The sequence below is a fragment of the Triturus cristatus genome, chromosome 4_1 (assembly GCF_964204655.1).
Source record: "Triturus cristatus chromosome 4_1, aTriCri1.1, whole genome shotgun sequence".
In the NCBI taxonomy this organism is placed as follows: Eukaryota; Metazoa; Chordata; class Amphibia; order Caudata; family Salamandridae; genus Triturus; species Triturus cristatus.
The window spans coordinates 59,179,957-59,429,499 of record NC_140585.1 but is presented as its reverse complement, the minus strand read 5'-3'; the positions used below and the strand labels follow the sequence as shown (position 1 = coordinate 59,429,499).

The window sequence follows — 249,543 nt, the reverse complement described above, 5'->3', positions numbered from 1 at the left end:
AGCGATGTGCTGCCAACGGCCGCGCAGCGGACGCACGCAGCGGACGCGCGCAGCGGGCGCGCCGCCTGCGCGCCGAAGGCGCGCCAAAGGCAAGCCCGTCTGCGCCCGTCCGCGACCATACGGGACCCGGGGCCATAAACCCTGGACTCAACACCTCCCATTTAAGGACCTATAGTCCAGCAATTATCCACAGCATCGGAACCGCAGCTGTAGCACGCTGCACTCATAGGTTCCCACCAGATGAACTCCCTTCCCGCTGCCCGGCCTGTAAACATTCCTTCAACACCAAAATCTCGACAGACATGATTCAGAAATACTGTATGTACCTGCTGAATTGTAGGTCCCTCCCGAAACACAGCACGGAAATGGCCCTGCTGTCAGAAGAGTGGAAGCCGGACGCCATCTTTCTGACGGAGACATGGCTCACCTCCCACTCTGAGCCGTACCTAGTCACAGCCCTACCCCCTGGCTATCAAATCCATAGACTAGACCGGTTGGAAGGGAGAGGAGGAGGCCTGGCTATCATACTAAAGGGCCAGTATTGTTGCCGTACTACCTCTGAAGCAATCCCCGAGTGTGAAAGTCTAGCATTCACTATCGACTTCTCCTCAAATATCTCCTTCTCAGGCACCTTGATATATCGCCCCCCAGAGCCGGTAAAAATGTTCCATAGATCTCTCCCGAACATTATAGCTGAACGTATCATGTCGACAGCCAACCATACTCTTCTGGGAGATCTTAATTTTCATTTTGACAGCTCCACAGACCATACTGCGTTGGAACTAATAGATGACCTAGCAGCATTACAATTAATTCAGCATGTCTCAGCCCCCACTCATGAAAAGGGCCATCTACTAGACCCGATTTTTAGCAACTGCACGGAGCTGGTGGTCAGTCAACCCATTGTTCTTCCCTGGACTGATCACTCCTTAATACATTTCGCCTGGTATACCTGTAAAACCCCTCTGCCCACCCCCCAAGTCAAATTCACAAGGAACTGGGCGAAACTACCCATCAAGGTCTGGATAAGCAACTTAGAATCCACCTGCCCACCCCACTTTACAGACCCCAACACAGCAAACCAGGAATATGAGGGTTGGATCACAAAATCTTTGGACGCCACCCTACCTTTTCGGAAATCCATATCGAAAAGACTGCACAAATCAGCCCCTTGGTTTTCAGACATCCTAAGAGCAAAAAAACGCTTATGTAGGAAACATGAGAGAGCATGGCACCTAGACTTTCTACCTGAGAAAAAGTCCCAATACAAAGAGGCAATCAAGGCTTATAAAGATGAGATTAGGACGGCTCAAGCCGCTTATTTTTCGGCTAAAATCATGGAAGCCAAATCCAAACCAAAGGAAATCTTCCACTTAGCAAAAAGCCTGACAAAAGTGAATAACTCAGCCCCACCCTTGGCAAAAACACAAGCACAGTGTAATGAGCTAGCGGATTTTTTCCATAATAAGGTCACCAAGATCTACTCCTCTTTTCCGACAGTAGACATAACTTCAAGAACAGCTGTCCAGGTACCACTGAAACATATAACTCTCCCAGACCAGCCTACCCTCGAACATTTTCTCCCCTTAGATCTGGAAACCCTTAATCATTTGGCCCGGCAAGTCAAATCTGGCTCCCCACTCGACCCAGCACCACCGGATGTCATGATGCAGGCTAGCCAGGCTACCCTACCCGTGGTACTGGATCTGTTAAACTCCTCCATTTCATCCTGCACTGTGCCCACAGTATGGAAGAGAGCCATGGTGCGGGCCTTGCTTAAAAAGCCCAATCTAGACCCTGAAGATCACGCCAATTACCGCCCAATCTCACTGCTCCCCTGGGCAAGCAAAATCCTTGAGAAACACATAAACATCCAGCTAATAAAATTTCTTGAGAACCACTTGTTACTGGATGCTTCCCAGACAGGGTTTAGACCTAGGCACGGAACCGAAACCGCACTGTTAACGGTTACCGAAGAGTCACGGAGGATACTGGACCAAGGTGGTTCAGAGGCAGTGATCCTCCTCGACCTAAGTGCGGCCTTCGACATGGTCAGCTACTCCATTTTGCTGAACCGTCTATCGAAGATTGGAATAACAGGCAATGCACTTAGGTGGCTCAATTCCTTCTTGAGCAACAGAACATTCCAGATCTTCGATGGTGACACAGTGTCAGCTAGCAAACCACTGAGCTGCGGGGTGCCACAAGGTTCCTCTCTGAGCCCTGCGTTGTTCAACATATATATGAAACCACTGGCTGGGGTCGTCCAACCGTTCGGTATTAAGATCATATCATACGCAGACGATACCCAGCTAGTGGTGTCTCTGGCGCAGGAGGGTAACAGGCACACCTCAGCAGGCCTCATGAAATGCCTAGAGGATGTTAAGGAATGGATGACAGCCTCCTCCTTAAAGCTCAACGGAGATAAAACGGAGCTTATGCTCTTGGGCTCAACATCTCCAGTGTCTTTCATCTCCCTCTGGCCGTCCTGTCTAGGCCCTCCACCAATCCCTAAGGAAAGTGTAAAAAGCTTGGGAGTGTGGTTAGACAGAAATCTCTCGTTCACTACCCAAGCCACCAAGCTGTCTGCCACGTGCTTTGGCTTACTTAGAACACTGAGGAAAGTCCTGCCCCTCCTGCCGATGGAAGCTAAACAAGTAGCAATACAGGGACTGATACAGTCCCGGCTAGACTTCAACAACGCCCTTTACTTGGGTGCCCCCGAATCGACCTTGCGGAAGCTTCAAGTGGTGCAGAACTGTGCAGCCAGAACCCTGCTACAGATCCCACGCAGACAGTCAGTCAGGCTCGGATTAAAAAGTTTGCATTGGCTTCCGGTGAAGCAGAGAGTTGCATTTAAGGCATTATGCATCTCCCACCGAGCCTTCTGGAACACGAGCCCAGCAATTAGCGGCAATCTAGTTACCCACTACCATCCTAGCAGGAATCTCCGATCTACGGAGGCTTTTCTAGCCTCAGTGCCCAAAGTTAAAAGAACCAGAGCCGGAGGAAGGACGTTCTCCCTAAATGCCTCCAAGCTATGGAATTCTCTCCCTCTGCAACTTCGCTCTGACCCTGACCTGCTCTAATTTCGTAAACAACTGAAGACCTTGTTGTTCACACAGTCTCCCTGATCCCGATCACCTCCTCAACGATCACATCTGCACACCTAGCGCTTGGACGCCCCTGGGGCAGCAACCGCGCTCTACAAATCCACATACAATACAATACAATACAATACAAAGCTGTGTGATGAACAAAGGCTGCAAGCTCGGGGACGGAGATACTTCAGGTGCGACCACCACTTCGAGAGGTAAGTTGGGAAGCTGTAGGTTAGGTAGGCACCCAGGAGGTAGGCACAGGGGGGCCGCAGGGCGCCGGGTGCAGCAGTGTCTTTTGGCGTCAGGAAATATTACCCTCTTCTGGTCGCGGTTGGGGGGGTCCCTGGAGTTGAGGCTGCAGGTTTCGTCAGGAGCATCAAGGAGGGTCCTTGGGTGCTGGATTCTTGGTCACAGTCACCGGGGGTACGTCCTTGTGGTCTCTGTTCACTCAGGCACAGGCCGGGCTCAGCGGGTGCAGAGTGTGCTGGATTCGCGGTTCCTGGCTGGCAGCAGGGTTTGTTGCTGTTTGAGCAGAACCACTGCTCGTGGGAGTCCCAGTCTTTAGATGAGCAAGGCAGTCAGGTCTTCCGGGCTTTTTGAGGTTGCTGACCACTAGACACGCCAGAGTTTATCAGGAGCAGGTTCGAGGGTCAACAGGCCACTAGGGCTGGGGCCAAGTCAGTTGTTGTCGTCCTCTTGTTAGCAGCTGCATGGCAGGTATTCTTTCTTCTTGTTCTTCTTGGTAGTTTCGGAATCGGGATCTGAGGAAGGAAGGTTCAGGGTGCCCCTAAATACTAAATTTAGGGGCGCTACAGGTAGGGAAAGGTCAGGGACCAATGGGGCCCTTTCCTGGGGTAAGTTCACCCCCTAGACTGAAACTCTCCAGTGGGAGGGAGGCAGGAGCCTAGTCCTGATTGGGTAGGGCTCCCCATCCCCAAGATGGCGAGAGTTGTGCTTAACCTCGCCTCCCCCACCTGAGGGGTCGGGTTGGCAAAGGCTGGCACACCCCCTTTCCTCAATTGGGTTTTCCCGCCAGTCTTCCTGCCAGAGTGGGGGTCAGAACCGGTGGGGACAAGTTGCTGAGTACAGCAAGTGGTCTGGAGAGGCTCACAAAGGCGGCATGCCTTTGAAGCTTCCCCTGCCCATCCTGGGGGAGGAGGCCTAGCACCTCGCCCCAGGATGTGCATTGTTGCAGGCCCACAGGAGCGGATGGCTCTCTACCCAGGTGTCCAGCAACATGTCTGCTGTGTGGCAGCCTAGGCAACCTCTCAGTCAGGACGTGGGTTGTGGGTTTAGGTTCAGTGGCAACTCTAAGTTGCCCTCTGTTGTGCATTTTCCATTAAATCCCACACTGGCATCAGTGTGGATTTTATGTGCTGAGAAGTTTGATACCAAACTTCTTAGTCTTCAGTGTAGCCAACATGGTGCTGTGGAGTTCGTGATGACAACTTCCCAGCACCACATACTCTTAATGGCAGCACTGCACTTACAGTACCCAGGAATGGTCCTGGGTACTGTAGGGGTACAGGGCTCATGCACCTGTACCGACACCACTGGCATAGGGCACCCAGCTAGAGGGGTGACTGAGGTATGCCAGGGCAGTGTGCTGTGGGCATGGCACACAGGGATGTGTGCCATGTCGACTCTTTGTTTTGTTCTGCACCAAGACACTCAGCCTGCAAAGGCAGTGTGTGTGTGTCAGGGTTCAGGGCCTATAAGGGTGGCACAATAAGTGCTGCAGCATTTGGGGCCTTCTCTGGTCACAGTGCCCTGGGTACCTAGGGTACCATTATCAGGGGCTGACATGTGGCCAGAGATGACAATTGGGTTTTGGTTTCAATACAGTTTTAGGGAAGGAATACAGGCCCTGGGCACCTGATTGGCAGGAGCCCAGGGCACCCTCAGTCAAAGTACATCAGCAATTCAGCAAAACGTGGGGGCATACCATACAAGAAAGATGGCACTTTCTCACACAACTCCCCCCCCGCCCAAACGAAAGATGATGAGACTAACCTTGCCCTATGGACTCTTCATTGTCTACGTGGAAGAACCTCGAAAGTCCATCTGCATTGGCATGGGCTGTCCCAGGTCTGTGTTCCACTTCAAAGTCCATTCCCTGTAGGGAGATGGACCACCTTAGTAGTTTTGTATTCTCTCCTTTCATTTGCATTAGCCATCTGAGAGGTCTGTGGTCAGTTTGAACCAGGAAGTGAGTACCAAACAAGTATGACCTCAACTTCTTCAGGGACCAAACCACAGAAAAGGCCTCCCTCTCATTGACACTTCAACGCTGCTCTCTGGGGAGAAACCTGCTGCTTATAAAAGCAACAGGTTGGTCTTGGCCTTCATCATTGGTCTGGGATAGGACCGCTCCTATCCCTAGCTCAGAGGCATCAGTCTGCACTATGAACTGTTTGGCATAATCTGGAGCTTTTAGAATTGGTGATGAGCAAATTGCTTCTTTCAGGGTGTCAAAAGCCTTTTGGCAACTAACTGTGCAGTTAACCTTCTTGGGCATTTTTCTTTGAGGTGAGTTCTGTGAGGGGGGTCACAATGGACCCATATCCCTTCACAAACCTCCTGTAGTACACAGTCAGGCCAAGAAATGCCCTGACCTGGGTCTGGATTGTGGGAGCTTCCCAGTTCAGGACGGCTTGGATCTTGGGCTGTAAGGGTTGTACCTGGCCTCCACCAACAAGGTGGCCCAAGTACATCACAGTGCCCTGCCCTATCTGGTATTTGGATGCCTTGATAGTTAGGCCTGCAGTTTGCAGGGCTTTTAAAACTTTCCAAATGTGGATCAGGTGATCCTGCCAGGTAGAACTAAAGACAGCAATATCATCAAGATAGGCTGCACTAAAGGTCTCCAACCCAGCCAGGACTTGGTTCGCCAACCTCTGGAAGGTGGCAGGGGCATTCTTTAAACCAAAGGGCATCACAGTGAACTGATAGTGCCCATCAGGTGTGGAGAATGCTGTTTTCTCTTTTGCGGCTTGGGCCATACCAATCTGCCAGAACCTTGCAGTTAAGTCAAAGGTCCTGAGAAATGTGGCTGCCCCCAATTTGTCTATCAACTCATCTGCTCTTGTGATAGGGGGAGCATCTGTCTTGGTGACAGAGTTGAGCCCTCTATAGTCCACACAAAACCTAATTTCTCTCGTTCTACCCTGTGGATGAGGCTTGGGGACCAGAACCACTGGGCTGGCCGAGGGGCTCTCAGAGGGTTCAATAACCCCGAACTCCAGCATCTTGCTGACTTCAGCTTTGATGCTTTCCTTGACTTGGTCTGACTGTCGATAGATCTTGTTCTTGACAGATGCACTGTCACCAGTGTCCACATCATGGGTACACCAGTTTGTCAGACCAGGGGTCAGGGAAAAGCGGCTAGCATACTGTTGCAAGACTTGCTTGCAGTCATTCTGCTGTTGGGTAGAGAGGGTGTCTGAAAAGACCACACCATCCACTGACCGATCTTTTGGGCTGTAGGAGAGGAGATCAGGGAGAGGTTCACTCTCTGCTTCCTGTTCCTCATCAGTCACTGCCAGCATGGTGATGTCAGCCCTGTCAATGTAGAGCTTAAGGTGGTTCACATGGATAACCCTTTTGGGTGTCCTGCTTGTGCCCAGGTCAACTAAGTAAGTCACCTCACTCTTTTTCTCTAGGATAGGGTAAGGGCCACTCCATCTATCTTGGAGTGCCCCTTGGTGCCTGTTGGACAGGCCACACGAAGGGCTTGCTCCCTCCCCGCATGACAGGGCCCAAGCCCCGGCCCGCCAGGCGTGACCCACGAGAATCACCCGCACCATGTCTCCCGACGGAACTCCTGCCCTCGGACCTCCATGTATCACGGGCCCAAGCCACCACCGGCTCCCTCGGCCGGGTCAAGCCGCCATCTTGGGCCCTGCACCACGAGGCCGCGTGGCCTCCACCCGACCCTAACCCTGGGCCTGGCCGGCCCCGACATCCCGGCACCACCATCCATCCAGGAGGTGAGCGGACCACTTGGCAGGTCAATGGGAGAACGAGGCGCCAAGGACTCTCCCCCGCCAGGTGACGATCGCCTCCAGCTCCCCCAGGCACCGGCTCCACCCCCCGCTGGGTGTCTGGACACCTTCATCCCGGACCCTCCGACCTCCAAGTGCGAGGGTCCGGACATCAAAGGGCGCCTGCCCTATAACTGGAGCAGCTCCGGAGCAGGAAGGCAGTTGTATCCTGGAGTCGAGAGACACCGAGAGAACTCAGCCTTGACGGACTACTGGCGCTGCCGTAGCCCTATCTTGTGAACTATCGTCCTGCCTGCTGGCGCTGCCGCGGCCTTCTGCAACATCCATCCTCGTCGGGACCTGCTGGCGCTGCCGCGGCCCGTTGTAACGACCATCTTCACCGGGACCTGCTGGCGCTGCCGCGGACCGTACATCGACCATCTTCCCTGGGACCTGCTGGCGCTGCCGCGGACCGTGCATCGACCATCTTCACCGGGACCTGCTGGCGCTGCCGCGGACCGTACATCGACCATCTTCCCTGGGACCTGCTGGCGCTGCCGCGGACCGTGTATCGACCATCTTCACCGGGACCTGCTGGCGCTGCCGCGGCCCGTACCAGCTAGACCACCAAGCTCGAGGATTGTGAGCTACCCACCATACCATCTCAACTACCAGACTGGTAACCAGACTGTCCCGCTACCCCCTTTTCCCATCTTGAGAGACTTGAATCGAGGGGACCCCTGAGTCCAGACCTCCTTGTACCTTTTCATCGTACCTTAAGAAGTGCTTATAAAGAACGCTAACTCATCTCCTTGTGTGGTATCTGTCTGTGGGGGGGAAGTTATTTGTCTGTACGATCGCTGGAGACGGCTCTCCCCGGAGACCTCTCCCCTTGTCCTCGGCCGACCCTCCCGGTCCGTCTAACATTGGTGGCCAGCGGCGCGATCCGAATCAACGCGTAATCGTACAGAGAGTAGCTCACCCCACGACAAAACCACGATGTCAGCCAAAGATAGCGGTTCCACTGAAAAGTTCCAAATGGATAAGTTGGAAGAATATAGCCACCGCGAACTTAAACAATTCTGCATGGAACTAGGCATTGCTACCACCGGCCTGAGTACCAAAGATGATTTGAAGCGCGCCCTTGAGTCGTGGGCAGAAACTGGGATCGCCGGATCCTCCGACCAAAACAGTGTCGCACCAGAGGGGAACGCCACGGCTCCCGAGGAGCGGGGAACGAGCCTCTCGCAGGAGGAGATCCAGGAAAGAGAAAGGACCAGATTACACGAGTTGGAAATGGCACGACTCAAGATGGACGGTGAACTAAAGTTAGCCGAGCAGAAACTAAATCTAGAGCATCTGCGGCTCCGAGAGGAACGAGAAGAAAAACAGAGACAGAGAGAGCTTGAGGAAAAAAGAATAACACTCGAACACGAGCGCAAACTGGCGGAAATAGAACTTCGGAAACAGAATAAAGAACCGGGGGTGCCTGAGCGACCGCACACCCCAGGGGCAACCGAGAAAAAAGTCCACATCCCCAAGGATGTTGTCCGAGAGTATGTCCGAGAAGACGACATACAGCAGTGGTTCAAAGCCTACGAGATCGCCATGACCTCCCACAGGATCGACCGGAGTGATTGGGGAGCCGGACTATGGGGGAGGTTCGTCAACGAAGGTCGCGATGCCCTGTTGCAGCTCCCAGATCACCAAATGTCGTCCTACGACCACATGAAGGCTGCCCTCCTCACCCGCTACGGCCTCACACCCGAGATGTACCGCCAGAGGTTCAGAGATTGCACCCGGATCCCGGGTACAACTTGGGTGGAGTACGTAAACTATTTCAGCCGAGCCTTCGAGGGTTGGATCAAGGGGAGCCATGTAACGACCTACGAACAACTCTTTAACCTTATGGTATGGGAACACCTGTCGAACAACTGTTTCGTCGAGCTCAGGCAGCACCTCCTCGACAGTAAATTGACTGACCCCCGGCAGCTCGCCGCGGAAGCTGACCGATGGGAAAGCACCCGAGTGGGCCGGAGAGGACCACACGAGCAGAACCGAAGCAACCAAGGCCAGCACCGTCCTCGGGGAGGAGGAGGAGGCCAGGGGCGAGGGAGAGACACCCTCCCGGCAACACCCGTGGCCAGCACCCCGCCCCCGGCCGGCCGGGGAAACCCCCCGATGCGTCCAGGGTTCCGAGCCAATGTCACGTGCCACCGATGCCAGCGAGTCGGCCATTACGCCAATGACCCGAGCTGCCCGCAGAACCAAACGCCCAAGCCCCGCCAGGTAGCTGCCGCCGCCCTGGGGGAAGAACGACTATCAGAGGAACAGGAAGAGTATGAGCCGGCCCAGCAAGAGTGGGAACCGGCCGCCATGGTTCTAGCGTGCCTAGGGGGAAAAGACATAGTCCCGCGGGCTCCCCTACCCGCCAACACCAGGAAATACGGTCAGTGGGTGACCATTAATGGGCATCGGGCCGAGGCCTTACGTGACACAGGCGCCAGTGTGACGGCCGTCCGCTGTCACCTGGTGAAACCCGAGCAGATCCTGCCGAACATTCTCTGCCCCGTCCGCTCAGCCGACAATTCCGAAAGTCTGTGTCAAATGGCCTGCGTCCCCTTCGAATGGGGAGGGGTCTCCGGCCTGTTGAAAGTGACGGTCCGGGATGATGCCCCCGTGGACTGCCTCCTGGGGAATGACCTTGAGAGTTCCCCGTGGGCCACCGTCGAGAGAAGAGAGCACCTGGGGATGCTGGGCCTCCCGGACTGGGCCTGCGTAACCACCCGGTCCATGGCCGCCCGTGCCGTCCCCCGACCAGAAGAACCGGAATGGCCAGCACCTCCGCCCCCGGTCGCCCCAGTAGAAGACAATGACGAGGCCAACCCCCCGGAACCAACGACCGAAGGGGACGCGCAACCCCAGGACTTCCCCGGCCTGGCTCAGTGGCGTCAAGAAGGGGGGCCCACCCAAGAACAGTTCCGCCAGGAGCAAAAGACCTGCCCCTCCCTCGAGGGACTCCGCCAACAAGCCAGCGCCCAGAGCGCAGGGGACTCCACCGGAACTCACTGGGTCTACTGGGAGAACGACCTGCTATACAGCGAACAGAGAATCGCAGAGCTAGGGGCCGGTCGAGTACTGGTGGTACCTCTCCGCTTCAGAGACTTCCTGCTCAACCTGGCCCACGATGTCCCCCTGGCTGGACACCTGGGCCAAGACAAAACTTACAGTCGCCTAGTGACCCACTTTTTCTGGCCGAAGATGCGGAACGACGTCCTGAACCACTGCCGGTCCTGCCCCACGTGCCAGGCCAGCGGGAAGAGTGGCCGTAAGCTGAAAGCCCCTCTACAACCCTTCCCAGTGGTCACCACCCCGTTCGAGAGGGTAGGAATAGACATTGTGGGGCCCCTGGACCCCCGCACGGCACAAGGACATAGGTTCATCCTGGTACTGGTGGATCACGCCACCCGCTACCCCGAGGCGGTGCCTCTACGAACTGTAACAGCTCCGGTGGTTGGCCGGGCCCTAATGGGGATCTTCTCCCGGGTGGGCTTCCCCCGAGAAGTCGTCAGCGACCGAGGCACGAACTTCATCTCCAAATACATGAAGTCCCTCTGGCAACAGTGCGGGGTCACCTACCGATTCACGACCCCCTATCACCCCCAAGGGAACGGACTAGTGGAGCGATTCAACCGCACTCTCAAGGGGATGATTGGGGGATTGGAAGAGCCCCTCCGTCGCCAGTGGGATGTACTACTCCCGTGCCTCCTCTTCGCCTACCGAGAAGTTCCCCAGAAGTCCCTCGGTTTTAGCCCTTTCGAACTCCTGTACGGGCACCCTGTGCGAGGGCCCCTCACCCTAGTCAAAGAAGGTTGGGAGATGGCCCCCCTAAAGACCCCTCCAGACGTCTTCAAGTACCTCCTGGCCCTACGCAATCAGACCCGGCGCTTCAGGGAGATGGCAAAGGCGAACCTCGAGGCCAGCCAGGAAGACATGAAGAGATGGTATGATCACAATGCCTCCTCCGTCGAGTTCGAACCTGGTCAACAAGTGTGGGTGATGTCCCCCACCGAACCATGTGCCTTGCAAGATAAGTGGACGGGGCCCTTCAAGGTGGTCAAGCGCAAAAGCCCCGTCACTTACCTCATCGACATGGGGACCCCCCGGAACCCCCTTCGGGTCCTCCACACCAACAGACTCAAACCACACTTTGTGCGCTCAGAACTCAGCCTCCTGATGGCTACGGACAGTGGGGCAGAGGAGGACTCCGAACCCCTCCCGGATCTCCTGAAGACTCAGGAGAACGACGGTTCCGTGGACGGGGTCCGGCTCTCCGATGCCCTCACCCCAGAGCAACGCCAGGGCTGCCGGGACCTCCTGCTGCGGTTCGCTTCACTGTTCTCCCTCACTCCCGGGGTCACCCCTTGGTGCTTGCACGACGTGGACACTGGGGACAGTCCCCCTATCCGACACCGGGCCTACCGCGTACCAGATCGGGTACGGGCCTGCATACAAGAGGAAGTGGCCAAAATGCTCACGATCGGGGTCATCGAGCCCTCGGACAGTCCCTGGGCCAGCCCGGTTGTATTGGTCCCCAAAGCCGCTGCCCCCGGCACCACACCTGAACTGAGATTCTGCGTCGACTACCGGGGCTTGAACGCTGTCACCCGAACCGACGCTCATCCTATCCCCCGAGCGGATGAATTGATCGACCGGCTGGGGGCCGCCCGCTACCTCAGTATCTTCGACCTAACAGCGGGCTACTGGCAGATCGGTCTCACACCCCGGGCTCAAGAACGGTCCGCCTTCTCTACCCCCGATGGCCACTACCACTTCAAGGTCATGCCCTTCGGCATGAAGAACGCCCCCGCTACATTTCAACGTCTTGTGAACCAGGTCTTGGCGGGGCTCGAAGAGTTCAGCGCTGCCTACCTGGACGATATCGCTGTATACAGCCGCCACTGGTCCGACCACCTCCTCCACCTCCAGGAGGTCCTACAGGCCCTCCAGCGGGCCGGCCTCACGATTAAGGCCGGCAAATGCCAAATTGGTCAAGGGTCCGTGACCTACCTGGGGCACCAGGTGGGAAGCGGGCTGGTGGCCCCACTGCAACTTAAAATTGCTGCCATCCAGTCCTGGCAGCCCCCCGTCACCCAGACCGAAGTCCGAGCCTTCTTGGGGCTCACCGGCTACTACCGGCGGTTCGTGAGGGACTACGGCAGCATTGTGGGGCCCCTCACGGGTCTCACGTCCAAGAACCAACCGAAGCGGATTAACTGGACCCCCGATTGTCAAGCGGCCTTCGAAAAGCTGAAGGCCGCCCTGTGCACCGCCCCTGTGCTCCAGGCCCCCGATTACAGTCGGGAATTCGTGGTACAGACAGACGCCTCCGACCACGGCATCGGAGCGGTTCTTTCCCAAGTGAACCCCGAGGGTCATGACCAGCCGGTGGCCTTCATCAGCCGACGTCTCCTGGCCCGAGAACAGCGCTGGAGCACAATCGAGAGGGAGGCCTTCGCAGTGGTGTGGGCCCTCAAAAAGCTCCGGCCCTATCTCTTCGGTACCCACTTCCGGGTACAAACCGACCATAGACCCCTGCAGTGGCTGATGCAGATGCGGGGGGAGAACCCAAAACTATTGCGCTGGTCCATCTCCCTGCAGGGAATGGACTTCACCGTGGAGCACCGACCGGGCCAAGACCACGCCAACGCAGATGGCCTGTCACGCTTCTTCCGCCTCGACGAGGAGAGTCCCCAAGAGGATGGGTGACTCTCCCCGCCTTCACCTTGGGGGGCGCATGTTGGACAGGCCACACGAAGGGCTTGCTCCCTCCCCGCATGACAGGGCCCAAGCCCCGGCCCGCCAGGCGTGACCCACGAGAATCACCCGCACCCCGTCTCCCGACGGAACTCCTGCCCTCGGACCTCCATGTATCACGGGCCCAAGCCACCACCGGCTCCCTCGGCCGGGTCAAGCCGCCATCTTGGGCCCTGCGCCACGAGGCCGCGTGGCCTCCACCCGACCCTAACCCTGGGCCTGGCCGGCCCCGACATCCCGGCACCACCATCCATCCAGGAGGTGAGCGGACCACTTGGCAGGTCAATGGGAGAACGAGGCGCCAAGGACTCTCCCCCGCCAGGTGACGATCGCCTCCAGCTCCCCCAGGCACCGGCTCCACCCCCCGCTGGGTGTCTGGACACCTTCATCCCGGACCCTCCGACCTCCAAGTGCGAGGGTCCGGACATCAAAGGGCGCCTGCCCTATAACTGGAGCAGCTCCGGAGCAGGAAGGCAGTTGTATCCTGGAGTCGAGAGACACCGAGAGAACTCAGCCTTGACGGACTACTGGCGCTGCCGTAGCCCTATCTTGTGAACTATCGTCCTGCCTGCTGGCGCTGCCGCGGCCTTCTGCAACATCCATCCTCGTCGGGACCTGCTGGCGCTGCCGCGGCCCGTTGTAACGACCATCTTCACCGGGACCTGCTGGCGCTGCCGCGGACCGTACATCGACCATCTTCCCTGGGACCTGCTGGCGCTGCCGCGGACCGTGTATCGACCATCTTCACCGGGACCTACTGGCGCTGCCGCGGCCCGTACCAGCTAGACCACCAAGCTCGAGGATTGTGAGCTACCCACCATACCATCTCAACTACCAGACTGGTAACCAGACTGTCCCGCTACCCCCTTTTCCCATCTTGAGAGACTTGAATCGAGGGGACCCCTGAGTCCAGACCTCCTTGTACCTTTTCATCGTACCTTAAGAAGTGCTTATAAAGAACGCTAACTCATCTCCTTGTGTGGTATCTGTCTGTGGGGGGGAAGTTATTTGTCTGTACGATCGCTGGAGACGGCTCTCCCCGGAGACCTCTCCCCTTGTCCTCGGCCGACCCTCCCGGTCCGTCTAACAGTGCCACTGGCTCCAAAACCCACACCTGTTGCCCAGGCTGAAATTCAACCAGTGCAGCTATTTTGGTCATACCAGTGCTTCTGAAGCTCCTGGCTGGCCTCAAGATTCTTGGATGCCTTTTCCATATACTCAGCCATTCTGGACCTTAGGCCAAGCACATAGTCCACAATGTCTTGCTTGGGTTCTTGGAGAGGCCTCTCCCAAACCTCTTTCACAAGAGAGAGCGGTCCCCATTACAGGATGACCAAACAGAAGTTCAAAGGGCGAAAACCCTACTCCCTTCTGTGGCACTTCTCAGTAAGCGAAAAGCAGGCATGGCAACAGGACAGCCCATCTCCTCTTCAGTGTTTCAGTGATCATGCCTTTCAATGTCTTGTTGAACCTCTCAACAAGGTGATTGGTTTGTGGGTGATATGGTGTAGTAAACGTGTACTGCACCCCACACTCCTTCCACATGTGTTTCAGGTAAGCAGACATGAAGCTGGAACCTCTGTCTAAAACCACCTCCTTAGGAAACCCTACCCTGGTGAAGACACCCAGGAGGGCCTTGGCTACTGCAGGAGCTGTCGAAGTTCTAAGTGGAATTGCTTCAGGGTACCTAGTAGCATGATCCACTACCACTAGAATGAATTTGTTCCCTGAGGCTGTGGGAGGTTCCAGTGGACCCACTATGTCCACACCTACCCTTTCAAAGGGAACCCCTACCACAGGGAGTGGTATCAAGGGGGCCTTTGGGTGGCCACCTCTCTTGCCACTGGCCTGACAGGTAACACAGGAGCTGACAAACTGCTTTACTTTTTGGTGCATCTGGGGCCAGTAAAAGTGGCTCACTAGCCTTTCCCAAGTCTTGGTTTGGCCCAGATGCCCGGCTAGGGGGATGTCATGAGCTAAAGATAGGAGGAACTCACTGTACTTCTGTGGCACTACCACTCTCCTGGTGGCTCCAGGAGTGGGGTTTCTTGCCTCAGTGTACAGTAATCCCTCTTCCCAATAGACTCTGTGGGTACCACTGACATCTCCCTTTGCTTCTGAAACAGCTTGCTGCCTCAGGCTTTCAAGAGTGGGACAGTCTTGCTGACCCTGGCACAGCTCTTCCCTAGAGGATCCCCCTGGGCTCAAGAGTTCAACCTGGTAGGGGTCAAGCTCCACAGGCTCAGTTCCATCTGGGGTGTCCAAGTCCTCTTCCTGAGGAGAGGGGTCCTGAGTGGGTTGCTGTACAGAAGCTGGTCCCCCAGTCTTCTTACCTTTCCTCTTGGTGGGTTGGGCCATACTTTCAGGCTCCAATCCTACTTTTTCACCCTTCCTTTTGCTCTGTGCTCTAGTTTGCACACACATGCCATACCAGTGCTTCTAAAACTCCTTGGTTGGCCTCAAGATTCTTGGATGCCTTTTCCATATACTCAGCCATTCTGTACCTTAGGCCAAGCACATAGTCCACAATGTCTTGCTTGGGTTCTTGGAGAGGCCTCTCCCAAACCTCTTTCACAAGAGAGAGTGGTCCCCATTACAGGATGACCAAACAGAAGTTCAAAGGTCGAAATCCCTACTCCCTTCTGTGGCACTTCTCTGTAAGCGAAAAGCAGGCATGGCAACAGGACAGCCCATCTCCTCTTCAGTGTTTCACAGAGAGTCCCATGATCATGCCTTTCAATGTCTTGTTGAACCTCTCAACAAGGTGATTGGTTTGTGGGTGATATGGTGTAGTAAACTTGTACTGCACTCCACACTCCTTCCACATGTGTTTCAGGTAAGCAGACATGAAGCTGGAACCTCTGTCTGAAACCACCTCCTTAGGAAACCCTACCCTGGTGAAGACACCCAGGAGGGCTTGGCTACTGCAGGAGCTGTCGAAGTTCTAAGTGGAATTGCTTCAGGGTACCTAGTAGCATGATCCACTACCACTAGAATGAATGTGTTCCCTGAGGCTGTGGGAGGTTCCAGTGGACCCACTATGTCCACACCTACCCTTTCAAAGGGAACCCCCACCACAGGCAGTGGTATCACGGGGGCCTTTGGCTGGCCACCTCTCTTGCCACTGGCCTGACAGGTAACACAGGAGCTGACAAAGTGCTTCACCTTTTGGTGCATCTGGGGCCAGTAAAAGTGGCTCACTAGCCTTTCCTAAGTCTTGGTTTGGCCCAGATGCCCGGCTAGGGGGATGTCAGGAGCTAAAGATAGGAGGAACTCGCTGTACTTCTGTGGCACTACCATTCTCCTGGTGGCTCCAGGAGTGGGGTTTCTTGCCTCAGTGTACAGTAATCCCTCTTTCCAATAGACTCTGTGGGTACCACTGACATCTCCCTTTGCTTCTGAAACAGCTTGCTGCCTCAGGCTTTCAAGAGTGGGACAGTCTCGCTGACCCTGGCACAGCTCTTCCCTAGAGGGTCCCCCTGGGCCCAAGAGTTCAACCTGGTAAGGATCAAGCTCCACAGGCTCAGTTCCATCTGGGGTGTCCAAGTCCTCTTCCTGAGGAGAGGGGTCCTGAGTGGGTTTCTGTAGAGAAGCTGGTCCCCCAGTCGTCTTACCTTTCCTCTTGGTGGTTTGGGCCATACTTTCAGGCTCCAATCCTACTTTTTCACCCTTCCTTTTGCTCTGTGCTCTAGTTTGCACACACACCAATTCAGGGATACCCAGCATGGCTGCATGGGTTTTTAATTCAACCTCAGCCCGGGCTGAGGTTTCCAGGTCATTGCCAAGCAGACATGCAGCTGGTAACTTTTGAGAGACCACTACCTGTTTCAGGCTAGTAACTCCCCCCAGCCTAATGTCACCATAGTCATTGGATGATTAGTGGTAACACTGTCAGCATTGGTAACTGGGTAAGTACACCCGATCAAGTATTGCTCAGGGGAAACCAGTGTGTCTCTCACCATAGTGACACTGGCACCTGTATCCCTCAGAGCTTCTATCCCAGTTCCATTAACCCAAATGTATTGTAAGTATTTATTTAAGTTGGGTGGCCACACAGCCACAGTGGAAAACTCAGCCTCCCCTTCTGAAACTAGAACTGCTTCAGTGTGCATCCTGATTTTCTCTAGGCACACTGTTGATCCCATCTGTAGACTTGCCACCCCAGGTGTAGCTGTACTGGTTGCCTTAGGGGCCTTGTTGTGGGGGCAAGATTTATCTACAGTTAAGTGTCCCAACTTCTTACAGTTGTTACACCAGGCCTTTGAGGGATCAAAGTTCTTCCCCCTATTGGGCTGACGTACATAGGGAGTAGTTTGGGACCCACCCCCCTGTACAGATTTTAGGGGCTCTTTGGAAGACTCAGACCTTCTATCTTGAGGATTCTCACCACCTTTTCACTGGGGTAGTTTTGTAATCACCTTCTTCTGGTCACCCCCAGTGGTTGTCCTTGTCACCCAAGTCTTGACCCAGAGGTCTGCTTCCTTTCCCAAATCTTGGGGAGAAATTAGACCTAGGTCTACCAAATGCTGATGTAACTTTTCATTTGTGCAATTACTTAGTATATGTTCCTTCATAAACAAATTGTAAAGTCCAGTAAAATCATGCACATTGTGTCCAGTTTAAAAACCATCCAGAGTCTTTACTGAGTAGTCTACAAAATCAATCCAGGACTGGGTCAGGGTTTTTTGAGCCCCCCTGAATCTAATTCTATACTCCTCAGTGGTGAGTCCAAATCCCTCAATCAGAGTCTTCCTCATCAGGGCATAGGACCCTGCATCTGGCCCAGAGAGGGTCAGAAGCCTGTCTCTGCAGTTACCAGAGAACAGTTCCCACAGGAATGCCCCCCAGTGAGTTTTCTTCACCTTCCTCATTTCACAAGCCCTCTCAAAGGCTGTGAACCATTTTGTGATGTCATCACCCTCCTCAAATTTAGGGACAGTCCCTTTGGGGTTTTAGGATCAGAAGTTTCCTCTCTGTCCTTAGTTTTAGAATTGTTGCCACCATTTATGGGTGCTAAACCCATCTCCTGTCTTTCTTTTTCTAGAGCCAGGAGTCTGGACTCTAGATCCAATCTTTTGGCCAGCTTTGCTAAAAAGCTGCCCTTCTCATTGGGGCTATTCCCAATGTCCTCACTGAAGCCTAAGTCACCTGTGTGGCCTCTGGGTCTCCAAGGGTTGAATCTTGGAGTCAAGGGTATGGGGGCCCTTTCCTCCCTAGGGATGACTGGAAGGGGGTCACTATCCCCCTCATCCTCCTCCCTTTCCTCCTCTGACTGGTCATCACCATGTTCAGAGTGGTGGTCCTTAGCATACTCAGCCAGGAGCTCCTGGAGCCCTTCTTTGGTTGGATGCAGGCCCATTGGTTTACTTTTAAGCTTGCTGGTGGTCGCACTAAATCAAAAAGAAAATACAGGCTCTGATTTGGCACTGTGCCTGGAAAAGGTGTCAAGTTGGATGGATGAATCTTACTTGAAGCTAAACGGAGCTAAGACTGAGCTCATGCTCCTGGGTAATTTTACCTCAATGGCTATAAGGTCTTTCTGTCCTAGTTGCTTGGGGACCCCTCCCGCCCCGAAGGAACACATCAAGCGTCTAGGCATATGGCATGACTCTAAGCTAGATCTCAGAGAACAAGCACACAAGGTGGCAGCTTGTTGCTTTGGAATCCTAAGAATGATAAGAAAGATCCTCTCCGTACTTCCTTTTTCAGCTAAAAAGATACTGGTCCAAGCCTTGGTCTTGTCACGCTTGGACTATGTGAACGCCTTATATTTAGGAACCCCAGCCAAAACTATAAAGAAACTACAGATAGTTCAAAACTGTGCTGCACACCTGCTTATGAACATCCCCAAACGCCATTCTGCTAAACCGGCACCGTCAGCACTACACTGGCGACCCATTCAAGAACGAGTCCAATTTAAAGCCCTATGTATCATGCGTAAGGCTCTCTGGGACAAAGCCCCTCAGATAATCAGCAGCATTATTCACCCCTATCGTTCCAATAGATCTCTCAGGTCAGATAATAAACTACTGGCGGCAATTCCAAAAATAAAAAGAACTCGAAGCGGAGGACGTCGCTTCTCAGTCAATGCTGCCAAACTATGGAACTATCTACCCACCAATGACTGCCTGGAACCTAACTACCTGACTTTTAGACAACAACTCAAAACCTATTTATTCCCCTAAAAACTGTGTATAGTCGGAAATGCAATGCTATTAGCGCTGGGATGCTCCCGAGTAGCCATGCGCTCTATATGTCAAGAATTCCGTGGCCGGTTGTGACGCTAGCTGTTGTAGCGTATTTCCGGCCCGGAACTACATTGCCCAGAACGCTTAGTGGGGCACGGCGTGCGTGCTGAGGAGGCGGAGCAGGAAACAGGAACTAAAGCTGCTCGAGCCCCGGGCGGCGCTGCCAATTATTCTTACCTGAGGTCTGTTCCCGCGCAGATTGAAACCCCGGCTACTCCTAGAGGCGGTAAGAGGGTTCTGGATATAAAACTCCTGGAACCGCCATATTCCTGACTTGGACCGGTGACGGACGTCCCGGGTCACGCTATCTCCTCTGTTGGCAGAGACGTGCCTTCGAGGCAGTCTCATGCAGAGGAGAGTTGTCGCCCTTAGAGGCGCTTGGGCAGCATTCTCTCTGTTGGAAAAACCAGGCTCGGTTTTTATGCAGAGAGGGTATTGTGCCCGCGATTTGGAGCTTGTGTATGAAGTGTGGGTGTGTGCTGTGACTTTCGAATTCAGAAAACACGCATCACGAATTATATACTAAACCAGTGAGAAGGGGCTACTGTTCATTCAACTATAACTTTATTCAGCCTGAACGGAATGGGTGTGTGAGAAGTAACACGCTGTTATTACTATAGTTGGCTTTGAACGCGATTGAGAGAGCTCCCAGGTACAAAGTTTTTGTTGTGGCAGAATATTTGAACGAGGGTTCCCAGCCATTTACCTTATAGTGGAAAGTGTTCTGTACTGCTGTAGTTTTGTTTCTTTTCTGCCTCAAACCAGGAACAAAGAAACGCATACCGGAGGAAGAAGCGCTGTAGCGATACCTGGTGACTGGACACTGGTTATAGTTGGCTTGCCTCATAAGGCGCTACCTTTGTTTATCCTTGGATATGCTCAGAGCCACCCTTCTTTTTCTTTACAGGTAGGAAGAGTGAAGTAGAGGGGGTAGGTGAAGGTGGAAAAAGGGAGTTAGAGGGAGAGAAGAGACACAGCTGTTAGGTTTTCACATTGTTTCTTTGTTTCTACCCACAGGTCTCCCTCCCGGCAGTCCCCATCCTTTCCTTCCCCTGCTCAATTGCCCCAAAAGTCTGTGTATATATATTCATGCGCCAGACTTGGGTCGATTCAGAGGTGGGCCCCCATAGAGCATCGACACAGCCCTGAGGACACGGATTTGGAGAGCCTGACAGAATAACCGGCCCACAAATTAGTCTCCTCCTGGTTGTGTTGACAGTCGAGATGGCCATTCTAGAGGACGTAGTGGCAGCTTTAGCATTGGTCCAAGCGGAGTTGGCCGCCTCACGGCAGTAAACCGCGACACTACACTCCCGAGTAGATAGGTTACAGAGAAACCCTTTTGACATAGGGGGAACCCCTCACCCGCCGTCGGTGGTAGTGGAAATGCCGGCACAGATTCCATTAGCCCCCCCTGAGAGGTTTTACGGGGATATAAAAAAGGTTCAGGTATTCCTCTCTCAGGTGCTCCTACATTTCTCGTGCAAACCAAAGATGTTTATCGCTAACCAAGCCAGGGTGGCATTCTTAATTTCATACCTGGGTGGCGAGGCAGCCCAGTGGGTGGTCCCCATAGTAAGGAGAGACGACCCGAAACTCTATGATTGGGACGAATTCCGTGAATGCTTTGAAAAAACGTTTGACAGAAGGGCCAAGACGTTTTCGGTGGACAGAGACCTGTTGGAACTACGACAGGGGTACTCAGAGCTACTTGAATAACTTTCGATGACTAGTTGCGGAAACCGACTGGCCAGAAGCAAAACAGTCAGCTGTTTTCTATCAAGGACTCTCCGATGAACTCAAAGACGTGTTAGCCCAGATAGATCCCCAACCCAGGACATGCACTGCACTCATAGATCTCACCCTCAGGCTGGATCATGGGTTACGAGAACGCCGAGGAGACCATAAGAGAAAGGACCGTCATAATCTGAATGGCGACCGTACCACCCCCATGGAAAAAACGGCTCCAGCGTCAGAACCAATGGAAATAGGAACCGTCAGGGCTTCACTGACAGTAAGCGAGAGAGACTATTGCAGGAAGCAAGGACTATGTCTCTACTGCGGGAAGAAAGGGCATTTCCTGAGGGAATGTCCTGTCAAACCAAAGACCAGTCGGATCCGACGAGGACAGGCGACAGTCCTTTCCACCGAAAGAGAGGAGGGAAACTACAAAGCTTGAGCACGCACAAAGGGAGGTTCTCAAGCGGTCGTTCCATCCCTTCGGTGGACACCCTAGTCTTTACAAAAACAGACCATTACTTCATTCCGATGACTCTTGAAATTAACCAGAAGATTACTCCTGTGATGGCCATGATAGACTCGGGAGCCACGGGCTGCTTCATGGATAAAGGCGAAGCTCAAAGACTAGGTATTCGCTTGGTTCCGAAGGTGAACCCAGAGATGGTGTATTCCGTAGATGGCAAGGAACTAGACTCCGGTCCCATCACACATAACACACCGGATTGTGAATTATGGTACGAAGGACACCACAGAGAAACGTTGACGTTTGGAGTGATACAAGCCCCGCACTACGGGGTTATCCTAGGTCTTCCGTGGCTGCAACGACATGACCCAACCATTCGATGGGCCTCCAAGACACTGAGGTACGAATCAGAATACTGTCGGGTTCATTGTATCCCGACTACTCCCCAGCCCTCACAAATTCTAGCCACTAACCATCACATCGCGACAGCTGCTGAAAAGGAGGTGGTGCTGCCAACATGTTATGCGGATTATGTCGATGTGTTTAGCGATACCAAGGCAGAGGAGCTACCACCCCACAGGGAATACGATTGTCGAATAGACTTGATTCCAGGATCGGTCGTCCCTTGCGGAAGGGTCTATGCGCTTACGGTACCCGAAACGACCTATCTTCGCAAATACTTAGACAAACACCTAGCGTTGGGCTTCATAAGACCATCCGATCGCCTGCAGCTTCCCCCCTATTTTTTATCCCAAAGACTAACGGAAGGGGATGAATGGAAAACCGCGTTTAAAACACGATATGGGCTATACGAATACCTAGTAATGCCCTTCGGGTTATGCAATGCCCAGCGGCGTTCCAGTTCTTTCTCAATGAGGTTTTGCGGGAATATCTGGACCACTTTGTCGTGGTCTATATTGACGACATATTGATATATTCCAGCACAGAGGAAGAACACGCTGATCATGTTCGTTTGGTACTACGATCCCTTCGGAAACATTCTCTGTTCTGCAAAATCACAAAGTGCGAGTTCCACGTCACCACCGTGGAGTTCCTAGGGGTCATGCTCACCCCCTCGGGCCATTATAGAATGGCCCCGCCCTCGCACTGTGAAGGAAACCCAGAGCCTCTTAGGGTTTGCCAATTTCTACCGTAGATTCATTCGACGGATCTCGGACTTGGTAGCCCCCTTGACCCGGTTAACCAGAAAAAATACGCCTTTTGTATGGACCGAAGATACCCAGAAGGCGTTCGACAGTCTCAAACACGCATTCACCACAGCCCCGGTCCTAGGTCTCGCCAACCAGTCCTTGCCGTTCGTGGTGGAAGCAGATGCTTCTGAGGTAGCACTGGGCGCGGTACTCTCGCAAGGACACGAAGCGACAGGCTAGCTGCATCCTATCGCGTTTATGTCCCGGAAGCTGAACCCAGCGGAGCGGAATTACACTATAGCAGAGACGGAACTGTTGGCGATCAAGGACGCATTTCTCGAGTGGAGACATTGGCTGATGGGGGCGATCCATCAGATCACGGTATATACCGATCACTGGAACCTACAGTTTATGCGGGCCGCTCAACATTTAACCCCCCGTCAGCTCCGGTGGATGCTCTGTTTTTGCAGAGTATCATTTTGCGGTGAATTTTCGGCCGGGGGTACAGAACAAGAAAGCAGATGCCTTAACGAGACAAGACGTGGCTCTTCAGGGTACTCACCCTATCGAAGACTCCATAATCGAACCCAGCCGGGTGCTGTGTATTGTACAAACCGACGGCTTTCTGCAAGGAGTCCGGCTAGGCGTATGCTCCTTCAGGTGGAAGACCTGGCTCAAGGCCTATCCGGAATGGCGGATGAGGCAAGGACTCCCTATAAAAAACTGACAAGTGTTGCTCCCTACCCAAGGGTTACGCAAAATCACATTCGCATGGTGCCATGACCTTCCCTGGGCAGGCCACCTAGGAGGCACAAAGACGTTGGAAAAGGTACTGCACCAGTTCTGGTGGCCGTTGGTATGCCCCGACGTGCTAGCTTGGGTACAGGAATGCCCAAAATGCACCCAGATGAAGGTAGACCATCAGAAAACACAAGGACAACTGCAAATCATGCCAACACCAAAAACCCAGTGAGAAAGAATTTCAGTAGATTTCGTGGTGGGGTTGCCGGCAGATCAAGGCCACACAGCCATAATAGTAGTGGTCGACTACTTAACAAAAATGGGTCATTTCATCGCCTGCAAACAAGCGCCCACCGCAAGCCAGTTGGCCAGGCTGTTGTTGATCCATATCGTACGGCTACACAGCCTTCCCAAGGACATTGTTTCGGACCGGGGAGCCCAGTTCACCACCGGTTTCTGGAGGACTTGGTGTTCAGAGCTCAGGGTATCCTCTTCCCTATCCACCAGCTTTCATCCTCAGACGGACGGCCAAACGTAACGTCTGAACCAGACCCTCAAACAATACCTCAGATGTTATGTTACGGAAAACACCGATGAGTGGGTTTATTGGCTATGGATTGCTGAAATCGCATACAACAGCGCTATGCACTCCTCCACTAAGCACACCCCGTTCTACAGCACATACGGGTTTCACCCCCGGTTCTCTCCCTTGATTCTTCCTAGCACCCAGGTCCGATTCCCTGATGTTCGCGCTAAGCTCCTACACATGCGTAAAACACTCCTAGCCACACGAGACAACTTGATTAAAGCCAAAGTGAGATATAAGATACAAGCAGATAAACACAGAAGGACAAACCTAACGTACAAGAGCGGGGAGTGGGTGTGGTTGGCCTCAAAACACATTAGGTTTAAAAAACACAGCATATTTCACCCCAAATACATAGGCCTGTATCAGGTTGTAAAACATATAAATCCGGTGGCAGTGAAACTCTGGCTCCCATCACACTTGCGCATCCACCCCGTGTTTCACGTATCCCTCCTGAAACCCGTGCAGGGCAAAATACAGAAAAGACCGGGTCCGGTGCTAGTGAAGGGGGACCCTGAATATGTAGTGCAGAGTATACGGCACGCTAAGAGAGTGCGAGGCAAGCTGTGGTATTTAATCACATGGAAAGGTTACGGCCCGGAAGAAAACTCCTGGGAACCTAAAGACGCAGTTCATGCGCCCAAGTTGGTGGCCCGGTTTCACAGCCTCCAGCCGTGACAGCTGCGTTTTCACATTTTATTCACGCTGAGTGCACGTACGCGGTTACTTCCTGCTATATCTAGCTCAGACACCGGCATTCACGATTACCGCTGATTCGAACACACGTCTATCAGGTAAGCGTTCCCCATTCACTTGTTATCACCCTGAAATTCCAATAGATTTTGCACCCGTTCGCGGGTCATGAAGCATCCCGGGATTTTTTCCAAGTGTTATGTAGTTCCCATGCTGTTTTTCTTCGTCCGAGCTCCGATTCCCATCGGAATCGAGCGTTCACTGCCACATTGTATGTTCTAGGTTACTACTATTACAAGACTCCTACTGCCATCTAATGGCCTACGAGTTTTTCCACAAGGATTCTGGCAAGGTTTTCTCAAAACCTATCCCCGAGCACCGATTCCAATCGATATCGTGTACTCGCTGTCATATCTAATACGGACACACATTGCCACATAACGGCTTACGTATGTCTTTGTATAGAGCATTCAAGGGTTCTCCTCCTTTACAACGTGGTGCGACAAACGCCCGGATTTGTCCTCACTCATTTTTTTCCAAAGGCCAAGCAATTAGCCAACTGCCACCCAAGGGCCCACATTTCATGTTCGTATGGGCTTCTCTCTCTCCCTCCCACCCACAGTGTGTAACTCTAGTGCCTAGAATAGACTTCAGATGAATAACGTTGCTACACAATCCACCGTGACCAGGTACTGACAAGTTCTTTCTGAGCCCCAATACCCCACCGGTATAATGGCATCCAACAAACCCTTTCTCCTAAGTCCCCGGTACTTAGCCTGACTATATGTTTTGCCTTTAAGTAGTACCCTGACAATCCTCTCTCTCTCCTTTAGAGCGGGTACCGATTGATTCCATCACACAAGAGATTCTTCAACCTCGTGTGCTGCCGTTAATAACAAAGCTACATCTGAGCTCCTCTTGACCTGGATTACACAGTGTCAACACAAGTAGGTTAAGTAATTTATTTCCCTGAACATTCACCCACGTCTCAGCATTGTTACTCATCTTACACACATTTATGATTATTCACAGGTGCTCGTCTCATTCCTGATGAAGACCCAACGTGAGGACACAAATTAACCCTTTACCTCAAGGGGGTCGAAACGTCGACAACATACAACCACTATATAAACTCAAAGGACTGACTCTGATAAACAATATGTACACTTGAGCTATGTATATATTTAGGAACTATTGACCTACATTAGGCTTTAATGGTTGTACCCAATACCACAATGATGTTTTTTTGTCAACATACCTTTCCCCTGTCCCTCACTCACTGATTCACCACCACCTACCTGACTTCTCCCTTTCTCTCCCACTCAAAGAGCACTATATATTTCTATCGTACTGAAATTGATTGGAGCAACTGCGTTGCTAATAACAAATGCTTTGACTTAATATCGCATTTGATACATTTCAAGCTATTTTCTGAATCAGTTTATTAAATATGGTTCAGTAATCACAAGAAGCAATGAGTGGTGAATGTTCTTGTGTAAATTTTGTTATTGATAACTGCTATTGTGACCATTTCTTGATTGTACTGTACTAATGACTCAGGTCATAGCAGTTTTACGTGGGTTTCCCCGTTAAAACTCAACGCTATTATTATGTCCACACTCACCTTCTGGTCATTGTAGTGATGGGGGGTTTAGACCCCATTACCACAATGATCCTAAAATGCTGGATTTTTGGACACCACAATCACCTTTTGGGCACATATTGAATGTTCACTGTCAGAACCTGTGTTGTGGGCATTTTGCACATGCACACACATACAATCTTGCCAAGATGGTGGGGGGGTTTGCTTAGTCACCCAATGTGTGTGAATGCTGGTGGTGCTGGGCATCCAGCCCCCTATGAGTGGGTATGGTAGTAGTGCTGGGCATCCAGCCCCCTATGAGTGGGAATGATAGTAGTGCTGGGCATCCAGCCCTCTATGAGTGGGCGCACTGGTAGTGATGGGCATCCAGCCCCCTATGAGTAGGGCATACTGGTAGTGATGGCCATCCAACCCCCTATGAGTGGGGATGGAAGTAGTGTTGGGCATCCAGACCCCTATGAGTGGAGATGGTAGTAGTGCTGGGCATCCAGCCCCCAATGAGTGGGGGTACTGGTAGTAATGGGAAACCAGCCTCCTATGAGTAGATGGTACTGGTATTGATGGGCATCCAGCCCCCTATGAGTGGGGATAGTAGTAGTGATGGGCATCCAGCCCCACCCCCTATGAGTGGGGATGGTAGTAGTGCTCGGCATCCAGCCCCCTATGAGTGGGGATGGTGGTAGTGCTGGGCATCCAGCCCCCTATGAGTGGGAGTATTGGTAGTGATGGGCATCCAGCCTCCTATGAGTAGGGGATACTGGTATTGATGGGCATCCAGTCCCCTATGAGTGGGGATGGTAGTAGTGCTGGGCATCCAGCCCCCTATGAGTGGGGGTACTGGTAGTGATGGGCATCCAGCCCCCTATGAGTAGGGGGTACTGGTATTGATGGGAATTTAGCCCACTATGAATGGGGATGGTAGTAGTGCTGGGCATCCAGCCCCCTATGAGCGGGGGTAGTGGTAGTGATGGGCATCCAGCCCACTATAAGTAGGGGGTACTGGTATTGATGGGCATCCAGCCCCCTATGAATGGGCGTACTGGTAGTGATGGGCATCTAGCCCCTATGAGTAGGGGGTACTGGTATTGATGGGCATCCAGCCCCCTATGAGTAGGGGGTACTGGTATTGATGGGAATTTAGCCTCCTATGAGTGGGTATGGTAGTAGTGCTGGGCATCCAGCCCCCTATGAGTGGGCGTACTGGTAGTGATGGGCATCCAGCCCCCTATGAGTAGGGCATACTGGTAGTGATGGCCATCCAACCCCTTATGAGTGGGGATGGAAGTAGTGTTGGGCATCCAGACCCCTATGAGTGGGGATGGTAGTAGTGCTGGGCATCCAGCCCCCAATGAGTGGGGGTACTGGAAGTAATGGGAAACCAGCCCCCTATGAGTAGATGGTACTGGTATTGATGGGCATCCAGCCCCCTATGAGTGGGGATGGTAGCAGTGCTGGGCATCCAGCCCCACCCCCTATGAGTGGGGATGGTAGTAGTGCTGGGCATCCAGCCCCCTATGAGTGGGGATGGTAGTAGTGCTGGGCATCCAGCCCCCTATGAGTGGGAGTATTGGTAGTGATGGGCATCCAGCCCCTTATGAATAGGGGATACTGATATTGATGGGCATCCAGCCCCTATGAGTGGGGATGGTAGTAGTGCTGGGCATCCAGCCCCCTATGAGTGGGGGTACTGGTAGTGATGAGCATCCAGCCCCCTATGAGTAGGGGGTACTGGTATTGATGGGAATTTCGTCCCCTATGAGTGGGGATGGTAGTAGTGCTGGGCATCCAGCCCCCTATGAGTGGGGGGACTGGTAGTGATGGGCATCCAGCCCCCTATGAGTAGGGGGTACTGGTATTGATGGGCATCCAGCCCCCTATGAGTGGGATGGTAGTAGTGCCGGGCATCCAGCCCCCTATGAGTGGGATGGTAGTAGTGGTGGGCATCCAGCCCCCTATGAGTGGGGGTAGTGGTAGTGATGGGCATCCATCCCACTATAAGTAGGGGGTACTGGTATTGATGGGCATCCAGCCCCCTATGATTGGGCGTACTGGTAGTGATGGGCATCTGGCCCCCTATGAGTAGGGGGTACTAGTGGTGCTGGGCATCCAGCCCCCTATGAGTAGGGGGCACTGGTAGTGCTGAGCATCCAACCCCCTATGAGTGGGAATGCTAGTAGTGCTGGGCAACCAGCCCCCTATGAGTGGGGCTGCTGGTAGTGCTGGGCAACCAGCCCCCTATGAGTGGGTATAGTAGTAGTGCTGGGCATCCAACCCCCTATGTGTAGGGGGTACTGGTGGTGCTGGGCATCCAGCCCCCTATGAGTAGGGGTTACTGGTAGTGATGGGCATCGAGCTCCCTATATGTGGGGATGGTTGTGGTGATGGGCACACCCCCTTGGTGTGGGGACTGCTGGTGGTGAGGACCATGCAACCCCTGTGGCTTTGCTGTTGCTGGTGGAAGGGATGTCCCCCCATGTGTGTGTAGCATTTCGCATGTTCGTGACATTTGTTTGTGTGGGTGTCTAACTTACTGTCTGCGAAGTACGCGTCTGTGAGAAAGTGTCATCTTTCTTGCATGGTATGCCCCCACTTTTTGCTGAATTGCTGATGTACTTTGACTGAGTGTGTCCTGGGCTCCTGCCAATCAGGTGCCCAGGGCCTGTGTTCCTTTGTTAAAACTGTATCGAAACCAAAACCCAATTGGCATCTCTGGCCACATGTCACCCCTGGTAAATGGTACCCTAGGTACCCAGGGCACTGTGACCAGAGAAGGCCCCATGGGCTGCAGCACTTATTGTGCCACCCTTATAGGCCCTGAACCCTGACACATACACACACTGCCTTTGCAGGCTGAGTGTCTTGGTGCAGAACAACACAAAGAGTCGACATGGCACACATCCCTGTGTGCCATGCCCACAACACACTGCCCTGACATATCTCAGTCACCCCTCTACTGGGTGCCCTATGCCAGTGGTGTGGGTACAGGTGCATGAGCCCTGTACCCCTACAGTACCTAGGTCCATATCTGGGCACTGTAAGTGCAGTGCTGCCATTAAGAGTATGTGGTGCTGGGAAGTCGTCATTACAAACTCCACAGCACCATGATGGCTACTATGAACACTAAGAAGTTTGGTATCAAACTTCTCAGCACATTAAATCCACACTGATTCCAGTGTGGGATTTAATGTAAAATGCATGACAGAGGACAACTTAGAGTTGCCCCTGAACCTAACCCACAACCCACGTCCTGACTGAGAGGCTGCCTAGGCTGCCACCCAGCAGACATGTTGCTGGACACCTGGATAGAGAACCATCCACTCTCGTGGGCCTGCAACAATGCACATCCTGGGGCGAGGTGCTAGGCCTCCTCCCTCAGGATGGACAGGGGAAGCTTCAAAGGCATGCCGCCTTTGTGAGCCTCTCCAGATCATTTGCTGTACTCAGCAAGTGGTCCCCACCGGTTCTGACCCCCAAACCCAGGTGAAGAAATGGGGTGTGCCAGCCTCTGCCAACCCAACCCCTCAGGTGGGGGAGGCGAGGTAAAGCACAACTCCGGGTGTTGCGGGGATTCTGCTCCTGCACAGAACTATGTGCAGGAAATCAGGACCTCATTGAATTGTGGTGTACCAAAAAACTCACCTCAGTACCTAGAACCCCTATCCGACTAGCATCAGTGTCTCATTCGTTCTCCGTATCATATCGAAGCTACCAATGATTAGACAACCCAGAACAAGCGACTTAGAATACTCTCAGGAATGGTGGGAATCAAGAACACCTTTTCGTTATTGTTCTCATATCAGTCCACAACGTGAGTAATGATAGACATAGAAAAGTTAAAAATGTTTATTTTTAACTACGTGCTCTAAGGTGCAGTACTTTGGCTAATATAGGCAGACAAATGATTATAAATAAAACCATCAGCGTTGTTACAATACCATAAAACACAAAGGGAGAAATCATATTATAATGATAGTGGAAACAGGTCCTATAATACCTGGTGTACCCCCCTCCTCTAGCTAATAAGCTAGTTTAATTATAATAATAGAAGGGCTCTAGGTTTGAATGAGGAACCCCATAACTCCAAGATCAGCTAAGGTGAATCACATCATAGGATCGGCACTGCTCTCTGTGTTTGGAAAGATTTTCTCCAAGTGTGTGTGAATCATGCATGCAATGCAATATTAAAGGAACCCGAGTTTCAGATATTTGCAGCTGTGTGCTTGTTGTGTCTAGAGCATGGGCCAATCAATCTGAATTTAACAGCATACATTGTTATTTGACCTTGACGGTTTCTGCACACAGTGTTCAGACTAAGGTCGCGGTGCACGTCTAGGGATGTGAAAAACAGACCGTTCTAATGTGAAGCAAGCAAGCGAGCAGTTTTACTTATAATAACAGCTACCTGTAGTGTTGTGTGCAAAAGTTGCAAAGTGGAAAGATGGCGTTAACATCTAAAACGTTTATACTAACATAGCAATGTGTGCAGGCAAAACCCTGTCTTCACTACACAGGCTCTCGCCATCTTGAGGATGGGGAGCCCTACCCAATCAGGACTAGGCTCCTGCCCCCCGCCCTCAGGAGAGTGGCAGGATAGGGGGTGTACTCACCCCAGGAAAGAGCCCCATTGGTCCCTGACCTTTCCCTACCTGTAACACCCCTAAATTTTGTATTTAGGGGCACCCTGAACCTCCCTTCCTCAGATCCAGATTCCGAAACTACCAAGAAGAACAAGAAGAAAGAAGACCTGCCGTGCAGCTGCTAACAAGAGGATGACACTAACTGACTTGGCCCCAGCCCTACCGGCCTGTCGAACCTCAAACCTGCTCCTGCTCCTGCTAAACCCCGGCATCTCCAGTGGTCAGCAACCTCAAAATCCCCGTAGGACCTGACTGCCTTGCTCATCTAAAGACTAGGACTCCCACGAGCAGTGGTTCTGCTCAAACAGCAACAACCCCTAGTGCCGAGCCCGACCTGTGCCTGAGTGAACAAAGACCATGAGGACATCCCTGTGGCGACTGTGACCAAGAATCCAGCACCCAAGCACCCTCCATGACGCTCCTGACGATGCCTGCAGCCTCAACTCCAGGGACCCCCCAAACGCAACCAGCAGAGGGTAAGATTTCCCAATGCCAAAAGACACCCCTGCACCCTGCACCCTGCGGCCCCCTGTGCCCAACTCCTGGGTGCCTACCTAACCTACAGCTTCCCAACTTACCTCTCGAAGTGGTGGTGGCACCTGAAGAATCTCCGTCCCCGAGCTTGCAGCCTTTGTTCATCACACAGCTTTCACATTGAAATCCATTGAGCGCCCGACGACTCAAAAGCACCCTGCACCCAGCCGCCCGAGTGCCTCTGGAAGTGCAGCATCTGTTCTATTCTACTTCCCCACTTGCCCTGTGTAAGTGACCAGGAGCTCAGCTCCCACAGCCGCGTGGCCTGCCTGGTAGCAGCCACCAACCAAAGGCCCCCTACCCACCATAGGCTAACATTGAGCCTACTCTCTCTGCACCCGGCTGCCCCTGTGCCGCTGAGGGTGTAACTACTGTACCTACCTGAACCTGGGAGACCCCCAAGCCTAACCCCATAATCTTAACTCTGCCAGTCGAGTACTTACCTGAAAGCCGATAACCTACATTTTCTCCATAGGGTAACATTGACTGGTTTCAGTTGGAAATTCTTGTGTAGAGTTTTGAAACTGTGAAATATTCACTAGAAATCATCCGATCAACGAAAACGAAATTACTCACCTGTTACTAGGAGAGATCCCAGTGCTGGATCTTGGTGCCCAGCACTGACCCTAAACAGTAATTACAACTGTGATTTTCAGATAACCTGATTTTCCCCCATAGGATAACATTGCCTGGTTTTCACCAGTGTCGATTTTTGCAACTTTGCAATATTCCTTAAAAATTGGCTTTTGTACAAAAACGAATTTTTTCAACTGTTTACAGGAGATGCGCCAGGGCTGAATCCAGGATCCAGCCCTGAGTAAGAAAAACCTACGTAAAGTCATTGTTATTACAGTTTGCTTAAAATTCCCATTGAGCTCAATGTTATTATTGTGTTAGAATTGTGTAGCATATTGCAACAACTGTATCTATTGCATTGAAAAGTCTATTGCTTATTGAAAGTATACAACTATATCATCTCATTCTGAGAAAGTATTTTTATACCTACTTGTGGTTCTAAAATAAAACAACAATATATTTTTACCTACAAACCAATTGGCTTAGATTTCAGTTCTTGAGTGTGTGAGACCATTTGCTGACTGAGTGTGTGCAACAAATGCTTTACACTGTCCTCTGATACTGCCTTACGGCTCGACCAAGCTACCACTTTAGAGAGTAAGGTTATATCTAACTTTAACCTCTGCCAAACCTCTGGGGACTGTTGGACTCTGTACACACTGAACCTTACTTTGGTGCAGTATATACAGAGCCACTTTCTTACATTGGTGGATCAGCGGTGGGATACAAACTTATATTTGTTGGACTACTTGGTTACAATCTGATCACACAACAGAACTCATAAATTGCCTTTACAATTCTGATTTTTACAAATTGGCATTTTTTCCAAATTACTAAAAGTCTTGTCAGGGTCTTACTTAAGTCCCTTTAGAATTTTAGAAAAATAAAAGTCACTGTAGTCAAGGGTAGAGGGGTTAGAACTGTTTGGTTAGAATGTCTCAAAAGAACCCAGCTATTAGTGAAAACAATAACATGCAGGACCTGGTTGAGGAGCTCGACCTCACACCTTACTTACACTTGTCTTTCAAGGAGTTAAGGTCCTTATGCAAACTTAAAAGTATACCAATGAGCCTGCATCCAACCAAACAAGGGCTCCAGGAGCTCCTGGCTGAGTATGCTAAGGACCACCCCTCTGAACATAGTGATGACCAGTCAGAGGAGGAAAGGGAGGAGGATGAGGGGGATAATGACCCCCTTCCAGGCATCCCTAGGGAGGAAAGGGCCCCCATACCCTTGACTCCAAGCATCAACCCCTGGAGACCTAGATGCCACACAGGTGGCTTAGGCTTCAGTGACGACATTGGGAATAGCCCCAGTGAGGAGGACAGCTTTTTAGCAAAGCTGGCCAAAAGATGGGATCTAGAGTCCAGACTCCTGGCTCTAGAAAAAGAAAGAAAGAAAGGAGATGGGTTTAGCACCCATCAATGGTGGCAGCAATACTAAAACTATGGACAGAGAGGAAACTTTTGATCCTAAAATCCCCAAAGGGATTGTCCCTAAATTTGAGGAGGGTGATGACATCACAAAATGGTTCACAGCCTTTAAAAGGGCTTGTGAAATGAGGAAGGTGAAGAAAACTCTCTGGGGGGCACTCCTGTCGGAACTGTTCTGTGGTAACTGCAGAGACAGGCTTCTGACCCTCTCTGGGCCAGATGCAGGGTCCTATGACCTCATGAGGAAGACTCTGATTGACGGATTTGGACTCACCACTGAGGAGTATAGAATTAGATTCAGGGGGGCTCACAAAACCCAGGCCCAGTCCTGGATTGATTTTGTAGACTACTCAGTAAAGACTCTAGATGGTTGTTTAACTGGACACAATGTGCATGATTTTATTGAACCTTACAATTTGTTTATGAAGGAACATATACTAAGTAATTGCACAAATGAAAAGTTACATCAGCATTTGGTAGACCTAGGTCTAATTTCTCCCCAAGAATTGGAAAAGGCCCCAAAAACCTGTACAGGGGGGTGGGTTCCAAACTACTCCCTATGTGCCTCAGCCCTATAGGGGGAAGAACTTTGATCCCTCAAAGGCCTGGTGTAACAACTGTAAGAAGTTGGGACACTTAACTGTAGATAAATCTTGCCCCCACAACAAGGCCCCTAAGGCAACCAGTAGAGCTACACCTGGGGTGGCAAGTCTACAGATGGGATCAACATTGTGCCCAGAGCAAATCAGGATGCACACGGAAGCAGTTCTAGTTTCAGAAGGGGAGGTTGAGTTTGCCACTGTAGCTGTGTGGCCACCCAACTTGAAGAAATACTTACAATACCCTTGGGTTAATGGAACTAGGATAGAAGCTCTGAGGGATACAGGTGCCAGTGTCACTATGGTGAGAGACACACTGGTGTCTCCTGAGCAATACTTGATTGGGCGTACTTACCCAGTCACCAATGCTGACAGTGTGACCGCTAATCATCCAATGGCTATGGTGACATTAGGCTGGGGGGGTGGGGGAGGGGGAGGGGTGTTACTGGCCTGAAACAGGTAGTGGTCTCTCAAAAGTTACCAGCTGCATGTCTGCTTGGCAATGACCTGGAAACCTCAGCCTGGGCTGAGGTTTAATTAAAAACTCATGCAGCAATGCTGGGTATCCCTGAATTGGTGTGTGTAATAAGTAAATCTTTATTCGGTTATAATGAAACAGTGATAACCATTAAAGTACATACATAAAACATATCACAAACAATGAACATATTTTAAAAGGCTCCTTATATCGACTAAAATACTTTAACCAAGGTTCGCTCTATGTTTAAAAATACACTTTAAAAACGTGCTGAGGCATTTCGTAGTAAATGTAGTATTCAAAAATTGCAAGTGCAACATGGCAGGACGACACCTTCTAAAACCAAGGGTTCTCAGCAGTGGAATTAGCCAGAGGTTACGATGGGTAGAATAGTATTTACAAAACAATACAGTATGCATAGTTGACTGTTCCGACATCTCATCACAGGGGCATAACATTAAACACTCATTCCAATTTGGGTTTTTAGGAAAGACTACAAGCCTATGAAAGACATTCAGTCTAAATCGTGTCAACAAAAAACGTTCAAATTGTGACTCGACATAGGCCAAGTAGGGTTCCATTTCCAATGTGGTCATGACTATTAAGGAGTGTTGAACAGATGTTTTACTTATCTCCTTACTCAACCGGGATTCTTCCATATAGCTAAGGGCATTTATTTTTAAATCTTTCTTCGAGATCTCTGCAATCAATTCGGGGTTAACAAAATATTTGTTAAGGCCTAGATCTGTAAGAAGGTTTTTCACATAAAGCAGCCACTCAATTTTCCCCATATGTTCTAGGGACATACAATCGGCCACTATGTCTTTTGTGAGTAAGTTATCTGTTGACGTCCAGATGCGGCGCCACAACAAAAGAGGTTGAATCTTAGCCAGGTCTTCAATGTGGGGGATTCCAAGTTCTGCATGGCAGGCAAAGGTCGATGCTCGCTTTGGTGCCATCAGAAGAAATCTCATGAATGTGTTGGTGTTTTTGTATCCCCAGAGGCCTGCCCCGTAAAGTGCAATGGAATGGCACTTGGCTTTATAAATGCGGAGAAGCTCTACTGGTGGTCTCTTCCCTAGCTTCTGGGAGAATTTTATAAGAGCGATTATTGCTCGCAGAAGTTGGTGTTTGCGAGCTTCAATAGCCGCCTTCCAGTCGAGTTTATCATCTATCATGACCCCAAGATATGGATATTGTGTAGTCAGATCAATTCTCTCTTTAGCGAGGGAAATGATAGTCCTTCCCCTGTTCTTTCCCTTTCCTGCCACCATCACATATGTTGTTTTGATGTTTATTTTAAGATCCAAACTGCCCATAAAATTTGAGTATCTATCTAAGGCTTTCTGCAACTCTCGCGGGGTACGTGCCAATATTACAGCGTCATCCGCGTATAAAAGCGCAGGCACGAGGCGATTTTTTACTCGTGGGAGGTCCTGGGCCCCTCTCAGCATCTCATCTTCAAGACTGTTGGTGTAAAGAGAAAATAGAAAGGGGGCCAGGACACAACCCTGCCTCACGCCCCGCTCTACCTTAAAAGAGTCGGATAGTTCGCCCTGTGTTCCAAAACGAACCCTGGATGAGGCATTGGAATAAAGTGCACGAAGGAGGTATACTAGGTCAGAGTCTATGCCCATATCAGTGAGCACTGACCAAAGTTTTGAATGAGAGACACAGTCAAATGCCGCAGAAAGATCGACATAGACCATGTACAGCCTTCCTTGCTTTGCAGATACATATTTTCCCATCAATAGGGCAAGGTTCAATGCCTGTTCGGTTGTTCCGAACTCCTCTCTGAAGCCGAATTGGACGTCAGATAATATATTATGATCATTTACCCACTCCTGGAGACGCTGAAGAACCACTCTGCCCAGGACTTTCCCGAGCGAGTCCAGTAGTGAGATTGGCCTATAGCAGGTCACGTCTTCCCTGTCTCCCTTCTTAAAGATGGGGACCATAATCGATTGGGTCCAAGACTTGATTAGCCCACACTTCATTACTGCGTCAAACACTCGTTTTAAAATTGGAGCCCATAAATCTAATTGGAACTTAAAAAAGTCAACCGGTACGCCATCTGGGCCAGGGGCTTTTCCGCGTTTACTTTTTTCCACAGCATTTATAATTTCATTCATTTCAAAGTTTAAGAGGATCGGAAATAAACTATTTTGTGGGGTCTTGTTATAACCTGTTGTGTTGTGTGCATCTTCCTTATTACTATTCTGTCCCTTGCTGCTCAGCCATGAGTGATGTCACTTAGAATGTTGGGTGTGAGGGACTGGGGAGTTGGCAGTTGGAAGAGATGGGCTGAGCAGCAGGGAGGCTGCTCCTGGTGGGGCTCTCATAGGGACTTAACAGAGGCTTTACTTGTGATCTACCTTCATATTTAATCCTGTATCCTGCCTAATAAATATACAACCTGTTCTACGTTACCTGGCTACCTGATTGATGCCTCATTATTACACTGGCGACGACTGGAACGAACCTGCTACTTCAATGGACTATGGTTTCTGTTGCTTAAAGGATTTTCAAGAGTTAAGGAAGGAACTTCAAGAGAATTTAAAAGCGGGTATTTGAGGAACCTGTGTGTTGCTGAAGGGGAAAGTAATTGAATCCTATGAACTGGAAATGGAAAAAGGAACTTAAACTACAAGTGGAATTTACCAAACTGACACCTAGGAGCCCCACCAGTGACCACTCCATCGGTCGCCCTAATGGTGAGTGTCAGTTTGAAACTGCAACTATTGAAATTATCTGGCACATGATTAACATGAGAAGCTAGTAAAAAACTGGCTGAGAAGTCATGCTGCATGTTGGAGTAAAGTTATTCAGTTAAATTGGAACTGTATTGGTTAATATCTGTGCTGCACAGATTTGTTTGAGTCTTCAGAAGAGTTTTTTTTTTACTCAGTATATTCATGAGATAACTGAAGCGACATCGACATTACAAGCTGCATGTTATGATTTAAATTCTAGCAAGAGCGTTTCACAACTGATTTTACCAATTTAAATATGAACTTGAGACAAGCGGTAAATAATTCGTGAGGCACCAGAAAGTGTGAGAATTCGACATTGGCACAATACGAATTGAGAAGTGAAGCGTGTCCTTCAGTATAATGTATCTAACCCCTAATTACCGTTGCTGTCTGGAGATCCTTCCCTGAGTGCTGTCTTCCTCCTACTGATGACGTGTTGGAATCTCCGTGGGAGTTGGCGAAGAGACAGTGCACCGTCATGGTAAAGTTATTCTTTCCGTGTTGCTAAGGTGGACACGTCATCGCGCAGCTTTTCTCAACGTGAATTTTCTGTATTGTTACTTGTTCCTATGGTTACCTGAACACATGGTAACGCCACCGGCTTGGAGATGGATTTACTAACGCACCATGGGCTTTTACATATGTCAACTTTCCAAGAAATAATTTGTGACACTCATGGGTGGATAAGGTGAGCGTTGTCAGTCAGTCTCTTCACTCGCTGTTGTGCTGGTCGATGATCTCGTTGCTGTAAAACGAGCAAGTTTTAGTTACATCTTTGTGACAACAGCACCACCTTGTGAACTTTTAAAGTAAATTATTTGCAGTTCATAGCATAAAGCTAGAATTGAGGCTCTGCTGGTTTTGTTGGTGATGTGCAAAAGTACATCTCTGAATGAGCGTTGAAGGAGTACCGTATGGACATATTTGGGAAAACTTATTAAGCACCTACTGTGCATCATTCCTGTGGCACTGTATTGAATTACAGCTACATTGGATTTTATGGACAAGGACTTCGGGTGAGAGATCGCTCACCGGAGTATGAGATTTCCTTTTTCTTTATTTTCGTTGTTACAATACTGTTTTGTGGGGTGTGAGTGTGTGCCTCTATCTTGTGGGGGTGGTGTGTGTTCTGATTTAGTTGAGGTTGTGGGGTGGTGTGTACCCCAATTTTTGTTCCATAGGGATGTTTGTACCCTGGTGATTGGGTGGTGTTTGAGGAGTTTTGTAGCTGAATGTCCAGTTTTGAGACGTTTTGGGAGTTATGTGCTCCGGTTCATTTCAGTTCACAGGGAGTTGGTTCCCTATTACTATGTGTTGAGTTTAAGGGAGGTGTTTTTCCCCTATAGGGTGACGTTGTTCCCCTATTTCTGTAATTTGTATCATAGGGAGATTTATTTTCTCTATTTCTGAGTTTAAGGGAGGTGTTTTTCCCCTATAGGGTGACGTTGTTCCCCTATTTCTGTAATTTGTATCATAGGGAGGTTTATTTTCCCTATTTCTGAGTTTAAGGGAGGTGTTTTTCCCCTATAGGGTGACGTTGTTCCCCTATTTCTGTAATTTGTATCATAGGGAGGTTTATTTTCCCTATTTCTGAGTTTAAGGGAGGAGTTTTTCCCCTATAGGGTGACGTTGTTCCCCTATTTCTGTGATTTGTATCATAGGGAGGTTTATTTTCCCTATTTCTGTGTTGCGTTATGGTGTATCATAGGGAGGTTTATTTTCCCTATTTCTGAGTTTAAGGGAGGTGTTTTTCCCCTATAGGGTGACGTTGTTCCCCTATTTCTGTGTTGCATTATGGTGTATCATAGGGAGGTTTATTTTCCCTATTTCCGAGTTTATGGGAGGTGTTTTCCCCTATAGGGTGACGTTGTTCCCCTATTTCTGTGATTTGTATCATAGGGAGGTTTATTTTCCCTATTTCCGAGTTTTTGGGAGGTGTTTTCCCCTATGGGGTGGTGTGTTTACCCCATTGCTGTTCGTTTGTTGGTGGTGTTTACCATCTAATTAGGTTCTCTAGGGAGGGGGATGGGGTTCATTATTGATTTTCTTGCAAGTATTTTCTGATTTGTTGTATGTTTACTTGCGTAATGAATTTTCTGTTTATGTATGCAATGGTATTTTGGTGATATCTTGATTTTATGCATTTGTATCTTTATGCTTTGTTTTTGTAAGGAAGGGAGATGTGTTATAACCTGTTGTGTTGTGTGCATCTTCCTTATTACTATTCTGTCCCTTGCTGCTCAGCCATGAGTGATGTCACTTAGAATGTTGGGTGTGAGGGACTGGGGAGTTGGCAGTTGGAAGAGATGGGCTGAGCAGCAGGGAGGCTGCTCCTGGTGGGGCTCTCATAGGGACTTGACAGAGGCTTTACTTGTGATCTACCTTCATATTTAATCCTGTATCCTGCCTAATAAATATACAACCTGTTCTACGTTACCTGGCTACCTGATTGATGCCTCATTATTACAGGTCTGTTCACTTTCTGCTGGTGATTCAGTTCCTAATGTTTTACCAAAAACTTTGGAGAAATGATTTACCCATGTTGTGCCCTCAATTGCTGCTTCTACTATGGGCTGATCACAAGGATCGTTCAGAAAGGGGGTCTTTACGACCTTCCAGAACTGCTCGCTATTTCTGTTCTGGGAGCTCTCATATAATTGATCCCAGAGCGCTTTTTTCAGTTCTTGTTTTCTGGTTTTGCAGGCTAGTCGATAAGACCTCCTTAAACTACGAATCTCCTCTTGATCTCTTACAGATTTGTCAGTGCTTTCTTTAAGGATTTATGTGCCAAGGTGCATTTATGGCCGAACCACCCTTTTTTCCCGCCCCTAATCCCTTTCTCGTTACCGGTTAAGAGATCCTTTACTTTCTCCATAATTAAACCGAAATTGTGAAGAAGTTCTTCTTCACTAGTATCAGTGTCCAGACACTTCACAATTGCGGGATATACCGCATGGACTACCTTGTTTGTTATGACTGCTGGGTCTATCTTTCCCCAACCTAAGGCATAGCCATTTGTTTTTGCGAGGTAAATATTATTCTGGCGAGTGCGGTCATCATCAATTGGGGTGTGAGTTGCACCTGGTCAGTAACCAATTCAAAGACCAATGCGACATGGTCGCTTAGAGTGTTAGTTAATACTCTAAAGCTCTGAGCCTTGTTCTCAAATGTTGCGGAAACCAGTATGTAGTCTATCGTCGACTCCCATCCCCTACCCAGATATGTAGCCTGTAGCTGCCTAGTGGCAGTGTTAATTTCATTTAAAATCACTAAGCCAAGTTCTGACAATGTTTCATTTAGCAGGTCTCCTACCTTGGTGTGACAGAAGTGGATCATATAATTTTCTGTTTTTTCTGCCATACCACAGATATTGGTGTTTTTTTTGTCGCAGGGGTGATGATTAAAGTCACCACCCCAAACGATGCTTGGGACATCTAATCCTTGCATCTTTTTTGTCAGAATTGAAAGATTATTACGGATAGTCCCAAGTAAATTTACTCTCTCACTTTCTGGTAAATTATCATACATATTTACTAGAATTATTGTCCCGTTCTTCGGGAATGAGAGTTTCAATATCTGATAATTAGGATATAGGCCAAGGGATATTATTTTTAGCCCCACTATAGTATTTTTTATGAACACCGTCAGGCCCCCCTTAGCCCTTCCACGGGCACTAGCCACTGTCGATGAAAAGTAGGTTTTATAGCCTATCATGTGCTGTTCATTAGTAGACCATGTCTCCTGTAAGCAGATTATGTGGTAGTCCTGAACGAAGTCAGACAGACTCCCATTCAATCATTTTGTTCGTAGGCCGGCAATGTTCCATGACATAATTTGTATTATTATGTCATTATTTGTACTTTTATTTATGCGGACTACCTCCGCGACTAATTGGTGCTCTACATCTCCCTTCTCCAGAAATTGATGGACGCAAGTGTTCCCCGGAGTGATAATATCATGTCCTCTAGGCGATGTTGAAATAGATACTGAGTGAGAATTACTATTTTCCATTGTTTGCATTTCTGCGCTAACTAATAATGAGTTATTATTTTCCATTACTTGCGTTTCTGCGCTTTCGCTTCGGAGAACAGTATCATTAGGGGTAGTTTGATTTACCGTAATGAGTTTTTGTAATCGTGCCTGTTCTACGCTGAGTCAATCTACATTTTCCAGATCACTCAGAACTGAATAATAGTTTTGGGTAGGTAGATTAAACCTGTGATATGACTCGGAGCAATTATTCTGAGATAGGTAATTTAGGCGCTGAAATGAGTGTTGATCATTAATCAAGGGCCTCCCCCTAGAATGCGGGTTAAACAGAAGATTACGAGCATTTTGATAGGGAGTTTGCTGGTCTGCTTCTCTCCAGTCTGTGAAGAGGTTTTTTGCGGGGTGAGATTTAAAATGGGAAGCCAATTCTCGTGGATAAAAATAGTTTACGTAATGCGTCGAGATAGCGTCCCCCCCTCTAGCTTCGTACCAGTCTCCAATGCATCTAACGGCTCTATGGTCCCTAAAGTTAATAATTATCGCGTCCCCCTTCTTTTCTTTTGGTCTAGTTCCCACCCAGCTTGTGCGTCTCACCATTAGAATTTCCCCATTTATATGGGCGGGAAGTGGTCGATTTTGATTTAACCAATAAATGGTTTTATTTTTTAAAGCATAAAAGTCCTCTCTGGTGCCCTCTGGAAGTTCGGGTACCCCTGTCAGGATGATAGTATACGGGGCTGATTCTGGGGGTAGATCCACCCTTCTACTTGAAGTGGTATTCTTGGACTGGATTAGCCGTTCACCATTCCTAACATCCATAATATCTTTTCTACTCATATTATTTACGTCCACAGGGTTGCTTTTGCTTTCATTTTTTGAGTCTTCAGCATTTCCTGTCGTTCCAGGTGTAAGTCTACTGTCCACCCTTATCTCCCTACCTATTTCTTTATTTTTAGGTGGGGGGATAATTCTACCCATGTCTATAGTATTTTTGGATGGTTTTTCCACTGATTTCCCCCCCCCGAGCGGTGTGCATTTTCCTGTGAATGCCACTAGTTGATGGTTGTTCTAACAAGCTAGAGGGAGAGATAGCTGAGTCAGTTGTACTAATTTTATTCTGGTTTTTTAGGAGTTCGGAGAGAGTCGAATTATTCCCTTGGATTTGTTTGCCCAAATCGTCCAAGTGCAAACTTATTAATCTTGTCCTCTCTAAGAGGGGAAGTAGAAGGGACTTAACCATAGTCTCAATTTTGGTAAATAATTCACCCATCGGATCTTGATCAGTGGGGATTCCTATAGTGTTAGAGCTAGAGGAAGGGTTATTTAACACTGCTGGGCCAGTGAGCGTCGAGGGTTGTGCAGGGAATCTAGTCTTCTTGTTTTTAGCTAGAAGTGTTTTGACAGGACGGCTTCGTCTCTTTTTTGGAGTATGTCTTTTCTTAGGAATCCCTATAACCGGTGGGGGAGAGATATCCAGGTTCGGTGAGTCTGATAGCCCTAATGTAGTTAGGCTAATTAAATGGTCTGACAAGACAGGCGTACATGGAGAAATTGTCAGGAGAGTTATTGTTTCCTCCTTTTCAGGAATAGGGCCTGGTCTCTCAATTATCGCCCCCGGAGAAAGTACGTTCCCAATTTTACCCAATGAAGAACGTTTGCCAGTTAGCAAATCAAAGGATAAACGCTTTTCGGTATCTGCAATTTCCTTCTCCAGAACAGTAGTCACTCGTTTAAAAAATTGATCTATTGTACCGGAGACAGGTCCATTAGAAGTATTAACAGTTAAGGTACGTGATTTCCCTGCTTCTAAAGACATGGTAATAAACTAACCTGCACAATACTGTAAAAAGACCTCAATTAAGCAGATCCAAATTAAAGGGAGTATACAATACAAAAAAAAAAGGGGTACAGATGACAATGAATATGGGAAGGTGTAACGTTTACCACACGGCAGGGGTTAATAAGGTGGCCCGTCCCGTCCTCGGTCGCCCTCGGACGGCCCGCTCTTTGCCCGGTCTTCGCCCCGGGTTACGCCCCGCACGCGTCCCGCTAACGCGTGAGGGGGTGTATAAAATAGACAACGGGGGCGGGGCCGGGAAGAGGAGCCAGGTGCGGGCAATAACTATAGCACAAGGCAGCCTGGACCTCGCAGTCCCGGTTAAACAGTTCAGCAGATAAAAGTCCCCTTACGAACAGAGCATCTCCCGCAGTCAGCACAACACGAGGGCACAGCCAATGGGGTCAAATATTATCCACAGCTCCGGATAGCAATCACAGTGGCGAAGTAAGTTCAAGCCAGGTATTCACCAGTGACCACAGCCTACAATTGGTGTGTGTAAAAACAAGAGCACAGAGCAAAAGGCAGGGTGAAAAAGTAGGATTGGAGCCTGAAAGTATGGCCCAACCCACCAAGAGGAAAGGTGGGCTCAGCCTGTGTGTGCGTGACATGGTAACTCACGGAATCCATACCACTGGGCTGGTGAGCATATGGCAATTCTGACCAGCTTCACCAAAATGGCAAGTCAGGCGTGGCCAACTCTGGGTCCGGGAATCGATCCTCATCCACATTGCTGTGATGCGAGCGGCGAAGAGGACCTGAGCTACCATTAATTTGCCCAACACCCTGACAAGTGTTAGTGAACACTTCCTTGTGAGAAGTTGGCCTGGCATATGCTGGTCACTAGTTATAGTGGCCACCTTGCACCAGTCCAATTCGACTCTTATGGTAGATATGTTTAAGACAACCTTTTAAAGAAAGCTATCCTAGTGGTAGCTGTGGAGAGCAGCCTTTAGGCTAAGTCTCTGAGGAATGTAAAGCAGCTTGTTTTACCTTAAAATCTCTTGAATTACCAAATGAAAGGACACCACACAGGTATATATATCAAATATATATGTATTTATTTCTAGACACACTCTACTAATCTCTTTATGAGATTAGAAACCAGGTACACATTCAAATGTCAATGTTTCACAATAAATTAAGCAGAAATATGGCTGGGGCCCTAGGGGCGTACCAGACCATATACTAAAAAAATGGGTTAACAAAGTCGACTTGCAAAATGACAAGGCCTAGGGCCTGGGGAATCGCTGGAGCTTCACTACTGCAGTGTTAGCAGGTAAGTAACGAGCCCACGGGAGACGCATGCAGTGGGTGAACACAACCGCGGGTTCCCTATTGGTTTCAATGGAGCAAGTCGCAGTTTGAATTTTAAAGTTGTAGGGCACTTCGAGGAAGTCTACAAGCAAGCCACTTACAAGGTAAGTACTTCGAGGGCCAACACACACTAGGGCACCAGTGTGCACGAGTTACCTCACCCAGGGAAGCCGGGTGCATAGGTGTCTTTTGGTGTCGGGTCGAGGCGCTGTTTTCAATGGAGACCAAGGAAGACTTGCTGCTTGCGACGACTGGAGAAGTGTCCGCTGGAATCCGAAGATGGATTGAAGATGTGGAAGACCTGAAAATTGAAGAGACAATGTTCAAGGTCACCTGCCAGTGACCGGTGGCCAGCAAGATGGATGACCACAGATGTCGCATTGATTCAGGTCATCGATGGTGTTTTGACTCTTCGCTCACAAGGTCCAGGAAGGATCGACGATGACCACCAGCTGGTTTCAGAGTATCCCACGACGTCTGCAGCTGATGGCGGTGTCGGAAACTGGATTGGAGCCAACAAACCTTGGCAACTGCAAGTCTCGTGTAGACTGAAGAAAGTCAATGGTGCAGACCAGCAAGGTCTAATGGACTCACCCAGTGAGGGTAAGTGAGGGCAGGTCTGGAGCAACCAGAGGAGTCCTTTGAGTTGTTAAGAAAGTCTTCGGGGGACCCACTAGCCAACGGGCAAGTGATCGCACAGACGCCTCTTCAGGAAATGCTTCACAGGAGCCCATGGTCACTCGGGACGGGGTAGGCCGCTGATTTTTGGTGCAAGACCTGCTGGAGGCTTGGGCCACAGATGGCACAAGTTTGTAGAGCGTTGTTTAGGGTTTGCACTCGACAATAGTGCACAGTCCCCGGGTATTGCTGTTCCTCGTCATTCGTGGGGTCCACTCGCCACAGCTTCACTGGGGACTCACAAAGGCCGTCGAGAAGTCAGGAAATCCACTTTTGGGGCAGCAGGGACTTCGAACTCCGGCGGGAGCGGGAAAGTTTGCAACCGTTGTTTAAGGCTTTGGTGCCTGCCAAGCAGGGGAGTCACTCCTTGACTCCAAGGGAGATTCTTCTGTCTTCCAAAGGTAGTGGAACGTCGAAGGGCCAGGATTCTTCTTTGTAGAGCGTCGTCCAGGGTAATCTGAATTGCATTGGCAATGCTTGCTATCTTATAGTGAAGATAGGGGAGGGACTAGCTCTATGACCACTCCTCTAGGAGGGTCAGGGTAGTGGGTGGTTAACCCACTTCCCTTTGTCCAGTTTTGCGCCAGAGCAGGGGCAGGTAGCCCCTGAACCAGTTTGAGCTGGCATATGCACAGAGGAGCCTACTGCTCCCCCAGTGCAGGGCTTCAAAGCACTCTAAGAGTGCACCCACCCCCCTCCAATACACTAAATCCTGTCTGGGAGGTGGTGACACCTCCCTGTGACAGGATGCCTTTTGTTGGGCTTCCTCCACTGCGAGTTTCGGTCAACAGCAGGAGGGCAGCCCCGTGTCCGTGCTGGTGGCATCCATTTTGTGATGCAGGGCTCATTCAGATTTCTACCGTTTAGTACAGTGGGTACATGTCATCCCCTCTAGAAGGGTGGGATCATACTCCCACACCAGTTACCGGTGTGGGGGTATGATTCCAAGTTGTTTGACACCAAACACGACATGTTTTGATGCAGTCATTCCAAAGTTAGCATTTACCGCGAGGTTATAATGCACTTAAGAGTATATGGTTTAACCGCATCCACAAAGAGCAGCAGAGAATAGACTCTGCCAGCTGCAGAGGGGTCCTGCTCAGGCAGAAGCACCCCCTCACATAGTAAACCAAGCACCCTGCCCTCAGGATTGCTAGGGCCTGCTATAGGGGTGGCTGATAGGTTTATATGTGTGTGTATGGTGAGATATAGGAACCTATACCTCAGGGAGGAGTGCTAACACTACCTCACACAGGCTACAGTAGCAGGCCTGTGGTGTCAGATTGAGAATGCTTCCCAGGGGTGGCATAATACATGCTGCAGCCCCTGGTAGGCCTGTGAAGTACCAATGCCCTAAGTACCTAAGGTACCATATACTAGGGGCTCATAAGGTACCACAGTATCCAATCACTAGTGCATCTAATATGCACACCAAGTTGTTTAAGTGAACAGTGAGACAGGGGCCCTGATTAGCAGGGACCCAGCCAGACTATAGCCAGAAACCAGTGTATACAGCAGAAAAAAAAGTGGGGGCAACATAAGTGCAGATCCTACTCTCCTACATTCCTCAAATGCCACGCACTCGCAACGCTGCGGGTAGCGCTTGCCGGCAGCACTGCAGGTTTACCCCGTGACTCAGCCCCTTACTTATTAAAATGTCTCATGGCTTCACAATTATATTTTAATCATCTAAGTAGCCAAGTCATTGGGTAGTGACTCCTCAGTGATGCCGCGTCGTATCGGCCCATGGTGTGTCCAGTCCCAATACATTGTGACAAAGTAGAGAGCTGCGAGGAGCAGATCCTGAGCACGCCCCTGAAACCTAACGGGAACAGCGCACACATGCATTGCCACTCAGTCATGGTGCATTATAGCAGCTGAGGAGGCGCTATAATGTGTGACTTCGGATTTCAGTGTGGTGATGCGGACCGCCACACTGAAATGCGTTAGTCTAACGCCTGATGCATGGTACGTGGCAGGGTTGGCCATACTGATGCCACTAATCTGAGGTTGTGGGCACGTGGTGCGCCAGCTCACGTGGCAGTCAGAATCTCAGCTATAATGAATGATTTTTATTTTGCTACTGTTAGTTGTCAGTGAGTGTGTTTTGAAATACAGCCGCCTGCCAGGCTGTGACCTAGACTACTGTTAGCTGACTATAATTATGAAGGGTGAGGCAGCGGAAATCTGTGTCGGGCCTCTCACAACCTACAAGACAGGACCCGGGAGAGAGCCGCCTGGCCAGTGATGTTCCTCCTTTGCCTCGTTTGATTGTCAGCAAAAAGCCTAGGGCCCTGTGGGTGTGCTAAGGCTGGTGAATGACTAATTGCTTTTCTGCGGTTGTAATGTTGTTTTGAGCTCCCTGTCTTTTTGTGCCTGTAGGACACCGGCCAACAGGTATCTGAGGCTGTGGCAACATGTCCCTAGTTCATTTTCCTACCTGCCTGGGCCCCTGGGATTGTTGCTGTCGACTGGCAACACTAGTACTTTGAAGGTGGTGACATCCACCAGTTCAGAGAGCTCCTCTCTCTTCCAACGTGCCTCCTGATTCGAGACAGAAATCACAGCAGTCAGCCTAACTCCTTATGAATTACACCATTTGTTCTGCATGTGTAATACAGAAATAGACAAACAGATTTAGCTCCATCAGTCGATATCACAGAAACAGCTTTACACCATGTCATTCATGACGAAAATTATTGTTGAAATCATAGGTGACACAGCTATTGCTTAAACATGGTTTTAGGAGTGTTTTAGATATTTTAACTAGTTGCAGCAGTTGACAGTAGTGTTGTGCCTCTGACTTTACAAGGGCACTAGGTTAGTGCCCTTCCATTTCGGGTGCTATGCAGCACTTAACGTTTTAGTTTCTTGTTGCTCAGATGGGTGTAATTTCTGATACTTATACGCTTTCCTCTTCTTCTTCGTTTAATTTTTCTGGCCAGAAAGTGTCACTCATAGTCATTGAAATCTCACTCATAGCAATCTAGAACCTTGGCAGCTATGATAAGGAATAACCCAAAAACACAGGAAGATTAGAAAAAACATCCTTTGCTATGTACCATGATGTGCATTTGAAAAACCCGATAAATAAAGCGTTTCAAAAAATAAAATGAAACAACTAATAAGCTGACCTATTTAACTGCACCACTAACACATATTCTCATATATTTAATGAAATATAAACTGTCACTTCCAGTTGACAACTTTCTGTAAATACTGTTTAGTCCTCTGCATCAGTGTTTTGAAGATGCTCATGGGAAGTAAAGCTGTAAATACTTTTTTACAGCAGCAACCAAGGGTGAGACCCTGTACGTGGTCTTGTGTATCTTAAAAACATTCATTTCTGTGACATCTAAAAATCCAGTCATTTTCTGCCACAAAATGCTTGTTTGTGTATATTCCCTCCTGGAGACTGGATGTGAAGGTTCTTTAAGTAGCCAGCAGAGGGCGCGCCTGCCTGCTGATGAAATCCACTGATGCGTTGTTCGAGAGGGAGAAGGGTTTCCTGTTCCTGGTCAGCGACAGTACCAGCAGCGGATGTTGACATCATTTCCGGCATCTCCCTCTGTGTCAGCCTGCTGCAGAGGAGAAAGGACGCCCTGTCTCTCTGTGCAGTTATCTTCATCTTCAGACCCTCATAGACCCCCTCCTACCCCAGACCACAAATCTGCACCTTCCCCACCCCAGCCATAGGAGGAGGAGAGAGCCTGGAAATGTCTGCACAGGTTTCCGCTCAGGTAGGAGATTGTCAGCACCTTGTGCTTTGTTTGTAGAAATAGATATATTTTTTTTTTGCATATATATATATATATATATAGCGCGAACTCAACCCGAAGGTATCGGAGCGCTTTACAAGAGCACCGTATTTACATTACACATTCAGGCACGGGGAGATTAAGTGATTTGCCCAGAATCACAGGATGTGGACGCGACCTCGAGGCTCGAACCCTGGTTACCTGCACCAGAGGCGGCAGGAGCCGGGCTGTTCTATCCAGGGACCTCTGGGGGGGCATTGCGTCCGGCGCTGGGGGTGTTTGTGGTCATCATTTGTTTTAAAGAGAGGATCTGTGCACTACACTGCATCTTAATGCATTGTGAGAAATCTGTGCACACTGCACTGCATTTCACTGCACTGTGAGAAATATGTGCATGCTGCACTGTGAGGAATCTGTGCACTGCATCTTAATGCACTGTGCCAGATCAGTGCACACTGCACTTTATAGCACTATAAGGAATCTGTGTCACTACAATGCATCTTACTGTACTGAGGAGTTTGTGCCACTGCACTGCATCTTACTGCATTGTGAAAAATCTGTTCACATTGCACTGTATCTTAGTGCTCTATCAGAAATCTGTGCACACTTTTTGCTCGGCTCTCGCTGTCAGTTTGTTGACTTGCCCACCCGTACCCCAGTGTCAGAAGCATGTCCCCCAGGCAGTTGAACGTCAAGGCTCCCCTGCTGCCCCTTGCCCCTTTGCCCCTGTTTTCATTTCTCAGTCTAGGTAAAACCTCAGTCATTTCAATAGGTTCCAGCGGCATAGGTTGGCTTATAGCATTATCTGCTGCAGAGTTTGTGTGTCTGCTGCAGGGATTGTGTGTGTGTGTGTGCACTGACCTTGGGTCTGCCAGGTATGAGGCCTTTCAAGCAGTGGAACATACATGTCTGTGTTTTTGATGTAACTCTGCAGGTTGGATGTGTGTGCATGTGAACAGGGTATAGTTGTCTTTGCAGGCTATGTGTGTGTATGAGGCGTTTCTACAGTGTGTCTTTTTGCAGGGTGTCTGTCTTAGCAGATGTTGGCGGGACTGTCAGTCACTCTGCTTGGCCTCTCCTCTCTGTACAGGAATCTTTAGGATCACTTGCTGTAAGAGGGTCTGCTCTGTGCAGAATAGTCAGGTGCTACTTGGCACACTGTAGACATCTGAGCAAAGTCACGTGTGAAGTTCTAGTTCTTCCACATAGTTTGGAAGAATTAGGCATCTTTGAGTGAGACTTCAGCACGACTTCCAAATGTGTGAGTGATTACAAGCACCCAGGGCTACTTGTATGACAATGCTACAAGGGGTTGCTGCACTCTCTCATCAACGGTTTGTTGGTGAGGATTGTGCTATGATATGAAGCTTACATGAAGGATTCCAAGAGACCCTTGAAGTCATTCTGCTCTAGTTGTCACTTCAGCAGGAAGGGGAGAACAAGATGAGCGAGCAGAAAAAGCAAGAAGAGGCCAGAGAAGAGAAAGACGAGTGATACAGAGAGAAAAAACACGAAGGGTGGAGTACAGTAATTAATAGATATCTGCCAAAATATGAAAGAAAGAAAATTGTACGGGAAGGAATAAGAGTTCTAAAAGATGGCCTGGAAAAGAAATGTAATGAACATTATTTATAAATTGCCAATAGTTGAATTATATTTTCAGAGCTGAAAATGTGATTTAAGTTTGACGTGAATGTGAGTCTTCAAGTGTTATAGGTGTAATGTGCTATTTAGTGGTACCAATACTTGAACCAACTTTATAGCTTAGGAACTGTGATTTAATTCCAATCACCGAACTGTATAAATGAACCAAAGGGAGGGATCACTGTATTTTCGGGTTACCAATTTCATCTCTAGTGAGATAGTTAAGAGGTCCTAGGTTCCAACCGTCCTCCTTTATAAATGTGTTTATGCACATACTGCACAGATCTGTGTTACCTTTGTATCAAACATACCAATCCTAATAAATTCTGTTGGAGGTGACCCTTTCTAGGGTGCTTTCCCTCAACTTTTTTTTTTGCTTTTGTCCCTCCTGGTTTTCCGCTGATCTATGTAGTAGCCTAAGGACTTTGATTGCTTTTTACACTGCCATTCAGTGCCAAAGTGATGTGCTTATCATATACATACTGTGATTAGTGTACAGATGATTGGCTAAATTGACTTAGCTGTAAGTCCCTTGTCTAGAGGACATAGCCTAGGGCATGTAACTCAACACCTCCTGCGTGGGCCTGCAGAACTGGTTGTGCCACCCACAGAGGTAGTTCTTTAAATGTGCCACAGATTTGCCATGACGGGGCCTGTGTGTGCAGGTTACTGTTACTAGGTTTGGCATTTAAGAAGACGCTTGCCAAGGTTCTGCATGTCTCTTGCTATATCTGAGTACTCCCTGGGGACAGGGTGCGGTGTTGGTAAAGGGTAGGACATGTGCGTGTGTGAGCTTTATACTGGTAGTGAAAGGCACCGAGTAGTGTGTTTGGCACAGTAGGGCCTGCTTCTCGTATTGGATTGGTCGGAGGGAACTATGGAAAGGGTATTGAGCTGGATTTCCTGCATGCAGAAGAGTGTCAGTATAGTGTTTTATATCCGTGAGTTCGTAATGGGGAACCTGCTTACCGGTGGTGCGAGTGAATTTGACATTATGACTGTGGAAATACCACTTTGGGAAAGAGGGAATGCCTGTACTCATGGCTCTGTATGCCTATCCGCCTGTCTCCAGTTCACAGCTGGCTGCTGGGGGGATGGCTACATTTGTGCATTTCTGATAAGACAGCCATAAACTAGGGGCCCAAAGGACACTGTAGACCTCTCACTCGGAGGGGCCTTCCTGTGTTGGTTAAGAGGGGGTGGAATTGGCACCTGCATGCCAAGAGGCAGGGTTGTGGCCCCACTAAAGAAACTGATCAAGCCTCCCAGGGTAAGATGTCAGACATGAGAGGGCCCGTGCATTTCAAAGGTGGCCTTTTGAGCTGATCTCATCTTCATAGGTCATTGTGGGTATAACCACTGGGTCTTTGCCTTTAGGAGTAAGAGACGCTTTCGGGATTGGAAACATACTACGCTGGTTCAAAGCTGGAACATCAGCAAGAAGAACTATTGGGGTGGGGGGCTGCAACTGGATTATCTGCAGACTTGTGGTGGCCTTGGGCTTATTGTGCTCTAGGAAGGGGACTATCAATTGGTGGATTTTGCCTGGATGTTGCTGGCCTGCAGCTAATTGCCAACTGTCGTGGCCCGGATCCCCAAGCACTCTCTAAGGGCTTGTTGACAATCCTTCTGTCCACGAGTTCCCAGGGACAGAAAAGATCTCCGAGTTTCCACAAGATCGTAAGGACCCAGCAGAGTTCGGCGTAAACGGGTGGAAGTAATTGTCGGTTAGGACAAGGACCTTCCTGACGTGTGCAGTGATCAGACTGTGCCGAAGACTGAGCTGGTGACGTTCAGTGGCACACCTGGGGTGGCAGTAGCGTGAGTTCGAGGAGTGTGGGGGAAGTTTGCTGAGTCCGATGGGCCTGAGATTACAGCCGGAAATTTCTGCTAGTTCACATTCGTTAGAGTGTGGTGTCCGAGCAGTGTTGAGAGAAGTTTGCAGAGTCCGCAATATCCAAGCTGGCAGCATAGACTGTGTCAGACCTCCAGATAGTGCCTGACATCGCGGCCTCAGTCTGAGGTCACCGGCTCCCTCTCCCCGGACCCACGCCACAAAGTACTATGTTGTTAAGGATAGCGTGACTGGAGGTCTCGTCGTGCCTTGTGTGCACCAACGACTGGTTCCCTGGAGCAGCTGTAGCTCCTACCTCCGCCAGAGGCGAAATCATTCTCCAAATTGGGAGCCCGCCAGCTTCTGGTGTTGCAGTCTTTTTCCTGCGGGGAGGATAGTGATTCCACACTTGTGAAGGGCCACTGGGGGCCTGAGGACCTAATCTGGATGGACGAAAACACATAACTGTTTCTTTCCACTTTAGGTGGTCCCTTAATCTAATCAAAGTGTCGACAGCAGGGGCAACGTGTATCGTTGGCTGGTGTAGCTTGAGTGGCTGATGGGCTAAGTCACAAGGTTTAGAGAGAATCTGTTATTTCTTGACCATTACAAGTATACGGAGTACGCGATAATGGGAATGTTGTGGTTTATGCTAATGTGTAAGCGAAAAAGTGGAATACCTCTTCACAGCCTAGATATATGTTTCTGTCGCTTATAATGTGGAAGGGATTGATTGTATTGGGGACACCTCTGGGACGTATACACATGGGTGTATGTTGCTTACAAGGCTGAGGGGATAATGGTGCAAGCGAACACCCAGGACAATTACATATATGTTAATGCCGTTCTGCTGCTAATGGAAGAGTTTGAAAATTTCATATAACTGTAAAGTATATATCCAATGTGTATGTCGTTCTGATTACAATGTGTGTGTAATACAAAGACCAGTGTTGTATACATACCGTGTGGAGTCTTTTTGTAGCGTCCACAGGGTGTTGCGGGGTTGAGGGTTGTGCCAATACCTTACACTTTGACCCTGAGGATAAGCCTGACTGCTCTGTGCCAAGCTATCCGAATGTGAGCGTAGGATATCAGACAAGTGTATCGTACTCATCCTATCTAGGACAGTGGATTCTGCCTGGCTTCGATGCATCCCAGCCAGAAACCGCTGGGTCTAACAAATTCCTAATAATAAATACATTGAAAAAATATTTAAGCTGCACCAATTTTGCACCCAAGACCAACTTTTATTTTTTGATTATCAAGTTTATTGGTTTTAAAGAACAAATCACAAAAATACATTGGTAGCGAAATCAAGCACATTATTTGGATAAAATACATTGAAAGAGAGACAACAGAGACTTGTAAAGCACTCTCTAGGATGAATAAAAACCGTTGCATATGGTTATTCCTGTACACGCACACATGCGCCCCTTAGGGTAGTAGATTGAACCATTTGCCCCACATCGTGCCAAAAAGCTAGGGACAGGTCCGGTCCTCAAAGAGGGGCTCCTCTTGAGTTCCACACCAATCCACCCCCGTCTCCATTTCCGTATAGTAGGGGACTTGGCCTGAGACCAGATTGCCACTATATCGCGCTTCGCTACTGCCACCGCTGTTCCCAGGAAGCGCTTATCGGCCCGAGAACCATCAAGGCCATCGAACACACCCAGTTCCAAACGTAGTGGGTCACGGGGGACCGTCCACCCCAGGGTCTGTGTAAGTTCCAGTTCCAGCCCCTCCCAAAATGGTGCAAGGACAGGGCATTGCCAAATCATGTGGTAGAAGTTCGCAGGGGGGTGATTGCATCGCGTGCAGGTCGGGGAGGGCCACGTACGGGCGCTGTATAGGCGCGCAGGAGTGAGGTAAGTCGATGGAGGTAATAGAGTTGAACTAGACGCAACTAGGAGGAGGTCGTCAGGGCCTTGGGGGCCATGAGAGCATCTCTCCAGTCCGCGTCTTCTAGGGGCCCAACCAACCCTCCCAGCGGGCACGTAACAAGTCTAGGGACGCGGGGCCATTGTTCACTAGGGAGCGGTAAATCCGCGATACCCCTCCTCTACCCAGGTTCCCCATCATCACTTGGATCTCAAGGGGGCTGAATTCAGGGAAGGAGGTGGGAGACGGAATATGTACTCGAAGGACATGCCTTAGCTGTAGGTATTGATAAAATTGGGAGGAATAGAGGGAATAGCGCTGCTGTAAATCTGCAAAGGATCTGATGTCATCGCCAACCCAGACGTCCCCTAGTAGCGAGATCCCAATGTGGTCCCACCGACGGAAGTCCCAGAGTGATGAGGCCTCTTTCAGCCAAACACAACACCACAAGGGCGTCTGCCTGGTGAGTTTCCCGTCCCATTTCGTGTGGCGCAAGGCTGTGCGCCAGGCCATGAGCACCGTTCGGGTGACGGGGGGGAGGACCTGCGGTATGGGGGCCCCATACAGGTAGGCCTGGAGTTGTGGGAAGTCCAATGATCGGAGCTCCACCCGGTACGCTGGGTCGGACCATCCGCCTGCGAACCAGTCGTGAATCACGATGAGTCTCGTGGCAAGATGATAGAGGTGGAGGTTGGTTGCCCCCGTCGTAGGGAGGTATGCGGCTGTGTGCCTGGGACATTCGCGGTCTTCCGCCCCCCCATAAAGACCGGGTGAGGGTACTGTCAATTTCACGAAACCAGCTCCCCGAGAGGTGAAGAGTAATATTTTATAAGATATATAAAAAACGGGGGAGATCCATCATTTTAAAAAGGGCACTTCTGCCAAGGGGGTGAGAGGAAGGTATTGCCATTTCCTGAGGTCCGCCTTGGCCTTGGTAACCAGGGGCGTAATATTCAGGGCCCATTCGAGTTCTGGAAGGAGGGCGACCCACACCCCCAGGTACTTGAATGACTGCCTGCGCAGGGGAATGGTCATTTGCCAATCGAAGCAAGCCCGGGACGGGTGGAGGGGAACCAGAGTGGATTTCGCCGGGTTGAGCCGGAGGCCGGAGACCCGTTCAAAGGCAGAGAGGGCGTCCAAGCACCATGGGCCAGAGCTCTAGGGGTTGGCCAGAAAGAGGAGAACGCCGTCAGCGTAGAGAGCGATCTTATCGACCTGATATGGGTCCCAAGCCCATCCTCGGATGTGGGGGTCCTGACGTATGAGAGTGGCCAGGGGCTCCATCGCTAACGCGAATAAGAGCAGCAAGAGCAGACAGCCTTGGCGAATGCCCCTCTGGATGGGGAACGTCTCCGAGAGCACACTGTTAATTAGGACCCTTGCCTTAGGACTGAAGTATAAGACACGGATGAGGCGCCGAAACGGGGGGCCAAACCCATCACCTCCAACACGTCTCCCAAGTAGCTCCAGTCCACCGTATCAAATGCTTTTTCAAAGTCAATGAAGAGCAGGGCCAGATACGGGGTGAGATGATGGCGGTGTGCATGGGCGAGGTGGAGGCATTGTATGCAATGTCGGGTGCCCCGGGCAGGCATAAAACCTCATTGGTCTGAATGGACCAAATTGTGTAAATGGGGACGGAGTCGTTGAGCCACGACAGTGGCAAAAATGATAACCTCGGTGTTAATGAGGGAAATGGGGCGGTAATCCGCACATGCAAGGGAAGGTGGCTGTGTCTTTGGGTGGACCACAATGGTGGCTATGTCTGTCTCTGGGGGAAAGGACCCCGTGTCCACCACATGCTTAAACAATTCCACCAAGTGTGGGACCAACATGTCGCGATAGGTCGTATAGTATTTTTGGGGATAGCCGTCCGGCCCTGGCGTCTTACCGGAGTGCAGGAGCGAAATGGCCCCATGTATCTCCTCCGGGGTGAAGGGAAGGTCCAGAGTCTCTGAGACCGTCTGGGAGAGGCGGGGCAGCTGGGTCCCGGTTTCGGACAGCAAATCAGCCAGGGAGGTTTCGGGAGGTAGGGCCGCGTAAAGGGCAGCTTAATAGCCCACGAAGGCTTGGGCAATAGCCCGAGAGGTAACGTGGTGAACACCGGTACCATCGCGGATCTCTGGAATAATGCGGTTGGCTTTAGGGTATGAAACTAAATTATTAAGTAATTTGCCATTTTTATCACCCCAACCGTACACGCGCGCCACGGAGGAGCGCCATAGCATTATAGCAGACTCCAGCGAGATCTGACAGATCTCTTCACGTAGCAGTGTAACCTGTCGAGCGGAGTCATCGCTTTCAGTATACGCCTGGGCCCTCTCCAACTGTGCAGTTTGGGCCCCCAGCTGCACAAGGCGGGCGGCCTGTACCATGCACTTTGCGTGGACCAAACCTCTAGCCGCCCCCGTATAGTGGCCTTGCCGGCCTCCCATAATGTTCCTGGCGAGGAGACCAAACCCGTATTAATCGAAAAATAGTGCCGCAGTTCCTGCCCGAGGGATTTAACGAATTCCGCATCCTGCAGAAACCAGGCGTTTATCCGCCAAGCTGTCCGAATGCCAACAGGAGAGTTCCCGAGATGGAGGGAAACAGGCGAGTGGTCTGAGATGCCTCGGGGCAGGATGGTAGCCCCGTACATCAACTGACAGTCAGGGGCAGGCAACAGGAGCAGATCGATACGAGAGTGAGTATGGTGGGCCGCCAAAGTGTGGGTATATTGTTCCCGACGGGGATTCCACACCCTCCATGCATCGCAGAGACCCAGGGCAGAGGCCAGACAGATAGGCGCTTAGCAGAGGCAAGACGGGACACCGAGGGAGTACCTGTCGTGTCGTGGAAGGGTTGCATAACGGCATTGAAGTCGCCTCAGATGACCGTCAGACCCTGTGGAAAGGTGGAGACTATGAGTGTGAGACGGCGAAGGGCAGAGGGGGGATGTATACACACAGGAGATTAAAAGTATGCCCTTCGATCTTGCCTGTTAGGGCCACGTAGTGGCCTTGTGTGTCCCTCTCAGCCTGCGCCAAGGTAAAGGGAAGCCCCTTATGAAGCAGTATGGCAACCCCCCGGGAACCCCGTGTGAAACCAGAGTGCCAGACCCTGTCGAACCCATACCGGGCGAGGAAAGTGCAGTGAGTGCCCAGAAGGTGTGTTTCCTGTAGAAAAAGGATATCTGGCGTGTGTCGCTGGGCGCTGCGAAGAACAGAAGTATGTTTTATGCGGTCTAGTAGGCCGTTGACATTCCACGATAGAATGCGGAGGGTTCTATTTAAGGTGGACGTCATCTGGGTGGAGAGTGTGTGGAAAGAACAGCGCAAGCGGACCCGGGTCCTAGGGGAGGCAACACCCCGTGGCCGGGACCTTTGGTTGAAATTCGTGCGGTCTGTTAAGTCTCATGTCGTCGATGGTGTGCGTGCATTGATAGCTACCAAGAAAAACAAAGAACGGTGGCCCGTAGGTGGCCAAAAACAATAAACTGGGAGACAATGGTCTTCCCACCCACCCATGCCCCCCAACACCCCCCACCCTACACTTCCGAAGATGAAGCATCTGTCACCCTGAAAAGTAAACACCTTAAAACAACAACACACGAATGAGTCTGAGTGCTAAGCTAAAACGGTTAGCGGAACATGGATGTGGCAGAGATGGACCCCGTCCATGGAATCGGATAAAAAAATGTGTTAACAGCTGCAATTACATTTGGAACAGATAAGTAACAGCGAAGTACAAATAAGTCTAGGAGCTGAGATGAGGAACAGTTCGCAGAACTTGGTCGCAATGAAGATGGACCGCTCCTGCTGTATGGATGTGGTAGCGATCTCAGCTGCAGGAGCAATTTGGGAAACAGATTAAGGATCGCCTGCCTTGGGCCCTGAGTTCAAGCTCCCTCGTCGTTTCCAGCGGTTCACTCCCCACTCACCAGGGGATCATCGGCGGAGGCCGAGCCAGGAATTGCCACCTCCCTCTGGACAGCCCCGGGCGGCCAAGACAGGGCTCCGGTGTCACCGCAGTGCTGGGCGGCCAGGAGGGCGCAGGCCCGGCGAACAAAGGAGTCAGTGCAGCAGCAAACGGTGTCAGGGGTCCTTCAGGGGTGTAGGGCCTCAGGTGATCCACCGTGACCCCCGGGAGGTCGATGGAAGAGGTGCGTGGGCACAATCCCCCGCAGGCCCAGTTCACACAGATGGGCGGGCTAGACCGCGCCGCAGGTGGAGAAAGCGACTCGGGCACACAGAAGAGGCCGGGCTGCCGGGGGATCGAAGGAGTCTAGACCCGTCTTGTCTCTCCTCTCCGCTGCCCAACAATGAGAGCCGTTCTCATGCTATCACCCAAGCCGCTGGGGCAGGACCGCCAGCCGGCCCAGGGACTCCCCCACCTCCAGCGCTCACAGGGCCGGAACAGGCCGAGACTGCAGGGGGGGGAAGCAGGCCCCAGACAGTCCCTCAGCCCCACTGCCCGACAGCGGCAGCCGAGTGCAATTGCACCCCCAGATACCGCGGACTGACCTCCAGGGCAATCCAGGCCCACTCTGAAGGTCCGCAGGTAGGAGCAGGCAGCCGGGCGAGAACTCCGTCCGCGATCCTCCGCAGGAAGGGCAGGCCTCGTCTTGTGGCCCCAAGCCCCAGCACCCCCTCTCCCCTCATGGACCTCAGGCAGCACCGGAGAGAGGAGAGCAAGGCCGCCACCTCAGAGCCACCAGGGAGGCCCCGAGGGACGGATCGGTGGAGCGCAGGCCGCTCGGCCTAGGAGTGGGTCGCCGAGGGGGCAGCCATCTTACAGCTCACTGCTGTGGGTAAGGGGCCAAAACAAGGCGGTGGGGGCTCCAATCTGCCCCGAAGCTAGACCGGAGCACAGCAGAGGGGACAGGGGATCTCTTCCTATGGCCAGCCGGGTTCGATGGCAGCTGTTAACGGGCAGATGCAGAGCGGATGACGGAGGAGGTCCGGAGCATTCTTAGAGTGCGACCGCCATCTTGACGCCTCAGGCCACACCCCCCCAAGACCACCTTAATCTGTCCCAACTCTAGACATGTTTTTGAGGAGCCATGTCTTCAGCTTCTTGCTTAACTCAAGGAGTGAGGAGAAGGCTCTGATGGGTTGAGGGAAGTCGTTCCACACTTTAGATATATGAGAAGAGTTGTCATCGGATCTGTTTCTGTGTAGGCGTGGGTGCGCAGTCAAAATATCGAGTTTTTTTATCGACCTACACTTATATCGAGTTTTAAATATCGACAGAATATCGACTGTAAGGTAAGTAATATCGTATAAGGTAAGTAATATCGTATTTGTTAATATCGAAGTAAGTAATATCGTTTGCAATAATATCGATGTCAATAATAACGAGATTTATATTAGTGTTATGTATTTTAATATGTATTTTATATGTATGTGTTTAAATATATGTATTAAATGTTTAGAAGTTATTAATTTGTTTTAAAGTACATTTTGGTGCCGATCACGATCCTGTAAAAAACGGGTACGAACCGTCGGACTGAGCATATTCTCCGTCCGACGCGTACCCGGTCTTAAAAATATACAAACATGGAATTACGATTCGCACGGAAATACCATTTCCGTCCGAATCGTACAAAACCCCAACCGACGAAAATAAACATACAAATGTGATCCGGGAAAGCGCCGCCGTGACGTCGGGACGCACGCAGCCTGCCATTCACGAACCAGGAATTACGATTCGCACCGACGTCATCCCGCACGGTGAATATTTTCCGGCAGCCAAAAACTGCCGGGAAATCAGGACGACGCGAACAAGGAGTACCTGCACGCGACGGACAGACATGGACCCGAACCTACGTGTCATCCCGGCCCTCATAGCAGTCGACCTCCTCTACAGGTTACGACGCAGACGCCGCAGAAGGTCAGAACAACAAAGGGAGGGGGGAAAGGGGGGGGCAGGACCAGGGGCAGGCCACAAAACCCCCACCAAAGTCACACAGCACACATGCCCTGGACCTACCTGACCCCCAGGCCCTGGTCACTACGAGGGGGTGGGGGCGTGTCCAGCAAAGCCAGCGTCCGCCACAACGGAAGTGCTTGACGACGCGAACCGGCAACACAACAATACAGGTACGTCCCGTACCCACGCCTTAAGAGCGTGGGTACGAGTCGTACCACGCCCACACCTACGTCATCCCAACAATGGCGGGACGGCTGTACCCACGTGGCAAAGGCCTGGGTACGGCCCGCACAAGCATCACATAGCGTGGGGACGGATATGTACGGACCGTACCCCCACCCCCGTATGCATGGAGCGTACCCCCCACCCCAACAGTGTAAGTACGACCCGTATTCTCACCCGTGGACGTATGGAGCGTACCCCCACCCCAACAGTGTAAGTACGACCCGTACCCACACCCGCGGACGTATGGAGCGTACCCCCACCCCAACAGTGTAAGTACGACCCGTACCCTCACCCGCGGACGTATGGAGCATACCCCCCACCCCAACAGTGTAAGTACGACCCGTACCCTCACCCGCGCACGTATGGAGCGTACCCCCACTCCAACAGTGTAAGTACAGCCCGTACCCTCACCCGCGTACGTATGGAGCGTACCCCCACCCCAACAGTGTAAGTACGTCCCGTACCCTCACCCGCGTACGTATGGAGCGTACCCCCACCCCAACAGTGTAAGTACGACCCGTACCCTCACCCGCGTACGTATGGAGCGTACCCCCACCCCAACAGTGTAAGTACGACCCGTACCCTCACCCGCGTACGTATGGAGCGTACCCCCACCCCAACAGTGTAAGTACGACCCGTACCCTCACCCGCGTACGTATGGAGCGTACCCCTACCCCAACAGTGTAAGTACGACCCGGAGGGGTGTGTGCAGAGTCCTCCCAGCAGTGCTTAGACACAGGAGGGGTGGGTGCCTATCACTTCCAGCAGTGCCCAGACACAGGAGGGGTGGGTGCAGAGTCCTCCCAGCAGTGCACAGAGACAGGAGGGGTGGGTGCAGAGTCCTCCCAGCAGTGCCCAGACACAGGAGGGGTGGGTGCAGAGTCCTCCCAGCAGTGCCCAGACACAGGAGGGGTGGGTGCCTATCACTTCCAGCAGTGCCCAGACACAGGAGGGGTGGGTGCAGAGTCCTCCCAGCAGTGCCCAGAGACAGGAGGGGTGGGTGCAGAGTCCTCCCAGCAGTGCCCAGTCACAGGAGGGGTGTGTGCAGAGTCCTCCCAGCAGTGCCCAGACACAGGAGGGGTGGGTGTAGAGTTCCCCCAGCAGTGCCCAGACACAGGAGGGGTGTGTGCAGAGTCCTCCCAGCAGTGCCCAGACACAGGAGGGGTGGGTGCAGAGTCCTCCCAGCAGTGCCCAGACACAGGAGGGGTGGGTGCAGAGTCCTCCCAGCAGTGCCCTGAGACAGGAGGGGTGTGTGCCTATCACTCCCAGCAGTGCCCAGAGACAGGAGGGGTGGGTGTAGAGTCCTCCCAGCAGTGCCCAGTCACAAGAGTGGTGTGTGCAGAGTCCTCCCAGCAGTGCCCAGACGCAGGAGGGGTGTGTGCAGAGTCCTCCCAGCAGTGCCCAGACACAGGAGGGGTGGGTGCAGAGTCCTCCCAGCAGTGCCCAGACACAGGAGGGGTGGGTGCCTATCACTTCCAGCAGTGCCCAGACGCAGGAGGGGTGGGTGCAGAGGCCCCCAGCAGTGCCCATGGAAAAAAAAAGGGTGGAGTACCCACAGATCCAATTGCCACAATTGTTAGTCAGGTGCACAAAGACCCTGCAGTACATGTAACACATGTGTGCGAAGCTGGGAGTACACACATGCATACAGCCAAAAAGGGAACATGTCCACATGAAGTCATGTCAACAGACTACATACACAAGTACAGTGATCACCAAGGATGCCACGAATGATGCAGGTGGAGACATCGCTCTGCATGCATGGCCAAAGTTGAAGGGGTCCGTCACACACCCAGCTAATGTAGACACAGCTCAGCGCAACATATTGGGAACACCCTGCAGGGAAGATGTCAGGGTACACAGAGGAAGGAACACACCGTGGGACAATTTCACCATGCAGTAACTGCTAACATGAACAGAGAAACTTAGCTAACACCTTGTGATGGCACACAGATACCAGGGTACCCCCTATGACCAGCACACTACTACATTTCCCACACACCCAACACATGATCACCACCCAAAATCATGTAGCAGCCCCACCAACAGCAATACCACAAAAGCAGTAGTGTTCTAAGGAAAAAAAAAGGCTTTATTCAGCATTTTCAAATAAAGTGTGTGTGGATAAAGTTCAATATTTACAAAGCCCATAGGGCAGTCCATGAGTCACAGCTGGATGGGGGACATAGTGGGACGCGTGTCCCCTAGCTTGCCTGCACAGTCAGACTCCTTCGTCTTCCAGAGCGGGGAGGGCATCATGTGGGGGGGAAGGACCAGGCACCGCAGGGACATGAGGGCGAAGGGTAGGCGTCGTGGGTGCAGGGATGGAGGACTCCACCACAGGGGGTGGGGCAGGGCCAAAGGCGGAGGCCAGGATGTCGCTGCACACCTTAGCAAGGTCCTCCAGCGACTCCCCTGCACCCGAAGGAACCACAGGCCCCAAGGAGGGGGGGGGGCGGAGGGATGGGTCGCAGCGCCACTGGGGGAGGGTGTGGACAGGGGGGGGGACTCAACCACCCTGACCGGGGACTCCTTTGACCGCTTGCGGGGTGGTGTCACAGTGGGGCTAAGGGACAGAGCGGCCATGAAGGAGTCTTTGCCGGATATGTGGCCAGGAGAGCTGAGGGGAGGGGATTTGGAGGGAGAGGATTTGGTGGAATGCGGACTCCCACTCTGGCTGCGTGACTTACATTTGCCCCCCGACCCAGTGGGTGTGCCTACTTCACCCTGTGTGTGCGTGCCAGGAGGTGTGCGTATGACCTTCCCTGCTGGTGTGGTGCCTGTGTCTGTTGTGGTGGGTGCATGCTGACGTCTGGGTGTACGTGGGACAGGCATGGGAGTGGGAAGTGTGGATGGGTCAGGGGTAGGGGGTTGGACGTAGCGCTGCAGGAGACCCACTGCTGCAGTCAGTGTCGAGTCAATGGACCTCAGCAAGTTGCGTTGGTCAGCCTGCGATGAAAAAATGCCCTCCAAGTATGCCTCCATGTTGTTCAGCACTTGGCTGTGGCCATGGAGGACATTAAGCATCGCAGCCTGACCAACCTGCAACTGCCGCAGGATGTCCACAGACTCGGCATTGGCGGCAGCAGTGGAGACAGGGGCAGGGGGTGCGGTGCCTGGCAGGAAGGAGACATGTGGTGATCGGGCATGCTGGGAAGGGACACGAGCAAGTGGGAGGCGGCTGATGGCAATGGAGGGGGCGGGGTGAGATGTTGTGCCGCTGTCAGCTGCTGGTGCAGCCTCCGCCCACTCGGAGAGATCATCCTCGGACCCGTCAGCTTCATATTCTGTCGTGCCAGTGGACAGGTCCTCGGCCTCACTCTCCTCCGCCTCAGTTCCACTCAATGTGCCAGCCACGATGTCAACGCTGGCACTGGTGCTCAGTCCCTCCGCTCCGTCTGTGCTCATGTCTCCCTCCGTGTCCCCCGACGATGCTGTGGGCAAGGTGAAGAGACAGCAATTAATCACACACCTGTATACATATGTCACATGAGTCCAATCTACATAGGTTACAGTGCATAGCCTGAAAAGAAAGATCAGTAACATCTACAAAACAAGATACAGATGTAGGGCATGCAACACACAGTTGGTTGACCCACCATGCCACTGAAAATCCATGGAGAGCATGACACAATAGCAAATGACATGAAATGGAGTTTGACATAGGAGCCAGGCCCTGGGGACAATCCAGCACTGCATCTGCACCACACAGCGTTGCCGAAAATAGGGATGAGCAGGGACCATATCCATGAACTTGAGGCACATGCTGCATAGGTAATACTGAAAACATGCCCAACATGACTGGCTCACTGCACCTTGAGTGTATGTCCAGACAAACATCACACACTGGCCAGACCTAGCAAGGAGATTTCAGGTTTTGACATGTAGGCTTTGCCCGCACCAACCACCCCCTACATGAGACAATTTGTTGAGACACAGGTGGCACTTACATCTCTTAGTCTGGGTGAAATACACAGGGGCTGCATAAATGCAAGATTGGACGCCAAATACCCAAGGTGCGCCTGTCCAAATAATCATGTACAAATGGTCATCATCAGATGATTGTAACAAGACACACAGGCACTGGCCACCGTGAGTATGAACAAGGAAAATCAGGTCAGGCTGTACAGTGGACACTTGTACTACATCTTACGTCAATATACATGGTGCCAGGGGACAATGGCACAGAGCACAACCTATGCTGTAGACACTGAGAGTGTCCACGTTTTGTGATGACACACATGACACCTAGGAAAATATGCCCCAGGGGACAGTAGTGGCCACACAACTCCATGGTCCTGAATGGGAATGACTGCAACACACGCCACCATCCCTGCACTATGCGTATCGCACACTCATGCACATCATGTCACAGGCCACAACATAGGACATGCGTGCTGTAAGGCATGACACTTGAGAGACTAACTCCCATGTCTGGACTCAGCATCATTGCCAACTGACATGGAACCCACATGTACTGAACTGGACAGGGCACAGGCAAGGTCCCAAAACCTGTTACACACCACCCCCACACATGATGCTACAGGCATAGTTCACGTGGAAAAAAGCGCCAGCCTACATTACCTTGTGAAGGAGTGACTACACACAGACCAGGGAACACATTGCAAGGAGGGGAAGGGAGGCAGGAGAGCACCGCTATACTGTGGGTAACTGGATCTGCACAGCACCTTTAAACCCTGGCAGTGTATCCATGCAACTGTGCACTTACAAATGCTGGTGACACACAACAAACACACATGTACCTACCCCCTTCCTGCTGCTGCTTCTCCTGTAAGCGCCTGTCCAAATCTGGAAATACCACCGCCAGCACACGCTTGTGGATGTGGGTCAGACGGCGGCGCCCGCGGTTCTTATGGGTCTCAGGTGAGTCCCCCAGCAGGACCCGTGCGATCCTCCGCGTCCAGCACCGGATATCCTGCCAGCGTTTCCTCACCTGTGCCAGGCGCCGCTTGCGACCGTCCGTCCTCCTGACGGCACTGACGGCGTTCATCCATATCTGCTTCTTGGCAGAGGCGCCTACCTGTGAGGAAGAACAAGTGACACTACATCAATACACCAGGCACATCTCACAGAGAGACAAATTAGAACAAATATGCTGTATACAACAAGGCATAGTATGCATCCAACGCATTGCACCTTTGTCATAGGGACATGATCCTCTGGGGAAGGGCAAAAGCAGTACGTGCCATTGAAAGTACACAGGTGGAATGAGGGCAACGACCCAATCAATGATCCAGGCTCACACTGTGCATCACAAGCTACACCAGGATAATGTGCAGCACCTCTAAGCAGTCACATGCCACAGGCCACTGACGCTACCGCAGCAGAGTACACAGACACACACAGGCACAGGACATTCACCTGCCATTGCCAAATGCAGCGACAAACCTCACTCTGCACATGTGCCACTAGACGGGGGGGGCTCACAGGTGTGGGGCTGGCTCTGCACATCAGACACACAGCACTGCTCCCTGCTCACATCACATGGGCAGGGTATATCCATCCCTCATGCAGCCCGGGTGCCACACTCCACATATGCACCCACCCACATGACAGGGGACTTACACACACACCGATGTCCAGGGTACGAACACATCATGTGGACACTCTCAGCACAGGTACACAGAACTAACACACATCTGTGGGTACAGTCACCTGTCACACTGGGCTGACCACATAATAAAATGAGGACTGTAGAGGCTACATTCCCAGGAGGACAAGACTGGCAGAATGTGGCATGCACCATGGAGTGATTGTCACAGTAAACACAATGCAAGTGAGGACGGCAGACATGCACCACAGCATGCACTGGCTGGGAGACATCAGGCATTCCCCCCCCGGTACCCCCCCTACAGTACATAGCATGTGTGCCACACCTGGACACAATGCCAGAAGTCACAGTCACAAACAAGGGACACAGTCTGTGCTAGTAGACTCTGCACTCACCTGATACCCTGGTCGCCCATACAGCAGGTGGTATAGTGGGAGGATCACATCCAGCAAAGCCAGGTTCTCCTCCAGGGTGAAAGGATGTGACCTCTCCACAGACCTTGACCTGGTTCCAGGGAATCAGTAGCTGGGTCGTCGAATCCAAAGATGTGCAGGCAAGTGCTCCCTCATGGGACCTGGCTGCCTTATATCTGCCTTGCTGGCCTGTTTCATGCACAGGAGTACAGAGTGATTGGTCACTCACATTTGCATCCTATGTTTCCTCCAATCCCTTCAAACCTAGCACAGTCAGTGGGTTCTTATTGTGTTTTTTTCTTGAGCATGATGTCAACTCCAGAACCACATTGCAACAAAGTAGATTCATTCAAACTGACTACTGCAGTGCACCTGCTGAAAAAAAATTCAAACTTTAAACTTGGTCTCCATGACAACCAGCATGCATGTAGGCCTTTATACTTGTCCCTCATGTGTTCCCTATGTAATTTGGAGTTTCACACACAGGTACGGTGCGTACCGGGGCCCTAGGGCACCACAAATGCATAGCAACGGCCCGTACAGGCGTGTGTACGGTCCGTCTCACTATGGGTGTTCTCGCGTATGCGTACTCATAGTGATAGTGAGCGTACGCACGCGTGTACGGTCCGTACCACTATGAGTACGCATACGCGAGAACACCCATAGTGATAGTGAGCGTACAGGCATGTGTACGGTCCGTATCACTATGGGTGTTCTCGCGTATGTGTACCCATAGTGGCACGGACCGTACACACGCCTGTACGCTCACTATCACTATGGGTGTTCACGCGTATGTGTACCCATAGTGGTACGGACCGTACACACGCCTGTACGCTCACTTTCACTATGGGTGTTCTCGCGCATGTGTACCCATGGTGATACGGACCGTACACGCGTGCGTACGCTCACTTTCACTATGGGTGTTCACGCGTATGTGTACCCATAGTGGTACGGACCCTACACGCGTGCGTACGCTGACTTTCACTATGGGTGATCACGCGTATGTGTACCCATAGTGGTTCGGACCGTACACGCGTGCGTACGCTCACTTTCACTATGGGTGATCACGCGTATGTGTACCCATAGTGGTACGGACCATACACACGCCTGTACGCTCACTATCACTATGGGTGTTCACGCGTATGTGTACCCATAGTGGTACGGACCGTACACACGCCTGTACGCTCACTATCACTATGGGTGTTCACGCGTATGTGTACCCATAGTGGTACGGACCGTACACACGCCTGTACACTCACTATCACTATGGGTCTTCACGCGTATGTGTACCCATAGTGGTACGGACCGTACACACGCCTGTACGCTCACTATCACTATGGGTGTTCACGTGTATGTGTACCCATAGTGGTACGGACCGTACACGCGTGCGTACGCTCACTTTCACTATGGGTACACATACGGCAGCACTCCCATAGTGATAGGGAACGTACACAGGCCCTCTGAGCGAATGTACGGTGCCTTTCACACATCACAGTGGTGACAGGCAGCACACCGGAAGGAATAGGGCTGACATACTTGTCCATGGATGGACATCAAGGCATTGTCTGGGCAGGCAACATGTGTGGGGCACAGGTGTGAAAGGCTGTGATGTGGCACATTACTCCTGAGTCGAGAAGGCACCAGATGTATGATGAGATGTGTACAGATGTAATGTGTGATGGTGCAATGTGTGCCAGGCATGCCCTTAACTCCTTTGACATGTGTGCATGTGGTACTGCACACTTGGGATGAGCGTCACTGGCATGGCACAGTCAACAACACACGCAAGTGTCCCCTGATGCCCGCTACAGGGGTTACCGCACCAGACATGTCACTACCCACGGTGCACGATGTGACTATGTCATGTATGTGTGGGGTGTCCCCATTAGCTTGATGTTGGTGCTCCCTCAAATGCATCAGCTGTTGCAGCAACCAACATGTGTCTGTGTGTAGATGGACATGGCACACTGTTACGCACACCAGGCCACATGTGGTATCGGATGTGAGGTGCGTATGTATGCATGGGACACGGAGTAGCGTAACAAGGACATGTCTGCATCCTCTCTATGAATGTGTGGTGAGTCATTACATGTACACCTTATTGGCAAGGTGTGTGGGCTGTCCTAGTGTAATGTCATGTGACCTGTGGCTCTAGTGTTCCGCTACCAGTCTCTGAAATCGACAGCCTACTTCTGATGATGTGTTGATGTATGTCACTCCTGTGTTGCGTCTGGCTGTTCACTTACACTGGGACACAGCTAATCCCATGCCATGGCATGTGGAGGTTTACAATCTCCGTGTGTAGCTGGGTCTTGGTAGGAGTGTCACCTGGCAGCCATACGTGTCCAGGGCATGTGGCACATATCTGACTCCGTGTGTCGCATATGTGTATTGACAGATTAACATGTGCTCAGCACCAAAAAATTGTTGTTGTAGTGCAGTCACTCTTCCTTGTCACTTCCAAATTACTGCAGAGCGCCGCCTCTTCCCCGAGCAATTCCGGACTTGGCTGACATGCGGGAGAATGACTGTATCCGGTGCTACCGCTTCCCCCAACCGTTGATTGAGGAGTTGACGGCGAGGCTGGCACCACACCTGCAACCGCTGCACAGGTATCCTACGGCACTGGCACCCAAGCTGAAGGTAATGGCAGCCCTACATTTTCTTGCCACGGGTACCTTTCAAAATACCATAGCTCATGTTGTTGGCATGTCCCAGAGCATGTTCTGCCGTGTGCTGCATGATTTCATAGAGGCCATGTTGCTTCACCTGGATGAGTTCATCCATTTCCCAACCCCTGAAATGTTGACTGGGGTCAAGCGTGGATTCTATGCCCTGGGAGGGATGCCCCATGTCATTGGGTCCATAGATGGGACACATGTGGCTTTGGTACCACCACAGGCACAGGAGGTAGCGTACAGGAATCGCAAGCACTACCACTCCATCAATGCCCTTGTGGTGTGTCTGTCCAACATGGTGATTTCACATGTCTGTGCTCGTTTTCCAGGATCAGCATACGATGCCTACATCATGAGGCGTAGCAGGATGCCTGAGATGATGACGCAGCTGCGCAACGAACGAGCATGTAATGTTGGTGGGTACACTCTGTCTGTCCTGTATTTTGCGTAGACTTCCAGCACGACCGCTTCTCCTGTCCTACTTATGTGCATGTGCTTTCCATGTAGGGGACGCTGGCTATCCCAACATGCCATGGCTGATCACACCTCTCCGCAACCCCATCACGCCGGCCCAGCTCTGCTACAACACCGCCCATGGCCTGACAAGGCGAGTGATGGAGAGGACATTTGGCCTCCTGAAGAGCCGATTCAGGTGCCTCCACAAGACCGGCGGCGCCCTCCCATATGCCCTGGCGAAGGTCTGCAAAATCTTCATGGTGTGCTGCATGCTGCACAACATGGCAGTTGAGAATGCTGTGCCACTCATCCTGGATCAAGATGATCAGGACCATCCACCCGTGGAGGACCAAGGTCTTGGCAATGGGGCTAGTGATGTGGAGGATGTGGTTCCGCAAGAGGACATCCGGAGTCGGCTCATACGCAACTTCTTTTCTTAGTGGTGAGTACCAGTGTCTGTGTGTGCACGCATTGGTCCCCGTGTGGCATGTGTTGCCATGTGTGTGTCCATCTGCATGTATGGCACGTGAGTCAGAGGTGTGTGTGGATGTGTCACTGGAGTGATGGTGCCAGTGATGAGTGTATTTCCCCAGTCATAATTGTGACCTAGCATGTTGTCATCCTTACATGTGTCGAGTACATGCACATGCAAGTGGCTGTGCTTTTTGTGGCTGACTTCTTGTGTGTCTCTCATCCCCAGGTACTTGCGCATGCCGTCTGCTGGTTGCATTGTTGTGGCACTGCTATTCCTCATGGACACGTCATCGTGTGCTGACTCAGCTTTGCACGCACGGACAAGTTTGGAAGTCTCCTTAGGGTAAGGGATGCATCAGGGGTGTATTGGGTGTGGCAGTTGTTTCCGATGTGTGCACACTGCCCCTGTCGATGTTTGGTTCCTCTGCAGACATGTCGCATCACCATGGGACACATGACATGCAGCTGGGTACACCTGAATAGATGGTCAGACTTGTTGACAGTCATCAGTGATGGGATTGTGATGATGGCATCAATGTGTGTTACACTGCCCTCGGACACATACGGTTTGCATTGGCTTGACATGGTGTGGGACTTCCACATCAGCGGATCAATGGTGTATGGCAGCCTCTCCGTGAGCAGCAGGGGGTGTTTAGCTGGTACCCGACACTTGTGTGCCAGTTCCATGGCTATCACGCATTTGTGCTGCAGAAGGGGGGTTCCAGTGTTGGACCCACATGTTACTCCACATGACCCGTTCATGTGTACTCCGAGTTTCCTCTGCAATCCCGAATACATGACTAATAAAGGTGTCCCTATGCCTCAAAGGTGCCTCTTCTCAGTCAATGCTGGTGTGTTGCCACGATGCATCCGGCATGTCTGGCATGGTTTTCCGTGATAGTGGCTATGTGTCTATGTGTAGAGTAGCAAGATGCAAGCTGTTTGTGTGGGATTAGACTCTGTATTGTGCATGTAGTCCATGACTGTGTGGGTATTGTGACATGTGCCATCCCCATGCATCCAACGTTGGCCAGGCCACCATTCTCTGCATCCACCTGACTCAAGCTTGCAGGACATGGTTCTGCCACCTGTCCACACATACCTGGGTGCCCCACAGGACACTCCACATGATCCCTGACCTCTGCGCATGGCTGTCGCTGTACTCAATATGTCTGTCGGCACGGTTGTGCGGCCACCCCCTTAGCTGGTTGGGCCCATCACGGGTGTGTATGGTGCTCCATGTCTGTCTTGCCTAATACACTGTGACCCATGTGTGTCCTGTGCCAGAATCAGGCCCCAGGGTGTGGATGGTTGAAGTCAAATGAGAACTCAGGCATGGTTAGACTTTACAAGACACATGTAAGGTAATAATGCAATATGTAGGCATCTTCTCTTTATGGTGTAACTTTTTATTTTGGTTGGGGTACGGGGGGGGGGGTGGTTTGACATGAGGGGCTTTCCGGGTGTGTGGAATCCAAAATTCACTAGGGGAGTTGGTGTCCTTGCCGTTTGAAATCCTCAGAGTCCATGCCACAGTCTTTGTCAACATTGGTCAGACAGTGACCAGCAAGTCCATGTGGCAGAGAATGTCTTTTGCTGCTGTGCCGCTGTTGGTCCAGTGGGCCAGGTGCCAGGCCAGGTGTCCTGGGAGATGGTGCTGTTGCGCTGACCCTCACGGTCTTTTCCGTGGACGACTCGCCCTCCTGCGGGGACCCTCAGAAGCAGGCCGTGACGATGTTTGGGATGCTCCGTCGGATGTCTCCTCCTCCTGATCCCTCCCTGTGGGTGGTGATGTTCTACGCCTGATGGCACAGGGAGGGTTGCCCATGTTGTCGGCTATCCGACGGAGTGTACTGTGAATTCCCCTGAACACCGTCACAAGCTCAGCCTGTCTGTCCTCCATCCGCCCTTGGTGTCGCAGTAGACAGGCATGTTGCTCCGCATGTTGCTGGGCCTGCTGGGTCTTGATCTCCTCGAGGATGGACACAACCTGGGCCATGCCCGTGGTGCCCTGCCGGTATGTGTCCAGGATGTTTCGGACATGGGAATATACCGGTTCCCCAGCCAACAGGTCAGGCTTGCGCCTCCGCCGTCCTCCACTCCCACCACCCCTGCCCACTTGCACCTGGCCTGCCCTTGTGGGCACATCGGGTCTCCGGGACCCCTGAGGGGTGGCATTGGCGTTGTCGCCTGCCTCCTCCTGGGTGTCCGGTACACCGTGTCCCTCCTGGCCAGCCTGGCTGCATTGTGGTGGTGGGGCAGGGATCCTGGGTGTCTCCTGGTTTGTGGCAGGAGTGGGGGTGGTGGTTGGCCCAGTTGTACCTGACGCAGGTGCTGCAGGTGGTTGGACACCAGAGGGGCCAGGTTGGTCGGGGTTGGGTTCGTCCACCGAGTGGTGAGAGTCGTCGCTGCTGGTGGGTCCGTCATCCCGCCGAGCCGGGTCCTGTTAGTCTTCCCCCCCAGTGTTGGGGGGTGATCCACGACGTTGACCTGTGTGTGAGAGAGACAATGTTAATTTTGTTCCATGCAACATCCATGTTTCATTCGTTTCTAAGTTGGCACATTTCCTCTGGGAATTTGGATATGTCTTGCATTCCACTCACAGTGCACTTGTGCATGGGTATGTCCCTTGGCCACAGCTTTTGCGACTTTACCTATGTGTGGCACAGTCTTACTTGCTGCGTCAATTGTGACTGCAGTCAGCAGTGGAATGAGCAGGTGTGGCAAGCCATGCATTGGCGCCTTCCGTGTTGCACTGTACGTGGGCACATGGAGTTGTTCCACACACTTAGATAATGCAGGTAGCTGGCGTTGTGCTCGTGCACAGGTTGACACATGGCCCATTGTTTTGCCATGGAGAAGAGGGGGGATTCAGGCACTGGCCACCCTTGTCTACATGCACGCAGTCCACCTGCTGACGAGCAGACATTCCCACACCCCCACGGCTGAATTGGTCTCCCTGTGTGTCCCTTTCTCACTCCCTCTCTGTCCCCCTCTCCCTCCCTCTGTGTGTCAGCCTCCTCCCTCTGTCCGTCTCCCTGTGTCTCCCTCCCTCTCTCTCCCCCTCTCCCTCCCTCTGTGTGTCACTGTTAGACGGCGACCTCAGAGGAGCCTGGAAAAGGGGTCCTGACTTCCCTGAGTCCCACCCGTGTAGTATTGTAGCCGGGCACTGGCGGGAGATTCCCCAGGGGGAGGAATCTCGCAACTAGGATCGTACTTCTGGCACCACACGACACAGAGAGACCACACTGGGTATTCTCAGAACAAGCTTTATCAAATAGGTATCACTGCAAATATGTACAAGGTGAGCACGGGCTCAAGAGTCTCGGACAGGTAGGGGGTAGCCGGACTGTCTCTGGTAACGGTTCAAGCAAGGACGTATCCGGCGCACAGCTCACAATCCTCGAGCTGGGGGATACGTGGTCGGAGTTGGGGTCCGGCGGGACCGTGAGAGTCTGGGGGAGCCGCGAGTCACTCAGCAGGGCTCAGGTACCAGTTCGGAGGTCTTACGATCTTCAGGGAGCCGCGAGTCACTCAGCAGGGCTCAGGTACAAGTTCGGAGGTCTTACGATCTTCAGGGAGCCGCGAGTCACTCAGCAGGGCTCAGGTACAAGTTCGGAGGTCTTACGATCTTCAGGGAGCCGCGAGTCGCTCAGCAGGGCTCAAGCACAAGTTCGGAGGTCTTACGATCTTCAGGGAGCCGCGAGTCACTCAGCAGGGCTCAGGTGAGTTCCAGTTCCAGGAGCCGCGACCACGTCAGCAGGCTCTCGTTGTTCCAGCGTCGAATCTGCCGGACAGCCCCAGAGCACCCCTTGTTATAGTTCGACCCCTCTTTGATGTCCGGAGTCTGTGCAGGCAGGGGTCTTGTCACCTGGGGGTCGCTTGTCGGGATTTCCTGCTATAGTCTTTTGATCCTTTCAGGGCCGGGTCGGGAGGAGTCCCAGACACCCAGCAGGCGTGGAGCCAGCCCTCAGGGAGGCCGGAGGGCCGATCGAAACCCATCGCCCCGGGGGAGTTCAGAGGTGCGATAGACACTGCTCCTCCCTCTCTCATCCCCGGGAAGCGTGATGTCCTCCAGCCGGAGTGGCGCCTCTAGGCCCGGGTCGCGCTGGGGCCGGGCGGCCATCTTGGTGCATGAAGTGGGCACGCGGGCCCAGGGTGGCCGAAAGGAGAGAGGCCAGGGACGGGGATGTCCGGATCGGTGCGTGTGTCCTGGTGGGGAGGTTCGGCTGGGCCGGGCGCTTGGGCTGTAGGTACCAGGTTTCGGTGGTGCGGGGGCACGGAGGGCCATTCTACGAGGCCGGGTCCAACAGTCACCCTCTGTCACCTCAGCCCAGCTTCCTAGGCACACACTTTTTGCAGATCTTTGACTGGCCCTTGGCTTGTTGATGTGAGTTTGTTTCTGATCAGCAGGCACCCATTGGATGTAGTGTCTGTGTCTGCGCTGCTGCTGTGGTGGTGTGTGCTGCCACTCTTTCACAGTGTTGGCTGTTCATTAGCTGCTGTCATGTGCACAAACGTGCCGTCACCCCCATGTGTTAATGCAAGGCGTCCGCCATTTGCTGGCAAGTCTTTCCTGTGTGGGGACACACTGTTTGTCTGGCTGTGACCTAGGCCATATGGGCAGGGGGCATTGTTGTCTGCTTCTGAGTTGCACTATGTGATTTTTGTGGCCCACTCTCCCGCCATCCGGCTTACCGTGTCTTGTGTTGGTGTTTTCTGTGGCCTGTGACTTTGCATTGTCCAGCTGGGTGCATGGGGCATGGTGGCGCCAGTGGCATGTGCGTGTTCATGGAGTGTGGTTGAGTCATGCGATAGCTTGGGGTGGTTGCGTGCCTGTTTGTGAGTTTGGTTGTGGATGACGTTCCCCCCATGTGAGGTGAGTTGTTTGTGTACTCACCCGGGTCTCGGAGTCCGTCTAATCCGTCCACTGACACCACCGGCAGTATGGCCATCACCCTCTCCTCCCAGGGATGGTATTGTACGGGTCTGCGGGCGGCCCTCCTCCATTGACGTTGGCCTGGTTGTGGTCGTCTGTCATTTTGGCTCGGACCCTCCTCCGCAGATCGTACCACCTGGCTTGGCATTCATGCCTGGTCCTTCTGGTGGCCGCAACAGCATTCACAGCATCAACAATCCTCTGCCACATGGCTGTTTTTTCGGTCATGCAGGTCTGTCTGACCAATGTTCCAAAGAGGTGTGGCTCGACTCTGAGGATTTCGTCGACAAGGACCTCCAACTCTCGGCTAGTGAACTTTGGATTCTTGTTAGTGGGCATGGTGATGGGTGTGGGTGTGGATGGTGGGGGGGGTGTGGATGGTTGTGGGTGTGTGTGTGTGTGTGGTTGTGCAGGTGTGTGTGTGAATGTGATGAGGGGGTGTTTGTGAAGATGTGTGTGTGAAGGTGTAAGGTGTAGTAAAGGTTCTAGTATGGTGCTGTAGGTTGTCTGTGGGGTCTGGCAGCAGTGAGTCTGTTGCAAAGGCTCATGGTTTGTGTGTGTGGGCCCTTTTTATTGGTCCATTGGTGGGTGTGGCTGTGTTTGAAGTTTGGGTGGGTGTGTTATAATGAGTGGTTGTGTTTTGGGCCTCTGTTTTGGATTTTGGCAGTTGCAGGTCAGTGAATGTGTTGTTTTTGTGCTTGTTGGACATGTTTTGTGCCTTTGTGCCATTCGAATGGTGTATTCTTGTGTTGTTTTGCTTTGTCCTGGTTGTGTACGTGCGTTTTTAGCGTATGTACGGTGTGTACTTCGGGAATTTTGTTGTACAGTGCTGTCCTTGTGTCTGGCTTGGTACGACTCGTACATGCGCGATGTTGTGTGAAGGTGTTGGGGCCTGGGGTGCGCTCCGTACTTACAATGTTGGGGTGGGGGTACGCTCCATGCATACGCGGGTGAGGGAACGGGTCGTACATACACTGTTGGGGTGGGGGTACGCTCCATGCATACGCGGGTGGGGGTACGTGTCGTACATACACGGTTGGGGTGGGGGTACGCTCCATACGTACGCGGGTGAGGGTACGAGTCGTACATACACGGTTGGGGTGGGGGTACGGTCCGTACATACACGGTTGGGGTGGGGGTACGCTCCATACGTACGCGGGTGAGGGTACGGGTCGTACATACACGGTTGGGGTGGGGGTACGCTCCATGCATACGCGGGTGGGGGTACGTGTCGTACATACACGGTTGGGGTGGGGGTACGGTCCGTACATACACGGTTGGGGTGGGGTTACGCTCCATACGTACGCGGGTGAGGGTACGGGTCGTACATACACGGTTGGGGTGGGGGTACGCTCCATGCATACGCGGGTGGGGGTACGTGTCGTTCATACACGGTTGGGGTGGGGGTACGGTCCGTACATACACGGTTGGGGTGGGGGTACGCTCCATACGTACGCGGGTGAGGGTACGGGTCGTACATACACGGTTGGGGTGGGGGTACGCTCCATGCATACGCGGGTGGGGGTACGTGTCGTACATACACGGTTGGGGTGGGGGTACGCTCCATACGTACGCGGGTGAGGGTACGGGTCGTACATACACGGTTGGGGTGGGGGTACGCTCCATGCATACGCGGGTGGGGGTACGTGTCGTACATACACGGTTGGGGTGGGGGTATGGTCCGTACATACACTGTTGGGGTGGGGGTACGCTCCATGCATACGCGGGTGAGGGTACGGGTCGCACTTACACTGTTGGGGTGGGGGGTACGCTCCATGCATACGCGGGTGAGGGTACGGGTCGTACATTCACGGTTGGGGTGGGGGTAACGCTCCATGCATACGCGGGTGAGGGTACGGGTCGTACATTCACGGTTGGGGTGGGGGTACGCTCCATACATTCATGGGCGGGGGTACGTCTCGTACATACACGGGTGTACATACACGGGTGGGGATTCGACTCGTACATAGGAGGGCTGGGGGGGTGTTGGGCGCGTATGCGGGCACATGTCTCCATGGTTGCTATGGGACTTCGGTGCGGACGGTGTTTTTTCTATACGGTTGTAACATCGGACGCACGGGATGGATCGTAATTCCGCGGTCGGACTTCACTTTTCACATTTGTACGGTAAATCGTCCGGGGACGTGTCGGACACATTTTCCGACCCGAGGACGTGTGGGGAATGATTCCCAATGCGATTCGTATGGACTTTTTCCCATGCGAATCGTGATTGCCAGTTTGTACGGCACTTGTACGATTCGTACGGTAAAAAGACCGGATACGAGTCGTACGGGGAATTTTTTTACCGGATCGTGATCGGCACCTTGGTGTTTTAGTATTGTAGCGGGTTGTTGGTTTATAGGGGAATAGGGTGGGAAGTAATTTAATTATAGTAAATTAAATAATAATTTTTAGAAATTATAAATTATTTTAAATTAAATTTTGCGTTTTAGTTCCCTAGCGGATTGTGGGTTTTATGGGGGAATAGTGTGGAAAGTAATTCAATTATAATTAATTATTATTTTTTATTTATTGGTATTGATAGTTAATTTATGTTTAATTAATTATATAATTGATAATTAATTATCAATTGATTAATTGATAATTATATTGTGTAAATATTTTTGTGGAGCGGGTTGTGGGTTTATAGGGGAACAGGGTGTCAGTGGAGTGGGAATAGTAATTTTAATACTTAAGCTATCCAACACTTTACCTACTATTGCATTCACTGGAGTGGGAATAATAATTAAAACCCCTACGCGATCCAACACTTTCCCTACTGTTGCACTCTTTGGAGTGGGAATTTTAAGTTTTTACCCCTACGCTATCCAACACTTTCCCTACTGTTGCACTTTCTGGAGTGGGAATAGCAATCTTAACACTTACGCTATCCAACACTTTCCCTACTGTTGCAGTCTCTGGAGTGGGAATAGTAATTTTAAACCTTACGCTATCCAACATTTTCTCTACTGTTATACTAACTGGAGTTGGAATTGTCATTTTAACCCTCTGCTATCCAACACTTTCCCTACAGTTGCACTCACAGGATTGGGAATAGTAATTTTAACCCCTACTCTATCCAATACTTTCCCTACTGTTCCACTCTCTAGGGTTGGAATGGTACTTTTTATCCCTACGCTATCCAACACTTTTCCCAACTGTTGCACTGTTTGGAGTTGGAATAGTAATTTTAGTCTCTCCGCTATCCAATATTTTTTGTATTGTTTTAGTTAATGTAGTATATAATTAATTTAAAAAAGATTAAAAATAATTGTAATTTTTTCAATTTGTTATATATATTTTTTTAATTTGTATTTATATTATTGTTTTATCTGTATAGTTGTTTTTATAATTTATAAGATATTTTTTAACTATTAAAAAAATTATTACTAAATATTAAGTAAGTATATATATATATATAATGGGGCCGATTCCGATCCTGGAAAAATTTCCCCCGTCCGAATTGAATCTGGATTTTTTTTCCGTACGAATCGTACAAGTAGCGTATAAACTGCCAAGTACGATTCGCATGGGAAAAACTCCATACGAATCACATCGGGAAAATTTCCCCACACGTCCTCGGGTCGGAAATTGTGTCCGACACATCCCCGGACGATTTACCGTACGAATCGGAAAAATGAAGTCCGACCGCGCAAGTACGATCACAACTGTATGGAAAAAACACCGTACAGACCGAACTCCCATAGCAACCATGGAGACATGTGCCCGCATACACGCCGAACACCCCACCACACACCCCGCATGTACGCGCAAAACGCCCCCCGGCCGCGGATGTACGCGCCAAACCCCCACCAGTGTGTGCATGGAGCGTACCCCCACCCATGTGTGCATGGAGCGTACCAACTCCCCACCCGTGTATGTACGGACCGTACCCACACCCCACCCGTGTATGTACGGACCGTACCCCCACCCGTGTATGCATGGAGCGTACCAACTCCCCACCCGTGTATGTACGGACCGTACCCCCACCCGTGTATGTACGGACCGTACCCCCACGCCACCCGTGTATGTACGGACCGTACCCCCACCCCACCCGTGTATGTACGGACCGTACCCCCACCCGTGTATGCATGGAGCGTACCAACTCCCCACCCGTGTATGTACGGACCGTACCCCCACCAGTGTATGTACGGACCGTACCCCCACCCCACCAGTGTATGTACGGACCGTACCCCCACCCGTGTTTGTACGGACCGTACCCCCACCCGTGTATGCATGGAGCGTACCAACTCCCCACCCGTGTATGTACGGACCGTACCCCCACCCTGTGTATGCATGGAGCGTACCAACTCCCCACCCGTATATGTACAGACCCTACACCAAGCCCCCCCTGTATGTACGGTGCAAAACACCACCACCGATGGACGGTGCGGACCAACACCCTGCCCGTGTTCGTACGCACCCTACCCCAGGCCAACACACCAGCACCCTCACCCAACATCGCGCATGTACGAGTCGTATTAAGCCATAGCAAAGGACAGCACTGTACAACAACATGGCCCATGTACGCACCGTACAGACGCAAAAAACACTCGTACTGAACCAGGACAAACCAAAAAAACACAAGGAGAGTCAATTTGAGGCACACAACACCACAAAACATATCCAGCAAGGCCAAATACATCCTATACACTGACCTGCAACTGACAAACAGCTAAACAGAGGCCCAAACCACTACCACTCTTTATAACACACCCACCCAAAGTTCAAACACAGCCACACCCACAAATGGACCCATAAAAAGGCCCAGCACACACAAACCATGATCCTTTGCAACATATCCCCTACTGCCAGACCACAGAGACAACGCACTGCACCATACTACATACATCAATACACCTTACACTTGCACTCCTTCACACAACCACCATCACAAACACACCCTCATCACATTCACACACACACACACACACCTGCACAACCACACTCACGCACCCATCCACACCCACACCCCCACAACCATCCACACCCACACCCCACACCATGCCCACTAACAAGAATCCAAAGTTCACAAAGGAGGAGCTGGAGGTCCTTGTCGACGAAATCGTCAGACTCGAGCCACAGCTCTTTGGAACATTGGTCAGACGGACCAGCATATCCGAAAAATCTGCCATGTGGGAGAGGATAGTCAATTCCGTGAATGCTGTTGGGGCCACCAGAAGGACCAGGCATGAGTGCCAAGCCAGGTGGTACGATCTGCGGAGGACGGTCCGCCGCAAAATGACGGACGACCACAACCAGGCCAACATCACTGGAGGAGGTCCGTCCCGCAGACCGGTACACTACCATCCCTGGGAGGAGAAGGTGATGGCCACGCTGCTGCCGGTGGGAGTAGACGGACTAGAAGGAGTCCGAGAGCCTGGTGAGTACACAAATAACTCACCTCACATGGGGGGAACGCCATATACAACCCAAATACCAATCATGCACGCAACCCCCCCAAAGCCAGCACCGTACACAACCACACTCCAAAAACACACACATGCCACTAGCGCCTCCATGCCCCAAGCAAGGCCATGCCAAGTCACAGGCCACACAAAACACCAACACAAGACAGAATGTCCCCGATGCCGGGAGGGTGGGCCTCAAAACTAACATAGAGCAACTCTGAAGCACACAACAATGCCCTCAGCCCATATGGCTTAGGGCACAGCCATACAAACAGTGTGTCCCCACACAGTACTGTTTTGCCTGCTAATGGTGGCCGCGATGCAGGACGACATGGGTATGAAGGCACAATTTGCACATAACAGCAGCTAATGAAGACACATCACACTGAAAGAGTGTCAGCACACACCGCCACAGCAGCAGCGCAGACTCAGACCCTCCGCCCAATGGGTGCCGGCAGAGAAGAAACAAACCCACATGAACAAGCCAATGGCCTTTGAAAGACGTGCAAACTGTGTGTGCCCAGGAAGCTGGGCTGAGGTGACAGAGGGTGACACACAGAGGGAGGGAGAGGGGCAGAGAGAGGGACAGAGACAGAGGTGGACACAGGGAGACAGACAGAGGGAGGGAGGAGGCTGACAGAGGGAGGGAGAAGGGTAGACGGACAGAGGGAGGAGGCTGACAGAGGGAGGGAGAAAGGGAGATGGATAGAGGGAGGAGGCTGACAGAGGGAGGGAGAAAGGGAGACGGACAGAGGGAGGAGGCTGATAGAGGGAGGGGGAAAGGGAGACAGAGGGAGACGGACAGAGGGAGGAGGCTGACAGAGGGAGGAAGAAAGGGAGACGGACAGAGGGAGGAGGCTGATAGAGGGAGGGAGAAAGGGAGACAGAGGGAGACGGACAGAGGGAGGAGGCTGACAGAGGGAGGGAGAAAGGGAGACGGACAGAGGGAGGAGGCTGACAGAGGGAGGGAGAAAGGGAGACGGACAGAGGGAGGAGGCTGACAGAGGGAGGGAGAAAGGGAGACGGACAGAGGGAGGAGGCTGACAGAGGGAGGGAGAAAGGGAGACAGAGGGAGACCAAATCACCCTTGGGTGGTGTGGCCATGTCCGCTCGTCAGCAGGTGGACTGTGTGCGTGTAGACAAGGTTTGGCACTGCGTGAACCCCTCCTTCAACCTTTGATAAACACTGGGCCATGTGTCAATCTGTGCACGAGTACATCCGTGCTGCAGGCACAAACACAACCTTACACCCAGTATACCCACCCACTGTGTTTGTCAGAACCCTGTCACAAATTGTTAAGTTACCTACCTGCATTCTCAAATAGCATGGAAAAAACACCATTTGGCCACGTACAGTGCAACACTTAAGGCTGCTCTGCATGGCTTGCTACGCCCTCTCACTACACTGCTGACTGCGTTCCCAAAAGATGCATCAACTAAGATTGTGTCACACATAGGTAAAGTGTCGAAAGCTGTGGCCAAGGGACATACCCATGCACAAGTGCACTGTGAGAGGAATGCTAGCCAAATCCAACCACCCAGAGGAACTGTGCCGAATCAAAAAAGAATGACACATGGATGTCGCATGTAACACAATTAACACTGTCTCTCTCACACACAGGTCAACGTCGTCGATCTCCCCCCAACACTGTGGGGGAAGACTCACAGGACCAGGCTCTGCGTGAAGAGGACCCCACCGGCAGCGACGACTCTCACCACTGCAGCACCTGCGTCAGGTACAACTGTGCCAACCACCACCCCCATTCCTGCCACATCCCAGGAGACACCCAGGAGCCTTGCCCGCACACAACAACACATCCAGTCTGTCCAGGAGGGACAAGGTTCTCCGGGCACCCTGGAGGAGGCAGGCGACACCGCAAATGCCATCCCTCAGGGGTCCCGGAGACCCGATGTGCCCACAACGGCAGGCCAGGCGCAAGTGGGCAGGGGTGGTGGGAGTGGAGGACGGCGGAGGCGCGAACCTGACTAGTTGGCTCAGGAACCGGTAATATCACACGTCAGAAACATCCTGGACGCATACCGGCGTGACTCCAGAGGCATCGACCAGGTAGTGGAGACCCTCAATGAGATGAAGCCCCTGCAGGTCGAGCATCATGCCAGTCATCTACAACACCATGGACGGATGGAGGCAAGACTGGCTGAGCTCCTGGCGGTGCACAGGGACGTGAGCCAATCACTCCGTCAGATCGCCCAAAGCCTGGCAATCCCTCCCTGTGCCACCAGGCGTAGACCAGCACCAGAAACAGGGAGGGAGGAGGAGGAGGATTCATCTGACGGAGCGTCCCTAGCATCGTCAAGGCCTGCTTCTGAGGGTCCCCGCAGGAAGGTGGGTCGTCCACGCAAAAGACCGTGAGAGTCAGTGGAACATCACCATCTCCCAGGTCACCTGGCCTGGCACCTGGCCCTCTGGCCCAACAGCAGCACAGCAGCAACTGACATTCTCTGCCACATGGCCTTGCTGGTCACTGTCTGACCAATGTTGACAAAGACTGTGGCACAGACTCTGATGACTTTCAATGGCAGGATACCAACTCCCCCTGTGAACTTTGGATTCTACACTCCCGCCAAGCACCTCTTGTCACCCCCCCCAAAACACGTACCCCAGCACCAATAAAAATCATCACAATCACAAGATGATGCCGTCAGTTTGCATTATTCCACTACATGTGTGTGTTGTAAAGTCAAACCATGCCTGATTTCAGAAGTAACTCCAAACATCCATACCCTGGGGTCTGAGTCTGGCACAGGACACACATGGGTCACAATGTACCATCCAAGACAGACATGGAGCACCATACTCACCCGTGATGGGCCCAACCAGCTGAGGGGGTGCCCGCACAACTGTGGCTACAGACCTATTTAGAAGAGCAACAGTCATGCGCAGAGGTCAGGGATCATGTGGAGTGTCGTGGGGTGGGAGTCCCAGGTATGTGTAGACACGTGGCAGAACCATGTCCTGCATGCTTGAGTCAGGTGGATGTGGAGAATGGTGGGCCAGCCAAGGTTGGATGCATGGAGATGGCACAATTGGGTGTTGGATCACAGTGCCACAAGGTTGTGTTGTGGTTGTGGGCTGCATCCTGAGTGTGTGCGTGGATTGAGAAGGTCATCCTGCAGCTGGCAGTGATCCACTCCCCCCACCTCTGTTGGACGTTGATGTGGCCTGGTCGCTGGATGTAGTAGCAGAGCTGTGCAGATGCACCCTGGATGTGGACAAGTATCATGGGATTTCTAACGCACATGTCCGTAGAGTGCAGGGTAGGATTAGACACAGATGTCGTAGTTGACCTGGGGGATGGTCTCCCTCTTGCCTTGAGGTTGATGGAACTGGGGATCTTGTGCATAATGCAGAGTGTGCTGCCGCATGAGGCACAGATGCTGCTGATCAGCATAGCACATGTCAGCAAGCAATCCATGATGAACACCAGCTCGTTTGCGCGGACACTGGGTGCCCTTGCTGCAGGGCCTGCAGAAGCATGCGCCATGTCAAGAAAACAATGCCACAAGTAGCACACAAAGACAAGGATCTCAGGAAGGAACTATGCAAAAGGTGTATGTCCAGGAAGGAATGTCTGGTTCAACATGGCACACACACACACACAATGGATTCACATGCAGCACAGTGGCCGTCGTGGAGACTGACATGCCACAATACCTACACAGCCATGGACATCATGCACAATACAGAATCTAATCCCTGACAAACAGCTTGCATCTTGCTACTCTACACATAGACTCATATGCACCATCTCTGAGAACAATGCCAGACATGCTGCATGCACAGTGGCAACAGACCACCATTGACCGAGATGAGGCACCTTGGAGGCAGAGGGACACCTTTATTACTCATGTGTGTCGGAATGCTAATGCAACTCTGTCAACACATACACAGGTCATGTGGATGAACACGTGGGACCAACACTGGCACCCCCCTTACCACCACAGATGCTGGAAATCCATGGCACTGGCACACAAGTGACGGGTTACAGCTAAACACCCCCTGCTGCTCACGGAGAGGCTGCTATACACCATCGAGCTCCTAATGGGGAATTCACACACCATGTCAACCCAGTGCAACCCGTATGTTTCCGAGGGCAGTGTTACACACATTGATGGCTCCATCACAATCCACAATCCAATTACAGATGAGTGTCACCAAGTTTGACCATCAATTCAGGTGAATTCAGCTCCATGTCATGTGCCCCATGGTGATTCTACATGTATGTAAAGTATCCAAACATGAACAGGAGCAGTGCACACACATTCAAAACAAATACCACTCCCAAAAAGCCGTGCTGCATCCCTTACCCGAAGGAGATTTTCGAACTTGTCCGTGCATGTAACGCTGATTCAGCACATGTTGCTGTGTTCATGAGGAATAGCAGGAGCACAACAATGCCACCAGCAGACAGCATGCGCAAGTACCTGTGGATGGGAGACACACCAGAAGTCAGCCAAAAGAAGCACATCCGCATGCATGTGCATGTACTCGACACGTATAAGGTTGTCAACATGCTAGGTGACAATGATGACTCTGGATAAACATTCTTCTATTGCACCATCACTCGAGTGACACATCCAAACACACCTCTGACTCACTTGGCAGACATGCAGATGGACACACACATTGCAACACTTGCCACACACGGCCCAATGCGTGCACACTCAGACACTGGAACTCACCACTAAGCAAAGAAGTTGCGTATGAGCCGACTCCGCATGTCCTCTACCGCCTCCTCCTCCTCCTCCACATCACTTGCCTCGTGACCAAGCCCTTCATCCTCCACGGGTGGATGGTCCTGCTCATCTGGATCCAGGATGAGTGGCACAGCTTTCTCCACTGCCATGTTGTGCAGCATACAGCACACGAGGAATATCTTGCAGACCTTCACCGGTGCATATGGGAGTGCGCCACCGGTCTTTTGGAGGCAACGGAATCGGCTCTTCAGGAGGCCAAACGTCCTCTCTATCACTCGCCTGGTCCGCCCATGGGCGTTGTTGTAGCGGTGATCGGCAGTCGTGCTGGGGTTGCGGAGAGGCGTGATCAGCCATGGCATGTTGGGATAGCCAGCGTCCCCTACATGGAAACATCATGGACAAGAGTGGGTAGGAGAAGCAGTAAGACAGGAAGATGACATTAAATACAGGACTGCCAGAGTATACCCACCAACAATACATGCTCGTTCGTTGCGCAGCTGCAGCATCATTTCAGGCACCCTGCTACGCCTCATGATGTAGGCATCGTGTGCTGATCCTGGAAAACGAGCACAGACATGTGAAATCACCATGTTGGCAAGACACATCGCAAGGGCATTAATGGAGTGGTAATGCTTGCGGTTCCTATACGCTACCTCCTGTGCCTGTGGTGGTACCAAAGCCACATGTGTTCCATCTATGGACCCAATGACATGGGGCATCCCTCCCAGGGCATAGAACTCACGCTTGACACCTGTCAACTGCTCAGGAGTTGGGAATTTAATGAACTCATCCAGGTGCTCCAACATGGCCTCTAAAAAATCATGCAGAACACGGCTGAACATGGTTTGGGACATGCCACCGACATGGGCAATGGTATGTTGAAAGGTACCCGTGGCCAAGAAATGTAGGGCTGCCATCACCTTCATCTTGGGTGTCAGTGCAGTAGGATACCTGTGTAGCGGTTGGAGGTGTGGTGCCAGCCGTGTCGTCAAGTCCTCAATCAAACGTTGGGGGAAGCGGTAGCGGCGTATACAGTCATGTTCCCTCAGGTCAGCCAAGTCCGGAATTGCTCGAGGGAGAGGCGGAGCCCTGCAGTGAATTAGAAGGGACAACGAAGAGTGAGTACAGTACACCACCAATGTCAATGTACTGAGCACATGCTCAACAGGCAATACACATATGCTACATACAGAGTCAGGCCTGTGCAATATGCCCTGGACACGTATTCCAGGCATGTGACACTCCTACCAAGAGCCAGCTACAAACGTTGATTCTCAACCTCAATATGCCATGCCATGAAACTAGCTGTGGGCCAGTGTAAGTGAGCAGGCAGACGCATTACAGGAGTTACAGACATCCTAATATGTGCAGAAGAATGATGTTTATTGTACAGACAGGTTGCGGAACACTAGAGGCACAGGTCACATGTCATAGAATAAGGACAGACCACACACCTTGCCATGAAGGATTACATGTCAAGACTGATCACACATACATTGAGAGTATGCAGATATGTCCTTGTTTTGGAACTCCGTGTCGATGCATACATACACACCTTACGTCGGATTACACATGTGTGCTGGTGTGCGTAACAGTGTGCCATGCCCATCTACACACAGACACATGTTGGTTGAAGCAACTGCAGATGCATTTGACCAAACACCTACAGCAAACCTATGGGAACACATGACACACACATGACATAGCTACAGCGGGCATTCACTTGTCAGGGGTAATATTCCGTGCACCTGGCATCAGGGGACATTTGCGGGTATCGGTGACTGTGCCATGCCAGTGACGCATGGCCCACCAAGTCTGTACTACATGCACACATGTCAAAGGAGTGAAGGGGATGTGTGGCACATAGGGCACCATCACACGTGACATGTGTACACAGCTCATCATACTTTAATTAGCTTCACACCTCAGGAGTATGGTGCCACATCACAGCCTGACCCACCTGTGCCCGACACATGTAGTACTGCACAGACAATGCCTTGCTGTCCAGCCTTGGCCATGTATGACAGCTCAATTCCTTCCTGTGTGCCGCCTGTCACCATTGTCAGGTGTGAAACGCACCGTACATACGCTCTGAGGGCGTGTGTAGGGTCCCTATCATTATGGGAGTGCTGGCGTATGCGTACGCCATAGTGATACGGACTGTACACGCGTGTGTACGGTCCCTATCACTATGGTGGTGCTGGCGTATGCGTACGCCATAGTAGTTCGGACCGTACAAACGCGTGTGTACGGTCCCTATCACTATGGTGGTGCTCGCGTACGTGTACGCCATAGTAGTTCGGACCGTACACACGCGTGTGTACGGTCCCTATCACTATGGGGGTGCTCGCGTACGTGTACGCCATAGTAGTTCGGACCATACACACGCGTGATCACTATGGTGTACGCATACGCCAGCACTCCCATAGTGATAGGGACCCTACACACGCGTGGACGGTCCGTATCACTGTGGCGTACGCATACGCGAGCACTCCCATAGTGATGGGGACCGTACACACGCGTGTACGGTCCGTTGCAATGCATTTGGGGTGTCCTAGGGCTGTGAAACGCACCGTACCTGTGTTGTGACATAGGATTGACATAGGGGACACATGAGGGACAAGTATAGGGGCCTAAATGCATGCTGGTTGTCATGGAGACCGAGTTTCATGTTTGAATTTTGCATCATGTGGCCAGCAGAAGTCGGTTGGAGACAATATACTTTGTTGCAATGTGGTTGTTGACATTACATCATGCTCAATTTTAAAACCATGCAAAGCCTGTCACTGGGGTAGTTTTAAAGTGATTGGAGGACACGTAGGATGCAAATGTGACTGAGCCAATCACTCTGTACTCCTGTAAATGAAACAGGCCAGCAAGGAAAATATAAGGCAGCCAGGTCCCTTGAGAGAGCACTTGCCTGCACATCCTTTCATTCCATAACACTGCTGCTGCTTGTGATTCCTCTGGCACCATGTCCAGGTCTGTGGAGAGGGCCCAGCCATTCACCATGGAGGAGAATATGGCATTGGTGGATGTGATCCTCCCACAGTACACCATGCTGTATGGTCGACCAGGGGAGCAGGTGAGTGCAGACTCCACTAGCTTAAACTGTGCCCCTTTTTGTGACTGTGACTTCTGGCATTGTGTCCACGTGTGACAGACATGCAGGGTTCTTCATAGTGGTTCCCAGGGGGGGGAAGGGCTCATGTCTCCCATGCAGAGCATGCTGTAGTTCTTGTGTGCACAACGCACTTGCATGGTGCTTACTGTGACGATCACTGCATGGTGCATGCCGCTTTCGGACTGCCTAATCCTCCTGGAAATGTTGTTTCTACAGTCCTGATGTGAGTCTGTGCTCCCCCCAGGGTGACAGGTGCCAGGACCCACAGATGTGTGTCTGTTCAGTGTACCTGTGGTGAGAGTGTCCAAATGATGTGGTCGTCCCCTGGACATTGGTGTGTGTGTGTGTGAGTCCCCTGTCATGTGGGTGTGTGCATATGTGGAGTGTTGCACCCCAGCTGCATGTGGGATGGATATACCCTGCCCATCTGATGTGAGCAGGGAGCTGTGCTGGATGTCTGCCGTGCTGAGACAGCCCCACATCTGTGACACCCCCAGTCTAGTGGCATATGTGCAGAGTGAGGTTTGTAGCGGCAGTTGCCAATGCCAGGTGATTGTTCAGTCCCTGTGTGTGTCTGTGTACTCTGCTGAGGTAGCGTAAGTGGGCTGGGGCATGTGACTGCTTAGTGGTACTGTTCAGATTCCTGGTGTAGCTTGGGATGCACAGTGTGAGCCTGCATCATTGATTGTGTTGCACCCCTCATGCCACCTGTGTACTTTCAATGGCACCTACTGCATTTGGCCATTCCCAGGAGGATGATGTCACTATTACAAAGGTGCCATGAGTTGGCTGCATACTATGGCCAGTTCAAACATGCATAATTTGTAATATGTGTGTCTCTGTATCATTGATAAGGTGGATTGATGTATTGTCACTTTTGCATCCTCACAGGTAGGCGTCTGTGCCAAGGGGGAGATCTGGAAGCAAGCCGTCAGTGCCGTGAGGAGGACGGAGGGTCGGAAGCGGCGCCTAGCCCAGGTGAGGAAACGCTGGCAGGATATCCGGTGCTGGACGCCCAGGATCGCACGGGTCCTGCTGGGGGACTCACCTGAGAGCCACAAAAACCGTGGGCGCCGGCGTCTGACCCACATCCATAAGCGTGTGCTGGCGGTGGTCTTCCCCGACTTGGACAGGCGCTTACTGGAGAAGCAGCAGCAGGAAGGGGGTAGGTACATGTGTGTTTGTTGTGTGTGACCAGCTTTTGGAAGTGCGCAGTTGCATGGATACACTGCCAGGGTTTAAATGTGCAGTGCATATCCTGTTCCCCAAAGTAAAGCGGTGCTGTTCTTCCTCCCTTCCCCTCCTTGCCATGTGTTCCCTGGTCTGTGTGTAGTCACTCTTGCACAAGGTCATCTAGGCTGGCAGTTAATCCAAGTGCCCAATGCTTGCAGCATCATGTGTGTGGGTGGTGTGTAACAGGTTTTTGGACGTTGCCTGTGCCCTGGCCAGTTCTGTCATTGTGGGGTCCATGTTAGTTGGCACTGATGCTGAGTCCCGACATGGGAGTGTGTGTTTCATGTGTACTGCCTTAGTGCCTGCATGTCGAATGTTGTGCCCTCTGACATGATGTGCTTGAGTATGAGATATGCATAGTGCAGGGATGGTGGCTTGTGTTCCAGTCATATCCATCCAGGGCCATGGAGTAGTGTGGCCACTACAGTCCCCTGGGGCACCTTTTCCTAGGTATCATGTGTGTCATCAGACAATGTGGACATTCTCTGTGTCTTCAGCATAGTTTGGGTCCTGTGGCGTAGTACCCTGGCCTCATTTGTATTCACGTATACTGTGCTACATGTGTCCACTGTACAGGGTGACCTAATTTAGCTGGTGCATACTCACAGGGGCCAGTGCCTGTGTGTCTTGGTACAACTATCTGATGATGGTTGTTTGTCAGTGATATATGTGGACAGGCGCACCAGGGGTAGTTTGTGTACGATCAGGATTTATTGCAGGCCATGTGTTTTCATCCCAGACTAAGAGGTGTAAGTACTTCCTCTGTCTCAATCACATTGTCTCAGGTAGGGGGGGGGTTGGTGCGGGCAAGGCCTACATGTCCAAACCTGAAGTCTCCTTGCTTGGTCTGGCCAGTGTGTGATGTTTGTGTGGACAAACACTCAAGGTGCAGTGACCCAGTCATGTTGGCCATGGTTTTCAGTATTACCTTTGCAGCATGTCCCAAGAGTTGATAGACATGGTTCCTGCTCATCCCTTTCTTGGCTACGCTGTGTGTCGCAGATGCTGTGCTAGATTGTCCCCAGAGCCTGGCTCCTCTGTACAATTTGATATCAAGTTATTTGCTATTGTGTCATGCTCTCCATATTTTAACAGTGGCATGGTGGGTCAACAAACTGTGTTGCAGGGACTACATATGTACCTTGTATTGTAGATGTTACTCTTGTTGCTTTTCAGGCTATGCACTGTGACCTATGTAGAGTTGACTCATATGACATATGTATACAGGTGTCTGATTTCTCCTGTCTCTTCACCTTGCCCACAGCATCGTCGGGGGACTACGAGGGAGACACTGGCACGGACCGTGAGGAGGGAGCGAGCACCAGTGCCAGCAGTGCTGAGTTGGCTGGCACATCGAGTGGCACGGAGGCCGACGGGAGTGCAGCGGAGGACCTGTCCAGTCAAACCACCACCGACTATGACGCTGACGGGTCCGAGGCTGTCCTCTCCGATGGGGCGGAGGCTGCTCCCACAGCTGACAGCAGCACTCCATCACTACCTGCCCCCTCCATTCCGATCACCGGCCTCCCACTTGCTCGTGTCCCTTCCCGCCGTGCTAGGTCACCACGTGTCTCCTTCTTGCCAGGCACCGCACCCACTGCCCCTGTCTCCACTGCTGCCACCAATGCCGAGTCTGTGGACATCCTGCGGCAGTTGCAGGTTGGTCAGACTGCGATACTTAATGTCCTCCATGGCCACAGCCGAGTGCTCAACCAGATGGAGGCATACATGGAGGGCATTTCAGCTGCGCAGTCTGACCAACACAACTTGCTGAGGTCCATAGACTCGACACTGACTGCAGCAGTGGGTCTCCTGCAGCACTATGTCCCCCCCTACCCCTGAACCATCCACACTTCCCACTCCCATGCCTGTCCAAAGCACACCCATACGTCCCCATGCACGCACCCCACCAGACACAGGCACCACACCACCAGGGAAGGCAAAGCGCACACCTCCTGGCACGCACACACAGGGTGAAGTAGTCACACCCACTGGGTCGGGGGGGAAACGGAAGACACGCAGCCAGAGTGGGAGTCCACATTCCTCACGACCACCACCCTCCAAATCCACTCCCCTCAGCTCTCCTGGCCAAGAGTCGGACACAGGGTCAGTCCTGCCCAGTGTGTCAATCAGCCCCAGTGTGGCACCACCCCGCAAGCGGTGGAGGCAGGACACCGGCAGGGGAGTTGAGTCCCCCCCCTGTCCACACCCTCCACCAGTAGCGCTGCGACCCATCCCTCCGACCCCCCCCCCCCTCCTTGGGGCCTGTGGTTCCTTCGGGGCAGGGGAGACGCAGGGCGACCTGGCAGTAGTGTGCAGCGCCGTGCTCGAATCCACCTTTGGCGCTGCCCCATCCCCTGTGTTGGAGTCGTCCGTCCCTGCACCCACAACACCTACCCTTGCCCCTCCTGTCCCTGCGGTGCCTGGTCCTTCCCCCCCACATGATGCCCCCCCCCACCGTGGATGACAAGGTAGTCTGAACTGTGCAGGCAAGCTAGGGGACATGCATCCCAATGTGTCCCCCACCTGGATTGGAACTATGGACTGCCCTATGGGCCTTGTGCATATGGAACTTTTCATACAATACATTTTAGAACATTGCTGAATAAAGCTATTTTATTTTCCTTGGCACACTACTGCTGTTCTGGCATTGCTGTTGGTGGTGCTGCTCTATGATTTGGGGTGGCGATAATGGGTTAGGTGTCTGGGATATGTTGTAGTGTGCTGGTCGTGGGGTGGACCCTGTTATCTGTGTGCCATCACACGGTATTTGCTATCAAACTTTGCTCATGTAAGCTGTTACTGCATGGTGACATTGTCCCAAGGTGTGTACCTTCCTCTGTGGACCCTGACATCTTCCCTGCAGGGTGTTGTGAAGACATTTGTGCAGTGCTGTGTCTACATTTGCTGGGTGTGTGACGGACCCCTTCAACTTTGGCCATGCATGCTGGGCAAGGTCTCCACCTGCATCATTTGTGGCATCCTTGGGGGTCACTGTACTTGTGACTGGAGTATATTGACATGACTTCATGTGTACATGTTACCTTTTCCGCACTATGCATGTGTGTACTCCCAGCCTCGCACACATGTGTTTCGTGTTCTGCTGGGTCTTTGAGCACCTGACTGACAATTGTGGGCATTGTATCTGTGGGTACTCCACCCCTTTCTTTCCATGGGCACAGCTGGGAGGACTCCGCACCCACCCCTCCTATGTCTGGGCACTGCTGGGGGGACTCTGCACCCACCCCTCCTATGTCTGGGCACTGCTGGGGGGACTCTGCACCCACCCCTCCTATGTCCGGGCACTGCTGGGAGTGATAGGCACCCACCCCTCCTATGTCTGGGCACTGCTGGGGGGACTCTCACCCACCCCTCCTGTGTCTGGGCACTGCTGGGGGGACTCTGCACCCACCCCTCCTGTGTCTGGGCACTGCTGGGAGTGATAGGCACCCACCCCTCCTATGTCTGGGCACTGCTGGGGGGACTCTCACCCACCCTACTGTGTCTGGGCCCTGCTGGGGGGACTCTGCACCCACCCCTCCTATGTCTGGGCACTGCTGGGAGGACTCTCACCCACCCCTCCTGTGTCTGGGCACTGCTGGGAGGACTCTCACCCACCCCTCCTGTGTCTGGGCACTGCTGGGGGGACTCTGCACCCACCCCTCCTGTGTCTGGGCACTACTGGGGGGACTCTGCACCCACCCCTCCTATGTCTGGGCACTGCTGGGAGTGATAGGCACCCACCCCTCCTATGTCTGGGCACTGCTGGGGGGACTCTCACCCACCCCTCCTGTGTCTGGGCACTGCTGGGGGGACTCTGCACCCACCCCTCCTATGTCTGGGCACTGCTGGGAGGACTCTCACCCACCCCTCCTGTGTCTGGGCACTGCTGGGAGTGATAGGCACCCACCCCTCCTATGTCTGGGCACTGCTGTGGGGACTCTGCACCCACCCCTCCTGTGTCTGGGCACTGCTGGGAGTGATAGTGTCAGAACTGCTTTACGGCAGGGGGACGATTCCCTCGGAGGCAGATGACTTGTCCCAATTCCAACCTGCCCAAGCCAGCGACAGGTGAAGGCAACTGTCACTGACTTCAGCTCGGGGGAAAGGGGAAGTGGAAGACAAAACAAGAGAGACTGCCTCTGGACTCTGGTCACTCTCCTCACTTCTATATTCAGAAAGGAAGCCACCTGCAAGAGAGAACACAACATATACTTGCCCAATGTTCTCAATTACTTCTTTTGCCCTCTCTCTATTTTACGCCCATTTACCTGAGTCACAGCTGAGGCTAGCTCCTCTCTATATGCCTTGTCTGAATTGTGTAATAATCTGATTGACTGGAAGGACCACTCTCAAGAGCTTGAATGTCACCTTGTTTTCAGGAAGTTTCTTATTAAGTAGTTCTCAATCAGTTTGGAAGTCCAACCATAACTTAGTTCTTTTCAGTTCAGTTCTCAGTGACCTCTAGAGCTCTAGATAGAATGGTTCCTTGTTACTGCTACTCCTTATCTCCAACAGTTTCTTTTGTCTGAATGCGTGAACCTTGAAAATCACTTGAACACTCTTACTTGTGAGACGGGGGCTCTTCTCTTCACAGAAGCTGCTCCCCTTACCAATCTTCGACTCTCGCCTTTCTTACTCTACGGAGGCCTGAAGCTGCTCTGGTCTTCACCTTTGTTCTCTGGTAAAGAATTTCAGAAAAGGCTTGAGAAAACTAATATACAAGAAAAAACTATAAGATATCATTCACTACTTCCCTACTGATAACTTTGAGTCGCCTTATATCTTCTCTGAGGTACTTCACTGGATTGACACGAAGCGCTGAGGGAAAACGCTCCTGTCAACGGTTTTCAAATCGTTGAAGTGCGCCGCGCGATCTCCGCGCATGCGCATCAGCCCATCCAAGCGTCTCGAGGGCGTACAACTAGACCGCGCACCACCACAGGAAGTGGACACAGTCAAGTCTCGATCCCCTGCTAAGGGGTGCTTCAAATTACCAATAACTGCACACAGGAAAGACCTCCAACCAGGACTAATTCTCCTCCAACGCGGATACTTGGCTGCAGGGATCTTTATGGAGACATGTCTTTCCTTGCCATCGTGATGCCTAGCATAGACGGGAGCGTTCCTGACAGTACTTCCCACCAAAAGGCGCTCCCCCAATCTTGGCTTTGCTGGATTGGCTTTATGAAATTCACGGATCAATCTTGGAGCATGAATGTTGGTGTGAGGCTCCCATGATCTTTCCTCTGGACCAAAGTTCTTCCAATCAATCAGATAACACAATTTACCCTTCCTAAACATGGAGTCTAAAATTTTGTGTACCTCAAACTCCTCTTCTCCATCAATCAAAACTGGTTTAGAAGGTGCCTGACTTCTCAAATTAGGTGGACTCTTTTTAAGCAGGGATACATGAAACGTTGGATGGACCTTGAGATAGGAAGGCAAATGGATTCTGACTGTCACTGGATTTAACAACTTGTCAACTTGGAAAGGACCAATAAAGCGAGGCTGAAACTTTCGATTTTCTTTTAACCTGAGGTTCCTAGTGGATAGCCACACTCTATCTCCTGGGCTAAAAACTGGACTGATTCTTCTTTTCTTATCTGCCTGAGTCTTATAAGAAGTCTTAGCCTTAGTTAGATTTTCTTTCACTTGAGCTAGAGAATTTTGAACTTCTTTTACAAATACCTCAACTGCAGGGACTGGGCTTTCTTCCTTATCTAATATTAAACTAGGATGTCTACCATAATTTAGATAGAAAGGTGAATTTCCTGTGGAAGAATGCTTGGCATTGTTATAGGCGAACTCTGCTGCCCACACCAATTCTGACCATTCTGACCTTTGATCTAATAGATAAAGCCGGAGGTACTGTTCTAGATCTTGATTTACCCTTTCTGTCTGCCCATCTGTTTCCGGGTGAAAGCTAGTGGAATAGCGGGCATCTATTCCTAACCTCTTAGTGAAGGCCTTCCAAAAATGGGAAACAAATTGTGAGCCTCGATCTGAAATTAGAACCTTTGGAATTCCATGTAACCTCACAACATGTTGGGAAAACAACTGAGCTAAACTTGGTGCATTGGGAATTTTCTTAAGTGGGATAAAATGAGCCATCTTTGAAAAGGAATCTACCACTACTAGGATGGTATTAAATCCTTGACTTGGAGGGAGATCTACAATTAGATCCATAGAAACCGTATGCCAAGGATGTGGTGGAGTGGACAATGGCATTAACAGCCCTTGCGGGGCCTTACGGTCTGATTTCCCTTTTAAACATCGTTCACAAGTGGACACAAACTGTCGTATCTGCGGTCTCATCCCTGGCCACCAAAAATTCCTTTCCCCTAATTCAACTGTCTTGCAAATTCCTTTATGACCCGCTAATAGATTGTCATGGCAGGACTTCAGGGCTTTTTCCTGGAGAGCCTTTGTTGGAAGAAAAAGACGATTTTCATAGTAAGGTAATTCATTCTTTAGTTCTCTACCTTCCTCCTCCAAGGCCCATTGATTCATTTCTGCTCTTGTCATCGATCTCTTAATCTCAGTTGAAAAATCTGAAAGATTTGTGGCTGATATAATTTTCTCCTCTGGAATAATAAATTGAGACTCCTGGATCTTTTCTTGGGAATTGGAGTTGATTCTGGAGAGTGCATCTGCTTTAGCATTACTGGCCCCAGGCCGAAAAGTGATCACAAAATTGAAGTCCGCAAAAAACAAGGACCATCGCAATTGCCTGGAAGTCGGAGTGCGAGCAGACTTTAAAAATTGCAAGTTTCGGTGGTTAGTGAACACTGTGACCTTGTGCTTCGCTCCCATCAGGTAATGTCGCCACTCGACAAAAGCGCATTTCACTGCCAACAACTCCTTGTCAGCAATTGAATAATTACACTCTGGTGGAGTCAACTTTCTGGAAAAATAGGCTACTGGGTGGAGTTGCCCGGTGTCTGCATGGCGTTGAGAGAGAATTCCTCCAATAGCGACATCCGAAGCATCAGCTTCTACATAGAAAGGATCTTCAATCTTGGGATGCAGTAAAACTGGAGACTGAGTAAAAGATTTCTTTAAAAATTGAAAAGCCTCTTCAGCTTCTGTTCCCCAGATAAACTTCACTCCTTTCTTCAAGAGACGAGTAATGTGGGTCACTACACGGGAAAAATTTGGGATGAATCTTCGATAGAAATTGGAGAATCCCAAAAAACTTTGGATCTCTTTGACATTCGTTGGAGATGGCCACTCTTGCACTGCCTTCACCTTGGTGGTATCCATACTGACGCCTTGAGGGGTGAGCACAAAACCCAAAAACTCAACCCTTTCAACATGGAACGCACACTTCTCCAATTTTACGTAAAGGTGATTTTCAAGCAACCTTGTGAGAATGGCTCGCACATGTTGCACATGCTCATCCTTGTTTTGTGAAAAAATCAAAATGTCATCGATGTACACCACAGCCACTCGGTCCAAAAATTCTCCTAAGATATCATTTACAAAATGCTGGAAGGCAGCGGGAGCATTGCACAACCCATATGGCATTACTTGGTATTCGAACAATCCATAACGGGTGCGAAACGCTGTCTTCCACTCATCGCCAGCAGCCACTCTAATCAGATGATATGCCCCTCTTAAATCCAATTTAGTGTACACCTTGGCATCTTTTACTTGATCCAGTAACACTGAGATCAAAGGAAGAGGGTAACGATTTTTTACAGTCACTTGATTCAAGGCTCTGTAATCCACACATGCTCGAAGATCTCCATCTTTCTTGGGGATAACAAATAGGGGAGAGGAAACTGGGGATTGGGAGGGGCGTATGAATCCATTTGCTAGATATTGGTCTAGGTAAGATTTCAAAAATTGATTCTCAGTTTCGGTAAGGGCATATATACGGCTGCAAGGGAGCACTGCCCCAGGCTCTAGTTCAATCTTGCAGTCATATGGGCGATGAGGGGGGAGTTTTTCGGCTTCTTTTTTGTCAAATACTGATGATAAATCCTTGTACTCAAATGGAATTTCTTTGGTTTCCACCGAACAGATTTGAACAGGATGATGGACCAAACCTTGAACTGGCGATTCTTCTTTAGATCGGATCTGATCATTGAAACAATTTTCCTTACAGAAGGGAGAGTCCATGACTACTGTTCTCTTACTCCAATTTATGCTTGGATTGTGCTCTGTTAGCCACGGCAGTCCCAAAATTAATTGGAACTGAGGAGCATCAATTAGATTGAACGTCATTTGCTCAGAATGACCATTCAGTCCATTCAATTGAACTAATTCAGTTTCGTGAGTGATTGGCCCTGAAGATAGATTTGTGCCATCCACAGCCCTCACTGCCTCCAGAATTTCCTTTCTGACAAACTTGATTCCCTGCTGGCGGGCATAATTGATGTCACAAAAATTTCCGGTAGCCCCTGAATCTATCATCACTGAGACCTTCTTTATTTCCAATCCCCGAAAGCTTATGGTAAAGGAGACTACCAAATGGGGAGCGGCAGACTGTAAAGTGTTCACAACTTGCTGAGGTTCTTGAGCTGTCTTAGTCATTGCTTCCACCCGCGCAGCTCCTTCTACGGGTGAAGCCTGTCTTTTCCCTGCTGAGAAACCTTTGGTCTTTTTGGGCACTCTTTTACAAAATGCCCTGCTGATCCACAATATAAACAGAGTTGCGCACTTCGTCGACGTTCTTTTTCCTCTTTAGTCAGGGGCCCTCTAACGGATCCAATTTGCATTGGTTCTTCGGTGGAAGCCCCTTCTGGAGCCTTGTGAGTCTCCGTCTTAACTCGGTCAAAGCGAGGAGGAAAAGGTCGAAAGTTTTTTTTCTTTTCATTGCGCCGCTCACTCAATCTGTGATCGAGCTGTAGCACCAAATCAATCAGTTCTGAAATTTCTGTAGGTCTTCGAGGAATTTGGGCGAGCGCATCTTTTAGTTCAGCCTTTAATCCTCTATAAAATATGGCTGCTCTCTTTTCTTCGGGCCAATTAGTCTCTACAATCAATTTGTTAAACTGCGCCAGATATCCTACGAGGTCTCGAGATCCTTGCTTGAGTTCCAACAACTCATTATCCGTAGCTTGGGATGCAGAGCGTCGATCAAAAATCCTAGAAAATTCTTTTTTGAAACCTTCAAAATCATACAAAACAGGGTCATTCCGAGTGACCAGAGACATAGACCAGGCAGCTGCATCACCATTCAGATACGACAGGATAAAGGCCACTTTAGATTGATCTTCAGCAAAGATCACTGGGCGACATAAAAAGTGCAATGAGCACTGAGTCAAAAATATTTGCGCCTTAAGAGGATCTCCACCAAATCTTTCCGGGGGCGCCAAAGGAATGATTGGCGAGATTGCGTGAATGACTTGAGTGGAAATGTCTGCAGAGGAGGGGTAACTTGACGAAGGTGGGGGACCCTTATGAACTGACCCTGAAGCCACCAACTCATCTAATTTCTGCCTAGTTTGCATGGATTCTTGACTAGACCTCCTAACTTCCTCCCTCAGGGATTTGTTATCGTCTAGGGCACTATTTAATTGTTCCTGCATATTGGTCAAAATGCTAGTCAAGGATATTAAATCTATACCCTCAGCCATACTGCCCGGGAGGGAATCTGCAATCCTCAATTAAGAGGTAGGCACTTCAATCTGTCAGAACTGCTTTACGGCAGGGGGACGATTTCCTCGGAGGCAGATGACTTGTCCCAATTCCAACCTGCCCAAGCCAGCGACAGGTGAAGGCAACTGTCACTGACTTCAGCTCGGGGGAAAGGGGAAGTGGAAGACAAAACAAGAGAAACTGCCTCTGGACTCTGGTCACTCTCCTCACTTCTATATTCAGAAAGGAAGCCACCTGCAAGAGAGAACACAACATATACTTGCCCAATGTTCTCAATTACTTCTTTTGCCCTCTCTCTATTTTACGCCCATTTACCTGAGTCACAGCTGAGGCTAGCTCCTCTCTATATGCCTTGTCTGAATTGTGTAATAATCTGATTGACTGGAAGGACCACTCTCAAGAGCTTGAATGTCACCTTGTTTTCAGGAAGTTTCTTATTAAGTAGTTCTCAATCAATTTGGAAGTCCAACCATAACTTAGTTCTTTTCAGTTCAGTTCTCAGTGACCTCTAGAGCTCTAGATAGAATGGTTCCTTGTTACTGCTACTCCTTATCTCCAACAGTTTCTTTTGTCTGAATGCGTGAACCTTGAAAATCACTTGAACACTCTTACTTGTGAGACAGGGGCTCTTCTCTTCACAGAAGCTGCTCCCCTTACCAATCTTCGACTCTCGCCTTTCTTACTCTACGGAGGCCTGAAGCTGCTCTGGTCTTCACCTTTGTTCTCTGGTAAAGAATTTCAGAAAAGGCTTGAGAAAACTAATATACAAGAAAAAACTACAAGATAGCATTCACTACTTCCCTACTGATAACTTTGAGTCGCCTTATATCTTCTCTGAGGTACTTCACTGGATTGACACGAAGCGCTGAGGGAAAACGCTCCTGTCAACGGTTTTCAAATCGTTGAAGTGCGCCGCGCGATCTCCGCGCATGCGCATCAGCCCATCCAAGCGTCTCGAGGGCGTACAACTAGACCGCGCACCACCACAGGAAGTGGACACAGTCAAGTCTCGATCCCCTGCTAAGGGGTGCTTCAAATTACCAATAACTGCACACAGGAAAGACCTCCAACCAGGACTAATTCTCCTCCAACGCGGATACTTGGCTACAGGGATCTTTATGGAGACATGTCTTTCCTTGCCATCGTGATGCCTAGCATAGACGGGAGCGTTCCTGACAGATAGGCACCCACCCCTCCTATGTCTGGGCACTGCTGGGGGGACTCTGCACCCTCACCTCCTATGTCTGGGCACTGCTGGGAGGACTCTCACCCACCCCTCCTGTGTCTGGGCACTGCTGGGAGTGATAGGCACCCACCCCTCCTGTGTCTGGGCACTGCTGGGGGGACTCTGCACCCACCCCTCCTATATCTGGGCACTACTGGGAGGACTCTCAACCACCCCTCCTGTGTCTGGGCACTGCTGGGAGTGATAGGCAACCACCCCTCCTATGTCTGGCCATGTACGCTCCATGCATACACGGGTGGGGGTACGCTCCATACATACACGTGTGGGGGTACGCTCCGGACATACACTGGTGGGGTGGCAGTACGCTCCATTCATACATGTGTGGGGATACGCTTCGTACATACCCGTACCCACGCTCTGCGGGCCTGGGTACGGGCCGTACCCATGCCTTTGGAACATGGGTACGGTGCGGACCCCCAATGTTGGCGTGCCGTAGGGGTCCGCGCCGTACCCAGCACTTCAGAGCGTGGGTACGGGCCGTACCACGCACACACCTACGTCACCCCAACATTGGGGTCAGCACCGTACCCACGCTCTTCAAGCATGGGTACGGTGCGGACCCCTACGACACCCCAACATTGGGGGTCCGCACCGTACCCACGCTCTTAAAGCATGGGTACGGTGCGGACCCCCAATGGGGTGCCGTAGGGGTGCGCACCGTACCCGTGCCTTCTGGGCGTGGGTACGGGTCGGACCACGCGTACCCCTACGTCACCCCAACAATGCTGGTACGGCCCGTACCCAGGCCTTTCGAACGTGGGTACGGGTCGTACCGCCATTGTTGGGGTGACGTAGGTGTGTGCGTGGTACGGCCCGTACCCACGCTCTTAAGGCGTGTGTACGGTACGTACCGGATTTGTTGTGTTGGCGGTTCGCGTCATCACCCACTTCCGTTGTGGCGGACGCTGGCGTTGCTGGACACGCCCCCACCCCCTCGAGGTGACCAGGCCCTGGAGGTCAGGTATGTGCAGGGCATGTATGACTTGTGACATGGGTGGGGGTTTGGTTTCCTGCCCCTGCTCCCCCCCCCTTTGCCCCTGGGTGTGGTTCTGACCTTCTGCGGCGTCTGCGTCGGTACCTGTAGAGCAGGTGGACTGCTATGAGGGCCGGGATGACACGTAGGTTTGGGTCCATGGCTGTCCGTCGCGTACTGGTGCTCCTTGTGCGCGTCGTCCTGATTTCCCGGCAGTTTTTGGCAGCCGGAAAATATAATCTGTGCGGGGTGACGTCGGTGCGGATCGTACTTCCTGGTTCGTGAAACGCAGCCTGAAGGCGTCCCGACGTCACGTCGGAGCATTCCCGGATCACATTTGTATGTATATTTTCGTTGGTCGGTGTTTTGTACGAATCGTACGGAAATGGTCTTTCCATACGAATCGTACTTGCATTTTTGTAATGTTTTTTCACCGGGTACGAGTCGGACGGAGAAAATGCTCCGTCCGACGGTTCGTACCCGGTTTCTCCAGGATCTGACCTTCTGCGGCGTCTGCGTCGGTACCTGTAGAGCAGGTGGACTGCTATGAGCGCCGGGATGACACGTAGGTTCGGGTCCATGGCTGTCCGTCGCGTACTGGTGCTCCTTGTGCGCGTCGTCCTGATTTCCCGGCAGTTTTTGGCAGCCGGAAAATATAATCCGTGCGGGGTGATGTCGGTGCGGATCGTACTTCCTGGTTCGTGAGACGCAGCCTGAAGGCGTCCCGACGTCACGTCGGAGCATTCCCGGATCACATTTGTATGTATATTTTCGTTGGTCGGTGTTTTGTACGAATCGTACGGAAATGGTGTTTCCATACGAATCGTACTTGCATTTTTGTCATGTTTTTTCACCGGGTACGAGTCGGACGGAGAAAATGCTCCGTCCGACGGTTCGTACCCGGTTTCTCCAGGATCCTAATCGGCACCTATATGTATATATTTAATTCATTTTTACATTATATCTATTAGTTATAATTTTTAAACATTTTAAAATATTATTAACTATGTTTATTTTCAGTCAGTTCACAAACTTTATTCGGATAAACATTGTATCCAAAAAAGTGTGACAATGGTTAAAAATGACAAAAAAAGTAGCAATACATAATAGTAAGAATCACAGTTGTATAAACACAATATCATAAAATTTAGATGACAGAATAAGACAAAAATCATCAATAATAAATAAATCACTAATATATAAAATCAATCCATTCGATGATTATGAACTGTCCGTGCGTGAATGAAACTCAGTGATTAGACATTGTCTTATGCGTCCTGGTTGCAATTCTCAAAAATGTGCTTAGGCGGAAAAGCAGCTCTTCATCAGCCAAGGCAAGCGTACATGAATAAGCAGAAACCAAACGGATAGGCCTGCTCTTATTAAAAAATGGGAGAAGAAGCCACTTGATATATTTCATGTAATATTTGCAGAAAAAGAAAAAGTGTTGGATTGATTGGCCACTCACCCCGTCACATAGTCTGGGTAGTGAATCAAGTTTCGGGTGAAAACCCAGAGGGAAACACAATGCAAATTTAACTGCCCCAGCCCTCAGGTGGAATAAGAGGCTCCTTTCCCACCGACTCATGGGTACGGTGAGATAATTTGGTAAGGGGTGACAGTGCCATTCGTAAGCCATATAACTGGAAACAGAGGGTTTATTGGTTCTATATGACAAATAAAGAACGCTTCTAAGTTCTCTTTTATTTACAGTTTCTGCTTCGCTAGGATTTCAAAAAATGCAGCCCTTATTGACGCTGCATAAGCTTTGATACACTCCAGATAACCAGGGAATATCCATCCCCTTCTCACACTTCAAACAGTCTGTTATAATGTTTTTTGTTAAGATAGCTGCCTGATTCTTCCAGACTGATAGCCAGAAAAGAGCTGGGCGGGCGCGTATAAAATCAGATATATGATTTAAATTCAATTCCTTGTGGTAAATTTATTGTGGGGTCGAGATTGGGATACTCAACAGCTTTCTACAAAACCGTTTTTCTTCCTGCTGAATGCAAGAGCTATCTGCGGTGCCCCAAATCTCAGCTCTGTACGTAGCCACAGGGACACATTGTAGTTTAAAAAAATGTTAAATAGCTAAAATAGCACCTGCGAAAACTAAAAATAGAATTAATAGTCTTTGAGAACTTGCTCCTGGAGTGAGTAAGATGCTCAGTCCAGGAGCCGTTCGCAGCAAAGACTACTCCGAGATCAGGGAATTTACAGGTACTTGTCAAATGTTGATTGCCAGCAACAATAGAACTAGGCTGGTGTTTTCTAGGGCCACAGAACATTAAAAATGATTTTTTAGGTCTCGCCAGACCCAGCGCATGCGCTGGTCTGGCGAGACATATTGAGAGTGCTCCAAAAAGTGCTACCAGGCCAGCCTAGAGCTACAGTGCATGTGCGCGGGTGCGCGCGCCATGTTTTTCCGCGATTACTTTCACTTTCGTGGCCGCACGGCCGCTTTGATGTTTGATCGCGATCACTTTCACGGCCGCTTGTTTTTATTTTTCTAAGCTGCTGATCATGTTGTACCTGTGCTGTGTCTGTTTCTTTAAAGCATTTGTTTACTATGGAAAAGTTAAACCTTTTGACTTTGCCAGCTCCTGTTGAACTTACAAACAACTCTCTCTGTGAGGCATTGAAGAGCTCTGTAGTCCAGCATGAGTGAAGGGAGGGCTAGAGAGCTGCTACGCTTTGATACTTTAGAAATAGCGGCGAAATGAGGTGCAAAAGGAAGTACTTGTCTGACCTCCGCCTCTTCTGAATGTTCTGCATCCTCAGATTTGCACCCAAGTTATCTGAGGCCGGAGCTAGTACCTGCTGCAGTAGCTCTGACCGCTGGCATCTTGCTGGTGCCTTCAGGCTCAGCCCCGCATCACCGCACTCCCACAGCCCTTCTGTCTGTGCTGCGCTGAGTGGCGGCCAATTTCCAGACGTAGAAGGACCGCTTCTGAGCAAGTCTGTTTGCTCTGCAGTCGGTTTCTGCTGCAGTTAAATTTTTTTGACCGAGCCTGTGGAATTTTGCTCAACCTCAACTCAAACCTGGCTCCCCAGCTCCGAAATCGTCCGCTCTGGCCATTACGCCACATCCTCTGCCCACTTTCATGCTTAGTAGGAAATGGGCTGGTGCAAGCTGCCTCCTGACGGGAGCCCCGGCAATGATTATTTTTTTTTTACAAATTAACCACTGGCAAAGAGCGTGATGTTGGTAAATTGGTGGTTTAGTTTATTGAAGGCCCTAGGCGAATGAATGTTGAGGTTATAATGAATGATTACATTTGATTGTCATCTCCACTCGGCTCATGTGTGAGAAACTCAGCTCCTCAGACCTCCCTCTTCTCACAGCCCAGGGGTGGTTCCTCGTCTACATTCAAGGGTCCCCCTATGTGAAGAATGCAAAGGATAGCGGGGGATCGATCCCAAAATAGCAGCAAATGTTTGGGGAAAATAAATGACTCGATGCTGACATTTTACACCTGATTCCACCAGGTTTCAGTTAGCCTACAGCATTTATTTCAAGAAGTTCGTTGGATTTCGCAGTAAAATGTGACCCCATTGCTTAAGGCGTGTTCGTCTTGTCTCCGGTAGATTACTGAAACTCACTGTAAGGAGGTGCACCATTTGAGACCATAAACTAAAAGTAGTGCAAGGGGCCTTTTAAATCTCAATACAAGGAAAATTTGCAACAGGTGCTCACACATTTTTAGGTCTTGCTGAGCCCAGCGCATGCGCTGGCTCGGAGAGACATTTTGGAGGTGAGTTTTCAAAGTGCTGCTGGCTGGCCTAGCGCTTGCGTTCACGCGCGAACCGCTAGCATTCAGCAGCACTTTGAAAACTCGTGCTTTAGCGTGTCATCGCGATCACTTTCGCTTTCAGAGCGATCGCAATGACTTTCGCTTTTACGGCCGCGCGGCGTTACTTTTACTGCCGCGCGGCCAATTCTTGTTTTACATGCAAACCATCTTCCCAACCCTTCTCACCTACCCACCTGCTGCCCACTTCCCTTCCCCACCCACCTCCCGCGTCTCCCTCCCCGCAATCTCTTTCCCGCTCTCATGTGTGCGCCCCTACTTTCCTCTGACTCTTCCTTTCCACCTATGTCCCCATCTCGCTATCACTCCCTCTGCTGCCATGTTCTCCATTATTTGAAAAGATTGACCGTCTCCCTAAAACTCCTCCCACTCTATTATCGTGACCACGCCCCGTATTATTGTTAAACAGCCTCATCCGAGCCCGACTGCTCGACCAGGTCTACCTCATTAGAATAACCCCGCCCCCTGGCTTCATTCATAAAGCCGGGCATGGCCCCAGAATGACCGCTCACTGGTTACCCCGGCGGACTTCTAAGGGTGAGCGAAGGATTACTGCTGACTCAAGTTAAAGGGACCGAAATAGTCTCTCAGTAGTGCCCCAGGGGAGCACTTCTGTCATGTGGACTTTCAAGACGGCCATATTGGAAAGGGGATTTCACCTTAAAGTCCACAGAAGGGACGCAACGTTTACTTTCATTCTCTCACCAGAGATAACAGTTTTAAGGATTTCATGGCTGCAATGCTAAAACACTAACATAGATAGCATAGCTGATATCGTCTGAGGACTTGAAACCAATGGTGTCACAAGAAGACCTCAATGAAAGAATAAGACCTCCTCAATTAAACATAAAATTATTATAATAACTCCCAATTCCTCACTACGCACGTGACCTGGCTAGATTAAATGTCGAAAATATACTTGTCAACGTTTGACAACAGCTAACAATACAGTGGCCACCTGATTGGTTTTATAAGGGCGTGACCGGTATTATAATGTCCTGCTGGCCTGGTACATAAATTAGAAATATCACCTAAAGTCGATATATTTCCCCCTTATAAGCACGTACTTTAAGCAGTAAATGCTAGAAGAAAACATTTAAAAATGTGTTCTACATCTGCCCGAATGACCTTTGGCTGATAAATAAAGGCCATATTAAAAGCAAGCATTGGCATAGCCAATAGTTCTCGCCTTTGGGACCTTATAAGTGTTTAGCCATGCAACAGTTGATATTGTTGCACCAAGGATATTGTGCTGCCTAACTAAATAGTTTTAAGGTCCCAAAAGCGAGACCTATTGGCTATGCCAATGCTTGTTTAAATGTACGCACAAGTCCAAACTATCCATGAATTTGACAAAGGACTATACTAGGATACGTAGAGAATTAGGAGTGCGGCCTATAAGAACCGCATCATCTGCGTAAAGTAGTACAGGAAGGGGTTTCCCATGAATCATCGGGACATCTTGAGTCATAGGTACTAGTGACTTATTTAGGACATTAATATAAATAATAAAGAGGAGGGGGACCAGGACGCATCCCTGCCTGACCCCCCTTCCAACCTTAATGGCTCCCGATACCTCTCCCCCACTACCTATCCTCACCTGAGCCTCAAGGTCTTTATGGAGGTATGCCAGAAAATGAACCAGTGGCTCATCCAGCCCGTAGGCCAATAGGATAGCCCACAGCCTTGATCTGTTCACAAGGTCAAATGCTGAGGACAAATCCATAAAGGCCAAATAGACCGGGGAATTCCGAGCGATAGTGTACTTCCTATTACAAGGTTGAGGTTAAGGCATTGTTCGTTAGTGCCAACCTTGCTGCGGAAACCTAACTGGCAGGGCTCTAGAATACTGCACAGCTCTGACCATTCCAGGATCTTTTTGTATAAAACTCTGCCCAAAATTTTAAGGGTGTGATCAATCAATGAGATCGGCCTATAATTGCTAGGCTATGACCGATCCCCCTTTTTAAATATTGGGACGATGATACTCTTTGCCCAGGTACTGGGTAGCGGGCGTACATTAGATTGTTAAAAACGTTCAAAAGGAGCGGGGCCCAGAAGTCCGGGTTCCATTTGATTAAATCTATTGGTACCCCATCTGGGCCCGGGGCCTTATTCCCGATGCTATGATGAATAGCTTCCTCTACTTCGGGGAGTGTTATCTGGATGCCAGCGAATGGGCCAAATTCGTACAGGTCCGTCTCCGATGAAGGGGTAGCATAAATATTAGAAAAGTGTTTTTCCCAAGATTCACTGGATATAGTGCAGCTGAAGGGGGTTAGTAACTGTTCTGTGGATCAGAGATCCCTTACAGAAGACCAAAACAGTTTGCCCTTTTTATTTGTGGCTGCCTGAGATAGGGTTTCCCAACAATCGTTTGGTAGTACTCCCTTCCTCATGCTAACCGCTGCATTATAATTCTGCCTTGCCAATTTCACATCTGGGGCACACCTAGGTTTGGCTGAAAGGGCCCTACGTAGGTTGCTATTCGCCAGTGAACATTTGTCATCAAACCATCTAGGGCCCTGCTTCCTCAAAGAAGCAGGCTTCGACAGTAAGGTTTTGATGACCGTGCAGAGTTTAGAGAAATCATTGACTACCTCTAGGTGCAGAGTTTTAAATAACAGACATGAGTTAATGAGGGGCAGATTATCCTTCACTAGTAACTTAAACAGTTCATCGCTATCGACGCCCCTCCATATTAATCTTAAATTATCGATGGATGGCGTTAGGTCTTTAGCCCCACATTCAGCTGAAAACACGGGTCGAGGTGCCAATTGCAATGCTAATTTGATGGGGTTGTGATCCCCATGGAACGTGGCGATAACCTCTGCGCCCGTTAAGTAATCCACAAACACAGAAGAGATAAAAACAATATCTATTGTAAAGGAATGGCCCCTACCTCTGAATGTCGGAGGTTGATAGTTAATGGTGTGTGCTGGGCCCATCTGGTCCATAACGTTAACCAAATCATGTGAACTTAAGAACGCAGCCAACTCTGCGCCCCTACGAGAGGAGGAACCTTGGTTAAGTGTCTCTACACCATGATGTGTATCTTTGAGTTTTGCATTAAAATCTCCCGCTAGAATAGATAGTATTGCCCAAGTGTTGCTGACAATCTAAATTAGAGATAAAATCAAAAAGCATAATAACATTTCTAATAGGAACAGATTGGAAATCATTATTATAAAAATTCACCAAATAAAAAGAAACTCTTCTTTTATTAAATACAACTTGATAATTAGAACTACTAGTTGGTAAGACCTTAAAGCTCCTTCCAGCTGCTACGTTAAGCCCAATGAAAAGTCTCCCCGATGGACGGGCCGGTTTGTGATGGGATGCCGCTACGCTAATGCAATGGAACCCCTCAATATGCAAGTCATGAGTGGCCCAAGTCTCCTGGAGCATAACTACATCCTGTTCCTTAACTAGGCGCAACCAATCATGGTCACCAAGCTTAGACTGCAACCCTACTACGTTCGAACTTAGGATATTCAAGTCTGCTCCAATACTGCTTTTGATTAAAGATGGCTTGTCATTGGCATTATAAGTTAATACCATAGTAGCTGGAGAAACCATCTTAATTCAGAGTGACTTATCATTATCATTATGGGTTGGTACTATAGTAGCAGGAAGGTCCACCAAATAGGGCAGATGACATTGTTGGTCTGTCATTAATGGTGGTTGTCAATCCTGTGCATCTACGCTGGAGAGTGCATTAAACCTGTTGGTTCGCAAAGGGAGGACGTAAGTGTCCCTAACAGGTTTAAAAGGTGGCTTGTAAAAATAGCCCAAGGGGAGCGCACTAATACAGGTATTTTGTGTGGAGTGATGCTCAAAAATATTCAGTAAGCGGTGAACCATATGAGGTCTGTGAAAATTCAAAACAATACAGTCACCGTTTATATACTTGGCAGAGTGACCAACCCACGCTACTCTTCTGGCCATAAGAATGTCATTCATATTAGAAGGGTGAAAACCCTTATATTTTCAAAGCCAGTCTACAGACTTATTACGCAGGTCTACCCAAGACTCCCTTTGATCCTCCACTAAATTAGGGACCCCAGCCAACACCAGCACATAGGGACAAGAGTCAGGAGGTAAGCTTAACACATCAGTATTTGGCCTAATACGGGCCTTCCCAAGACTGCTAGAAGTATCCTTTCTTACACTTGGGTCACTTGCGGGGGCACTAGTCCGTGGCTGTGTGGAATTACTGTTTCCTGGGACATTAACTGTATTAGGTTGGGGAGCGTCCTGTCTTCCCCTCTGCTCGCTAATAAGTTGTGGCGCGGGAAATACATTTAAATTGCTGCAAATTGTGACATCTTTGTTCAGGACAAAACTAGATTGTGGCTCATACCCAAGTGTACCGCCCAGGGGAATTGAGGAGATTCCTCCCCCACCATTGTTATGAACAGAGTCCACCTTCCTCCCCCTCAGGTTGGCCAATTCAGAGTCCAAATGCTCCAATTTCCCCCAAAGTGCGTCAAAATTCGATTTAATAAAATCCTTGAGGTTTGCCAGTGCATTTCCGATAGATTCTACTGCAAAGTTGGTGTCAGCAGCAGCTCCCATGGTGTCTATATTGAGATCATTGCAGGCAGAGTTGGAGAAAACATCAGTCTGTATGCCCACTGAGACGGTAGGAATCGCCACCTGATTTGATGCTTTATTGACAGGTTGGCAGTCTTTGGTAAGTTTGGTTTGGTCTTTCTTTTTACAATTTTGGCGGTTTGTGATTTCACTTTGGGATTCCTTTGTGGACATGCCACCTGTGCTCTGGTGTTAAGACTAGGCATGTCTGGGGCAGCCTTACTAGAGGCTCCCAGATCTGGTGTGGATAGACTTGTGGGAGCGGTGCGTGCTTCCCGTACAGCACATTATTTGGAGTTGCGCAAGTTACACCATATGTGGTCAAAGCACCTAATGATAGATGAGATTGTAAGGGTACAGGGTCGAGCGACAGACGACGCTCTGTAAGTTCAATTTCATTAGTTAACAGGGACTCAGCCCTCACATGAAAAGCGTCCAGTGTCTCAACTGCTCCCCTGCGTTTGCTCATTTTCCAGCAGACCTAAACAGTCCAATTATAGAGCCGTGGGGTAGCGCGCTCTCCAATAAGATGTAACAGTTATGTTAATAATACTTGGAACTTACAGAGTAGATTCTTTCCTCAAATAGCAGATGTCACAGAGGTGGGCCAGCCCAGCCTCTTCCGGCCCCTGATGGGCACAGACGTGCCGCGTCGCGGTGGGAGAGGCTGCGCTATGAGCGCGTTGGCCCCGCCTCCCCCTCACTCGTGGCAGCTGCGTGGAACGGCAGGAACTCTGGGGGTTGCAGTCCCCAGAGTGTGATTACCAGCGTGGGCGGTGCGGCGATGATGGCATTGCCCCTGGGACCCTTGTCCCACCAGGGGATTTTAGCACGATGTGGTGTGGTGGACAGCAAAAACAAGCAGCACCAGGCAGCAGGCAGAGGAATGTTTATTTTAATTATATGTATTTGCTTTATTTTACATTATGTTTTAACTTAAAAAAAAAAAAACAATATTTTTAACAACGATATTTTTGACATCGATATTTTTTTTCTCGATATTTTTGTACTTACCATGATGTAGATAGGATGTCGATATTCTTGACATCGATATTTGTGTCCTGATATTTTTGTACCTCGATATTTTGGTACTCGATATTTTGTCAGTGAATCGTATGCGTGAGATGTGTGTGAGTATGAATCTGGCTGAACGCAGGTGCTTAGGCAGGGTTCGAAAAATCTGAAAAATGGTACTAGTCCTGCAGGTCTAGTACCTTTAAAAAATCTCCTTGACCTGACAGTAACCTACTTGACCTTCTTTTCTGAAAGCAGAGCAAATGTGACAAGATAACAAGATTTAAAGGCCTCTTTATTGCTCATTTGCTTTGTGAGCACTAAAAAGGCCTTTCAATCTTGTTATCTTGTCACATTTTCTCCGTTTTCAAAGACAGAGGACAAAAGTTAGTATGTTTTCCCACTCGCCAGAAAGGGCGAGTAGGACCTAAAAATAGCTCAAACTCATTAAATTTACCTCGCAAATGCGAGCGGTCGAGTGGATTTGTCGAGCCCTGATAGGGGGTTGATGGAAGGTGATACAGTTGTTAATGTAGGCAGGGATTTGTTGGGTAGTGTCTTGAATGTGTGCGTGAGGAGTTTGAACTGTGGACGCTTATGTATCTGGAGCCAGGGAGCTGTGTTATGTGTTCTGAGTGGGAAGTTGAGGATACGTCTAACTGCTGCGTTTCGGGTGGTTTTCAACCTTCTGGTGAGCTGTTTGACGATTCCTGCATAGAGAGGTCCCGTGGTCCAAACTACTGTTGATGAGTGCGTGGATGATGGTCTTATGGTGATTCTTAAGAGCCGTTTGAAAATGTTCTTTAGGGTGTGGAAGCAGTGGCGGCATTGACCTGTGCGAACCTGTACACCTTTTTGTTGATGATGTTCCCTGGGTTACTTGCGCACGAGCTGGAGGTGGGAGTAGGTCCTAGGTTGGATGGCCATCAGATGGAGTCCCATGGACAGGTGTTGTTTCCAAAGATCAACACTTCGATCTAGTCAGTGTTGAGTTTGAGACAGTTCAACTTCATCCTAGTGGCTACTTCCATCATACAGGCAGTGAGATTTCCAGTTTCCAAGGAGTATGACGTCCGGTTGACTGTCGGAGTTGTTTTTATCTGGAGGAGCAGATCAGTCGCATGCAGGTCCTTGAATCTCGAACTTGTGACGGAGCCTGATGAGGATGGAATGTGGTACCATGTGACACGCTGCCAAGAGGTACGATAGGATGACTGCCTTGCTCTCCCCTCTCTCTAGGATCATGCGAATAGCGTAGGTAGGTTCAATGAGCTTTGTTTCCGTGCTCTGGTTGGGCCTGCATCCAGATTGGGTGACATTGAGAAGCTGGTGGTTGACGAGGTAGCTGGTGAGACACTTCTTGATGGTTTTCTCTTGGACTTTGGCCATGTATGATAGGAGGGTGATCTGTCAGTAGTTGTAAAGTTTGGTGAGGTCCTCAGAGGGTTTCCTCATCAGGGTTATGACAGCTGCCTGCTTCCGGGTTTCTGGGAAGACGGCCGCATTGATGGAGTCATTCAGGATGGGAGTGAGGACTTCACTGATGGTGGTTGACCTTTGTTGAGGGTGTGGTGCGGGCATGGGTCTAGTGGGGCCCCTTAGTGGATGGTCTTCATGGTTACGGCAGTCTGTTTTGTGGAGATGATGTTCTACATGGTGAAGGTCCATTCTTCAGCTGAGATTGGAAGACTGGCTGCAAGATTGCTGGGGTCAGGTTAAAAGTTGAAGTTTGCGCATGCAAATGTGACCTCCTTCCAAAAGAAGTTATAGAGATTGTTGCAATGGTTCCTGTTAGGGATGATGTTGTTGGTGGTGGCTGCAGCACCGTGAATTTTCTGACTATGAAGAAGATTTATTTGTTGCTGTTGTTGCTGGCTTCGATGCGTTGGGTGTGGGCTGTTCACTTGGCATTTCAGACATGCTGGTGGAAGCATGTCAGGGCAGATTAGAAGACGTCATTGTCTGCAGTGTCTTGGATCATTCTCCTCTTGCTTTCCAGTTGCTTACAGTTCTGCATTGCCATCCTGAGTTCTACTGTATACCAGCTGGCTTACTTTTGTGATCTTGATTTTTCTCTATGTGCTTGAGGGGGCCAGGTTGTTGGTGCAGGTGGTGATCCATTCATTGAAGTTTTTGATGTCTTCCACTAGGTTGTTGCTGTGCTTGGGAAGGCGTATGGAGAGGGCAGAAGCCCAGTCCTTCTCTGAGAGGTTCTTCCAGCAGCGGCGACCTGTCCAGCGGTGGTGAGTCTCTTGTGATCCATGGTGGTGAGCTTGAAACTCAAAAGGGTGTTGTCAGTTCAGGGAATAGGCGTTGATTTGTAGACTCTGATGCTGTTTAGTGTGGAGAAGATAGGGTCCAGGAAGTGTTCGGCGGTGTGTGTGGGTGAGTCCGGTGACGTGCTGAGTAAGGTTGAGGTTCCTAAGGCTTTTAAGAAGGGTTTTTGAAGTTCAGTCTTTACGGTCCTATAGGTGAAAGTTTGGGTCTCAAAGAAGGATGAAAGTGCTGGAGTTGATGGTAATCTCAGAACTAGATTCTTTCCAATTTCCACTCTTACTGTTACACAGACCTACATCTCTATATTATCAAAGTCAAGAGAAGCCTTTTCCTTCTGTATTTTACATTGGGACTGCTGGCTTTTGATAATTCACTTTGTCGTTAATCTAGAAAGACATGAATCGGCTAGTTCACTGTAATTCTTCCAAACAGTTTGAGGACACTCTGTGCTGAATGCTTCAATCTCTGACCCAATGAGAACCGCATTTGTTTGTGAACATCTGAGGGGAAAAATAAATTGGGGTTTTCCCCACACGGGCTTCGGTCCGTTTGAAGGTCACCTTCTTCAGATAGCAACCGTTGTATCCTTTCTGGTTAATTACTTGATGTCTGGAATACTACGTGGAATACACATCCAGTCTCCTGTTATCCCATACTCTTTACCAAGAGACTATAAACGGCCAAAGTGTTCCCCAGTCACACTGAGGACGGATTGTTTCCCTTCTAACAATGCTATGATGTGACTGGCTGTGGTGGCAGCAGATTATTAGTCCGGGTATCACTGTGTTCACTTGCACCCCTAAGGGGAATACTGCTGGCTGAGGATGGGGAGGGCAGGTATGTGTCTGTCTGGCCGGCTGTTTGCTGTTACATGCTGGTTGTCCTGTGTCCCTGATGTGCCTGACAACCTGACCATTTCTATTGCTTTGGCTCCCCTCCCTGATACTAGAAGTAGGTGGAGGAGGTGGTGGGGGGGTGATCTTGAAATCCCTTTCATTGTAAGAGCAGTTTTCCTCTGAGCTCAGTGACATCCAGCTTCCTCCTTTTTCTGACAATTTGAGCTCTGTGACTTTATCAGTCAAACGCCAATTTAGAAGAAAGTGACCTGGAGCAGTTCTGACTCACCTTTGAATTGCTCAGCCCAGAAAGGAGCAAGCAACACCTGAATGGAAGAAAGTTCTGGAAGATCTGCACGAGGCACCTCCTGCCTGGAGGTGGCTGCAAACCGGTGAGCCACCACAAACCACAGACTCGTTCCAGCCCAGCGGGCCTCTGAGCAACAACAAGCCTTTTTCCTTTTGCCTTTTTCACCTCGTTTTTCCCCGCCGCTGCTGCCGACTCGCCCCTCCCCCCAGCACGACCAGTGCGACCGGCCCAATCCAGCTCCCCTCCCCACTCCCGCCACAGCTGTCCAACCCTCCCCGACCCCTACTTAATGGTGGCCACTGCGGGGACATGCGAGCAACACCACTGACTAATTGTCAGTGAAATTGCTATCCCTCCCTCGCAGCTCTATTAAGTGAGGTCTTCCCCCGAGCCCCTGCACTCTCGAGTGTTGGCGTTCGAGGCCCTCCTCCACCCGCAGGTTTCACCTGCGCCTCATCCCTGGTGGTCCAGTGGACATCTGTCTCCATTCTCTCACTCCGATTTTTCTCTCCTTTTTCACTCGTTTTTTCCCCTCACTTCTATCTTCCCCTTCACTCTCCTTCTGGGTCTTTTCTCCATTTTCTGTAGTTTTCCCCTCATTTCAAGCTCCCCCCTTCACTCTCCTTCTGTGTCTTTCCTTTGTTTTTCACTCGTTTTTTACCCTCATCTCAATCGCCCCCTTTCACTATCCTTCTGTGTCTTTCCTCCACCCTTTCTTGCACTTTTGCTTCCTTATTTGCACTTTTCTTTCTCTTTTTGCCGTTTTCCTTTTGCCTTTTTCAGCCCGTTTTCCCTGCCGCTGCTGCCCCCGCGGCCCCTCCCCCCCCCCCCCCCCAGCACGACCAGTGCGACCGGCCCAATCCAGCTCCCCTCCCCACTCCCGCCTCCCAGCTGTCCAGCCCCCCAGAGCCCTTCTTAATGGTGGCCACTGCGCGGCCGCACCTTTGGCGCGCCAAAGGCAAGCCCATCTGCGCCCATCCGCGACCAGACTGCCACCAGCTCCAGGAACCCTGGATCTCTGCACCGCCAACGCTAGGACCCAGCGGCACTCCACGCTCTCAACCCAGGCCGCAACAGCAACTGCAAGCTAGCATCACCAGCCGACATGCACGGACCCTTCAGCTGTCACTGCTGCCGACACACCTGCACTGCCAAGACCACGGACCCATCGCAACCTGCCTGCAAGAACACAACCGAACCGAAGACCCTGCAATGCATCCTCCTCTACGTCCGATCCCTCCACAAACACACCACCGAAATCTGGGACCTCCTTGACCGCACCACCCCGGACGTACCGATACCTGGACCAACACCACCTCGGGACCGGATATCGCCATTCCCCAAGGATACAAGATCGCCAGGAAGGACCTCCCCACCCGCCCGGGAGGAGGAATCGCCATCATCCACAAATCCACCCTTCGCCTGAGCACTCTCCCCGATGAGCCCACAGACCTGATGGAACACCTTCACTTCAAGATACTGACCAGCCCTACCTCCACCCTCCGAGGAACCCTCATCTACCGACCCCCTGGAACCCGCTGACTTTTCGCCAACTCCATCACGGACATCATCTGCCCGCATGCCATCGCATGAATCGCCATCGCGTCCACCAACTACACCCTACTGGGAGACCTCAACTTCCACCTCGACAACCAACTGGACCCCAGCACCACATCCCTCCTGGACAACCTCCACAACATTGGACTTGGCCAGATCGTGGCCGAACCCACACACTCAGCAGGACACACCCTCGACCCTCTCTTTACAACAAGAAACTCCATCACCTTCAGCCACACCATCGAACTCCCATGGACTGACCATCAATGCGTCCACTTCAGCTTCGGAACACCCACCAGCCACAGACACCAACACCTGCTCCTATGAAGAAACTGGACCAGAATCACCGACAACCAGCTAACCTCATCCCTCAGCAACTCCACCCCAACCATCTCACAAAACGACGACCCCAACACCTGCAGCTCGAACCCTGCACAGATGAATCTCCAACAGCGCCAACACCACAGCCCCCCTCAAGAAAAACAACAACACCCACACCAAGAAAGCTAGATGGTTCACCACCGAACTTCGAGAGTCCAGACTCGCTTGCCGCCGCCTCGAAAAGGCCTGGAGGAACACCAAATCCACAGATGCCCACAACAACTTCAGAGCTGTCACCAACGCCCACCACCAACTCGAGGAAAAAAGCGATTGAAGACAGAATCTCTACTAAAACACACAACAGCAAATAACTCTTCAACATCATCAAGGAGTTCGCCCAACCCACCAGCAAGTCCACCGACATCCCTCCCTCACAAGACCTCTGCGACAAACTCAGCACTTTTTTCCACTACATAATCAAGAGCATTCATGACAACCAACCACCCCCCTGATGCCAGCGATCGACAACTGGACAGCCCTCAGCACCGAAGACACACTGAACACGATGAAGTCAATCCACCCCGGGGCCTCCACGGACCCCTGCCCCCACCACATTTTCAACAGACCCGCACTACACCATCGCACCCATGCTCTGCCACACCATCAACCGCTCCCTGGCAACCGCCTCGTACCCCGACGACTGGAAACACGCTGAGATCAACCCCCTCCTGAAGAGACCCTCGGCGGACCCCACTGACCTCAAAAACTACAGACCCATTTCTCTGCTCCCGTTCCCAGCTAAAGTCATTGAGAAAGCCATCAACAGTCAACTCGCCACATTCATCGAAGAGCACAACATCCTCGACTCCTCCCAATCCGGCTTCAGAAAAAACACCAGTACGGAAACCGCCCTTCTCGCCATAACAGACGACATCCGCACCTTACTGGACAAAGGAGAAACAGCAGCCCTCATCCTCCTCATCCTCTCAGCGGCGTTTGACACAGTCTCTCACCGCACCCTAATACGCAGACTCCACGACGCAGGGATCCAAGACAAGGCCCTTGACTGGATCCGCTCCTTCCTCTCTGGCAGAACGCAGCGGGTCAGACTCCCCCCTTTCCTCTCGGACCCTACACTTACCACCTGCGGAGTCCCCCAGGGGTCCTTGCTCAGCCCTACGCTCTTCAACGACTACATGGCTCCGTTCGCCCTCATCGTCAGAACCTACGGACTCAGCATTGTGTCATACGCAGTCGACACCCAACTCATCCTCCCCCTATTCAACGAACCCAACCCTGCCAGACACAACTTTCGAGAAGGCATGGAATCCGTCGCCAAATGGATGAAAAACAGCTGCCTACAACTAAACACCAGCAAAACGGAAGTACTCATTGTGGGCCCAAACCCCAACACCTGGAACGTCACCTGGTGCCCCCCCCGTCCTCAGAAGCCCGCCCACCCCCAAGGACCATGCATTCAACCTGGGAATCATCCTGGACTCAGAGCTCAAAATGGACCGCCAGATCAACTCCGTCTCGTCCTCCTGCTTCCACATCCGCCGCCTCCTACTTAAGACCTTCAAATGGATCCCCCTCGAACACAGAAAGACTGTCACTCACGCCTTGGTCACCAGCAGGCTCGACTACGGCAGCGCACTCTATGCTGGAATAAACAAAAACCTCACCCGCAAGCTACAGAACATCCAAAACACCGCCGCAAGACTGGTCCTCAACCTGCGAAGACACTGCCACATCTCCCAGCCCCTGCGCACACTCCACTGGCTCCCCATCAAAGCTAGAGTCACCTTCAAGATGCTCACCCACGCTCACAAGGCCTTCCACGACACCGGAACAGCATACCTGAACAGCCGACTCAAATTCCACGTACCTCAAAGGACCCTACGATCAGCCCAGCTCTCCTACTCTGTGGTCCCCTGCACCAGAAAGACCAGATCAGTCGGCCGCTCCTTCTCCTTCCTCGCGGCCAGAGCCTGGAACGCCCTCTGTCTCCACCTCAGACAGACATCATCTCTCCCCATCTTCACAAGAAACCTCAAAACCTGGCTCTTTGACAGACCCCCTCCTTGATGGACTGGAACCTGCAAACCCCCACTCCCCCAGCGCCTTGAGATCCTCACGGGTGAGTAGTCGCGCTTAACAAACACCTGATTGATTGATTAAAGCATCATCCAGGGTAGTGGTGCTGTAGAATCACATTTTCTGTCGGTCGTTCTGTGACCACAGGTGTCATGGCACTCGGTAACCAAGAACAGACTGATAGATGTGAAACAGACAGACAAAGCACAAGCCATCAGGACTGTATGGTAGCAGGATAAAACATATTGTCACAGCTCTCCTGAAACAATTATGACTTTACAAGGGACGGAATAGGTTGAGGGGCCAAAGATAGTTCAATTTGGATATGCTGCCTAAGTTCACCAAAGGGCCTCCAGTCACATCTAGCCCTCTGGAAGGAAAGAATATGACGCTGGACCCGGGCGCTGGATCGCAGAAATGACATAGGAGTATGGGGCATCAACACATCAGCCAACGAGGTTGGACTGCCTTTTCACTCTGTAAAAGACCTGATGAGTAAGACAGAGAATTTTAAAGTGGATCAGTTTTTTGCCTGTAAGCCACTGAAGACACATGATGACATTTCTGCATCCCTAACTCTAGCATTATTGGTATATTGTGACTACATTGTAGTCTTCCCAACGCAGTTTCCAGCAAGTGGAGGTAGAAAATAAAGGCTCTTACCCCCTCCACTTGTTTAGGTCTGTGGTGCAATTGTAATATCATATTATGATCCACGGTTGAAAATGCAAGAAGAGCAAACCTTTGATTTTAAGGATGGAAAGTTAAATGTGGTGACCAGGTTCTTAATCTTTTCAGCTACAACCGGCATGGGCCAGTGGTCCAACATCCCAGCTGATGTAGTTCCACCAATGACAAGAACTTTCGTTTTATCTCTGTTCATCTGAATACATTTAGTAGTCATCAGTACATGAATGACTTGTCAAGCAGCCCCCAGATGACTGATGAAATTGTCAGAATCCTGGTCCAGTGTAAGGAAGAGCTGGCATAGGCTTACACTTAACCCTCAGTGCTGCCACAAACGGATTAAAGAGAAAGGGTGAGGTAGCTTAGCCCTTGAGTTGCTCAGTTATATTGCTGAGTGGAAAAGCAACGTTCTGAGAACCCCCAAACTGATAGGAGCAGAATGATTGGAAAGTCTGCCTGCAGTGCCTTCCATCGAGGGATATTCGACCGAAAGCAAGTGGTTGACAGTCTCTGAAGCAGTTTAGAGACTGAACTCAGTCCTTAAACTTCCTAAACCACTAAAAACAGCGACTGCAACTGAAAGCGTTCAAGACACTGCAGCAGAATCCTATTCCAGTGGACTCCATAGAGGGCACTGACTCAGCTTAGCCATTATTTCCAATTGAATACCTTGCAGCTACCAGACCAGTTGAGGTCTTAATTAGTCTAACCCTGCACTATGTCTTGACTTGATACCAAGCACTGGGCCTTGATAACTGAACACAGAGCGTCCAATCTGTAAAAAATTAGTGTAGGAGAGTAGGGTCTGCTTTCTATGTTCACCCCCACTTTTTGCTTTTGCTTTACTGGTTTTCGACTTAGATGTGGCTGTGGGCCTGCTAATCAGACCCACAGCCCTGCTGTTCTCTCTCTAAATTGATACTATGTACTTTAGGTGCATAACCCATTTGGATAGGATCACCTTATTGGCCCCTGTACAGTGTACCTTAGGTACCCAGGGCATAGGTATACCCTAGGCCTACCAGGGGCTGCAGCATGTATTATGCCACCCCTGGCCTGGCCTTCCATTATGACACAACTGGCTGATCACTCAGCTGGGGCAAGGTCGTGTAACCACTCCTTGCTTAGGTGTAGTATTCCTATACTTAACTTATATATAGACACATGTGTACCTATCAGCCACTCCTATGGCAGGCATTAACAATCCTGGAGGCAGAGTGCTTGGTAACATGTGAGATGGTGCTCTAGCATGAGCTGAGCCTGTCTGCAGCTTTCGGAACCATGTCCTTATAGCTGTTCTATGATTTAGCCTACCATATACTCTTAAAGTGCATATAATCTTAAACGGTTATGGTAACTATGGTTTGGCTTTATCAAAACATGTCGTGTAAGGTGTCTAACACTTTGGAATAATACCCCCATCCCATTTCTGGGGATGAGGATATTATCCTTTCTTCTAGAGGGAGAAGACATGTTGTAACCTACTTACCCGGTTAAAGTTAACCAGAGCCCCAGCATCACAAAATGGATGCTGCTGCCACGACACGAGTCTGACCTCCTGCTGCTGGGAGTGATCCCGGCAAGGGAGGCTTGGACAATAGGTTTCCTGCCTTGGGAGGTGCGAGCACCACCCCAGACAGGCCTTAGTGTATTGGGGCAGGGAGGGATGAATGAAACGAGACACTGCCTGGGGCACACAAGGTGCTCCTTGCATAGTCCAGTTCAAACCGGTGCTGGGGCACTCCAGCCCCAGTCCTGGCGCGAAACTGGACAAAGGGAAGGGGGTGTAACCACCCCCCTCCCAGGTCCCACCCATAAGGCGTGACCTAGCAGGCAACCCAGCCCCCCAGATTAGTATAAGAGTGGTAGCTGGGCCCCAGGAGATTAGATTATCCTGAACCTGCAACTTGAACAGAAACTCTGGACCTTCGACATTCGACGAAAGAAGAAGACTGAAGAATCTCCCTTGTGGCCAAGGAGTGGCTACCCTGTGCAAACAGGCACCATCAAGAGACTACCCTTTGCTTTGCTGAAGTTCTACGAGGGACCGACTGCAGAGCCCGACCAGAGCCTCGACTTCCAGACTTCTCCGACCCTGATCCACATCCACAGCCGAGCTGAGATCCGTGGAGGCGACGAGAGACGTGGGACCGGCTACCTGGGAAAAGTGGCGAGTATCTTCCAGCGCAGCTTCTGAGGCACCCTCGAAGTTGTGCACTGGGGATTGAGAAGCCCCGACCCCAAGCACCATCTGCACCGAAGATCAGCCCCCCACACTCCACGAGTCCTGCGTGGGGCCCTTCTGCATTTTCCTGCTTGCCGCGTCTGTCCGGTTACTTGCCCGTTGGCTAGTAACCTTTGTGACGACATCCCTTTGACTTTCGACTGCTGGTTTGGCTCCTCCAGACTGGCTCCTGCTCCTCTGCAAAAGAGAAGCTCCCCAGACCTTGCTGGTCTGCGCCAGAAGCAAGTCCTTCATTCTGCGTGGGTTCCGCTTGCCAAGGCTTGGTGAGTCCTTCTTCGACTTCGACGCCGCCGACAGCAAGAGCCTTCGTGGGACAGCTCGCCTCCTGGTCCTGGTCGTCCTCGACGTCTCCTGGTACCCGTGGCTGCTGCGACAAGCTTCACCTTTCCACTGCAAGCTTCACGACATCGCCTGGTTCCTTCCTGGTTCCACGTGGTCACTGGCTAGTGACCTTGACTCTGTCCCTTCTGCTTGCAGGTATCCTTCCTTCCTGATCCCAGCCTTGGGATCCACCGGACACTCTTCACTGACTGCCTGTCAGCATCTTTCTTCAGGCATCCATAGGAGTCGACGACGAAACCCGACGCAACTTCACACCTATGCACCCGCAGCCTGTGGGCTAGGTAACTTGGGTACTCCGGTGCTCATCAGGGTATTGACTATCCTAGGGTCTAGTTTCCGAGTCTCGACTCTCTAGCTGCTTCAGAAGTGTCCTTAAACTGTTAATTTCTAACTGCTAGTAATTCTATCAACTTTTACGCATTACGCGTGAGTGGTTCCACTCTGCACCTGGATCCCGTGGGCCTCCCACTTCCTAACCTTGGGTAGTATAGTGTAGCCCCAGCGATTCCCTAGGCCTAGGCCTATCCTATTTCCGTGACAGTGGTCCTTATACCACTTCTTTAGTATATGGTTTGCGTGGCCCCTAGGGCCTAACTGTATTACTTACCTGTGTGACTTAATGTATGCTTAAATAAGACTGTGTTGTACTTACCTCGATTCTCATAAAGAGTGCTGAGGGTTTGACTAGAATAAATACACTTTATTTTATATATATATCTGTTGTGGTGTCCTTTCATTTGGTATTCAAGGGATTATATATGGTATAACAGCTGGCTTCACATGCCATTCAGAGTTTAGCCTAAGACTGCTCTTGTCCATGCTACCACTAGGATAGCTGGTCTATAAGGTTGACTTTACAACCAATCACCATAAGGGTTGTTTGGACTGATATAAGGTGTACACTAGAACTAGTGACATCATACATCAGGCCAACTTCTCACATTGGTGAGCAGCGGTTGGGATCTGAGCTTGCTGTTGTAATACCATTGTAATCTTGAGATACTAAATTGAAAGATCACACAGATATTGTTTAGGTACATATAACATAGATTATAATACGTAAGTCCTACTGGACTTAGTGGTTGTAGGTTGAAGGGAGCAACACACCCTGACTACAACTACTAGTGAGGTTTAGTAGATACAACTAGTGTAGGTAGGTGCACACACCACACCCTCACTAGATCATGTCTCTGGGAGGACATCAAGGAGATGCTCTCTCAGGAGGGGCAGGTCTGAAGAAGACCCCCTCTAGATATGATACCCTAACTTTTCAGGAGATGAGACAATTGTGTACCTCCAGAAAGTTAAAACAGGGTGCAAACCCTACCCTCCTTCAGCTAGTACAACTCCTAGAGGAGTATGATACTCTTAGGGCCTCACAGGCCAGTACCCTAGGTACAAAGGAGGGTCTACCCACCACAGATGAGTCAGATGGGACTTCAGATGAAGAGGTAGACAGCCAGGGCCAAGTAGGAAGACTTAGCCAGGCTAACCTAAGCTTACATGGGAGTTTGCATGGGGTCCCCCCATACAGACCCCCAAGTGGGCTTAACCAGAGAAGCAGGAGAGACAGATCCCCTTCAAGGGAATCCATCCACTCCCATGTCTCTAGCATCTCTAATGCCTCTTCTCACAGGGGAATGACTTCCCCTGAGAGAAAGGAGCATGAAGCCAGAATGAGGGAAGCTAATCTGAGGATTCAGAGGGAAGAACTTGCCCTTGCCAAAGAGAAGCTTGCTCTGGCCAGAGAACAAAAGTTAAGTGGTTCAGAACCCACTGGTGGCAGCAATATCCCTAAGGATAGAGACAGGCACTATGATAATAGAAACCTGAGAAAGATTGTCCCTCCCTACAAGTGTGGGGTTGACATCCACAAATGGATAACTGCTTTGGAGAGGGCTTGCAAAGTACAGCAGGTTGCCCAAAGTCAGTGGGCAGCTATCTTGTGGCTCTCCTTCTCTGAGAAAGGTAGAGACAAGCTCCTCACAGTTAGTGATGAGGATGCAGACAATTACACTGTCCTGAAGAGTGCTCTAATTGATGGGTTTGGCCTAACCACTGAACAATACAGGTTGTTGTTCAGGGATACCCAGAAGACACAGACTCAGGACTGGACTGACTTTGTAGATTGTGCCACTAAGGCTCTGGAAGGCTGGCTAGTCGGAAGTAAGGTTAAAGACTAGACAGGATTGTATAATTTGATCATGAGAGAACAAATCCTTAACAACTGTCAAAACCAGCTACTGCATCAACACCTGATTGATTCTGATCTGACTTCTCCCCAAGAATAGGGAAAGAAGGCAGATAGATGGGTCAGGACTAGAATTAAGCAGAAAAACCAGAACCAGGGCGGTGATCAGAAAAAGGCAGACCAGAAGGGTAATGATCAGACACAAAAAGACCAGAAGTCTTCACCAGGCCCACAAAAGGCTCAGGGGGAGGGTGGTCCCAAAAAGGATAAAAAGAAAGATGGCCAAAAGAAACCATGGTGCAACTATTGTAAGTCCAACTCACATTGGTTTAGTGAGTGCACCAAAAAGGATAAGCCCCCAGCCACCATTGCCCCTAAGGCAACTGTACCCCCTAGTCCAGCTGTAAGTGGTGGTTCCCAGCAAAAGGGTGTAGTAGGGTTAACCCTGGGAACTGAGGAGGATTCTGGCCTAGTCAGAATACCTACTCAGGCTGTTCTGATCTGTGATGGGGACTTAGCTTTGTCCTCTACTGTAGGCCCCAGTAACCTGGGCAAGTACAGACAGACTCCTTTTATCAACCAAAGGATGGCTCAGGCCTACAGGGACACTGGGGCTAGTGTCACAATGGTGACACCTGCCTTTGTGGACCCTGGACAGATCATACTAGGTGAGAATTACCTAGTGACCAACGCTAGCAATGCCACTACCTCCCATAGTGTGGCTATTGTTAACTTCTCCTGGGGAGGGGTAACTGGCCTCAAGAAAGTTGTTGTTAGTTCAGACCTTCCTGTAGAGTGTTTACTGGGCAATGATCTTGAAACTTCAGTTTGGTCTGAAGTGGAGTATAGGACCCATGCAGAAATGCTGGGGATAGATGCACATGTCATTGCTGTGACCAGGTCACAGGCCAAAAAGTGCACCATTGAACAAGTGCTGGATCCTGAAACTATGGACCAGTCACAACCCAAGAGAAAGAGCAGTAGGGTTAAGGCTGTGCCTTCCCCCCTGCCTCAGGTGGTGGATCAGCCCTCCCAGGAGGATGATTCTGAGAGCCCTGAAGGAACTGTCCTAGAAGAACTTGAACCTGATCAGGTTGAGTTTCTTGGAACAGGGGGACCTTCAAGGGCAGATCTGAGGCAGGCTCAATTAGACTGCCCCTCTCTTGAACCCCTCAGACAGCAGGCTGCTGCTGAGGCTGCAGGGAATGCTCAAGGTACCCATAGAGTGTATTGGGATGAAGGGCTACTGTATTCAGAGGCTAGGGACCCCAAGCCTGGTGCATCCAGGAGGTTGGTCATACCACTGAAGTTCAGAGGCTTCCTTCTTACCTTGGCCCATGATATTCCCCTTGCAGGACACTTAGGCCAGAACAAGACTTGGGACAGGCTTGTCCCTCACTTTCACTGGCCCCATATGTCAGAAGATACCAAGGAGTTTTGTCGCTCCTGTGTCACCTGCCAAGCCAGTGGCAAATCAGGTGGCACCACAAAGGCCCCCCTCATAACACTACCTGTGGTGGGGGTTCCCTTTGAAAGAGTGGGCATAGATATTGTAGGACCAATGGACCCACAAACAGCATCTGGGCACATATTTATACTGGTGATAGTGGACCATGCCACCAGGTATCCAGAAGCTATTCCCCTGAGGACCACAACAGCTCCTGTTGTGGCAAGGGCCCTGCTTGGAGTATTCTCCAGAGTGGGCTTTCCAAAGGAGGTCATTTCTGACAGAGGTGCCAACTTCATGTCAGGATACTTGACTGCAATGTGGAAGGAGTGTGGTGTGAACTACAAATTCACCACACCCTATCACCCACAGTGCAATGGGCTTGTTGAGAGATTCACAAGACCCTAAAGGGAATGATAAAAGGTTTACCAGACAAGCTTAGGCGAAGATGGGACATCCTTTTACCCTGCCTTCTGTTTGCTTACAGAGAGGTCCCACAAAAGGGGGTTGGCTACAGCCCTTTTGAGCTTTTGTTTGGGCATCCTGTAAGAGGACCCCTATGTTTAGTAAGGGAAGGATGGGAGAGACCTCTCAGACAACCCAAACTTGATATAGTGGATTATGTACTTGGTCTCCGCTCCAGGATGGCAGAGTATATGAAGAAGGCTTCTAAAAACCTTGAGGCAAGCCAAGAACTCCAAAACGCTTGGCATGACCAAAAGGCTATGCTGACTGTTTACCAGCCAGGGCAGAAAGTGTGGGTGTTGGAGCCAGTGGCCCCAGCAGCACTCCAAGACAAATGGTCTGGACCCCACACTATTGTTGAGAAAAAGGGAGAAGTCACCTACTTGGTGGACCTTGGGACTCCCAGAAGCCCCCACAGGGTGCTTCATGTCAACAGATTGAAGGCATATGTTGACAGGGCAGACATGGGGCTACTCATGGCTACAGATGAGGGGCAGGAGGAAGAGAGTGACCCTCTCCCAGACCTGTTGACTCAGAACCCTGATGATGGCTCAGTTGATGGTGTGGTCTTTTCTGACAGCCTCACTGTCCATCAGCAACAGGACTGCAGACAAGTTCTGCAATCCTATAGACATATGTTCTCTCTGACCCCAAGTCAGACAAACTGGTGCACCCATGAGGTGGACACTGGTGACAGTCTGCCTGTGAAGAGTAAAATCTACAGGCAACCTGACCATGTCAGGGACTGCATAAAAGTTGAGGTACAAAAGATGTTGGAGCTGGGAGTCATTGAACCTTCAGAGAGCCCTTGGGCTAGTCCTGTAGTCCTTGTGCCAAAGCCTCACACCCAAGATGGTAAGAGAGAGATGAGGTTTTGCGTGGATTACAGAGGTCTCAATGCTGTCACTAGGACAGATGCCCACCCAATACCTAGGGCAGATGAGCTCATTGACAGACTGGCAGCTGCTAAGTTTTTGAGCACATTTGACCTGACAGCAGGCTACTGGCAAATCAGACTAGCTGAGAATGCAAAGGCCAAAACTGCTTTCTCGACCCCAGGAGGACATTATCAATTTGTGGTAATGCCCTTTGGTTTGAAGAATGCACCTGCCACTTTCCAAAGGTTGGTGAATCAAGTCCTTACTGGGTTGGATGATTACTGTGCAGCTTATCTTGATGATATTGCTGTCTTTAGATCCACCTGGGAGGATCACCTGGTCCACCTGAGGAATGTTTTAGAGGCCCTGCAACAGGCAGGCCTCACTATCAAGGCCACTAAGTGCCAGATAGGGCAGAGCAAGGTTGTGTACCTGGGCCACCTAGTTGGTGGGGGTCAGGTTCAACCACTGGAGAGCAAGATCCAGACCATAAAGGACTGGACTCCTCCAACTACCCAGACTCAGGTCAGAGCTTTATTGGGCCTGACTGGGTACTACAGAAAGTTTGTTAATAACTATGGGTCCATTGTGACACCACTTAATGACTTGACCTCCAAGAAAATGCCAAAGAAAGTTCAGTGGACAGTAAGCTGTCAAAAAGCATTTGATGACCTGAAGCAGGCCATGTGCAGTGCACCTATTCTGAAAAGTCCAGACTACTCCAAAGAGTTCATTGTCCAGACAGATGCTTCTGAGTTGGGTGTGGGAGCTGTTCTTTCACAACTTAATATAGATGGTCAAGACCAGCCCATTGCTTTTATAAGTAGAAGGCTGACCCCTAGAGAGAAACGTTGGTCAGCTATTGAGAGGGAGGCCTTTGCTGTGGTTTGGGCCCTGAAGAAGCTGAGGCCATACTTGTTTGGCACCCACTTCAAGATTCAGACAGACCATAAGCCCCTCTTGTGGCTAAATCAGATGAAGGGTGAAAATCCCAAACTTCTTAGGTGGTCCATTTCCCTACAGGGGATGGACTTCACAGTGGAACATAGACCTGGGACTGACCATGCCAATGCAGATGGACTCTCCAGATATTTCCACTTAGAACATGAAGACTCAACTGGTCAAGGTTAGTTTAATGTCCCTAAGTTTGGGGGGGGGGGGGGGTTGTGTAGGAGAGTAGGGTCTGCTTTCTATGTTCACCCCCACTTTTTGATTTTGCTTTACTGGTTTTCGACTTAGATGTGGCTGTGGGCCTGCTAATCAGACCCACAGCCCTGCTGTTCTCTCTCTAAATTGATACTATGTACTTTAGGTGCATAACCCATTTGGATAGGATCACTTTATTGGCCCCTGTACAGTGTACCTTAGGTACTCAGGGCATAGGTGTACCCAAGGCCTACTAGGGGCTGCAGCATGTATTATGCCACCCCTGGCCTTCCATTATGACACAACTGGCTGATCACTCAGCTGGGGCAAGGTCGTGTAACCACTCCTTGCTTAGGTGTAGTATTCCTATACCTAACTTATATATAGACACATGTGTACCTATCAGCCACTCCTATGGCAGGCCTTAACAATCCTGGAGGCAGAGTGCTTCGTAACATGTGAGATGGTGCTCTAGCATGAGCTGAGCCTGTCTGCAGCTTTCGGAACCATGTTCTTATAGCTGTTCTATGATATAGCCTACCATATACTCTTAAAGTGCCTTATAATCTTAAACGGTTATGGTAACTATGGTTTGGCTTTATCAAAACATGTTGTGTAAGGTGTCTTAACACTTTGGAATAATACCCCCATCCCATTTCTGGGGATGAGGATATTATCACTCCCTTCTAGAGGGAGAAGACATGTTGTAACCTACTTACCCGGTTAAAGTTAACTAGAGCCCCAGCCTCACAAAATGGATGCTGCTGCCACGACACGAGTCTGACCTCCTGCTTCTGGGAGTGATCCCGGCAAGGGAGGCTTGGACAATAGGTTTCCTGCCTTGGGAGGTGCGAGCACCACCCCAGACAGGCCTTAGTGTATTGGGGCAGGGAGGGATGAATGAAACGAGACACTGCCTGGGGCACACAAGGTGCTCCTTGCATAGTCCAGTTCAAACCGGTGCTGGGGCACTCCAGCCCCAGTCCTGGCGCGAAACTGAACAAAGGGAAGGGGGTGTAACCACCCCCCTCCCAGGTCCCACCCATAAGGCGTGACCTAGCAGGCAACCCAGCCCCCCAGATTAGTATAAGAGTGGTAGCTGGGCCCCAGGAGATTAGATTATCCTGAACCTGCAACTTGAACAGAAACTCTGGACCTTCGACATTCGACGAAAGAAGAAGACTGAAGAATCTCCCTTGTGGCCAAGGAGTGGCTACCCTGTGCAAACAGGCACCATCAAGAGACTACCCTTTGCTTTGCTGAAATTCTACGAGGGACCGACTGCAGAGCCCGACCAGAGCCTTGACTTCCAGACTTCTCCGACCCTGATCCACATCCACAGCCGAGCTGAGATCCGTGGAGGCGACGAGAGACGTGGGACCGGCTACCTGGGAAAAGTGGCGAGTATCTTCCAGCGCAGCTTCTGAGGCACCCTCGAAGTTGTGCACTGGGGATTGAGAAGCCCCGACCCCAAGCACCATCTGCACCGAAGATCAGCCCCCCACACTCCACGAGTCCTGCGTGGGGCCCTTCTGCATTTTCCTGCTTGCCGCGTCTGTCCGGTTACTTGCCCGTTGGCTAGTAACCTTTGTGACGACATCCCTTTGACTTTCGACTGCTGGTTTGGCTCCTCCAGACTGGCTCCTGCTCCTCTGCAAAAGAGAAGCACCCCCGACCTTCCTGGTCTGCGCCAGAAGCAAGTCCTTCATTCTGCGTAGGTTCCGCTTGCCAAGGCTTGGTGAGTCCTTCTTCGACTTCGACGCCGCCGACAGCAAGAGCCTTCGTGGGACAGCTCGCCTCCTGGTCCTGGTCGTCCTCGACGTCTCCTGGTACCCGTGGCTGCTGCGACAAGCTTCACCTTTCCACTGCAAGCTTCACGACATCGCCTGGTTCCTTCCTGGTTCCACGTGGTCACTGGCTAGTGACCTTGACTCTGTCCCTTCTGCTTGCAGGTATCCTTCCTTCCTGATCTCAGCCTTGGGATCCACCGGACACTCTTCACTGACTGCCTGTCAGCATCTTTCTTCAGGCATCCATAGGAGTCGACGACGAAACCCGACGCAACTTCACACCTATGCACCCGCAGCCTGTGGGCTAGGTAACTTGGGTACTCCGGTGCTCATCAGGTTATTGACTATCCTAGGGTCTAGTTTCCGAGTCTCGACTCTCTAGCTGCTTCAGAAGTGCCCTTAAACTGTTAATTTCTAACTGCTAGTAATTCTATCGACTTTTACGCATTACGCGTGAGTGGTTCCACTCTGCACCTGGATCCCGTGGGCCTCCCACTTCCTAACCTTGGGTAGTATAGTGTAGCCCCAGCGATTCCCTAGGCCTAGGCCTATTCTATTTCCGTGACAGTGGTCCTTATACCACTTCTTTAGTATATGGTTTGCGTGGTCCCTAGGGCCTAACTGTATTACTTACCTGTGTGACTTAATGTATGCTTAAATAAGACTGTGTTGTACTTACCTCGAATCTCATAAAGAGTGCTGAGGGTTTGACTAGAATAAATACACTTTATTTTATATATATATCTGTTGTGGTGTCCTTTCATTTGGTATTCAAGGGATTATATATGGTATCACAGCTGGCTTCACATGCCATTCAGAGTTTAGCCTAAGACTGCTCTTGTCCCTGCTACCACTAGGATAGCTGGTCTATAAGGTTGACTTTACAACCAATCACCATAAGGGTTGTTTGGACTGATATAAGGTGTACACTAGAACTAGTGACATCATACATCAGGCCAACTTCTCACAATTAGTGTAGACACTTATAGTGGAAATGTATCCCATTTTGGTGACATGCCATTTTCCCAGTGCATATTGTCATTTCCTCAGTTTCCCTTTGAGACACCCTTGTTCACACCACAATGTTTGGTGGGTGATCCATTTGCCTTCCCACCATGGTAGGAGAGTTACCCCAGCATTCTGCTGAAATAAAATCAAACTTTTTCCAAGTTGTGAAAAGTTCAAACTGTCAAAGCAAACCATGCATGTGTAATTCTGTGCATATGTGGCCAGAATTTATACAGTGTCAAAACATTTACACCTCACAGGTATTCTTTTGTGGGTCGCTGTCGGGCATCAGCAGATCCATCAATGCCTTTCTGACTGGACACTGGGATGCTTGGTGCCATAAAACTAACTTTGGTTGGTCCTTTTGTGTCTTAAATGTTTCTGTGGGCAAGGAGGGAGTTTTTGAATGTTTATAATTTGAAACACAGTCGCAAGGACTCCGGCTTAATGAGTTGTCCAGTTTCTATTTGGCACCAATTTCCTATTGACTAGTTTTGTTTACAAACGAAGGAGGAGCCACTAAGTCCTAAAGACTTCTGAGAACATCCAAGCGCTATCCCCGAGGTTATCATTCGAAATGGGACTCAATGGTATTTGAGACCCCAATTTGTGCTCCTACACACAGTAAATGTTTTTGACTTTGTATCTCCCCAAGAGGATCCCGACATCTTCTGTATATTTTTTATTGCTCCTTTTTGCACCTCTTGGTGACGCTCAAATTCTTCTTTCACGTTGTAGCTGGTGTTGGACATTGGCCTTATTGCGTGTGGTTTACTATGTTGTGCTGTGTCTGATTTCTAACCTGTGCCAGAGCATTCCTTGACTGCTTGACCTTAATACTTCGAGAGTCATTTACTCACAGAAAGTAACCTGGTTATTTAGTTAAAATGCTGTAGCATTGGTGTCCCTGAAAGCACTGTGCCTGCCTGTAATAGTGCCACGTCACCAGTGACTGATCACGAGACCCCAAGGAAATGCTTTTCCAGCTCCTGCACCTGACAGCTCCTGCCTGAGAGTACCCAGGTGGAGTGTTCTGCTGGGTGTGTTCAGCTGTTCTGGTCAGGACGTCTTCCTGCTCAGGACTTCTTCCCGCTCCTGTTCATTGCACTGCACTTGGTTCCTTTGTAGGTTTATTTTCACAAAGATGACCTCTCTGATCCCAGCAGGTCACAGGACCGGCCTTTCTTACCATTCTGTAGCCTCTTCTCGCACTTCTTCTACTGTCCTTACCAGAGCTTTTATTGTAGTTTGTAACTTTCCAAGCCTCTAGGCTCACGGGCTCCGTTATACTTTTCATGTGGCCATTGGTGTCCAGAGTTCAACTGTTCTCCACACACACACACAGGTTTCTTGATCATTTCCAGAAGTTTCAGTATTCCAACTCTCACCAAATGTCTCAACTCCTCAAATGTCACAATAATGGAAATATTTTGCAGCTGCCATTATTTACACCTGCTCTTGATCCGAAGTCACTGCAGGGACATTATTCCAATTCTAGAACAGGATACAGTGTCAGCAGGATTTACTACTAGAACTGAAATCTGCCAAACTACATATTGTAAAGTCATATCTAAGCGTACACACTTGACTTTTATAGCTATGGCTGTGAAATGGGTACTACAAAGTCTTAATCGAGGTTGATCTTCTTGAGAGAACTCTAATCTGTGAGAACATTATCCCTATTGATGTGGTCTATCTCGCAAGTCCACATGTTGCTGCATGTGCTCTCTATACGTAATCCAGCTGTTCCTCGCTGTGTCTTGAGCTGTTTCTTTGCTTTTGTGGTTGTTGATCTCCTCTTTGGAGCCAGACTAGTGAGCGGAAGGTTTATCTTCCAGTGCACTTGTGAAATAACTTAACAAGGTGTGGCTGCAGGACTCCGACTTTAAGATTTTGTACATTTGCAGAGATTTTGTCACAAAGACAATCTCAGCCTAATTTAATGACAAAAACATGAAGCTTGATCCGTCTGTCCAAGCAGCCGTAGATGTTTCCATGAGAGGATTCTGGTCCTGGTACTTAACCAGGGTCAATCACATCATTACACCTTGCTTCTCGCTCAACCCTCCATTGGCTGTGGTAGACTTTCCATTAATTTCTACCTCATCTCGGGCACTCCATGTCATCCCCACTGGATAGCCAGTCTGTGCCAACCAGCACCAGGGAGAATCTCCTCGTGCTTGGGATACTTCCTCCCAACTATAGTCCTTTCAGCACCTGCTTCCTTCAGTGTAATGACCTTCCTCCCTTTGAGGCTAGCTCACAACACAGACCCCATGATATTTGAATGGATGCACCTAGGAACATCTGTGTCCCCTTCCAAAATGGTGATTGCTGCTAGATTGAGTCCAACAGGGGCCCATAACCCAAGTCAACACACTCACTATAATGGGTGCTGCTGAGACACGTCTGTCACCTGATAGCTCTTTACTGAATGCCCCCTCAGTGGGACCCCTGTAGCAAGTTATCCCTTTGAGCTTGAAAGAATGTTCTTTTCCTTTTGTACTGACTTGAAATCCAATTCCTTCTTCGACTGTGTCATACCCCTGGGAATGTTATACTGTTCCTATGAATTAAGTAGGACTGTGTGTTCTGGACAACATAAACGCCAGAATATGGGAATTCGGTTCACATGTATCATCAGGAATTGTTGGCCTGGTTCCTAACTACCTCACAGTGCCCCATCTGAACCCCTTAAACTTACTAGGATACCAGATGGTTAAGAGTTTTATGACCCCATCTGCCTGCACTCACTCCAAAGACGCTTCGGGTAATTGGTGTGAAGAACTGGCAGGTTTTTTCGCATCCAAAGTATTCAGGCAAGCCTAGGAGTAGGCAGAATACTGGCTATTGATGTAGAAACTCCAAATATGAAGTTATCTGTAAGCAACCCAAAACTGAGCTCCTTCAAAGCCATCTCTTTGAAGACTCTTAAAACTTTAAAGTCAGTCAGGCTCCTTGATTGACCCTTGCCCCCCTAAACTGCTAGCTGCAGGGGCTGATATCATTAATCCACAGGTCAATAAGATTCTTAATTCATCTCTAGGAGCAGCCATGGTTCCTAGAGTCTGGAAACAGGGAATGATTATACCCCTTTTAAAAAAAACAACAGCAGATCCTGCCACCCCATCTAACTACAGTCCCATTTCCCTGCTGGCGGCTTTTTCCAAGATACTATCGAAGCAGGTAAATGGATGACTGCAGAAATATGCGGAGATTAATAGGCTTCTCCACCCGAATCAGTCGGGCTTCAGGGCCCAGTACAGCGCAGAAACTGCTCTAGTAGAGGTATATGAATTTATTAGGGGTACCCTGGACACCAGGGGTATAGCTGTACTAATATTATTTGATCTGTCGGCAGCGTTCGTCGACACAGTCCTGCATGCTCTTTTCTTACATCGTCTTCAGGAGATAGGAGTGACAGGGTTAGCCTGGAGCTGGTTAAAATCCTTCTTAGAAAACAGAATCCATAAAATCTGGATTCCCCCCCCCCCCCCCCCCCCCCCCCCCCCGCTCTGCAAGCCCTCAAAAGGTGGAAACAGCTCTCCCTCAGTGATTGGCGTTGAGCCCTCAACTTTTTAATATTTATCTCGCCCCGCTGATCCACCTAGCCGAAAAATTAGGAGCAAAAGTGATCTCCTACGCAGTTGCCACACAGTTGTTCTTCTCCTGGAGTAAGGAAACCGATTTGGAGAGCTCTCATGTTGAAACCTGTGTTACCACAGTCTTTCATTCACTAGCAAAAGTGCAATTGAAATGTAATGAGCATAAAACTGATATTCTCTTCTTTGGTGGGGGGGAGGGGCAGACAAAGCACCCCCGCTGGATTCCCAACAGATCCGGTAAAAGATTTGGGGATTTGGTTTGATAATACGCTGTCATTTGGTCCCCAAATGTAACAGCTTGATTGGAACCTGCTTTGGAATCATGAGATCTCTGAATAAATGTTGGACTCTCTTACCATTCCATTCCAAGAAATCAGTCATTAAGGCATTGATCACATCCCGTATTGACTATAGCAATGCCCTTTATGTAGAACTTCCGGAATATCTCCAGGACAAACTTAAGGTGATCCAGAATGCGGCAGTTCGACTCCTGCTCAATCTCCAATACGGTTGCGCATTAGGCTGCATCTTCGGGATCTCCACTGGCTGCCCATTAGGGAGAGAGTGAAATGCAAGTCTATGGCGCTGGTGCATGCAGCCCTGTATGGCAAAGGACCTACCTACTTAAGTACCAGATTTTGCATCTACAACCCGCCAAGACAGCTTCTAACTACCAATACAATTCTGACAAGTACCCCTAGGATCCACAGACAGAGAGCAGGAGGTAGATCACTCACTTTTTTTGGGTGTGGCGGCTTGGAATCAGCTCCCTCTAGAATTACGTGCTATAAGCGATCCAGGACTGTTTAAAAAGAAGCTGAAAACCTGGTTCTTCTTGGTAAACTGAGCTTGTTTTCTCTCTGGTCTTCAGCTTGTACCGCACCGGGACACTCCCTGGAGTAGCTACACACAACATAAGTGTCCTATCCTATCATATCATATCATGATATCTGCAACCATAAACATAGCCACTCGTTTACAAGAATGGTGAAAAAGATTAACACTGTGGCTCTCCCTTACTTTTGCGTTTTAGACATTTTTATGCTTTCCCTGCTCACTCTGCATAGCCACATATAACACATTTGTGTTTGCGATATTATTTTGAGAATATGCTGTGCATGTTGTTAGTTATTCAGGGACTCTTTGTGGGATTTCATCTACACATTTTTTACAAGGTCGTCTAGAATACATAACAACTTGGTGTACTGTTTTCTCTTCTTGTTTAGCAACAGCACCTAATATTTAGACATAACACGGGCGCACAACTGCATCTCCAGCTCAATAGTTTAATCCTATAAATGGCGTTCAGTCCCCGTGGAGGCAGAGAGGAGAATTCCGGCAGAGACAACTGTTCTGGAATGGCAGCAGTGCCTGACATGAAACCCTGCGTAAACTACGTTTACACTCATGATGCGGACCACCTAATTACATACACCAGGCCTGGGGTACTATGAGCATGCATGAGTGAGTAAGAGAGTAATGAAAGAGGAGGATCCGTTTCCACAGTGCCTTCGGGGATAGAGGGTCATCTTTGAGGTTGCTGAAATCACCTGTTACTCTGGGAAGATTAGGAGTTCAGGTGAGGCACTGTGAGCTAGCAGGATTGGGCCGACAGGTCCTGACATTGTAGAGAGACTCAGTCCCCATACACTGTCGTCCTGTCGTCCTTACACACAGTTCTAAATTACCAGCGGAATCCGTGCAACAGGTTCAATCATTATAACATTACTATGTGGTTATATGACTATATTATTCTACTCCTACCTAAGACTACCTATATTATTTAAAGCATAGTGGGAGTACCCTTTGCCAGATACCTTGGGATATCCTAACCTCCCATACATGACTGTAATGTATCACAAAGCCAGCCTGTGTAGAACAGGTTGTCGTCCATCTATTTTTTGCCATCAGTCTTTGTGTGTGTGTTAAATTATAAGGCAAAACCATTCTGTAGCATTTAGATATTTCCAAGGCACATGGTTGGATTTTAAAGCCTGCAATTTCCACTCAATTACATAATCATTCTCAGTTGACATTGCCCATGCTGTGGGAGAGACATGTCATTAAGTATAACTTCGAATGCATATGATACAATATTATTTTAAGAATATATGTGAGTTGACAATGTAGTCATGTCATTGTCCACAACAGCCAATGCATTTTCCAAATGAATCCTGTCAATTTGTCTTAAGTTTTCAGCAGCTTCCACAGTTCATTGTAAGTGGCGATTATGAATCTTTTAGAATGTGGTGACCTAGGACCCAACAAGAAATCTTGTAAATCCATTTCATCAGATGGGAAAAATAGATGTTACTTAACTGCAGATAATGTGGAGAAAAGAATTTTCCAGGTAGCGCATCGAGAATTTTCAATTCTATTAAGGACACGGAGGCGAGGATTATGCTTCTCTTTACTTTACTGACATAAACAGCAGCCAATAAACTTTAAACTAGCATAACCCCGGAAGGACAACCCCCTCCATAGTATGCACCAATCACATAACGCTCATTGGTATAAATGTCTGTGATGCAATGCTTCTTCCTCTTTCTTTGCAAAAACCGTCAAACACAGTTCTTAAACGTGACCCTAGAACCTTGAACTCTGCCAATTTCTTCATTGATTTGAACCTGAACTTAACCACCAGAACTTCTTCTCCTGATTGAGATAGGATTTCTCAATGACTCCTTAAGCCGCTTTATTCTTCTCTCCAGAAAAGAGAATACACACCGTAATATACCATTCACAGAATGTATTTCCAACAAGAATACGGGCGGAAAGAAACCCAACATCATAATACATAACATAATATAAACTCATATTTGTCAATATGAACACATCAAACCTCATATTTTATAACACTGTTTCTAGTGTGGGATAATCCTCGCGTCTGTGTTTCCTAATAGAATTGAAAATTCTTGACGCGCTCGCTAGAATTTTTTTTATTTTATGTCAGTCCACGGAGACTTCGGATTATGATAGTTTAAAGTTGCTCCACCACCGCTGTTGCTACATCTACAATTGGTTTATGATAAAACGTCTTGAAAGTAGAATCAGAAGACCAATCCGCCGCAGTCATGATATCTTCCAAGTGAGAAACTGTAGCAAGAGCTGTAGAAGCCTTAGCTCCTCCTACAGAATGAGCTCCAAAGGACGACGTATCAATACCTGCCAGGTTCAACAACCAAGTGACCCACCTGGCTATAGTTGCGGCAGTGACTGGGCGAAAAGGTCTCTGTAAGGAAATCAACAGTTACCTGCAACATCATTTCTAAATTCTCGAGCGCAATCCTCATAACATTTCAAACATTGTACAACACACAATTTACTGTGGTGCGGAAACGCAGGATAAGAAACATAAGTACAATTCGTTTTAGTTCTTTTCGAGATATTAAATGAAACTCCTGATGGAGTGAATACCGTACCTGCTAAGTCCAATGCTTGCACGTCAGACACTCGTCTACATGAAATTAAGCATAACAAAAGTGTCAATTTTGCCAATAACTGTTTACGAGTTAGACCCTCACTTGCTGGCCACTTCCTGAGCAAACATAGTACTATATCCACATCCCACAACTGTGAATATCGTGGTTTCGGAGGGTTCATCAACCTGATGCCTCTCACCACCTTACATACCAAAGGATGTCCCCCCACTAATTTACCACCCACATCCGGATGAAGAAATGCATCCGAGTTGCTCACCAGAGGATCTAGTCGCGAACTGTAAAACCGAGGCGGTTGTGTATTCAGCCTGGAAGCAAACAGATCTATTGAACAAGGGCCCCACTTGTCGTTCAGTTGTCGGAATAGTCTAGGGTGAAGCTGCCAATCGCTGGAATCTTGAAGGAAGCGCAAGTTCCAATCCGCCACCACATTGGTGTTGCCCGGAATGTACACCGCCGTCACCGATATGTGGTTCAGAAGGCAATAATGCCAGAAATCCTTGGCTATTTCCACCAACAGCTGAGATCTCGTGCCACCCAGACGGTTGATATATATCACTGCGGAGACACTGTCCATCCGCAGGAGTGTACAACAATTCACCTTCTGAGGGGAAAGTGTCCTGATCGCAAATGAGCCCGCCAAAAGTTCCAGACAATTTATGTGGCGTTTCAATTCCTCTGCGGACCATCTGCCCCCGGTCTCCACGGAGCCGCTGTGGGCTCCCCAGCCCCATCTGCTGGCATCCGACTTGATCATGACTTCTGGGACTGACGCGAATATAGCCTTGCCATTCCATGCATCCATGTATTCCAGCCACTAGGAAATTTCTGTCCTGGCATTCGCAATTAGCTAAATCTGTTCCATATAGCTCAGGCCCTTGTGTAAATGCATAATTTTTAACCTTTGGAGTGCCCTGTAGTGAAGGTGACCCGGGAAGATGGCTTGAATCGATGACGTAAACAGGCCTACCAATCTGGCCAGTGTCCGTAAGGTTATAGTCTGAGAGGCAAGCGCTCTCCTCAATTCCTTCTTGATCGCAATTCTTTTCCTCAGTGGGAGCAATAACCGCGCCTTAAGTGAGTTCACCTGGAACCCCAAAAACTCAATCAACTGTGCTGGAGTCAGCATAGACTTGTCTGAGTTGATGACGAACCCCAATTCCTGAAGAAGTTGAGTCATCCATGCTAGATATCGAAGGACTGTATTCATAGTCTGAGCCATGATAAGAATGTCATCCAAGTAAAAGATGATTCTTACCCCTCTCTCTCTCAAGAACTCTACTACCGGTTTGAGGAGTTTGGTGAAACACCAAGGGACAGATGAGAGTCCGAACGGCATTGCAGAGAATTCGTACCATCTGTTCCCCAATTGGATCTGAAGGAACCTCCGGTGAGGAGGGAAAATGGGTACCACCAGATATGCATCTTTTAAATCGAGATGCACCATCCAATTTCTTTCTAAAAGCAAATCTCGAAGCAAATGTATTCCCTCCATCTTGAAGTGGCGATACATCACCCATGAGTTGAACTCTCTGAGATTTAATACCAACCGAAAGCCCTGATCTTTCTTTGGGCAGTGCTCATAAAGCCGTGATCGTGAGGTTCTGTCTCTATAATTGCTCCTTTACGCACCAGTGACGCCACTTCATTGTCTATAAAAGACCTCTCTACATGGTAAAAATGTAGTGGTTGTGGTCGATGAGCCTGTTTTGGAGTTGCGTAAAAATCTATCTGAAAACCTCTTACAGTCTGAAGTACCCAAGGGTCGCTTGTCAGGTTCTCCCACTTGTGTATAAGCAAAGCAATCCGACCCCTCCACTTGTACATCCCCACACTGAATTACGTTTACCTGAGTAGGAGGTATCTCTGTTGTTACTCTGTCCCCGATAACCTCCTTTCTAATGTCTGCCTCTGCCACCACGATTTCTGGTGGGATAAGAATTCGACCGCTGGGCTCCCCCACGTCCTCTCTGGTCAAAGCCTCTGGAGGTCAGATTAAATCCACTGCCAGTTGCTCGACCCCTGAAGCGTCCGGCCCTGGTAAAAAGGCAAGTGTGAAAAACCTTTTTAATATTGCTTTGGGCTTTGTCCAGTGACATGCTAGAGGTGAACAGAGGGCAGCTGTGTTATGTTGATCTGAACAAGTGTTTTATGTTGTATTTAGGTAGTGCAGGCAACAGTTGTTCTGTGGTGTGCTGGACTCCTGAGAGCGGGATCTTTCTATTAATTACTCGGAAGCTAACGTTCCCCCCCCTCTAAGTGAGTTATCAGCTTCTACCCTGGCTGTTTGTGTCCGTGGCTTGAGCATGGGCGGTTCTTGTTTCTGGCTTGTACTGTGAGTGTTTCCCTTGGTATTGGGAGTCCTACTCGGGTGTATTACCCCTATTTTGAGGGTAGCCTTCTTCGCACAGTCATATATTCGTTTTTTTTTATTGAGTTTTTATTGAAACTTTTGCAATTTCAAAGGTAGCATCAAACAGCACATGTAAGTAAAAACACATTTAACAACCAGTGGAAACTATATGCATATATCAAACAGCAGTGACAGAGTTACAATCTATGTATCGTAGTGAGGTACTATACATGCAATCAAAGGAATAATATACTCAGCGTTCCGCATTAGCTGGGGGACTCATCGTGTTCAACAGATCGTAAGTACTGTAGGAGGGGCTCCCAAATATCATTAGGTCGAGAGGAGGTGGGGAGTTCCTCAGCATATAGCACTAGGTTGTCCCGGCAATACACCAAATCCTTGAGCCATTGTGCAGCCAAAGGCCCAGCCATGCCCTCCCTCGTCATAGCCACGCATCTCTTGGCCACGAGAACCTGTAGCTCCCTTCAAGGATGGAACCAAGCCCAGCAAACAGACGTGCGGAGAGCATTGCAGCTCGGCATTTACCATAGTAGATAGCATACGAACCACATCATTCCAGAACTTCGCCACCCTGCGCATACCCAGGCTAAGTGCCAAAAGTCAGCATCTCTGGCTCCACAGCGCTTACATGCATCAGTGTCTCTAATCCCCTATTGGAACAACTTATGTGGAGTGTGATAAGCCTGATGGATGTATGTGAAATGAATTATTCGAAGATTGCCATTGGAAGTTAGGGTACCAGTAAGCTGGCAGCACTGCTCCCAGTCTTGCAATGTTTGCGGCGGAGTCAAATATGTATTCCATTTCTCTAGACTTTAGTTGTATGGCAGGGGCTTTTCCACTCTATCAGAGTGGTTAAGTTCGGTAAGGAGTTTACCTCGAGTCGGACTGAGAAGCATGGTGTATAGGGTCTTTAGAGAGGGAGGTTCTGCAGGGAAAGTAAGATAATGTGTCTGTACCGCTTTTTTTCACCTTTGGAAAAGGAATATAAAGAATGGCGTCTTATTCTGCATGTAACTAAGATCATCATCAGTCAAAAAAACACCATTGTGGTATAGATCCAGCAGTTTATGTATTCCTGCCAGCTTCAGAGTGTGCATAGCTCCGCCTCATGCGTCATGGACAAGTTTGAGTGGAATGCAAGCAGCAACAGAGGGGAATGTTAGAACTGGGGGTCTCTTGGGTCCCAAATAGGGACCCTTGCTTCTAGTCAGGGTAATGGGGTACACTCCTAAAATAACCCCTGCTCACCCCCTTGGTAGCTTGGCAAGAGCAGGCAGGCTTATCTCAGAGGCAGTGTGTAAAGCATTTGTGAACACATACAGTAATCCAGTGACAACACTACAGCTGGACACCACACAGGTTTTATACCCAAAAAAGTATTCTTTATATAGACTTATCAGAAGACCAAAAACAACAAAAATCCACAATGCTGTATTTTAAAATGGTAGATATAGCTTAGTTCTCTTAAGATGGTAAATGCGACACTTTAAGTTCAATGTACCTTTGGATGCGTAACGCTATACAACGAAAGTGTTGCAGGGAAGGTGATGCATCGATTCATTACACGCAAGAACGGTGATGCGTCGGTTCCCTACTGATGCGTAGGGGACGGTGATGCGTTGGTTCTTCTCTGCATGGGGAGGTGATGCGTCGGTTTCCTACTGCGCTTTCGTGGAAGTGTGGCCCGCAACGCCGTGATGTGATGAAGATCCGGTGCAATGAAACAAAATGGCATCTTCTTCTTGGTGCGACAACGATGCGTGCATGCCCGACGGCCGTGCGGCGACTCAACGAATCTCCTGAGCCGCGACAGGCCCTGCGACACGCTTCTATGGTGATGTGACGGCATCTGCTGCGACGGCAACACTCCTCTCCAGGGATGGGGGCCCCTCGGTGATGCGACAGCAGCAGCCGCGGCACGCTGTCTTCAGCGATGCGACAGCGGCTGCAGCAGCGACACTCTTCTCCGGTGATGCAACGGCGTCTGCTGCGACGGCGACACTCTTCTCCAGTGATGCGAGGCGCTTTGGGTGATGCGATGGCGGCAGCGGCGGCACGCTTCTCCGGTGATGTGACGGCGTCTGCTGCGACGGCGACACTCTTCTCCTGTGAATATACCACAGAAAAGAGTAGGTCCGAGCTTTAAAGGTCCAGCACCAAACGTCACTACCTATTAGGCCTCTTAAATCAGCACTATACTTCGGTGCAGCAGGTCTGGAATGTGACCCACATACATCCCAAATAGGTGGTTAAAAACCACCACTATTAACAGTTACAAATTGGAGAAGGAAAAGCGTTCGTATTATATAATTATCCTAATGTATAACATCTTAAACAATAACACAGTGTAATGAAAATACAATGCCTTCCCAGAGAAAAATTATCACAAAATCATGTATCTTGATTGTAGTTGGAATGAATCTTTTTATTGCAACTCCTTTGTTCCTTTAAAAACACCACACAATTGCTTGCCAATGCATTTCATCCCTCTTGGGACTAAGGACTAAGAGCAATTACAAAACACTATTTACAATAAATGACGTGTGCAGGCTTGCCTGGACGCATTTTATATTAAGCTTATGGGGGGCATTCTTGTTTTTAAATTGGACACTGCCTGAGGACTTTTAATACTTTTGTAGAACTGTATTGCGCTATTTGCACATTGTTTACCTCATTGCTGTATTTCCTGCTCCCGCCGTGCACCCCGGTCCATACCGTTTGAGTGGAGGGGGTAGGCGGTTCCTTTGCTCCTCTGCCGGCTGGCGAGGGGCGGAGACAGGGGGGGGATAGAGCTCTAGTGAGCCAACCCTATTTAAACAGCATGTCCGGTCGTGTGCGTCCATCCGCGCCAAGTCTGCGCCAGGTGCCGGGGATGTTGCTAGTTTTCCGCTGCGATCCACTGTCAGGACAAAGTACTCAAAGGAGGAACTTTTGAAACTGCGTTCGGCTAGTTTACAGCCCTGTAACCTCTCTAGAATGGGGCCCTCTTCATGTAGGAAGTGCGATTTTGGCATTATAGGGGAGGGGGTAAAGTGTTTGCTGACTATCAAAAACATAGTTACCCCTGTGGAAACTGTGAAGCCGCTGCAGGGTTTTCTTATTAACGCCAGGTCCCTGATCAAAAACAATGTTGCCTTTAAGGATTTTGTTTCACAACATAATCCTGATTGGGTTTTTCTAACTGAAACCTTAGCCAATGATTATTCTGGGCGTGACCTTGTAGAGGCTATCCCTGTGGGATATTGCCTCACCAGACTGGACAGAGTAGGACGATGTGGGGAGGGGGGGTCTGGGCATTTTGTTCCGGGATACTTTTACTTGTCGCTCTGAACCACTCTCCTCTATGTCTGACATTACAATTTCCAGGCACTATACTTCTCTATAAATATGACCCCCACAGAAAGTTTCTCCGGTGTCCTATGTTACAGACAGCCGGGTCCTAGAGCACCCTTTAGGCAGGACTGGTGTAACCTGGTGGAGCCCTTTTTAGAAAGAGCAAATTTTACTCTTCTTTGGGACTTTAACTTTCATTTAGAGAACAATGCTAGCCTCGATACACAAACCCTTCTGGAAAGCATGAACAGCTGTGGCTTCTCACAGCTTGTTAATTCTCCTTCTCACGTAGCGCGCCATACCCTAGATGGGATCTTTTCCAATGACCATCGGATATGGGTGGGAGAGCCCCTCCCGCTAGCCTGGTCAGACCACTTTGCAATTCCCATTAATTTAAGGGTAGCAGCAGCTGGCAACTTCCATCCTGAAAAGGTTAGAGCGGCGGATAAACTACATTTTAACCGGATCAGCAATGAGGACATTGCTAACCTTTTTATAGATTTCCGGAATACCTAAGTGCTAATTTAGCTGCAGATAAGCTTTCACAAAAGCTTTTAGCAGTCATAGACACTCTTGCTCCCCAAAAATGGCACTATTCAGCTAGAAAAAGGCCTTCCGCACCCTTGTTCTCGGATAGACTGCGGAAGATGAGACAGGAGTGCAGAAGAAAGGAGAGATTCTGGCGTAGATATCTTGCATCCGCAGGTAGAGAAGTGCATAAACAATGTTAGAAAGCATATAAAATAGCCATTATGGAGGAAAAGGGAAGGTACTATCTAAAAATTGTAGAGTCTGTCAAATCATCTAAGGAGCTTTTTAACATTGGGAATTCTCTTGTCTCGCCCACTGTTAAAGATTCAGTGGTGCCGTCACAGGAGCTCTGTGATAGACTCTCTACCTTCTTTTGCTCTAAGATATCCGACATATATGTTCAGTTGGATACTTTAAATCGGAATAAGACTTTGGGCACCCTACCTGAAATCCATTCTATGGATAGCCTCAATAAGGTGGGGCCTCCTAGCTTACTTGCCTTCCCTAAGCTAGCTCCTGAAACTGTAGAGCACCTTTTAGAAGGAGTTAAGTCTGGTTCACCCATGGATCCCTGTCCTTTGAAGGTTCTTAAAATTGCTAAATCCGCGATTATTCCGCACCTTACCACGGTCCTCAATTCAGCGATCTCAGAGGGACAATATCCCCTGGCATGGAAGGCGGCAGTGGTCAGGCCACTGTTGAAAAAACCCTCATTGGATCCAACGGAACTTAAAACCTTTCATCCTATTTCTCTCCTGCCGGTTCCAGCGAAGATCTTGGAATCCCACCTGAACGTCCATCTAAGTGCATATTTGAGGGACCACCAAATTTTGGATGGCTCTCAGCACGGAAACTGCCCTCACTGCAGTATTTGATAAGAACAGGTGGATGCAGGACACACCACCTTACTAGTTTTACTTGATCTTACCGCAGCGTTCGATACTCTGTCCCCCTTGAGACTTGTGGAACGTCTCAGGGAGATAGGTATAGGGGGGCTCGGCCTTGGATCTTCTTGCCTCCTTTATTAGGGACCGTTCCCAAATTGTAAAACTGGGAAGCTTCTACTCGGCTTCTGCCTCCCTTGCTTGCGGAGTGCCTCAGGGCTCTTCCTTGAGCCCTACGTTATTTAACATCTATGTGGCCCCGCTGGCAAGGGTAGTGAAATCGTTTTGGCTGGAGGTGTTGTCCTTTGCGGACGACACTCAAATTATGGTGTCCATCACTCACAATGTCAGTGATTCTGCTCGAAATTTTAAAAACTGCATACAAGCAGTCTCGTCGTGGATGGTACAAAACTATCTAAAATTGAACGGCGAGAAGACAGAGGTTCTGATCTTTGATGAAAAGACTGACACCTGGTCAGGGGAGTGGTGGCCCAAATCCCTGGGTACTTGTCCTACTCCCGTTTCTCATGGCAAAAACCTGGGAGTGGTGGTCGATAACTCCCTTTCCTTGAACCTGCAGGTCTCCAGGACAGTGGCTACCTGTTTTGGGCTAATCAGGATTATTAGGAAAATCTCACGATTCCTCTCTGTTGCAGCTCGTAAACATGTTGTAGTTGCATTAATACTGTCCAGATTGGATTATTGCAACGCCCTGTATCTGGGCATTAACAAAGGACAGCTGCAGCGCCTACAGATGGTGCAAAACACCGCTGCAAGGCTGGTGATGGAGCCGCCTAAACACCACACTGTCTCAGCTTCCCTTCTTTCGCTACATTGGCTCCCTATGGAGCGCAGAATCATGTTTAAAGCTCTTTGCCTCACTCATAATGCCTATTATGGCATTGGCCCAATGGATATTAAGACCTTATTCCAGTATTATGTCCCCTTGAGGAATCTCAGGCCTGCAAGTAAGAATCTCCTCATTGTTCCGAGGTTTAAACGGTTGAGATGGGGCGGGAGACCTTTTTCAGCTGCCGCAGCCAGCTTATGGAACTCTCTTCCTGATGAACTCTCGGGCCAAAGATCACATGCTCTTTTCCGAAAGTCTTTAAAGACCTGGTTGTTCCCTGTGGGGCTGGTTTAAACGTTTCCTCGTCTAACTGCATATTGTTTCCGTATCCAGCGCCTTGATGCCCTTGGGCTTAGTTAGCGCTCTATAAGTTTTATTTCATTAATTCATTCATATATATACAATAAAACATAGAGTATACATCACATATACAATCCAGTATAATTCAATTTTCGATTATCTTCTTATTGCTATTGGTCATAATTGTTTTTGAACATGACTCAAGATGTATTTACAATTAAAAGACACCAGGAAGCGATTCGAAATTTCACATATTATTTACATTACAGTTTTATAGACAAGGGAGAGAACATGGTTAATCAGTACAAAGTCCATTATTATGGATCCAACATCTTCATCAGAGCAAACACCAACGTCTTATAAATCCCATGTATTCATTGTACTTATATCAGCAAAGTTGAGTTCAATCAGCTTTGATCCCTGGTCACTAGCCAGAAACAGGCATGTATATATTCATCACATAGATATTGCATTTGTGCGCTTTCTTTAATACCTTTTTCACAGTCTGTGTCTGCTGTTGGTGTTAGACGTAACTTCAAGCCAACCTTAACAGCAGCGTAGGCGAGGTTGTTTATCTAAAAATAGACATTGTTTGTATAAAGCTATGGATACACGGTATAAATAGTAACTTGCTTTTGTACTACTGGCTTTGTATAATTAAACTATTTTATGCACAGAATATGGCATAAGTGTTGTCATTGATAGAATGAACACAATTAACCTAATGAATCAATCATAGCTCACATAGTCATGACACAGCAATTATTCAAATCACAATGAAGTCTATCAGTGATATTTATACTCAAGAAATGACCTACGTCATAGTTATACAATTGCATATATGGGTGCAACATCTCACTTATACCTGGATCATTTTCATTTTCAACCCATACCATTGTCATGTATATTGTTTTTTTTTTAAAGAACAAAATATATATAGACGGACACATTTTAATGCCACCATTTTATGTTTAAATAGATGCACTTTTTATTGTAATCTGTTCTAAATCCTTGTTTATCAAAGTTTAATTTTCTATATAGATAGTAATGTGAATGGGCAACTTACTGATTTTAAGTGTTGTCGGTATTATATCATTATACGCCAATAAGCAAAAGAGGTTTCGATTTTTAAGTTGCTTTGGAGGTAACCACTATACCAAGATGAAGACTCCCTATAAAGACAAGGAGATGTAAAGCGGTCTCATATCGTAAAGACTAATCATTTAAACATATGCCTCGTGTTTATACATTGTAAAGGCAGGTCATAAGTGCAATATATATTTATGCTTTCAATTCCATGAATAGAAATGGGAGTACCAAAATCGCTGTCTTTCTTCCTATTACAAAAGCTGAAAATAATGATAATATATATCAAATGCAGATAAAAGTTGTTGTATAAACAACATCACAAAGTTATAACCGTCAATGGGGCGTGGCTTAGGCGCTGATGAGGACGGTCGCGTGAGCTGAGAGCTCCACGCCGACCCCACTGGTTTTCCTTTGAAAACGCCGGCTTGCTGTCCCAGCGATCTCGGCGGGGGGGCCCCCCCCTGACGGCGGGGACCCACGGAGTGCAGGGGCCGGGATCTTGCTGCCCTGTGCTTGGATCGGGGATTACTGAGATGATGGCCGCTGAATTGGAGTGCGGCCAAGATGGGGGCGGGGCAGCCGCGTAGCATTGGAAGCGGCGACTAGAGACGGCCGCGGAGGAGTCCCGCTTGCGGTGAGGCCTGGCGAACACCCGTTGCTGGTGCCCGGGAAGTGATTGAAGGCTCGATGGCGGCCAACCACAGCGCCTGAAATACCCGGCAGCGGTGAGGGGAGGGGCCGCGACGGATAAGATCTGTCCCGGGGAGATTGCTCGCAGTGCTGCTGAGAGCGAGGCGGCTGACTCCACCGGTATATTACTTGGAGGAGGCAGCGGGCAAAGAGCGCGGCTGGTCTGTGGCGGCCGAGTTGTGGCCCATGTTGGGAGAAGCTACTACTTTGTGGGCAGACATTACAGCATTGACAGCATAAAGGGACGACCCCGGAAATACTTCTGGCTGGCGCAGCGGTGTTTACTGACATTGGGTGTGCCCACCGCAGTCCACGTTAATTGGAGGGGGAAGGAGCTACAGGTGCGCAGTGATCTCATCGGCGGCCGCCCTAGGGAGTGACGCCGGCCCGGCGTCAAGTCTCCACAGGAAGAGGCGTGGATGTGTCCGCCTGCGGTGTTTTTTGGGCGCCGGTGGGAAGTCCTGAAGGCAGAACTTACTGGCGGTGGGGACCGGCCAGCGTGGAGCTGATGAGCTGTTGGACAGCCGCCGGAGGTGAGGCTTTTCCCCATTGGCGGCGGAGGAGCGGAAGAGCCGCCACTGAGTGCCTGAACGTTGCCTATGAAGTGCCTGCGTGCTGTGCCCCAGAGGTGGTGGGAGACCTAGTGCGGCACCGCGGTGCCCTGGTGATGGGAGTAGAGGAGCTGGATGCCCGTCCGGATGTGTAGCAGTCGCCCTACAATAGAGAAGACTCAGGACAACACAGAGAAGACCTGTGGTGGTAAGGGTCGTTCTGAACTTCGAGGTATCCACGAAATCGACAGTCATACGACCATGCGTGGCAGGCAGGGAGGAGCGCAACCGGAGCTGGACAGCAACGTGGGGGAGCAGAGAGCGCAGGGGAAAGCCGAGTCGCCTTCTGAGGGGATGATGCAGCAACAGTTTGATCAGATTCTCTGAGCGATCACTGACACGAAGGAGGCGCTGCAACAGGACATTGCTCAAGTGTCGTTGGGGCTGGGACTCCTGCAGGCGGATCATGCGAAGTTGGTGGATCGGGTGAAGCAGACGGAGACTACTCTGGAAGCTCTGGAACCATCGTAGAAAGCACTAGATGTTCCAATGGGTGATGTTATGCGTCGGATCCAAGCACTGGAGAAGAGGGTCGAGGATGCTGAAGGACGCGGTAGACGGAATAACGTGCGAGTGGTGGGCCTGCCGGAAGGAATTGAAGGTGAAAATATGCTTCACTACCTGGAGAACTGTTCCGTAGAGAGGTGGCCCTGGAGGGTTTGACTCCGTTTTACACGTTGGAACGGGCACACAGGGTGCCTGCCCGCCTGTTGGCGCCTGGGAAAACCCCAGGCCTGTAGTGGCCTGCCTGCTCCATTGTAAAGATAGAGACCTATTGCTGTACAGGGCGCGTACATCGGGCCCCTATAGGGTGGACAATAAAAAAGTCACGCTATTTCCGGATTATACCCTTGAGGTACAGCGCCATCGGGCCTCGTTCCTGGCGGTTAAGAAGGCCCTCCGAGACGAGGGCATCCAATACTCCCTGATGTTCCGGGCACGGCTGCGCATTTCGTTGGAAGGCAAAACGATCTTTCATAATGACCCCGATGAAGCATGGAGTTGGCTGGAATCTTAACGGGCAGGAGCGGGTGCGGCCGCACTGGGGGACAGAAGGTGGAAGTGCCCCGACTGCGCCGTGAGCGGCGCCCCAGGAGACGACGCGGCGAAACACAAAGGCCTACTACTGCTCAGACAGAGAAAGAAAGAATGGCGGTTCTACAGGCTGTGACGGAACTGTCTCAGGCGAGTGACACTGCGATGCTGAGACTGACAGACTCTGAAAAAGGCTTGGATGGTTCGGACTCCGATGGAACTGATGCGGGGAGTGTTACCATGCCGCATATAACTCCGAGAATGGCGGATGAGATTGTGGACGCTTGATCTGTTGTCCTGCGTAGTAAGAGGGGCCAGTTGACACGGGTGGGGTTCGCTTTGTGGGGAGGCATGGGGGAGCACCGGCTGAGTTGTGGGGCCTATCGGGTTGTCTGAGATATGTGGGTCCTCGCCTGTCGGGGAGGGGGGTCCTTTCTGAGAAGGGGGATTTTCTTTTACAACGGGGTTTGGTGCTGGGGGTTCGATGAAGCAGCGGGTCTGGTCTTCTTGGTGTTGGGCCTCCTCCCCCTTGTTTCGCTATTAGAGCGATTCTCTGGTAGTTACCAGAGGGCTTTTGGGGGGACTGTTTGGATGGGTACTAGCTGTTTGGAGCCTGTTCTGGGGTGGGGAGGTGGGGGGGTTTGGGGGGTTGTTGGGGGTTTTGTTGTAGGGGGGGGTTCACGTCACCGGTGCGCCAATGTGAGGAGGGCAGTCACAACACAAGTACAAATTGCATTATGGGGTCAGCACCTGAACTGAAATGTATTACCTGGAATGTGCGGGGGATGCACACGATGACGAGACGCCATAAAATTCACGCTTATCTGGTACGTAGAGGGGCGCAGATAGCTTTTCTCTAGGAAACTCATGTAGATAGAGTTGAGGGCCGGGCCCTGCAGCGTCGTTGGAGAGGGCAGCTTTTCTACACAACATATTCTGCCTATGCCAGGGGACTACTGATCTGGGTGAAAGCGGGGATTCCTTTCCAGCCAACCCAGCAGCTGGTGAACCCGGACGGGAGATACGTGACTGTCATGGGTAGATTGGATGGGAGGGATGTGACACTGTGCAGTGTGTATGCCCCCAATGTGGAACAGAAATCCTTTTTTGCTACATTAAAGGGGAAACTGGCACCTTATTTAAAAAGTTCAGTGTTATTAGGGGGTGATTTTAACTCCGTTCTGGATGCTGAGCTGGACAGATCGCACCCCCCATTGCCCCAGGCACCTGCCCATAAGCTATCGAAACTTAGAAGGGACGGGCAAGCTGAATGGGGATTGATAGATACATGGCGAGCTCACCACATAGGAGAACGAGATTACTCTTATTATTCTCTCCTCCATGACTTGCATGTGCGGCTAGATGCGGTGCTATGCTCTCCAGAAGTGCATGCATTAGTGCGCGGTAGTGAGTATTTGGCGAAGATGATTTCGGACCATAACCCACTGTTATTGACGGTAAGATGGTCTCGGGAGCGACCTGTTGTCCCCACCTGGCGGTTGCTTCCTGAGGCCTTGGAGGACCCGGTGTTTCGAGCTGAGATCCGAGAGGGAATAGAGCATTACTTTATTGAGAATGGGGGGACGGCTTCGACCCTAGGATGGAATGGGACGCATTCAAAGTGGTAATACAGGGATTATGCATTGCTAAGAGGACAGGGATGTGGAAAACGCTGTTGCAGGATATAGAAAAGGGGGAACCACGGTTGTGACGGGCAGAGAAAGCTTGCCCGGAGAACCCTGGATTGCAGGACGAGGTTATGGCGGCAAGGGAGGAGGTGGCGACGCAAGTTGAGCGATTACGCCGCTTTGATCATAAGGAATACCTGGTACGAGCACATGCGGAGAGGGATAAGATGGGCTCCCTCCTGGCATGGTTAGCGAATCCGGCTCCGCGGGGTACACCGATCCTAGCGTTGACTACCTCGACGGGGATGTCGGAGTATACACAGTGAGGGATTAATGAGATGTTCCTAGCATATTATGCAGAACTCTATGAAAGTAAACTACAGGGCATGACTGATGGGTTGAATGGGTTTTTAGCTGAAGTACGATTGCCACGCCTTAAGGAAGACCAGGGGGAGCAGCTAGGGCAGGAGATCACGAAAGGAGAAATACGCAGCGCAGTAAAACATATGGCCCGCAGAAAAACCCCAGGGTCCGATGGATTGCCCATAGAATTTTACTCGGCCTATGCTGATGCGCTGATCCCTAACCTCTGGGCGGTATATCGCGAAGCCAAGGAAGTTGGGAACTTACCGGGTTCTGCTTGAGAGGCTATTATCATCCTGCTGTTAAAACCAGGGACTCGCTATCTCTGTCGGCATATCGCCCGTTATTAATGTTGACGACGGATTATAAGATTTTAAGAAGGATCCTTGCATCCCGGCTGCTTCCTCATATGACGTACTTGGTCCATGGTGATCAGGCGGGCTTTATCCCGAAGAGAACCACTGCAACCAACGAGCAGCGATTGTTACGAATCCTGGGAGAGCGTCACGCTAATACACCAGACGCGACGATTCTCTCAGTAGATATTGAAAAGGCGTTTGACAGTTTGCAATGGCCGTATTTGTCTCGAGTCCTTCATGCATATGGTCTTGGAAAATCCTTTGTAAAATGGACGGAGTTGTTATATAGGCCGGCGACGGCGCACGGGCGCGACGATCTCATCGGTTTGCCCGATTGGACGGGGCATGAGACAGGGATGTACCCTCTCCCCATTATTATTTGCTCTGGCCATCGAGCCTCTAGTGTCCCATGCCCGATTGGGGAACTACTTTTGCGGATAAGATATTCAATGCACTTGGCGCAATAGCGGTAACATTACTGTCTGTTTAATCCACACGTTAGGTGCAGCATTGCATTCCCATTAATGCTAACAGAGCTATGTAATTATTATATGCCTTGAGACGTATACAAGTCAACGCCCGGCATTAGAAATAGAAAGAGGACTGGATACACACTGATAGGCTCAATGCGGGTTTTATATCGTTACACCAACTACTCATTGAAAATACTTGAACATACCGCGCTACCAGACGCTATCGATATTTGATAAAGAACGCTGAACATGCAAACTTAATAATAATGCGGGACTTTAGCTAGTAAGTGTGCTTATGCGATATACACTTTAGTTGCCATTTTCGTCCTTCTGAGTCTTAACTATTGACGATTGTTACTTGGTGATGTTGTTTATAGAACAACTTTTGTCTGCATTTGATATATATTATCATTATCTTCAGCTTTTGTAATAGGAAGAAAGACAGCGATTTTGGTACTCCCATTTCTATTCATGGAATTGAAAGCATAAAGGTATATAGCATTTATGACCTGCCTTTACAATGTATAAACACGAGGCATATGTTTAATTGATTAGTCTTTACGATATGAGACCACTTTACATCTCCGTGTCTTCATAGGGAGTCTTCATCTTGGTATAGTGGTTACCTCCAAAGTAACTTAAAAATCGAAACCTCTTTTGCTTATTGGCGTATAATGATATAATACCGACAACAATTAAAATCAGTAAGTTGCCCATTCACATTACTATCTATATAAAAATGAACCTTTGATAAACAAGGATTTAGAACATATTACAATAAAAAGTGCATCTATTTAAACATAAAATAGTGGCATTAAAATGTGTCCGTCTATATATATTTGTTCTTTAAAAAAAAACAATATACATGACAATGGTATGGGTTGAAAATGAACATGATCCAGGTATAAGTGAGATGATGTACCCATATATGCAATTGTATAACTATGATGTAGGTCATTTCTTGAGTATAAATATCACTGATAGACTTCATTGTGATATGACAAATTGCTGTGTCATGACTATGTGAGCTGTGATTGATTCATTAGGTTAATTGTGTTCATTCTATCAATTACAACACTTATGCCATATTCTGTGCGTAAATAGTTTAATTATACAAAGCCAGTAGAACAAAAGCAAGTTACTATTTATACAGTGTATCCATAGCTTTATACAAACTATGTCTATTTTTAGATAAACGACCTCTCCTACGCTGCTGTTAAGGTTGGCTTGAAGTTACATCTAACACCAACAGCAGACACAGACTGTGAAAAAGGTATTAAAGAAAGCGCACAAATGGAATATCTATGTGATGAATATATACATGCCTGTTTCTGGCTAGTGACCAGGGATCAAAGTTGATTGAACTCAACCTTGCTGATATAAGTACAATGAATACATGGGATTTATAAGACGTTGGTGTTTGCTCTGATGATGATGTTGGATCCATAATAATGGACTTTGTACTGATTAACCATGTTCTCTCACTTGTCTATAAAATTGTAATGTAAATAATATGTGAAATTTCGAATGGCTTTCTAGTATCTTTTAATTGTTAATACGTCTTGAGTCATGTTCAAAAACAATGATGACCAATAGCAATAAGAATATAATCGAAAATTGAATTATATCGGATTGTATATGTGATGTATACTGTATGCTTTATTGTGTATATATTGTAAATAGTGTTTTGTAATTGTTTTTAGCCCTGAAGAAGTCCCAAGAGGGATGAAACGCGTTGGCAAGCAATTGTGTGGTGTTTTTAAAGGAACAAGTGATTTGCAATAAAAAAATTCATTCCAACTATAATCAAGATACATGATTCTGTGATAATTTTTCTCTGGGAAGCCATTGTATTTTCATTACACTGTGTTATTGTTTAAGATGCTATACATTAGGATAATTATATAATACAAACGCTTATCCTTCTCCGATGCAGGGTCAATTTGTAACTCTATTCCGGTGATGCGACGACAACGGCTGCGGCGGTGACACGCATCTTCGTCTTGAGTCGCACTTCCAGCTCCCAGCGACATGCAGTCTCTCAGAAGACCCATCTCAACAGCAGGCACTTCAATTCCCAGCAAGGGAAGACAGGGGAGCTGATTGGTGAAGTCTGTTGTTCCTGAGACTTCAGCAGGATGCAAGCCCTTGGAGATGCTTTACAAGTTGATTTTAAAAGCACAATGTTCCTTTCTCCATACTTTGGCAGTCAGGCAACAACTGCAGGCCAATCCCCCAAACAGCCCTCAGCTTAGGGATTGTCTCTTCCTCAGTCTCTCTGGTTCCTCTCCTCAGCAAAGGTTCTTATTGTTTCCCAAAGTGATCTAAAGTTCTGGGGTCTGGGTCCCCCCTTTTATAGTTATTTTCTCTTCGTTCTCTGAAGGCAGAGAACCCTATGCCTAGTCCAAACCAGTTCTGGTCCGTCCTGGAGCACTTTGTTGACAAAACTCCTTCTTTCTTTTCACAGTGTAGGCCAGGAATATCAGACGCACCACAGGAGGTGGAGCCAGCATTGTGGAGGGAAGGCACAGCCCTATTCAGGTCCCAGGTGCAACTCCTCCCACCCATCTACATGCAGATCTCTCTATTCAGCCCTGTGCTGACTCATGCTGTCTCCTGGAATCCTCCCAGCCCCTGTCACTCAAACTCCAGACAAGGAATACACAACCTAGCAGAGGCAGGCTTGGATAGTTAGGCAAGAAAATACCTACTTTCTAAAAGTGGTATTTTCAAACACAGAATGTTAAAACCAACTTCACTAAAAGATGTATTTTATAATTGTGAGTTCAGGCATACTAAACTCGAATTTCTACCATGTTCCCCGAGTCAGTTAGGATTATAAGATGTTATAATCAAACTGCCCATTCTGGCCAACAGGGAACAGGTAGCCTTGCACAAGTGAAAAACGAAAATGGCTGTAATTCACTATCAGGACATGCCACAAACACCAGGGCATGTCCTACCTTATACTTACAATGCACCGTGCCCTTGGGCCTACCTTAGGGGTGTCTGATATGAAAAAAAGGGAAGGTTTAGGGACTGGCAAGTGGGTGCACTTGCCCAGTCAACATGGCCAGACTGCACACAGGCTCTGCAATGGCAGGCCTGAGACACACTTTACAGGCTGCTTCTGTAGGTGGCACAACCAGTGCTGCAAGCCCACCAGCAGCATTTGATTTACAAGCCCTGGGCACACCCAGTGCAGTGTACTAGGGTGTGACAGGTAAACCAAACCAGCCAATCATGGAGTCACTAATCCATACATCAATTTACCATAGGGAGCACTTGCACTGTGGCACTGAATATCAGTGGCACAGTGCCCAAAGCATCTAACACCAGCAAAAACACATGAGGCAACAGCAAAAAAAGGAAGGGAGACCCACACCAATGGTGCCAGGTCTAACAATGAATATAACGGTAATTTCCCCGCCATGCGGCCCAAGTAGTGTCAACAGTGTTGATCTCAGAGCCGGGTGTCTGTCGATGAGAGTGAGCCAGCATGGAGTATAAAGGAACAGGGTGTGCGTCTCGATCTTCCACTGCCACTTGTGGGATGAAATCATGCGAGCCGAACCAGTAGTGACCATATTGTGTGTGAGCACACAAATAGGACAAATAAAGGTCAGGCACACTGAAGCTCCAATTTTTATAATCTAAAGTAAGTGTCTCCCAGTTGACACAAGCCTGTTTGCCACCCCAAATCAACCGGAAGAGCAAAGTGCGCACAGTTTTAAAAAATTGTTTCGTGAGTGGAATCGGTATGTTCCTGAACAGGTATAAAAATTGAAGCAGTACGACCATCTTGATAAGTGCTGTTAGACCTGACATCCTTGGCGTGGGTTTTTCCCCTATCTTTTGCCTCTGCGACCCGGATTTTTGACGCTGTGCTGGATTTCGTTTTTGCTGGTTTAGATGCTTTGGACACTCTGCCACTGCTAATCAGTGCCAGAGTGTAAGTGCTCCCTGTGTAAAATATCATATTGATTGGATATACCTGATTGGCATATCTGTATCACCAAGAAGTCCCTAGTAAAGTGCACTGTGTGTGCCAGGGCTGGTGATGACAGATGCTACTAGTGGGTCTGCAGCGCTGATTGCGCCACCCACATGAGTAGCCCTAAAATGGTGTCTCAGGCCTGCCACCGCAGGCCTGCATGCAGTCCCTGGACTGCCATGTCCTCCTGGCCAGTGTCCACACTGGCCGGGCCTAACCCTTCCCTTTTTGTGCACGTCAGTCATCCCTATGGAAGGCCCAAGGTACCCCCCTGGGCAGGGTGCAGTGTATGTAAAAGGTAGAGCATGTACTAGTGCAGGTACCATGCTCTGGTAGTGAACAGCGGCCATTTTGTGTGTTCACTGCTGCAAGGTTATCTTGCTCCATAGGCTAACATGGGGGAGGCTGGTGCCAATGGCTATCAGCCTACCTTCCCATAGGAAAAGATAAGACATGAGTGTTTGATATCCCTGAGCTCAGCATTTAATAACACATCTTTTAGGAAAGGTTGTTTTTAAATCCTGAGTTGGAGAACAGTACTTTTTAGAGAGTAGCTGTTCTCTTGTCTGACCCTTCTGTGTGCCTGGGCATGCTTGTGGATTGACTGTCTGGTTTGAGAGTGACTGCATTTGCAAGTAGAGTGGAGGGAGGAGATAGCACCTGGGAATGAATAGGGATGTGCCTGCCTGCCACAATGCTGGCTCCACCTCCTGCTGGGCGGCTGGGCGGCTGACGACTCTGCCCCTCACTCTGAAAGGAAAGAAGAAGCCAGGAAAACAGTGCTCCAGCAACACCCAGAACTGGATCAGACCGGGCTCAGGACCCACTTGCACAAAGACTTCAAAGAGTTTTTGGGGTATAAGTAAAGGACCCCTGACAACAGAAAATTAGATTCTACGTCCAAGAGGAACCTCTGCCAGAAGAAGGACCGCTGAAGAACTGAAGGAAGATTGCCTTGCTGTGTGCTCCACGGGCTGACCTGTTCTGCTGTTCAGCTGAAGGAGAGAAGAAGGGCTTGCTGTGTGCTGTGCCCCTGCCTACTTGCAACTACTAAGACTTTGCTGTGTGCTGCGTCTACAACTGAATCTCCAAGGGCCTGAGAAGAGCTGGCCTCCTGTCCTGGAACCCAGGGTTAAAAGGTTCCCCAGAAACTGAACTACGCTATTAAGATCGCACTGTACCGGCCTGGAGCGTAAACTTGCCAACGACTGCTGAAACTCCCGATCGGTGTGCGGCATCGACACACGGCTTTTGCGAGGGTCGGAGGACTGTGTGGCCTCCCTCGTGAATCCTGCCTTGCACCATCAACGGAGACCCTGAGGGCGGCCCGGCCGTGTCCAGCACCCTCTAATCCCTGTTGCCGTAAGAGTTTGCACCGTCTGAGAGCCGCACATCGCCCCGCAATTTCGCCGTACCTTGCCGACGCTCCCGAGGCGAAGATCGAGCCCGCTGCCCTCTCATTGGTTGAGAGGATCGAGCCCCCTCACTAATGCCGCGCTGGGATTGGCCAGCATCATCGGGACATCCTGAGAAGCCGCTGACCTCTCATTGGTTGGGAGGATCGAGCCCCCCTCGCTGAAGCCGCGCTGGGATTGGCCAGTAACATCAGGACGTCCCCAGAAGCCGGCAGAGTGGTGCCCGAGTCACCTGCGTGACCCGTCTTCATCGAAGGAGCAGCGAGTGCCTCCAGCGTGCCCCCAGCCTATGAACCCAGGAAGAGAAGGGCCGCACTGCCTTCCCGCCGCTCGTTGGATTGTCGAGAGCGGGCGGAAGGGCGGACGTGACAGGCCGGGGCTGTCAAGGAAGAATCTGCCCACGCTGAAGCTGCCGCTTAACGCGCACGGTAAGAAGAGCTGACTGGGTATTACAGCCCTGCTGTAATACCCCCTATGATAGCGAGTAGAGACTTGAGACTGTTCTTAACATAGAAGAAACTTCCTTGTAACCTAGTGCAACAATTAAGCTTATGTGCAATTACCCTATAAGTGATCGTCTTTTCTCCTGCTACACTAGATAAAGTTATATTTTTGATATACTCACCTGTGTGGTCTACATTTGTGGTGTACCGGGGGGGTCATTGTGGTTGTTACTTGCAAATACGTTACACATTGCCTTGGGGATAAGCCTGTCTGCTCGAGCCAAGCTACCTAGAGGGTGAGCAGGGGTTATCTACTGTGTGTGTCCCTGTACCCTGACTAGAAGCAAGGGTCCCTATTTGGTCTAAGGTAGTTACCTCTGCCAACTAGAGACCCCCAGATCTAACATTGGTGGTCAGCGGTGCGGATCAGATCCAGTATTTGCACTTGACCTGCAGTGATTCTTTGTACATCACTAGTCTAGTTAGCAGCTACATATTGCACAAAATTTGAAGCCGACCTTTGGAAGATTTAGGAAGCATCATGTCTCTGAATGGAGTAGGCGAGGAGATGGAATTGCAATTTGAAGTAAAGGAGTTGCTCACATACAAAAAGGAGCAGCTGAAGCAATTCTGCAAGCAGCTAGGATGCCCAGTGAAGGGCAGCGCTAACAAAGAAGAGCTACAGAAAGCTCTAAGGGCCTGGTGGGAGGCCAAACATGTTGCGCCAGAGGATTTGACTGGAGAGGAAGGTGCACAGGAGCATGGATTTGGATCCAGTGATTTGCCAGTGAATAGGCCAGCGTCTAGGGCTGGCAGCACCCCTTCCAGTAGGGGCCTCTCTCCAGAGGAGCTGGAGGAAAATCAGAGGATTAGGGCCCATGAGATTGAACTTTTTAAACTCAAAGCTCAAGCAGAAGAAAGAAAATTGCGCCTTGACAGTGAGAAGAAGGCGGAGGAGAGGAGGAATGCTCTCGCTTTGGAAGAGAGGAAACTCCAGTTGGCTCATGAGTTGAGCATGAGGGAGCTGGACATTAAAGCCAAACAGGTGGAGTCCAGTCCTAATGGTGGCAGCGCACAACCAGTACAGGCAGGTAAAGTATACATACCAAAAGATCTGGTACAGAATTATCAGAGGGGTGAGGATATTTATGCATGGTTTAGATCCTATGAGCTTGCCTTGAAGATTAATGAAGTGCCTGAAAAGAGTTGGGGGGCAGGTTTGTGGAAGCATTTTGAGGCCTCTGGGAGGGATGTCTTAGCACCCTTAGAAGCAGCAGGTACCTTAACCTACCCCACTATGAAGGAGGCCTTATGCCTCAGGTATGGGCTTACACCGGAACAGTACCGCCAGAAGTTTAGGAACTTCAAGAAACTTGATTCAAGTACTTGGGTGGAGTGTGTGAGTATGTACACGCGTGCACTGGAAGGTTGGATAAAGGGCAGCAAAGTTACTGATTATGTGGGGTTGAGTCACTTGATTAGTTGGGAGCACTTGAGTAGTCTATGTGTTCCAGAGCTGCGCCAGCATCTTTTAGACAGCAAGTTAACTGATCCCAGTGAGCTTGCTAAAGAGGCAGACCGCTGGACTAGCACCAGGGTCAACAAAGGGGTGGTAAGTATCCCAGCCAAGGGTGGACAGGGTCCCCAGCAGAAAGGTAGGGAGGACAAGGGTAACAGTAAGGAGTTCTCTAAAGGGCCCCAAAACAGTTCCACGGAAAAGGAGTCCCAAGCACCCAAGCCTAAGAAGTCTTGGCCCCATAAGGGCAGACAGGACAACAGACCTCCCCCTACTTGCTACGCTTGTAGGGAAGTGGGGCACATCGCCCCCAAATGTCCCAAGAAACCCCCGGCACCAGCTGCTGCTCCAGTCCCAGCGTTAGCTAGTGTAGCTTTGGGAGGGGATTTGGTTTCCAGTGGGGAGGAGGGATTAGCTATGATGACCCTTGTCTCTTTAGGAGACCAAGAGATGGTCCAGGATACCTTGATACCCGCTAACACTAAAAAATACGGGCAGAAGGTGACCATCAATGGGAGGGAGATAGAGGCTCTGAGAGACACCGGGGCCAGTGTGACATCTGTCCGGTGCCAGTGGGTGTCTGAAGAGCAAGTCATTCCCAATGTACTCCGCCCAGTAGTGGCAGCTGACACCTCAGTGCGCCTCTGCAAGATGGCGCATGTTCCCTTTACATTGGGGGGGAGTCTCTGGTACCTTGGAAGTCTGTGTCAGTGATGCCTTGCCGGTAGTTTGTCTGTAGGGTAACGACCTGGAGAGTTCTCCATGGAAGGACGTAGAGCACAGAACTCACTTGGAAATGTTAGGTCTGCCAGCGTGGATCTGTGTATCCACACGTGCCATGACAGCCAGTAAGGGTGGATCAGTAGAACTGGAGCCTGGAACAATGGCCCAGGAACCTGCCAGAAGAGGAAGGGGCAGAGGGCGCGGGAAACCAGCCCTCACCGTTCCCACGGTCCAGGAGGAAGCAGAAACTGAGGGGGATGCCCTGGAACCTACAGGGGAACAGGTGGCCGAACTGGGGGAATTGCCTGAGCTGACCCATTGGCAGGAAGAGGGTGGTCCCTCCAGGGAGGAATTCTGCCAGGCTCAGAAGGTGTGCCCTTCTCTCATTGGTGTGCGGCAGCAGGCTGCAGACCAGGCAGCAGGCCTAGGGTCCAAGGAACATTTGATTTACTGGGAGGATGACTTACTTTATAGTGAGCCTAAGTTTGCTGAGCCCGGTGCAGCCCGTGTGCTGGTGGTACCCGAGTGCTTCAGGAACTTCTTACTGGGTCTGGCTCATGACGTGCCTCTCGCAGGACATCTGGGGCAAGACAAGACCTATCACAGGCTTGTCACCCACTTTTACTGGCCCCAGATGAAGAAGCACGTCAGTACCCTTTGTAAGTCTTGCCAAACATGCCAAGCCAGTGGTAAGAGCGGAGGAAAGTGCGTGGCACCCCTCCAACCTTTTCCTGTGGTGAGCACCCCTTTTGAGCGGGTGGGCATTGATATCGTAGGGCCCCTGGACCCCAAGACTGCCTTAGGCAACAGGTTCATCCTGGTCTTGGTGGACCACGCCACCCGGTACCCGGAAGCAGTCCCTCTCAGGACAATCACAGCCCCCGTGGTGGGCCGTGCATTGATGGGGATCTTTTCCCATGTGGGGTTCCCCAGAGAGGTGGTCTCCGACCGGGGTACCAACTTCATCTCTAGGTACATGAAGTCTCTGTGGGAGGAGTGTGGGGTAACTTATAAGTTCACCACTCCTTACCACCCTCAAGGAAATGGGTTGGTTGAAAGGTTCAACCGCACCCTGAAAGGTATGATTATGGGCCTAGCGGAGCCCATGAGACGGAAGTGGGACGTCTTGTTACCATGCCTGTTGTTTGCCTACAGGGAGGTGCCTCAGAAGTCCTTGGGGTTCAGCCCCTTTGAGCTGCTGTATGGCCACCCTGTTAGAGGACCTCTCACACTGGTGAAGGAGGGGTGGGAGAAATCCCATGGGAAAACCCCCCAAGATGTGTTCAGCGATGTGCTGGCCATCCGCAACCAGACGCAGCGCTTCAGGAAGCTCGCTCAAGAGAACCTAGAAGCCAGCCAGGAAGAGATGAAAAAATGGTACGACCAGAATACCACTCTGGTTGAATTTCATCCTGGGCAGAAAGTGTGGGTGATGGCGCCGGTGGAGCCTTGTGCACTCCGTGACAAGTGGACTGGGCCATATGAGGTGGTAGAGCGCAAGAGTGAGGTGACCTACCTGATCAAAATGAAGACTCCTAGGCAGCCCCTGAGAGTCTTGCATGTGAACCGCCTCAAGCCCCACTTTGAGAGGTCTGAAGTGACAATGCTCATGGCTACAGATGATGGTGGGGAAGAGGATAGCGATCCTCTCCCTGACCTCCTGGCAGCCAAGGAGCAAGACGGGTCCGTGGATGGTGTGGTCCTCTCGCCCACCCTGACCCCAGAACAGCAGAGAGACTGTCGCCAGGTGTTGGGTCAGTTTGCCTCCCTGTTCTCCCTGACCCCAGGTGTCACCAATTGGTGCGTCCATGATGTGGACACTGGAGATAGTCTACCGGTGAAACAGAAGTTCTACAGAGTAGCTGACAAGGTCAGGGCCATCATCAAGGAAGAAGTTTCCAAGATGTTGGCGTTAGGGGTAATTGAGCCCTCCAGCAGTCCCTGGGCTAGCCCAGTGGTCTTAGTTCCCAAGAAAGCTGCTACACACGGTGGCCCGCCAGAACTTCGGTTTTGCGTGGACTACCGTGGGCTCAATGCGGTCACCAAGACTGACGCGCACCCCATCCCCAGAGCGGACGAGCTTGTGGATCGGTTGGGAGCTGCCAGATATCTCAGCACCTTTGATTTGACTTCAGGGTACTGGCAGATTGCCTTAACTGAGGGGGCAAAAGAGAGGTCGGCATTTTCAACACCAGAGGGGCATTTCCAGTTTCACGTCATGCCCTTTGGATTGAAAAATGCCCCTGCCACCTTCCAGAGACTGGTCAACCGGGTACTGACCGGGCTGGAGCAATTCAGCGCCGCATACTTGGATGACATTGCTGTGTTCAGCTCCACTTGGGAGGAACACTTGCAACACCTCTGTGAAGCGTTGAAGGCTCTGCAGAAGGCAGGCCTCACTATCAAGGCCAGCAAGTGCCAGATAGGGCAGGGATCAGTGGTGTATTTGGGACACCAGGTGGGGAGTGGCCAGGTGGCGCCCCTACAGGCGAAGATTGATACCATTCTGGCTTGGGAACCCCCCAAGACCCAGACAGAGGTGAGAGCCTTTCTAGGACTCACCGGGTATTACAGGCGGTTCATCAAGGGATATGGCACCATTGTTGCCCCCTTGACAGAACTAACCTCTAGAAATCAGCCCAGGAAAGTGAATTGGACCGAGGCCTGTCAAACTGCTTTTGATGCCCTGAAAACTGCAATGTGCACAGCACCAGTGCTTAAGGCACCAGACTTTTCCAGTGAGTTCATAGTGCAAACAGACGCTTCAGAGCAAGGTGTGGGAGCAGTACTCTCACAGATGGCGGGGACCAACCTGTAGCTTTCATTAGTAGGAGGCTACTCCCCAGGGAACAGAGGTGGAGTGCTATTGAAAGGGAAGTATTTGCTGTGGTCTGGGCCCTGAAGAAGCTGAGGCCCTACCTGTTTGGGACTCACTTCCGTGTTCAGACCGACCACAGGCCCCTCAGATGGTTAATGCAGATGAGGGGTGAGAATCCAAAACTGTTGAGGTGGTCCATCTCCCTACAGGGAATGGACTTCACGGTGGAGCACCGTCCCGGCACAGAACACGCCAATGCTGATGGTCTGTCCAGGTTTTTCCGCCTTAGTGATGAGAACTCCCAAGAGGGTGGGTAGTTCTCCCCACTTTCAGCTGGAGGGGACACGTGTTAGACCTGACATCCTTGGCGTGGGTTTTTCCCCTATCTTTTGCTTCTGCTACCCGGATTTTTGGCGCTGTGCTGGATTTCGTTTTTGATGGTTTAGATGCTTTGGACACTCTGCCACTGCTAATCAGTGCCAGAGTGTAAGTGCTTCCTGTGTAAAATATCATATTGATTGGATATACCTGATTGGCATATTTGTATCACCAAGAAGTCCCTAGTAAAGTGCACTGTGTGTGCCAGGGCTGGTGATGACATGCTACTAGTGGGTCTGCAGCGCTGATTGCGCCACCCACATGAGTAGCCCTAAAATGGTGTCTCAGGCCTGCCACCGCAGGCCTGCATGCAGTCCCTGGACTGCCATGTCCTCCTGGCCAGTGTCCACACTGGCCGGGCCTAACCCTTCCGTTTTTGCGCACATCAGTCATCCCTATGGAAGGCCCAAGGTACCCCCCTGGGAAGGGTGCAGTGTATGTAAAAGGTAGAGCATGTACTAGTGCAGGTACCATGCTCTGGTAGTGAACAGCGGCCATGTTGTGTGTTCACTGCTGCAAGGTTATCTTGCTCCATAGGCTAACATGGGGGAGGCTGGTGCCAATGGCTATCAGCCTACCTTCCCATAGGAACAAGATAAGACATGAGTGTTTGATATCCCTGAGCTCAGCATTTAATAACACATCTTTTAGGAGAGGTTGTTTTTAAATCCTGAGTTGGAGAACAGTACTTTTTAGAGAGTAGCTGTTCTCTTGTCTGACCCTTCTGTGTGCCTGGGCCTGCTTGTGGATTGACTGTCTGGTTTGAGAGTGACAGGGGCTGGGGATCCCCCAGGAGGTTGGCCGAGTCAGCCTTTTGCTGAATGAATGCATTTGCAAGTAGAGTGGAGGGAGGAGATAGCACCTGGGAATGAATAGGGATGTGCCTGCCTGCCACAATGCTGGCTCCACCTCCTGCTGGGCGGCTGACGACTCTGCCCCTCACTCTGAAAGGAAAGAAGAAGCCAGGAAAACAAAGTGCTCCAGCAACACCCAGAACTGGATCAGACCGGGCTCAGGACCCACTTGCACAAAGACTTCAAAGACTTTTTGGGGTATAAGTAAAGGACCCCTGACAACAGAAAATTAGATTCTACGTCCAAGAGGAATCTCTGCCAGAAGAAGGACCGCTGAAGAACTGAAGGAAGATTGCTTTGCTGTGTGCTCCAAGGGCTGACCTGTTCTGCTGTTCAACTGAAGGAGAGAAGAAGGGCTTGCTGTGTGCTGTGCCCCTGCCTACTTGCAACTACTAAGACTTTGCTGTGTCTACAACTGAATCTCCAAGGGCCTGAGAAGAGCTGGCCTCCTGTCCTGGAACCCAGGGTTAAAAGGTTCCCCAGAAACTGAACTATGCTATTAAGATCGCGCTGTACCGGCCTGGAGCGTAAACTTGCCAACGACTGCTGAAACTCCTGATCGGTGTGCGCATCGACACACGGCTTTTGCGAGGGTCGGAGGACTGTGTGGCCTCCCCTCGTGAATCCTGCCTTGCACCATCAACGGAGACCCTGAGGGCGGCCCGGCCGTGTCCAGCACCCTCTAATCCCTGTTGCCGTAAGAGTTTGCACCGTCTGAGGGCCGCACATCGCCCCGCAATCTCGCCGTACCTTGCCGACGCTCCCGAGGCGAAGATCGAGCCCGCTGCCCTCTCATTGGTTGAGAGGATCGAGCCCCCCTCGCTGAAGCCGCGCTGGGATTGGCCAGTGACATCAGGACGTCCCGAGAAGCCGGCAGAGTTGTGCCCGAGTCACCTGCGTGACCCGTCTTCATCGAAGTAGCAGCGAGTGCCTCCAGCGTGCCCCCAGCCTATGAACCCAGGAAGAGAAGGGCCGCACTGCCTTCCCGCCGCTCGTTGGATTGTCGAGAGCGGGCGGAAGGGCGGACGTGACAGGCCAGGGCTGTCAAGGAAGAATCGGCCCACGCTGAAGCTACCGCTTAACGCGCACGGTGAGAAGAGCTGACTGGGTATTACAGCCCTGCTGTAATACCCCCTATGATAGCGAGTAGAGACTTGAGACTGTTCTTAACATAGAAGAAACTTCCTAGTAACCTAGTGCAACCATTAAGCTTATGTGCAATTACCCTATAAGTGATCGTCTTTTCTCCTGCTACACTAGATAAAGTTATATTTTTGATATTCTCACCTGTGTGGTCTACATTTATGGTGTACCGGGGGGGGTCATTGTGGTTGTTACTTGCAAATACGTTACACATTGCCTTGGGGATAAGCCTGTCTGCTCGAGCCAAGCTACCTAGAGGGTGAGCAGGGGTTATCTACCGTGTGTGTCCCTGTACCCTGACTAGAAGCAAGGGTCCCTATTTGGTCTTGCCAACTAGAGACCCCCAGATCTAACAAGTGCAATACGATCAGCCAGCGATAATGGGAGCTTCACACATCTGTCCACCTGTTGTTCTAACTTTGTATATGCAGTGCCATAATTCTTGTGGATAACGGTGTCAGGGTCTCTATGAACCCACACCCCCAAATATTTAACAGGGTCCGTGGACAACACAAGCGGAAACTCAAGCTCATGAGGCAGGGTTCTTTCTGTTAGCGGCACTACCATCGATTTAGCCCAATTAATGTGTAGGCCGGAGAACAACCCAAAGCGCATATATTCCCTTAAAACTGGTGCCATGATATCGCGTGGCTCACACATAAAAAGCAACATGTCCTCCGCGTACAGCAAGATACTGATGGGATGGTGGACAAATTGGAGGGATGAGGCTTGATGCCGCTGTCTAATAATACAGGGAAGGGGTTCTAGCGTGATCGCAAAAAGAAGGGGCAAAAGGGGGCACCCCTGGTGCGTCCCCCTGGTTATGCAGATAGGGTTTGACGTACTACCCTCTACCCGGATCCGCACCACAGGGTCAGTGTACAGCAGACCTATCCAATTGATAAAAATAGGAGGAAAGCTCATTCGCCGTAGAATATAAAAAAGGTAGCCCCATTCTATGGAATCAAAGGCCTTGGCGGTGTCTAACATGACAGCCGCTGCTTGGAACCCAGGATCGAGAATATGGAACATAGCAAAGAGCATGCGCAAATTATGAGAGGTAGACCTGGAGGGAATGAACCTAGACTGGTCCGGAAGGACCAGGCCTTGCATGAGCGGCTGCAGCCTGGTGGCAAGAATTTTGGCCAATATTTTGGCGTCAGTGTTGATAAGCGACAGTGGTCAGTAAGAGCCGCAACGAGAAGGTGTTTTATCTTTTTTGAGTAACGTGATAATCCGAGCCTCCCGAAGGGTTGGCGGCAGTTGGCCAGTGTCATATGCCTCGGAGTACATTGCCAAGAGATGGGGGGGTTAATTCTTCTGCGTATTCCTTATAAAATTCACAGGGAAACCCATCAGGGCCAGGGGCGTTCTTATTTGGAAGGGTTTTGATCGCCATACGAATATCTTCTTCTGTAATTGGTTGGCTAAGAAAATCCCTTTGCCCATCTGAAAGCCACGCAAGGGCTATGTCTGATAGGTATGCATCTAGGTCCTCAGTGTCGGTCCCCCCTGTGTGGTATATAAATCCACGTAAGTGGTTTTAAACTGTGCCAGAATCTCCTGAGTGGTGTAGTGATCCTGGCCAGCTGCTTCGGTGATCTTAGTAATAGTGTGCCGACCAATACGAGCTTTAATTTTGTTAGCTAGATGGCATCCCAGCCATCCACTCTCGACATAAGCGCGGGCTACATGGCATTTAGATATATACTTTGCCTCTTTCTCCACCAGCTCATTATATTCCAATATGGACTCTTTAATTGTCGCCAGTGTCTGAGTGCAGGGTGCATTCTCATAGTCACGCTCAAGACGCTGCAAGGTGGTTTCCAGCTTAGCAAGCTGTCCGCGCAAGTCTTGCAAGATGCCAGCTGGTGTGCCAATACAAGTGCCCCAAATAGTGGCCTTTAAAGCTTCCCAAAGGGTAGTAGAAATGTCAACCGACCCCTTGTTGCGATCAAAGTATTGCACTATAGCCTCACGAACAGTTTCAACATAAAAGGAGTCCAGCAGAGCCTCAGGCCGAAAGCGTCAGGTGAATGATCTGTGAACAGTGCACGGAATTTGTAGGCGAAGGCAAACTGGGCTGTGATTGGATAGTGTGCGAGGCAATCCCTCTATCTGAGACACCCAACCCCCCGCTTCCTCACTTAGAAGCCAGTAATCTAGCCGGGACCAGTTACCATGTGAGGTGGAAATGTGTGCCCTCCCGCCTCTCCATATTTCGCTGATGCCATATATATATATATATATATATATATATATATATATATAGGTATAGAGAGACTCCAGGACCGCCTCGGGAATGGACCAGGCAAGCGGCTGCTGCAAATGGCAGGCTATGACTTCATGGTGAGGCGGGATAATTTCGATCTCGTCCTCCGGCCTTGTGTGTTCCTAATTCAGAGGCTGGGACGTTGGGGACTGAAGGGAGCCTTCTAACACAGCAATTATGGGGCCACCTGCTGCAACACGGCCCCTCCTTTACATGGCACAAACTCGGCGCTCACATGAGCATTAATTGATCCTGCTGCGGTACTTACCTGTGAAGTGCATGCTGGATGTTGTAGTCGTGCATCAGACTGCAGCTGCTCCAATCACAGCGGGGTCAGCTGGTCTTCCTTCAATGGGAGTGCCTCAGAATATTTAAAGGAGGGAAAAGGTGGTGTCCGGTTGCGAGCCGCATCTGAAGAAGGCGATTACTGCCGAAATGCATCATGCTGTTCTCAATCAGTGAATAAAGGGTTTCCTTACTGCACCCCGCTGTGTCCTTGGATTGCTTGTGAGAAAGTGGTCGTTTGGAGATATTTTCGCGCTTGCCAGAAGCGCGTTACAAGGACCCGTCCTTTGAAGTGTCCTGGATCTATGCTGGCATCGTGACTTTTCAAGCTCTAGGTATAGAGAGACTCCAGGACCGCCTCGGGAATGGACCAGGCAAGCGGCTGCTGCAAATGGCAGGCTATGACTTCATGGTGAGGCGGGATAATTTCGATCTCGTCCTCCGGCCTTGTGTGTTCCTAATTCAGAGGCTGGGACGTTGGGGACTGAAGGGAGCCTTCTAACACAGCAATTATGGGGCCACCTGCTGCAACACGGCCCCTCCTTTACATGGCACAAACTCGGCGCTCACATGAGCATTAATTGATCCTGCTGCGGTACTTACCTGTGAAGTGCATGCTGGATGTTGTAGTCGTGCATCAGACTGCAGCTGCTCCAATCACAGCGGGGTCAGCTGGTCTTCCTTCAATGGGAGTGCCTCAGAATATTTAAAGGAGGGAAAAGGTGGTGTCCGGTTGCGAGCCGCATCTGAAGAAGGCGATTACTGCCGAAATGCATCATGCTGTTCTCAATCAGTGAATAAAGGGTTTCCTTACTGCACCCCGCTGTGTCCTTGGATTGCTTGTGAGAAAGTGGTCGTTTGGAGATATTTTCGCGCTTGCCAGAAGCGCGTTACAAGGACCCGTCCTTTGAAGTGTCCTGGATCTATGCTGGCATCGTGACTTTTCAAGCTCTAGGTATAGAGAGACTCCAGGACCGCCTCGGGAATGGACCAGGCAAGCGGCTGCTGCAAATGGCAGGCTATGACTTCATGGTGAGGCGGGATAATTTCGATCTCGTCCTCCGGCCTTGTGTGTTCCTAATTCAGAGGCTGGGACGTTGGGGACTGAAGGGAGCCTTCTAACACAGCAATTATGGGGCCACCTGCTGCAACACGGCCCCTCCTTTACATGGCACAAACTCGGCGCTCACATGAGCATTAATTGATCCTGCTGCGGTACTTACCTGTGAAGTGCATGCTGGATGTTGTAGTCGTGCATCAGACTGCAGCTGCTCCAATCACAGCGGGGTCAGCTGGTCTTCCTTCAATGGGAGTGCCTCAGAATATTTAAAGGAGGGAAAAGGTGGTGTCCGGTTGCGAGCCGCATCTGAAGAAGGCGATTACTGCCGAAATGCATCATGCTGTTCTCAATCAGTGAATAAAGGGTTTCCTTACTGCACCCCGCTGTGTCCTTGGATTGCTTGTGAGAAAGTGGTCGTTTGGAGATATTTTCGCGCTTGCCAGAAGCGCGTTACAAGGACCCGTCCTTTGAAGTGTCCTGGATCTATGCTGGCATCGTGACTTTTCAAGCTCTAGGTATAGAGAGACTCCAGGACCGCCTCGGGAATGGACCAGGCAAGCGGCTGCTGCAAATGGCAGGCTATGACTTCATGGTGAGGCGGGATAATTTCGATCTCGTCCTCCGGCCTTGTGTGTTCCTAATTCAGAGGCTGGGACGTTGGGGACTGAAGGGAGCCTTCTAACACAGCAATTATGGGGCCACCTGCTGCAACACGGCCCCTCCTTTACATGGCACAAACTCGGCGCTCACATGAGCATTAATTGATCCTGCTGCGGTACTTACCTGTGAAGTGCATGCTGGATGTTGTAGTCGTGCATCAGACTGCAGCTGCTCCAATCACAGCGGGGTCAGCTGGTCTTCCTTCAATGGGAGTGCCTCAGAATATTTAAAGGAGGGAAAAGGTGGTGTCCGGTTGCGAGCCGCATCTGAAGAAGGCGATTACTGCCGAAATGCATCATGCTGTTCTCAATCAGTGAATAAAGGGTTTCCTTACTGCACCCCGCTGTGTCCTTGGATTGCTTGTGAGAAAGTGGTCGTTTGGAGATATATATATATATATATATATATATATATATATATATATATTTATATACCTATATACCGACCCCCTCAGGCAATGCCCACCTTCCCTCTCTCCTTAAGTGAACACATGGCCATTCTAGTTGTAAATCCTGTTAAGGTTCTCCTCATTGGCGATTTGAACTACTGGTTCAATGATGTCTCGGGCGGGCCCATGCTGTAGAACTATCTGAGCTTCTCTCCAACTTGAACTTGGCCCAGCATTTATTCACCCCTACTCATGAAAAGGGACACACCTTGGATCAAATATGGTCCCACAATCTTTCACTATCGCTGCCTATAATCACCACTTTTATCTGGTCAGACCACCACTTGATAGAGTTTGCAGCTACTATCTGTGGTCATAACAAGCTCATTATATTGGCGGGAGGCATGACAAGGAAGTGGAAATCCCTAGATAAGCCGGCTTTCATTAACTCCTTGGCTTGCTCTTTACCTACCTTCAGCCCTGACGTCAATTCCATGGAAGAGAACATTTCTGAGTGGTTATTGTCGGCAAGTAATGTACACGTCCCCCTTGCTAAGTTTTCCCGCACGTGCCACTCACAAATGGTTTACAATCAATCTCAAAAAACAAAAACTCGAGTTGCGCCAAAAAGAGAGAAAATGGAGACTAAGATATTCCATTGAAGATAAGGAGCAATTCTTGAAAGCTCATAGAGAGTATAATAAAGCTATTGTGGACACTAAAGCAGCTTACTTTTCTACTCGAATACTAAATGCCCACAACAAATCTAAAGAAATCTTCAAGAAATCTTCAAGATAGTGAATGATTTGTGCAATGATGAGAGAACTTCGCCTACTCAGGCACCTACTCAAGAACTCTGCAATTCCCTAAATAACTTTTTTTTTGGACATAATCACCACCATTAAAGCCAGTATCCCTTACACCATCAGCTTGGAACCACAGGAAGATATTTCCAGCAATCAATTCACATTAGACCCTCTTCCACCTATCTGTCCCAAAACACTATTAGAGCTCACGACCCGTGTTAAATCTGGGTCGCCCAATGATTGTTGTCCACCTTATGTCTTAAAAGACATCCTTTCCGTCTTGCCTCACAGTGTACTCCCTTTCCTTAATGAGTCTCTGGCTCAGGGCAAGGCTCCCAGCGCTTTTAGGAATGCGACGGTTGTTCCCCTTATTAAAAAACTAGGGGCCGACCCCACGAATCTCTCAAATTACCGCCCCATTTCTCTCCTTCCCTATCTGGCCAAAATACTGGAAGCCCATGTGGCTAGGTGCCTGTCAAGCTTCATTGAATCATCAGACTACTTAGAGCCAAATCAAGCCGGTTTCCGACCGGCGCACTCAACTGAGGCAGTGATCCTTGCAGTCCTGGACACTCTCAGAGCAAATGCGGACAGAGGCGTCCACCAGGCTCTGGTGCTCCTGGATTTGTCGGCTGCGTTCGACACGGTCGACCATAACATCTTGTTGAACCGTGTCGAGCTGGCAGGCCTGCGAGGACCCGCACTCTGCTGGATTAAATCTTTTCTTGCAGATCGCACTCAAGCTGTAAGGCTCGGAAGTTTCACCGCCCCCATGCTCACCTCCACATGTGGGGTCCGTGCGCTTTAAAAGTTGTTATTAACATAATATAACATCAATCAGTCCCAGCTCGGCAATTCCCTCATTGATAACCTGGGCTGCCCCGGAGGACTGATCACCCTTGCCGCTCGACTTGTCTCTACGGGGAGTCTAAGTGTGTATTAGGGTCACCTCCCCACAAAATTACAGCATCGTGCCAATCCCTTTGCGTGGAAATGATGCGCTCAAAGAAGGCGGGATCATCTATATTTGGGCCGTAAGTGTTTACAATCGTGATTAAACTGCCCGCCAACTTCCCGTGTACCATGGCATATCGTCCTACATCGTCGACGCAGGTTTTGATCTTCGTGAAGGGGAGGTTTTTCTTAATGAGCGTGCGCACTCCATAGGAGTATTAGGTGTAGGAAGAGGCCAAACGGTACCCAGCCCACTGCTCCCCAACGTGAATTTCAGACCGGCGGGTTAAGTGTGTTTCTTGCAAAAGGGCAATCGTAACATCATGCCGATCTAGATCCGCTAAGACCTGGCAAATCTTTTTGGGTGAGTTAAGTCCACTTACGTTCCATGTTAAACAGGTGATTAAAGTGTGAGCTGGATGCAGAACTTTAGCCTGTTATACATTGAGCATAATTCCTCTGTAGTGAGTGATGGTACATATGCAATCCTCACAGCATCAATAAAAAGATCAGCCACATAAACAAAGCCTGCAAATCCCACCCACCCACCAACACCCCCCACCCACTTCAGCATCCTCAACATGCCAAAGCCATCCAAACCCTCCAAAACAATCCCTGAGTGCAACACCAAGGAAATGACCAGCTGTGGGGAATACCCATGAGGGAGCGCTGGAGTACAGTACCCCTCCCATTGAAATAGGAGGTGGCCGAGCAAGTGTGAGAACAGTTCCTGGCCACTGTATTGCAAAATCATAAAACAATACGAAAGTACCCACATTAATAATCATTGCGAGTTCAAACAATGAGGAAAATAACATCGATACAGGTCAAGTGCTTGCTTAATGTCTGCGGCTCACGTGCCAGAGCCCACCATAACAGAAAGGCTGATATAGTTCACCCCAGAAGTGAAACGAAACAGAGGTGCACACCATCCACAACTCACGTGACCTGGCTTTGTCATTGTTCATCTGCCATCTCATCGGAGACCCCACCGTCGCCACCAGCTGCAGTGTTGGGGGACCGGCTATGGCGAATAAGAGTCTTTGGAAAGTCTATCGCTGATATCTGGCTGGTAAAGATCATTAGCTTCCCATTGACTTCTATGCGCAACCGTGCAGGATCGAGTTACACTAAGGGCTAGCCTTGGTCCACAGGTTGGTACTTGTGCGGACACGTTATTGCACCGGGCTGAGGGCTTGTGAACTCCAAGAAACCCTTATAGGGGCTGGGTTTAGGCCCTGTTTTCTAAGACCATGTCTGCCCCTTTATCTTGAGTTTGTCTAAATTGGATTGGATCTCATCCTGCTGTGTCAGGATGTAAAGGGGTTCAGGTATGATATCATACTTGGCTAGGTTCACTGTTACTTCCTGTGGTGCTATAGTGTTGGGCCTGAAGTTTGGCTTTTATTCAGCATGAAGATTTGTTGGGCGATACCTCCTTGGACAGGTATAGTCTGAACCCACTGCATGGGGTGTGAATGAGCAAACATAGCAGTAGTTGGGTAGATGCTTTGCTCCCCACTGAGATCATGTGTTGATACCAGGTGTTCTTTAATAGTGCGCTATGTAATCGTTGTATGTGGTGAAGTTCTATGTTAAACAGTTAAGATCCCGGGACACATGCTGGACCACTTTACCTGGTGTCCTTTGCTGAAATTTGACCTGTTCCTGTATGGTGACACGTAGCTGAAGAAACATAAAAGCACATAGGGCAAAAGACAATACACAGGTGAATATTTATAGTCGGGATATGAAAGAGTCAATGTAATGTCCGGGGGTAGCCCTAGGGGCGCTCCTATCTGCAAAGTGTTCGCAAAGTCCGGAGGAAGCCCTATGGGCGCTTCTGTCCCCAAAGCGTAAATAGTTCATATTAGAAAAAGGTTGTGATGGTGACTCCTATGATGGTTGTGGTAGTGATGAGTCCAAGCGAATATCTGACAAGTGGTACCATGACTCTTTCCCTTCGACCTTGACAGCTTTGGGAGTTGAAAAGACTACTTTGAAGGGCCGCTGAAACTTGCTTCCTTTCCACTGGCAATGAAAGTTGTGGATCAGGACTCGGTCCCCGGGCTGCGGTATGGTATAGAGTAGGCCCACGGAGGTGCGCACCGCCTTCTTTTGGGTAACCTGTTTAGAGAGGAGTCTGTAAGTTTTGGTCAGTTCATAGAGATATAGATACATTTCATTACCTAAGGACTCGGAGCTGGACTCTGCGCTTAGTTTGGTTCTGCTCTAAGGTATTGGCTTCGGAATTGACCTACCAGTGACTAGCTGAAAGGGGGACGGTTAGATGGTGGTCTCTGCTTGGGCTGACCCTAAAATGACACTGGACACAATGTACACCAAGGGTCTCATTTAGATTTTGGTGGACAGGTTACTCCATCACAAGCGTGAAGAGTATCCCACTCGCCACATTAGAAGTGCATTTAATCCATTGACAATTGTAGTAAGATAGACTGGGATATCTGTCACATTTGTGATGCAATACCCAGTCTGCCAAACTCCAAATCAATCTTCCAGTCTGCAACCAATGTTGTAGAGAGAGAACCAGTATTACAGGAAGGGGGCCTAGAAGCAGCTGTAGTCCCAGAGGCACTGGAAAGGGAATCTGAGTTTGAGAGAGTGGACTGATAGCAAATGAACCTTGGATCTGTTGTGGCTACGCCCCAGAAGGGTGTTCCTTAGGATTCAAAGAACAAGCGTGCCCTTGGCATAAATCCTATGATGCTGCAGCATGAATGCAATACATGAGAGCGATTAAATGTTACAAGAAACTGATTAAAAGAGCCCATGTCTAATTATTTGCAGACAAATCAAAAACAACTGTAAGCCTTCTAAAGAAATCTTGTCTATTGTAAACAACCTGATTAAACCCACCTCCATTCCTGGATTAGCGGAAGCTTCTAACAGCCACTGCAACAAGCTTAGTCAATGATCTTTATCTTTACTTTGACAGGGGTGCGAAAACAGTCAAACCTGTCTCCCTTGACACAGGGACCTACCACTCGCAATGGACTACCTTGGACCAATTGGCTCTACTTGACGCAGGTTCTATTTCCACCTTAATGCGTCAAGTGAAATCTGGATCTCCGAATGACCCATTTAAAGCTGATTATATTTTTAAATTTCAGTAGAGCATCACAACCATATTTCTAGAATTAGCCAAACTCTAGCTGAGCATTGAAAAAGTATCAATATCATGAAAACACGCCAAGGTTATCCCTTTTCTAAAAAAAAGTCTTCGCTAGATGCCACTCAGCCAGAAAACTATCGACCCATTTCTCTTCTGTCGTTTCTGTCCAAGGTTGTGGAGCAACATGTAAATAATCTCCTAACCAAAATTTTAGAACATAATCAAATATTAGATTGCTCCCAAAATGTATTTAGATCACACAGCACCGAAATTGCTCTTTTAACAGTTGTTGAATACCTTTGCAGTACTGCAGATGCTGGCAAATCCCAGGCTCTGTACCTCCTGGTTTTAAGTGCGGCCTTCAACACTGTCTCACATGCAATAATTATAACTTCTGTCACTGACCTGGGGGTACAGGACAAAGGTCTGGCCTGGTTTACCTCCTTTTTAAAGGAGCGGTCCTTTAAATGTATGCCCCCCCTTGCCTCTTCCCAAATAGGACTGGCTCCTGGCATCCCTCTGGGTTCGGAGCTCGGTCCTGCCCTTGTTAATATTTCTGTCAGACCTCTGGCGGAGGTAGTGAAATCTTTTGGAATATGTCACTAGTGTTGTATGCTGATGACACTCAGCTATTTTTTCCCTTTCAGCAGTCGACTGGCTTTTGTGCCAAATATAAAAACTTTGGTGGTAAGATGGATGCATAACAACTGTTTAAAACTTAACTCCAAAAAAACAGGGCTCGAAGAGTACCCAGCCTAGCTGCAATTTTACATGCCCTCCAGAACACTACGCTTCGCCAATCTAAACCTGGCCCACATCCCTCATCATAGCAGAGCCAGAACGAGAGGTTGCTCCTTCCATATCTTAGCTCTGACTCGATGGAGTTCTATTCCTCCTTACCTTAGAAAGATTCAATATCACCTACTGATCAGGAAACAGTGGAAGACCCGGCTCTTCTCCATCTGGGCTGATGATTTCGCCTCTCTGCTGCTGTGTTTCTTAGGATCCTTTTATGTCCCTAGCTGATATTGTCTGACACCTATACCCTCACCTTCCCCTCAAGGCAGGAGGTCTCCAGGTGTTGTGCATTCTAAGGCTCTGCTCCCCTCTTATAAAGGGTCAAAGTGGTAACACCCATGCAGTAAGTGCCTTTATCAGCAGCGGCAATAAGAGACAGTGCACACTAATACCCAGCCCAGTAAAGACCTGAAACAGACCCAAATAAAGGAGCATGTACCTACATGTTCGCCTCCTCTGTATGTACCTCATAAGTATCTACCTGTGCACTTCCTCAGTTTTTATGCCCCGGGCGAGCTTCTCTAATTATGCTTGTGATCCTTGTACTGCCAACCATGGCGTTTGACTATCAGACAATTACCTTATGTCTGCTGTGTGCATCGAGTCACTCCCTTGCTTTAGCTGTCAATGAACCCTGCTGAGCGAGCACCCAGACATAAGGGAGTATGGAAGATGATGAACAGGGAGGAAGGTAAAGCTGAATGTAAGAAAGGTGCAACGGTGTAAATGCTGCACTCACCCTCAAGCAACGGACATCTTGTCCCACTCTGCCAATGCTCCATCCACCGACAGAGAAGCATGCTGGCACCAAACGTAAAACATTGGCAGAAACCATTGTAAGGTAGAAAAAGACAAAAAGCAGACACGTATTGGCAGCAGAGATATCGCAGGTATATTACTGCCAGTGATAGAATCTCTATTATAAATGCTGAAATCTTCCAACACATGTGTGAACCATCCCTAGGAATGTGGCAAAGATAACTTAACAAACAGTAAAGTAAAGACAGCAGTTGGAACTTCAGCTGCTCCAGTGTGAACTGGCAAGTATTGTCAAGAAGAGTGTGAATGGAGCTACATTTGTTATATACTTCCTGAAGCGTTACGTTTATTATATACTTCCTGAAGCGTTACCGTTATTATATACTTCCTGAAGCGTTACCTTTATTATATATTTCCTGAAACGTTACCTTTATTATATACTTCCTGAAGAGTTTTCTTTGTCATATAGTTCTTGAAAGGGTTACTGTTGTTATACACTTCCTGAAACTGAAGTGACAGCAGCACATCCTGATCCATCTCTTTTTACACAATCCCTTCTTCTTTAAATAAAATGTTGGCCATGTGCATCTTCCTAAAGCTGTACCTTTAGCAAGAGGGCACTCCGTGAGTGCTCTTTCTGTACTAAGTTACTCTGTGAACACTGGAAAATCACCTCCTTTTCTGAATTAGGTAAGAGTGACATGTTCAATGGAAGATTTAGTTAAATATCTGTGTATGGTGAAATATCTCTTGGTAACTATAAAAAATGGTAAAAAAGAGATGTCTTTTACAAATAGTTAAATATTGTGTATTCACATTCTCTTACATTTCCATTTAGTGATTTTAAATCTCTTTGCATCCCATAGGAAACCAGCCTTGAATGCTCAAATAATCGTGAATAATGAAAGTAATCGTCCAAATCTAAAAAAAAAAGCAGTTTGAAAAAATGAGCTCCATTATTCAGGTAAAGAGCTGCACAGTCAGAGACTGAGGAACCTGCACATAAACTGATAGATCCTGGAAGAAGCAGTCAAGAGCAATTCAGTGGATGTAAGAGTCTGAGCTGTGCACCTCCACGCAACAGGACTAAAAATGAACTCTAGAAAATTAAGGCAACAACACTGACAAACCACCTCCTGTATAAACAGGCCTCCAACCCCCAGCTTTGATCATGTGTTCGGTATGAGGTTGATACAGCATTGCTCTGCTTCCTGTAACGATGGCAGACCACCATTCAGCACACTAGGTGTAGAGTAAACTGTTTCTGGCCAAACCACAGGAGCAGGAGAAAAGCACAAGGGAATGGAGCCAAACAACTGAAGGGTAAAGGAAAGAGAGGGTCTCTCATCTACAACAGACTGTCCCAATTTGCATCAACCAGAAGGAAGACTAATCTTTTCTCGTAAACATGCAAAACCATTATGTAATCTAAAGACATAACCACCTACAAAGAAGCTTCACTTGCTGCAATTATAATATATGTAGTTGGTGAGTCTTGTATTTCTTTGTGAAATCTGAAATCAAGCATCCAAAATACCACACACATACAGGGAATGTGAGAATAACACAAGTGCTTTATCAACCATGTTAGCTCCTCAGGAAACGCAGTCATGGGATGCAGACAAATATAAACCCGACCCAGAGACACTAACCAAGAAAGAAGAATCGTACACAAGCAGCAAGAACTTTAGTTTGTCATAACTACTAAAGAGCCATTAGCAAACACACACAGGAGAAGCAATGAGCAATTGCAATGAATGTGTGAAGAACTGTAGTCAGTTAGAAATTCTAAAAGATCATCAGCGAAAACACACATGGGAAAAACCATACCATTGCACTGAATGTGTGAAGAGCTTCAGTTGGTTATCGCAACTCCAAATACATCAGCAAACACGCACTAGGGAAAAAGCATACCATTGCAATGAATGTGGAAGTAGTTTTAGTGATTCCTCAAATCTCCGGATTCATCAGCGAACACACACAGGGGAAAAACCATTCCAGTGCAGTGAATGTGTGCAGAGCTTCAGTCGGTTATCACAACTCCAAAAACATCAGCGAACACATACTGGGGAAAAACCATACCATTGCAGTGAATGTGTGAAGAAATTCAGTCAGTTATACACCCTCCAGAGCCACCAGCGAACACACACAGGGGAAAAACCATACCATTGCACTGAATGTGTGAAGAAATTCAGTGATTTATCAGCCTTCCGGAAGCACCTGCAAACACACACTGGGGAAAAACCATACAAGTGCAGTGAATGTGGGAGTAGTTTTACTGATTCCTCATATCTAAGGAGACATCAGCAAACACACACAGTGGAAAAACCATTCCAGTGCAGTGAATGTGTGAAGAGCTACAGTCGGTTATTAGACCTACAAAAACATAATCGAACACACACTGGGGAAAAACCATACAAGTGCAGTGAATGTGTGAAGAAATTCAGTCGGTTATACACCCTCCAGAGCCACCAGCGAACACACACAGGGGAAAAACCATACCATTGCACTGAATGTGTGAAGAAATTCAGTGATTCATCAACCCTCCGGAGGCACCAGCGAATACACACTGGGGAAAAACCATACAAGTGCAGTGAATGTGGAAGTAGTTTTACTGATTCCTCACATCTCAGGAGACATCAGCGAACACACACAGGGGAAAAACCGTTCAAGTGCAGTGAATGTGTGAAGAGCTTCAGTCAGTTATCACAGCTCCAAATACATCAGCGAACACACACAGGGGAAAAACCGTTCAAGTGCAGTGAATGTGTGAAAAGCTTCAGGCAGTTATCACAGCTCCAAACACATCAGCGAACACACACAGGGGAAAAACCGTTCAAGTGCAGTGAATGTGTGAAGAGCTTCAGTCAGTTATCACAGCTCCAAACACATCAGCGAACACACACCGTTTAAAAGCCATTTAAGTGCGAAGAGCTGTGTGAAGAGCTTTAGTCGATTAGAAAACCTACAAAGACTTCAGCAAACACATATTGGGGAAAACCCATATAATTGCATTGAATGTGAAAGTAGTTTTAGTGACCCTTCAACATTAAAAAATCATCAGCAAACACAATTCGGGGAAAAGCTATTCAAGTGCACTTAATGTGTGAATAGCTTTAGACTATTATCAGCTCTTCAAAGACATCAAAGAACACACACAGGTGAAATACCCTACCACTGCAGTGAATGTGGAAGTAGTTTTAGTGACCCTTCAACATTAAGAAATCATCAGCGAACACACTTAGGGGAAAAGTCATTCAAGAGCACCGGATGCGCAAAGAGCTTTAGTCGATTATCAAATCTACGAAGACATCAGCAAACGCATACAGGGGAGAAACCATACCATTGCAGTGGATTTGGAAGTAGTTGTGGGAAGGATTTTCAGAAAACTACAAGGATTAGTGATCAAACCTATAAACACCACACACTTGAATAAGTTTAACAAGCACAAACTGTAGAATATTTCTAGCTGATTTTGGTGTTTTGTCCGTTTGTGCAACAACCGGTTCAATGACAGCTGCTAGAGAACAACGTCCAAAGACACTAGAAGTAAAAGTAGGAAATTGTGACCTGTAACTGTGAGAGATGATGCTTGCAGTGCACAACATTTACATCCAAAGCCCTGACTCAGGGCAAATGTTGCTCATTCCAATCATCACATGCATCTGTAAATGCACCCACCCTAGTGGCACTTCCCAAGAGGTGTCCAGTATCAAGCTGGAGCCTTGGGAAATTTGCTGGCTCACCACTGACTGTAAATGATACACGGCCAGATTAATTGTATCTGAATATATTTTAGACCTTTCTTATTTACAGAGAATCACCCAACAAACTCCTAACTGGTGAAAGGACAAAATCCGTGCATGATGGCGAAATTATTGATCAGAGAGACAGCTGTTGAAAAGTTTAGTTCTTAGTTTCTGAAAGCTTGACGATTAGGTAAAGATTGAATCTTGAGCAGTAAAGAATTCAGCTTTTGGAATCCAGAAATATCGACTCACTGCTTTACATTTCTTGATCCTTGGCGCTGGAAAAGAAATCTGGATTCATAAGTAAAGGAACACAAAAGATACTGAGTTTTGACACAAATGACATTCAGGTTTGCATTTACAAGCTTTAAGCCCAACCCTTTTAAACATCTATATCCAACCTTTGGCAGCAGTGTCCAGGAGCAGAGGATTAGCTGTCGTATCTTACGCGGATGACACACAGCTGGTGGTGGCATTATCTGACGACTCTAGGCAGGGTGCACTTAAGTTTCAGGAAGATTTAACAGCTATTGCAGATTGGATGACGGCCAATCGTCTTCAGCACAATGGCAAAAAATCAGAGACCTTGGTGGTGGGCAAAGACATCCATCTGTGAAGTGACCGCTGGTAGCCGTTCTCTTTGGGCCCTCCGCCGGCTCCTAAACCGGCAGTAAAAAATCTAGGAATCTGGATAGACTCCGCTCTTTCTTTTGAAACCCAGACTAAGGTAGTAGTCAGAGTTTGTTTCGGGCTCCTACGTGGGCTTAAACCTTTGCTGGGTTTCTTCGTCCCTACCATCCGTCAGGTAATCATTCAGGCCACAGTACTCTCTAGACTGAACTATGCGAGCTCCCTATATATTGGGGCCAACAGGGCAGAGCTACTGAGGTTACAAAAGGCACAAAATGCGGCAGCCCAGGCCCTCCTTGGTCTGCCGAGAATCTGTTTCATCGCTAGTTCCATCCACAAACTGGAGAAATGCATCCAAGACTCTCTGTATTGCCCACAGAATCATGATTCTCCAATCTCCTGCTATTCTGGCTAGCCTCATGGCGTCCTATAGACCTACCCGTCAGCTGCGCTCCAAGGAGCAGCATCTAGCGGTTGTTCCTCAGTTTAAGAGAGTACGGACCGGAGGACGCTCCTTCTGCGTTTCTGCTCCTAAGCTTTGGAACTCCCGCCCTGCACATATTAGAAACATTCAAAATCATTCTCTCTTTCGTAAAGCCATCAAAACTCACCTCTTCCCTGCATTATTGCCTCCTGGGTGTTCTTGGCTTGCTTATGGCAGTGACATTTTAGCGCTGGGACGCCCGTTGCTGGGGCCGCTGCGTGCTTTCTAAAACCCCTTAACATAAGATAACAAGCAAAAAGAAACCCTCGTTGTATAAACTGCCGGTGAATGAATAGACATAAAAAGTATGTGCTGCCTCGTGAGCAAACAGTGAAACTTTGTGATGCAGTTGGGACGTCCTCAGACCACAAATAAGATAGATCGTAGCATTCTGAATCATCTGTAAGGTGCTTTTGTGTTGCTAGAGCTGCCAAATACACAGTGTTCTCATAGCTCAGTCTTGCCTAGAGGAAGAAGTTCTCCGATATATTATGCACATCAGAAGAAAGGATACATCTTCCGTAGCCAAAGATAGTAGAAACTAATGCTTTCCATCGAGGTCATTTTAACAAAGTGCTGAGTCCAGGACGTTCTTCCTGCTGCTCATCATCAATCATCAATCATCAATCATCAATCATCCACCACCACCACCACCACCACCACCACCACCTCCTCCTCCTCCTCCTCCTCCTCCTCCTCCTCCTCCTCCTCCTCCTCCTCCTCCTCCTCCTCCTCCTCCTCCTCCTCCTCCTCCTCCTCCTCCTCCTCCTCCCACTCCCACTCCCACTCCCACTATAGGGGTTTCCTCCAGGGTCAAACTCACTGTACTTTCACGTTATCAGCAACAAGTTCTAAACTGGACAATTAATATTTAGGAACAAGTGGTTTGTACCACCATTAGTGGCATAATAAATTTGAAACCCAATACTTTAGTAATCTGTATTAATGATACATATCCAAACACCACCCATGTATGGACACCCAAGAGCCTTTAAAAACCACACTACAGAGGTGTCTACCAGGATCAAACTCAATATACTTCAAAGTTAACATGAACTAAATTATGATACAGCAAGAACAATCATGATGCTATGAAATGTACACAATGATGACTAGATTTTACATATTAATAAGAAATTTATGTTTTTTGATATGTAATAAAACAACACATTTATTTGCATTCATGGTATTTGACTGCTGATTGTATAGGAGATCTTAAATGTGATTTATTCCCTAAACTATAAAGATAATTTGTGATGTCAGCATGGAGCATGGTTTATTTGGCAAAAGAGCGGTCAAATCTTGACAGCATGACTGCTTTCAGCAGGAGTCTGCCACAGGTGGCATTAGAGGGGAGTATTCTCGCCAGTGTGCCTTCTCTCAGAGTGAGAGGTGCTAAAAATATGTCTGTATCCTGGCACTTCTCTTGTTAATAATCCATAAAAATACCACAGAATGTTGAGTACTTGAAAGCAGTCTGCCATACAAGGGATTTAAACAGGAATTTGTCAAATACAAAATTGACTTTTTAATTTATATTTTTGAAGTTCTTATATAGCGCTGCGTTATCTAATAATGTCTGATGGGTTTTCTTCGAGAGCCCTTTCTCCTTCGGAAGAAGTTTTCCATCGACATACGCAATTGGATTTTCGATGAAAGGCTGACAATCCGTCCAACTCTAAACAGGGCCGGTGGGTGGACCGGTGGTTTGGCTGGTATAAGGCTTAGTTGCATTTTTGATAGAGTGCCCTGTCCACCACATCCTGAATCCAGCCCGTCTTTCTTTAGTGATTTTTCTATTTTGAGTTACATTTGAAGACTGTCCCCCCTCATTTATAGTTTGACAGGTAACCCGGGGTCTGCCTGGGGAGCAGACATAACAAATTCCACTACCCCGCTGGACTACCGTCCACCATATTTAGTGATCTCCTCCAACCTGGCTATCCCTGTGTCTTCAGAGGAGCAACAGGAGCTTCTCTAAAAACACCTAAAGTTTGCTGAGTGGCTGCCATGTTTCCCATGTGTGCTCAACAGACTTTTTTGTTTTATTCCTTGTTGTAAAACGAGGCATTAGTTGTGAGGCCTGCACAAATAATGGGTGTACATTTGTCCTTCACTGAGAACCAAACACCCCAATGTAGCACTTGACTCTCAGAGGGTAGCGTTGCAGAGCACTCTAAGGCTTACTCTAGGGAGGTGGTGTGGGCTAGTAACCGCCATTTAAAGGTATGCAGAAATAACACTCAATAATTGATTGTCCAGTCTGTACTTTTCATTATAAAAAGGAAGAGTACATTTATTACACACACACTACTCAATACTAAGCATCAATTTACAAATATACATAAGTTGTTGAAAATACTTCTTGACATTGCGTAAACACTCCCACCCCTCCCGCGGGGGGGCCTAGTACCGCCACTAACATGTGTGAACATCATCAGCCCGCAAATGCATCTGGTTGACCATAACCTGGAGTGGTGGCCCACCCATTATTTCAACAAGCACTTATAATGGGAATATCTGTCATGGTGACACATAACCCTGACTGAGAGCATCTCATACTAACCATACAGTATACATATTTCAATCACAGTGGCTGACAGTCTGGTTGTTCAACTAGCGCATTAGCAAGAATACATGCCTAAGCATCAATTGGAATGACAGGTACTTATCATATTAGGTAACATGATCAATGCAAGTCAATCACAGCCCCTAAAAGGCATTGTATTCATAATCACTTGATTATGAAATTACAACCAGGCACCATGCCAAGAATTCCTCGCAACATATTTCCAATTTACTTATTATTTCGCATATTGCATGTGACTTCCCATCCCCAAAGGAAACAACATTATGTAAATTCACCACTTGTGCAATTGCATCTTTACACCTCTAGGGGATGTCTCCACAAAGACAATCCATGTTCATCCTTTCACACCTATGTGCAGTCATAAGCATCAGCTCCCAGCTGCAGAACAAAAGTTCCAGCATTAAACATGAGTAACCCTTGAGGGGTTCTTTCCTTCAATCCCCAGAGACTGAGGGTGGGGACGTTCTACTTTTGTGCTGCAGAGTCTGCGTTGCTCCTGCAGCTCCCCCTGCACCTTTGCCAACAAATAGTGGTGACCCCATCTTCCTGGGGCCACCACATGCTGAAAACGGGCAGGTTTTCACTTCAGGCCTTCCCAGGCCCTGCAAGGCTATATTGGACGCTTTCCACCCCATTGCTTGCATATCTGAGCAGCGGCTCTCCCGCTGCTCCAGGGAGTGCCGCACTGACTCCGATGGCATCACGCCGCGTTTCCACTTTCTTGGGGCCCAGTCCCATACTGGTAAGTTGGAGAGCAGCTCGGGTGGCCACCCCCGCTGCTCTCGCTATCTTCCCAACTGGCCAGCACCCTTGCGTGCTGCCACAGGAGCCGGCCTGTCATTTTGGTCTGCTCGCTCCTGCAGGCAGACACGGACTCCGCAGCCAGCCGGGCGTGGCCTCAGGGGAGTGCGATGGCACTCCCCACTTATTCCCAGGGAACTGAAACTACCCCATGTGGTCTCTGTCTCCATAGGAGAATAATGGAGTGTTCCTACAGTGAAACAGTAAATCTCACTGACTATCCCTTACATGTGTCTCCCCACATTATACGGCCTATTCCATGTCACCACCCAACTCTGCATAGTCCCTTTCACACCATTCTCTCTGTACCAGCTCCTGGGCTGCGCACAATAGGTATCTCCCCCACGCAGCCCTTACACGGGTGCACGCACGTGTGCACCCGTGTCCAGATGTAACCAGTCCGGTGCCCCTTACCCTGGCTACAGCGTAGCAGCCTTATCTCACAAGGCAGACCCCATTGAAATCCACATGCAGTCCATTTCATCATGAGTTCGCTGTGGGTGAGTCCCAGCTTACGAGGCGCTCCCCCAGTAAAAGGTAAAAAATCAGGTGTTCAAATAGAGGAATATTCGGGTGACTCAGATAGTCAGAACCACCTTCTCACACTCCTAAAGGGAGAGTTTGCTTTTTGTAAAAACAATAAATATTGTACTTGATACACTGAGAGCTTTCTACAAGGGAGTCTGGGTCCTAGTTTTTTCTGTTTGAGACAGCCAGTCTTTATATAATGTTCCTAAAGAGAAGCAAGTAATATCAAATGTTATGATATGGTAACATAGTCTTTATTGTGTTAAATGCCTGGCCTAAGAATCCCGTTCTCTCTGATAGGTCGATCACCAAATTGACCATGCTTTTGCTTTTCACACAGCAATCCTATTGATGCTTCGGCTAGGCAGTGTTCTCCTGGAATTCTGTTCTCAATTTCCAGCTGCGAAAAACATTTTTAACAGCAGTGGATTATCCTGCATTTCCTGAGCGACCAAATCTCTGTGTAGCTAGATCTCTTAAAGAGTAGGAAGCTTGAACATCGGGTCTCAGAATGCTTGATTCTAAAATCCTTATTTACTTTAGGAAACATCATTGTCCTGTATCCTCTGCCATTCTTTCCAGATGGTTTACGTGGTCCATGAAACAATCTAAAATTGATAAAAACTGTTTCATGGGGTCATTCCTCTAGGGGCGCCATAGCTTCCTAAACGGTTGCAATAACAGAACATTCTGAGAGCTGCTAATTGGTTTCAGCTTCCACTTTCAAAACTTTCAAAAAATTAATTGTTCATGCTTCTTCTGTTATTAAGCAGCTTTAAAATAGCACAATGGTAGTCTCCAGTCTTGCAAGAAAATCTAGATTTTACCAGCGTCAATGATGAAAAATCCTAATTTCACTAAATACACTTAGTTGACTATCTTTAATTTCGTGGATAGTGGTTTGACTCTCTTTTATATGTATTGTCCCTCACTAATAAGTTCTCTGATGCAGTGGTTCTTAACCTGTAGTCCAAGGACCTCTGGGGGTCTGCAAACGTTTTTACAAAATTAAATAATATTAAAATTAATAAATACAATTAATAAAGTATGTTTGAATGAAGAAGCAAAACTGAAAATTGTGAACCTTTTTCAATATTTGATTGTGAATTAAACAAATGATTTCAATATTTGAGAACTTGTTTCATGTATTCCTGTGTCTATATTTTTGAGTATTGTTTTGATGTCAAAAAAATAGCTTAGGCTGAGGGTCCCTGGCTTCCAATAATGACTGGATTGCAGTAATGATTCAATGGGGGGGCTTCAGAATTGAAAAGGTGACGAACCGCTGCTCTAATGTATTGTGTCTTTAACATTTCACTCATAAAACAGGCTATTTACGGAAATGAAAGAAACAGACTGGGAGAGCCAGTGACCTGCATGTACTTCAACCAACCCAGCAAGCATAACCCTACCGTCTTGCTTCAAACAGTATTACATCTACTGTTGGAGCCTTAAAAGAGGTTCTAAAGTATTTTGGGGGAGTACATTTTGTTTTATTTACATGCTCCACAATGTAAGGTCCAATTTATAGAGAAAATGTAATAGATAGCGTTCTGGAAGCAAATATATTTCATTAGAACAATCTTCAATCACAAAAATACAAATACATATATTACCTAAACATTGTTTACATGATTATATGGTTATCACAGACAATATTATTTTCCCAAATAGATAACTAGACGCACAACTGTTGTAAACTCCCAAAACGTTATCATGTCTGTGTTTGGCCAATATGCAGCATGACATTATCTTTCGTAGAACTCGTGAAGGTTTCAATTTATCCAAACAATAACTTTGCTACCACACAAGGCGACATACATCTGCTACCATCTCCATGATATCTGCCTTTCAAGGTCTGACAGTAAGTGTGAAAAATATACATGTGGTCTTGTTAGACATATTTTCATCGTGCTGGTTCATAGCAGTTATGTCTCGGATTAATGGAAAGTCCCCCAATGTAGAGTAAAAGTCAGTGTTTAAGACTAAAGGTACCTCATGAATTGACCACTGAATTAGGGAGGTCTTCGCCGCAGTTTATCGCAAGAGCTCTTGCCAGACGGCTGCAGCATCCGTTCCTATGCTGAGAGCCAATCAGAGAGGAGCAGAGCTAAGCCCAGCTGATGTGTGTTTTTCTTCCAAGGAAACACTCTTTCTCGACTTAAGTCTGATAGTCACAGCTTCTCCAATGTGAACAGGTATGCAGTGTGCCGAGTCCCAAGAAACATTATAGGCAACTTAGGTACTCCAAACTCTCATAGTGTAGCACATAGAAGTAGTCTTCCAGTTGCTAAGCTCTTAGGAACATCCCACTCTTGTTACAAATGCTCACATTATTCTTGCTGCTAGTAACATACATGAGTGCTGTTCTAATTATATTCTGTGTGGTTATTACTCATGTACTAAGCAACAGGATTAGACAGTTGAAATAAACACTTTTAAACATATGTAGTGTCTTTTCTTAGTACAGTACTTGTGAGTGCAATGTTTACGAATAAAATTGGGTTTGAATTACCACTGCATCCCTGACCCCTTCACAGAACTGTTAGTAACCCAGAAGGCACGGACACCACACGGCACGTATGCCCAGTGGGGTTGTGGGGGGGGGGGGGGGGGGGTATAATAACTTGGAAGTCTGTTTAAGCGATGGAGCACTGAACTTAGTCCAGGCACCCGTGGGTGGGAAAGCCAAAGCCTATTGAGCTTGGCCAGAGCCCTAGTTTATGCAACACAAACATTTTGTTTACATGTTTATTGGGTTATCAAAAACAATATTTTCTATCCAAAAAAAGACAGATAGACAAACAGTTATCATATGTTTCACCTTGCTTCACATGAGACCGTGTCCTCAAGACTATAATACATACACAAACAAAACATTTTATAATTAAAACGTCAATTATCACTCAAAAAAGAGAACATGAAAACCATTCAAGATATCAAAACAATTGTAAATGAGAATGACATCCCAAATATATAGTATAAATTCACAATAAATTTCCACACGATTATATTGATCACTTAATTGATATTCTTTTAAACCTGTGCACATTTAATTTAATTATTTTCTTAGTACAATATCACACTAAAGGTTATGTCACAGGATTTGTCTCTGTTAAATATATAGCCATTCATATTTAATATTTCTCCATAAAGCAATTGATTTAAACAATAATATAGTGTGCTCAATCCCTAAATATCCACTACCTCTTTAGAGTAGCGATACAATTATATTAAACGGAACAGTTTCATTTTGTTAATTTATCTCATTTAAATAAAAGGTCTTTGAATCTTAAAGAGATAAATCCTATACCTGTTTCTTATAGGTTAATTTAATTGACAATACTTGTGCTGAATCAATGTAAGAGTCTCAAACTTATATTGTGTATCATTAATGATTGAATTATGTCTCAGCCTACGATTAGTGTAGATAAGTATACCTTTATTTAATGTACGCATTTATTGTCAGGATAACGTCCTCAGTCTTCCAACGAACACAGAATTATTATATTATCAAGTCTTTATTTCTGAACAACAAGGACAGCATTAAGACTATAAGTCACGTTAGTGGAGGAGTAATGCTGTCTTTAATAATATTGAGGCTCTCAGTGTCTGAAAAAAAACTTGGTAGGGTATTATGTATACTGAGGTGCCGATCACGATCCTGTAAAAAAATTCCCCGTACGACTCGTATCCGGTCTTTTTACCATACGAATCGTACAAATGCCGTACAAACTGCCATGGGAAAAAGTCCATACGAATCGCAGTGGGAATTATTCCCCACACGTCCTCGGGTCGGAAAATGTGTCCGACACGTCCTCGGACGATTTACCGTACAAATGTGAAAAGTGAAGTCCGACCGCGGAAGTACGATCCATCCGGTGCGTCCGATGTTACAACCGTATGGAAAAAACACCGTCCGCACCGAACTCCCATAGCAACCATGGAGACATGTGCCCGCATACGCGCCCAACACTCCCCCCAGCCCTCCCATGTACGAGTCGAATCCCCACCCGTGTATGTACACCCGTGTATGTACGAGACGTACCCCCACCCGTGAATGTATGGAGCGTACCCCCACCCCAACAGTGCATGTACGTACCTTACCCCCACCCCAACCGTGTATGTACGACCCGCACCCTCACCCGCGTACGTATGGAGCGTACCCCCACCCCAACAGTGCATGTACGGACCGTACCCCCACCCCAACCGTGTATGTATGACCCGTACCCTCACCTGCGTACGTATGGAGAGTACCCCCACCCCAACAGTGCATGTACGGACCGTACCCCCACCCCAACCGTGTATGTACGACCCGTACCCTCACCCTCGTACATATGGAGCGTACCCCCACCCCAACAGTGCATGTACGGACCATACCTCCACCGTGTATGTATGACCCGTACCCTCACCCGCGTACGTATGGAGCGTACCCCCACCCCAACAGTGCATGTACGGACCGTACCCCCACCCCAACCATGTATGTACGACCCGTGCCCTCACCCGCGTACGTATGGAGCGTACCCCCACCCCAACAGTGCATGTACGGACCGTACCCCCACCCCCACCCCAACCATGTATGTACGACCCGTACCCTCACCCGCGTACGTATGGAGCGTACCCCCACCCAAACAGTGCATGTACGGACCGTACCCCCACCCCAACCGTGTATGTATGACCCGTACCCTCACCCGCGTACGTATGGAGCGTACCCCCACCCCAACAGTGCATGTACGGACCGTACCCCCACCCCAACCGTGTATGTACGACCCGTACCCTCACCCGCGTACGTATGGAGCGTACCCCCACCCCAACAGTGCATGTACGGACCGTACCCCCCCAACCGTGTATGTACGACCCGTACCCTCACCCGCGTACGTATGGAGCGTACCCCCACCCCAACAGTGCATGTACGGACCGTACCCCCACCCCAACTGTGTATGTACGACCCGTACCCTCACCCGCGTACGTATGGAGCATACCCCCACCCCAACAGTGCATGTACGGACTGTACCCCCACCCCAACCGTGTATGTACGACCCGTACCCTCACCCGCGTACGTATGGAGCGTACCCCCACCCCAACAGTGCATGTACGGACCGTACCCCCACCCCAGCCGTGTATGTACGACCCGTACCCTCACCCGCGTACGTATGGAGCGTACCCCCACCCCAACAGTGCATGTACGGACCGTACCCCCACCCCAACCGTGTATGTACGACCCGTACACTCACCCGCGTACGTATGGAGCGTACCCCCACCCCAACATTCTAAGTACGTAGCGCACCCCAGGCCCCAACACCAGCACCTTCACACAACATCGTGCATGTACGAGTCGTACCAAGCCAGACACAAGGACAGCACTGTACAACTAAATTCCCGAAGTATACACCGTACACATGCTAAAAACGCGCGTACACAACCAGGACAAAGCAAAACAACACAAGAATACACCATTCTAATGGCACAAAGCCACAAAACATGTCCAACAAGCACAAAAACAACACATTCACTGACCTGCAACTGCCAAAATCCCAAACAGAGGCCCAAAACACAACCACTCCTTATAACACACCCACCCAAACTTCAAACACAGCCACACCCACCAATGGACCAATAAAAAGGGCCCACAGACACAAACCATGAGCCTTTGCAACAGACTCACTGCTGCCAGACCCCACAGACAACCTACAGCACCATACTTGAACCTTTACTACACCTTACACTTGCACACCTTCACACACACACCTACACAAACACCCCCTCATCACATTCACACACACACCTGCACAACCACACCCACACACCCACAACCATCCACACCCACACCCCCCACAACCATCCACACCCACACCCCTCACCATGCCCACTATCCAAAGTTCACTAGCCGAGAGTTGGAGGTCCTTGTCGAGCCACACCTCTTTGGAACATTGGTCAGACAGACCAGCATTTCAGAAAAAACAGCCATGTGGCAGACGATTGTCGATGCTGTGAATGCTGTTGCGGCCACCAGAAGGACCAGGCATGAATGCCAAGCCAGGTGGTACGATCTGCGGAAAGGGTCCGAGCCAAAATGACCGACGACCACAACCAGGCCAACGTCACTGGAGGAGGGCCGCCCCGCAGACGCGTAGAATACCATCCCTGGGAGGAGAGGGTGATGGCCATACTGCCGGTGGTGGCAGTGGACGGATTAGAAGGACTCCGAGACCCGGGTGAGTACACAAACAACTCACCTCACATGGGGGGAACGTCATCCACAACCAAACTCACAAACAGGCACGCAACCACCCCAAGCTATCGCATGACTCAACCACACTCCATGAACACGCACTTGCCACTGGCGCCACCATGCCCCATGCACCGAGCTGGACAATGCCAAGTCACAGGCCACAGAAAACACCAACACAAGACACGGTAAGCCGGATGGCGGGAGTGTGGGCCCCAAAAATCACATAGTGCAACTCAGAAGCAGACAACAATGCCCCCTGCCCATATGGCCTAGGTCACAGCCAGACAAACAGTGTGTCCCCACACAGGAAAGACTTGCCAGCAAATGGCGGACGCCTTGCATTAACACATGGGGGTGACGGCACGTGTTTGCCCATGACAGCAGCTAATGAACAGCCAACACTGTGAAAGAGTGGCAGCACACACCACCACAGCAGCAGCGCAGACACAGACACTACACCCAATGGGTGCCTGGAGATCAGAAACAAACTCACATCAACAAGCCAAGGGCCATTCAAAGATCTGCTAAAAGTGTGTGCCCAGGAAGCTGGGCTGAGGTGACAGAGGGTGACACACAGAGGGAGGGAGAGGGGGACAGAGAGGGAGGGAGACACAGGGAGACGGACAGAGGGAGGAGGCTGACACACAGAGGGAGGGAGAGGGGGACAGAGAGGGAGTGAGAAAGGGACACACGGAGCCCAATTCAGCCTTGGGGGGTGTGGGAATGTCTGCTCGTCAGCAGGTGGACTGCGTGCATGTAGACAAGGGTGGCCAGTGCCAGAACCCCCCCTCTTCTCCATGGCAAAACACAGGGCCATGTCTCAACCTGTGCACGAGCACAACGCCAGCTACCTGCATTATCTAAGTGTGTGGAACCACTCCATGTGCCCACGTACAGTGCAACACGGAAGGCGCCAATGCATGGCTCGCCACACCTGCTCACTCCACTGCTGACTGCAGTCACAATTGACGCAGCAAGTAAGACTGTGCCACACATAGGTAAAGTTGAAAAAGCTGTGGCCAAGGGACATACCCATGCACAAGTGCACTGTGAGTGGAATGCAAGACATATCCAAATTCCCAGAGGAAATGTGCCAACTTAGAAACGAATGAAACATGGATGTTGCATGGAACAAAATTAACATTGTCTCTCTCACACACAGGTCAACGTCGTGGATCACTCCCCAACACTAGGGGGGAAGACTCACAGGACCCGGCTCGGCGGGATGACGGAGCCACCGGCAGTGACGACTCTCACCACTCTGTGGACGAACCCGACCACGACCAACCTGGCCCCTCTGGTGTCCAACGACCTGCAGCACCTGCGTCAGGTACAACTGGGCCAACCACCACCCCCACTCCTGCCACATCCCAGGAGACACCCAGGATCCCTGCCCCACCACCACAATGCAGCCAGGCTGGCCAGGAGGGACACGGTGTACCGGGCACCCAGGAGGAGGCAGGCGACAACCCCAATGCCACCCCTCAGGGGTCCCGGAGACCCAATGTGCCCACAAGGGCAGGCCAGGTGCAAGTGGGCAGGGGTGGTGGGAGTGGAGGACGGCGGAGGCGCGAGCCTGACTGGTTGGCTGCGGAACCGGTATATTCCCATGTCCGAAACATCCTGGACACATACCGGCAGGACACCACGGGCATGAGCCAGGTTGTGTCCACCCTCAACGAGATGAAGGGGACCCTCGAGGAGATCAAGACCCAGCAGGCCCAGCAACATGCAGAGCAACATGCCTGTCTACTGCGACACCAAGGGCGGATGGAGGACAGACAGGCTGAGCTCGTGACGGTGTTCACGGGAATTCACAGTGCACTCCGTCGGATAGCCGACAACATGGGCAACCCTCCCTGTGCCACCAGGCGTAGAACATCACCACCCACAGGGAGGGATCAGGAGGAGGAGGAGTCATCCGACGGAGCATCCCAAACATCGTCACGGCCTGCTTCTGAGGGTCCCCGCAGGAGGGCGGGTCGTCCACGGAAAAGACCGTGAGGGTCAGCGCAACAGCACCATCTCCCAGGACACCTGGCCTGGCACCTGGCCTACTGGACCAACAGCAGCACAGCAGCAAAAGACATTCTCTGCTACATGGACTTGCTGGTCACTGTCTGACCAATGTTGACAAAGACTGTGGCATGGACTCTAAGGATTTTCAATGGCAAGGACACCAACTCCCCTAGTGAACTTTGGATTCCACACACCCGGAAAGCCCCTCATGTCATACCCCCCCCGCCCCCCACGTACCCCAACCAAAATAAAATGTTACACGATAAAGAGATGATGCCTACATTTTGCATTATTACCTTACATGTGTCTTGTAAAGTCTAACCATGCCTGAGTTCTCATTTGACTTCAACCATCCACACCCTGGGGCCTGAGTCTGGCACAGGACACACATGGGTCACAATGTATTAGGCAAGACGGACATGGAGCACCATACACACCCGTGATGGGCCCAACCAGCTGAGGGGGTGGCCGCACAACCGTGCCGACAGACATATTGAGTACAGCGACAGCCATGCGCAGTGGTCAGGGATCATGTGGAGTGTCCTGGGGGGCACCCAGGTATGTGTGGACAGGTGGCAGAACCATGTCCTGTAAGCTTGAGTCAGGTGGATGCAGAGAATGGTGGCCTGGCCAACGTTGGATGCATGGGGATGGCACGTGTCACAATACCCACACAGTCATGGACATCATGCACAATACACAGTCTAATCCCACACAAACAGCTTGCATCTTGCTACTCGACACATAGACACATAGCCACTATAACGGAAAACCATGCCAGACATGCCGGATGCACCGTGGCAACACACCAGCATTGACTGAGAATAGGCACCTTGGAGGCATAGTGACACCTTTATTATTCATGTCTTTGGGAATGCAGAGGCAACTCGGAGTACACATGAACAGGTCATGTGGAGTAACATGTGGGTCCAACACTGGAACCCCCCTTCTGCAGCACAAATGCGTGATAGCCATGGAACTGGCACACAAGTGTCGGCTAACAGCTAAACACCCCCTGCTGCTCACGGAGAGGCTGCCATACACCATTGATCCTCTGATGTGGAAGTCCCACACCATGTCAAGCCAATGCAAACCGTATGTGTCCGAGGGCAGTGTTACACACATTGATGCCATCATCACAATCCACTATCCCATCACAGATGACTGTCAACAAGTCTGACCATCTATTCAGGTGTACCCAGCAACATGTAATGTGTCCCATGGTGATGCGACATGTCTGCAGAGGAACCAAACATCGACAGGGGCAGTGTGCACACATCGTAAACAACTGCCACACCCAATACACCCCTGATGCATCCCTTACCCTAAGGAGACTTCCAAACTTGTCCGTGCGTGTAACGCTGACTCAGCACACGATGACGTGTCCATGAGGAATAGCAGTGCCACAACAATGCAACCAGCAGACGGCATGCGCAAGTACCTGGCTGGGGATGAGTGACACACAAGAAGTCAGCCACAAAAAGCACAGCCACTTGCATGTGCATGTATTCGACACATGTAAGGATGACAACATGCTAGGTCACAATTATGACTGGGGAAATACAACCATCACTGGCACCATCACTCCAGTGACACATCCACACACACCTCTGACTCACGTGGCATACATGCAGATGGACACACACATCGCAACACGTGCCACACGGGGACCAATGCGTGCACACACAGACACTGGTACTCACCACTAAGCAAAGAAGTCGCGTATGAGCCGACTCCGGATGTCCTCTTGCGGAACCACATCTTCCACATCACTAGCCCCATTGCCAAGCCCTTCCTCCTCCACGGGTGGATGGTCCTGATCATCTTGATCCAGGATGAGTGGCACAGCTTTCTCAACTGCCATGTTGTGCAGCATGCAGCAGACCATGAAGATTTTGCAGACCTTCGCCGGGGCATATGGGAGGGCGCCGCCGGTCTTGTGGAGGCATCTGAATTGGCTCTTCAGGAGGCCAAATGTCCTCTCTATCACTCGCCTTGTCCGGCCATGGGCGGTGTTGTAGCGGAGCTGGGCCGGCGTGATGGGGTTGCGGAGAGGTGTGATCAGCCATGGCATGTTGGGATAGCCAGCGTCCCCTACATGGAAACCACATGGACATAAGTAGGACAGGAGAAGCTGTTGTGCTGGAAGTCTACGCAAAATACAGGACAGACAGAGTGTACCCACCAACAACACATGCTCGTTCGTTGCGCAGCTGCGTCATCATTTCAGGCACCCTGCTACGCCTCATGATGTAGGCATCGTGTGCTGATCCTGGAAAACGAGCACAGACATGTGCCTGTGGTGGTACCAAAGCCACATGTGTCCCATCTATGGACCCAATGACATGGGGCATCCCACCCAGGGCATAGAATCCACGCTTGACCCCAGTCAACAGTTCAGGAGTAGGGAAATGGATGAACTCATCCAGGTGAAGCAACATGGCTTCTAAGAAATCTTGCAGCACACGGCTGAACATGCTATGGGACATGCCACCAACATGAGCTATGGTATATTGAAAGGTACCCGTGGCAAGAAAATGTAGGGCTGCCATTACCTTCAGCTTGGGTGTCTGTGCCGTAGGATACCTGTGCAGCGGTTGCAGGTGTGGTGCCAGCCTCGCCGTCAACTCCTCAATCAACGGTTGGGGGAAGCGGTAGCATCGGATACAGTCATTCTCCCGCATGTCAGCCAAGTCCGGAATTGCTCGGGGAAGATGCGGCGCTCTGCAGTAATTTGGAAGTGACAAGGAAGAGTGAGTGCACTACAACCACAATTTTTTTGTACTGAGCACATGTCAATCTGTCAATACACATATGCGACATACGGAGTCAGGTATGTGCCACATGCCCTGGACACGTATGGCTGCCAGGTGACACTCCTACCAAGACCCAGCTACACACGGAGATTGTGAACCTCCACATGCCATGGCATGGGATTAGCTGTGTCCCAGTGTAAGTGAACAGCCAGACGCAACACAGGAGTGACATACATCAACACATCAGCAGAAGTAGGATGTCGATTTCAGAGACTGGTAGCGGAACACTAGAGCCACATGTCACACAACATCACACTAGGACAGCCCACACACCTTGCCAATAAGGTGTACATCTAATGACTCACCACACATTCATTGAGAGGTTGCAGACATGTCCTTGTTAAGCTACTCCGTGTCCCATGCATACATACGCACCTCACATCCGATACCACATGTGGTCTGGTGTGCGTAACAGTGTGCCATGTCCATCTACACACAGACACATGTTGGTTGCTGCAACAGCTGATGCATTTGAGGGAGCACCAACATCAAGCTAATGGGAACACCCCACACATACATGACATAGACACATCGTGCACCGTGGGTAGTCACATGTCTGGTGTGGTAACCCCTGTAGCGGGCATCAGGGGACACTTGCGTGTGTTGTTGACTGTGACATGCCAGTGACGCTCATCCCAAGTGTGCAGTACGACATGCACACATGTCAAAGGATATAAGGGCATGCCTGGCACACATTGCACCGTCACACATAACATCTGTACACATCTCATCATACATCTGGTGCCCTCTCGACTCAGGAGTAATGTGCCACATCACAGCCTTTCACACCTGTGCCCCACACATGTAGTACTGCCCAGACAATGCCTTGATGTCCATCCATGGACAAGTATGTCAGCCCTATTCCTTCCTGTGTGCTGCCTGTCACCACTGTGATGTGTGAAAGGCACCGTACATTCGCGCAGAGGGCCTGAGTACGTTCCCTATCACAATGGGAGTGCTGCCGTATGTGTACCCATAGTGATAGTGAGCGTATGCACGCGTGTACGGTCTGTATCACTATGGGTACGCATACGCGAGAACACCCATAGTGATAGTGAGCGTACAGGCGTGTGTACGGTCCGTCTCACTATGGGTGTTCTTGCGTATGCGTACCCATAGTGGTATGGACCGTACACGCATGCGTACACTCACTATCACTATGGGTACGCATACGCGAGAACACCCATAGTGATAGTGAGCGTACAGGCGTGTGTTCGGTCCGTCTCACTAAGGGTGTTCTCGCGTATGCGTACCCATAGTGGTACGGACCGTACACGCGTGCGTACGCTCACTATCACTATGGGTACGCATACGCGAGAACACCCATAGTGAGACGGACCGTACACACGCCTGTACGCTCACTATCACTATGGGTGTTCTCGCGTATGCGTACCCATAGTGATACGGACCGTACACGCGTTCGTACGCTCACTATCACTATGGGTACGCATACGCGAGAACACCCATAGTGAGACGGACCATACACACGCCTGTACGCTCACTATCACTATGGGTGTTCTCGCGTATGCGTACCCATAGTGATAGTGAGCGTATGCACGCGTGTACGGTCCGTACCACTATGGGTACGCATACGCGAGAACACCCATAGTGAGACAGACCGTACACACGCCTGTACGCTCACTATCACTATGGGTGTTCTCGCGTATGCGTACCCATAGTGATACGGACCGTACACGCGCCTGTACGGGCCGTTGCTATGCATTTGGGGTGCCCTAGGGCCCCGGTAGGCACCGTACCTGTGTGTGAAACTCCAAATTACATAGGGGACACATGAGGGACAAGTATAAAGGCCTACATGCATGCTGGTTGTCATGGAGACCAAGTTTAAAGTTTGAATTTTTTTCTGCAGGTGCACAGCAGTAGTCAGTTTGAATGAATCTACATTGTTGCAATGTGGTTCTGGAGGTGACATCATGCTCAAGAAAAAAACACAATAAGAACCCACTGACTGTGCTAGGTTTGAAGGGATTGGAGGAAACATAGGATGCAAATGTGAGTGACCAATCACTCTGTACTCCTGTGCATGAAACAGGCCAGCAAGGCAGATATAAGGCAGCCAGGTCCCATGAGGGAGCACTTGCCTGCACATCTCTGGATTCTACGAGCCAGCTGCTGCTACTGATTCCCTGGAACCATGTCAAGGTCTGTGGAGAGGGCACAGCCTTTCACCCTGGAGGAGAACCTGGCTTTGCTGGATGTGATCCTCCCACAGTACCCCATGCTGTATGGGCGACCAGGGTATCAGGTGAGTGCAGAGTCTACTAGCACATACTGTGTCCCTTTTTTGTGACTGTGACTTCTGGCATTGTGTCCAGGTGTGACACACATGCTATGTACTGAGGGGGGGTTCCAGGGGGGGGAATGCCTGATGTCTCCCAGCCAGTGCATGCTGTGGTGCATGTCTGCCGTCCTCACTTGCATTGTGTTTACTGTGACAATCACTGCATGGTGCATGCCACTTACTGCCTGTCTTGTCCTCCTGGGAATGTAGCCTCTACAGTCCTCATTTGATTATGTGGTCAGCCCAGTGTGACAGGTGACTGTACCCACAGATGTGTGTTAGTTCTGTGTTCCTGTGCTGAGAGTGTCCACATGATGTGTTCGTACCCTGGACATCGGTGTGTGTGTTAGTCCCCTGTCATGTGGGTGGGTGCCTATGTGGAGTGTGGCACCCGGGCTGCATGAGGGATGGATATACCCTGCCCATGTGATGTGAGCAGGGAGCAGTGCTGTGTGTCTGACGTGCAGAGCCAGCCCCACACCTGTGAGCCCCCCCGTCTAGTGGCACATGTGCAGAGTGAGATTTGTCGCTGCATTTGGCAATGGCAGGTGAATGTCCTGTGCCTGTGTGTGTCTCTGTACTCTGCTGCGGTAACGTCAGTGGCCTGTGGCATGTGACTGCTTAGAGGTGCTGCACATTATCCTGGTGTACCTTCTGATGCACAGTGTGAGCCTGGATCATTGATTGTGTCGTTGCCCTCATTCCACCTGTGTACTTTCAATGGCACGTACTGCTTTAGCCCTTCCCCAGAGGATCATGTCCCTTTGACAAAGGTGCAATGCGTTGGATGCATACCATGCCTTGTTGTAAACAGCAAAATAGTTCTAATATGTGTATCTGTGACTTGTGCCAGGTGTATTGATGTAGTGTCACTTGTTCATCCTCACAGGTAGGCGCCTCTGCCAAGAAGCAGATATGGATGAACGCCGTCAGTGCCGTGAGGAGGACGGAGGGTCGCATACGGACCATACACACGCCTGTACGCTCACTATCACTATGGGTGTTCTCGCGTATGCGTACCCATAGTGATAGTGAGCGTACGCACGCGTGTACGGTCCGTACCACTATGGGTACGCATACGCGAGAACACCCATAGTGAGACAGAGCGTACACACGCCTCTACGCTCACTATCACTATGGGTGTTCTTGCGTATGCGTACCCATAGTGATACGGACTGTACACGCGTGCGTACGCTCACTATCACTATGGGTACGCATACGCGAGAACACCCATAGTGAGACAGACCGTACACACGCCTGTACGGGCCGTTGCTATGCATTTGGGGTGCCCTAGGGCCCCGGTACGCACCGTACCTGTGTGTGAAACTCCAAATTACATAGGGGACACATGAGGGACAAGTATGAAGGCCTACATGCATGCTGGTTGTCATGGAGACCAACTTTAAAGTTTGAATTTTTTTCTGCAGGTGCACAGCAGTAGTCAGTTTGAATAAATTTACATTGTTGCAATGTGGTTCTGGAGGTGACATCATGCTCAAGAAAAAAACACAATAAGAACCCACTGACTGTGCTAGGTTTGATGGGATTGGAGGAAACATAGGATGCAAATGTGAGTGACCAATCACTCTGTACTCCTGTGCATGAAACAGGCCAGCAAGGCAGATATAAGGCAGCCAGGTCCCATGAGGGAGCACTTGCCTGCACATCTCTGGATTCTACGAGCCAGCTGCTGCTACTGATTCCCTGGAACCATGTCAAGGTCTGTGGAGAGGGCACAGCCTTTCACCCTGGAGGAGAACCTGGCTTTGCTGGATGTGATCCTCCCACAGTACCCCATGCTGTATGGGCGACCAGGGTATCAGGTGAGTGCAGAGTCTACTAGCACAGACTGTGTCCCTTTTTTGTGACTGTGACTTCTGGCATTGTGTCCAGGTGTGGCACACATGCTATGTACTGAGGGGGGGCTCCAGGGGGGGAATGCCTGATGTCTCCCAGCCAGTGCATGCTGTGGTGCATGTCTGCCGTCCTCACTTGCATTGTGTTTACTGTGACAATCACTGCATGGTGCATGCCACATACTGCTTGTCTTGTCCTCCTGGGAATGTAGCCTCTACAGTCCTCATTTGATTATGTGGTCAGCCCAGTGTGACAGGTGACTGTACCCACAGATGTGTGTTAGTTCTGTGTACCTGTGCTGAGAGTGTCCACATGATGTGTTCATACCCTGGACTTCGGTGTGTGTGTTAGTCCCCTGTCATGTGGGTGGGTGCATATGTGGAGTGTGGCACCCGGGCTGCATGAGGGATGGATATACCCTGCCCATGTGATATGAGCAGGGAGCAGTGCTGTGTGTCTGACGTGCAGAGCCAGCCCCACACCTGTGAGCCCCCCCCGTCTAGTGGCACATGTGCAGAGTGAGGTTTGTCGCTGCATTTGGCAATGGCAGGTGAATGTCCTGTGCCTGTGTGTGTCTGTGTACTCTGCTGCGGTAGCGTCAGTGGCCTGTGGCATGTGACTGCTTAGAGGTGCTGCACATTATCCTGGTGTACCTTCTGATGCACAGTGTGAGCCTGGATCATTGATTGTGTAGTTGCCCTCATTCCACCTGTGTACTTTCAATGGCACGTACTGCTTTAGGCCTTCCCCAGAGGATCATGTCCCTTTGACAAAGGTGCAATGCGTTGGATGCATACCATGCCTTGTTGTAAACAGCAAAATAGTTCTAATATTTGTATCTGTGACTTGTGCCAGGTGTATTGATGTAGTGTCACTTGTTCATCCTCACAGGTAGGCGCCTCTGCCAAGAAGCAGATATGGATGAACGCCGTCAGTGCCGTGAGGAGGACGGAGGGTCCAAAGCGGCGCCTGCCCCAGGTGAGGAAACGCTGGCAGGATATCCGGTGCTGGACGCGGAGGATCGCACGGGTCCTGCTGGGGGACTCACCTGAGACCCATAAGAACCGCGGGCGCTGCCGTCTGACCCACATCCACAAGCGTGTTCTGGCGGTGGTATTTCCAGACTTGGACAGGTGCTTACGGGAGAAGCAGCAGCAGGAAGGGGGTAGGTACATGTGTGTTTGTTGTGTGTCACCAGCATATGTAAGTGCACAGTTGCATGGATACACTGCCAGGGTTTAAAGGTGCTGTGCAGATCCAGATACCCACAGTATAGCGGTGCTCTCCTGCCTCCCTTCCCCTCCTTGCAATGTGTTCCCTGGTTCGTTTGTAGTCACTCCTTCACAAGGTTATGTAGGCTGGCACTTTCTCCACGTGAACTATGCCTGTAGCATCATGTGTGGGGGTGGTGTGTTAGAGGTTTTGGGACCTTGCCTGTGCCCTGTCAGTTGGCACTGATGCTGAGTCCAGACATGGGAGTTAGTCTCTCAAGTGTCATGCCTTACAGCACGCATGTCCTATGTTGTGGCCTGTGACATGATGTGCATGAGTGTGCGATACGCATAGTGCAGGGATGGTGGCGTGTGTTGCAGTCATTCCCATTCAGGACCATGGAGTTGTGTGGCCACTACTGTCCCCTGGGGCATATTTTCCTAGGTGTCATGTGTGTCATGACAAAATGTGGACACTCTCAGTGTCTACAGCATAGGTTGTGCTCTGTGCCATTGTCCCCTGGCACCATGTATATTGACGTAAAATGTAGTACAAGTGTCCACTGTACAGCCTGACCTGATTTTCCTTGTTCATACTCACGGTGGCCAGTGCCTGTGTGTCTTCTTACAATCATCTGATGCTGCCCATTTGTACATGATTATTTGGACAGGCGCACCTTGGGTATTTGGTGTCCAATCTTGCATTCATCCAGCCCATGTGTATTTCACCCAGACTAAGAGATGTAAGTGCTTCCTGTGTCTCAACAAATTGTCTCATGTAGGGGGTGGATGGTGCGGGCAAAGCCTACATGTCAAAACCTGATATCTCCTTGCTAGGTCTGGCCAGTGTGTGATGTTTGCCTGCACATGCACTCAAGGTGCGGTGTGCCAGTCATGGTGGGCATGTTTTCAGTATTACCTATGCAGCATGTGCCTCAAGTTCATGGATATGGTCCCTGCTCATCCCTATTTTTGCCAACGCTGTGTGGTGCAGATGCAGTGCTGGATTGTCCCCAGGGCCTGGCTCCTCTGTCAAACTCCATTTCATGTCATTTGCTATTGTGTCATGCTCTCCATAGTTTTTCAGTGGCATGGTGGGTCAACCAAGTGTGTGTTGCATGACCTACATCTGTACCTTGTTTTGTAGATGTCACTGATCTTTCTTTTCAGGCTATGCACTGTAACCTATGTAGATTGGACTCATGTGACATATGTATACAGGTGTATGATTAATTGCTGTCTCTTCACCTTGCCCACAGCATCGCCGGGGGACACGGAGGGTGACATGAGCACAGACGGAGCGAAGGGACCGAGCACCAGTGCCAGCGGTGACATCGTGCCTGGCACATCGAGTGGAACTGAGGCGGAGGAGAGTGAGGCCGAGGACCTGTCCACTGGCACGACAGAATATGAAGCTGACGGGTCCGAGGATGATCTCTCCGAGTGGGCGGAGGCTGCACCAGCAGCTGACTGCAGCACAACATCTCTCCCCGCCCCCTCCATTGCCATCAGCCGCCTCCCACTTGCTCGTGTCCCTTCCCAGCGTGCCCAGTCACCGCATGTCTCCTTCCTGCCAGGCACCGCACCCTCTGCCCCTGTCTCCACTGCTGCCGCCAATGCCGAGTCTGTGAACATCCAGCGGCAGTTGCAGGTTGGTCAGGCTGCGATGCTTAATGTCCTCCATGGCCACAGCCAAGTGCTGCACAACATGGAGGCATACTTGGAGGGCATTTTCTCATCGCAGGCTGACCAACGCAACTTGCTGAGGTCCATTGAGTCGACACTGACTGCAGCAGTGGGTCTCCTGCAGCGCTACGTCCAACCCCCTACCCCGTACCCATCCACACTTCCCACTCCCATGCCTGTCCCACGTACACCCAGACGTCAGCATGCACCCACCACAACAGACACAGGCACCACACCAGCAGGGAAGTTCAAACGCACACCTCCTGGCACGCGCACACAGGGTGAAGTAGGCACACCCACTGGGTGGGGGGGTAAACGTAAGCCACGCAGCCAGAGTGGGAGTCCGCATTCCACCCAATCCACTCCCTCCAAATCCCCTCCCCTCAGCTCTCCTGGCCACATATCCGGCAAAGACTCCTTCATGGCCGCTCTGTCCCTGAGCCCCACGGTGACACCACCCCGCAAGCGGTCAAGGGAGTCCCCGGTCAGGGTGGTTGAGTCCCCCCCCTGTCCACACCCTCCCCCAGTGGCGCTGCGACCCATCCCTCTGCCCCCCCCTCCTTGGGGCCTGTGGTTCCTTCGGGTGCAGGGGAGTCGCTGGAGGACCTTGCTAAGGTGTGCAGCGCCATCCTGGCCTCCGCCTTTGGCCCTGCCCCACACCCTGTGGTGGAGTCCTCCATCCCTGCACCCACGACGCCTACCCTTCGCCCTCATGTCCCTGCGGTGCCTGGTCCTTCCCCCCCACATGATGCCCTCCCCGCTCTGGAAGACGAAGGAGTCTGAGTGGGCAGGCAAGCTAGGGGACACGCATCCCACTGTGTCCCCCACCTGGATGTGAACTTTTGATTGCCCTATGGGCATTGTACATTTTGAACTTTCAATGGACAAACACATTTTTTTGATGCTGAATAAAGCAATTTCTTTTTCCTTTGTACACTACTGTCTGTCTGGTATTGCTGTTGGTGGACCTGCCCCATCATTTTGGGTGGTGATAATGTGTTGGTTGTGTGGGAATTGTAGTGTTGTGCTGGTCATAGGGTGGATCCTGTTATCTGTGTGCCATCACAAGCTGTTGGCTACATAACTTTGTTCATGTACGCAGTTACTGCATGGTGTCCTCGTCTCAAGGTGTGTTCCTTCCTCTGTGTAACCTGACATCTTCCCTGCAGGGTCTTTCCAATATGTGGTGCTGAGCTGTGTCTACATTGGCTGGGTGTGTGACGGACTTGTTAGACTTTGGCCATGCATGCTGAGCGATGTCTCCACCTGCATCATTCGTGGCGTCCTTGGTGGTCACTGTACTTGTGTATGTAGACTGTTGCCATGACTTCATGTGTACATGTTTTCTTTTTGGCGCTATGCATGTGTATACTCCCAGCCTCGCACACATGTGGTACATGTACTGCAGGATCTTTGTGCACCTGACTGACATTTGTGGGCATTGGATCTGTGGGTACTCCACCCTTTTCTTTGCAGGGGCACTGCTGTGAGTGTTAGGCACCCACCGCTCCTGTGACTGGGCACTGCTGGGAGGACTCTGCACACACCCCTCCTGTGTCTGGGCACTGCTAGGAGGAGTCTGCACACACCCCTCCTGTGTCTGGGCACTGCTGGGAGTGATAGGCACCCACCCCTCCTATGTCTGGGCACTGCTGGGAGGACTCTGCACACACCCCTCCTGTGTCTGGGCACTGCTGGGAGGACTCTGCACCCACCCCTCTTGTGTCTGGGCACTGCTGGGAGGACTCTGCACACACTCCTCCTGTGTCTGGGCACTGCTGGGAGGACTCTGCACACACCCCTCTTGTGACTGGGCACTGCTGGGAGGACTCTGCACCCACCCCTCCTATGTCTGGGCACTGCTGGGAGGACTCTGCACCCACCCCTCCTGTGTCTTGGCACTGCTGGGAGGACTCTGCACACACCCCTCCTGCGTCTGGGCACTGCTGGGAGGACTCTGCACACACCCCTCCTGTGTCTGGACACTGCTGGGAGGACTCTGCACACACCCCTCCTGTGTCTGGGCACTGCCGGGAGTGTTAGGCACCCACCCCTCCTGTGTCTGAGCACTGCTGGGAGGACTCTGCACACACCCCTCTTGTGACTGGGCACTTCTGGGAGTGATAGGCACCCACCCCTCCTATGTCTGGGCACTGCTGGGAGGACTCTGCACACACCCCTCCTGCATCTGGGCACTGCTGGGAGGACTCTGCACCCACCCCTCCTGTGTCTGGGCACTGCTGGGAGGACTCTGCACCCACCCCTCCTGTGTCTGGGCACTGCTGGGAGGACTCTGCACACACCCCTCCTGTGTCTGGGCACTGCTGGAAGGACTCTGCACACACCCCTCCTGTGTCTGGGCACTGCTGGGAGTGATAGGTACCCACCCCTCCTATGTCTGGGCACTGCTGGGAGGACTCTGCACACACCCCTCCTGCATCTGGGCACTGCTGGGAGGACTCTGCACCCACCCCTCCTGTGTCTGGGCACTGCTGGGAGGACTCTGCACACACCTCTCCTGTGTCTGGGCACTGCTGGGAGGACTCTGCACACACCCCTCTTGTGACTGGGCACTGCTGGGAGGACTCTGCACCCACCCCTCCTATGTCTGGGCACTGCTGGGAGGACTCTGCACCCACCCCTCCTGTGTCTGGGCACTGATGGGAGGACTCTGCACACACCCCTCCTGCGTCTGGGCACTGCTGGGAGGACTCTGCACACACCCCTCCTGTGTCTGGGCACTGCCGGGAGTGTTAGGCACCCACCCCTCCTGTGTCTGGGCACTGCTGGGAGGACTCTGCACCCACCCCTCTTGTGACTGGGCACTGCTGGGAGGACTCTGCACACACCCCTCTTGTGACTGGGCACTGCTTGGAGGACTATGCACCCACCCCTCCTGCGTCTGGGCACTGCTGGGAGGACTCTGCACACACCCCTCCTGTGTCTGGGCACTGCTGGGAGGACTCTGCACACACCCCTCCTGTGTCTGGGCACTGCTGGGAGGACTCTGCACCCACCCCTCCTATGTCTGGGCACTGCTGGGGGTGATAGGCACCCACCCCTCCAATTTCAGGATATGTGCGCTTAGAACATACAGGGGTGTGGGTTCGCTCCATGCATACGAGGTGGGGGTACGGGTCGTACTTGCACTGTTGGGGTGGGACGTATACGTACGCGGGTGAGGGTACGGGTCGTACTTACACTGTTGGGGTGGGGGTATGCTCCATGCATACGTGGGTGAGGGTACAGGTCGTACTTACACTGTTGGCATGGGGGGTACGCTCCATGCATACGGCAGTGGGGGCACGTTCCGTATGTTCACTGTTGGCATGGGGGTACGCTCCATGCATACGGGGGTGGGGGTACGGGTCGTACTTACACTGTTGGGGTGGGGGGTACGCTCCATATGTACGCGGGTGAGGGTACGGGTCGTACATACACGGTTGGGGTGGGGGGTACGCTCCATATGTACGCGGGTGAGGGTACGGGTCGTACTTACACTGTTGGGGTGGGGGGTACGCTCCATGCATATGCGGGTGAAGGTACGGGTCGTACTTACACTGTTGGGGTGGGGGGTATGCTCCATGCATACGCGGGTGACGGTACGGGTCGTACTTACACGGTTGGGGTGGGGGTACGCTCCATGCATACACGGGTGAGGGTACGGGTCGTACTTACACTGTTGGGGTGGGGGTACGCTCCATGCATACGCGGGTGAGGGTACGGGTCATACATACACGGTTGGGGTGGGGGTACGGTACGTACATACACGGTTGGGGTGGGGGGTACGCTCCATGCATACGTGGGTGAGGGTACGGGTCGTACATACACGGTTGGGGTGGGGGTACGGTACGTACATACACGGTTGGGGTGGGTGTACGCTCCATGCATACGCGGGTGAGGGTACGGGTCGTACTTACACTGTTGGGGTGGGGGGTACGCTCCATGCATACGCGGGTGAGGGTACGGGTCGTACATACACGGTTGGGGTGGGGGTACGCTCCATGCATACGCGGGTGAGGGTACGGGTCGTACTTACACTGTTGGGGTGGGACGTATACGTACGCGGGTGAGGGTACGGGTCGTACTTACACTGTTGGGGTGGGGGTACGCTCCATGCATACGCGGGTGAGGGTACGGGTCGTACTTACACTGTTGGGGTGGGGGGTACGCTCCATACGTACACGGGTGAGGGTACGCTCCGTACATATCCGTGCCCACGCTATGGAATGCTTGTGCGGGCCGTACCCAGGCCTTTGCCACGTGGGTACAGCCGTCCCGCCATTGTTGGGGTGACGTAGGTGTGGGCGTGGTATGACTCGTACCCACGCTCTTAAGGCGTAGGTACGGGACGTACCTGTATTGTTGTGTTGCCGGTTCGCATCGTCAAGCACTTCCGTTGTGGCGGACGCTGGCTTTGCTGGACACGCCCCCACCCCCTCGTAGTGACCAGGGCCTTGGGGTCAGGTATGTCCAGGCCATGTGTGCTGTGTGACTTTGGTGGGGGTTTTGTGGCCTGCCCCTGCTCCTGCCCCCCCCTTTCCCCCCTCCCTTTGTTGTTCTGACCTTCTGCGGCGTCTGCGTCATAACCTGTAGAGGAGGTCGACTGCTATGAGGGCCGGGATGACACGTAGGTTCGGGTCCATGTCTGTCCGTCGCGTACAGGTACTCCTTGTTCGCGTCGCCCTGATTTCCCGGCAGTTTTTGGCTGCCGTAAAATATTGTCCGTGCGGGATGACGTCGGTGCGAATCGTACTTCCTGGTTCGTGAATGGCAGGCTGCGTGCGTCCCGACGTCACATCGGCGCTTTCCCGGATCACATTTGTATGATTCTTTTCGTCGGTCGGGGTTTTGTACGATTCGTACGGAAATGGTATTTCCATGCGAATCGTACTTCCATGTTTGTATATTGTTACGACCGGGTACGCGTCGGAGGGAGAATATACTCCGTCCGACGGTTCGTACCCGGTTTTTACAGGATCGTGATCGGCACCCAAGTCTGTACCCTACATTGTAGGAAGAGAGAGAACCAGCATGACAGGAAGGAGACCTGGAGGCAGCTGTAGTACTTAAGGTGCTGAAAAAGGCATCTGAGTTTGAGAGAGTGTACTGATAGCAAAGGAACCCTTGGACCAGTGGTGGGAATGCCCCCCGAAGCAAAGTGTTCTTAGTAGGCATGTATTTCCTATGCTTGACACATTAACCTGGCTATCCCCCCTAGGGAAGGGCAGTCTCTAGGGACTGTGCTCTTTGTGGCTCTGCTCTCCTATGGTAAAAGGCCAAAGCAGTAACAACCCAGTCAGTACGTGTCCACGCAAGAGAACAGAATCAGAGGAGACAGGAAAGCACAGGATCAAAGCTATGACTGACCAGCTGAAGAGCCCCATTCGGCCTGGTCTGGAGAGCACCCCATTGTGGCAAGCATTCATTATCAACAAAGAGCCATGCACACTGTCAACAGACTGCCTGCTAAATGGACTATTAGTCCCAGGAAAACTGTTGTCTGCTGGTGGAGGAGGAGGGGCCACATCTTCTACACGTTATATAGAGCCGGACTCTCAAATGCAGCACTGGACGCCACACCACAGCAGCTGCCTGGTAAAGGGACTACAAATCCCAGGAGACCTGTTGTCTGCTGGGGGAGAAGAAGGGACCGCATCGTCTACACGCTATATAGCGCTTGACTATGTCCTGCAGCGCGGGACGCCAAACCACTGCATCTGCATGGTAAAGGGACTAGAAATCCCAGGAGACCTGTTGTCTGCTGGGGCAGGAGGAGGGACCGCATCTTCAACCTGCTTTGTAGCCCATACTGGCTCCTGCAGCACAGGACGCCAAGCGCACATCTTCATTCAGCCTGAAACTGTTAGTTTAGCTGAGAGGCTGCTCTGCATTTCCCTCTATGCAGCCAGCTGCACAAAGTAACTTCACAGCTGGGAGCCCCTAAAGTAATTGTGAAAGTGACACAGCTCAGAGCTCTGCAGTCAGGGTCTGTCTGCACAACAAGTTGAGTTCTGCTCAGTTTCATGAAGCTGGCTCAGGCCTGCTCACCACAGGCGCCTCTCACGAGTGCCGTCACTTATATTTCAGGTTCCTTGCAGCAGTAAGGTCAGTTAAAATAATGAAATGAAAAGATTGTGAAAAAACTAATTACAATACTTTGTGAGCTTTGAAAATATATTGAGTCCGTCAAACAAACGTAAGTTATCGTATAGCAGCCAAAGAAACCATATATCAGTTTATGAAAACCACTTTTATTACGCAACACTGTTGTCTCAAAAGTGTGCAAACATCAACCGATTTCACGGAAAGCAAAACCAAATAGTACAGTTAGGAAGAAAAGCGCTCTGACGTGGCAAGCACTGGCTGCGTCATAGCTCTTTATTTTCTTACTGCTGGTTGGTAGTGTGGGTGTTGGGGTAAGATGTAGCATTATAAGTATAGTTAGCTATGTAAGTATATATATTTAAAAGTAAAAATCTGTTGCAATTCAAGTCTGTAAAAATATTTAAAAAGGAAATTGGTTTTAAATGGTTGAAATAAACGTATGCGTCCAGGATGTGCATCTGTCAGGGACATACAGTCACAGGGAGAGTTTAAAGTGTACATGCCATTGAAATTAAGCAATAAACAAAGAATGTTGAGCAAAGTATTCAAAGTATGCGGTCTGGATGTGCATCTGCTAAGGGCATAGTTACAAGGCAAGTTTAAAATATATACGTAAATATCATTAAAACAAAACTATTGAATGAAGTATTAAAAAGAGAAAAAAAGCCTCTGGTTACGAAATACATTCACACAGAGTATCCCTGTGAGGCTAAAAGTGTTTGTAAGCAGACATCAAGGGAGCAGGGAAAAGTAGATACCACAACCCAAACATTGGAAGGACACATAAGTACCATGGCATGCTTCAAGGAAGGTCGAAATTAACGGAAGACGACATGGCAGAATGTGCTGACCAATGAACAGAAACATACATATCGACAGACCTGATTCGGATACTCGTGATTTTTGAAGTAAAAAAGGCCTTTATTTTATGTGTCACAAACACCCTACTAAAGGCCACCAGTAAGCCCACCTGTATGTTGGTCACTGGATGTAAGGCTGTGACCGAATTATATCAGGTGATTCAAATGTAGAACATAGGAGGAAACATAGAGCAAACAATTCACTGAGGAGAAATGGGACAAGCTACGGGGCTACTCACAACTGGTCTCAAGAAATGCCACTGATACAGATCAGGGTATCAGAAATATGCCCACTACCACAGATAGAGTAATTTCACAGTTACACGCACATACATTCATCATACACTAGGGCCCATTTCACTAACATACGCTCCAATACTCTACCAGCAGCAAACCTGTGGGAAGAAAACTCCTAAAGCACCCTGCATCTATATCTAGGCGATAGGACCAGTTTAGTGGTTGCCTAACATAATATAAACAATCTATAAACAATAATCATAAAGAATTCAATAAATGACAAAGAAAGAAATAGTCAACACCATGTTTAAAAGTTATATTGCTTTATCTAAAATTAGTCAAAGGAAAACCCAGAATAAATCATTTCTCATAGTTACCTATTCTAACTAGTGTCAGAACGGGTCAGGACCAGTCTCTCGATAAAGTCTTTAGGACAGTCCTTAGCATCGGTCCTCAGCAACGCAGCTTCACGCGGCAAAAGGCGACGAAAGAGAGTGGGGAGAGCCCTCCCTAAGCTAACATATTTTATAATGCAAAATACAATGGAAACCCACATGAATTCGACAAGTAAAATTGTATCACTGAGCAGAACGAGAAGGAAGGGATGTAACTTTGCAACATCTTGAAATCTCCGCTCAGGAAAAGTCATAATACGCGAACCTCGGAACAGGAACCAAGAATTAGAAACTATTAAAGTTCATTTCCCTCGGCAAACCGGCTTTAGCACAGTGTTCTTTCAAAGGCTCTTTGTTTACCAAGGACAAATCATTTCTTTTGGAGATCCTCCAAACTTGCTGATGTCCTCACGGAAATTTCCATATAAGGACTACGGTCAGTTGTCTTTAACCGAATTCCAGCAGGGGTCTCCCTTGTCACATCACAGATTTCGCCTGCACCACAGCTCAGCCAGGCTTCAAATCATTTTCAGTTATTTCACAAAGGCCTCCATAGGCCACAATAGACCATCTTTAATTAAAGAGACAAAATAAAGATTACTACATCATAATGATTAGACAGTGTTAACCCCACTAACACCCTTATGTGTATGCATTTATCTAGCTTTGCGACATATAGAGCATTAATTCAGACAGCATTTTGTGCTCAAAATAAATAGCACACAGCAACGTTTAAACATGAAAACTTGCACGTTATTGTGAATACATAAACAGCACACGCATGCTAACCCTCGTGTAACCTTCTCTTGTGTTAGGACAAACAAGTTGATTAGTGTAACACACTTGCACAAGACAAATAATTAATTGTTAATTATTAATAATTAATAAAACGCATAGACATGCCAGAGCTTCAAAAGCCCCAGAATTTTCTAACAGAAAACTCTGCTCCAGCAATCCCCCCTTTGGTGATTTTATCACCAAATAAACCCAAAAAAAAAAAAAATTAGTGAAAATTTTGTCCCATTTTAGGAGAAATCAGAAATGTCTTTTCCCCTTACACAACATTAAACACCAGTCACTCTTTCATCATCTCTCTTAGTCTCTAAATAAACACTTTCCCTCAATTCTTCTAATTCAATCTCTTCTGGTTCTCTTTTCGAATTTTTCGAATTCTTATTTTTCTTTTCATTTTTCAATTTCTCTTTCCCTCTCCTGTTTTTACAACACACACACATTAATCTCAGTATCAGCAAAGCAACAATTATACAAGACAAAGGAAACAATATTCTACCTACAATAGTACTACCTATCTTTGTAATAAAATCTTTAACAGCTATCATCTTATTAGCTAGTTTAGTCCATAAACTCCCAGTTTCAAGTGGTACTAAATCTTCATGCAAATCAGTAATATTTTTGATATAGACCTTCAGGTCTTTACTTTCATCAGGAATGTAAGTGCAACAATGTTGAACTTTCAAAATTCCACAGACTCCACCTTCCTTGGCCAAAAGAATATCAAGGGCAAGTCGATTTTGCATAGACATAGCACGTACGGCACTTAACTCCGTATTTACCAAAAGAAATCCTCCTGCGGTATTTGTTGATAAACGATCAACCACTGTGGACAATTTCCGAATTCCATAAGCATTTAAAGAAATTCCCACTGCTGGAATCAAAACCCCAAAAATATCACCCACTATTTCAGACCAAGTTTCCCTCTTAAAACGTTTTAATAGGTTAATATCTTCTACATCACTTATTTTATCTGTATGAAAAATCTTAGGAAAAACCAAACCCACATAACATGTGCCATACCAATGGTCAGGCAACTTGTAATAAGCCTTGTTCCCACACACATAGTACACTCCTGGAAAAATAGTATCTTCTCCACCTCTGAAAGGTCGCAACGAAGTATGTATCATGGCACTCACTAGCTCCCACAAAATATGTATCATATTGGGATTTCCTTCTGGTAATGCATAGTTTACCCTTCTGCGGTGCATCTAGAGCCAAAGTTGGACTAGCCCCATTTCTCAACTCTTTTCCCATCTCAATGTCCCAAATTGTCTCACTCACTTCATATTTCCCTGCTTTCTCATGCATGTTCACTCTCCTTTCCTCTACCATATCCAGGAAAGCTTTCTCCTCTTCTTTCAAACTGCAAGTTAAATTATTCTTAAAAATGTAATCTAATGTTAGTCCTTTTTCTTCAATAAAAATCTCACCAAAAGTGTTAGCTTCTTTAGCTGGATTCAGCTCTTTGTTCATTGGCAAGTGCCCAAAAATACTATCTCTGTTAGACATCTTATAATCTACTTTCCCTAACAAATAAAAAACACTACTTAAAATACTACAAGAAATACCATATGTAGCTGGTAAATGATGATAAGTAACACCTTCTGAAACAGATGCAGGTAATTGCATGCAGACATAGCAATCCCTTACTTCCATTGTCTTCACATATTCATATAACAGTTTAGAAAAAACATTACTAGAAAAATTGTTAATTGACCTATCTTTGTGTATGTAACTACTACTTCTAATTGGAACTACTTTTTGTGAATTCTTCTCCATATTAGTCATGTTTTCTGTATCCATCCCAAATTCAACCTTAAAAGTAACTAATAAAACTAAAACACCCCATAGAAGCATTAATATTCCAGTACAACAGCAGCACATCTTGCACCACCTTTTAAAGAAGGCACATCTATTTTTATTATTCTCTATGTTAGCCATTCTGCTTTAACTTCTACTACTCCACTACTGTAATTAGAACTTTTCAAATCTCCAACGTTTGTTCCAAACTTTTCAGCTTCTTCAAAGATCTCTCTGTTCACTCAATCCAAGTGAATCCTTCTTTTACTCAGTTTGGATACTCATCATTCTTCACTCCAGTTTCTTCAACATCAAGTTGTATCAGATCTCCAACATTCAAATCCTCAGTATCTGACTCTTCTCCAATGTCAGTCAAAAGTACTTTCAGGATTTCACCAGTATCTTCCTCAACCACTTCTCTCAAGACCACTTCCGGATTATCTTGAGTCACTGTTTCTTCTTTTCCTTCTTCAGACAGTGTCACATAAGACCATTCCGGTGATCTGTACTTTTGGTTGGGTCTTTTAACTCTTTTTATTTCTACTGGTTCTTTTGTTTTCTTTGATTCTTCTTCTTCAACTTTTGAAGTTTGACTGGATACTTCATTCACTTGTTCAGCTTCCGATGTATTTGCTCTTATTATCCTGTATCTCAGTCTTTTCACTCTGTTGTTAGGCCAACGATCTCCTTTCACAACCTTCTTTGGCTTCACCTTTTTTACACTCTTTTCTCCAATCGAAGTTCTCTTTCTCAGAACTCGACCCTCTGTTTGTTCATTTTCATCATCCGATTCTGTTTCAATTGCCTCTTGCTTTCGTTTCTTAGCAGTTTTCTTTTCTTTCACAGATTCTTTCACCACTGTTTGAGACTTCCCTACTTCTGTCCCTCCTCGGGTCTCCGACACGCAATCTTCTTGCTGTCTATTTGTCCCTTCACCTAGCTCCTCATCAATGTTCCCTACACCTCCTCGGGGGTCTTCCGCAATCTGTCCCTCTCTATCTTCTTCTGACCCTGTTTCTTCAAGAATAATCTCAAGTGGTTCTTCAATCTCCTCCTCTTCTGATCCAGGAGTAGTCTCTATGTGTTTTCTCTTTTCTTTTCTTTTTCCTCCACTGCTACTCGAAACTTCAGGCTCTTTCACAGAATCAGAATCTGATCTTCCTTCTGATACTCGCAGTGAATCTCTTGAAGCTCTCTCTGCTTCTTTTCTCACTGATTCTGTATCTTCAGGATCTTCACCATCACTGGAATCTGACTCTTCATAATACTCTTCACCAGTTCCCTCTCTCGGGCTTGGAATTCTCAGAGTATGACTTGCATGTACCCAGTGTCTCACTCCAGCACACTTTACTGCAGTCGTTGTAGTCAGAATAACTTGTCTTGGCCTGCCCCACCTTGGAATCAAGCAATTTCTTCTTCTGTGCACCTTAATCCTCAGCCAGTCACCTGGACTCAGATCATGGGCTTGCTTCTTCTCAAGTGTGGTAGCTTCTTCTCCAACCTGGTGAAACACAGAATGAACTGCGTCAGCCAGGCCTTTACAGTAATCCAAAATCATGTCATCAGTTATTGTCATCAACTTATTCACAGGCACGAATGCATGGCGCATTGCACGTCCCATAATGATTTCATGCGGACTCAAACCTGTAGTTCTATCTGGAGTAGATCTCATAGTCATCAAGACTAGAGGCAGAACATCTGGCCATTTCATGCCAGTGGCTAAGCACATTTTCCCAATTCTGTTTTTGATTGTGCCATTAATCTGCTCAACCACACCAGAAGCCTCTGGTCGGTATGCACAATGTAGCTTCTGCTGTATTTTTAATGCTTCACAAATCAAACCAATGAGTTCATTTTGAAAGTGTCTACCTCTGTCAGATTCAACTGTAACTGGAAACCCAAACCTAGGAATCAACTCCCTCAACAGTAATTTTGCCACTGTTAATCCATCATTCCTCCTTGTCGGGTAAGCTTCCACCCACCTTGAAAACAAACAGACTACCACTAGAACATACCTCAGTCTGTTCACTTGGGGCATTTCAATGAAATCAATTTGCATTCTTGTGAAAGGACCTCCTTCTCTGCCAATTGTCCCTAAACTCACCACTGTCTTTTTCCCAGTGTTAAACTGCTGACAAATTAAACACCTTTGACAGATGCTCTCCGCAATTGCCCTAAACTTTGCATTGTACCAGGTCTGTTTAAAGGACCTAATCATCGCGTCCCTCCCCAGATGTCCCTGGCCATGATACATCCTTGCCATTGACGACAAAATTGAGTTTGGCATCACTGGTCTGCCATCTCTGTAGACCCAAACATGGTCTGTTTCTCTTGGAGCACATCCTGCCTTGACCCAATCTTGTTTCTCTTCCTCTCCTGCCTCATCTTGTAACTGTTTCACTTCATCCCACGTTTCTAGGACATTAGTAAACATCACAGAAGGGAAAGACATTTCTTTCTTTTCTCTCTCCCTGTTAATTGACTGATTCAGTTTCGCACAATACTGTGCCACATCGTTAGCATACCTATTGCCAACAGTGATAAAATCCTCTCCTGAAACATGTGCTGCACATTTTACAACTGCTAACTCCTTAGGCAGCTGTATCGCCTCAAGCAATTTTCCAATCAGCTCAGCATTCTTTATCGGAGTTCCACCCGATGTCAAGAAACCTCTTTGTAGCCACAGTTGGCCAAAATCATGCACCACTCCAAACCCATACTGACTATCAGTCAACACAGTTGTTCTCAAATCTTTCCCAATCTCACAAGCTCTTGTCAATGCCACTAATTCAGCAACCTGTGCAGATTTTACTCCTTTCAATGGTGATGCTTCCATAACCTCTGAAACTTTGCACACTGCATATGCTGCACAAAGCACACCATTATCATTTCTCAGGCATGATCCATCCACAAACAACACATGATCATTCTCAGGCAAGGGAATATCCTTGATATCTGGTCTTGGTTTCGTACAGTACTCAAGCACATCCAAACAATCATGATCATCTTCCATCTTTATACCCACATTTTCAATATCCGGCAAAAGTGTCGCTGGATTCACATTCGTACATCTCTCAAGAGTCACATTTGATGCTCCCAAAATCACTTTCTCATACTTAGTCAACCGACTATTTGACATATGCTGAGTTCTGCTTCTTGTCAAAAGAATTGCCACATTGTGAGGAACGAATACCCTTACAGGATACCCCATTATGATTCCCTCACTCTGTTCCAGGCTTCTGCATGTTGCAGCCACAGATTTTAGACAACCTGGTAAACCCACAGCTACAGGGTCAAGTGTCGATGAGAAGTACGCAATAGGCCTTCTCAATTGCCCATGTTTCTGGATTAACACTGAAAGTGCACATCCATTTCTCTCACTGCAGTATAGTTCGAATTCTTTTTCATAGTCTGGCATACCCAGAGCTGGAGCTTCACACATTTTTGTTTTGAGCTCTTCAAATGCTGCCAATTGTTCCGCATCTAGATCCAATGGATCTGTCATGTCACTTTTTGTCAATTTAATCAATGGCTTTGCTATCAGGGAAAAATTAATTATCCACTGACGACAATATCCCACCATACCCAGGAACATTCTCACTTCTCTCTGAGTTTTTGGAGCTTTCATTTCTCTGATTATTTTGATCCTGTCAGTAGTCACTTTTCTCAGACCTTTCTCAATATTATGTCCAAGATAATGCACTTCTTTCTTACAAAACTGCAATTTGGCTGGGGATACCTTTAACCCTCCATCTGCCAGATGATTCAGTAAAGCTATGGTATCCACTTCACAAGCTTCACGTGTCTTTGATGCCACAAGTAGGTCATCAATGTATTGTACTAGCACTGAGCTTTCAGGCATGATCAGATTTTCCAACGATCTTTTCAATAACTGATTGAATATCGAAGGACTCTCCGTATACCCCTGTGGGATACGACACCATGCTAAAATACGCTGGCCAAACCTAAATGCAAAAATCGGCTGGCTGTCATGATGCAATGGAATTGAAAAGAATGCATGACACAAATCAATCACTGTATACCACTCAGCATCATGTGGAATTTGATACAGAATCACTGATGGATTTGGCACGATGGGACAACATGCCACCACAATCTGATTAACCTTTCTCAGGTCCTGCACGATCCTGAACTTGCCATTAGGCTTTTTCAGTCCCATTATCGGTGAATTACACGGGCTACTCAATAGTTCTCTCAGGACTCCTTGCTGAATCATTTTCTCAATTATAGGAGTTATCCCTTCAATTATTTCTGGTGTCATTTTATACTGAGGAATGTTAGGATATGCAATTCCTTCTTTCACTGCAATTTTCACTGGATCTACATTATTCATCAATCCCACATCCTCTCCTGTAAAATCCCAAACTGCTCTTTTCACTGTGTCTCTCAGCACTTGAGGCAGATCCTCCGGATTGAACACTGGAAATGCACCAATTAATTCACTTTCTCTATTTTCTAAAGTCATCCGGTAGAAAACATCATCATCTGGTGTCTCAAAAGCTATTCCATCTGGTGTACTGAAAATTGTGCAGTTCATCTTGCATAATAAGTCCCTACCTAACAGGTTCACTGGGCTTGTGTCACAGACAATAAATCTGTGCATGTCTGAAAATTTCCCTATCTGTACTTTCACTGGTTCAGTAAGACGTGTTCTGATTTGTGTATTGGCTACACCAACTACTTGGATTGCTTCATCCGAGAGAGGAAGATTTCTAACATCTGTTGACCTGACAGTTGATCTTGTCGCACCTGTGTCTACTAAAAAAGTAACACCCTCTTCATTAATTTTCCCATCCACAAATGGTCCTGCCTGGTCTATTTCTAGAGTTGCACCAAGTATGCACTCTTCTTCCTCTCCTCGGCACCGTCAATAATCACCTTCAGACTCACTCCCTTCACTTTTTAACAAGTACTGTTGTACCTTGTTAGTACGTCTTGGTTTGTTTACCTGCTCATCATTGAAGAATCCCGAATCCTGACTGTACTTTTGTACCCCTCTATTCTGCGGTAAGGGTGGTTTTGGCTCTTGACTTTGCTGCTGTCTCACAACTTTCTGCTGTTGTTGCTGTTGCTGCTGGTTATTCCCTTCATTCTGCACCTGTTGATTTAAGGATTTACCCTCATTTAATAGTGGATTAGGACATTCAGACCTCCAATGTCCCAGTTGGCCACAGTTGTGACACGGAAATTTTTTCTTTGCTTCTTCAAGACTTCCCCTTCCTTTTCCTGCAAATCATGGTCTATTCCCTGTATTATTTCCTGGATTATTTGCCTGTTCCACTAACTGTGCTTCCTGTCTTTCTGCAACTTTCACCTGTGCCCACATTGCTTTTTCTTTCAGCTTTCTTTGTTTTGCTTCAATTTCATCACTGAAAAATTTTGCATGTCTCAGAATCTCATCTACTTTCTTACTCTGCCAATCCACTGTGTGTTCACGAATTCTCTCACCAATTTCAGGTCTAAGACCATATACAAATCTGTATACAAAATGACTCAAATCCTTGTCACCCAAGTGTTCATCTCCACTGAATTGTTTAAAAGCCAGTATCAGCCTTTCGTAAAAAGCATGAACTGATTCTTTTGCTTCCTGTTGTGTTCGATCTATCTTAACCCAGTCTGTCTCTTTTGGAGGAACTTTACTTTTCAGGTATACCATCACCTGATCATACTTCCTCATCACTTCTGGATCTGGTGCCCCTGTTCTCGGATCTCTTGGATATTCCTCACTAGGCCAACTCACAACTATTTTACATTCAGTCCACAAGTCTGCTGGAACAATTATATCAAACAGACTATTCAGGTCAACCCACAGCACTTTTGACAATTTCACAAACCTGTCTACCTGCCTATACCACTCGACAGGCTTTTCTCTCAATCGAGGGAAATCATTCGTAAATGATAAAATATCCTGTCTGGTCCATGGAACATGTACATATCCTCCTCCAGGTATTTCTCTCATGGGAAACTGCTCCACTGGTTTCTCTTTTTCTCTCACTGGAAATGCTGAATAAGTTGTTCTATCTTCAGATTCATCTCTCTTTTTATACCACCTATCCTTCCACTTTTCTACATCACCCCATCTACGCAATAATGCCACCATTTCTTTAATCTGTCCTGTTCTACCAGAATTATTCAAATTCTCTATGTCCTTCTCTGTGAAATCCATCCTGTACGTTTTCTGCAAAGCCTTTACTCTATCAATGTCAACTCCTTGCTCATTTGCTATCGCTCTCAGTCTATCATGTGTATTTCTTGCCCTCCATGTTATGCTCTTGCACATGAACAATAATTCACCATCATGATGACTTTTCAGGATTTCTGTCGGAACTGTTCCTGTCACAAGCTCTTCTAATTCTATACGCAATTTAACCACATCAATAACTTGTGAATCTTTATCCTTTTTCTGAAGAACCTTCATCCAGTCATTTAAATCGTCTACTGTTATTTCCGCAGTTTTTCTCGCTGGAACTACTTTTTTCTGCGGTTCTAAAATTGGCATCCCTGAACAACTAGAATCACTAACATCCATTAATTCACTACCTGTGTCATGTCTTGTTTGTCTCAGGTCATTTCTCCCTGTTCTTTTACCTGAATCTCCTGAAGGACCAGCTGAATCATTTGCAATATATGGAACTTCCAGCCCATTTTCACCTGCTCTCTGTCTGTCAAACATAGGAATTACCGGGCCTATAGTTACAGGCACTGTAACAGCTTCCATATTCATCGTTAACTCTCTAATTTTCTCAGTCAGTTCTGTTGTCGTCTTTGCTAATTGTCTGACATTTTCCTCACTACCTCGATTCTCTCTGAAAGAACTACTATTTCTTGATTCAGGTGTCATTTTTTCTTTCTCAACTGTATCTCTTATCGGGGAAACAACTGGTGTACTCTCTTCCGATTCTGATCTATATGGAGGTGGTCTCTTGTACATCATGTCATTCAAGACCTCATCCTCATACTCTCCATATCTTCTCCTATCTGACTCAGAAACCCTTTCTTCTGAAGGAGCCGAAGCTTCAACTGTTCTCATAGGATATAATCCATCTGACATGGTAGCATCTCGCCATCTTTTCATTCGATCCTGATGTGTCTCACGATCATGTCTCCTCCCAAACATATACCTGTAGTACCCTCCAGACCTTTGCTTTTCTCGGTCATGTACTTCCTCTTCCCATTCCACTAAAGCCTCGAACTGTGTAGGTCTCGGCTTCGGGTCTAAACATAACATCTTTTCCCGTAAATTTCTCAACACGGCCAGATTAAATGAACCATGTTCCGGAAATGCCAGAATACCATCTTCTTTAGTATACTTAACCCAATTCTGCAACCATATACAGGTATGTAATCCATATTTCGCAACCATGAAGGATGCAGGTGTTTTCGTTGGAGGTAGCAACTCACCCTCTCTTGTCTTAACCTCTTTATCTTTACTAAACCACTTTTTAACCTTTCCAAAAAACGTCTTTTTCTTTTTCTCTTCTTGATAATACATTTTAGCTAATACTTATTAAACTCTCTACTTTTAAGTCGAAAAAACTCAATTCTCGTTAACGCACCAGTCCTGGAGCGTCTACGTCACTAAGCAGCTCTTCCAATCCCTGCGCGACTCACACTAACGCACCAATCCTAGCGCGAACCCTATTCTGAGTCACTATCCAATCAGTGCGCGAACCTTTTGACGTCAGCAGCCGCTGCAGTCTCTGTCTCCTGTCTTTGTCACTCGTCTACCCCTCCTTTACAATAGCTCTCAGTAGACTTCGTGTGTCAAAATTTCTACAAAATCTATTAGTTACAACATAAAAACATCTCCATTGTCTGCTTCGCTAACCACAGAATAGTAAAAAGAGAGTCTATTTCTCAAGAGTCAACAACTTTACATACATCTCATAACTGTTTCCTCTAGGACGTATCCAAAAGAGTCTTACAATCAATAAATGTATATGCATCCACGCACATTCATACGAGAAAAATATATGCACACAGAATCCTGCTTCTTGAGAACAGCACACAATCTGCCTCTTGTACAGAATTATAACTCACAACAACTAAGCAGCTTACCTCTGCCCAGTTCTGCAAACAAGCTCAGAGAATACCTATTACTCCTCCCGCAATAAGCTTTAACGGCAATCCTTACGGATCCCTGGGACTTAAGACCAGAGTTTTACAGATAACCTTCACTACGATACACACTCCTTATATACTAGAAATGTTCTAATAGTAACATACAATGTCACTGATTCCAAAGCCAGACAATGTGAACGCGCAACTTCAATTGTCACACGTAATTCCTTACAATCCCGTCTTTCCCGAGAGCAGCTTATACACCTTCCTCTGCCCTACTACGGAACTGCTTCCAGCTTCCAAGTTCCAGAAGCACTACATATAACTCAACATTACGACTCCAACATTTAGTATTAGTACATATACCAACAACATCAAAATAAATCAATAATCAATAAGCTAATTTACAAGCAATCTTATCTTATCAGATCAAGACAACCATCTAACCATCCTCTGCTACCAGAGAAATTGATACAGATCAGGGTATCAGAAATATGCCCACTACCACAGATAGAGTAATTTCACAGTTACACGCACATACATTCATCATACACTAGGGCCCATTTCACTAACATACGCTCCAATACTCTACCAGCAGCAAACCTGTGGGAAGAAAACTCCTAAAGCACCCTGCATCTATATCTAGGCGATAGGACCAGTTTAGTGGTTGCCTAACATAATATAAACAATCTATAAACAATAATCATAAAGAATTCAATAAATGACAAAGAAAGAAATAGTCAACACCATGTTTAAAAGTTATATTGCTTTATCTAAAATTAGTCAAAGGAAAACCCAGAATAAATCATTTCTCATAGTTACCTATTCTAACTAGTGTCAGAACGGGTCAGGACCAGTCTCTCGATAAAGTCTTTAGGACAGTCCTTAGCATCGGTCCTCAGCAACGCAGCTTCACGCGGCAAAAGGCGACGAAAGAGAGTGGGGAGAGCCCTCCCTAAGCTAACATATTTTATAATGCAAAATACAATGGAAACCCACATGAATTCGACAAGTAAAATTGTATCACTGAGCAGAACGAGAAGGAAGGGATGTAACTTTGCAACATCTTGAAATCTCCGCTCAGGAAAAGTCATAATACGCGAACCTCGGAACAGGAACCAAGAATTAGAAACTATTAAAGTTCATTTCCCTCGGCAAACCGGCTTTAGCACAGTGTTCTTTCAAAGGCTCTTTGTTTACCAAGGACAAATCATTTCTTTTGGAGATCCTCCAAACTTGCTGATATCCTCACGGAAATTTCCATATAAGGACTACGGTCAGTTGTCTTTAACCGAATTCCAGCAGGGGTCTCCCTTGTCACATCACAGATTTCGCCTGCACCACAGCTCAGCCAGGCTTCAAATCATTTTCAGTTATTTCACAAAGGCCTCCATAGGCCACAATAGACCATCTTTAATTAAAGAGACAAAATAAAGATTACTACATCATAATGATTAGACAGTGTTAACCCCACTAACACCCTTATGTGTATGCATTTATCTAGCTTTGCGACATATAGAGCATTAATTCAGACAGCATTTTGTGCTCAAAATAAATAGCACACAGCAACGTTTAAACATGAAAACTTGCACGTTATTGTGAATACATAAACAGCACACGCATGCTAACCCTCGTGTAACCTTCTCTTGTGTTAGGACAAACCAGTTGAATAGTGTAACACACTTGCACAAGACAAATAATTAATTGTTAATTATTAATAATTAATAAAACGCATAGACATGCCGGAGCTTCAAAAGCCCCAGAATTTTCTAACAGAAAACTCTGCTCCAGCACCACGTCCAAATGCTCATTTTTTATCTATCTGCATCAGAAGTGTCTTTGGCCGCACCGGTGACGTCGGGTGACTCTGGTCAGTGGTGACGGAGATAGTGTCACTCATAATCGTTGAAATGTCACTCATAATTACACTGAAAATATGAAAATGTCACACATAGCAATCTGAAACCTTGGTAGGAATCATTGACAGAATATCCCCAACCAGAATATCGCCAACAAAAATATCGTACCCCAAATATCAATGTCTAGAATATCGACGTCATATCTACATATTGGTAAGCACAAAAATATCGTTGTTAAAAATATCGTTTTTAAAAATATTTGTTTTTTTTACGTTTAAAAAATAATGTAAAATAAATTAAATAATACATATAAATAAAATAAACATTGTTGGAATTATTAGAAACTGTTTAAAATTATAACTAATACATATAATGTAAAAATAAATTAAACATATATATAAAATATAATATATATTTACTTAATATTATTAATTATTTTAATAAATTATAAATTCGTACAAACATATTAAAAATTATAAATGGATATATAAACACATACACCAATAACATAAAAAATAGCATATATATATATATATATATATATATATATATATATATATATATTAAATTACATTAATAACATATTTTTAATCTTTTTAAAATACATTTTGCACTACAATAACTTAAACAGTAGATAAAATATCGGATAGCCGAGAGGGTAAAATTACCACTCCAGAAAGTCCAACAGTAGGGATTATATTGGATAGTGGAATAAATAAAATTACTATTCCTACTCAAAAAAATGGAACAGTAGGGAAAGTCTCGGATAACAAATGTTTAAAGTTTACTATTCAAAAGAGTGCAAGACTAGGGAAAGTGTTAGATAGCGGAGGGAAATAATTTACGATTTCCTCTCCAGTGAGTAGAACAGTAGGGAAAATATTGGATAGCGGAGGTGTAAAAATTACTATTCCCACTCCAGTGAGTGCAACACTAGGGAAAGTGTTGGATAGCAGAGGGTTCAAATAAAAATTTCCAAAACATTAAATAAATAAAAAAATAGTACCTACCTTACAAAAATTAATTACAAACAAAACTATATAAAAATATTACTAAATTCCAAAACATACAAAAATAATTAAATATTTAAAATTAATAAAAATTAAGGGGGTCTATTAGGATGGTGGACGGAGGGCTGCCGCCGGGCCGGCATTGGACATCCACCCGCGATCGCAACCCTGAAAACCGCCGGTCCCATTAGCATGGCGGTGTCGACCGCGGCGGTGAGAATCTCCGCCCGCCACTTTTCCGCCGGTACCAGTCCGCACGCATGCCTAGCGGGCGGAACTGGACCGCTACAATGATGCCGATGCATGGCCAGGCTCTGCCGGCATGATTATGATGCCGGCAGTAGCCAGCCTTTCCGCGGCGGTGGAACCGCCATGGAAAGGCATGCGGAGAATGTCTCCGGGGGCCCATTGCGGGCCCCCAATGTGTTGGGGGTGTGTGTGGGTGAACTGGGGGGTACCATCATGTCCCTGTCTCCAAAATCCCCCCACCTATAATTAAGACCCACGACTCTATCTCCCGTTGCAACGAACTAGCTGAGTTCTTCTTTCAAAACATAAATATAATATACTCATCATTCACAACCCCCAACTCAGAAGCTGTCACACCACAACCCACAAGCGCCATTGAACACCCTACGCAAGTTCACCTGAATGAATTTCCATTATTAGACCTGGAATCACTCAAATCTCTTGCACTTCAGGTAAAATCTGGTTCTCCCCTCGACCCTTCACCCCCTAAGATGATGAATATGGTCAACCCAATCATTTTTCCTACTCTTCTGGACTTACTCAACAGTTCCATTTCATCAGGGGTTGTCCCCCCCGCCTGGAAACAAGCAATGGTGAAAGCATTGTTAAAAAAAACGAATCTCAACCCATCAGACCCTAATAACTATCGCCCAATCTCCCTGCTATCATGGGCAAGTAAAATTTTGGAGAAGTACGTCAACCTCCATCTCACCAACTATCTTGAGGAGAACCTTCTACTGGACGCCACCCAAACAGGGTTCCGCCCTAGACACGGCACAGAAACAGCGCTGTTAGCCGTTACGGAAGAAGCGAGGAGGATCTTGGATCGAGGGGGAACAGTGGCAGTGGTCCTCCTCGATCTAAGCGCAGCATTCGACACAGTATGCCACAAAACCCTGTTATCCCGACTCTTCGATCTTGGCATCTCAGGAAACGCCCTCGACTGGCTGAGCTCATTTCTCAGCAATAGAACCTTCCAGGTCTTTGATGGCGATTCTTATTCTAAAAGTCGACCCCTAAACTGCAGTGTGCCCCAGGGCTCCTCACTGAGTCCCACGTTGTTTAATGTGTACATGAGGCCACTGGCGGGGGTCGTCCAAAAATACGGTATCAAAATCATTTCGTATGCGGACGACACCCAGCTGGTGGTTTCCCTGACACAGAAAAGCAGCGTGCTCCCTCAATCCAATCTGGCAGCATGCATGGAGGATGTCAAAAGTTGGATGACAAAGTCATCCTTAAAACTTAACGGTGATAAGACCGAGATAATGATCCTCGGCCCTTCTCCTCCCACCACCCATTACCAGCTATGGCCCGCAAGTCTAGGACCAATGCCAACTCCGAAGGAAGATATAAAGAGCCTAGGAGTGTGGCTAGATAACAAACTCACACTAAATACTCAGGCAACAAAAACAGCTGCAACTTGCTTCGGGATTATCCGAATGTTGAAAAAAATCCTGCCAATATTACCCTTTGAAGCCAAGCAGGTGGTCATCCAGGGTCTCATACAATCCAGGCTGGCCTTCAACAATGCTCTATATTTAGGAGCCCCAGAGTACGTGCTGGAAAAACTGCAGAGAACACAGAACTGTGCTGCCCGCACTCTTCTCCAGATCCCTCGCAGACAGTCAGCCGAGGCAGGGATCAGAACTCTCCACTGGCTCCCCGTCAGAGAGAGAATAAAGTTCAAAGCTCTCTGCATATCGCATCAAGCATTTCATAGAGCGAGCCCGGAGATTAATCATTCACTTCTCTCCCCTTACTGTCCCGGTAAAACCCTTCGCTCCACCAATGCATTTCTCGCCGTAGTCCCAAGAACTAAAAAAGCTAGAGCAGGAGGTAGGTCCTTTTCTCTGAACGCTGCCAAACTCTGGAACTCTCTTCCCTTCTCACTTAGATCCAACCCCACCCTCTTGCATTTCCGCAAAGAACTGAAAACATTCTTATTCAGAAACTAATCCCCCCTGCTCCCTCTTACTAATCCCCCCTGCTCTCTCCTTTTCCCCTCCTCAGAGTCTCTTTCCATTACCAGCGCTTGGACGCCCTCGGGTAGCAGACGCGCTCTATAAAACCCCCTCACTTCACTTCACTTCACTTCACTGTACCAGGTGGCAGGCACTGTGCAGTGCCTGCCACGCAGTGCAGTGACATGCATGACATGCTCCTTTTCACTCCGCGGCGGTGCTCCTGGCAGCAGCAACCGCTGCAATCTTAATCGCCAGGATCCGACCGCCGCAGTCAGATTTCGATTGCGGAGCATGCTAATTGGACCGGCGGTTATGCAGCGGTCCTTGGGGGCATTCTTTTCCCGCTACCATGGCGGTAGGGGAGAATGTCTGACCGCCATACTAATAGGTCCCAAAATACGTACATTATTTTATAAAAATGTATAAACAACATTTTACAAACAACTTTACTATCTTTAAAATAAAAATCTTTTCAAAAAAATATTCATTAATAATTTTGAATTAAATTACTTCACACCATATTCCCCTATAAACGCACAAACAACTCATACACATTTTTACAGATTTAACATATTTACCATTTACATAATTATAATTTTCAAACAATGTATAATTAAATAACATTAAATAAATTACCACAAACAACACTATAAATAGAAATATAAAATAAATAGTAATAAATAAAAAATATTAATTACTTTATTTTAATTAAATTACTTCCCACCATATTCCCATATAAACATACAACCCACTTCTTAACAAAATAACACTATTAACATAATTATCATTGTAATAATTATTACGAATGAATAACCCTTTAATAATTAATCATTAATAAATTAATCAAAATACTAATACATAAACATTAATAATTACTTTACTATAATTAAATTACTTCCCTCCCTATTCCCCTATAAACCCACAACCCACTAATGAAAACAAATAAATAATATAATTCAGAATTAATCAATTAATAAAAATTAATAACCATAACTACAAATTGAAAAACGTCTTTATTATAATTAAATTACTTCCCACCCTATTCCCTTATAAACCCACAACCCGCTCCTAAAAAAAACCACAATTAATAAAAGTATCAATTAATTAATAATAATGAATTACCAATTAATAATTAATTGCTAATACATTCATTATAAATTAATTATAAATCCTAATTAATAAAAATAAAAAATTACTTTATTATAATTAAATTACTTCCCACCCTATTCCCCTATAAATCCACAACCCGCTACAGAGCTAACATACGCAAAAATTAATTAACATAAATTTATTATTGCTAAAAATTCAACATCTACATTAAACAAATTGCTATACTTATACAAAAAAATTACATCACATACTTTTAACAAACATACTAAAATACAGAACACTTATATAAATATCGATATTATTAACAATGATATTACTGTCTTCGATAATAAAAAAAACTATTTTTCGTACCTTACTGTCGATATTCTGTACCACGATATTCTTGATGTCGATATTCTTGAACCTCGATATGTAAAACTCGATAATATTGTAGGTTGATAATAAAAACTCGATATTCTGTCTGTTTACTCCTTGCTAGCTATGTATGGATAGTCTTTTAAAAGCAAATAACAGATATGGCACAAGTTTACATGAAGACGGATGAATGCTGGCTCGCTCTCAGGTACTTACTTCTACAACAGAACACTGGTGCTACTGCAACAGACGGACCATACTACTCAGCATGGGGAGACACCCCCCCTCAACACAAACTCCACACTACTCACCCGGTACAATGTAGTGACACACACCTCATTGAAATATCAGCAAAAGATACCCCGTACTGGGTGCTGCTGTGTGAAGCACAGGGGCTCACTTGGGACTTGTAGCCAAACACCAGGATTTCACAGTCAGCCATCTTGCCATTGCTGTCACACCCCCTCACAGGGAAGCAGAGTCAAGAGGGAGGAAGCATGGGCATGCTGGGAAGGGGGGTGTAGCCAAGAGTATGATGAGAGTCACAGTCACAGACAATCTACACCCACCCACATGGCCCAGCAAGATCAAACTGAACCATACTCGCCTCACAGGGAGTGGGAAGGGACTGACAAGATGTCTGACACTGGGCTCTGTCGTGGGGAGCACAAGGCCATACTGGGAAATGGCCAACATCATACATCAGGACTACACAGTCAGCCATCTTGCCATTGCTGTCACACCCCCTCACAGGGAAGCAGAGTCACGAGGGAAGAAGTATGGGCATGCTGGGAAGGGGGGTGTAGCCAAGAGTATGATGGGAGTCGAAGTCACAGACAACCTACACCCACCCACATGGCCCAGCAAGATCAAACTGAACCATACTCTCCTCACAGGGAGTGGGAAGGGACTGACAAGATGTCTGACACTGGGCTCTGTTGTGGGGAGCACATGGCCATGCTGGGAAATGGCCAACAACAATATCAAACTCTGTCTGTGACAAGCTGGGAAAAAGTAGTGTGCAGGCAGGCATCTGTTTGAAAAGTAGAAAATGTCATGTTTGTGAACCAACGATTCATGTAGAAACATAAATCACATTGTGTGACTCTTCCAAACACAGGTGGTGCTGGGCACCCAGCACCAAATGACGAGGATACCCAGTCCCAGACTCTGGTGGACACTGAGCTCTCTGGTCTGACTCTCACTGTCCTCTTCGGATGACGACGACCAACCTGGCCCCTCCGGTGTGACCCATCATGCAGCACCAGCAGCATCAACATCTGCCCCCCCTGTACCCACGCCTCCAGCATCTGGGCACCGACAGGGCACCCCCGCCAACACGAACAGACCAAGGACAATCAATACCCACAGCACAGGGACACAGGACTCCCCGGAAGCTACAGCCAACACCACCAGCAACACCACCCAAGGGGTCCCAGTGTCACCTGTGCGTACCGCCGCTCGTCCTGCCCATGTGGAGAGGGGTGCTGGGAGGGGTGGGAGGCACAGGGCACACCTTGCAGAGGGGTCTGCACTGCATGATGACCCCCAACTGGCACGCATCTTCGATGCATACCAGGATAGCACCGGAGGATTTGGCCAGGTAGTGGGGATCCTCAAGGACATGCAACACGGGCAGGTCGCCCACCATGCCCGCATAGAGGCCAAGTGGGATGACTTCACTGCGGTGCATTGGGACATACTACAATGCCTCCACCAGATCAACACCAACCTGTCCACACACCCCTGTGTGCCCACAACATCTGTGGCAACACCATCTGCCAGCGCCACAGGGAGGGAGGAGGACTCTGGCGGAGAGAGTCCCCTGCACAGCAGAGGCCTGCACATGAGGATCCCCTCCCCCCGGAAGAAGAGGGGTCGTCCGAAGAAGGACATGTGAGAGGCAGATGTCCCAGCACATCCCCCAGGGCCTCCAAACCTGTTCTGGACAATGTTCTTTGTGCGCAACCCGTTCACCTTGTCCAATCGCACACAACTCGCGCACATGACATGGAGGGTTCATGTTGAGCTAATGTTTCAGATGACTGTGGACTTTACTCTGGACATTTCATCTACCAGCACTTCCAACTCCAATGTGAACTTTGGATTCCCAAACCACTGTACAGCACCCACCATCCTGTGCACTTCGCTCACACATGTTTGTAAATAAACTCACCAGTACACCATACTTGCCTCTGTTGTGATTCCAACTTGTCATGTTCAGGGAGATGTCGATCTGCCACACAACACAGTGCATGCCAAATACTGCAACAATGTGACCAACATAAGGTGAGTCATGGGGATGTGACACATGTGAGGGAAACAAACCACTATGGCAGCACAAAACATACTCACCATGGCCATGTTACTCATCACACACAATGATGTTGACCTGAAACACATTGGCATGCACAGACACACCACCAACCCCAGTTAGTGGTAACAAGTCCACAGGTGAGGTATATTATTATTTTAAATCACAAGAGCGACCCTTATGTCCCTGTGAACCGGGTAAGTACGAAGTACTACAAACAACATTCAAAAGGAACTCATTTAAAGATATTCATCTGTTAAATACAACATCAATGGTTGCTTTTGAGTCAATCTCGCACATGTAAGTCAAGAACAATAAAAAATGAAGATAAAGTGAAACCAAATCAATAATAATCACAATAATAATTACAATAAGCCCACACAAGACCTATTTTCTTTTTGAGATCTACCAAACCTCAGCCGAGGTCTTTGTTTAATGTACACTATTTAAATCACATTTAAAAACATTTTATATATACACAATACCTTTCTTTCTTACATTCACAGTGCAAAGTGAACCCCAGTGAAAAAACCATAACCTTTTATAATGTGACCAAACAAGAGAAAACAAGAGTGTAAGAGGTTATTGGAAAATTATAAGGACAGATTATATACAATATGCAGTAATTCAGTCAAAGCTGTCTCTTATTCTGTTGTCGACGGCGTTTCGACCCACTTTAAATACCGGGTCTCATCAGGACTGTATTTCTGGGGACTGAAGAAAGAAAAAGGGGAATATAACAGTGTAGAACATACAATCGTCCGTATAGGATCCAGTATGTGAAAAGATATGGCAGATGAAGAATTACATCCAAACTTGGGCTTCTCTTCCTCCAAGAATTGGGATCAAATCGTACATCTAATATTTAGGGAGAATCGTAAAACCTTCGGATTCTCTAGGGTGTTCTTAACTCCTACTTCAGACTTATATTAGAATTCCGAGAGAGAAGAACAGATCTTCTTGGTTCAATGGTGACGCTGCTGGATACAGGTTCAGCGGCGTTAACCCATTAGTGACCGGTAATCCGGTATGTTTTTGCTCCGTATTATGTCCGTGGCTGAATCAATCTCGCTCACCAGGTGAGGTAAGCAGATGTCACTCAGATGTGGGAAGACAGACAACACACATAACAAAGCGTAGCACAGGTTCATTCCACATCAGCAACACGTTTATTCCACAATAGTTACACGGTAATTCTACGTAACAGTGGACACACGCTCCCAATATGTTGGAGAATGGAAGTCCAGGGATGTGTGGTACATTAGTTGATGGGAATTGTCAACTTTCATACTGGTGTTGGTTTCTGGGTGTTGGGGGTCAGTGTTGACCACACAACAGGCAAAGTACCCTGGGAAGGACAGACGAGATACAGTCAAAAGCACATGCACAAAACATGTTGCAAAACACCTACACAAACACTACTTAGCAGTACTACCCTATTGTGGAGTACACACCACCTGAATGGACACATCACAGCACGCATCCAGTCAAGTGGCACACAGACACACTCGGACAGCAACAGAGCTGGCTCAACACATTCCAGGCTACCTCCATACATTGACATAACAACCCTGGAAACTCACATTCAGGTGAAGAAGTTGTTGATGAGCTTGGAGCGGACATCACCATCATCATCACTGGCATCTTGGCCCAGGCCGGGATCCTCCACAGGTGCCGGAGGTTAGTCGTCGTCATCATCATCCTGGATGAAAGGCACCTCCTTCCGCACCGCCATGTTGTGTAGCATGCAGCAGACAAGGATTATTTTGCACACCTTTGCAGGCTCATATGGGAGGGCCCCTCCGGTCTTGTCCAGGAAGCGAAAGCGGCTTTTCAGGAGGCCGAATGTCCGCTCAATCACCTTCCTGCTCCGACCATGTGCCTCATTGTAGCGCATCTCGGCTGGTGTGACAGGGTTCCTGAGGGGTGTCAGCAACCACGGCATGTTGGGGTATCCGGAGTCACCTACACACACAAAAATGAACAAGTAGCTGAGTTTTGTAGGAGTGCGGAATGCAACAGTGACAAACACCCACAATGAGCAACTGTCAGTACACACCGACAAGCCAGGCACGCTGAGCTGGCATCTGTGACATCAGCGTTGCAATGCGACTACTCCTCATAATGTAGGCATTGTGCGCCGAACCAAGGAACCGTGCACACACATGTGTGATCGACAAGTCAGCAAGACAGACCACCAGAGCATTGATAGAATGGTAGTGCTTCCTGTTCCGGTATGCCTGCTCATGTGCCTGTGGTGGTATCAGGGCAACATGTATCCCATCAATATATCCGATGACGTTCGGCATCCTCCCCAGTGTATAAAAGGCATCCTTAATTTCAGGGAGTTCATCTGGGCTCGGGAACTTGATATACAGGTCGAGGAATTGCAACATCACCTCCAAGACATCGCGTAGCACCCGACTAAACATCGTTTGCGACATACCACCAGTAGTAGCCACAGTGTACTGGAAGGTACCGGTAGCAAAGAAGTGCAGGGCAGCCATCACCTTCACCTCTGGGGTCAGTGCTGTAGGGTATGACCGGCCAGGTAGCAGATGTGGAGCCAACTGTTCCGCCAACTCCGCAATCAGTGGCCTGGTGAAGCAGTACCATCTGATGCAGTCGCGTTCCTGCATGGTTGCAAGGTCTGGGAACGGACGATGGACAGCTGGTGCCCTGCAGTACAGAGATGCACAAAGGAAGACTGTCAGTACATCCACCCATGTGGCCATGACCACGATTACTATCACATGCTAGTTCATGACATTACACAATGTACTGAGGTGTGTGCTGTTGGGCATGGACACATATGTCACCTACAAGACCAGCACCTCACATCCCAATTCCACATGTCCACATGAGTCCCATGTAGTGCAATGGGCCAATCATCTGGCTGTGTCACCCAACCTATGTGCTGCTGCAACGTTAAAAAAACACACCCCAGTGACAATTGAGGCCTCATGTCTCCCAGGCATCACAGATCTTTGCCATGCAGAAACCCAGGCTTCCTGTATTGCCACATCAATACAGCAATGGACATGGCATAGCACGTACACACCACAAGGCAAGCGTTAGTCCCACAGGTAGTGGCCACTGTTGTTCCTGCTAGCCCTACATGTAGGTCTCTTAGACACACACCCCATCAAGGTTGATGCATATACCACATGGATGTGGAGACTGTCACCCATTGGTAACATGTGATCAGACACATCTGAGACACAACATGCACACAGACTGTGGGTGCACATCAGTATTGTGGCTACAGGTCTCCCTGTGACGTACATGCCATCACCCCCAGGACTCCGGGTGTATGTGACATGTCCTAAACATATCCAAACTGACACTGTGGTAATGTGCACAACACACAAAGGATTCTGCCCCCATGTACATGTTCACAACCTGGGAGTGGCTGCACAAAGTGCCAGCCAAAAAAACAGCTGTGGCCCCCCAAACACCCAGTGAATGCAGCCTTACACTGTGTGGCCAATGCTATAGTGTGGCAGGTGTGCGCAGGTGTCCATGGCCAGTATATGTGTGTTGCATCCGTATAATAGTCACCCTAATGAGGTCCGACGCGAGTGACAATGCGTACGCATTGCACAGGTCATGTCCAAGCTGTGCGTACGCTTTGTCATTGAATGCAATGAGGTCCGATGCGGGTGACAATGCGTACGCATTGCACGGGTCATGTCCGAGCCGTGCGTACGCTTTGTCATTGAATGCAATGAGGTCCGACGCGGGTGACAATGCGTACGCATTGCACGGGTCATGTCCGAGCCGTGCGTACGCTTTGTCATTGAATGCAATGAGGTCCGACGCGGGTGACAATGCGTACGCATTGCACGGGTCATGTCCAAGGCGTGCGTACGCTTTGTCATTGAATGCAATGAGGTCCAATGCGGGTGACTACCATGCATACGCGTCGGACAGGCATGGTCCGAGGCAGGCGTACGCCTTGGCCATTAAATCGTATGGAGACGGGTGCATGTGTACATTCAAAATACGCGTTGTGCAGTCAGTTGAACGAGCCGTGCGCACCCATTGGCTCTGGACTGTCATGGAGACGGATGAGGATTCAAAAGTTGTACGAGTTGTGCACTGTAAATTCAGTTGGATGCCTACAACAATGTTGCAATTTCAAGTGTTCCATGAAGGTGAAGATTTGAACGATGCGGAAGGCGTGTACGAGTCGTACTTTTAAATGGATTGGCCAGATTCATAGAATGCAACCGTGTTGGACCGATCACTTGCGACACATGGCACAGAGTCTGCCGCTGCAGCACAGATATATGGCTGGCTAGCCCCCAGGGAGCTCACTTGCCTGCACTACATGCTACTGGACCACATCCCTGCTACCACTGCTGCTGTCTCTGCATCCTCTGGCTCCTGTAATGGCACATACTCTGGAGAGGCCCCCAGCCTTCACTCAGGTGGAGAACCAGGCCCTGCTGGACGGGCTCCTTCCAGAGTACAGAAAGCTCTATGGGAAACCAGGGGAGCAGGTGAGTGTGCAGTCCACTGCCTTCCTAATTATGCATGTTGTCTGACTAGCAGTACTAGCAGTGTGTACACCAGTATCAAGCAGTCTCAATGACTGCTTTCATCCCCCAAAGTGTGTAGGTACATGCAATGAATAGTTTTCCTGCAGCTAAAGTGCATTATTGCAAGCTCAAACTATCCAGGCATTGTTAACATGTCAGACATGCATGTGCTTTTGCAATCCCCATGGTTGCACTACCTGTGTAATTTATTTCCCTTTGTGATGATGACATGTCTATCCAAATGTGTGCTGCAGCAATCTGGGGCATGTGAGTTAATTTACTTTTCACTTTGTCCTCCTTACAGTTTGATGCCCACCAGAAGCAGGAGATCTGGCTGACCATCGCCCGGGCTGTTCGTTCTGTGGGGGTCTACAAGCGCCGGATCCGCAACTGCCAGAAGAGGTGGCAGTACCTTCGGGCTGGACCCGGAGGATAGCTAGAGTCCAGCTGAAGCTGTCACCTCCACGCAGGAGGGGTGGACACCGGACCCTGACTCCCCACATGCTCCGGATTCTGGCAGTAGTCTTCCCGGACCTGGATAGGCAGCTGAAGGCCAGACAGCAGCAGGAAGGGGGTGAGTCCATGTCTGATCTGTGTAATATGTCCGACATGCAAATAGCAGTCTTTTGTCCTGCTCACACTTCCACGTTACGTAGCTCTTGTAGTCCCAAACTCAGATCCCTCATTCGTGTGATGCACCCTCCTCATCTGTTCCACAGGTGTGGCCCCTCCAATCTGTTGCTTGTGTCACTAGGGCACTGTGTCCCTGCAGTCAGCTATGTCTCAGTACCGGTCAGCATCAGTTCCCGTGAATCTGTTGTGTGTTTCATGGGTGGGTCGATTGTTTAAACAATGCCTGAGATCTGACATGTGATCTGTGTGTGTTCTTGAGATGTGTACCAATTGCTGGTCTGAATCGCAACATGTGGCTGGGGTATTCCAAACAAACCCATGCAGCAGGGGACTCCAATTTAGGGGACTCAGGAGTATGTATAGCAAGTATGTCCCACTTGCTTAGCCACCTGACTACTGTCCAGGGCCAAACACTGTTTCACTTAGTCCTGGCCAGTCATGCCCCCTCAAGGGCATTTACAAACACTCTGTAATCCCACTCCTGTGTATGAAATTGCAGGTTGTGCTCAGTGACATGTGCCCTGAGTTGTCTGCCTCTGTGTCATCAGGGTGTGGCTTTTTGCTACGTACAACTGGGGTGTCCATGATACAGAGGGTCAGCAAGACATCTGCAATGTGACTGTGTGAGACAAGATCTGTGTGACATATAGGTGTGTGATCATCTGACAGCGCACAATGGTGTATGCAACTGTGTCCTTCATGCAGCTGGGTTACATACATGGCAGATTGTGATATGTTAATGTACAGGGATTAGTGTTTGCTGATACTCATATGTCTGATTTGCATGATGTGGGGTCTTCTGGGTCCTGGATATGTTGTTTGCATGGGATGGGCAAGTGCACCGGTCATCTGCTGAGTTTGCTTTACCCCAGAGCTAGGATTGTGAGGCAGTGCATATTGTTGTCTGGATGCCCTGCCCCTGTGACAGGAGACAGTGTTGACTGACTTTCAGGGCATAACAGTGCCATGGCATTTAACTTGCTATGAGTGAGCCTGCATTGTGTTCAAGTGTGCACCATGCACCCCATTGTGGCATTGACCATCAGGACAGGAGTACATCATAGTGTGTGTTGCTGGCATGCATCACAAGCATGTGGAATGAGTCTCTGCCCAACCCTTCATCCGGACACCTGTACTGAGTCAGTAGCAAGAGATGTGCTGTGTGTATAGTGACATACTCCTACATGTTCACTTGCATGTACAACTGATGTGTGGGTGGTGCATGGTGGCACATTGGGGTGTTAGCATCCAACATGCAACGGACATATGTGTGAAAGTCAAGGAGGGATATGTGTGCCATGGTTGATGTTGAGAATGACAATTGTCTTATCCTCAAAACACACAAGATGATGGATGGAATGTTGCACAACGGAAAAACATTCACCCCCAGTCACAGATCTGGGTTTAATTCATCGTTATTTTGCTCACCACGCCACCCCAGTTCAGACATGGCCATATGCAAATCAGTCTTGACCCTGTGCCTCATGGGAACAGTCCAGCCCGACACTGCCAAGCCATGTCTTCCTTGGACCGGAATCAAGCATCCTAGGACCGGTTTCTAGCTATCAGCCAGGATAGCTAGAATCCAGTGGCGTAGTGAGCACGGGACCCACGTCTGGGCATACCCTTCCCACATAGGGTGAACAGCAAAACACACAAGATGATGGACGGAATGTTGCACAATGGCAAAACATTCACCCCCAGTCACAGATCTGGGTTTAATCCATTGTTATTTTACTCACCACGCCACCCCAGTTCAGACATGGCCATATGCAAATCAGTCTTGACCCTGTGCCTCATGGGAACAGTCCAGCCCGAACTGCCAAGCCATGTCTTCCTTGGACCGGAATCAAGCATTCTAGGACCGGTTTCTGGCTATCAGCCGTCATCAGCCAGGATAGCTTGATTCCAGTGGCGTAGTGAGCACGGGACCCACGTCTGAGCATACCCTTCCCACTCCGAGTGGGACGGGTATGCTCAGACGTGAGTCTCGTGCTCTCCATGCCACTGGAATCAAGCTATCCTGGCTGAAGAGGGGTGAAACCCCGAAACGGGTCCTAAGATGCTTGTTTCCAGTCCAGGGAGGACCTGGCTTGGCAGTTCGGGCTGGACTGTTCCCATGAGGCACAGGGTAAAGACTGATTTGCATAGGGCTGGGTTCAAACGAACGGCATGGTGAGCAAAAAAACGATGGATTTAGGCCCAGATCTCTGTACTGGGGTGAATGTATGACATTGTTCTGCATTCTGTCCATCAATTGTTGTTTTTGCATTTGTCACCCCGAGTGGGACGGGTATGCTCAGGCGTGAGTCCCGTGCTCTCCATGCCACTGGAGTCAAGCTATCCTGGCTGAAGAGGGGTGAAACCCCGAAACCGGTCCTAGGATGCTTGTTTCCAGTCCAGGGAGGACCTGGCTTGGCAGTTCGGGCTGGACTGTTCCCATGAGGCCCAGGGTCAAGACTGATTTGCATATTGCTGGGTTCAAACTGGAACGGCATGGTGAGCAAAAAAACGATGGATTTAGGCCCAGATCTCTGTACTGGGGTGAATGTATGACATTGTTCTGCATTCTGTCCATCAATTGTTGTTTTTGCAATTGTCTTATCCTAAACAGTGTTGACACTTTGAGCTGTGTTCAGCTGATGATGCCAGGGCTTGCCCTGTGATGTGAGGCACTCACTGTGGTGTGTGCAGTCGGTGCAGGTGACTGATGTAGTTCTGTTACTTCCTATTCCTATCCAGATACATCCACGGCCACAGGAGGGGACAGCTCCACGGACCAGGAGGAGCCACAGAGCCTTACAGGGACAGAAGGAGAGGAGTCGTGTGGACCCAGTGGCACGGAGGGCGAGTGGTGCCACACAGAGGAGGCGTCAGCACCATCCCCCCAGCTGAGGGCCACAGCAGCTCTGAGGATGACTCCCTTGTGGAGGCGGGTGTCAGCAACCACCAAACCCCAGCTAGTGAGGCTGTCTCCACCCCCGCCACCACCACCACCACCCCCCTCCCATCGGCTCCCATCCCAGAGGTCCCTGTGAGCTCCTGTGTTTGTGAGCATGTCTCCTTTGTGCCAGGCACCGCACCCCCTGCCCCTGTGTCTCCTGCTGCCCTGAGTGAGGAGTCTGTGGACTTACTTTGACAGATCCATGTAGGGCAGACGTCGATGCTGATGGTCCTCCATGCACACACAGGTCTGTTGACACAACTGGTGTCATTCATGGAGGGCATTTCCTCGGGCATGTCTGCCCTACAGAGGACCAAACAGTCCGTGGCCTCCTCCCTGACGGCAGCAGTGTCCCTCCTCCAACAGTCCCGCACCCTCCTACCCCTGCACCACCCACGATTCCTAACACCCTACCTGTCCCAACCACAGAAACCCCCAAACCAAAGTCTAGATGTGCACACAAGCAAGCGCAGGGGACTGATTCCACACTCACAGGGGCTGGTTTGCTGACACACACACAGTCATCCACAACCACTCCACAGTCCTCCGAGACCTCTCCCTCCCAGGCCCCTTCCCTTGCCTCACCTGCAACCCCATCCCCCCAGAAGCTCTTCCTCAGTGACCTTGGCCTCTTCCCCACCGACCCTGCAGATCCTGATTACAAGGGGAAGAGGAATTCCCCACACACAGAAGGGAGTGGTCCTCACACCCGGACACCCTCCCTCAGGTGCAGTCAGACCAAGACACCCACCCGCAAGTCCCCCCGGCGCCAGAAGAGCAAGACCCCCCGCCACCACGCAGCTCCAAGGCAAAGTCTCCGTCCTCCATTCCTGGCCACCACTCCAGAGGTTCCCCCACCACTCCCTGCCCCGGGTTCCCCCTCACACAGATACACCATCCCCAAAATGCTAAGGCCATCCCCCCCTAGCACTTGCTCTTCCACACCTGGTCAGACAGTTGGTGCCACTGATGTGGGGACCGTGTCCCCCCCTGCCCTGCCGACCTCACCTGTCCCCCTTTCCGCTCCCATGGATGTAGGCACTGCTTTGGAGTCCACGACCACCCCGTCTGACTTGGGCACTGCAGTGGTGAGCCAATCCACTCCATCTGACCTGCCCACTGGAGTTGTGCCGGCACCCACCCCATCTGACTTGTGCCCCACAGTTGTGACAGCACCCACCACTTGAGTCAGCTCTACTGCAGTTTCAAGTGTCTCGCCTGCATCCACCACCTCTTCCCTGCCTCCTTCAGCTGCGCCCTGATCCTGTCCCTGTGGTGCCTGGCCTGCCCCCATGTATGCCCCTCCGAGGGAATGACCCCGGTCCTTAGCAGTGCAGGCAAGCAAGGTGTGACAGTTGTCACTCTAGTTCACTCCTTGGCATTTGGACATGGACTGGCCATTGTCCTTTTGTTTGCACAGACGTTTAGATTTTTATATACTGAATTTGACACTCTAGTTCACTCCTTGGCACTTGGACATGGACTGGCCATTGGCCTTTTGTTAGAACAGACGTTTCACTTTTAATATGCTGAATAAAGCTTTTTTCTTTATCCCTGTGAACTTGATTTAGCTGTATATTATGTTGATGTTGTTTTACATGCCCTTGCACCTGTAATTTTTATTTATTTATTTTATTTATTTATGTGTTTTATAGAGCGCGAACTTGACCCGTTAGGGTATCAGAGCGCTTTACAGGAGAGCAAAGCAATATACAGACAGATTTAGAGTCGACCAGTTACAGCTCGAGTAGCAGTATAGTGCAGGAATATATAGGGTAAAGCGAAGCATGTATTTACAGTTTACGTAACCAATTACACAGAGCGAGAAACCATATTTACAGAGTACATTTTCAATTATTCTGACCAGGTCCCAAGTTTCTGATGTTTCGGGAGACCCGGTAGTTAGAAGGGAGGTAGTGAGCCGCCATAGGTTGTGCCATAGAAGTAGTTGAGGTAGTGTTAGACAAGAAATTTGCCCATAAGGAAGGTTTTGGCATCCTTTTTGAAGCGAGTCAGTGAGGGGATTCTTCTGATGTCGGGTGGGAGAGAGTTCCATATTCTTGGAGCAGCCCCTGAGAAGGCCCGATTGTACGTTTTTTTTTTCCGAAAGCGTGCAGGTTGGAGCAGGAAATCTCTGGCGGATCTGGAGTTTCTGGTTCCTCCGGAGATCATGAGTTTCTGTGTCAGATATGCAGGGGAGTTAGAGTGTAAAGCTTTGTGCGTGATGCATGCTAGTTTGAGCGGTATTCTTGCCTCCAGGGGAAGCCAGTTGAGAACTTTCAGGTGTGGGGAAATATGATCGTATTTCCTTGTGCCGGTGAGTAGTCTGGCGGCCGCGTTGAGGCAGGCTTTAAGAGGTGCCAGGGAGATCTTGGGTAAGCCTGAGAGGGTTGAGCAGCCATATCCCAGTCTAGAGATGACGAGTGCTTGGACTGCCATTTTTAGGTCGGGAGCATCAAGGAAGGGTTTCAATTTCCTCAGGTAGCTCAGATGGAATCTGGCTGTTTTAGCCATAGAGTTTATGTGGTCCCTCATGTTAAGGTTGGTGTCAAGGGTAATTTCCAGGGGTTTAGCCAAATTCACAATGGTCGGTGGGCAATTTAAGGCTGTGATAGCCTTAATCCATGATTGAATCTCTAAGTTGGCATTGGGAGGGGAGATCAGGAGAAATTCTGTTTTCTTTGCGTTGAGTTTGAGTTGATTGGATGCGAGCCATTGGACGGTGAGTTTCAGGGCTTCGTTCAGGGAGAGAATCTCTTCGAGAGAAGGGGTTTTGATGTAGATCTGGGTGTCATCGGCGTACATATGATAGGAGATATTAGCTGCGCGCAATACTTCGGTAAGCGGTTCTGGGTAGAGGTTGAAAAGGGTGGGGGACAGGGTTGATCCTTGAGGGACTCCAACTGTGACCGGGGATGGTGATGAAAGGTTGCCATTAATCAGGAATCTCTGTGACCGGTTATGGAGGAAGGACCTAAACCAATCTAGAACAGTGCCATCTAATCCCATTCTGAGTTTGAGGTGTTCGAGTAATTTTTCATGGTTGACTGAGTCGACGGCCGAGGATAGGTCCAGGAGGATTAGGAGATAAGTTTTGCCTTGGTCGAGGGCTTGGAGGACATCATCCACGATGTGGAGCATGGTGGTTTCGGTGCTGTGCCCTGGTCTAAATCCGGATTGAAAGTCATCGAGGAGGTGGAATTTGTTGATGTGGTGACTTCGCTGCTGTTGCACACATTTCTCCAGCACTTTGGCTAAGAGGGGAATGTTGGAGATGGGTCTGAAGTTGTCTGGGGAGGCTGGACCCAGCGATGGGTTTTTCAGGATGGGGAGGACTTGGCCGGCTTTTAGAGAGTCAGGCCTCGTTCCCTGCTGGAGGGAGGCATTGATTATTGTAGTCCAGCTGGGAATAATGGATTGGCCGACGACCGCAAGGCAGTTGGCAGGGAGCGGGTCATTGAAATGGTTGTTCGGTTTTAAGGTAGAAAGGATTTTGGAGATGAAGTCTTCATCATAGTCTTTGAAGACAGACCAGTGAGCGTGATTTTTGGGAGGAGCCTGTGGGTGCATCATTGTGGGAGGAGGCGGGTCAGGAGGGGGTTGGGGGTGTGTGATGGCGCTGAATTCGTTTCCAAGGGCCAAGATTTTGTCAGCGAAGAAAGAGGAGAATTCTTCAGAGGATATAAGAGATATGGGGGTTTCTTTAGAAGATTTGGCCAGTTTATTAGATTGGTGTTTGACCAATTCGAAGAGCTTGTGGGGTCTGTTCTTGGCTTTCTCAAGTTCGGTTCTGAAGAAGTCTTTTTTTCAGTTGAGAATGTTCCTGTTGTAGGTATTTCTGGCCTGGCGGAGGAGTTGTAGATGTGCAGTAGAGGGGTGCTGCCTCCAGGCTCTTTCAGCTTGCCGGAGGGCTCTCCTCTCGTCGTTAAGGGAACCCGTGAACCAGGGGTTTCTGTCTTTGATTTGGGTTCTTTTCAGTTTTAGTGGGGCTAGATCGTCCAGGATGTTTGAGATGGTCGCAGAGTAGTGATCATTGAGGTCACTAACTGTTGTGAGATGCGAAGGGGGGGGGGAGGTTGGATTTACAGCGGGCCACCAGTTCATTTCGGTCCAAGTTCTTGGTGTCTCCGATCCAGCGTTTAGGAATCGTTGGTTGCGGTGCTTTTGTCTTGTGGGTGCCAGGTAGATGGTAGGTGATGGCGTGATGGTCAGACCAATCGCATGGGTCAATAGAGATAAGCTGGACAGTTGATTCTTTGGAGATGATCCAGTCAAGGGTGGCCCCTTTTGAGTGAGTTGGTAGTGAGCAGGCTTGGGTCAAGGCTTGATCTGCCAGGAGGTCTTTGATGGCGTTGACATGTGGATCCTTGGAATCGTTCCAGTGTAAGTTAAAATCGCCTAAGAAAATATCTTTGGAGTTCGTGGGAATCTTAGCTGTGATGATTTCCATGAGGTGGTCGGTGAAAGAGTCGTTCGTACCTGCGGGGTGGTAAAAGATGTGAAGGTTGCATAGTTGGGTGGAGTTGTTGCAAATAGCAAGAGCAAGGTATTTGCAGGATTCGGTGGAGTCCGCCAGAAGTTCGGTGACGAGGAGGTTAGAGCGGTAGATGCAGGCGATGCCTCCTCCTTTTCTGTTAGATTGTCTGTCCAGCTTTGCGATGTTGTAGTTAGGGGGGAGTAGGAGGTCCAGGTATGGGGATGAGGAATCATTGAGCCATGATTCTGTTAGGATTGCTAAGTCGAAGTTTTTGCAAAGGATGTGATCAGCAATATCTGCGGCATGCTTAGCTGCCGATCGGCAGTTGATTAAAAGACCTGACAGGGAGGATTTGGGTGGAATTTCGGGAGTCTGGGCAGACTGGTGGACAGGTGCTAGATTGTTCATGACCACAGCTCTGTTGTGGAGGGTGGCTGGCCTGTTGGGGTTGATAGTGACCGAGCGGATGGGATGTTCACAATGTTGAATACTGATGTGTTGATGTGAGGTACTCCCTGTGGTCCATGAGATATGTATCCTATTCTGGTGGGTATCCATGTCATCCATTGCAGCTACCTGGATGTGTCAGGATCAACTATTTGTGTACATCTCTCTGTGAGCATTTCATTGGCATGGTCACATCTGTGGCTTGCACCCCTGCACATATGATGTGCTATCCATTGTCCAATTTGTCACTTCCACATACTTTGTGCTCATCAACACTGGACCTACAGGTGTGGGCATCATTGTAATAGGAGCAACTGGGGCCTCTGTGCAACTTGCCAGACATATGTTTTGGTATGTGCAGATGACTTAGGGGAGACTCACGTACCCAGGCTGTTGTGACCATTTTGTGGTAACGGATGGCTGACTGACCAAGTGTTCTGCAGACATGAGTGGGACTTGCGGTGAATATGTTTGGCACAGCTGGGCTCCCACAGGAGTTGTGTCCCCTCAAGTTAGTGTGTTGTCCAGTGACATGGCCTGGGCCCATGGTGTGTGTTGTATGAGCAAGTGTGTGTGTCCACATCCCTGTTCATACACAGACAGTGTTCCCTTGATATGTTCCTGTTGTTGATGCTTGCTGAGTGGTACTGGGTTCATCCCACTACTTTTAGAATGGGCTACCAGATGTGCGGGTGCATGACACACTACTGTTAATTGGTGTATCATCATTGGGATTTGTCAGTTCTGAGTGGTGATGATGTTGTCAGACACAGATGGGACACAGTCAGTGTTCCTCAAGGCACTTGTTTGTTCGCAATATCATGTAGTTGTCCCTAGGTGATAGTTTTCAGTGATTGAGACATTTGTATGTGTGTGTGACTGCTCCCACTTGTCGGGTTCACTGCTGCGATCCTGGCAGGTGTCAGCATGTGTGCCTTGTGTTTCTCCTTGGCATCTGCATTGTCCTGGGACTGTGGCAGGGATTCTGAAGGTTACATGAGCTTTGAGGTCATGGCCATGTACCACATAATGTGCAGTATGTCTGTGTGGACGTGGGTGAAGGGACGACCGTGACACCAACCGTAGGGTTTAAGGAAGGTTTTATTTTTATAGTTCTGACAGGCTTATTAACCAACGTCTTTCGAGTCCTGAAAGTTAGTCTCTCCCGGGCAAAGGTACTGGAGTCCGTGGCGCTGTTCGTCTATAGGCGTTTTCCCCAGGAAGTGGCGTTCTTTCTTCGGGCGTCGGGAATCTCTCCACATGTAAGAAAGAAGACCAACAGGACGGAAAGCCGTTAGGTCACAGTCCTCTACAGGGTTTGCACCAAGGGGGCCCAGGGAGTGTGTGGTTTACACCCGGTGTGACTATTCGTATCTACAGTGCTCAGTGCAAGAGGGGTACGGTAAGAAAAGGTAGGGTGAGGGTAAGGGGGGGATGGAGTGGAAGGTCGTGGAGGAAAGATTTATATACAGCTGCGCACTACACGCTATCGTTACGCTTTCCTAGCCAAGCCGCCAAACGCCGCCGTACCTGTGTCAGCCACACTCCTCCCTCGGGAGTGTGGCACGGCGGTCCGCAGGGTCGTTGGCCTCCTGGCTCGCCTTGTGGTTCAGCTTCTCCTCCAGCTCCTCTGGAGGCTCCTTCTTCGGTCCTTCCGGTTTCTGCTTCCAACGTGCTCCGCTTCTCCGTCTCCTCGGGTTCCGCCTTCCTCCTCGCGGTGTCTCCACACACTGTGTACAGGACTTCCCCTTTTTTAACCAATCCAGAGCCAGGGACGTCACGGAGGGTCGGGGCTTCACCCTCGTATGCCGACGCCCACTTAAAGGGCCCGCTGTCTTCGTATTCGCTAGCAGTCTCGTTTCCGTGTACCCACTCGTGATCCCGTGGAGAAGCCGGAAATGACAGATCAGAAGAGGTCGGACTCCACCATTCCCGCCGGATAAGGTCACCAGTTTTACATTCCTCCCCCCCTGGATTCTCCCGATCGGGGAGAATGGGCATTCTGGAGAGAAAGTCAGCGTTCCCATTGTCAACCCCCTTCCGATGCACAACCTTGAAGGCAAACGGTTGCAGGAAGAGAAACCAGCGAAGTATTCTAGCGTTCTGGGACCTGTTTCGGTGCATCCACTGGAGGGGAGCGTGATCTGAATACAAGGTGAAAGATTTACCCTCCAGGTAATACCTCAGTTTGTCAATGGCCCACCTGATGGCGAGGCACTCCTTTTCCACCGTGGGGTACTTCTGTTCCCTTGGATGGAGCTTTCTGCTGACATAGAGCACAGGATGTTCGACGCCGTCATCCCCTTCCTGTGATAGCACAGCTCCTATGCCGGTGTCAGAGGCATCAGTCGCTAGTGAAAAGGGCTTCTCAAAGTTAGGCGGGATGAGAACCGGACTGGTGGTAAGGGCATTTTTCAGTGTTTGGAACGCCCTGATGGCACCGTCTGATGGTGGGCTTGGCAGTACGTTTTTGACGTGTTTCTGCAAAAGGTCTGTTAAGGGACTAGAAAGATCTGCGAAGTTTTTTATAAACCTTCTATAGTACCCTATAAGACCTAGAAAGGCTCGTAACTGTTTCTTTGTAGCTGGGAAAGGAGTTCCCGTTATGGCTTTGATCTTTTCCTCCTGGGGTGCTATGACTCCTTCCCCTAACATGAAGCCCAGGTATTTCACCTTTGGGAATGCCGCTCTTGATTTTTTTGCATTCACATGGAGTCCGGCTGCCTGTAGTGCGATTAATATATTGGACACATGTATCAGATGTTCTTTCCAGGATGAACTAAAGATTACGATATCATCCAGATACACCGAACTGTATGAGGTGTGTTTTGCCAGCACTCTGTTCATTAACCGCTGAAAGGTAGCAGGGGCTCCATGGAGTCCAAATGGCAAGACAGTAAACTCAAAGAGCCCATCTTCTGTTGCAAATGCCGTTTTGTGGCAATCCTCCTCCCTGAGTGGTACCTGCCAATAGCCCTTGGTCAGGTCTAGAGTGGTAATGTAACGGGCATCCCCGATCCTCTCTATTAGTTCGTCCACACGGGGTATTGGAAATGCATCAAAAGAGGACACGGCATTTAGGGCTCTGAAGTCCATGCAAAAACGGGTAGACCCGTCAGGTTTAGGGACCATAACTATAGGTGAGGACCAATTACTTTTAGATGGTCTGATCACCCCTAGGCGAAGCATGTCCTGTACCTCTTTTCGTACATCAGCCCTTTTTGCAGCTGGAATGCGATAAGGCCTTTGCTTTACTATTTGACCCTCTTTTGTTCTTATCTGATGCTCTGCCAAATGGGTGCACCCAGGTGTGTCTGAGAAAATAGGGGAGAAGGGCAGGAGAGTCGACCTTAGCTCTTCTTTCTCTACTTCTGTTAACTCGGGGTTCACTGGTAACTGACTCAAGGTGGACCCACTCTTTTCTTCCGGTAGAGTGAAGTTGGCCTGACGTGGACACGGTCCAATCCATTTTTTTAGAAGGTTGATATGGAAAGTTTGCCTCCTATTCTGGGACATTTGTAAACTGTATGTTGTACGACCATACGTTTCCATAACTCTATAGGGACCTTTCCACTCACTTCGGAATTTTTGGGTTGAGGAAGGAAGTAGTACCAGAGCCCAGTCCCCTTTTTCTAGGGTCCTCCACTTCTTTCCTTTGTCATAGCATTGTTTTTGAGCAACTTGAGCTTTCTCTAAGTTTGAATATGCCAGGTCTCTCAATTTACCTAACCGAGATCTCAATTGCTGGGTATAGTCTAACAAACTTCTCTGCTCTGCAGCCCCTTCTGTTTCCCATGCTTCCCTTGTGATTTCCAACAAAGATCGGGGTTGGCGGCCATAGAGCAATTCGAAGGGTGAAAATCCCAAACTACTCTGTACCTGAGCTCTTATGACATACAACGCTAGAGGTAAGACTCTGTCCCAATCCTTATTTTCGGAAGTCAGTAGTTTTTTCAAGGTGGTTTTTAGGGTTCTATTGTACCTCTCCACGAGGCCGTCCGTTTGCGGATGATATGCGGACGTTCGGATGTGATGGAGATCAAGCGTTTTACACACCTCTTTCATCATCCGTGAAACAAAGGGTGTTCCCTGGTCCGTTAGAATTTCACGTGGGAACCCTACTCTTGAAAACAGCTCTACCAACTTGTCCGCTACGTTCTTAGTAGTCGGGGTACTGAGCGCAAAGGCTTCTGGGAACCTAGTGTTGTAATCCACCACAACAAGAGCGTATGTGTGGCCACGGGATGTACGTGGTAGTGGACCAATCAGGTCCATCCCTACTCTATCCCAGGGATTGCCTATAATGGGCATAGGCTGTAGAGGTACTGCTGGTGGACGTGTTAGATTCTTTTTTTGGCACACCTCGCACTGTTTGCAATATGCGTCAGTTTCCTTATATATTCCTGGCCAATAAAAGAGTCTTAGAATATTCTGTGTAGTTTTTTCACTACCGCTATGCCCAGCAGTAAGGTGGGTGTGAGCATAGAAGAGTATCTGGTCCCTGAACTCCTGGGGTACTACCAGTTGGGTAGGTTCTCCCTCTTTGCTTTCTCTGTAAAGCAGATCATTTTCTATTCTGAACCTAGGGTAGTTCTTGGTGGTGTTGGTCTGTGCTACGTGTGCTGCTTCCCAGGCGTTTAACAGAGAGGGATCTTTGACTTGTGCGAATTTAAACCCTTTATCTAACACCCATGGGTCTGCTGACAGGTAGGCTTCTACAGAGTTTTCTTTCAACTCTCTTTTAAACAAGGATAGGAAGTCTGGGTTATCTACTCCAAGTATTAACTCTTCGGGCAAAGACCTCACGACCCCCACCTTTACTGAACAGGGATCTCTACCTATAGGGTGTAGGGTAATTCTGGCCATGGGGTAGGGTTTGACATCCCCATGGACGCACCTAATTAGTACAGTCCCTTCCTGGCCTATCTGATCGGGATGTAAGAGTCGCTCCTGAATTACTGATTGTCGACAACCCGAGTCTAGTAAGGCTTTCACTAACGTCTGATTGACTCGTACCCTTACGTAAAAGGAGGGGCCCATTTCTGAAGAGTACATGACCGCCCTTGGGATGTATCCGACCTCCAGGGGTTCTTCTGAGGGTTTCCTTTGGGGGCACATCCGGGCTATGTGACCCCACTCCCCACATTCAAAACACTGCGGTCCTCTCGTAGGGGGGCCGTCATACTTGAACTGCCGTGTTTTAACAGGTTCTGGCATAGTCTTTTTTTTCTCTGGTTTGGTTGACGATGTTATAGCTTTGGTACTTTTCTCATTCTCCCAGGGAAAAGACCGGGGTGCTGCTCGATTATAGTTGGCTGCCATTTCTATGGCCTGGGCTGCCGTTAGTCCGGGGTGTTGTCTTAGCCATCTCTGTGTCCCATATGGTAAGACCTCCATGAACTGCTCCAGTATAATACTGGTCATGACCTCTTCCTTACTCCGGATATCTGGCCGGAGCCATTTCTCAGCCGCCATTTTTACTCGTAGATACATGGTCTTTGGGTTCTCACCCGGTATTCCCTTCTCTTTTCTAAACCGCAAACGGTATGCTTCCGCATCCATGCCTAGGTGATCTAAAATCACCGCTTTTATCTCGGCATACGATGATGTTCCTGATTGATTTGCCACTTGATAGGCAGTTTGTGCCTCTCCCGAGAGTAAAGGCGCCAAAAAGAAAGGCCATTTTTCTTCCGGCCACCCACATGCCCTGGCGGCCCGTTCAAAGTTTAACAGAAACGCGTCCGGGTCTTCCCCATTCACATATTTTTGTAAGGCTACCCCTGACGGGTGTGGCCCTATTGGTCGCCGGTCTGTGGCGGTTGTCGAGAGGGGAGTTTGTACAACTTTTTGGATGGCGTCCAACTGTTGGGTCATAGACATTTTGAATAAGTCCCGGTCAGCGTCGGCTGTATTTATCTGTTGGCCTATTGCCCATTCTAATTTTTGTTGTCCATCAATAAGCGTTTGGATCACTTGTTCCATTGCCATGGTCGTTTGGGAAGGAGAGGATCCCACTTCTGACACCAGTGTGGACGTGGGTGAAGGGACGACCGTGACACCAACCGTAGGGTTTAAGGAAGGTTTTATTTTTATAGTTCTGACAGGCTTATTAACCAACGTCTTTCGAGTCCTGAAAGTTAGTTTCTCCCGGGCAAAGGTACTGGAGTCCGTGGCGCTGTTCGTCTATAGGCGTTTTCCCCAGGAAGTGGCGTTCTTTCTTCGGGCGTCGGGAATCTCTCCACATGTAAGAAAGAAGACCAACAGGACGGAAAGCCGTTAGGTCACAGTCCTCTACAGGGTTTGCACCAAGGGGGCCCAGGGAGTGTGTGGTTTACACCCGGTGTGACTATTCGTATCTACAGTGCTCAGTGCAAGAGGGGTACGGTAAGAAAAGGTAGGGTGAGGGT

The 249,543-nt window shown here is 49.1% G+C and overlaps 1 protein-coding gene across 2 annotated transcripts; it reads left to right on the top strand.

Moving 5' to 3' along the window:
• Nucleotides 1–48,503: 48,503 nt before the first annotated feature.
• Nucleotides 48,504–182,089, top strand: LOC146839503 (uncharacterized). Of its 2 annotated transcripts, XM_085651547.1 has the most exons (3): nt 48,504–48,698; nt 112,633–112,725; nt 176,913–182,089. In XM_085651547.1, exon 3 carries the CDS (start codon nt 177,787–177,789, stop codon nt 178,957–178,959), a length of 1,173 nt encoding a protein of 390 aa, XP_085507673.1. In that variant the 5' UTR covers nt 48,504–48,698; nt 112,633–112,725; nt 176,913–177,786; the 3' UTR covers nt 178,960–182,089. The 2 variants fall into 2 exon arrangements, with proteins under 2 accessions (XP_085507673.1, XP_085507674.1); XM_085651548.1 differs by lacking the exon at nt 112,633–112,725.
• Nucleotides 182,090–249,543: the final 67,454 nt, after the last annotated feature.

Coding starts and splice junctions, on each gene's coding strand:
- LOC146839503 (XM_085651548.1), top strand. CDS start 177,787: ATGAGCAATTGCAATGAATGTGTGAAGAACTGTAGTCAGTTAGAAATT.